The 264,179-nt window shown below is 42.4% G+C and overlaps 5 protein-coding genes across 13 annotated transcripts; 3 read left to right on the top strand and 2 right to left on the bottom strand.

Annotated features, from left to right (window-relative positions):
• Positions 1–1,163: 1,163 nt before the first annotated feature.
• On the top strand, positions 1,164–39,163 carry LOC100136832 (leucine rich repeat neuronal 1). Of its 5 annotated transcripts, none has more exons than XM_021567416.3 (3): positions 1,229–1,700; positions 7,487–7,657; positions 35,973–39,163. In XM_021567416.3, the coding sequence occupies exon 3, from the start codon at positions 36,255–36,257 to the stop codon at positions 38,391–38,393; it is 2,139 nt and encodes a 712-aa protein (XP_021423091.1). In that variant the 5' UTR covers positions 1,229–1,700; positions 7,487–7,657; positions 35,973–36,254; the 3' UTR covers positions 38,394–39,163. The 5 variants fall into 5 exon arrangements, with proteins under 5 accessions (XP_021423093.1, XP_021423091.1, XP_021423094.1 ...); XM_021567419.3 differs by having other exon boundaries at positions 7,487–7,622; XM_021567420.3 differs by lacking the exon at positions 7,487–7,657 and adding an exon at positions 14,625–14,732 and having other exon boundaries at positions 1,407–1,700.
• Positions 39,164–40,514: 1,351 nt separating this feature from the next.
• On the bottom strand, positions 40,515–51,705 carry LOC149975959 (uncharacterized). Its single transcript, XM_090205661.1, has 3 exons — positions 51,487–51,705; positions 42,377–42,478; positions 40,515–42,217 (listed from the first exon to the last, which is right to left on the bottom strand). The coding sequence occupies exon 3, from the start codon at positions 42,211–42,213 to the stop codon at positions 41,275–41,277; it is 939 nt and encodes a 312-aa protein (XP_090061787.1). The 5' UTR covers positions 42,214–42,217; positions 42,377–42,478; positions 51,487–51,705; the 3' UTR covers positions 40,515–41,274.
• Positions 51,706–56,103: 4,398 nt separating this feature from the next.
• Positions 56,104–69,829, bottom strand: sumf1 (sulfatase modifying factor 1). 2 transcript variants are annotated; one of them, XM_036950335.2, is made up of 9 exons: positions 69,443–69,829; positions 67,751–67,924; positions 67,392–67,466; positions 65,030–65,112; positions 64,668–64,790; positions 62,279–62,393; positions 60,892–61,005; positions 60,751–60,810; positions 56,104–56,464 (listed from the first exon to the last, which is right to left on the bottom strand). In XM_036950335.2, the coding sequence occupies exons 1-9, from the start codon at positions 69,731–69,733 to the stop codon at positions 56,363–56,365; spliced, it is 1,137 nt and encodes a 378-aa protein (XP_036806230.2). In that variant the 5' UTR covers positions 69,734–69,829; the 3' UTR covers positions 56,104–56,362. The 2 variants fall into 2 exon arrangements, with proteins under 2 accessions (XP_036806230.2, XP_036806229.2); XM_036950334.2 differs by having other exon boundaries at positions 64,668–64,793; positions 69,443–69,814.
• Positions 69,830–70,020: 191 nt separating this feature from the next.
• On the top strand, positions 70,021–225,770 carry LOC110494246 (inositol 1,4,5-trisphosphate-gated calcium channel ITPR1). Of its 4 annotated transcripts, XM_036950331.2 has the most exons (60): positions 70,021–70,317; positions 78,327–78,441; positions 90,167–90,237; positions 120,210–120,325; positions 121,115–121,201; positions 121,804–121,962; positions 128,001–128,099; positions 128,434–128,517; positions 128,743–128,889; positions 129,101–129,196; positions 129,345–129,389; positions 136,658–136,812; positions 140,776–140,875; positions 141,163–141,323; positions 141,720–141,861; positions 142,097–142,255; positions 147,738–147,910; positions 148,902–149,021; positions 150,056–150,250; positions 151,060–151,311; positions 151,585–151,726; positions 151,947–152,100; positions 152,331–152,521; positions 152,758–152,890; positions 152,972–153,026; positions 153,175–153,340; positions 154,320–154,490; positions 155,068–155,148; positions 155,451–155,588; positions 155,674–155,799; positions 155,999–156,199; positions 156,445–156,696; positions 157,125–157,250; positions 159,611–159,739; positions 161,849–161,969; positions 163,931–164,115; positions 164,926–165,074; positions 176,310–176,421; positions 177,632–177,667; positions 182,731–182,775; positions 184,254–184,389; positions 186,840–187,027; positions 195,138–195,321; positions 195,512–195,765; positions 196,333–196,533; positions 196,844–196,954; positions 197,452–197,547; positions 197,654–197,797; positions 198,006–198,113; positions 198,480–198,672; positions 201,936–202,058; positions 208,909–209,084; positions 209,966–210,130; positions 212,621–212,810; positions 213,239–213,334; positions 213,456–213,589; positions 219,819–219,984; positions 221,665–221,825; positions 222,915–223,076; positions 223,353–225,770. In XM_036950331.2, the coding sequence occupies exons 2-60, from the start codon at positions 78,350–78,352 to the stop codon at positions 223,437–223,439; spliced, it is 8,241 nt and encodes a 2,746-aa protein (XP_036806226.2). In that variant the 5' UTR covers positions 70,021–70,317; positions 78,327–78,349; the 3' UTR covers positions 223,440–225,770. The 4 variants fall into 4 exon arrangements, with proteins under 4 accessions (XP_036806226.2, XP_090061788.1, XP_036806227.2 ...); XM_090205662.1 differs by lacking the exon at positions 182,731–182,775; XM_036950332.2 differs by lacking the exon at positions 177,632–177,667.
• Positions 225,771–247,381: 21,611 nt separating this feature from the next.
• LOC110494249 (class E basic helix-loop-helix protein 40) lies at positions 247,382–251,602 on the top strand. Its single transcript, XM_021569175.3, has 5 exons — positions 247,382–247,967; positions 248,105–248,168; positions 248,452–248,559; positions 248,928–249,051; positions 249,501–251,602. The coding sequence occupies exons 1-5, from the start codon at positions 247,894–247,896 to the stop codon at positions 250,406–250,408; spliced, it is 1,278 nt and encodes a 425-aa protein (XP_021424850.3). The 5' UTR covers positions 247,382–247,893; the 3' UTR covers positions 250,409–251,602.
• The last annotated feature ends 12,577 nt before the right edge of the window (positions 251,603–264,179 follow it).

The following is a 264,179-nucleotide window of genomic DNA, read 5'->3' on the forward strand; positions in this document are numbered from 1 at the left end:
TGATGGGTAAGCTCTGGCAATTGTCTTTCAGCTCAAAAAATTGGATTTCTGTTGGTGTGGGCGCTTAAATAGGGATGTGAAAACCACCGCTCTTGCTCTTCCTTTCTGAAGTTGTCTCGTATGGATCCATTTGTTGATCATACATTGCAAACGCTAGAGAAAGCGAAATATTGATTCAAATAATTATTTGTTACTTTTGTTACTTTGTTTTTGTATTTTCTTAACTGCATTGTTGTTTAAGGGCTTGTAAGGAAGCACATCACTATAAGGTCGTATTTGTATTTGGTGCATGTGACAAATAACATTTTGATTTGACGATGATGTTCAATGTGAATAAAAGTTAGTATGAGGGCTCAAGACATTGAATCAATGACCGGAAAAAGTGTGACAATCGCTGACAATCGCTGAAATGGTCTATCAGATTTATGTTCTCACACATGATTTCAGGAAGTTCTGACTTCATGTGATTTCTCCACCGAAGTCTGTGACCCTTTACCACTCAACAGTGCAACCTAACATGCCAGTACAATATCAACAAACAGGAGAAAAGCTGCACTCATCCTATCATGTCTGTCTCAAGCACAAGAATGATCCCACAAGAATGATCCCACAAGGTCCTTCAGGCTCAATGCATCAGCTCAGGTGGAAGCAGGCAGCTTTAAGAGATGAAACAGAATGTGATGAAGCACTGTCACTTCAAAGCTATCCTAGGAGAAGAAGGAAGGAAGGAAGCAGAAAGAGAGGAGAGATTGTTGACAGGTGGAGAGAGAACATACATTTAATTTTACTGTGTGTGTGTGTGTGGCACACATGTGCATGTTCTCTATATTGTGTGCTGGTAAGGTTATATATCATAGCTGTGTAGTGATATTTTAGTCACAGATTACCAAGACATCACACATCCAGACAGAATGGAATTAGGCCTATAATGTGACATCAAAATATTGCCACACCCTAGTTTTACTGTACACCTCAACATAACTCAAAACCAGTTGCCCGATACTGAGCTATATGCCAAAAAACCTTTTCCAAGGTCATTATGTAGATTCAGTGTAGGCTAGGTTTTTGTATTCATGCAAGATTAGTTAATTTTAGAGGTCATTGACTCACTTCACCTTACATTGGACACTTTCTGACAAACACTGGAACTTGTAAAAAATGTAACCCTTTCATCCCTTGCCACGCCAACCTCACCCTTGCTTCCAGTTTCCCACAGCGAGTTTCTTTTGTTCCCATCACAGCAGAACTCGAGCAGATGGTGAGGTCGTCTAGTTGGGCACCAGGCTGTGATGACATACACTGCCGCACGACCAATCTCGCTTTTGAAATCAGTTGACAGGACTCGCAGCTCTGGTCAGCGCCAGGTGCTCTCTGTATGTTTACTTGGAGGAGGGTACGAGCTCAGAGAAGCGCGAGCTCAAGGCAAGCGCTGTGCTCGGGTTACCAGTGGCGATGATAAAGCTATTCAGTCAGCCGCGGGCGAAGCACAGAGGACAGAAGAACGGCGGCTGAAGAAATCAAAACTAAACCTCTATGAAGAGACGTCGCTTTTTGCTAAGTTAAATATTGTATTATTAATTTTTCATATATATAGTAATATTATCTTTCAAGACTGAGCGCTCGAATTGCCTGTTTTTTCCTGTGGCAGCTAAGTATGTGTACAGGGGGAGAGGCATTCTTGTGGTTGATAAAATGCTAAGGTGAGACCAATTGCTCATTTTCATATGTAGGACCTATGCTACAATTTACATATCTAGTTAACCATTGTGAAATAAGTCAATTAATGAGAATCGCATGCTTAGCTTTTGAATATTATTCACAGATATAAAATCATGAACTTAATTGGAAACGGTAATTTCGGAATAATTAGGCATGGTCTGAATATTTTATTTCTGAAATGATCTGCGCCTTGCCAAGGATTCAAACAAATATGCCTCCTGTATTCACTGCACTCCTCACGTATTGAAGTGAATGCGACTGTCATTGAGGAGAGGAAAGATGTTGCATTATTCTTTCTAATGTGGTGGTGACAGCACAATTGGCATATCGTCCAAATAAAATATGTAGGCTAAGCTCTTTGTTTATTTAGGTCTACGGAACCCTTGCTGTTCATATTAATATTGTAGAAGCTGGCTGAATCTCACATCAAATGGTAGGGCTAGCTACAGCATCAGTCCTCCCATTGGATTTGCAAGGGCACTGTGATCCGCATTCAGTAGCCCACATGTGGCAAATAATATGGAGGATGTAGTCTGATATGTGTGTGCATATAATTAATTAATTATTATCCATTGTGAATGCGAATTCATATCGATTTTGTCTGAGGGATGACACACTGACACAGGAAATTGCACAGTGTTACCTAGTGTTGATTTTTCAGTGTCACATTTCTAGTGTTGATTGAGGTGTTAAATGAACTCTGTAAGTGTTAAATTAACAGTCATTGATGTAAATGAATTTGTTGGTGATAATTCTCAGTGTGTTGGTGATAATAACCAGTGTTAAACCAAAACCACACCAATTGTTATCAAATTTCCCAGCATGCTCTATTGGAGGTAGATTTTTTAATTGTTTGTTTCAATATGTGTGTTTTTGATTAATTCAATTCATGTTATGCTACTCAAATATACATACCACATATTTTTTAGAAACTAATAATCTGTTATTTGTGCTTATTGCACCCGTATCTGAAATGGTTGTTCCAGTTTATAGCTTTAGGTATCTTAGTCTTCGCAATCTTAGCAGTCATTCTGAATAAAAAAATCCAAACGTTGGATAGCCCCACTCCGGCTGGATTTCCATCACTTTACAAGCCCGTGTAATGTGACTTGCTGCCCTGATTTTGTCTGTAAACCATGAGTTTCAGACCACTATATTAGAGTAAAACTAAGCCCTTAAAATAAGGCCTTATGACAGGGTTCACCAACTGGCATCCTGCAGGCTGAATTTGCCCCCCCCCCCCCCCCCCAGTAAAAAAAAAAAGATACACTGCGACAACAGACCCGATGAGGAATCAATTTACAAAGGTGATTTATGTTATTTTAATGGACAAAAAAACGTGTTTTTCTTTCAAGGACAAGGACATTTCTAAGTGACCCCCCCCCAAAAAATATATTCACTATCGTTCAAATGTTTGGGGTCACTTAGAAAAGTCCCTGTCCATTTTAAAATAACATCAAATTGATCAGAAATACAGTGTAGACATTATTAATGTTGTAAATGACTTTTGTAGCTGGAAACGGCTGATTTTATTTGTGGAATATCTACATAGGCGTACAGAGGCCCATTATCAGCAACCATCACTCCTGTGTTCCAATGGCACGTTGTGTTAGCTAATCCAAGTCGATCATTTTAAAAGACTAATTGATCATTGGAAAACCCTTATGTTAGCACAGCTGAAAACTTGTTGTGCTGATTAAAGAAGCAATAAAACTGGCCTTTAGACTAATTGAGTATCTGGAGCATCAGCATTTGTGGGTTCGATTACAGGCTCAAAATGGCCAGAAACAAAGACCTTTCTTCTGAAACTCGTCAGTCTGTTCTTGTTCTGAGAAATGAAGGCTATTCCATGCGTTCACAGAACAGCACAAGCTGGCTCTAACCAGAGTAGAAAGAGGAGTGGGAGGCCCCAGTGCACAACTGAGCAAGAGGACAAGTACATTAGAGTGTCTAGTTTGAGAAACAGACGCCTCACAAGTCCTCAACTGGCAGCTTCATTAAATAGTACCCGCAAAACACCAGTCTCAACATTAACAGTGAAGAAGCGACTTCGGGATGCTGGCCTTCTAGGCAGAGTTGCAAAGAAAAAGCCATATCTCAGACTGGCCAATAAAAATAAAAGATAAGTTTGGAATAAAGTGTTATGGACAGACAAAAAAGGGATCTTTGTGTTACAAGTAATTTAACTTTAAAGATAACATGAACATGGGTGAGTGCAACAACCATTGCAGTCACTAACAAATACAGTCATTGGTGGTAATGAATTCACAAAAAAGGCTCTGGGAAATATGTGAATAAGGCTTTACACTAAGCAGTGCGTTAATTTAACACTGAAAAGTGTGGACCTGTATAGACACTGAACCAGTGTTAACTGTAACACTCTGTGTTGATTTAACACTGTGGACAAACATGCACTCACAGTAAAATAACCGACTATAAACCGCTTTATAAACAAGAGCAGAAAAAAATGCTAAACAATAATGTTGCCTATATTATTGCCACACACAACACGATCACAGGGAAAGCAGCTGAAACAGCTGACTGGCGGCTCTCATGCCCTATCACATTAATTTGCATACGAAAGTGTGAGGATCCTGGCAGATGTCTCGACTACTCTGTGGAGAAATTCGACAAGTCTTCAGAGGAAAAGAAAAAGACAATGGGTTGCTCAAGATAAATTGCGGGGAGAGCTGGTAGGGGAGGTGCCAAAAAAATTTGGGACACCTTTGTAAATTGATTTCTCATCCTCATCGGGTCTGTTGCAGCTATTGTGTGACCGTGGCACCTGTTACTGCTCGCTGAAGCTAAAGCCACAGAGCTAAATATGCTTTGAGTGACTCAGGACCACATTCAATCAAGCCTTCACAAGTCAAGTCTTGGTAATGTGGAGGATTGGATTAAAAGCTGGATCATAAGTTGTAATAGTTGGTTTGATGAACAGTCCTACAGTTACAGAGGCAATCAACATAAAAGTTAAGCAGGGTTTCGTTTTTCAGCTTAAGACTTTTGTTTTCAAGGAATTGCAGTTTCGGTCATTTTTATTCAATTGAGCCTGATTAGGCAATGTGCGAAATCCATTGGCCGAGGCTCAGTTGATTTAAATTATCCTGTTATTCACTACTGTCCTCTTTGGCCTTGCCAACTGAACCAGGGCTTTGTCTTGGGAAAACTTTGAGAATGCTGACATATATGGATGTCCTCTAGCCAGAGTGGTGAGGGAGGAGGCGGGAAGAAGCTATTAGGTATAACCCGCTTTAGGAAGAAGGCCTGGCACAGGCAGTGAGTATGCGTGCCCTCTCACACCCACACGCACAAAGCAGTATTCTCCGCCAGCAGTTCAGGAGTCGTGAGAACCAGCCAACTCAAAGACGTGTTTAACACGATGTGTGTGTGTGTGTGTGTGTGTGTGTGTGTGCGCACTCGCATGTGTTCACAACACAAGTCGTTGAGACCCATTGAGAGAGCCTGAGACTGACTCTGCACTGTGGGCTCTAATTTTAGGGTTCAGTGGGGTGTTTGAGGGGGGATGACTTAGGTGCTCCAGTTCGACCCTCTCCCATTGTGACTGCAAGTTGAGGGGTGATGTCACGCCATTGTGAGGTTTTTGTAAAGATGTTTCTGACTGAGGCAGCTGATTATCAAACTCTACCCATCTAATGTTTGGGTAGGGAATTAATTAATGGCCATTATTCTGAGACAAGCAGCTGCTATGACTCAAATCTCAGAGAGAATGGGCATTCAGAGATGCTGACTGCTTGGTTTTGCTCTCATACCACTGTATGTGGATTGGTAATGGATCCTAGCATCTCTCTACTATATTTCTGGTTACAAAGAGCACTTACTGTTATTGGGGTACTCGGAATCAGAATATGGACTGAGAAGTTCTGATTGGACTAGTACATTAATGCGTAAAGTGTTATTGGGCCACCAATCTATTGGAAAATGCTTACTTAGTAGAATTTTATTGTGTAATCTACATGCCTGACTGCTGTGGTGATATTTTTAGGCTTTGTCCCACATGAGTATCCTTTGAGATATTTGACTTGCGTCTCTCTATTGGTGCAATGTTGAAGGACTTTGCCAAAGTCAGCATGATTGATCCATGCTCAGAGGACATATTGGCTTTTCTTTGTCGTTGCAGATAGAATGAGAAAAAAATAGGAGAAAGACAGAAGATATATATATATATATATATTGATCTCTTCTCTGTCTCTCTCTCTCTTATTTATATATTGTGATATCTCTCTCTCATATATAGAGAAAGATTGTGTGAGAGAGAGAAATTGTTACTGTCAGCACCATCTCTGTCCATAGGGAATAAGGCATTTGTGAAACGCCCATGTTGGAGCTGAATAGCTTCAGCTACTGAAACATACAAGACTGCCTCACATTAGCTTACTCTAACAAAAGTATTCATTAAACCTTGTCACATTAGATGCTGTTAGCATAATTATATGTGTTTTATCTGTATCTTGTTAAAAGTGATATCACCATTACAAATCAAATGTTATTTGTCAAATGCTTCATAAACAACAGGTGTGGACTAACATTGAAATTCTTACTTACGGGCCCTTCCCAACAATACAGAGAGAAAGAAAATAGAGAAATAATAGAAAAATAAAACACGTAATAATAAAAGTAGTAATAGATACACAATAACTTGGCTGTATACAAGGGGTGCCAGTACCGAGTCGATGTGTAGGGGTGCGAGGTATTTGAGGTAGATATGTACATATAACTAGGAATAAAGTGATAGATAGTAAACAGTAGTAGCAGCGTATGTGAGGAGTCAAAGTTCATGCAAAAAGAGTTCATGCAAAAAGGGTCAATGCAGTCCAGGTAGCTATTTGGTGAAATATTGAACTAACTATTTTGCAGTCTTATTGCTTAGGGTTAGAAGCTTTTCAGGGCCCTATTGGTTCCAGACTTGGTGCCGTGCGGTAGCAGAGAGAACAGTCCATGACTTGGGTGGCTGGAGTCTTTGACTATTTTTTTAGGAACTTCCTCTGACACCGCCTGGTATAGAGGTCCTGGGTGGCAGGGAGCTCAGCCCCAGTGATGTACTGGGCTGTACATACTACTCTCTGTAGCACCTTGCAGTCGGATGCGAAGCAGTTGCCATACCAAGTGGTGATGCAGCCAGTCAAGATGCTCTCAATGGTGCAGCTGTTGAACTTTTGGAGAATCTGGGGACCCATGGCAAATTTTTTCATCTCCTGAGGGGGAGGAGGCATTGCCGTGCCCTCTTCAGAACTGTGTTGGTGTGTTTGGACCGTGATAGATCCTTAGTGATGTGGACACCGATGAACTTGATGCTCTCAACCCGCTTTACTGCAGCCCCGTCAATGTGAATGGGGGAGTGCTCGGCCCTCCATTTCCTGTTGTTCACGATCAGCTCCTTTGTCTTGCTGACATTGAGGGATAGGTTGTTGTTCTGACTCCACACTGCCAGGTCTCTGACCTCCTCCCTATAGGCTGTCTCACCGTTGTCGGTGATCAGGACTTCCACTGTTGTGTCGTTGGCAAACTTAATGATGGTGTTGGAGCCATGCGTGGCCAGACAGTCATGGATGAACAGGGAGTACAGGAGAGGACTAGGCACACACCCCTGAGAGGCCACCAATTGCTTTATGGAAGAGCAGAGCAGAGAAGGATTCCTATTGGCTCAGAAGCAGTGGTGCTCCTCAGAAGGAGAATTGCTCCCCAGTCCCCTCCCCCTCCTTCCTCTCTCTGGCTGAACAGACACATTTCCTCCTCCTCTTCTCAGCTCCACACCTCTGCTCTGCCTCCACCAGCTGCACCAAAGCCCTGTGTGATGTGGAGCAGGACGCCTGCATACTAATGGGGCCCGAACAGGGTGCTTCTCAGGCAGACTAATGCAGGAGGAGCAGCGTGCCTCTCAGGTAGGCCAATGCAGAAGGAGCAGCGTGCCTCTCAGGTAGGCCAATGCAGGAGGAACAGGGTGCCTCTCACTCAGACTAATGAAAATGCACTTACCCAGGCTACTTGCTTGTAAATATCCCTTGCTATTTGCTGTTGTTTTTTAATTTGTGGATTTTGTTTGTATGTTTTATGACTGCTGCGAAATGAACCTATGAGCACCTTCAAGTGAAGTTCATAGGAGCATGTCATATTGGGTGTCAAATGAAGCTAAGTCTATATTTTTGAGAATTGAAGGCATATATACATTTTTCAACCATTTTCCAGGATAAGCGAAGGCTTTGATTTCTGGTCAAACAGATGGAAAAGGGGCCTTAGACAACATCTAACAGAAAAAGTCTTAAAAGGTATTAGAAATACATCAAAACACAATAATGTTGAATCAAAGACCCCTGCCAACTATTATCAACACATATTTAGTTTTGGATGAAATAAGTTTAAGACACAATGCCTTTTACCTTGTAATTCTGTTACCAAAAACCCACATATCTAAGATCTTTTCTAGTTTCTCTCCCTCATGATGAGGAAGGATAATGAGCGTTCACAGACGCAGCAAGTAAAGGAAGACACACCAATTAGTTATAGTTTTTTTAATATCAAGTATGTTTATAAATAATTAAAACTCGTAATTCTGTTACCAAATTACTGAAAAATCGGTAACGGAATTACTGCTGTTGAATTGGCTACAATGGGAAATCATAGTAGTCACAAACCACAGTTGGGTCACCTGCTACTGTACTCCCTTCCACTGGCATACTGTTACTGTATGTTCAGCTCATAATAGGCTTGGGCAGTATCCAGTTTGTCATACCTTCATACCAACCTTGTGCCATACCAGGATATCCGGTCATACCAGCACTGAACACAAGGGGTGCTATTTTCAAACCCCACATAGCCTCTGTAATGTGAAGGTTAGCAATGCTAACAAGTACATGTAAAATCCCATAGAGAATGCATTTTCAAACATTTTATACAGTCTCTGACCGAAACTATTTGCAAGACAGACATCCTAGCTCATAAAGTTATATATATCAGAAATGCTGCTCATAGTTTGCTGCATGCACAAAACAAATATTAGACAGCAAGACTCTTGATCCAGGAGGGGATCCTCTGGTGTTACCAAGCGAAGCTTGATTTTGGAAGAAGCCAACTACTTAGCTAGCTAGATATATAACTAGCTACTAAATTAGCAAACCAAATGTACAACGGCAGAGCTTTTTGCACATTTTAGACAATTAACTTAATATTTGTAAGCTATCACGCTGGCAAACACTTAGTTGTGAATTCCATACTGTAACTAGATCACCCGGCGTTTGCTGCACAACAGTGAGTGACTCACAAGACTCTGGTCTCTTGTCGTTGTGTGCTTGTAAACAAACTATGCGCCTGGGAAATACCAGTAATAATACTTTATAATACAAAATTATGTGACAGGTGAAATGAACAACGCAATCTTCTTCATCTCATAACATATTGCACAAGTTGACTGCAGGTATTTACTTAAAAACTAGCTACAAATATGAACATTTATGAAAACACTTCATATATTATCAACGGTATTGATTTTGAAAAACCACCCCATGGCTATTTCCAAATACCCTGGTGGTATACGGTATGTATACGGTTTACTGCCCAAGCCTAGCTCATAACAGTTTTTTTTTCTCATTCTGTTATCTGGTGGTCAAACCAAGACTGTAAAAACAGTATAGACGTCTCGCTCGCTCTCTCACTCTCTCCAGTTAATGTCACCTCTCCCGGCTCTTTCTGACACCTACCCTCTTTCCATTTACTGTTACAAGCATCCTCACCCACTGAGCACCGACCGACACCGGGTGAAAAGTAGTTTAAAATTGGTCAGCCTGCACTGGCAGCCTGCACCAGCATCTATGTTTCACAGATTTGGAAAGCACAGTACTATACAGGAGAGCGTAGTAGAGAACAGTAAAGTACAGTAGAATAGAGTACAGTACATTATAGGGCATTAACATAGACTACAGTATAATGTACTGTATTTAACTACTTTACTGAACTGTACTCTGCTGTGCTCTACTGGGCTGTACTGGGGTGTCCAAACTTGTGAAGCATAGACATCTATGATTGTTTCAGATTAGGTCTGGTCCGGACCAACCAAATGTGGTCTTGTTTGGGGGCCGAGCTCATTACAATACTAGCCAGTGTGTAGAACAATACTCAAATATGCAAAAGAAGGATATTGCATATTTCTACTTTTGGGTACCTATTCAGGATACATCACCATGAAGATAATGATATTCATATCCATAATTATGCATTTCTATATAGTACAGATCAGGGACCCATGATGTAATTATGTTACCGTAATTCTATTACTGGATGTAAATCCACTTCACCTACTGTAGTTCAATAACCCCAAAAAGCATTTAACTCAAGGTGTCATATCGTAGCACACCTGACACCCCATTGTTTCTGCAGACATCTTTGAATCTTAATCTTACCAAACTTTGCATCAGCATAGTTCTTCCAGTCAATGTGTTTTTGTGACATTTTCAGTGTAAATTGTTCAAAGTAGTCCTTGTGCATAGAGTTGTATAGTTTGTTAAACTTTGAAATCAATGGATTTGGTTGGCATACATTTTAAAGTGAAAAATCTGAGTCAAAGTCTGGCTGTCAGCAGCACATGGCAGAGCTGGGGACTCGTGTCTGGAGACGTAATATAGGAGTATTGTGACTGAAAACTAATAATAGTGATGGAATGGTAGGTTTGGCTGTGGTTGCTGTATTGTGATATGCTATGTTTCATCAGTAGTAGTTGTCGTTTGGGAAGGAGACATGCTGCGGTGCGTTTGTAGATGTAGTCAGTAGAATCTACTAGGTAACAGCAGACCCTTGTTTCTTTGTTGTGGTAGCGTAAGACTGAACGTAGCCACGCTATAGTGGGAGCCATTGTCTGCTGGTATAGCAATTATCAGACTTTTCGTTTGATGGTGTCTGATGTTTAATCCGGTCATTGCATATGGATGTTTATCGTTGTGATCTCGTGCTAGCGGTAGTTCTTGTTCGCTTTTCGCTCTACGACGCCTAATGGCACACACAGCTGTCTCCTCATTTGGGTATGAAGCAGACATGTGGCATAGCCGGTCACCATGGTGACGGCATGAATGTGAGGGAGCCTGTTGTGTGGCTGCTGATTGGGAAACACTGCTCACATTTTAGGCCCAATGAAAAGGGCCGAATGAATGAAGAGAAACACATTATTCTTCCCTGTGAAAAGTGCTATCATGTTCTCATTAGACTCAGTTTCCTCTTGGCAGTACCAGCCAGCATCTGAAAGCCGAGGGTTAAGTCACTGAGCAAAACGGATACTGAAGACAGGCACTCTGTGTACACTGTCTCCTCCCCAATGGATAAAAAGCAATTTGGCTCATTTTTATTCATATGCTTGCCTTTGTGTATTTTGGTGTCCAGATTCGGTGATTGAGAAGGTTTTAGCTATTGATGTCTTTGTGGAACAGTGAGTGCTTATGTTGGCAGAGTAGACTCAGCTCAAGGAAACCTAATGCTGTTACAAAAAAGCATCCATCTTTGGTCTAAGACTTCCAGACCTCTGTTCAGAGCTCTAAACAGGGTGTCTGTTGGCTTCTTACCCCCAGAACCAATGAGCTCTATGTGGGTACAGAGAGAGACCCACACAGCCTAACCCTGGATACGGGACCAGATCTGTCTTCTCCTGGTTGTGTGCTGCTGCTGTGGCTTTGATGAGCTTCATTAGTCCCTGTGCTGTTTGGAGACTCGGGTAATAAATGCATTTACGAGGCCTTGGCATCAAATAGACAGGGCTGATGATACCTAAATGACATATCGTCCTACTTGCCTGCCTTATCCTTTCTGGAAGGGAAGGCACTAAGCTGGGTGAACATATTTTCTATTTTTTTATTTCACCTGTATTTAACTAGGTAGGCTAGTTGAGAACAAGTTCTCATTTGCAACTGTGACCTGGCCAAGATAAAACAAAGCAATTCGACACATACAACAACACAGAGTTACACATGGAATAAACAAAACATACAGTCAATAATACAGTAGAACAAAAGAAAACAAAAAGTCTATATACAGCGAGTGCAAATGAGGTAAGTTAAGGACATAAAATAAATAGGCCATGGTGGAAAAGTAATTACAATATAGCAATTAAACACTGGAATGGTAGATGTGCAGAAGATGAATGTGCAAGTAGAGATACTGGGGTGCAAAGGAGCAAGATAAATAATTAAATACAGTATGGGGATGAGGTAGGTAGATAGATGGGCTGTTTACAGATGGGCTATGTACAGGTGCTGTGAGCTGCTCTGACAGCTGGTGCTTAAAGCTAGTGAGGGAGATATGAGTCTCCAGCTTCAGAGATTTTTGCAGTTCATTCCAGTCATTGTCAGCAGAGAACTGGAAAGAAAGACGACCAAAGGAGGAATTGGCTTTGGTGGTGACCAGTGAGATATACCTGCTGGAGCGCGTGCTACGAGTGGGTGCTGCTATGGTGACCAGTGAGCTGAGATAAGGCGGGGCTTTACCTAGCAGAGACTTGTAGATAACCTGTAGCCAGTGGGTTTGGCGACGAGTATGAAGCGAGGGCCAACCAACGAGAGCGTACATGTCGCAATGGTGGGTAGTGTATGGGGCTTTGGTAACAAAACGGATGGCACTGTGATAGACTGCGTCCAGTTTGTTGAGTAGAGTGTTGGAGGCTATTTTATAGATGACATCACCGAAGTCGAGGATCGGTAGGATGGTCAGTTTTACGAGGGTATGTTTGGCAGCATGAGTGAAGGATGCTTTGTTGCGATATAGGAAGCCGATTCTAGATTAAATTTTGTATTAGAGATGTTTGATGTGAGTCTGGAAGGACACTTAGGTATTTGTAGTTGTCCACGTATTCTGAGTCAGAGCCGTCCAGAGTAGTGATGCTGGACGGGTGAGCAGGTGAGGGCAGTGATCGATTGAATAGCATGCATTTAGTTTTACCTGTGTTTAAGAGCAATTGGAGGCCACGGAAGGAGAATTGTATGGCATGGAAGCTCGTCTGGAGGTTAGTTAACACAGTGTCCAAAGAGGGGCCAGAAGTATACAGAATGGTGTTGTCTGCGTAGAGGTGGATCAGAGAATCACCAGCAGCAAGAGCAACATCATTGATGTATACAGAGAAGAGAGTCGGCCCGAGAATTGAACCCATTGAATATTTACAGGGGTATGAGGTGTGTGTGTGTGTGTGTTTGGTGTATGATTTTGTGTACAGTATGGTTGTGTGTTTGTGTTTGTTTGTGTGTTTGCGTGTTTTGTGAGTTTGTAAGCTTTTGTGTATGGTGTGCGTGATCATGCATGTGTGTTTTGAGGAAGCTAAAACACATAAAGGCTGTGACAGAATGAAGAGGCAGAGTAAATCCCCTCTGCATGCCTGAGGCCTGCTCTAAACCAGCTGGATAATGTCTGGATGAGGGATTTCTGCCCTTTCAGTGTACCACTGGTTTGTGGAGGTGTGAGTAGGAGTGTGTGTGAAATGAAACTGTTTGTGCACCAGTACTAGGACCAGGACTATGTATGCAATTTATGTACAACCACAGCATGTACAGTATGAGTGGGTGGTGGTGTTCATGATTCGCACACACTGGTTTGCTGATGATATGCCTGTGTTGATGTTGTGGTATACGTCTTTATGTATGTTTGTATGTATAGCTCTTAAACTCTTTGTGTGTGTGTGTATTGTTGAATGAGTTATGTGTGTGAATGTGGGCCTTTGTGAGCTTGTGTGTGAGCATAATCGGCGTGTCTGTGCGTGCCTGTGTGTGTACCTCCGTGTAAACTGTAAATGAGTGTGCTGTTCTGTGCTTCCCCAGGCTGTGAGATTAGCGTCATGGTTCAGGCACTCAGGGGCAGTGGCGACCCATCATTCACAGAAGGTTGGGCAGAGCTTGAGCCCCACAATTTTATCAACAAAAAAAAAGCATTTTATTTTGGCATTAATACATGTCACATATCAGTTTTCAAACAATGTAAAAAAAATCTAAAATCATTGAGTTAAAAAAGCGGCATACAAACATTGTCTCTTTTTTGCTTTCTTGAGAATGGCAGCTCCAAAATGCAGGTGTTTCAGCCCAGCTCAGTGCTTTCTGTGGTGGTGGAGCAGCCAGCGGAAAATACGGAGCGTAGGGGTTGGTAATGTTCTCTAGTTACAACATGATTGGCTCAGTGTTCTGTCACTTATGGGGACACTACGTCACCACCAAATCTAAGGGTAGAGCTCGAAAATTCAAGTCCCTTGGGTGCTGCTATAGAGTTACATTAGAAGTGCCCATCCAAGAAGGCTCAAGGTCATTGGTCACAGATAAAATGATGTCAAATCACTTTATATCTACAGTAGCTTTGATTGGACTGATCATATCAACATCATACTTTCAAAATCTTAGCTAGCAGTCATCATCATGAATCAAGTCGACAATCTACTGGAAAATTATTTTTAATACTTGTCATATGAAGAGAAATAATTAAAATAAATTATAGATACACCGTATTGGACATAAACATTACACAACAAGTTGGAAATCGCAAACTCAACAATGAGTGGTTTGGAAAGAATCAGTGGCTAACTGCAAGCATTGCAAAGCAATCACTAGCCTGCTATTCAGTTAAGTGGGTTTGTGTTCCCAAGTCTGGGTTTAAGGGTCTCTTTTCCATGTTTAAAATGTTAAACATTCAACATTGGCCATGCTGTCAATCCAGCATGATTTCTACCTCGCCCAAAGCAACTGTTAACTCGGAACTGGGAAATCTGACTTCAGTGAGTTGAAGACAACTGGGAACTTGGGAAAGAATTAGCTCTGACTGGGGAAATATGTTTTGGTCATCCAACTCAGAATTGCAAGTCAGGAACTCAGGCCTCTTTCTAGAGCTACGACCTGAAGATCACTGACGTCATCATGATTCGACCTTGTATTTTTCAGAGTTGTCTTGAAAGCACCATAAATCCAGAGAATGCCAGACTTTGATGAGAAAATTAGCCAATGAAGGACTGCCGCGCCTCCTTCCTGTTCAAGTGAGCACAGCACAAGGTGAGCCCAAAAATGTCTTGTATGCTGCTGCATAAATGATCTAATATGCTAGGGAGATATGTATACTGTAAAATCCTGCAGCGCACGCAAGGTCCCCCTGCTCAAGCCAGCGCATGTCCAGGCCCGTCTGAAGTTTGCCAATGACCATCTGGATGATCCAGAGGAGGAATGGGAGAATATAATGTGGTCTGATGAGTTTAAACTCCACTCGCCGTGTTTGGAGGAAGAAGAAGGATGAATACAACCCCAGGAAACATCATTCTTTGGGGATGCTTTTCTGCAAAGGGGACAGGACGACTGCACCGTATTGAGGGGAGGATGGATGGGGCCATGTACCGTGAGATCTTGGCCAACAACCTCCTTCCCTCAGTAAGAGCATTGAAGATGGGTCGTGGCTGGGTCTTCCAGCATGACAACGACCCGAAACACACAGCCAGGGAAACTAAGGAGTGGCTCCGTAAGAAGCATCTCAAGGTCCTGGAGTGGCAGCCAGTCTCCAGACCTGAACCCAATAGAAAATCTTTGGAAGAAGCTGAAAGTCCGTATTGCCCAGTGACAGCCCCGAAACCTGAAGGATCTGGAGAAGGTCTGTATGGAGGAGTGGGCCAAAATCCCTGCTGCAGTGTGTGCAAACCTGGTCAAGAACTACAGGAAACGTATGATCTCTGTAATTGCAAACAAAGGTTTCTATACCAAATATTAAGTTCTGCTTTTCTGATGTGTCAAATACTTATTGCATGCAACAAAATGCAAATTAATTACTTAAAAATCATACAATGTGATTTTCTACATTTTTGTTTTAGATTCAGTCTCTCACAGTTGAAGTGTACCTATGATAAAAAATTACAGACCTCTACATGCTTTGTAAGTAGGAAAACCTGCAAAATCAGCAGCATATCAAATACTTGTTCTCCCCACTGTATGCCCCCTTTATTTATCCTATGGTTCTGACTTGGTGTACAGGGATAACACTGTAAGAACAGCCCATGTTCTGAATTCTGTCGCTGTCCATTTTCAAAAGTGCTGAACAAATAGTTATATTGACTATGTCCGTCCTAGCTCGATCATGAATGTCTTCATCGAAATTACGGATTGCCTCTTATCTGCTTGTCATCCCCTTATGCCATAGTTTGTACATCTCAATTGTCACTAGAAACCACATTTGTTTAAGCAAGTCAGCCTTATCAGCTATATTTATTTTAAAGGCAGTAAATGAGGCTGAATGAACTGTTTCGCTGCCAGACAAGGCTCCGCTGATAGCCAGGTGTAGCAGTGGGAGGTGTTGGAACTGCTGTTGGGACTCTGCTGTTGGGACAGCTTTATGTAGGCCCTAAGAGTTTGTGGGCACCGTTTGTCACCGTTATAGTGCAATTAATATATTGTTTAGTGTTGTGTAGTGGCTTTGCTGGCATGCATCCCCAATTGTTTTTGTTCTTGTTCGCCCCACCAGATGATGATCGATGCTTGGCTGCCGTTTGACAAATAAAAATAATCTTGCTCTTATCCATAATAACCTCATCATGTAGGTAGCCTTCCCACACTGTCTGCGAGCTGTTGGCTAGAGCACATGTTCCAAGACCAGAGTGGGCACGTTTGCCATGTAACACAACATTTGTTCTGACAAAACCATCAGTAGAATTGAAAATGTGATGGAAACATATTTAACTCGTATTTTTTATTTGGTACATGGGAATTTAACCGCAAAACATATTTTTATGTGCACTACGTCATCACACATCTCTGGTGGGAAAATGGGCATATTGTTTTTATGAGGATTTTTGAATATTCACATGAAAATCTGTCACCAATTGGATAGAAACCTAGCTACTGAGAGTGTTAAATCAACACTGAAAGTGTTGAGTCTGTGGACCCATATAGACACCAGAAGAGTGTTAAATTAACACACTGCTTAGTGTAAAGCCTTATTCACATATTTCCCAGTGCCTTGCCTTTCAATTACATTGTAGCGTTACCAGCCATGACTGTCTTTGTTAGTGACAGAGGCATGGTTGTTGCGTTCCTCTGTTTTCAGTCTTATGAACTTCACTAAGTTAGATCCCAAGCAGATATGTTATTATTTTTTATTATTATTTAACCCAATACCATATGTATTTCATAAGGCTATATTTTGAGGCCCAGTTTTACTCCAGTACAGGGGCCTGAAACTCATACACATCACTTTGAACCAAAACCACACCCATCATACTTCTCAGCATGCTCTCTTGCAGGTTGAGTTTTAGAATTGTCTGTTTCAATATCTATTTTTGTGCATGTGCATTCATTGATTGATTAATCTTATGCGACACAAAGGTAAATAGAATGCATTTTTATAAACTAATCCAATCAGTTACACTTTTTGCACCCATTACTGAGTTGTTTGTTCCAGTTTAAATGTCGTAGGTAGTTTCCTCTCAGTGATCCTAAACCTGGCGGTCATTCTGAGTGCAGGTTGCAGGTGAAAACAAGTTCCAACCCTGGCTGGATTCCAATAGGAATGACACTTCATTTTGCACCCCAGCAAAGTTTTTTGAACACTGGACAATTTGCTGTACCCAAATGCCTCAAGCTGTCACACAAAATGCCAGGGCCCCCGAAGACACTCACTATAGGAGTAGAGTTAAACTAGGTTTAAAGCAGGGCTTGGGTCTCCTGTGACAAAGCATTTGTTTGTGTAGTGAGATATGATATGTAAATTCAAGTCCATTTTTTTATTTTCACATACACCATATAGGCACAGAGAAATGTGTTGTTTTATAGCGTCAACCATAGTAGTAGAGCACCCCTGGAGCAAATTAGCGTTAAGTACCTTGCTCAAGGGCACATCGACAAATTTTTCACCTTGTCAGCTCGGGTATTCAAACCAGCTACGTTTTGGTTACTGGCCCAACACTCTAGCCGCCCTACATTGCTCTGCATCTTTGCACCCTCTCCTTTATCCCTCACCTCTACCTGTTTTTCTTCTTTTGGGCTGTTCTGGGTTAAGTTCAAAGAATGTGTGAACACTGAATCTCTGTGTATCTGGTTTAAGCAGTTTGGCCTCTTCAGACAAGTGTTGCATCTGACTAGGGGTTGCTGGCCAGGAAGCCGAAAACAATGCTTGTTACAGTGCCTTGCGAAAGTATTCGGCCCCCTTGAACTTTGCGACCTTTTGCCACATTTCAGGCTTCAAACATAAAGATATAAAACTGTATTTTTTTGTGAAGAATCAACAACAAGTGGGACACAATCATGAAGTGGAACGACATTTATTGGATATTTCAAACTTTTTTAACAAATCAAAAACTGAAAAATTGGGCGTGCAAAATGATTCAGCCCCCTTTACTTTCAGTGCAGCAAACTCTCTCCAGAAGTTCAGTGAGGATCTCTGAATGATCCAATGTTGACCTAAATGACTAATGATGATAAATACAATCCACCTGTGTGTAATCAAGTCTCCGTATAAATGCACCTGCACTGTGATAGTCTCAGAGGTCCGTTAAAAGCGCAGAGAGCATCATGAAGAACAAGGAACACACCAGGCAGGTCCGAGATACTGTTGTGAAGAAGTTTAAAGACGGATTTGGATACAAAAAGATTTCCCAAGCTTTAAACATCCCAAGGAGCACTGTGCAAGCGATAATATTGAAATGGAAGGAGTATCAGACCACTGCAAATCTACCAAGACCTGGCCGTCCCTCTAAACTTTCAGCTCATACAAGGAGAAGACTGATCAGAGATGCAGCCAAGAGGCCCATGATCACTCTGGATGAACTGCAGAGATCTACAGCTGAGGTGGGAGACTCTGTCCATATCACAACAATCAGTCGTATATTACACAAATCTGGCCTTTATGGAAGAGTGGCAAGAAAGCCATTTCTTAAAGATATCCATAAAAAGTGTTGTTTAAAGTTTGCCACAAGCCACCTGGGAGACACACCAAACATGTGGAAGAAGGTGCTCTGGTCAGATGAAACCAAAATTGAACTTTTTGGCAACAATGCAAAACGTTATGTTTGGTGTAAAAGCAACACAGCTCATCACCCTGAACACACCATCCCCACTGTCAAATATGGTGGTGGCAGCATCATGGTTTGGGCCTGCTTTTCTTCAGCAGGGACAGGGAAGATGGTTAAAATTGATGGGAAGATGGATGGAGCCAAATACAGGACCATTCTGGAAGAAAACCTGATGGAGTCTGCAAAAGACCTGAGACTGGGACGGAAATTTGTCTTCCAACAAGACAATGATCCAAAACATAAAGCAAAATCTACAATGGAATGGTTAAAAAATAAACATATCCAGGTGTTATAATGGCCAAGTCAAAGTCCAGACCTGAATCCAATCGAGAATCTGTGGAAAGAACTGAAAACTGCTGTTCACAAATGCTCTCCATCCAACCTCACTGAGCTCGAGCTGTTTTGCAAGGAGGAATGGGAAAACATTTCAGTCTCTCGATGTGCAAAACTGATAGAGACATACCCCAAGCGACTTACAACTGTAATCGCAGCAAAAGGTGGCGCTACAAAGTATTAACTTAAGGGGGCTGAATAATTTTGCACGCCCAATTTTTCAGTTTTTGATTTGTTAAAAAAGTTTGAAATATCCAATAAATGTCGTTCAACTTCATGATTGTGTCCCACTTGTTGTTGATTCTTCACAAAAAAATACAGTTTTATATCTTTATGTTTGAAGCCTGAAATGTGGCAAAAGGTCGCAAAGTTCAAGGGGGCCGAATACTTTCGCAAGGCACTGTATGTCTGCTCCTGAGGCATTGTTGTGTACATCCTGTAGATTAAGAGTATAAACAGGATATAAATAGTATAGCATGATATCGTAGACTAGCCTTAATCCCCCCATAATGGTTCTACTCTTTTAGCAGTATTCCTGTTCCACTTTCACAGGAACAGGAATATCAGTCTATTGGTTACTTATGTGGAAGAGTTTCACAGTTCCTTATGTTAGGCCCTGATATGGCTATGGGTTACACTAGTTCATTTAGCAGACAAGATTTGTTGAGAATTCCGTGGCATTCTTTTTTATTATTTTATAGTATAAAGAATACAATTGAACATAGCTGAATAAAATATAAATAATATATTCTCCAAATTATTTCCAAGGAAGTGCACACATGCGGTTATTCTGTGTTAAGCAGTTAACAAAGAAACGTGTCCACCTATATGCTTGATTTAGAGCTATTTATGCAACTTTAGTTGTGACACAAAAGTTGGGCTATATGTTTTGATTTTTAATCCATTCTAAGGCTGCATGATGCAACTCTAATTATGATGTGAAAAGTAGCGTGAAAGGCATGATCTCTGATTTTGTTTCTTGTGCAGGCTGCACACACTTCATCAGTCTCTCATTCACAATTTGACAAGCACTTGATAATATTCTCACCAGGCATCGAATTTACCAGCATCATCCCCCTTGTTTGGCCGTAGTGCCCCCTAAAAAAATCAATTCCCTTTGCAGCCAAAGTGGCCATTGTGCCCTTGGGTTGAATATAATAATTATAATTCCCTTCTCCCGGCTGCTGTGCTCCGAAGCACACTCACTCACATTGCAAAATTGAAGATTTTAGAAGTACTGTATGTTCCACATTTTGCCAACTTTTCGTCAGCCAACAAGATGAGTAGGCCTAACGAACAGCAAAAGCGCTAGCCTATGTCAATCTACTATCCCCCATAGTACAAAAGTTGACCTATTCTATTGGTCAACTTGTCCTTCTGTGCAATAAATAAATATTCTAAACATTCTCTGGGACACTTGTGGGATGCTACAATTGAAGTCGGAAGATTACATACACTTAGGTTGGAGTCATTAAAACTAGTTTTTAAACCACTCCACAATTTTCTTGTTAACAAACTATAATTTTGGCAAGTTGGTTAGAACATGTACTTTGTGCATGACACAAGTCATTTTTCCAACAGTTGTTTACAGACAGATTATTCCACTTATAATTCACTGTATCAAAATTCCAGTGGGTCAGAAGTTTACATACACTAAGTTGACTGTGCCTTTAAACAGCTTGGAAAATTACAGAAAATTATGTCATGGCTTTAAAAGCTTCTGATAGGCTAATTTACATCATTTGAGTAAATTGCCGGTGTACTTGTGGATGTATTTCAAGGCCTACCTTCAAACTCAGTGCCTCTTTGCTTGACATCATGGGAAAATCAAAAGAAATCAGCCTAGACCTCAGAAAAAAATGGTAGACATCCACAAGTCTGGTTTATCCTTGGGAGCAATTTCCAAATGCCTGAAGGTACCACGTTCATCTGTACAAACAAGAGTACGCAAGTATTAACACCATGGGACCACACAGCCATCATACCGTGCAGGAAAGAGATGCGATTTGTCTCCTAGAGATGAACGTACTTTGGTGCGAAAATTGCAAATCAATCCCAGAACAACTGCAAAGGACCTTGTGAAGATGCTGGAGGAAACAGGTACAGAAATATCTATATCCACAGTAAAACAAGTCCTATATCGACACAACCTAAAAGGCCACTCAGCAAGGAAAAAGCCACTGCTCCAAAACCGCCATAAAAAAGCCAGACTACAGTTTGCAACTGCACATGGGGACAAATATTGTACTTTTTGGAGGAATGTCCTCTCGTCTGATGAAAAAAAATATAACTGTTTGGCCATAATGATTATCGTTATGTTTGGAGGAAAAAGGGGGAGGCTTGCAAGCCGAAGAACACCATCCCAACCGTGAAGCACAGGGGTGGCAGCATCATGTTGTGGGGGTGCTTCGCAAACTAGATTGCATCATGAGGGAGGAAAATTTCATAAATATATTGAAGCAACAGCTCAAGACATCAGTCAGGAAGTTAAAGCTTGGTCGCTCATGGGTCTTCCAAACGGACAATGACCCCAAGCATCCAAAGTTGTGGCAAAATGACTTAAGGACAACAAAGTCAAGGTATTGGAGTGGCCATCACAAAGCCCTAACCTCAAGCCCATAGAACATTTGTGGGGAGAACTGAAAAAGCGTGCGCGATTAAAAGAGGCCTACAAACCTGACTCAGTTACACCAGCTCTGTCAGGAGGAATGGGCCACAATTCACCCAACTTATTATGGGAAACTTGTGGAAGGCTACCCAAAACATTTGACACAAGTTAAACATTTAAAGGCAATGCTACCAAATGCTATTTGAATGTATGTAAACTTCTGACCCACTGGGAATGTGATGAAAGAAATAAAAGCTGAAATAAATCATTCTCTCTACTATTATTCTGATATTTCACATTCTTAAAATAAAGTGGTGATCCTAACTGACCTAAGACAGGGAATTTTTACTAGGATTAAATGTCAGGAATTGTGAAAAACTTAGTTTGGCTAAGGTGTATGTAAACTTCCGACTTCAACTGTATATATCCCAAATGAATACAACCACTCGCATCAGAAAAACTTTTAAAAGCAATGAGGCTGATGCAACAGATCAGAATGTTTAGCTTAAAATGTTGATAAACTATTAGGCTATTTTGTTCACATTATAAGTGCAGCAATGTGCACACAACAGTAGGCTATAAGTGTGAACGTTCCCAAATGCAATCAATTAGCGGGAAAACACTGTTCTCAAAAGTGACCGCAAATGTGATTATACATGTAATGCTTTATTATAATGAAGCATTTCTATGGTGAAAATCATCTTCCCCAAACTTGAAACTCATGCGCCGCCTATGATTGCCAGTTAGGCTCTACAACGGTTGTAAAGCGGATTCATGTGCTTAATTTTAAGTAGTTATTTGGCCACTTTAGTTGTGATACAAACCTGATCAAAACATTTTGGCCTATGGGCTACGCTACATGAAGTGTGCGACTATGATTTGAAGAAAATCGGCAAAAAATGAATGCACTGTTTCTTGTCTTACTGCACATGCTTGCCGTCATTCACACGTGATAACACATCAGCTGATAATATTGGCACCGATCAGACTATTCTTAATTCAATGTTGTCTTTACATATACTAAATAATATGTGTGAAATTAGTTTTGATTTAGAATGGAATATTCAGTCACCTATCTCGGTAACAGGGGCATGGGTAAAAAAAATACATGTCATCTATGCACCTAAATTTGGAATTGAGGATACTTTTCCCGTTGTTCATTTTCATGCCAGCCAGGTAGGCTAGTCTCCTGTTGTAAGGCAAAGCAATGTGCTTAATGTTAAGAAAGTTGATGAATAAATATAGTAGGCCTAGCCTATAGAAAGCTGATGGGATCCTTCTCTTTTTAATAGAGGCCTTCAAAACTCTGTTTTTTCAAGCAATTGCATAGACTATAGAAATATTGCGCCTGTGGCGGGCCGGGTGCAGTGCACGCTGACACGGTTTGCTAAGTGCATGGTGTTTCCTCCGACGCATTGGTGCGGCTGGCTTCCGGGTTAAGTGGGCATTGTGTCAAGAAGCAGTGTGGCTTGGTTGGATTGTGTTTCGGAGGATGCACGGCTCTCGACCTTCGCCTCTCCCAAGTCCCAAATGGGAGTTTCAGCGATGAGACAAGACTGTAGCTACCAATTGGATACCACGAAATTGGGGAGAAAACGGGGTAAAAGTAACAACAAAAAAATAAGACAAAAAAATGTAAATAGAAATATGGCACAACATGAGCTCATGGGCTCTCATGGAGTGTTTGATTAGATTTTCGAATACATTTGCATTGATGTCAGTGGTTCGAGGGACAATAGAGTGCCAAGTACCAGGCAGTTATCAGGTTTGGTAGGCTACGAATGACCATCAGCAGCATCAGAGCTTGGAGAAGCCTAGTTACCAGTTACCGTGACTAAACGGTCACATGGAATTTGACTGTGGTCATGACTCATGACTGCCGGTGTGGCGGCAAAACGGTCACCGAAACAGCCCTAGAGGTGACCTGTCATTATCAATCCCCCCCCCCACACACACACACACACGCATGAACACACACACTGTGGTAGCGTTCGGTCAGACCGGATACAACCCCCCACAGAGCTGCCAGCCCTCCAGGAGTCTGGTGCCAGGTGTCTGAGTTTTATGGCTTCAGCGTGAAAACAGCGATTACCTCGCCTGTCTCCTCCAATTTAAGAGAAGAGAGAGGGAAGGAGCGAGGAAGAAAGAGAGATGAGGGGAGAGAGAGACAAAAATTAGTTTGCCTGATAGATGGCTGGATATAAAAGATGCAGTGTATAGACAGACAGACCGATAGATACAGTTGAAGTCGGAAGTTTACATACACCTTCGCCAAATACATTTAAACTCAGTTTTTCACAATCCCTGACATTTAATCCTAGTAAAATGTCCCTGTCTTAGGTCAGTTAGGATCTCCACTTTATTTTAAGAATGTGAAATGTCAGAATAATAGTAGAGAGAATGATTTATTTCAGCTTTTATTTATTTCATAACATTCCCAGTGGGTCAGAAGTTAACAAACACTCAATTAGTATTTGGTAGCATTGCCTTTAAACTGTTTAACTTGGGTCAAACATTTTGGATAGCCTTCCAAGCTTCCCACAATATGTTGGGTGACTTTTGGCCCATTCCTCTTGACAGAGCTGGTGTAACTGAGTCAGGTTTGTAGGCCTCCTTGCTTGCACACGCTTTTTCAGTTCTGCCCACAGATTTTCTATACGATTGAGTTCAGGGCTTTCTGATCGCCACTCCAATACCCTGATTTTGTTGTCCTTAAAACTTCTTTGGGATAGGGGGCAGCAATTTCACTTTTGGATAAATAGCGTTCAACTTCCTGCAACTCATTCCAAGAATATAAGATATGCATATTATTAGTAGATTTGGATAGAAAACACTGAAGTTAATAAAACTGTTTGAATCATGTCTGTGAGTATAACAACTTATGTAGCAGGCAAAACCCAGAGGACTAACCATTCAGAAAAAAATCAATTTGAGGTCACTGTCAATTCAATGAGTTTCCATTGGGGAACTGGATTTCTCAGGCACTTGTTTGCAGTTCCTACCGCTTCCACTGGATGTCACCAGTCTTTGGAAAATGGTTGAGGTTATTCCTTTGTGAAATGAAGAAGTACGGCCATCTTGAAACAGTGTACCACTGTTGAGTGTTGGACAGACTAGAAAAGTAGCATCAGTTTGTTGTTGTCCTGTATTGAAAACAGATAGACCCGTCTTCAATTTGATCGATTATTAACGTTTAAAAATACCTAAAGTGGTATTACAAAAGTATCAAGATCAAACGCGCCAAACGCGCCAAATAAATGGACATTTTGGATATACAGTGGGGAGAACAAGTATTTGATACACTGCCGATTTTGCAGGTTTTCCTACTTACAAAGCATGTAGAGGTCTGTAATTTGTATCATAGGTACACTTCAACTGTGAGAGACGGAATCAAAAACGAAAATCACATTGTATGATTTTTAAGTCATTCATTTGCATTTTATTGCATGACATAAGTATTTCATACATCAGAAAAGCAGAACTTACTATTTGGTACAGAAACATTTGTTTGCAATTACAGAGATCATATGTTTCCTGTAGTTCTTGACCAGGTTTGCACACACTGCAGCAGGGATTTTTGCCCACTCTTCCATTCAGACCTTCTCCAGATCCTTCAGGTTTCGGGGCTGTCGCTGGGCAATATGGACTTTCAGCTCCCTCCAAAGATTTTCTATTGGGTTCAGGTCTGGAGACTGGCTAGGCCACACCAGGACCTTGAGATGCTTCTTACGGAGCCACTCCTTAGTTTCCCTGGCTGTGTGTTTCGGGTTGTTGTCATGCTGGAAGACCCAGCCACGACCCATCTTCAATGCTCTTACTGAGGGAAGGAGGTTGTTGGCCAAGATCTCGCGATACATGGCCCCATCCATCCTCCCCTCAATACGGTGCAGTCGTCCTGTCCCCTTTGCAGAAAAGCATCCCCAAAGAATGATGTTTCCACCTCCATGCTTCACGGTTGGGATGGTGTTCTTGGGGTTGTACTCATCCTTCTTCTTCCTCTAAACACGGCGAGTGGAGTTTAGACCAAAAAGTTATATTTTTGTCTCATCAGACCATTTGTACCTGTTTCCTCCAACATCTTCACAAGGTCCTTTGCTGTTGTTCTGGGATTGATTTGCACTTTTCGCACCAAAGTACGTTCATCTCTAGGAGACAGAACGCGTCTCCTTCCTGAGCAGTATGACAGCTACGTGGTCCCATGGTGTTTATGCTTGCGTACTATTGTTTGTTCATAAGAACGTGGTACCTTCAGGCATTTGGAAATTGCTCCCAAGGTTGAACCAGACTTGTGGAGGTCTACCATTTTTTCTGAGGTCTTGGCTGATTTATTTTGAATTTCCCATGAAATCAAGCAAAGAGGCACTGAGTTTGAAGGTAGGCCTTGAAATACATCCACAGGTACACCTCCAATTGACTCAAATTATGTCAATTAGCCTATCAGAAACTTCTAAAGCCATGACATAATTTTCTGGAATTTTCAAAGCTGTTTAAAGTCACAATCAACTTAGTTTATGTAAACTTCTGACCCACCGGAATTGTGATACAGTATAATAATCTGTCTGTAAGGAATTTTTGGAAAAATGACTTGTGTCATGCACAAAGTAGATGTCCTAACCAACTTGCCAAAACTATAGTTTGTTAATAAGAAATTTGTGGAGTGGTTGAAAAACGAGTTTTAATGACTCCAACCTAAGTGTATGTAAACTTTGGACTTCAACTGTAGGTGCATAGATAGGTAGATGAATAGATGGTTAGATAGGTTGATGGATGGATAGAGGGGGAGATATGACTTTGAGATCTCTATATTGTTCTTTCCTGAGCCCTGAGAAGAGGAAGAGGATGTAAAGCCCCAATGTTCCAGTTCAGTCACAGTATATGAATCATTGAGATGGCTCTCTGTATTCCCGGGTCATTTTATTTGAATAATGATATGGATCATCATGGCTATTGGAACGGTATCTAAGAGGTGTGGGAGTTTCTCACGGTAACAGCCATAAAAATAGGATACTCACCAGATAATGGATACTCTAATGGACTTCACATCGTATATATTGTATCCAGTATACAGTACTGAACCTTGTTTCTCCCACACTGACTAGAAAAACAAATTGAGAATTTGTACTGGCAGATAGGCCTTTGATCAGGCGTTGGGTTATGGATATGTAGATTCCATGTTGTGATCATTGTTAAAATATGCAGACATGAAACACTGGGACTGTCATTCTGTTATATGTTCTGTATTACTACGTTTTGTTTGAGTCAGTATAAATACCACACCTGCAATATGCTGAATCAAAGCTGTGAGTTCCTGTCAGTCTCACATCCTTGTGCTTTGTGTTTCTGCCAGATTTGCGCTGAATGTAGATGAGAAATCACACATGAAAGAAAAGAGAGAAATCAAACAAAACCTGTTCTATGTTAATATTGAAACTCAGAGACATGGTTGTCAGGTTTTGATGTGTAAACACACACACACACACACACACACACACACACACCATTTCAGGCTGTGCGGAGTGTGTTTTTGAGGATCAATGTGTTATTTTATGAGTATCTGACTTAGACTGGAGGCTGAGGAACACTGTGGTTTATTCTCAGTGTAGGAGCTGCAGGACCCAGAGAACACAGGACCAGGAGAGTTATGGGAGGCTGATTATTCCTCCAGGTTGAAGAGATATATTGCCATCCTCAGCTGTAATAGCTTCACACACGCACACCCACTTGAATCCTGCCTGAACAGATACAAAGTGTTTCACCTTGCCTAAAAGGCTGGGATTTAATCATCCCTTTCCCCAGTATTGAAAACAAATTAGCCTGGATAGCGATGGATTTGGTTTCATTTGTGAGAAAAATGCTCAAATGCTCAAATGCTCAAATGGATAGGAGTTACTAGGGCCTGCCCTGTGCTCATCACTGTCATGTCTGTTTATGATAATGCAGTGTTATTTTCCACTGTCACTGATTTGAATATCCCCAGGCAGGGCAGGCAGAGAAGAGGCATAGTCATAGATCATGTGCAGATCATACTGTACATGGTAGTTCATCCCCATCATACCTACATTGACCTGTCACCTGCTGAGAACACTACTCTCACAGCAGCACAGAGGTTTTTACCACTACAGTGGAAATACCTTTATCACTGACATCACCAAACTGATATAGGAAAAACATATTTCCCCCTGACAGGCCTTACGATCACATGGAGAGGAAGAATAAACTGCTGTGTTTCATTTCCATAATTGGGCCTCCTAAATGTGTTGGGGAAAGAAGAGACCGCAGCAGTGCCAGTGGCTCATCTGAAATAGATGTGAGGCGCTGGCACGGTGGCGGTGAAGGGCTTCTGAATGCTCCCTGTCCTCTGGGGCTAGACCTGTCAGACCAGCCCTGCCACTACCAACACGCTGGCCTCAGCCCTGCCCGTCCACCCACATCCATCCCACCACCCTGGGCCCAGCCCGGTGCTGGCAAAGTCACAGCCCAGAGGTTCCAGGCCTCTAATTGATTTCTACCCACCTGTGTTGCCGGTGCTTTCTAGAGACATGTCTTGAAAATCGAGTCTCCCTTTAAAACTATGTCGAGCCAAGCATTTTTCCTCTCTCTACCCACCCTGGTTGTGTAAGTAATGTTCCCACAGTCAGATCAGCGAGCACTGGCTGCTGCTGCCACACCAAAAGGATCTTCCTCTGTCACTGTGCCGGCACAGTAGCATAGGCAGATATTCCCCTGGGGGAGAGTAACATGTAGGTAATCTCTGAAGAGACGGACACAGAATATTGTACATCAGGGTGGCCGAGTTCATATCCACAATACACCTCTGATACGAACAAATATACATATCAAATATGCATCATACATTTAGTCTACCACTCTCTAATCTACTAATATACATTTAGTGCCTACAGCTTGAATTCAAAATGGATTAATCCAAATTTTTTTCTCAACCACCTACACACAATACCTCATAATGACCAAATGAAAACATGTTTTTAGACATTTTAGCATTTAAAAAAAAATGACAATACAGAAATATCCCCACACCCCTGAGTCAATACTTTGTAGAATCACCTTTGGCAGCAATTACAGCTGTGAGTCTTGCTGGGTAAGTCTCTAAGAGCTTTCCACACCTGGAATGTGCAACATTTGCCATAATGTTTTCAAAATGCTTTAATCTCTGTCAAATTGGTTGTCCATCATTGCTAGACAAACATTTTCAGGTCTTGCCATAGATTTTCAATTAGATTTAAGTTAAAACTGTAACTCAGCCACTCAGGAACATTCAGTATCTTCTTGGTAAGCAACTCCAGTATAGATTTGGCCTTGTGTTTTAGGTTATTGTCCTGCTGAAAGATTAATTCATCTCCCAGTGTCTGGTGGAAAGCAGGATTTTGCCTGCACTTAGCTCCTTTCCATTTATTTTTTATCCTGAAAAACTCCCCAGTCCTTAACGATTACAAGCATACCCATAACGTGATGCAGCCACCACTATGCTTGCAAATATGGAGAGTGGTACTCAATAATATGTTGTCTTGGATTTGCCCCAAACATAACACTTTGTATTCAGGACAAAAAGTTAATTGCTTTGCCACATATTTTGCAGTGTTTCTTTAGTGACTTGTTGCAAACAGGATGCATGTTTTGGAATATTTGTATTCTGTACAGGCTTCCTTCTTTTTACTCTGTCTACTAGGTTAGTATTGTGGCATAACTACAATGTTGTTGTAGTTACTCCTATCACAGCCATTAAACTCTGTAACTGTTTTAAAGTCACCATTGGCATCATGGTGAAATCCCTGAGCGATTTCTTCCTCTCCGGCAACTGAGTTAGGAAGGACGCCTGTATCTTTGTAGTGACCTGGTGTATTGATACACCATCCAAAGTGAATTAATAACTTCACCATGCTCAAAGGAATGTTCAATGTCTGCTTTTTTTTGCCCATCTACCAATATATGCCCGTCTTTGCGAGGCATTGGAAAACCTTCCTGGTCTTTGTGGTTGAATCTGTGTTTGAAATTCACTGCTCAACCGAGGGACCTTACAGATAATTGTATGTGTGGGGTACAGAGATGTGAGAGTCCTTAAAATATCATGTTAAAAAACATTATTGCACACAGTGAGTCCATGCAACTTATTATGTTACTTGCTAAGCACATTTTTACTCCTGAACATATTTAGGCTTGCCACAACAAAATCAATACTTATTGACTCAAGACATTCCAGCCTTTCATTTTTTTATTAATTTGTCAAAATTACGAAAAACATAATTCCACTTTGACATTATGGGATATTGTGTGTAGGCGAGTGACAAAAAAATCTAAATGTAATCAATTATGCATTCAGGCTGTAACACAACAAATGTGTAAAAAGCCAAGGGGTGTGAATACTTTCTGAAGGCACTGTATACATTGATATGCATTACAATTCTGGACCATAATATTAAACATTTTCTGAACAACAAGACAGGTCTTCTGTACACAAATATAGTGAGCCATATGCACACAATGTGTATTTAATACAAATTCAATACAATGTGAACTCAGATTTTATAGTCTTATTGTTGGATGTGCAGTATGATTTATAACACCCTTCACTCACCCAGCTGTTAGAACAGCCGGACTAGTACATGTCACAGTTAATGTATGTAGTATGCTCCTTATTTGATATAAAAAGGAGGAGAATTAGGAGGACACCGATATGATGAAGTACTTTACTGAAATCTCTGACTCACTCATTTTTTCTAGCTTTTGTTCATCAGAGGTAACCTGCCCCTAACAGGCCAGAGCAGTCAGGTTGATTGACATTCGGACTGATTAACTTAAACTCAGTGTTGGATTTTTTTCACCTGTTTTTGGCTGAGTAAAAGCTTGTTTAAAAGACAGAAACTAACCTCTGCACAAAAGCACAGCAACAAGAGTAATTTCACAGATGTATTCTACACTGTTAGCCATATCAAATGAGTCCCCAAGAAGTCTGCAGGCTGGTGCTGTGTAGGCTGGGTGATATCTCTAGCCTAACCCTCCGCTGAGAAACTATACAGAATGTCAGGCATTTCAGTCCAAACATAGAACCAGACCTGGGCTCAAATACTATTTGAAATCTTTCAAATATTTTAAACATCTGCTGTTTCGGTGGGATTTTTACTTTTGGGACTTGTCTATTGTTCCCATTGAAACAGGCAAGGTCAATCAAACACAGCTAAAGTATTCAAAATGATTTCAAATAGTATTTGAAACCAGGTCTGCACAAAACCTGGTGTGCATGTATTTGACTCATAAATGTATTCTAACATACCGGTGTGACTGTTTATTTTCACTTTGTCAGCAGCAAACTAAATCTATTACTCTCAGTTTCACTGAAATGTTGCGCTGTCAGTAGCCTATTTAGCAGATATGAATTAGTTATTCATGCTGTTATTTAGGTTAAAACCCAGCTAGCACATTTGGTTCCTTGGAAGTTGTGGGAACATATAAGTTTTTTAAACCTCCTGAGAACAGACGTTAAAATTCCTCCTGGACACGCCATCATGAGGCCTCAAATAGTGACCAGAGTTACTTTCCTGACGACACAGACGGCTTCATCAACAACAACAGGTAATGTGTGTCATATGAAAAGTTGTATTAAAAAATACCCGGCTTGATAAACTACACTGAACAAAAATATGAACGCAACATGTAAAGTGTTGTTTCACAAGCTGAAATAAAAGATCCCAGAAATGTTCCAAAAAGCTTATTTCTCTCAAATTTTGTGCACAAATTTGTTTACATCCCTGACAGGCATATCAAGAAGCTGATTAAACAGCATGTTCAGAACAAAGGTACACCTTGTGCTGGGGACAATAAAAGGCCACTATAAAATGTGCAGTTTTGTCACAACACAATGCCACAGATGTCTCAAGATTTGAGGGAACATGCAATTGGCATGCTGACAGCAGGAATGTCCACCAGAGCTGTTGCCGGAGAATTGAATGTTCATTTCTCTACCATACGCCTCCAACGTTGTTTTAGAGAAATTGGCAGTGCGTCCAACCAGCCTAATAACCGCAGCTCACGTATAACCACCCCAGCCCAGGACCTCCACATCCGGCTTCTTCAGCTGCGGGATCATCTGAAACCAGCCACCCAGACAGCTGATGAAACTGTGGGTTTGACTTCAGTGGACCAATGCTCATCTTCTCTGGCCACTTGCACGCTGGAGAAGTGTGTGCTTCACGGATTAATCTCGGTTTCAACTGTACCGGGCAGATGGCAGACAGTGTGTATGGCATCGTGTGGACGAGTGGTTTGCTGATGTCAACGTTGTGAACAGAGTGCCCCATGGTGGTGGTGGGGTTATAGTATGGGCAGGCATAAACTACGGACAACAAACACAATTGCATTTTATGGATGGCAATTTGAATGCACAGAGATACCGTGACGAAATCCCAAAGCCCATTGTCGTGCCAGTCATCCACCACCATCACCTCATGTTTCAGCATGATAATGCACAGGCTCATGTCGCAAGGATCTGTACACAATTTCTGGAAGCTGAAAATGTCCCAGTTCTTCCATGGCCTGCATACTTACCAAGCATGTCACCCATTGAGTGTGTTTGGGAGGCTCTGGATCGACGTGTACAACAGCGTGTTCCAGTTCTCGCCAATATCCAGCAACTTCGTACAGCCATTAAAGAGGAGTGGGACAACATTCCACAGGCCACAATTTACAGCCTGATCAACTCTATACGAAAGAGACCTGGCACTCGGCATAAATGTTTTACTTGTCACAACTTTTACTTGCATTGTCTTTTTTAAATTATTGAATGGTATCAGTCAATATGGGGAGGGAGAAACCCTGTGTATTCTGCAGCAGGATCAGGGAACTCCTGTTGTATACGGAAAACAACATTGGAAGGTATGACCACTCTGACATGTTTGCCAAGGTAGCCCCAATACCACCAGACAAAATGTTGATTGGCACTGTATCTGTATCGGCTGGGCATGACAATGAAAGGTGAAAGGTGTGCATTGTTATATTAGCAGAACATTGCTTCTATGGTATGTTTATTCAACACGGACCTGTTGCTACATTTGAAAGTTAGCAAAACACTTAGTTTAGAATATCTACATAAATTCAGCAATTGCATTCTTTTCATATTACTCTGTAGGCTACTGACCTATTCAAAGCTTCCTCCGTCATCTCACCATACATCTATCTGCCTGTAGTTATTGAACTCAACCTGCAGGAGGTTTGTTTGTTATGATTGAGTGGAGGAAAACAGCTGCTGGAAAGATCTGACAGATAGGTGTGTCTTGGTGATGGCAAGGACACACCCCCAAGAAACACAGACATCAAACCTCACCCCCAAGCCAACTCACATTTGGCTTCTGTCATGGCTGCCAGCATTTCTTGAGAAGCAAGCCAAGAAATGAGGCCAAATCAGCAGGTACAGTTACCCTTTAAATACCCAGTACAACACCCCATGGCAAAATGGATAGAATTTCAGGAAATTACCTTCCAGACCAGAGTCCGGAATATAAATATACATTCAGTGAACAGTTTATTAGGTACACCACCCAGTTCACGAAAATGGTTCACTCCTACAAACAGTGAGTCACGTGGCCATGGTTTGCTATATAAAGCAGGCAGAGAGGCATTCCGTTACTGTTCAATTGAATGTTAGATTTGGCAAAACAAGTGACCTAAGCGACTTTGAGCGTGGCATGATCGTTGGTGCCTGCCAGGCACGCTAGTTCCAGTACCTCAGAATTGGCCGGTTCTCCGGGGCTTTTCACGCACAGTAGGGTGTAGGGCTTACCGAAAATGGTTTGACAAACAAAAAACATCCAGTCAGCGGCAGTCCTGTGGGTGAAAACATTTAGTTGATGAGAGGTCGAAGGAGAATGGCAAAAATCATGCAAGCTAACAGACGGGCCGCAAACAGGCAAATAACGGCTTTGTATAACAGTGGTGTGCAGAACGGCATCTCGGAACGCACAGCTCGTCGGTCCTTGTAAAGGATGGGTTATTATAGCAGACGACCACAATGGGTTCCTCTTCTATCAGCTAAAAACAAGAAGTGGATCCGGTGGGCACATGCTCACCAATTCGGGACAATTGAGGAGTGGAAAAACAGCCTAGTCGGACGAATTCCGGTTCCTGTTTCATAATGCTGCAGGCAGAGTCAGGATTTGGCTTAAGAGTCCATGGCCCCATCCTGCCTGGTGTCAACGATACAGGCTGGTGGCGGTGGTGTAATGTTGTGGGGAAGGTTTTCCTGGCACACATTGGGTTCCTTGATACCAATTGAGCAACATTTCCAAGCCCCGAATAATTCAGGCTTTTCTGGAAGCAAAGGGGTGTCCGACCCAGTACTTGATTGATGTATCTAATTAACTGGCCACTGAGTGTATATGTGTACTGTATGTGAATGGTATGTATAGACAGTATGTGAATAGAAAAGGTGTGTACAGCAGTAGTTATATAACATGAATACAGTATACACATAGTGTTCAATGACTATGTACGTAGGGCAGCAGTCTAATAGGCTGACCACACCACTCGCGTCGCGTGCGCGAGTGTTGCAAAATAAGTGTAGAAATCAATGTTATTCAATTATTGCACCCACTCTGCTCGCGCGTGTCAACGAGCGTCTGCGTTGCCAAGTGCTAAAATAGAACTCCTTTCTATTTCTGACGCAGATCGCGCTGCAAGTCCTGCCTCTCCCATCTCCTCATTGGTTTATAGAAGCAGGTACCCACGTGTCGTCTCCTCATTGGTTATACCCACGTGGGTGATTGAAAGACGAACTGTGTTGCCGGTTGGTGTAGTAATACTATGAATGTTTAGATGCCAATCACCATATAAGTTCAAAGATGAAAATGCCTGGGAGGAGGAGAGATGAGTAGAAACGATTCAGTTGACCATTTTATGTGTGGATTAATTGTCTGAGTAGAGGACCTTGTGCATTTCAGGTAAAATATACAACTCAATGTTTATATACCAGGACAAATTAGCTAGCAACAGCAAGCTAGCTAAATAGGACAAATTAGCTAGCAAGTGCAAGCTAACTAGCGAAATTGCCATAAATGTTTAATGCTTTTCGACCTGTTCCCAAATTAATGTAATTGGTTAATTAATGTAGTTTGTTTTGATATTTTAACCTGCGTGTAGTGATCACGTTTGGTGTAGGGGGACAAAATCAATTTATGCAAGAGACGCACTCGCGCGTTTGGGTTCAGTGTAAGGTTCAGAGGACTGGGCGGAGGCCAGCTAGTGATGACTGTTTAACAGTCAAATCTGTTCTATGTGCGTTATTTATATGTTTGCCGTTCTTATGTTTAATTTTTGCATATTTTTCTTTCGATTTTGTACACCAGCTTCAAACAGCTGAAAATGCAATATTTTTGGTAATGAAAAAATATATATTTCACAGTGGTTTAGATGGTACGAGGATTCTCTACACTATACTTGCTGGTTTTGTCACATTAACTGAAATTTATGTGACAAAAATGTATATAGAATTTTAGCAACCAGGAAATGGCGGAGCAATTTTTGCATGGTGCATCTTTAACAAGATCATAGAAAGAGTTTTGTTGATGCTGAGAATGGTATATGTTTTTAAATAACATTCTCTGAACATAACTTCAGTTTTCTTGTGGTTTTTATGGAATGTTTTCTTAACGTCCAATTTGAGAACATGACTTTGAATAGACCCATGAGGAAACGTTATGCTGAAATAATACAGTTCCCACAGAAGAACATTGTTTCTTAATGGTCTCTGAACTATTTGAGGACATTCCCAATGTCAAACCAGTTGGCAAACGTTCCTGGAACATAACCTACATTTATTTTAAATGTAACCATGTGTGAACTTTTAAGAAACATTCTGTTAAAGTAATGAAAAACCAAGAAAATAAAGTTTTTTGAAAAGTCCCTAAATGGGCTAAGGATGTTCCAAAGCCAAGCAACTATCTTGTACCATTCTCAGAAAGTTGTGGGAAGATTGTATGCAAAATAACCATAGGACAACCAGGATCTCGCCAAGATGTAAGAGGTTCTCAGAATGTTATGTGCTAGCTGGGAAGCCTTGTCAATATCAGCTGTGTTTAATGAAATGCAACTCACTGTCTGATATGTTTTATGGCTTTTATCTCTCACCGGGAACTCTCAATCCCTCACCGCCTGCCTCTTATCTCGCAGTCTCCCTCTTCCTCTATATATATTCTTTATCTAAATCACCATCTGTTTCTGGGATGATAATGGAACAATGTAATGCATTCACCATTGTTGCAGACTTCTAATACCTCTCTTGGTTTTTGTGTGTTGCAGACTTATTCAGCAGAATTGTGAGAAGAGAGAAAAACACATGAGTGGAGGAAGAGGACAACCCTGAACATCCCCTGGCCCCCTTCTGAAACGCACACACACTTGCAATCATTGCGGACTGCTCGCACTCTCACACTAACTGTGGATGGACTGCAGCTCTAGAAAAAACCCACTATAAGCAGGGAGGACACTGATGCCCATGACCCCACACCTATCTTCCAGGCTGTCCTCGGGAACCCTGCCTCTCCTCCTAAGTTCAGTGTGACCAGACAGAGAGCAGACAACATGGCTCCAAGCCCCCTCCTCTGGCCCCCGCTGGCATGGCTGTGTGTGGGGCTGCTGTTGCCCCTGGTGCAGGGCGGGGAGTGCCCGCGGCTGTGTGTGTGTGAGGTGCGCCCCTGGTTCACCCCCCAGTCCACCTACAGGGAGGCGGCCACGGTGGACTGCAACGACTTGCGGCTGACACACATCCCCTCCAACCTGTCTTCTGACACCCAGGTGCTGCTGCTCCAGAGCAACTCCATCGCCCACACCAGCGGGGAGCTAGAGGCCCTGTTCAACCTGACGGAGCTGGACCTGTCCCAGAACAACTTCAGCACAATGGAGGCTGTGGGCCTGGCCAACATGAACCAGCTTACCACCCTTCACCTGGAGGAGAACCAGATTAGCCAGCTGCCTGACCACTGCCTGCAGGACCTCAGCAACCTACAGGAACTCTACATCAACCACAACCAGATCAGCACCATCGCCCCTGGGGCTTTCTCCGGTCTGCATAGCCTGCTGCGCCTCCACCTCAACTCCAACAGGCTCCGGGTTATCGACAACCGCTGGTTCGAGGCAACGCCCAACCTGGAGATCCTGATGATCGGAGAGAATCCTGTCATTGGCATCCTGGACATGAACTTCAAGCCACTGGGGAGCCTGAGGAGCCTGGTCCTGGCCTGCATGGACCTCACCGACATTCCTGGGAATGCTCTGGTGGGCCTGGATAACCTGGAGAGCCTATCCTTCTACGACAACAAGCTGGTCCGGGTGCCCCAGCTGGCCCTGCAGAAAGTGCCCAACCTGAAATTCCTAGACCTGAACAAGAACCCAGTGCACAAGATCCATGAGGGAGACTTCAGGAACATGCTGCGTCTGAAGGAGCTTGGTATCAACAACATGGCTGACCTGGTATCCATCGACTCTTACGCCCTGGACAACCTGCCTGAGCTGACCAAGCTGGAGGCCACTAACAACCCCAAGTTGTCCTACGTGCACCGGACGGCCTTCAGGGACGTGTCCTCCCTGGAGAGCCTGATGCTAAACAACAATGCCCTCAACTCTGTCTACCAGCACACCGTTGAGGCGCTGCCCAACCTCCGCGAGATCAGCCTGCACAGCAACCCACTACGTTGCGACTGTGTCATCCAGTGGATGAGCTCCAACAGGACCAGCGTGCGCTTCATGGAGCCCCTGGCTATGCTGTGTACCTCGCCGCCCGAGCTCCGGGGCCAGCGGGTCAGAGAGGTGAAGCTGCCGGACTCCCCAGAGCAGTGCCTGCCTTTCATCTCCCACGACACCTTCCCAAGCCACCTGAGCCTTGAGCTGGGCATGAGTGTCAGCCTGGACTGCAGGGCTATTGCTGAGCCCGAGCCAGAGATATACTGGGTGTCTCCTATGGGGAGCAAGATAACAGTGGACACGGTGTCGGAGCGGTACCACCTGAGCAGTGAGGGCACCCTGCAACTGTCCCACGTCCAGGTGGAGGACTCCGGTCGCTACACCTGCATAGCCCAGAACACAGAGGGCGCCGACACACGCGTCACCACCATCCGCGTCAATGGCACCCTGCTGGACAGTGCCGAGGTGATGAAGATCTACGTCAAGCAGACCGAGTCCCACTCCATTCTGGTCTCCTGGAAGATCAACTCCAACGTCATGACCTCCAACCTCAAGTGGGCATCGGCCACCATGAAGATTGACAACCCCCACATCACCTACACTGCACGCGTGCCCGTCGACGTGCACGAGTACAACCTGACCCACCTGCAGCCGGCCACCGAGTACGAGGTGTGCCTCACTGTTTCCAACATTCACCTGCAGACCCACAAGTCGTGCGTCAACGTGACCACGCGCAGCGTCACCTTCACCCTGGACGTGTTGGACCAGAGACCTAGTGCCGCCCTGTTAGCCGTCATGGCCACCATGCTGGCCTTCCTCAGCCTGACTACTGTGGGGGTGTATGTGGCCCGGCGCTGGAAGAGGAAGAACTACCACCACTCCCTGAAGAAGTACATGCAGAAGACCTCCTCCATCCCCCTCAATGAGCTCTACCCGCCCCTCATCAACCTATGGGAGGCAGACAGTGAGAAGGACAAGGAGGGCGGTACAGAGAGCAAGCCCTCCCCCGTGGACACCACACGCAGCTACTACATGTGGTGAAGTAGGCCTGGCCCAGGCCACCCCTCCACCAGCACACACAGACACACTTTTGCCATTTTGGTGCAAAAGTCATATAAAAGTCATAAAAGATTTGTTTTTGTATTTTTCTGCTTTGCTAACACATGGCAGAGTGATAAAGGACAGGATTTTTATTACTATAGCGTATCGCCTTTGTTTGACTCTCTCTTTTTCTCTTTTATCGTTTGGACTATTCCAAGATGGCAGCTGTGTCTAGCTTCCGGATTGTCTTAGTTGCTGCATTTTATTTCTGTGATGCGTTTTTGATAGCACAGCTTTTTGTCTTGTTGCTGATGCAGCAACAGGTACTATTAGTCTAGGTAAAGGTTCCCCTGGCAATGTTAGGGATTGCAGTGCTTATTCTCTCCTTTTGTAAATCAGGTCATCTGTTGTGCACTGAAATGTAAATGAGTTTGTATGGACTTCAATTAAAAGCTGACCAAGGGGATTAGACTTCGTATACTGTCTACTGAATAACTCTAGCGATTGTACGGTAATGTTGAATCAACTATCATTTTAAACTTGTTTTTGTAATTAGTTTGCTGATAAATGTGCTGTAAAACTAGAAATGTGAATGTTTGATAACATAACTAGGTACAGTAGTAGCTTTTTTCATTTACTCTTCAATTATTTATTTCTTATTTGCTCAAATCTGTTGCTGAACACTTACATTTGTTGTGATTTTAACATGCAAAATGTTGTATATGAGGAAGAAGTTTAAATAAATGACATTTTTGTTTTTTTAATATAAATGTCTCTCAATCAGTTGTTGCATATTCATTTCAACTGTTTTAGTAATTTCTCAGTAGAAATTATATTGCGCAGCCCATGACCTGTTACTATACCTCTGTTTGACCTCTGATCACTTGGCTCTGGTTATTTCTCCGTGAGGACACGGTTCCACTTCACTTCACTTCTAATGTGCTTCAGCAGAATATAAGCAGTGTCTTAGCATGGAGCTCACGGCTCAGACTCACACTGTGCAGCAGATCCCACTCCCCTGAGTCTAATCAGCCATACAGAGAGCACAGATCCTGTCAGCTTACCCCCCCCCGCCCCCATCTGTCTGCTCTGCTCTACGTTTGTGTGTGCGTGAGTGAGTGAGTGCATGTGTGCACACTATATCAGAGTGAGAGAGAATAAAAATGTGATTCCACTATATTACCACATTACACATCATCAATCAGTGTTTCACTAGTGAAGGAACTGGGGTAATATCATACAACATGCCACCTTGACTCTTAACACGTGACAACAGATGGTGTTTGTACTGTTCCCTCCAGTTTCCTCTGACTAAATCACTCCTCTCACAACGCCCACATTATGAACATGCAGAGAGAAACAGCTATTAATATGCCAGGGGAGATCTCAGAGAGAATAGTAGAATACCTGTAGAGAGGATGTGAGGGGGAATTGAGGAAAGGTCTGAAGATAGATATGACCAGATTGAGGGTAGCAGGAGGTTGTAGATGTGGTGGGTTGTTGATGTAGGCCTGTGTCCTGTGTACTATGCACTAGTTGCACACCATCAATCCCCTTCTGTCTGTTTATAGGTGTCTTATTGCTCTGTGAGTTTCATACAAGCAGTAGATGAGGAGACAATGTGTTTAGCGAGGGGTAATGACTTGACGGTGCAAGAAGAATAGCCAATACTGCTCTGATCTAAATGAAAGAGACCAGTGCAGCTCTTGATAATATTTTTCATACCAAGTATCAAATAGACTTCTGAGTCTGTGCTGCCCTCTAGTGGGTGTTAAAGGACAGCTCTAGTGGGCACTAAGAATTAACCATGAGAACTAATGTGCGACTGGGGATGTTTTAAGGCCTCAGAAATCCCTAAAATTGAATACTTGACTAGGAGTGATTTTTCAGGAAAACAATAGATGAAGATTATTCAATAAATACAAATGATATATAACAGCAGATATAAAGTTCTTACATATTATTTTTGGGAATGGTTCCATCTGGGAGGGTACGAGTAGGAGTCTGTTGATAACTCTGCTCTACTGATACATTACGTTTTCTGTTTGTTTTTGTCACAGAATGGTGTAATAAAACTTTTCCGCACAGAAGAGGGAAACATATGACAGGAAAATAGTGTGATGACGTTTACATAATTTATTCCCAAAGAAGGCAAACAGTGTGGATTTGATGTGTAACTTTGCACACAAACAACAGTTAATAGAACAGTTCAAATCTTGCCTTTCATTTGATTAGCCCTACCTTCTCATTTAAAACATCCTTTTTGTGTTCAATTAGATCCGAGAAAAGATTACATGATACTCATCGTTAGGTAGCAACACAGAGAGTCAAAGAGTGTAAACAAATAGCTGTAATGTACATACATCATGCAAAAATGTCTAGAGGAAAGTGGGAATGAGTGGTAAATACTGCCACTGCAGTCCCATCACACTAAATGTATTAGTGACCATAAATGACCCCAATATGACACAGTAACCTAAAAATACATAACACAACATCATTTTGGTCCCACAAAAATAACAAGTTAAAAAAGCTTTATAAGGCATTCATCATTTCTTCATAAGAACTGCATAGATGCCTAAATGATTTAAATCGTCACACGACATAGGGTGATATAAAGTCCTGACATCTGGTGCTTTTACAAATATGGCATAAGCGTTTTAAATTGTATTACATTTGCATGACATTTGATTATGAATGGGACAAATATTGAATGAGACAAATATTTCCCCCCTAAACAGTTCATTTGAGTGCTAAAAAATTAAAAAAGGGAAAATGGTTAATGGTATACCATAATATAATGGTTTTATGGTTTGTTAATTGATTATCCTTAAACATTTAATGTAACCTGCCTGACTGATTTTGTTAATCAGTTCCAGAGTTAGTTGTTTAAGTTCTGAACTTTTCTCTCAGCATCTAAGAGGGACATGGGATGACCCCCAAGAAACGGTTTATCAGCCTCACAAGCAGTGAGGTTTTTGATCAGTTTCTCTCTACCAACATTTAGGAGCAGGCCTTCTGGCAGGTGGAGCGCCAGGGTCACATGGTCCCACATGTACCATGTATTGTAAACATTACCATCTGTTTCTACTATTTTGTCCATGTTGTTTATGGTTAACCCAACTTTTTGTGTTGCTGACATGGCTTGTGCTCGCCAGACAATGTGTCTTTCTCCTTCCCCCTCTACATTGTTTTCCCTGTAACCACAGAGAGCATCATCAGTGCCATCACCAAGAAATGGGTACTCCTCAAACTCCTTCACACTTGGAGAGTGAACAAGCACAGCGTACATTATCTCCTGTTTGTAGACAGTGGTTTCATACACTTTCAGGACAGGCTTTTCTCCACCACATATCTGCTCTCTGTACATCTTCAGGAGATCAGACAGACTGAGAGTGAACCTGAAGTTCCCATAACGCGATGCCTGCCTAAAGGCAGGTGAGGTGGTGAACTGATTCAGGAAGGAACCTATCTCTCTCTGTGCCTCTCTCTGCCCTGGTGTTCTGTCTGGGAAGATCTTCTCCAGGTAACGGTCTTCTGCAGCTCTGACATCATCATGCTCGATGGCTAGGCTCCACCACAGGAAACTCCTATCCCCGCCCCTAAATCCATTTGAATCCAATATTTCATCAATTTTAGATCCTTTGGTGACATGGGCCACTTTGGATATGTGAAACTCAGGTTCTTCTGGGTGTGGTGGAATGGGATTATAAATGTACCCATTTGTTTTAAGGATCGCCTCATTTTTCAGTGTGGTGATATTCTTATGCTTTCCACTGAAAAAAACCTCTCTATTATCTCTTGGATTAGTACGCTCCATTTCCCTAAGAAGGAAATAACACAATTATAAACATTACATTCTGTACTCTCTTCTCGGAGGCTACAAATAAGGCCTCTCTCACACACACATGCGCACTCATGCATGCACACACACACTCACTCTTGAATTAGATTTTCATTGCTACCATGATACCATGATCTACCTTTTTTTTCAAGTTTGAAGATAGCTGCTTGGTGGAGGCGATGGAAGACTTGCTGCCTGGTAGATGTAGATAGCTCTTCTCACTCCACAATGAGTGAATTACCTGTACAGTAGTTAAATCAGACATTCAATAAAAGTATCTGAACAACAGTATGTATCCAAACAGCACAGTAATTTTTGTATTTTCTATTCAATCGCTTTGGTTCTATTTTCACAATGTGGTGAATCTCCAAAACTATAAATGCAAAACTGGCAACACATTCAAAACCTTTCCGTGTGTATTCATTTTGTTTGGCCACATCTTTCACCACACAACCATTGATCGAAAATATGACTTTGCTGTGAAATATGAAAAAATTGGTTTAATCACCAAAATACAACATAATGATATCTCTCTATTTAGTTGTTTCAACAACCCGCTAATCCAATAGCAAACAATGCAAGATACTTGTTTCTAAATTGCCCTTTGAAGTGCTGAAAGTGATATGCTACAGTACAGTAAATTACAGTACATTACACTGTTTTCACATTAGGCTATACACTTGTACTACCCATCAAAATGTCCATAATTTATTTCCCATGTGTGATCAAAGGTATGATCATTGATGACATCTTCCACAATCATTGATGCAACAAATGAATTACATTTTTCTGATATAATTACAAGTACAACATAAGTGTACAGTAATCAAATGTAAGAAATTAAACAAAACAAAATAAATGAATGAAAGAAACTAGTTAGCAGGTACTAGTTTGCATCAAGCATGCCTTCATTGTTCATGCACCTGGGGAAAAAACATTTAGCGTTGCAAGCCTGACACTGGTCTGGGTTGATGTCATTGCATGCCTCATTCATGGCCTGAAGGCGGGTGGCACGCTCATGTGTATGGGGATCATTAGTGATGGGAAACCGAGGCGTTCTGAATGCTTTGGAGCGTTCACCCAAATTGTGCTGAAAAACAGTTCATAACACAGGGCTTCATTATCTGTTCACAATGCGCTTTAGTGGAATTATCAGATATACTTTTTTTCCTCCATTGTTTTCATCAAAACTCTATTTCGTAGCGGTAAGTCGTTGGAGTCATTTGCATCTTACATCATGCTTCCCTTTTTTGCCTTCAAGTTGACTCTTTTTCAAAATGGAATCTTTGGCATTATTTAGGATGCTTAAGATAGACACATATACTATACTCAATAAAACAACTGATTTGAACAATAACGCAGAAAGTGTGGTTTCACATAAAATACATTTTCAAAATAGCATGCTTTTAAAAGGATTCAACCTCATACCCTCACATCCCTGATTGTTCCATAGTTCCATACTCTACCTGCTAAAATACCAGTCAGGTGAAACTACAATACATGTATGAAATCCAAACTATATTTGTAAGTGCGGTGCCCAGTAGAGCTTGGTGTATGAAAGCAGCTTGGAATTGAAAAAAATCCCCAGAACCGCGACGTAATCAGTGGGATCTCAGTTTCGGACGTCATTGATGATGTACACTATACATACAAAAATGTGGACACCCTTTTAAATGAGTGGATTTGGCTATTTCAGCCACACACGCTGCTGACAGGTGTATAAAACAAGCACACAGCCATGCATTCTTGATAGAAAAACATTGGCAGTAGAATGGCCGTACTGAAGCGCTCCGTGACTTTCAACGTGGCACCGTCATAGGATGCCACTTTTCCAACAAGTCAGTTCGTAAAATTTCTGCTCTTCAAGAGCAGCGCTGTCAACTGTTAAGTGCTCTTATTGTGAAGTGGAAATGTCTAGGAGCAACAACGACTCCGCCGGGAAGTGGTAGGCCGCACAAGCTCACAAAACGGGACTGGTGAGTGCTGAAGTAAAAATCGTCTGTCCCTCAGTTGCAACACTCACTACTCTCATGACTGTCTTGTAAGGATCCAATGGTTTAGATCAGCTTGGCAATGGTTGACAATAACCAGACCCTCTCTCATCCACAGAAGAGACAGCTCACGTCCGATCTTAAATTTAAGGAGAAGGAGACTCTCTCTTTACCATCCAGTATTGGCTAAAGGATTGTCCTTTGTCCCCAGAAACTTTTGCCGCCCAAAACTCTAATATCCAAAAAGTGGAATGTGGGGAATGATGAGAGATGGTCTATGGAAAACTAATGTCTATTTTGTGATGTCATTAAAAATGGTATAACAGAAATAATGTAACTTGAAAAGTATATCCCCTTTATCTGTCAAGTTGTGCATATGTGGTTCAAACTCTGATTATCCACACAAGGTGGAGAAAGGAGAAAATCCCCTCTCAGACCATCACGGATATGGCTAAGAAGAAGTTCTGAGGAAAGACCCCACTGGAGACCAGACAACTAAGAAGAAGGACATTGTGACCTCTTGTGGACAATCAGAGACGTACACCCACAGGAGACCCAACCAAACCCCTTTCAAACAAGCATGCTTGGTTTCGACAGAGATAGAGGACGAACTAAGGCATTCACACGTAAATACCTTCATGATTTCTTACTCCAAACGGGTTGTGGTTCATGTGCAAAGTAAATCATTACTGTGAGAGTAGTTCCTACATGTATTAACGTGTGTGCCTCTGTCTCTCTCTCTCTACTTCCTCTTTTGGTAAAAAAGCAGTCATGTTGTTGTTAGTCTGCTAGGGACCTTTTTCTCATGTATTAAGTGTGTATGTTTATTCTGTGTTATTTTTTAGTTAACTAGTAAATAAATAATTAAACCAATTTGTGTAGTACTGGATCAGGAGTAAGGCTGGGGTTTTTGCAGATGCAAGGAGTATACAAATCAAATCAAATCACATTTTATTAGTCACGTGCCGAATACAACAGGTAGACCTTACAGTGAAAGGCTTACTTATGAGCCCCTAACCAACAGTGCAGTTTAAATAAAATACGTATAAGAATAAGAGATAAAAGCAACAAGTAATTAAAGAGCAGCAATAAAAAATAACAATATATACACAGTGGTCCCGATACAGAGTCAATGTGCGGGGGCACCGGTGAGTTGAGGTAGTATGTACATGTAGGTAGAGTTATTAAAGTGAATATGTATAGATGACAACAGAGAGTGGCAGTGGTGTGGAGAGGGGAGGGGGGCAATGCAAATAGTGTGGGTAGCCATTTGACTAGATGTTCAGGAGTCTTAAGGCTTGGGGGTAGAAGCTGTTTAGAAGCCTCTTGGACCTAGACTTGGCGCTCCGGTACCGCTTGCCGTGCGGTAGCAGAGAGAACAGTCTGTGACTAGGGTGGCTGGAGTCTTTGACAATTTTTAGGACCTTCCTCTGACACCGCCTGGTATAGAGGGCCTGGATGGCAAGAAGCTTGGCCTCAGTGATGTACTGGGTCATTTGCACTACCCTCTGTAGTGCCTTGTGGTCGGAGGCTGAGCAGTTGCCATAGTAGGAAGTGATGCAACCAGTCAGGATGCTCTCGATGGTGCAGCTGTAGAACCTTTTGAAGATCTGAGGACCCTTGCCAAATTTTTTCAGGCTCCTGATGGGGAATAGGTTTTGACGTGCCCGCTTCACGACTGTTTTGGTGTGCTTGGACCATGTTAGTTTGTTGGTGATTTGGACACCAAGGAACTTGATCAGCGTGGCGGATGTGTTGTTAACTACCCTTACCACCTTGCCCGTCAGGAAGTCCAGGATCCAGTTGCAGAGGGAGGTGTTAAGTCCCAGGCGTTCAGAATGATGATATGATAAGAGGTAATGATTAATACGTTGTCTGTTTTATTAATGTGATAGGTAAAGACCTTTAGAGTTCGGGAGATGGTAACTCTTTAAACAACTTATTCCGTGGTGCCCCAAATCCTAATGAGTTAATTGTTACTTGATCAATTGAATGAAGCAACAATTAAACATAGTTAGTTGATTCAATAAATAACAGTCATCAGATTAATGAAAGTCAGGTCACGAAACTATCGAGTTCCAAACTGCCTCTGGAAGCAACGTCAGTACAATAACGGCTTCATGAAATGGGTTTCCATGGCCGAGCAGCCGCACACACAAGCCTAAGATCACCATGCACAATGCCAAGCGTCGGCTGGAGTGGTATAACGCTCGCTGCCATTGGACTCTGGAGCAGTGGAAACGCGTTCTCTGGAGTGATGAATCACGCTTCACAATATGTGGCTATATGTGATAAAGTGAAAATATGAGACCTGCACCTGACCCTAACCCGCTAATATAGAAATTGTACTGTATGCTACAGTCAGAGACGGCAGAGAGATGTTTTTCCAGGGGGGCAGGATTTAAAAAATATATAATTTTATGTTTCTGCTTATCATTTCCGGCATTTTGGTAGACTATTTGTTAGTCAACTTGTCTATAATTAGATATGGCCTACATGCAGCTTCTCCACTGTCATTACAGTTCCTTCAGAAAGTATTCAATCACACCCCTTGACTTTTTCCACATTTTGTTTTATTACAGCCTGAATTTAAAATGTATTACATTTGGATTTTGTGTCACTGATCTACACACAATACACCATAATGTCAAAGTGGAATTTTATTTGTAGAAAATTTACAAAATTAATAACAAATGAATAGCTGAAAAGGCTTAATTATTCAACCCTTTTGTGACGGCAAGCCTAAATAATTTAGGCCTAAATAATAACTGTCAGGCATCATTCAGGGCTAAAATGCACCACGAGGCTAAAATGCTCCAAGAGCTCTTAGCTCAAGGTAAGGGAAATTTAGCTTGCTAACATTCTAACTTATAAACTGATAATGAACTCCAAACACAAATGAAAACATTATGTTATGACTGAAATGTACCATCCCTTAGCGAAGCAATCAATAAAAACATATGCGCTGCTGCCTCAGCCATACTGTCAATCTATGATCAGTATGTCCACTCCTATTTATAGAGTTTATCTCGTGATCTCGACAAAACAACTTTTGTTACGATCATGAGATAAATATGTTGTGATCTTGAGATAAATACATCGTGATCATGAGATAAATAAGTTGTGATCTTGAGATAACGAGGGAATATTATTTTTATTCCTATGTCCTCTCTGGACTTCCGTAATATTTTAGATGAAACCAGGTCAAAGTATGACAACCAAAGTACGAAAAATGACTGTTGCTTCTACGTTAATAAAGTTTGATCATAAATGTACTGGTCTCCTCCCCCATGTCAAACACTTGGCGTGATTATTAAGGGGATAGTGACATTACGCTACGCTCGTTTTTTCGCCACTCTTACCTAATTTAAATAATTATTGCACTGTAACCAAAATCGGAGAAGGCGTGTTTGCAAAGGGCCGTGGTTTATATAGCTAAATAGCTACTCTACTGGTGCCAGAATTTGACTGTAGGGTCAGCAAATATCATTAAAAGTTGACACTATTCATCTATGGCAAAGATACTTTGTTTCCCCTTTCATCTGTGTCTGGTGTTAGCAAGTTACTGGCTAGCTAGGTCTTCATCTGTGTCTGGTGTTAGCAAGTTACTGGCTAGCTAGGTCTTCAGCTGTGTCTGGTGTTAGCAAGTTACTGGCTAGCTAGGTCTTCATCTGTGTCTGGTGTTAGCAAATGACTGGCTAGCTAGGTCTTCATCTGTGTCTAGTGTTAGCAAGTTACTGGCTAGCTAGGTCTTCAGCCAGCATGGAACAAAAGGGGGGAGGGTCATTCAAAACTCTGACGCAGTTGTCACGTCAACACATCCGTTAGTGCTGCCGTGAACTGCGTCACAAAAGACATGCCAACTGGGAGATCTATATATATAAAAAAGGACATCATTGATGCAATTTCAGTGTTTGAGTTGTTTTGTGTATAACCACATTTGCTTGAGATGATTTTACTGCAACACTGCTCACTGCATCCAAGTTTCTTGACATAGGCGTTTCAAAGAACTGTCAGTCAAGACGAGCTCATGAATATAACCTCCCCGCTCACTCACCCTGTATTTTTAAACAGAAAAAAGTACATTCCCAGCCAGCAATGAGGAATCGGCCCCGAAGCGGCCCGGAACTGATTGAATCGGCCTGGAATCAGGTGCCGGACTCAGTCCGGTATCATAAAAAATGACTGCCCAGAAGTACATCGTGCTGTTTCCGTCCACCGGAATTCAGCCGACTTCGCCAGCATCTTACCAGAATCCCCCCAGAAGCGGCCCAATGCTAATTTTAAATAAATGTATAGAAAATTACCTGTTTTAGTCATTTTAAATATGACTATTATACATTTTATACACACAAAGTATACCCATCCACAAAAAAACAACATTTTGTGTCAAAGGAAACCTCATACACCTGGTGACCGTGTCAGGGCTCATGCGCCTAGCCCGCCACAGAAGTCGCTTCAGAGTGATAGGACAAGGACAATCCTGGCCGGCCAAACCCTCCCCTAACTCGGACGACGCTGGGCAAATTGTGCTTCGCCTCACGGGTCTCCTGGTCGCGGCCGGAATGACATGGGTCTCGAACCAGCATCTGTAGAAACGCAGTTTGCACTGCGATGCAGTGTCTTAGACCACTGCTCCACTCGGGAAGTTCTAGCCACAAAGTTTTTAATGCTTATCAATTGCCTTTGTCACGCCCTGGTCTTAGTATTTTGTGTTTTCTTTATTATTTTGGTCAAGACATAGGTTTATTATGTGGTGTGTTTAGTCTTGGGGTTTTTTGTAGGTATTGGGATTGTGGTATAGTGGGGTTTTCTAGAAAAGTCTAGAGGCCTACAGTGCGCCTCGCCTGTCCAGCGCTGCCGGATCCTTCCTCCTTTACAGCGCTGCCGGAGTCTCCCGCCTGTTCTGCGCTGCCGGAGTCTCCCGCTTGTTTAGCGCTGCCAGAGCCTTCCTCCTCTACTGCGCTGCCGGAGTCTCCTGCCTGTTCAGCGCTGCCAGAGCCGCCAGTCTGCATGGAGCAGCCAGAGCGGCCAGTCTGCATGGAGCAGCCAGAGCCGCCAGTCTGCATGGAGCAGCCAGAGCCGCCAGTCTGCATGGAGCAGCCAGAGCCGCCAGTCTGCATGGAGCAGCCAGAGCCGCCAGTCTGCATGGAGCAGCCAGAGCCGCCAGTCTGCATGGAGCAGCCAGAGCCGTCAGTCTGCATGGAGCAGCCAGAGCCGCCAGTCTGCATGGAGCAGCCAGAGCCGCCAGTCTGCATGGAGCAGCCAGAGCCGCCAGTCTGCATGGAGCAGCCAGAGCCGCCAGTCTGCATGGAGCAGCCAGAGCCGCCAGTCTGCCAGGATATGCCAGAACCGCCAGTCTGCCAGGATCTGCCAGAACCGCCAGTCTGCCAGGATCTGCCAGAACCGCCAGTCAGCCAGGATCTGCCAGAACCGCCAGTCAGCCAGGATCTGCCAGTGCCATTTACCTGCCCGAGCTACCCCTCAGTCCCGAGCTACCCCTCAGTCCCGAGCTACCCCTCAGTCCAGTGGGGTCCTTGGTGAGGGTTACTAGGCCAAGGTCGGCGGCGAGGGTCGCCTATCTAAGGATGTGGTGCAAAGGGACTAAGGCTTTGTTGGAGTGGGGTCCACGTCCCGCACCGGAGCCGCCACCGTGGACAGACGCCCACCCGGATCCTCCCCTATGGGTTTAGGTGTGCGGCCGGGAGTCCGCACCTTGGGGGGGGTTCTGTCACGCCCTGGTCTTAGTATTTTGTGTTTTCTTTATTATTTTGGTCAGACCAGGGTGTGACATGGGTTTATTATGTGGTGTGTTTAGTCTTGGGTTTTTTTGTAGGTATTGAGATTGTGGTATAGTGGGGTTTTCTAGAAAAGTCTATGGTTGCCTGAAGTGGTTCTCAATCAGAGGCAGGTATTTATCGTTGTCTCTGATTGGGAACCATATTTAGGCAGCCATATTCTTTGAGTGTTTCGTGGGTGATTGTTCCTGTCTCTGTTTGTTTGCACCAGATAGGCTGTATAGGTTTTTGCGTTACGTTTCTTGTTTTGTATTGTTCGTGTTTATTTCGTTATTAAACATGTATCAAGATAACCACGCTGCGTTTTGGTCCTCTCCTTCACCGCAAGAAAACCGTAACAGCCTTCCACAAAGTATCAAAATACTACTACTACACAGTACCCTTAAAGAATTTCATTTAAACGTTAAATGTATTTTTTGATCACAGAAACAAACAAAGAGGAAAATATGGAGAGAAAAAATAAATAAATTATGGAATGTTAATTATATAAAGCAGCCCAGCCCGTGTAATCATCTGCTAGAGAGTAGCCCCAATCGGCCCGAGCCTCAAGTAATACATTTGGGCTAGATAACTGACACTGGAATCGGCCCGAGCTTAATCCCCGCATCCTAGCCATAAGTAATACTGCCAAAGGCGGCCCAGACTCGGGCCACATGACATCAGCCGAGTGCCCCGACTTTCAGCCGAAATCGGCCCAGATCCACTGTGCTTGCTGGGTTTTTTTCCCCTTTTTTTTGCATATACACTCCCCCAACATATTGTAGGTGATATTTTAGTCACTCAAAAGGCTGTTTTACATCTGAATGGCTGTTCGGGACCTTTAAGGCTATGTGAGAGGTTATAGACATACAGTCAGTGTCCAGATTTCAGTTTCCATTTAACCCATCTGAACAGTAGGCTGCAGTTCCATTGATGTGCCATAGGCCTATTTAAAGTCCCCATCGTGTGACTGTCGAATTTGTGTGGCTCCTCACAATCATAACATAGCTGGCACTTCTATCAGCTGATTTTACTGCTGATTTTACTGATTTTCGCAGCTTTTCTCTTATTGATTTGACCTACACCATTGTCTTTTTTGCCTCTGTGGATCGACGTTAACTTTTTGTGCCCATTCCCAAAAGCATTTGGTGTGTAGGCTCAAATGAATTGGCACACGTACAGTTAAAGCTTAGGTTTATGCACTAATGCCAGCACATAAAATAATGAAAGAAAAACTCAATGTAGCCTACATTCCACAAGAACGATGCATTTATGGATTTTTTTAAGATATTGTTTTTTCTTTATTCAACCATCCCACCCTTCATCCATACAATATTTTGTGATCCTAAACCCGCCCGCCCCACTGATATAACCGTGGGTACCGGGTTATGAGTCAAGCCGCTCATCATTACAGTGTGCAGTTTTTAAATGACGAAATTGCAAATTTACGTGCCAGCTGAAGATAGGGCCCAGTAACTTACTTTGTTTATAGAGTTTCAGATTGGTTGCCTTCAGTGGATGGCTCCCCACTACTTTATGGCAGCTCCTTGATGAAATGTCCAAATTGTATGTGTGTAGCTGTATTTATTGAGCCTAATTCCCATAACCACATCCCACTTACAGGAAATCTAGTTTCATTTCTTGAGAACTGAAGATCAGGTTATTAATATGTAGCCTGAACAGCCACTAGTGGTAGCTGTTTACCGGTTTCATGGCGGTCCTGACTTGTTTACCATGGTGAGCTGTCTCAGTAGACAGCACTTTACAGTATGTAGTTATCAGGTTCTTACTGAGATATTTCAAAGTAAAAATTGACCTTGTTTTCATTGGATCTATTGAAATAAGCAGCAGATGTTTATCAATTGTGATTCATTCTTAGTAGTACCAGAAAGTATCCACAGGTAAAAACAGTGGAAACAGTACTGTAAAATAAGGTGCTATCTTTGTGTTTTTAGGGTCGCAATATTTTGGGTGAGTCAACATGCTCATGTGGACCTGCACAAGAAATTCAGTGAAACTAGATCATGAAAATGTGAAAAGATGCTGCCAGGCGATGGATCAGTAACATACCGGCACTCTTTTAGCTGATTGGATGACAACTTTTTCACAGTTGACCTATCTTAATAAAAGCAAGGATACAAAATATGTGTTAACCAATCAACATTTATGTGGGATATAAATAATGAGAGTGGGGAAAAAGAGCTCCACCACATCAACAGGCAAACCACATAAGCAGGCAATGTTTGCTTTGACATAATATAGGCATAAATATTTTTATATAATTGAAATAGCTAATATATTAATGGGTTATAACCTCATAATGTTTATACATAACTACATCAAATATGAAAGAAGAATAAAGATAATTGAAAAACCCAGGATAGTGGTAATAACTACTTAATAACATCCATTATAAACACCTCACATGATATATGATGTTCTGAATGACCTCAGCTCTCTGTCACAAAATGACAATAGAAAACATCACTAAAAGCAACACAAACATGTGGTCTAATTGGTTTGGTTATTCTGAGTTATAAATATTCAGAAATATTTCCTGCACAGCAAATTGGCCAGTGTTGATCTTTTTCAGTGTAAAACGTCTAGTGTCGATTCAAGAGTTACATTCACTCTGTAAGAGTGAAACTAACCCTCAGTGGTGTAAAAGTGTTGGTGTTAACCAGAGTTATACTTATTTTCCACCATAATTTGCAAATAAATTCATAAAATATCCTACAATGTGATTTTCTGAAAAAAAAAATCTCATTTTGTCTGTCATAGTTGAAGTGTACCTATGATGAAAATTACAGGCCTCTCATCTTTTTAAGTGGGAGAACTTGCAAAATTGGTGGCGGACTAAATACTTTTTGCCCCACTGTATATATTGTACTCGATACCATCTACTATATCTTGCCTATGTCGTTCTGTACTGTTCTGTACTCATTCATTATTCTTTATGTACATATTCTATATCCCTTTACACTTGTGTGTATAAGGTAGTAGTTTTGGAATTGTTAGGTTCGATTACTCATTGGCTATTACTGCCTTGTCGGAACTAGAAGCACAAGCATTTCGCTACACTCGCATTAACATCTGCTAACCATGTGTATGTGACAAATAACATTTTATTTTATTTTACTGGTATGAGACTCTCACCACCTCTTTCCCTGTCAAAACAGACACCATCAAGCTGCTTGGGGTCACCTTCCAGAGGGATGGAGATGGCTCCGTCAGCTGTGAGGAGACCATCCGCCATGTCCAAGACTGTGAATGAAGCGCATGATCCCTCACAATGACGGGTAAGATCCTGCTCTTGGAGAGACAGATGAGACAGATGAAGTGACTCAAGCGCAGCACCCTTTACAATGCAGTTGAGAACGGTGGGGAGGGGGTCCCAGACATCCTCAACATCATTAGGGCACAGGGACTATCCAACTTGGTCACCAACATCCACAAGACAGACAGAAAAGCCAGCTACTTCAAACAGTACTTTGCTACCCGCATCCTCAGAACCATCGACCACACTGTACCCTATTGCTGAGACCCCCCACAGGTTTACAAGACGTGGAGATATCTTGCCTGCAGGTCAGGTCTGCCCTCGGCTGGTCTGGCGTCCTGGAAGTACAAGGACATCATGACCCACATCCGCTCCAAGGACACCATCGCACACCTTTGAGCCAGCTCAGCCGTGGACCCACAACAGGTATGGTTAAACATCAATCACCATGGCATTACAAACTTACAGAAAGAACTCTCATGGAAAGCTGTTCATAGTTGCCTCCCCACTAGGAAATGAATGTATAGACAGCACATAGCACATACAGAGAGCTGCCCCCATGGATGTACTGATACTGAAAACATCTACCACCTGTTTGCTGAGTGTACCATGGCCAGTCGGGTTTGGGCCCCGTTTGTTCCCTCTATCTCCCTCAACAGGTTGCTGACCATACCTCACTTGACAGCGAAGAACATCCTGAACGGTCCACCTGGTGGATGCACCACCACTCAGCTCCGCCAGCAGTGAAGGATCATCGGTACCATCAAGCAGGTCCTGTGGGAGAAAAAGTACATCAGGTTCTACCAGCAACAAACTGTGGAGCGAACGACCCTGAGGTGGAGGATCACCATCCTTCCAGCCGACCAAGACAAACCCCAGACCCGTCCTCCTGTCTTCATTTCCAGCCTTGCGGGACCAAAGGGGAATGCCACAAATGACCTCCGGGTCTAGGGCTCCTCTCCGCTCCCCTCTGCAGACTCAGCACTAGCCCAAGCACCAGTCCAGATCCCGGTTTCCAGCATCAACCCACCAAACGAGGTGTGGAGACACAACACCAAACCTTCACCCGGAGCGAGCGGACCACAGGGAAGTACCACCATTGACATCTCAGTCTAGGGCCCCTTTGTGTGTCTGCTTGCTCCTCCTGTTGTCCTTCCTCCCCTCTACAGACCCAGATCCCAACCCAGCACTTGCAGCAGCCCCAGTTCCCGGTACCTGGTTCCTTTTCCCCCCGGTCCCAGCACAATTCCCGGTCCAAGCCACAACACCAGCAGGAAGGGACAGTCTCCTCACCCACAGAGGGAAAGAGCCATTAGGCTTGTGGTAGATTAGGAAACATGTTGAAGAATATGATAAGCAATGACCAGTTAGAGAAGACTTGTACAAAAGCATTCATTTATTGAGTGAACGCCAAATAATAGAAAGGGACATTTAACATGTGTGTGTGTGTATTCAAAGTAGATTAGAGAAATATTAACAATTCTAGGATGGAACATGTCTGTAAGGATTTGATCTTATAGACTAGACTGTGTCCCGAGAAGAGAAGTAAGTCAGGCACTGAGTAACCGCAGAGGTTTCCTGTTTAGAGCTCGACCTGTCAGTTGCAGACATGTAGATAGAGGAACCCAGTTAAACCGAAGGAGCTATCGAAGTTGAACATTGTGACAGAGTTAGATGAGAGGAGGGGCATTTATAAAGCGTATGTTATGACCAAATGTGAGGTAAAAAAAGGCCATCTGCATTGTATGATTTTTAGAGCTCTCGTGAATAAACATTTTGACTATTTTAAGCTGGGACTCTGTCTGTTTCATTCAACCAGAATCTTACAAACTCTGGGTTGCTGAGTAGTTTAATTGAAGTTCAGTTTAAGAACATTGAGAACTAAATTCTCGTAACATCTTCGCGCGGGTGCCTGTCGGGCACTGCTTTCCCACACTTGTGTTAATGCAGAGGGCAGGTGTTCGGCAGGCGGAAGTGAAGGACACTGTGTGCTAGCTAGCTAGCATGAAGGTCTCCGGTACACAGCAGGCGGGAGCGACATCGCTAGCTAGCTAGCTAGCACACAGGTAGATAGTGTCCTTCACCCCTAAAAAACTTGGATAATACTATTTCCCTTTTGACCCACATTTTAATTGCTTAGACAATCAAGGGAAATCCAAAATATCAAAAGTCTCACACAAGCATGAAGATGGCGCGCTCGAGTGGAGGTGTTCATGCAGGAACCAATGCAATGCTTGAGGAGGGCGTTCTTGCAGGAACCAATGGGATGCTCGAAGGGGGGCCTGAATGTGAATGCCCACATTCAGGAGCGCGCCGAATTGCGGGCCGCAATCACACACTATTGGAGAGTTTTGCATCTGCATATCACATGTGTACATGGAATTAAATATAAATTAATCCCATTTCATTCTGAAATAAAAATAAACAAATTAAAAGAGGATGTTCTATTCCATTGATCACAGATAGGCACAGACACAACAATTGAGAACTATTTAAATAGTGGCAAACTTCTACTGTCTAACAGAGTGACTACGTAATGAGAGCATAATAAACAACAGTGTATTTTCACAATAGGTAATGGCAATTTATAGGTAATATTGGGAATTTTGACAAATAATGTTAAATGCATTTGGTTCATTTTATTTATAATTGTACCAGATATTCTGTTCATTGGATATAAAGAGCATAGGAAATATGTGAGTTTTTGTCTTTATTTCATAGCAAGAACAGGGGACTTGGCTAAAGTTTACATAATAAGAGTTCTACTAAACCAATCTGTGAAATGTCTTCATACCAAAACAAAGTCACCTCACACATGTTCCCTTTGAATATTTATTCATTCACATAGACATTTTCTTAATATTTTACAAGAAAATATATTCCATAAATCTCCACATGTCACGCGGTAATCCTGCATTTCATGAACAACACTGACATCACTGGCTGTATGAAGAGGTGCACTTGATTTGTTTCGCCTGGCGGGCAAGGTAGGCAGAGTTAGTACCCTAGACGAGAGCCAATGGGGAATAGTACAAAAAAGGAAAAGTCAGGCTACCCATGTCAGGGTCAAGGGTGAAAGGTTACGGCTGCTCCTGGGAGACACAGCGGAACCCTAGGTTAGAGGCAGAGCTGTCAGGGGTGTTCTGACTCCGTGCTGCACACCTGTACCTGTAACAGTATGACTGGAGTGGTAGAGATAGAGGGAGAGAAACAGAAAATCATACGTCAATGTACATTAGATTGGTAGCAATGTGCATTAGACTGAAAGCATCCAAGACACAAAGAATTTATATTTTTAAAGTGCTCATTTTGGAAAGTAGGGTTTCCTTTAGCTTTCACCAATCCAGAGTTACGGCAAATCAGTGATTACTCCATAGAATATAGAATGTAGGATGGGAAGGATGTACAGTACCAATCAAAAGTTTGGACACACCTACCCATTCGAGAGTTTTTATTTTTTACTATTTTCTACATTGTAGAATAATAGTGAAGAAATCAAAACTATGAAATAACTCATATGTAATCATGTAGTAACCCAAAAAATGTTTTACATTTGATATTCTTCAAAGTTTGCCTTGATGACAGCTTTGCGCACACTTAGCATTCTCTCAAACAGTTTCATGAGGTAGTTACCCTGGAATGCATTTCAATTTACAGGTGTGCCTTGTTTAAAGTTAATTTGTGGATTTTCTTCCCTTCTTAACTTGTTGAGTGTAGGGGGCAGTATTTTGACGTTTGGATGAAAAACGTACCCAAATGAAACTGCCTATTTCTCAGGCCCAGAATCTAGAATATGCATATAATTGTCAGATTAAGATAGAAAACACTCTAAAGTTTCCCATTCTGTCAAAAATATTGTCTGTGAGTATAACAGAACTGATATTGCAGGCGAAAACCTGAGGAAAATGCTGTTTTTCCTGAAAGATCTCTGTTCCATTGCATGCCTTCATTACATTTAAAGGGATATCAAACAGATTCCTTTTCCTATGGCTTCCACGTGGTGTGAACAGTCTTTAGACATAGTTTCAGGCTTTTATTTTGAAAAATGAGCGAGAAAGATCACATCGCGTCAGTGCATAGCTGGGTGCCAGCAGCGTTTTGCATGCGCCAACAGAGTGGAGTAGACATTTTCCCTCTCTCTCCTATTGAAGAAGATACAGTCCGGTTGAAATATTATCGATTATATATCGTAAAAACAACCTGAGGATTGATTATATGTTTGACATGTTTCTACGAACATTACGGATACTATTTGGAATTTTCGTCTGCGATGTCGTGACCGCTCGAGCCTGTGGATTTCTGAACATAACGCGCCAACCAAATGGAGGTATTTTGGATATAAAAATAATCTTTATGGATCAAGGAACATTTATTGTGTAACTGGGAGTGCAAACATCTGATGATCTTCGAAGGTAAGCGATTCATTTTATTGCTTTTCTGACTTGTGACCAATCTACTTTGCTGCTAGCTGTTTGTAATGTTTTGTCTGCTGAGAGAGAGATGTCCTTACATAAATGCTTGGTATGCTTTCACCGAAAAGATTTTTTGAAATCTGACACACCAGGTGGATTAACAACAAGCTAAGCTGTGTTTTGCTATATTGCACTTGTGATTTCAAGAAAAAATCATATTTTTAGTAATTTAATTTGAATTTGGAGCTCTGCAATTCAGCGGATTTTGAAGAAAATGATGCGAGGGTGCGTTTGACCCAATCAGTTGTGTTGTGACAAGGTAGGGGTGGTATTTAAGAACAGCTCAAATAAGCAAAGAGAAACGACAGTCCATCATTACTTTAAGACATGAAGGTCAGTCAATCCGGAAAATGTCAAGAACTTTGAAAGTTTCTTCAAGTGCAGTCGCAAAAAACATCAAGTGCTATGATGAAACGGGCTCTCATGAGGACCGCCACAGGAAAGGAAGACCCAGAGCTACCTCTGCTGCAGAGAATAAGTCCATTAGAGTTGCCAGCCTCAGAAATTGCAACCCAAATAAATGCTTAACAGAGTTCAAGTAACAGACACATCTCAAGACTGCGTGAATCAGGCCTTCATGGTTGAATTGCTGCAAAGAAACCACTACTAAAGGACAGCAATAATAAGAAGAGACTTGCTTGGGCCAAGAAACACGAGCAATGGACATTAGACCGGTGGAAATTTGTCCTTTGGTCTGATGAGTCCATATTTGAGATTTTTGGTTCCAACCTCTGTGTCTTTGTGAGACGCAGAGTAGGTGAATGGATGATCTCTTTGAAGCATGGAGGAGGAGGTGTGATGGTGCTCTGCTGGTGGCATGGTCTGTGATTTATTTAGAATTCAAGGCACACTTAACCAGCATGGCTACCACAGCACTCTGCAGCGATACGCCATACCATATGGTTTGCGCTTGGTGGGACTATCATTTGTTTTTCAACAGGACAATGTCCCAATACACCTCCAGGCTGTGTAAGGGCTATTTGACCAAGAAGGAGAGTGATGGAGTGCTGCATCAGATGACCTGGACTCCACAATCACCCAACCTCAACCCAATTGAGATGGTTTGGGATGAGTTGGACTGGCAGAGTGAAGAAAAAGCAGCCAACAAGTGCCCAGCATATGTGGGAACTCCTTCAAGACTGGAAAAACATTCCAGGTGAAGCTGGTTGAGAGAATGCCAAGAGTGTGCAAAGCTGTCATCAAGGCAAAGGGTGGCTACTTTAAAGAATCAAAATTATAAAATATATTTAGATTTGTTTAACAATTTGTTTTATTACTACATGATTCCATATGTGCTATTTCATAGTTTTGATGTCTTCACTATTAGTATACAATGTAGAAAATAGTAAAAATGAAGAAAAATGAACTTTTGACTGGTACTGTATTTTGAAGTATTTAAACAGGACCAACATTTGTTTTACAATCACAAAGCCCGTTAGATTGAATTCCTTTCCTCCTTCACATGACCCCCTCAGATGAAACAAACCCAGGTTGGTGCTTGGGAATCGTTTTGCATGCTGTCAATCGCAACACCAAGGCAACCAGAGGAGGCGGGGCTAATAGCTCAGTTTACTCTGGAAGACAGCATATTGGACCTCCCAGAGGATCACCTAGCAACTGTACCAGGAAAAGTAGAAGTATGTTTTTCCCCTTAAATCATTCCCCCCTTTGCTGTTAAGCGGGTGGAGATTGTATACAGCTCCCTTTTGTTACTAATTACAACAGTACGTTGTGTAATTCAAGCTGAAAGACTTTCTCTCTAGTTGTGGTAGCCGAGTCAGGCTATTCTACATGGGCATAGAAGACAATCACACACCTACACACCAGAGCAGGTCTCTGAACCAACCACACACAGACAACACACCCCTCCATACAAAAGGCCCACTGAACTTTTTTTTGTGTGGGTAGATCAGCTTTAATATTGCAAATAGATGATGGTTTCCATCAATGTAATTGTCTGCATCATTTCCAATCTCCCATAAAAATTTTTGTAAATATAAACTTTTTTTTGTATATATTTTCTTTATAATTTCCCCTAACCCTACCACCCCTCCCCTAATTGGAGTAAACAAATGGACAACAACACCTAGGCTTCTACTTCCAGATTATACATACTATATACATTTTACGGACACAGTATATTTTACAACAGTAATCTTATTCCCATTCCCATCTCTGAAGACCATCTAGTTTTGATTTCAATTTGCCATATGTTTTTCAACTATGCTTCGATATTTCACAACCTTTCTATTCTCATAGTTTTTACATATTGTAAAATAAAGAAAAACATTTGATATGAGTATTATTATATTATTGATCGATTGACTATGATTTTTTAAAATCACCCAGCAGTGCTATTTGAAGAGTTAACTCTAGATAAATGTTGTAATTCTTCAGCCATTCCTTAACCTGCAACCAAAAACAAGCTACATATTGAAAGTACCAAAACAAATTATTTAAAGATTCGGTCTCTTTGCAGCAAAATCTGCATAGCTGGGATGGTTGTATCCCACTGTACTTGATTGCACTAGGCTAAAGCAGTGGTTCCCAAACTGTGGGAGGTGCGAGGGGTCGGCAAGGGGGGCACGCCCCACAGTTTGGGAACCACTGCTTTTTTCAGAGACCGGCTAGGCTCTGGTATGTAGGTGTGTGTTTGACTTCTGTAGTTGCAATTTTGAAATTGGTTAGTGCACCATTAGTTTTCCTCTTGTCATGTCAGTCATTGGATACCTTAGAGAAAAATGTATAACTTGTCAGAAATGTACAAATCAACTAGCCCATGTCAGCTAATGTTTTTTAGCCCATAGATTTTGTTATAATGTTTGAGTCACTCAAATATCACATGAATACACATTAGACATGGGAAAATGTATAGAATTGTAAGAAAATTAGCTTTAAACCTGCTAAGTGTTCTCTCCGCCATCAAAAGGGGTGTGAACAGTTTGTGTGATGAACAGTGCTTGTGGCCATAGAAATAGTAATTGCATGAAGGTTACCTTATGGCACATGTAGGAGCCTCCTTTCTTCACTCGGTCTGTGCCTGATGGTGGACCTGCCTGCAAAAGGGAGGAGAGAAAATATCAAAACATCAAGAGGAAATCCTCACAGATGTGACATAAAAAGTGTGTGTGTATTACCGGGTTGTGCCGTTCATCTGTGGTGTGGTGTACAGTCCACCAGTCAGATGTCCACTCCCATGCATTCCCTACCATGTTGTACAGGCCATAGCCATTTGCAGGAAATGACTTCACCTGCAGACATAGAAAGATATGAGAAAGATACTTTCACATTCTACACCAATAAGGAGTCCCAAATGATTGAAATAGCGTTGCAACTGTTGCATGGGAAGCATATTAAAAAGAGCTATAAACTGATAAATAAACATCACATTTTAACATTTTAGAATAAAACACTTCTCCAGACATGCAACACAGTATGTTTTTTTGCATGTGTAAAAACAGTGCATATATACAGAATATACACTACCGTTCAAAAGTTTGGGGTCACTAAGAAATGTCCTTATTTTTGAAAGAAAAGCAAAACAAATCAAATCTGAATTGATCAGAAATACAGTGTAGACATTGTTAATGTTGTAAATGACTATTCTAGCTGGAAACTGCAGATTTTTTTATGGAATATCTACATAGGCGTACAGAGAGCCCTTAATCGAACCCACAAATGCTGATGCTCCAGATACTCAACTAGTCTAAAGGCCAGTTGTATTGCCTTCTTTAATCAGAACAACAGTTTTCAGCTGTGCTAACATAATTGCAAAAGGGTTTTCTAATTACCAATTAGCCCTTTAAAATGATAAACTTGGATTAGCTAACACAACGTGGCATTGGAACACAGGAGTGATGGTTGCTGATAATGGGCCTCTGTACACCTATGTAGATATTCCATAAAAATAAATCAGACATTTCCAGCTACAATAGTCATTTACAACAGTAACAATGTCTACACTGTATTTCTGATCAATTTGATGCTATTTTAATGGATATTATTTTTTTTTTTCAAAAACAAGGACATTTCTACGTTTTTAACGGTAATGTATACGTCATAGAAAGTGTAACCCTGAAAGACCTGTAAAAGAATGGAGCTGATAAATCTCAGCAGCCATTGAAGTGACAAGTCATATCAAATAGTATAATTTCACTATTACTATGCAATTCATGAATGTTCTCAATGTTATTCATGTGATCTAGAGCAGCTGTGAGCCGCTGGTGTTGTGACATTCTTAACTTGATTATCTCTCTAATCTCCAATGACACACAGTTCCTGTTGGTAATCAGTGGCTGAATCAGAGATCAACTTCCTGTTTCATCACAATGGATTGTGGGTAAGGGCCACCCTGCCTCCCTAACATGGGAGTAAACAGACTCCCCTGAGCACTTTGTTTTCACAGTCTTTTAGTCAAGTCACAGTCTTTTACTCAATTTTACATACTGTATTTAAGTATCATTCTTTCTCATTCTCTGTCTCGGTCTCTCTTTCTCTCAGTAACTGTCTCTCCCCATCTCTTACTGGTGAGGTTTTAGTGTACCCGTCCTCTTCTGAGTTGTGTGTGGGGAACTTTCCCTGCCAGAGGTTGGCGTAGTGCTGTCCTTTAGGTTTCAGTTTGTTCCCCCACGGGTAAAGTCTAAAATACAGGAACATAGGATCAGGGCAGTGGATAAAGATAGGCACTACTATAACTGTGCAAGGATTAAAAGGTGTACTGTAGGAATAGTGGCATATAACATATTATAATCTGTGTGGTTTGAGCCCTGAATACGGATTGGCTGAAAACTGTGGTATATCAGATTGTATACCACGTATGACAAAACAAATATTTTGACTGTTTTAATTAGTGGGGCGGCAGGTAACCTAGTGGTTAGAGCGTTGGACTAGTGACCGAAAGGTTGCTAGATCGAATCCCCTAGCTGACAAGGTAAAAATACGTTGTTCTGCCCCTGAACAAGGCAGTTAATCCACTGTTCCTATGAAGTCAATGAAAATAATAATTTGTTCTTAACTGACTTGCCTACTTAAATACAGTGCCTTGCGAAAGTATTCGGCCCCCTTGAACTTTGCGACCTTTTGCCACATTTCAGGCTTCAAACATAAAGATATAAAACTGTATTTTTTTGTGAAGAATCAACAACAAGTGGGACACAATCATGAAGTGGAACAACATTTATTGGATATTTCAAACTTTTTTAACAAATCAAAAACTGAAAAATTGGGCAAAATTATTCAGCCCCTTTACTTTCAGTGCAGCAAACTCTCTCCAGAAGTTCAGTGAGGATCTCTGAATGATCCAATGTTGACCTAAATGACTAATGATGATAAATACAATCCACCTGTGTGTAATCAAGTCTCCGTATAAACTGCACTGTGATAGTCTCAGAGGTCCGTTAAAAGCGCAGAGAGCATCATGAAGAACAAAGAACACACCAGGCAGGTCCGAGATACTGTTGTGAAGAAGTTTAAAGCCGGATTTGGATACAAAATGATTTCCCAAGCTTTAAACATCCCAAGGAGCACTGTGCAAGCGATAATATTGAAATGGAAGGAGTATCAGACCACTGCAAATCTACCAAGACCTGGCCGTCCCTCTAAACTTTCAGCTCATACAAGGAGAAGACTGATCAGAGATGCAGCCAAGAGGCCCATGATCACTCTGGATGAACTGCAGAGATCTACAGCTGAGGTGGGAGACTCTGTCCATAGGACAACAATCAGTCGTATATTGCACAAATCTGGCCTTTATGGAAGAGTGGCAAGAAGAAAGCCATTTCTTAAAGATATCCATAAAAAGTGTTGTTTAAAGTTTGCCACAAGCCACCTGGGAGACACACCAAACATGTGGAAGAAGGTGCTCTGGTCAGATGAAACCAAAATTGAACTTTTTGGCAACAATGCAAAACGTTATGTTTGGCGTAAAAGCAACACAGCTGAACACACCATCCCCACTGTCAAACATGGTGGTGGCAGCATCATGGTTTGGGCCTGCTTTTCTTCAGCGGGGACAGGGAAGATGGTTAAAATTAATGGGAAGATGGATGGAGCCAAATACAGGACCATTCTGGAAGAAAACCTGATGGAGTCTGCAAAAGACCTGAGACTGGGACGGAGATTTGTCTTCCAACAAGACAATGATCCAAAACATAAAGCAAAATCTACAATAGAATGGTTCAAAAATAAACATATCCAGGTGTTAGAATGGCCAAGTCAAAGTCCAGACCTGAATCCAATCGAGAATCTGTGGAAAGAACTATAAGCTGCTGTTCACAAATGCTCTCCATCCAACCTCACTGAGCTCGAGCTGTTTTGCAAGGAGGAATGGGAAAAAATTTCAGTCTCTCGATGTGCAAAACTGATAGAGACATACCCCAAGCGACTTACAGCTGTAATCGCAGCAAAAGGTGGCGCTACAAAGTATTAACTTAAGGGGGCTGAATAATTTTGCACGCCCAATTTTTCAGTTTTTGATTTGTTAAAAAAGTTTGAAATATCCAATAAATGTCGTTCCACTTCATGATTGTGTCCCACTTGTTGTTGATTCTTCACAAAAAAATACAGTTTTATATCTTTATGTTTGAAGCCTGAAATGTGGCAAAAGGTCGCAAAGTTCAAGGGGGCCGAATACTTTCGCAAGGCACTGTAAAAGTAAACATTTTAAAAATTACATTGGGAACTATTTTATAATAGCAATAAGGCACCTCAGGGTTTTGTGGTATAAGGCCAATATACCATGACTCATGGCTGTATCCAGGCACTACGTGTCGCGCCATGAGTAAGAACAGCCTTTAGTTGTGGTATATTGGCCATACACCACACCCCCTCAGGCCTTATGCCGTACTGCTTAAATATACTTAATCTATATATATTAGTAGTGGGGTTGTTACCTCACACACACACATTACACTACCTCTCCTGTAGGCCCCCTCTGCAGGCGTACTCCCACTCAGCCTCTGTGGGTAGTCTCTTGTAGGCCCAGGAGCAGTAGGCCACAGCGTCCTGCCATGACACATGCAGCACAGGGTGGTCCAGCCTGCTAGCACAACCAGGTTATGGTTAATAATAACATCATAATACATGGTCATTTAGTAGTATAGCAACACATACTGTATACTTTGTACATTTGGCTCAAGCAGGAACCAAACACACAACTTCAACCTGAGTCATAAGAACCATCAGTTTATCAACAGACCTCTACCCATCTGTGACATACAGATACTGGTCGACACTGGATCTCATTAGAATGAGCCAGTATAGCGATGTAACTCCTACCTGTCTGTGATGCTGGAGTCGGGGCCCTCAGGGTGCCTCCAGTCTGCTCCTCTGACAGGCAACCACCAGGGGGCAGCAGCCACCTGACAACCAGGAAGTCACAACAGCTGCTATGTCACACAGGTAGACAGAACACAACTTATCAGGAACTGATGTCATGGTGGTCAGGCCAAGTGTGCACTGGCACACACACAAACAAAAATGCACAAACACACAGTCTAATAGTTGAGTGTGAAGGGGGGAGTAGTGCTACATTCCTAAGCAAGCAGTGTTTACACACTCTTTCGCCACCTCTAAAACACTCTCCTCTCCCAGTCCCCGCTTCAACTGAATCTGCACCCCATGTCTATAGTCCACCAAGTCTACACATAACATAAATCTCTCTCACTCCCTCACTCTCCCCTCTCCCTCACTCCCCCCTCTCCCTTTTCAGAGAAATAGAAAGTTTGAATCGACATTGTGTGTGTGAAATGTTAACCCACTACAACACACCAGAGAATGGATACTTAAAGGACACCAGGCAGGTGCCACTTTGGCCTGCTCTGTGGCTGTTGCTCTGCATTGTAAAGCTCTGCCATCATACAGAGGTGTTTGTTTTCTTCATTTGACTCCCAAACAAAACAGTGTTTTTTTACACAACTAAAAATAACAGTGTAAGATTTTGGTGTCTTGACTGGAAAAAGGTGTCAACAGCCTTCAAAAACATATGTGCTTTCCTAAGCTAATGCGTCAGTCACACTAAACAACTCAGCTTTGGGAGTACATCATAACAGGTTTGAATACAAAATTGAATAAATAATTGAATCCAACCTAATGCACAGGGATCTGCATAGTAATACTGAGGTAAAAGATACAGAGAAAAAAGCAGGAAGTTCAAACAGCAGTCCAAGTTCCAGAAGGAAAACAAAGCGTGTGAAGTAGTAACCTTGCTCTCTCAATCACCATGTTAACCAGTGAGGACATCCATCTGTGACTGATTACATGCTAATGTGTGTGCCCAAATATCCTCCATCCCATGAGGACAACAGTAACTAACTTCCAGTTTTCAGAGTAAGACTTGTGCGCAAAGGAAGTTGTTTGTAAAGACATATCATGTTTACAGTTGGCTATGTTGAAATCATACTGTAATCTAATTTGATGACATTGAATTCCAGTACTATGTGTCTGTACGATGTGTGTGTGTATGTGTGTGAACCTTTAACAGTTACTGGCATTTTTCAAATAAAATGTTATTTGTCACATGCGCCGAATACAACAATGAAATGCTTACTTACAAGCCCTTAACCAACAATGCAGTTTTAAGAAAATACAAATAATTAAAGCAGTAAATAATAATAGGGGGGCTATATACAGGGGGGGCTATATATAACGGTGTAAGATGTTGGTGTATTGACTGGAAAAAGGTGTCAACAGCCTTCAAAAACATGTGACTCTTGTTTAGAAGCCTCTTGGACCCAGACTTGGCACAGCTTGACGTATGGTAGCATAGAGAACAGTCTATGACTATGGTGGCTGGAGTCTGACAATTTCTGGGCCTTCCTCTGACACCACCTGGTATAGAGGTCCTGGATGGCAGGAAGCTTGGCCCCGGTGATGTACTGGGCCATACGCACTACCCTCTGTAGTGCCTCTGTAGTGTCGGAGGCTGAGCAGTTGCCATACCAGGTAGTGATGCAACCCGTTAGGATCCTCTCGATGGTGCAGCTGTAAAACCTTTTGAGGGTCTGAGGACCAATCATACTGATTCCCTCTCGTATACTCCATGTTGAGAGAGTTCCACTATACAGCCTAAATGACCTGTACTACCCCAGGGAGAATTACTTGGCTGTCTGCTGTGGAGCGGAGTGAAATCTGCTCAATAATTAAACCAGAGGGCAGTCACCTCTCTATACAGGCTTCAAAGCATAATCAAAGGAGACTGATAAAATGGGGGTCTAGTGGAATGTCATAAGATGACAGAATGAGAAACCACAACATTGCCTCTCCATGGGCCGTAGACTAACTTTAGACACATGCTCATTGATGCAAAAAAATTGGAGTAATGCAGATGGAACTCAAGTTAGGGCCCTGTGTGTGCAGGACTGAAACAGCTATGAAAACAAGAAGTAGGCTATACTAGCCTGGACGCCCGTATTTTCTTTAGCCAACTCCTGTATCGCTTTTGTCTAGGAAGAGGCATTGTTGAATGCAGAAACAGTCACGCTAGCACCTAGGTTAGATGTAAACAACACTAAAAGAAGTTTACAACATTGAATGCAGCCGTCACTTCATTTCATCAGCATGATGGATGCACAATACATATCCCTTGCCTTGGGAGAATTAAATGTATCTTCCTATCTTTTTTGCTCTGAAGGGTACTTACTGCCTGGGATATCTGGCTTTTGACCTCCTCACTCAACACCCCCTCGAACACAAACGAATCTCCAAACCTCTCTGCCTGTAGGAACACAGAATGGGGAGAGAGAAGTGACAGCATCTTAGAACAATAAATCAGAGAAGGGAGCAATCACTTCTATAGAGTGACATCTGTCAGCATTGCTGTCTCATAGTAAACCACAATTCCACATGTGTGAAGCAATATATGTTTTCATGTTTGTAATTCATTTGTAACACTGCTGACACTACTTCGGTCTTTGACCAGCAGGTCTCCAATGAGAAAAAGAGACACTTGATATCAATAAGACTAATCTCAATAAAGTCAGTTACATTTTAAAAACCTACCTCAGTGATGTAGCCCGTGGCATTGATGAAGCTCTGGAAGTGGCGATTGCTGACCTCATGAGCGTCCATGTAGAAATGGTCCAGGTGCACCCTTCTCTGGGGACCCTCCCCGTCCTGGGGGATGCCAGGACTGTCTGTACCCATCAGGAACTCCCCTCCTGGGATCAGGACCATCTACAGGACCACAACAGGGCCATCAGACAACAGACATCTACAAAGAACAGACACATTAGGACCATCAACAGGCACACACCAGGACCATCAACAGGCACACACCAGGACCATCAACAGACACACACAAGGACCATCAACAGACAACAGATACACATCAGGGCCATCAACAGACAACGTACACACATCAGGGCCATCAACAGACAACATACACACATCTGGACCATCAACATACACACATCAGGACCATCAACAGACAACAGATACACATCAGGACCATCAACAGACAACATGCACACATCAGGACCATCAACAGACCCACACCAGGACCATCAACAGACACACATTTGGACCATCAACAGACACACACCAGGACCATCAACAGACACACATCTGAACCATCAACAGACACGCACCGGGACCATCAACAGACACACATCGGGGCCATCAACAGACAACATACACACATCGGGGCCATCAACAGACAACATACACACATCGGGGCCATCAACAGACAACATACACACATCAGGGCCATCAGCCGACACCATATGCACATCTGGACCATCAACAGACACACACCAGGACCATCAACAGACACACACCAGGACCATAAACAGACACACACCAGGACCATCAACATACACACACCAGGACCATCAACAGACCAGGACCATCAACAGACAACAGACACACACCAGTACCATCAACAGACCAGGACCATCAACAGACAACAGACACACATCGGGGTAATCAACAGACAACATACACACATCAGGGCCATCAACAGACAACATACACACATCAGGGCCATCAACAGACAACATACACACATCAGGGACATCAACAGACAACATACACACATCAGGGCCATCAACAGACAACATACACACATCAGGGCCATCAACAGACAACATACGCACATCTGGACCATCAACAGACAACGGAAATTGTTCTAGAACCATATGATAGACACCAGAACCATGTACAGACACCACCTACACAGACACATACATATTTAGAACAGGGATGGGCAGCTTTGGTGGGGGTGAGGGCCACAAAAAAATCTAACTCATCATGAGCGCCGCAGTTGCTTGCGGGTCTGCGTACCCACATTCACCCCATAGTCTTGGGGGGGGGGGGGGGTAATTTCGTGCAATTCAACACATTCTGCCATGATGTTGCAGTTTTAAAGCAAATTTGCAGCAATTCTACAAATTTTGCCATTGGATGGAGAGTTCTTATAGACCTTATACTTTTTGTTCTATGAGATAATATCAATCAGTTAACATGACCTATATAAATTAGCTGTTGAAGACTCGCATGTAACGAAATGTAAATTATCTCCTAACCCTGTGTTTACTACAGACCTAATTTTCGTTAATCCAAAATCCCTACAAAAACGCCAATCATTTCCTCATAGGCTTTGTCCAAAGAACCATTGTGGAGTTAGTGCCTACATAAAGAAGTCATTACTATTTAACGTTATCTCTATAACGATGTGAACGCTTGATATAATACCTGACTACGAGTATCAGTTTCTTCTCCATTCGTCTGAGTGTCTGTATGCCTTTCATTTGACTTTTTCGAGTATTTGACAGCAGGGTTTTCTGTTATTTTGTAGCTTTCCTTCTCGATATCCACAACTGCTTCTCTCTTCAGGTTGTGGCAACCACAGCTCGAGCTCTCTGCCGCCAGCGGAACGATCGTCTCACGTTCTGTGCCGACGGAAAGTTCTGGCTTGCTTTGAACACACAGCACATCATCTTTGACATTCAGGGAAAATAAGAAAAAGGCACAATAAAACAACATTGTTGCACCATTCAGCTCAAGACCACTTGTTTGTGGACAGAGCCATGCTTCCGCATTATCAGTCACGTGATCAGTCAGCTGATAACTGTAAGGTTGCAACTCTATACCATAAACATTAAACATGTAGGCTATCATTTCAGCATACTCATTATTTGCAATGTGTGTCATAATGTTTGTGTATAGTTATTGATTTAAATTTAAATTGCACTTCCTCCAGCAGTGTCTAAAGTTTGGAGAAGTTTCTTTAAATAACGCGCAATACTCACCATAAGTTGGGACTTGTAGTCATACATTTGCTTTCTGTTTTGTTAAGTGTCCGAAGGAATAATTCATGAAACATCATTTCCCAGAAACCAGTACTGGTATATAATTTTATGAGGGGCTACAGACCTTCACGCGGAGACGAGCGCTCATGTAGCGAACGAACGGAAGACAAGGTGATTGGATTGAGCTGTCAAAAAAATCGGACTCTACTCGCGGACTGAATCTCCGTGCTATGGATTAGTTGAAAGCGGTATATCACTGCCATGCTCTCCCGTTGACCCAGCCTCGCGCGTCGCTCTCAACCTCTTACCACAGCGAAGGTAAAGTTGACCACAACTCTGTACAGTTTGCGGGAGCATCCCCGCCTCTTAAATATGTATTGCTTGTGGCGAGGGAAGAAGCGCAACAATGTATCTGCACCGACGCTGATTAAACTACCCCCCCCCCCCCCCCCCCTCCGAGCTGAGTAACACGGTTTTGCCAATCTGATATGAAATATAATATAATTGAACAATTGAAGCAACGCAAGTGTTCAAACTGTAGTCTGCTCGACTCAGATGTGCTGAGGCTCAGTAAAGTTCGAGTGATTTCATACACTATCCCTTTTTGAAAGAAGACTGAGAAATATGGATTTGTGCTGGCAGTTTGCCCAGTGGCTTGGACATCATGTTGATAAACATGACAGTAACGTTATCTATGTCGTGCACTGTTGTTGTCTACTAAATGTTAGGCAATGTGGTTTTGAGGTAATATGATGGGCTGAATTGTTCACCATGTTTTTGGTCTTCTTCGAGTATGTTTCTAAGATGACTGCTCTGAAACTAGGCCTTGAGGTCAGCCTCATTATACTCACTACTGGGGGATGTTGCAGTGTAGGCAAATAATATGTATGTGTGTAGGCTACTAGACTCGCACAGTAGGAACTCTGTAGACTGAAATGTCACCAATGTGAGCCGGGACTCAGTAGGTGCAGTATGTTCCAGGAGTTTTTCTCTACCAGCCACATGAACAGGAAAAACTTTAGGCCCCATTGACAGCTTATAGTTAGTCTGGAGTTTTTCTGGACAGGTCAAATCTAATTTTATTTGACACATACATGTGTTTAGCAGATGTTATTGCGTGTGTAGTGAAATGCTTGTGTTTTTAGCGAAATGCTTGTGTTTTTAGTGAAATGCTTGTGTTTTTAGTGAAATGCTTGTGTTTCTAGCGAAATGCTTGTGTTTATAGCTCCAACAGTGCAGTAATATCTAACAATACATACAATTGAAAGTAAAAGATTGGAATTAAGAATATATAAATATTTGAAATGAGCAATGTCAGTGGCAGACTAAGATGCAGTAGAATAGGATAGAGTACAGTATATACATATTAGAGGTCTACCGATTTATGATTTTTCAACACCGATACCGATTATTGGAGGACCAAAAAAGCCGATGCCGATTAATCGGCCGATTGATTTTATTTGTAATAATGACAATTACAACAATACTGAATGAACACTTATTTTAACTTAATATAATACATCAATAAAATCAGTATAGCCTCAAATAAATAATGAAACATGTTCAATTTGGTTTAAATAATGCAAAAACAAAGTGTTGGAGAAGAAAGTTAAAGTGCAATATGTGCTATGTAAGAAAGCTAACGTTTATAAGTTCCTTGCTCAGAACATGAGAACATATGAAAGCTGATGGTTCCTTTTAACATGAGTCTTCAATATTCCCAGGTAAGAAGTTTTAGGTTGTAGTTATTATAGGACTATTTCCCTCTATACCATTTGTATTTCATTAACCTTTAACTATTAGATGTTCTTATAGGCACTTTAGTATTGCCAGTGTAACAGTATAGCTTCTGTCCCTCTCCTCGCTCCTCCCTGGGCTTGAACCAGCAACACAACGACAACAGCCACCATCGAAGCAGCGTTACCCATGCAGAGCAAGGGGAACAACTACTAGAAGGCTCAGAGCGGTGATGTTTGAAACGCTATTAGCGCACGCTAACAAGCTAGCCATTTCACTTCGGTTACACCAGCCTCATCTCGGGAGTTGATAGGCTTGAAGTCATAAACAGCGCAATGCTTGACGCACAACGAAGAGCTGCTGGGAAAACGCAAAGAAAGTGCTGTTTGAATAAATGTTTACTCGCCTGCTTCTGCCTACCACCGCTTAGTCAGATACTTAGATACTTGTATGCTTGTATGCTCAGTCAGATTATATGCAACGCAGGACACGCTAGATAATATCTAGTAATATCATCAACCATGTGTAGTTAACTAGTGATTATGATTGATTGTTTTTTACAAGATAAGTTTAATGCTAGCTAGCAACTTACCTTGGCTTACTGCATTCGCGTAACAGGCAGTCTCCTTGTGGAGTGCAACGAGAGAGGCAAGTCATTATTGCGTTGGGCTAGTTAACTGTAAGGTTGCAAGATTGGAACCCCCGAGCTGACAAGGTGAAAATCTGTCGTTCTGCCCCTGAACGAGGCAGTTAACCCACCGTTCCTAGGCCGTCATTGAAAATAAGAATGTGTTCTGAACTGACTTGCCTAGTTAAATAAAGGTATAATTATTATTTTTTTTAATCAGCAAATCGGCACCCAAAAATACAGATTTCCGATTGTTATGAAAACTTGAAATCGGCCCTAATTAATCGGTCATTCCGATTAATTGGTCGACCTCTAATACATATGAGATGAGTAATGCAAGTTATTAAAGTGATTTGTGTTCCAATTATTAAAGTTATCAGTGATTTCAAGTCCATGTATATAGGCAGCAGCCTCTAATGTGATGGCTATTTAACAGTCTGATGGCCTTGAGATTGATGTTTTTCAGTCTCTCTGTCCCAGCTTTGATGCACCTGTACTGACTTCGCCTTCTGGATCATAGCGGGGTGAACAGGTAGTGGCTTGGGTGGTTGTTGTCCTTGATGATCTTTTTGGCCTTCCTGTGACATCATGTCCTGGAGGGCAGGTAGTTTGCACCCGGTGATGCGTTGGGCAGACCGCACCACCCTGCAAATCCTCCTGCTACCTCTCTCTGGGATTTCTCCTCAGCTAACAACAAACGTTCCCACAGATTTAGAGAACATTCCCTTAAGTCCCATTAGGTAATTAATTAATGTAGTCATATGAATGTTCTTGTGATGTGCAAGGAACGTTTCCAACAGACCATTCCCTAAGTGTCAAATATAAGTTACCCAGAACATGGTTACCATTTTCTCAGAATTTAAGATAAGAGTATTGTAGATGTGTTTCATGGGAGTATTACAAGGACATTAATGTGTCCAGTTTTCTGTGGTCAGTAGCCTCAGTTTCCAGGCTTTCTCACTGTTTGTGATGTTCGAGACATGGGGCCATGGTAAGGACTGGGTCTTAACACAGCATAGGACACAGCTTTACTCACTGGGCACTGTAACACCTGCATAACAATAACCATGCACTACTAGAGTCTAGACCATGTGTCATCCCAAGATGTCATACATTGTATTCTAACCACTGACCAGATTTGGGGTAACTTCCTTTACAATTCAATCCAAGTCCAATAGAAAGTAGTGGGCTGTTTTCACTTACTTCCCTGAATTTAAATGGGATTGAATCCAGCCCTGATTGTAATCCAGCTTGGGTCAGTGTTACAATAACACACAGTGACACCTTCGAACTTGTTGAACTGACAGGTCTGTCACTCCCTCCACCATATAGCCCAGGACAGGTCTAATAACCACAGGTGCATGGCCTTCCTGTTTCTCTCTGCCTCTCCTAATCATTAACTGTTTACCCCTCACCCACACACACCAGGCTGGAGCATCAGATAGTGCCTGGCCCCATGCAAATCCTCCTGCTACTTCTCTCTCTGGGATTTCTCCTCTGCTAACAACAAACTTTCCCAAAACTTTAGAGAATGTTGCCTTAAAGGTTTCATTAGGCAATTAACTAATGTTGTCATAGGAATGTTCCTGTGATGTGCAATGAATGTTTCCAAGAGATTATTTCCTGAGAGTCAAATAGAATATACCCAGAACATGGTTACAATGTTCTCAGAATAAAATATATTCATGTTCTAGACACACTTCATGGTAGCGTTGAAGAATGTGCATGTGTCCAGTTGTCTCTGGATTAGAAGAATATTCCATCAACGTCAAGCAAAACATACACAGAACATGGTTGCCATGTTCTCAGAATAAGATATTAATGTTCTAGACACTTTTCATGGGAAGGTTGCTGTTGCCTAAAGAACCCCCCCCCCCAAATAAAAAGTTTAATTACACATCAGGCTTTGTTACGGCTGCTGAGCCAATCAAGGTCCTGATTGGTGGACCTTGGACCATTCATATCTTTTTGTCTTTTGGCAAAGTTAGGGACACAGTGCTTTTAACGTACATATTTGACATTGTGATTTTACTTATTTTTACCCCCTTTTTCAATCTTGTCTCATCACTGCAACTCCCCACCAGGCAAAGGTTGAGTCATGCCTCCTCTGAAACATGACCCACCAAACTTAACATACACCCGCCAGCCACACCAATGTGTCAGAGGCAACAACATTCAACTGACAACCGGAGTCAGCTTACAGGTGCCCGGTCTGCCACAAGGAGTCACTAGATCACAATGAGCCAAGTTAAGCCCCCCCAGGCAGACCCTCCCCTAACCTGGACAATTGTGCACCGCCCCATAGGATTCCGGCTGGTTATGATACAGGGACACCTCTAGGGACGCCTCTAGCACTGTGATGCAGTACCTTAGACCGCTGCGCCATTCGGGAGGCCCACATTGTGCATTTTCATAGTAATTATTATTCAACATGACCTCACCTGGGATTTGAACTCACAACCTCTTGATTTACTGTACTCCAATCATGCCGCTATGCCACCATGTCAGGTACGGTTAATCTGACTATTCTCATTATTTATTTGATATACTTATTTCAGCGATTTAAGAGCTTTCAGTATAGTTGTATAATGTTGGTGGGGCATGTTAACCTGTTTTTAATGATACTCTTGAATCACTATGATCAATGAAAATATTTATTTTTCTTCAGTATACTTTTAACAGAGCTGAGATTTACTTTAAAGTGCATTCACCCTATCGCATACTCATATCAAATGGTTTCATCTACATGAGGGGTTAAGATATCTTTTATATATATATATATACATACACACACACACTCACAGCAAATTATCTGGTAATTTACCTAGTGTTGATTTGTCAGTGTAACATTTCAGTTGATTCAGCAGTTAAATTTAACTCTAAGACATTATCACTCAGTGGTGTAAAAGAACCCCAGTGTTGGTGTTAATAACCCATGTTGAGTGTAAAACATTCCCATCAAAACCACAGCCATCATTATGAGATTTGCCAGCACGCTGTACTGCAAAACAGACATTTTTATTGTTTTTAATATCTGTGTTTTTGCATTTACATCGATTGATTCATCTTATGTTACGCAAAGATAAATAACAAAAAAAAAAATCAAATCTGGTCTAATCAGTTAGTTAGATTTATTGCACCCATTACTGAAATGTTTCCAACTGTTGGATGTCCTAACTCTGTCTGGTTTCCAATAGGAATTATACATCACTTTGCAAGCCTGCATAATGTGTAAATCAGGAGGTTCCTAACACCGCAGTGTTAGGGTAAACCTTGGTCATCAAAGTAAGGCCTTATGATATATTTCATGTGTTGTCCTAAAGAGTTTTAATAATACATTTAGTCTCCAGTAAGAACTCACTTGGTGAAGTCCACAGGACTGAAACTACTACTTCTTCGGGTTTTATGGCGGACTACAACCCCAAAATGTGTAATGCAGCCACCAACTGGACAGGGTTGAGAAAAAAAAAGTACAAAGAAAAATCCATACTTGATGAGGAAAACTAACCCAAATGAAAAATAGTACATTGACAAAAACAAAACTCCCACTTATTCCTTCCTTCAAATCTCCATATTTTTCTTCTCAGGCTCTAAGACAATACTCTATACTCTATGCATGTCCTCTGCCGAGAAGTTTTTCAGTCCCAGGAACCGCTCCGCCGCATCCACAATGATATCTATTTTTCTGTACTTTGTTTCCACCTTGGCAGTGCCATTAATCTCCATAGCTATAAAGGCCACAAAGTCCACCTTCTTAACCTCCTATAATATCCGTGTCCTACTGGTTAAAGGCATCATGTTCAGCCTACAGTGAAGGCCTATCCACCACCATGGACTCTTTGGGAGCACCATTCGAACCCTCAACCCTTTTAACAGCTGATGCATAAGAAATGCTCTGGATAGCCCTTGCTTTGGCAGAACTGAAAATGAACAAGTTCAACAAGCATGTCTCTGTCACGAACAAGTACATGTCATGGGTGGTAACTCTGCAATTCACTCAAAGTCGCACTTTGAAATTATATTGGGGGCATGGCTTTCATGTTGTTATGGCCACCCGTGAGTGAAAGTGTTGTACCAGTTTAAGTGGTCTATAGTTCTGTTAACTGACGTTTGAGCGTGTCTACTGTCAGTCCTGAAGTCTTTGTAAATGATTACATAAAAGCATTTGGCAGTAAAGACTTGTACCTATTGTTACAATATCCTTAATTCAACATTAGCGATATTGTGAAGTTATACGGACCTCTTTACATAATTGCAAAAAAATACTATTTCAGGTGTTATTGCTTAACACCATTGGTGTAAACTAAATACACTTCCTAGTGTTCAAAATTCTATATAAGGTGTTTTTGCATAACAGTGTTAATTCCCAAACACTGGCAAAGTATAACAGCATCAGCACTAAGCACAGTGTTAATTTAACACTGAAAAGTGTTGACCCGTATAGACACTGATCACGTGTTAAATTTAACATGGTCATGAACCAGGTTTCCATCCAATCTTTTTATGCGGGTAAAGTACATGTCGGATAAAAAATGTCATGACCGGCCTGATGGAAACAGAACACTTTTCGCTAAACTTTCCAAATGTCGACAAAACAATTCTAGGCAAGGTGGGATATTTTTGTTGGTAAAATTAATTATGTGAGAAATGTTGGCAGAAATACTTATATGCAAATATTGATATAGTAACCATCATATCGAAATAATAAACTTGGAGTCACGCGATGACATGTGGTCCTTCAACTATGACTGGTCGGGAAATCATACTGTTTATTAGGCTACAGAGGAAATTAGTTCTGATGAACTTCACAGGGTGGTGAAAGTGCAAGGTTAGGAGTTTGTTGCGCCTTTCCAATACAGGGTTTTATTTTGGCGACATGATAATCTGTGCTTGGCTGCTGTTTGACAAATAAAAATATTCTTAATCGTTTGTCCATAATAATAATCTCATCATGTAGGCTATATGTGAGCTCTAGGCTGGAGTGCACGTGCCAATACCAGAATGTGCACACTTGCTATATAACACACTTTTTTTGCGAGACAACCATCAGTAGAGTGAAAATGCAATAGAAACCCATTTAACTTGTATATTTTTATACGGTACATGGGAATTTAACCGCAAAAGTTATTCTTATGTGCACTACGTCATTACGCACAGCCTTTATCTGCAACAAGTCAGTTTGATGGGAAAATGTGCATATTATTTTTATGCGGATTTTAGAATATTTACATAAATCTGTTGTCAATTGGATGAAAACCTAGCTAGTGTTGATTTAACACTGGAGAATTTGCTGTGCAGAAATGTTCTTGAAATGTGTCTAGACTTTTTTTTATATTTTATGTTCTGAGAACATGGTAACCATGAAACCAATATTCTTCTAAACCCACAGAAAATTGGACACGAATGTTCTTGCATTGTTCTCATGAAACGTGTCATGAACAATATCTTATATTCTGAGAACATGGCAACCATGTTCTGTGTATGTTGATGGACTTCTCTCCTAACCCACAGAACTGGACACGTGAAAGTTATTCAAAGTACCATGAAATGTGTCTAGAACATTCAAATTGTACATTCTGAGAACATGGCAACCACTTTCTGGGTCTGTTGTGTTTGACATTAAGGGAATGTTTTCCTTACTCTAATGCCAAAACATGCTAAAAAGGTTCCCTGAAGGTTTTTACTAACATATATAGAATGTTCCGCTAACTAATGGAAAACTGGACACTCAAACATTAGAGGAACATTACGGGTTAACATTACAAAAACGTTCTCTGCCTAAAATTGTTAGCTGGGGAAATTAAGACTCACAAATATCAGTCTTTGGGTCCTGGGTTATTCCTGACCGTGTGACCTGCCCAGTTCAGAAATGTTTGTTTTTTTCTCTCCATTTAAAAAAAAAAAAAGTGTGTTGTGATTTCTATTTGTAGCAGTACTTCTCCTTGCCTCTTCTCTCCTCCAGGTGTGGCCCTGTGTGTGTGAGACATGTCGGATAAGATGTCCAGTTTCCTACACATCGGGGACATCTGCTCCCTGTATGCAGAGGGCTCCACCAACGGCTTTATCAGCACTCTGGGGTGAGTTAATTTCACCTATTCCTTTTATCCTTTAGCTATTATCACTGATTGGCAAACATGAATACCATCTATTGTAGTCATTTTAGATGGTGCCTATTTCTTTCCCATTCATTTGGGATGGAGGAATCACTGAAATGTGGCTACAGGAACATTAGATAATTTACTTACATTCATATCTAAGTCAACACAATTTTTCACTGAGCACCTGTCCCTCTAAAGGTCTGTGCACGGCCCTGAGTGATCAAATAACATTGTATTGTCACATGAGCCGAATACAACAGGTGTAGGTAGACCTTACAGTGAAATGCTTACTTACAAGCCCCTAACCAACAATGCAGATAAAAAAAAAATAATACGGATAAGAATAAGAGATTAAAGTAGTAATTAAAGAGCAGCAGCAGTAAAATAACAATAGCGAGACTATATACAGGGAGGTACCGATACAGAGTGAATGTGCAGGGGCACCGGTTAGTTGAGGTAGTATGTACATGTAGGTAGTTACCTTAATAATTATGCATAGATGACAACTTAGAGCAGCAGTGGTGTAAATGTCTAGTAAATGTCTAGACATTCAGGAGTCTTATGGCTTGGGGGTAGAAGCTGTTTAGAAGCCTCTTGGACCTAGACTTGGTGCTCCGGTACCGCTTGCCGTGCGATAGCAGTGAGAACAGTCTATGACTCGGGTGGCTGGAGTCTTTGACAATTTTTAGGGCCTTCCTCTGACACCGCCTGGTATAGAGGTCCTGGATGGCAGGAAGCTTGGCCCCAATGATGTACTGGGCTGTACGCACTACCCTCTGTAGTGCCTTGTGGTCGTAGACTCACCAGTTGCCATACCAGGCCGTGATGCAACCAGTCAGGATGCTCTCGATGGTGCAGCTGTAGAACCTTTTGAGGATCTGAGGACCCATGCCTAATCTTTTTAGTCGCCTGAGGGGGAATAGGTTGTGTTGTGCCCTCTTCACGACTGTCTTGGTGTGCTTGGACCATGTTAGTTTGTTGGTGATATGGACACCAAGGAACTTGAAGCTCTCAATCTGCTCCACTGATGAGAATGGGGACATGCTCAGTCCTCTTTTTTTCTGTAGTCCACAATCATCTCCTTTGTCTTGTTGAGGGAGAGGTTGCTGTCCTGGCACCACACTGCCAGGTCTCTGACCTTCTCCCTATAGGCTGTCTCGTCGTTGTCTGTGATCAGGCCTATCACTGTTGTGTCATCTGCAAATGTTATGATGGTGTTGGAGTTGTGCCTGGCCGTGCAGTCATGCGTGAACAGGGAGTACAGGAGGGGACTGAGCACGCACCCCTGAGGGGCCCCTGTGTTGAGGATCAGCGTGGCAGATGTGTTGTTACCTGCACTTACCACCTGTGGGTGGCCCGTCAGGAAGTCCAGGATCCAGTTGCAGAGAGAGGTGTTAAGTCCCAAGGTCCTTAGCTTATTGATGAGCTTTGAGGGCACTATGGTGTTGAACGCTGAACTGTAGTCAATGAATAGCATTCTCACATAGGTGTTCCTTTAGTCCAGGTGGGAAAGGGCAGTGTGGTGTGCAATAGAGATTGCATCATCTGTGGATCTGTTGGGGCGGTATGCAAATTGGAGTGGGTTTCTGGGATGATGGTGTTGATGTGAGCCATGACATGCCTTTCAAAGCCCTTCATGGCTACAGACGTGAGTGCTACGGGTCGGTAGTCATTTAGGCAGGTTACCTTAGTGTTCTTGGGCACGGGCTATGGTGGTCTGCTTAAAACATGTTTGTATTAGACTCAGAAAGGTCTAAAATGTCAGTGAAGACACTTGCCAGTTGGTCAGCGCATGCTGGTAAAACGTCTGGCCCTGCGGCCTTGTGAATGTTTACCTGTTTAAATGTCTTACTCACATCGGCTGTGGAGAGCGTGAACACACAGTCATCCGGAACAGCCGGTGCTGTCATGCATGTTTCAGTGTTATTTCCCTCGAAGCGAGCACAGTTGTTTAGCTCGTGTCACTGGGCAGCTCTTCCCTTTGTAGTCTGTAATGGTTTGCAAGCCCTGCCACATCCGATGAGCGTCAGAGCCGGTGTAGTACGATTCAATGTTAGTCCTGTATTGATGCTTTGCCTGTTTGACGGTTCATCGGAGGGCATAGTGGGATTTCTTATAAGCTTCTGGCTTAAAGTCCCGCTCCTTGAAAGCGGCAGCTCTAGCCTTTAGCTCAGTGCGGATGCTGCCTGTAATCCATGGCTTCTTGTTGGGGTATGTACGTACGGTCGCTGTGGGGACGACGTCATCAATGCACTTATTGATGAAGCCAATGACTGAGGTGGTGTACTCCTCAATGCCATCAGAGGAATCCCAGAACATATTCCAGTCTGTGCTAGCAAAACAGTCCTGTAGCTTAGCATCTGCTTTGTCTGACCACTTTTCTTCCTGACCACGGATGCCGTTCAAAAGCAGTCAGCTGGATCTATTCAGCAGATCCCATGGGACTTGAACTTATCTGGGCATTAGGCCAGTTTTGAGGTCTGAAAATGTCTGACAGACTTTAATTTGGGAGGGTTACTATCCCTTTAAGGGTGAATTCATAGCTTCATCTACACTTGAAAAGGTCATAAAGGTAATGCCATCAAAGCTCTGCAGTGCATATATAAATTACTTTTGTCTGTGGTGGATGTGGTGTGTGTGAGTCCCCATATTAAGATGAGTGTGTTTGATAGAGGAATGCTGTGGAGATTAATCACAGAAGATATGGTGTGGCCTGTGTGTCAGTTAACCTCTTGGGGAAGTTTATTGTGGCTGGGAGGTACTGGCACGAAGGGCTGTGTGTGTCAGGTGGAGGGGTCTCTACTTTGCTGCACAGGGGCCCCTCTGCCTTCGGCCGTCTGTGGGCCACTGATAGAGCGTGGTTTGGAAGAGTTGATAAATGACGTTCCCACATTTTCCCAAAGAACAGGGCTGGGAGAACTAAGCCCTTTGAAGTGGAAGTGGATGTCTGGTCCTGGATGGCTCCATGACCATGATAGTATGTATAATTTACTGGGAGACTGGGAGGAATTGGAAGTAAGTGGGAAGCAATGAACACAATGGTAAGATGTTTGTGTGTGTACGGGCACCAGCATGCTTGTGCATGTGGACGAGAGAGAGAAAAAGTACATTGGACCATAATACCAGTGATTATCGACCGCGAGAATGAATGGTTCTAGTCAAGGAGCAATTGAAACTTGGAAAAATATGCTTGACTCTGTAAATTATAATCTCAGCTAAAGCCCAACAAGGGCAGTATAAATTGTTATTTGTACAACACATACAAACAATTGGATTGGATGGAGACCTCTTGGCTGGGGGGATGGGATGGGGTTGGAGGTAGAGACACTACTTTTTTTCCCCTCTTGTATATATTAAATGTATTATCACTTAAACGTTATGATTATGATCAACACACACACACACAACTTCTCCATAAAATCAATCCCACCTGACTTCTAGAGGCTCAGTATCCCTGGAACCCCCCCGCTGCTCATGAAAAATGGATCAGACTGAGTCACAGCAGAAAAAGACCTCACTGCCTCCACTGAGTTGTTTTACTATCCTTGTGGGGACCAAACAATTGATTCCCATTCAAAATTCCTAAAATTAACCTTAAACCTAACCCTAATGTGAATTGTAACCCTAACCTTAAACCTAAGCCTAAAATATAATTTTCCCTTGTGCAGTGTGGCACAGCTCCTTCGCATAGAGTTGATCAGGCTATTGATTTTGGCCTGTGGAATATTGTCCCACTCCTCTTCAATGGCTGCGCGAAGTTGCTGGATATTGGAGGGAACTGGAACATACTGTCGAACATGTAGATCCAGAGCATCCCAAACATGCTCAATGGGTGACATGTCTGGTGAGTATGCAGACCATGGAAGAACTAGGAAATGTTGAGCTTCTAGAAATTGTTACAGATCGTTGAGACATGGCCACGCATTATCAAGCCGAAACATGAGGTGATGGCCGCGGATGAATGGTACGACAATGGGCCTCCAGGATCTCTTCACAGTATCTCTGTGCATTCAAATTGCCATTTATAAATGAAATTGTGTTCATTGTCCGTAGCTTATGCCTGCCCATACCATAACCCCATCGCCACCATAGGGCACTCTGTTCAGAACGTTGACATCAGCAAATCGTTTGTCCACATGATGCCATACACATGGTCTGCTGTTGTGAGGCCGGTTGGACGTACTGCCAAATTCTCTAAACGACATTGGAGGCAGCTTATGATGGATAAATTAATATTATATTCTCTGCAAAAGCTCTGGTGGACATTGCTGCAGTCAGCATGCCAATTGCATGCACCCTCAGCTTCAGACATCTGTGGCATTGTGTTGTGACAAAACTGCACATTTTATTGGCCTTTTATTGTCCCCAGCACAAGGTGCACCTGTGTAATGACAATGATGATTAATCAGCTTCTTGATATGCCACACCTGTCAGGTTGATGGATTATCTTGGCAAATGAGAAATGGTTTTTGTGGTATTGTATTTCAGTTCATTAAACATGGGACCAACACCGTACATGTTGCTTTTATATTTTTGTTGAATGTACTTTTTACTCCATACATTTTTCCTGTCACGCAAAAGTACTCACTGCATTTTGAATGCTTAATAACAAGACAGTAAAATGGTCCTCATCGAGAGAACATCCCTGGTCATCCCTACTGCCGCTGATCCGACGGACTCACTAAACACATGCTTAATTTGTAAATGATATCTGAGTGCTGGCGTGTGCCCCTGACTATCCGTAATTTAAAAAACAAGAAAATTGTGCCATCTGGTTTGCCTAATATAAGGAATTTTTAATTATTTTCACTTTTTATACTTAAGTATATTTTTGCAATTACATTTCCTTTTGATACTTTAGTATATTTCAAAACAAATACTTTTAGACCTTTACTCAAGTAGTATTTTACTGGGTGACTTTTACTTGAGTCATTTTCTAATAAGGTATCTTTTATTCAAGTATGACAATTGGGTACTTTTTCCACCAATGTCACAAGGATAGTAAAAACAAACACAATCTCACACATACACACAACATATAATACAACTTCAAACGTCAAAGAATAGGAGCTTCAGGGTTTAACATGACCTACACATCTACAGAGCTGGAACCTAATGCTACAGCTTATGGAGAAATTCCTTTTCAAATTCACCATCAGTGTGCTCTTTAACCTCTTACCCCCCAATCCTTCTGGGATAGGATTGTAGGGAGAGAGGTGAGGGTATTGTCATAGACCCTCTTTTCTTACAGGTTACTATTATACAATAACTCCTGAAATGAACCCTAAACACACAGGTCATGCTCTGATACCATGTCATTATGACAAATGCACACGGTTGACATCACTTGCCCTCTCCAAGAACCATCTGGTGCACTCACGCACACACACACTGCAGTAATCACACTAAAAAAACAAGATGCATACATACAACACACCATTAGAAGTGTGGACCCAACAGATGGCCTTCTCCAACTCTCACAAACCAGAGTAGAAAGCCTGAGGGGACAAATCAAAGGTTAGATTTTGAACAACGCAGTATGATTCCAGGGCTTTAGTCTGAGAATCTTCTTGTCTTTTAGGATGCCTGTTCTCTTGTCCTGACGAGCAGCTGTTAACGTAGGATTAATGTACAGTAACTGGAATTAGACAGTAACGAGGGTCAGACAATCACATTTTTATCAGTTCTCCACAAGATAAACATGTCAGTGTCTGTATGTGATAAATCTTGCTCACATTGATCTAACAAACCCAGGCTGCACATTAAGCAAACGTCATTCAGATGCTCAGTATAGCTATGCTGTATAATGCTCTGCGGAGGTTGACACGGTAGACAGGAGCCTCAGTGTGTTGTCATGTTCAGAGAGGTGTATCCCTGGTGCAGACAGACAGGTCCATGTGTAGTACGACTGATCATGTGTGTGGACACTCCACGAGTCCACAGGAACACGACTAGGATGGATGTGGGATCTGGCTGGAGTCCAGGCAATCTTTATTCCGAGCCAGTAAAAAGCTAAATTTGTCACCGACAGGAATGCTAGCTTGTCCACCCACTGGCAGCAGCCAACTAATCCTAACTCTCATTTCTTCATCATTGTGTGGACTGTGGAAGAGCACCGGCGAATCAAGAAACATCACAGTGAAATCACAAGTATGTGATTGGTTTAACAATAGTGACTAAGGGAGTCAGGATAAACAGTGCTCTGTAGTTGAACGTTTTGAAAACAGTGTACTTTTTATGGGTCCATTGGTGCTTTATTGCAGGATCTCGTGCTGACAATGTGCTTAGATCAAATCAAAATGTATTTGTCACATGCGCCGAATACAAGTGTAGACCTTACCGTGAAATGCTTACTTGCCAGCCCTTAACCTGGAATTTCTTGTTGTGTTGAAATACAAGACCTCGATGTGCAAAGTTGCAGGTTTCCTACAAATACTGTATATGAATAACCCATGTGGAAAAATGTATACACCGGCTCGATTCGATCTTATGTAGCAAAATTTGAAATGGTATTTTGTACATTGGATAAAAGTAAAAACTCACCGCTAGAAAATGGTATACCATACACTTCAGTTTAGGAACAATGGGAAAGTAATTCTGCTTTGAAGTTGATAAACTTGTAACCCCACTTTTGAGAAAATGGCCCTTGAATGACACCTACTCGAGAGCTAGCTCTTCTTTGTCTACACCCATTCAGCATCGTTCACACCCTCTTAAGCCTTAGCCCCACCCATCCTTTAAGCATTCACATGTGAGGCCATGTGCTGAACAGAGTGAATAAGGGCCTCCAGAGTGGTGCAGCGGTCATCGCAGTGCTAGAGGCATCCCTACAGATCTGGGTTTGATCCTGGGCTGTGTCGCAGCGCCTGAATGGCGCAACAGTCTAAGACATTGCATAGCGGTGCAAGCTGTGATGCTACAGATGCTGGTTCAATACCCGTGCTGGCCTTGACTGAGAGACCAATGAGATAACTGTAGGTTTTTGGTTTCTCTCCCTCTGAAAACAGAAATAAGTAATTCTAAATGACAAACTGGCTTTATTTACAAATTAGTAACAATGTATTACCCATGTTCAAGAATGACCTTCTTGCTCATTTTACGTTATTTGAAAACAAAATAATCTCCAAAATATTGCTATTTTTTAAACAACGCAATTTTCTAAATGTGTATTATTAATTTAGAGTTATATAAGTCTCTTGGATATTCTCACAGATATATTTTTAACCCTGTTATTAGCAGGACTATATATATATATATATATATATATATATATATATATATATATATATATATATATATATATATATACTGTTGAAGTCGGAAGTTTACATATACATTTAAACTCAGTTTTTCACAATTCCTGACATTTAATCCTTGTAAACATTCCCTGTCTTAGGTCAGTTCGAATCACCACTTTATTTTAAGAATGTAAAATGTCAGAATAATAGTAGAGAATGATTGATTTATTTCAGCTTTTATTTATTTCATTACATTCCCAGTGGGTCAGAAGTTTACATACACTCAATTAGTATTTGGTAGCATTAACTTTTAAATTGTTTAAGTTGAGTCAAATGTTTCGGGTAGCCCTCCACAAGTTCCCACAATAAGTTGGGTGAATTTTGGCCCATTCCTCCTGACAGAGCTGGTGTAACTGAGTCAGGTGTTTTGGCCTCCTTGCTCACACGCTTTTTCAGTTCTGCCCACAAATTTTCTATTGGGTTGAGGTCAGGGCTTTGTGATGGACACTCTAATACCTTGACTTTGTTGTCCTTAAGCCATTTTTCCACAACTTTGGAAGTATGCTTGGGGTCATTGTCCATTTGGAAGACCCATTTGCGACCAAGCTTTAACTCCCTGACTGATGTCTTGAGATGTAGCTTCTATATATCCACATAATTTTCCTTCCTCATGAAGCCATCTATTTTGTGAAGTGCACCAGTCCCTCCTGCAGCAAAGCACCCCCACAACATGATGCTGCCACCCCCGTGCTCATCAGACCAGAGGACATTTCTCCAAAATGTACGATCTTTGTCCCCATGTGCAGTTGCAAACTGTAGTCTGGCTTTTTTATGGTGGTTTTAGAGCAGTGACTTCTGCCTTGCTGAGCAGCCTTTCAGGTTATGTCAATATAGGACTCGTTTTACTGTGGATATAGATACTTTTGTACCTGTTTCCTCCAGCATGTTCACAAGGTCCTTTGCTTTTGCTCTGGGATTGATTTGAATTTTTCTCACCAAAGTATGTTCATCTCTAGGAGACAGAACGCATCTCCTTCCTGAGTGGTATGACTGCTGCGTGGTCCCATGGTGTTTATACTTGCGTACTATTGTTTGTACAGATGAAAGTGTTAACTTCAGGCGTTTGGAAATTGCTCACAAGGATGAACCAGATTTGTGGACGTCTGCAATCTTCTTTTTTTTCTTGGCTGATTTGTTTTGATTTTCCCATGATGTCAATCAAAGAGGTACTGAGTTTGAAGGTAGGCCTTGAAATACATCCACAGGTACATCTCCAATTGACTCAAGTGATGTTCTTCTAAAGCCATGACATAATTTTCTGGAATTTTCCAAGCTGTTTAAAGGTACAGTCAACTTAGTGTATGTAAACTTCTGACTCACTGGAATTGTGATACCCTGAAATAATCTGTCTGTAAACAATTGTTGGAAAAATTACTTGTCATGCACAAAGTAGATGTCCTAACCGACTTGCCAAAACTCTAGTTTTTTAACATGAAATGTGTGAAGTGGTTGAAAAATTTTAATGTTTTAATGTTTAATGTTTTAAAGTTTTAATGACTCCAACCTAACTGTTTGTAAACGCCTGCCTGCCTGCCTGCCTGCCTGCCTGCCTGCCTGCCTGCCTGCCTGCCTGCCTGCCTCCCTCCCTCCCTCCCTCCCTCCCTCCCTCCCTCCCTCTGAAAGCGCACAAGGGCAGGGGGAACGGAATGGGCCGCAGAGACACGCACAGAAGACAGACCTAGCTCATAGGGAAGGGGGGTGGACCCCCGCCACACTGGGTAGCACAGGGCAACACTTTAAGGGGCATTGTGCTAATAATGGCGCTGACTAGAGAAATGTTCTTAGTGCCAGTCTACAACAATGTAGCTAATAATGGCATCTTTATGCTTTCATTAATAAAATAATGATACAAATATTATTTCAAAATGCCAACGTTTATTTAGTTATGGATCCATAATGAATTACTCTGGGAATAAATATCACTGAATTACAGAAATTTCCTCCAAATGTAATTATTGGCTGAGAGTCACGTCATATTTTTCAATTTTGTTTTGGCCTACCGTAGGCAACATGAGTCTGTCTCACTGGTGTTGAGTAATGTGCTGTTAAAAGTGGTGTAGGTCTTATTTATTTAAAGAGCATATTAAAGTTAGAAGCAATAGGTTTTGAAGCAATAGCCTACAACTATTTTAGCACTGTTTCATGCTGCTCTGAGACAAGCATGGGGACTGGTCTTGATAATTCAATGAGATTTTTATTTTGACTGAATCTCCGTTTGGCTATTGGTTACACTACAATTCGGGTGTAGAAATGTTATGCTCTTAGTGCAACCTTTATTTAACTAGAAAAGTCCGTTAAGAACAAATATTTTTTTACAAGGACCGCCTACTCCTTCCTCCCCATTGGAGAATTGGTCCCCGGTCTCCCGCGTGCCCGCATGACATGGGGATTCTTTAGCAAAATAGCCCAGTACTGTAGCCTACTCCCGACCATCACATTGTGCAGCGCCACATTTTCCGTTCCATCCTAACGGAAACCCAGAGGGTTTTTTGTTGGAATAGAAACACCATAATATTAAGCAAAATGTTTTAATCAGTCCCATATACTATGTTCTTACAAAACGTTTTTAAATGCTCTAGTACAGCCACTATTGAAGGCTATCAAATGCTTCTCAAAGATGCCTTCTGGTGGTCAAACTAGCACTAACTAGCATTGATGGTAAGTGGTTGGCGCTTAAATAACCTGTCATAGAATTATGCGGCACCATGCATGCTGTGCCGCATTACTCTGCAACTTTTATAGGATGGACCACTATAACTGGTGTATTTTAACACCACTAAACCCATCCATTTTAAAAATGAATTTAGTATATATCAGTCTAGCAAACCAGGCAACTAAAAGCAACTTTCTAAACAATGTTTTGGTTCGTTTCTTGCTTGTTACCTGCATTCCAGTTCAATTAATGACCATATTATAGCTGACAACGTCTTGACTTGTATTCGTATTATAGGAAAATAAACTCACAACAGGATCATTATTTGTAAGTTAATGGTGAGCTAATTATAGAAAATAGCTTGTGAGTGGGACGAAATAAAAGCAGGGCATTCTACCAGAGAATTTTAGAACATGGACACTGTCTTGTTGTCCTAACGTTATGTCCTAACTTGACGAGTGCAGGTCATGTTTTTCTTCACATTACCGTCTCTGGTAAACACACACTATGTCAAATAAATAAAATATATACGTTTATTTGTCACATGCACAGGATACAGAAGGTGTAAACGGACAGTAAAATGGTTACTTGCATAGTGTAGTCTTTTGTTTAGACATGTAGATAGCTAAACAATGAACCATAATCCCAACTCATGTTACTACCCTACATGAATCTGCAGGTAGCCAAAACTAACCAACAAGGTTCAATGTTAGCTAGCTAGCTACCATTAGGCTATAACTAGCAATGCAAATGCCTCTGAGATACGAATAATATTACTACACTGATCGTACACGTAACGTTAGCTAGCAAGCCAGCTAGCTAACGTTAGCTAGCTAACAGTACTCTTTAACTTGCAATGAAAACAACTTTCTGACCAAATTAGAAACGTATAATATCTGAAAATTTAGCTAGCTAGACTCTTACCTGTGTGCATGGATGAACGCTGCTCTGTCACGGATAACATGGTTGCCCTTAGTTTAAAGATGTAATCTGGAGACACGTGTTTCATACAACCGGTTTTTGTGTGTTCTCTTTGACTCCCTCTGCATATTTGCAATCAAAAACCAGAATTTTCTCCTTAGCTATCATACTCTGTTTCCACTGGACATTCCACTGATTTCAAAACTCAGTCCTCCATAAAGTGGAGTGCATTAGCGACACTTTTGCAGTTCTTCGTGATATCTTTCAAAAAAGCTGTGTTAGAAAGGATTACCTACACATACTGAGAAGTTATAGACAAGTGTGCTACATGGCAGACCAATCCAAACTCAACTTTCGGCATGTCCAGCCCATACATTATCTCAGTCAATCATGGCTAGCGGGAAAGTTCCTGTCTTTTTCCGTGGCTGAACCAACTAGGCTCGTAATTTTACTATTTTATTCGTATTTACAAGTTTGTAATTAAGGCATGAAAATTCACATTTTCCAGAAGACATTTCTGCCAAAAAACACATTTTGATAAAAAAAATATATGTTTACGTTCAAATGCCTCTCCTGTGAAGTAGTGAGGTGCGACATACACCTAGTTTCCTGAAACGAGACACATTTGTTTAGAGCCAGGGGGTTATATATTAAAAATAAAGAGAGCTGTGTGAGTGCAAATTTGAATGTGTGCATGAACGTTTCTAGTATATTGAAACGGTTTGTGTTCATTGGCATGTTAAGGGTGTATGTGGACTATCTGTGTTTCTGACTTGTTCATGATTGACATCCGTCCATGATTGACATCCGTCATTGTGTCTTCTCTCCACAGGCTGGTAGATGACCGCTGTGTGGTACAGCCCGACACAGGGGACCTTAACAACCCCCCAAAAAAGTTCCGAGGTAAGAGAATGGTATACTCCCCTCTCATTCTACTATAGCAGCTTACGCAGCACCACATCACCCCAGTAAATCCAGCCTGTTTACACAGTGTTTTCCACTGGAGATGTTTCTTCTTGTATTACACTACGTTTCTCTGGTGATAGCGCCAGTATCCCTCCCTGTCCACATAGACTTCAAAAAGTGCTGCTCTCTTTGACACTGGTGTGTGTGTGTGTGTGTGTGTGTGTGTCATCTTGTCTATGTTTCCTGCTCAGATGTGATTCTGTGAGAATAGGAACATATTGAGGCTCATGAAGGGAGATATATCTCTGGCTGTTGGGTTATTTCTATCCCCATAACAGGAAGTACAACTGAACTCACAACCTTTAAGTCTCAGGTCAGGGGTCGTTATCACCCATGGAACATTTTTGGCCTACAAAGCTGATGTGCAATGTGAGTGTGTCAGGCTGTGACTGTAGCCTGTGTGTCTTTTTATACAACGGGTGGGTTTAATCCTGAATGCTGATTGGTTAAAACAGCATTCCAGCCAGTGTCTATTCCACATGTTACCACCGGTTAAATCTATGATGTTAAAACGCCTAAAAGTATCTAGACATTATTTCACATTTCTGTCAGGGCGAGACTGGCAGGTAGGCAGCATTTCTCAGTCAATCAAAATCATGAATCAGCTGGCATCGTTTTCTTAGATATATGTGGAATGATTCAGGAAACTAGGCGTATGTCGCAAGTCACGAATTCACAGGAGAGCTGTTTTGAACATCATTTTTTTTAAATCAAAATGCGTTTTTGGCAGAAATGCCTTCTCGAACATTTGAACTTTCATATGCCTTAATAACAAACTTTTATGCTATCTGTAAATACGAATAAAGTTGTTAAATTAAGAGCTTAGTTGGTTTAGCCAAAGAAATAGCGGGAACGTTCCCGCTAGCCATAATTGGCCGAGATAATGAGTGGCTGGACATGCTGAGAGATGAGTTTCAGATTGTTCTGCGGGTAGCATCTTGTGTCTATAAAATGAGCTGCTCGTTATGCGTAGATAATCCTTTCTACTGCATTTTTTTCTAAAGATATAACGTAAGAACTGCAAATATGTTCCTACTGCTGCCCTGAATTTATCAAGTGCTATCGACAAAGGTCAGTGGGAAAAAGTTGTGATGGGCTACTTTCTGGAGGACGATCGTGCTTGACTCTCTCTGACTGAAAATGAATCAGATGATGAGGAAATCCCTGATTTTAGATAAAACATTTTCATTGAAGAATACATTGTAGAGTCTTCTGATGACGGTGATGGGGAAGAAACGGCGATCAACAGTGTTGTCACGGAAGAAGTTGACCAAGTTTTGAAATCAGTGGAACACAACAGGCCAAACAAACTGCAAACCAAATGGAAATGACACAGGACGTCTTATTTAATGAAAGGGGTTTCAGTCTGCCGTGAAGCTTTCATCCATGTATACGGGTAAGAATCTAGCTACAGTTTCAGATATTATACGTTTCTAATTTTGTCAGAAAGTTGTTTTCATTGCAAGTTAAGACTTGCTGTTAGCTAGACAGCTGGAGTTCGATGGCTGGCTTGCTAGCTAACGTTAACATTGCACCTAAGTTATTTGGTTAACTTTAGCTATGGCAATTGGTTTGTATTGCTAGTAACGTTACTTTATGGATTGGGATTATAGTTCATTTTTTAGCTAGCTAACATTAACTTGACATGTCTAAACATAACACCAAGTTAAAACTTGCTTTTAGCTGAGATTAGATTGCTGGCTTGCTAGCTAACATTAATTTATGTGTATGAATTGTGTGTATCGTTAGTAATGTTTTCTCAGAATGCCATTTCACATTGCTAGTTATAGCCTAATGTTAGCGAGCTAACATTGAACCTATTTGGTTACCTTTAGGTATCTATGACAATCGGTTTGTATTGCTATCTAATGCTTGCAGTTAGCTAGCCAGCTGATGTTAGATGGCTAGCTAGCTATCTAACGTTACGTGTATGATTTGTGTGTAGCGATGTTATCTCAGATTGCCATTTCTCATCTATTGTATAATAATGCTAAAATATTTGTCTTTCAACATCAGTAGAACACGGCTGACTCTCCTCCACCAGTCATACAAGGAGAATGGTCGAATGCCTCCCATCAAAAAGAGAGCTGGCCCAAGCAAGCAAAGGCAGCAGCGCAGGTATCAACTACATGCACCATTTGTTCACCAACTACAGAGTTGGGGAACCGTGTGGGGACCTGAATTGTGATAACTGCAGTGGCCAAAACCAGAACAAGTTTGTGCTCTGGTATTGTGCCTGGTATGCACAAGCTCCACCAGTCTGGACCTTCACCTCCTGGTCACAAGCCACACCATGTTTGCCCCCGACTGGTGCTTCGGGCTCATCAAGCAGTGCTTCAGAAAGACCAAAGTGGACACAGCTAGACAAACTTATCTTTTTGAGAAGATCAGGGAGTTTTGCAACAGAGGCTATGGACATCATATACCCTACAGCAAAGTCAAGGGCAGAACCAAAACAGGCTCTCCGAATATAGATTCCCTTGTTCATGCATGGTTTGGACGAACCAGTCATCAGTAGTATCTGAAGTGCCTCTATTCAAATGACTCTCTCCTAACACACGCCATACGTTGCTGCTACTATTATTATTATTTTTATCCTGCTGCTCAGCCACTTTACTGCTGATTGTATGCATATAACCAACTCATCTATCACTGATATCATTATTGATCTTGTTCTTGTACATACTGTTTTTTATTTTGACACTATTTTTGATATTGCTACTATGCAAGTAACCATTTGTCTGTACCGTTTGCACCTTCTGTAGAGACCCATCCACTTAGCAAGACTTAGCAAAATATTGATATATATAAAATTAATATTGATATCTGTGGTTGTAACATGACTTTGTTACATACCACAACAATATCATGTGACTGTATCAAGTGTCCACCACATAAATATATGGTGCATGCATCTGTTTATGTACTGTACATGTGCACCTCACTCAAGTTTCAACTCAGGTTAGAATCCTTAAAGAGAAGGGTAGGGCTGGCTTAAGAGGGTGTAAACAATGCTGAATGGGTGTAGACAAAGGAGAGCTCTCCAGTAGTCACCAAAACATTCAAAGGCCCTTTTTAATCAAAGGTGAGTTTACAAGTGTATCACCCAAAGCAATTACTTTCCCATTGTTCCTCAAAAATGCTGTGTATGATATACAATTTTGTAGCTCCGAGTCTCTACTTTTATCCAATGTTAAAAATAAAAAAATAAACATTTAAAATGTTGCTACATAGGACCGGATCCAGGTGGTGAGTCAAATATACAAAGGTTTGTGTTACCTTTGTTGTTGGCTAGCTTCTCTGAACAAAAGTGTCCTGACGAGAGAGCACATTTTTCTATGCTAGGTGAAATCGCACCTCTGTATCTCATTGTAATGGGGGCATCCAAATAAATTTCACTAGAAAACAGTTTATGCAAATGCAGCTACTACTGTTATTCTGGCTGCACTGTTTGAAGTGACTAATTTGGTTAGCTAGCAAGCATGGGATAAGAACGTTGCCAGCTAGTATGGCTATGGAACATTTAGAACAAACAAGCCGGCTTGTGTAGAAACCATAGATTAGTGTCAGGACTATATTTTGTGGAAGGATGAACTAGTATGAATACATTTATCAAAATAACGTTTTTTATTGGAAATATGTCAATCATTATTTTAATATCTTGGTAACCCGTTGTATTGGCACGGTTTGCCGGTCCTCGACTTGGTCTTGGTTCTAACAACACCGATGCCAATATTCTCCCAACACCGGCTTCCTATAGGGCATTATCACTTACATGTACACCACAAAATCTGTCTAATAAAATACAGTATGTTCATCTTTTTAGTCTGGATTTAGTTGGATGTTCCATCTATTTATTTTAGGTTTTAGCATTCGGCTGTGTTAGTGTCTAATTATCACAGAGGAGGTGAGAAAAGTATGATGTAACTCTGCAGTAATCAAAGGATTGTATAAGTAAGTGTCGCCCCGTGAGGAGTTAATGAGGATGTTTAAGCATGGCTGTAAGGCATTGAGACTAACAAGCATTCCACTCATACTGGGAGTTAGTTGCTACATTACATGATGTGGTTTAATGCGAGTGGGGCTCTGTCTATCATACGTTGTGACCATTAGCTGCAGTCTAGAGATTTGTACTGTATTTATAACCCATAAAGCTTGGGTCTCCTCAGAGTACACTAAATGACAATTGTGTCTTTGATGTCCCAGAGACGTTCTCTGAATTTATCTCCTCCTAGGAGACTGTTACCAACAGCTTCTCTCTCTGTGTGTGTGTGTGTGTGTGTGTGTGTGTGTGTGGAGTCAAGTTATCTTTGTTCATGCTTGTGTCCGTGTGTGCACTCCCACTAAGTGGTCAAAGTGGCCATGGTAACCCCTCCTACATGGACTCATTTACTGGTGGTGATGACATGTGTTGGTGACACTTGTTATCATGAGAGGGAGGGAGGGAGAGAGCGACCAAACAACACAAAGAGTTATCTATCCAAACCTGAATGTATAGGTAAACCACTTCAATCTTTCTGGCCCTATAAGAAAGAACAAACAGCAACAACATATACATGATCAAATACAAATCTTAGAATCAACTATTAAAGACTACCAGAACCCACTGGACTCTCCAATTACATTGAATGAAATACAGGACAAAATACAAACTCTCCAACCCAAAAAGGCCTGTGGTGTTGATGATATCCTCAATGAAATTATAAAATATACAGACCACAAATTCCAATTGGCAATACTTAAACTCTTAAACATCATCCTTAGCTCTGGCATCTTCCACAATATTTGGAACCAAGGACTAGTAACCCCAATCCACAAAAGTGGAGACATATTTGACCCCAATAACTACCGTGGGTTATGCTTCAACAACAACCGTGGGAAAATCCTCTGCATTATTATTATTATTATTATTAACAGTAGACTCGTACATTTCCTTTGGGAAAACGATGTACTGAGCAAATGTCAAATTGGCTTTTTACCAAATTACCCTACGACAGATCATGTATTCACCCTGCACACCCTGAACAAAGGCAACGTCTTCTCATGCTTTGTTGATTTGAAAAAAGCTTTTGACTCCTTTTGGCATGAGGGTCTGCTATACAAATTGATGGAAAGTGGTGTTGGGGGGAAAACATACAACATTATAAAATCCATGTACACAAACAAGTGTGCAGTTAAAATTGGCAACAAACACACACATTCCTTTCCACAGGGCCGTGGGGTGAGACATTGATTCAGCTTAAGCCCCACCTCTTCAACATACAGTTGAAGTCGGAAGTTTACATACACTTAGGTTGGAGTCATTACAACTCGTTTTTCAACCACTCCACAAATTTCTTGTGAACAAACTATAGTTTTGGCAAGTCGGTTAGGACGTCTACTTTGTGCATGACACAAGTAATTTTTTCAACAATTGTTTACAGACAGATTATTTCACTTATAATTCACTGTATCACAATTAGAGGTCCACCGATTTTAAATGGGGCCGATATGAAGTTTTCATAACAATCTGCATTTTTGGACACGTTTATGTCCGATTACATTGCACTCCACGAGGAGACTGCGTGGCAGGCTGACTACCTGTTACGCGAGTGCAGCAAGGAGCCAAGGTAAGTTGCTAGCTAGCATTAAACTTATCTTATAAAAAACAATCAATCTTAACATAATCACCAGTTAACTACACATGGTTGATGATATTACTAGTTTATCTAGCTTGTCCTGCGTTGCATATAATCAATGTGGTGCCTGTTAATTTATCATCGCCTACTTCGCCAAACGGGTGATGATTTAACAAGCGCATTCGCAAAAAAAGCACTGTCGTTGCACCAATGTGTACTTAATCATAAACATCAATGCCTTTCTTAAAATAAATACAGTATATATTTTTAAACCTGCATATTTAGTTTAATATTGCCTGCTAACATGAATTTATTTTAACTAGGGAAATTGTGTCACTTCTCTTGCGTTCTGTGCAAGCAGTGTCAAGGTATATGCAGCAGTTTGGGCTGCCTGTCTCGTTGTGAACTGTGTGAACCATTTCTTCCTAACAAAGACCGTCATTTATTTGCCAGAATTGTACATAATTATGACATAACATTGAAAGTTGTGCAATGTAACAGCAATATTTAGACTTAGGGATGCCACCAGTTAGATAAAATACGGAACGGATCCGTATTTCACTGAAAGAATAAACGTCTTGTTTTCAAAATGATAGTTTCCAGATTTGACAATATTAATGACCTAAGGCTCGTATTTCTTTGTGTTTATTATATTATAATTAAGTCTATGATTTGATAGAGCAGTCTGACTGAGCTGTGGTAGGAAGCAGCAGACTCGTAAGCATTCATTCAAACAGCACATTCCTGCATTTGCCAGCAGCTCTTCGCTGTGCTTCAAACATTGCACTGTTTATGACTATCAACTCCTGAGATTAGGTTGGCATTCTATAGTGCCTGTAAGAACATCCAATAATCAAAGGTATATGAAATACAAATGGTATAGAGAGAAATAGTCCTATAATTCCTATAATAACAACAATCTAAAACTTCTTACCTTGGAATATTGAAGACTCATGTTAAAAGGAACCACCAGCTTTCATATGTTCTGAGCAAGGAACTTAAACGTTAGCTTTTTCACATGGCAAATATTGCACTTCTCCGACAGTTTCTTTTTGCATTATTTAAACCAAATTGAACATGTTTCATTATTTATTTGAGACTAAATGGATTATATTAAGTGAAAATAAGTGTTCATTCAGTATTTTTTTAATTGTCATTATTACAAATATATATATATAAAAATGGGCCGATTTTAATCGGTATCGTCTTTTTTTTTGGTCCTCAAATAATCGATATCGTCGTTGAAAAATCATAATCGGTCGACCTTTAATCACAATTCCACTGGGTCAGAAGTTTACATACACTAAGTTGACTGTGCCTTTTAAACAGCTTGGAAAATTCCAGAAAATGATGTCATGGCTTTAGACGTTTCTGATAGGCTAATTGCATAATTTGAGCCATTTGGAGGTATACCTGTGGATGCATTTCAAGGCATACCTTCAAACTCAGTGCCTCTTTGCTTGACATCATGGGAAAATTGAAAGAAATTTGCCAAGACCTCAGAAAACAAATTATAGACCTCCATAAGTCTGGTTCATCCTTGGGAGCAATTTCCAAATGCCTGAAGGTACCACGTTCATCTGTACAAACAATAGCACACAAGTATAAACAGCATGGGACCATGCAGCCATCATACCGCTCAGGAAGGAGACGTGTTCTGTCTCCTAGAGATGAACGTACTTTGGTGCAAAAAGTGCAAATCAATCCCAGAATAACAGCAAAGGACCTTGTGAACACGCTGGAGGAAACAGGTACAAAGGTATCTATATCCACAGTAAAACGAGTCCTATATCGACCTAATCTGAAAGGCTGCTCAGCAAGGAAGAAGCCACTGCTCCAAAACCGACATAAAAAGCCAGACCACGGTTTGCAACTGCACATAAGGACAAAGATCATACTTTTTGGAGAAATTACCTCTGGTCTGATGGAACAAAAATATAACTGTTTGGCCATAATCACCATTGTTATATTTGGAGGAAAAAGAGGGAGGCTTGCAAGCTGAAGGATACCATCCCAACCGTGAAGCACGGGGGTGGCAGCATCATGTTGTGGGGGTGCTTTGCTGCAGGAGGGACTGGTGCACTTCACAAAATAGATGGCATCGTGAGGGAGGAAAATTGTGGATATTTTGAAGCAATATCTCAATACATCAGTCAGGAAGTTAACGGTTGGTCGCAAATGGGTCTTCCAAATGGACAATGACCCCAAGCATACTTCCAAAATGGCTTAAGGACAACAATGTCAAGGTGCTGGAGTGGCCATCACAAAGCCCAGACCTCAATCAAATAGAACATTTGTGGGCAGAACTGGAAAAGCATGTAAGAGCAAGGAGGCCTACAAACGTGACTCAGTTACACAAGCTCTGTCAAGAGGAATGGGCCAAAAGTCACCCAACTTATTGTGGGAAGCTTGTGGAAGGCTACCCAAAATGTTTGACCCAAGTTAAACAATTTAAAGGCAATGCTACCAAATACTAATTGAGTGTACGTAAACTTCTGACCCACTGGGAATGTGATGAAAGAAATAAAAGCTGAACTCATTCTCTCTACAATTTTCTGACATTTCACATTCTTATACTAAAGTGGTGATCCTAACTGACCTAAAACAGGGAATTACAAGGAATGAATGTCAGGAATTGTGAAAAAAATGAGTATGTAAACTTCCGACTTCAACTGTATTTCAACGAATTGGCGATGGCACCAGAACAGTCTGCAGCACCCGGCCTCACCCTAGAATCTGAAGTCAAATGTGTCTACTGTTTGCTGATTATCTGGTTCTTCTGTCCCCAACCAAGGAGGGCCAACAGCAACACCTATATCTTCTGCACAGACCTGTCAGACCTGGGCCCTGACAGGAAATCTCAGTAAGACAAAAATACTGGTGTTCCAAAAAAGGGACAGTTGCCAGGACCACAAATACAAATTCCATATAGACACCGTTGCCCTAGATCACACAAGCGATACATACCTGCGCCACATGTAACTTGCACAAAGGGCCTTCTATGCCATCAAAAGGAACACAAAATTCGACATAACGATTAGGATCTGGCTAAAAATCCTTGAATCAGTTATAGAACCCATTGCCCTTTATGGTTGTGAGGTCTGGGGTCCGCTCACCAACCAAGAATTCACAAAATGGGACAAACACCAAATTGAGAATCTGCATACAGAATTCTGCAAAAAAATATCCTCTGTGTACAATGTAAAACACCAAATAATGCATGCAGAACAGAATTAGGCCGATGCCCGCTAATTATCAAGATTTGTGACCTGTTGCCACAAGAAAAGGGCAACCAGTGAAGAACAAACACCATTGAAAATACAACCCATATTTATGTTTATTCATTGTCCCTTTCCCTATTTGCACATAATATGACATTTGAAATGTCTTTATTCTTTTGGAACTTTTGTTAGTGTAATGTTTACTGTTAATTTGTATTTTTTTCACTTTTGTTCATTATATACTTCACTTGCTTTGGAAATGTTAACATATGTTTCCCATGCCAATAAAGCCCTTAAATTGAATTTCGAGGCAGAGAGAGGGGCGATGTCATGCTCCTGTCATGGCTGTGGGCTATCGTGGCTCCCTCAAAGTTTTTGAATAGGATTTGTTTAAAGACTGTAGCCCAATTCCATTTCTCCTCTCTTCTTTATGAAACACATTTGCTCACTTACCCTTACAGATTGGAAAGCATTGTATTACCGTGTTTTTTAAATATATTTTTTACACCAATCCAATGTTTGCAATTCCTTGAGGATGAGGGAATGTGTGCACTCACTTCAGGAAGATTTGGGCTTGTGTGTCATGTAAGTCTTCAACCAGTGCTGTGACCTGATGTAGCCTGTATTCCAACAGTCAGTGCATTGTTGTTGAACAATAATATATGCTAGTCAGGAGGGATGTAGCCTTTTTGGGGTCACAGATGTAGCCTACTGTGACCCCAAAAACGGATTCATTTATTATACTGTCATTTCCATTCTGTTTTATGGGCTTTTTATTTGTTTTTTTCAGATGTTAAAATTAATAAGAAATGGTCTCTTCCTATTGTTTTTAACATTAGCCAAATACCTAAATCCGCTGTAAACCCTCTGTGGGAGATACTGTACTTCCTTTTTTCTCCCCAAACTTCGGGTATGGAAGTGCTTATTTAAGACTTCCTTGGGGAGGTATTGTGTGTCTGCCGGATGGCCTCCGGTGTAGGATGGTGTTACCATGAGACAGACACTGATCTTAGGTCAGTTTCACATTTCCCCTCCTTAATGTTTATGGTTAGGATTTGAAGAGGGTGAGCTGATCCTAGATTTCTGCAGAAGGGGAACTTCTGCACTGCCCACTTCTGTGTCATTTTTTGGAGAGTTCTTCCTCAGAGAAAATAATAGTAAAAGGTAAATACTGTGTTGTGAGGGATGCAGTGTTGTTGCTCTGAGAGACGGTGGATATAATCCTCCTTACTTTCGCCTGCTGCTGGCTGAGGGCCAGACTAGCCCTGGCCACCAGGCCTAACTGCCGAGGTATGCATACCATTTCCTCCCAATGTAAGCAGAAGCACTTTACACACACTCCCTCACCTAAGCACACATGCACATGCACACACACATTCACGCACGCACACACATATGTAGGCAAACACACGCACATATCTGCACGCATGGAGCACGCACACAGAGACACACAGACTCTAATGTGTGCAAGGGCATTCATTTGACACACACTTATGCACTTACACAAACATACACCCATGTCATACATTATGCCCATGTCGCTGCAGCTCAGCAAACCATACACGCTCTGGTGCTGAAACGGCTGGGCTACTACATCTCAAAGGGACCATGTTAGAACTCCTATTCCTCCTCTTCCATAACTGCTAAGAAGCTGCGCGTGATTGCAGGGTTGTGTGTTTTGGAACAAATAAGGTGGGGGGTTGTTGTGTTGACAGACGTATCTTTATTCCGTTTAAGTTGCAGACTAAACTACATTCCATCATGTGACAAACCCATCTCATACTGTTCAGTTTTCCTTTATTCAGTGAATGGTCTGTGCTGTGTAGACCTAGGTCTGTAGCAGTTCAAAATGTTGTTGTTGCCTGAGATGACCCATCCATTCCTCTCGTGGGATTGGAATGCTGAGGACTGTGGTAAACTATTTTCTCTGATGAATCCCCTTTCCGATTGTTTGGGACATCCGGAAATAAAGCATGTCCGGAGAAGACCAAGGTGAGCACTACCATCAGTCATGTGTCATGCCAACAGTAAAGCATCCTGAGACCATTCATGTGTGGGGTTGCTTCTCAGCCAAGGGAGTTGGCCCACTCAGAATTTTGCCTAAGAACACAGCCATGAATAAAGAATGGTACCAACACATCCTCCGAGAGCAACTTCTCCCAACCATCTAGGAACAGTTTGGTGACGAACAATGCATTTTCCAGCATGATGGAGCACCTTGCCATAAGGCAAAAGTAATAACTAAGTGGCTCGGGGAACAAAACATCGATATTTTGGGTCCATGGTCAGGAAACTCCCTAGACCTTAATCCCATTGAGAACTTGTGGTCAATCCTCAAGAGGCGGGTAGACAAACAAAAACCCACAAATTCTGACAAACTCCAAGCATTGATTATGCAAGAATGGGCTGCCATCGGTCAGGATGTGGCCCAGAAGTTAATTGACAGCATGCCAGGGTGGATTGCAGAGGTCTTGAAATAGAAGGGTCAACACTGCAAATATTGACTCTTTGCATCAACTTCATGTAATTGTCAATAAAAGCCTTTGACACTTAGGAAATGCTTGTAATTATACTTCAGTATTCCATAGTAACATCTGACAATAATATCTAAAGACACTGAAGCAGCAGACTTTGTGGAAATTAATATTTGTGTCATTCTCAAAACTTTTGGCCACGACTGTACTATGTGCCCATTACAATCTATGCAAGAATCGGAATTCATGATTTATCACCGGAAATTGAAAAACGTGAATAGAACAGTAAGTATATCAATTACCACAAAACATTTTCTGATAGTGATTTATTGATACAAATGGTGCTCGCAGGCAGTCAATCACGTAACCTCTCACTCCCACTCTGCGCCATTCAGTGTTGTTGTTTATGTATGTAGCTAGTGAGCTAAGCTGTAGCATTAGCAATATCTTTCAAAAGGAGACAACTCACAAATGCGGAAATTCTGGAGATTTAAAAATGTCTGACAATGAGTCAGTCAGGAATCAGATTCTGACAGTGAGGGAGCTGCCCCCCAGCCATTGAGAACCCTGAATCGGAGGACCCCTTGTCCACTGACAAAGTCCTAGCCCCCTTTGAAGGTGGCGATGGAGGCAGACTGACAGTGGATGAAGTACAGGAGTTCTGTGGTAGCTGGAAGGCTGCCAGCCATTTCACCCCTCCTGGCCCTACTGTTTGCTTTGATGAGTCCCAGTCTGGAGTGAAACTGCCATTGCCATTTCCATCTGAGGCAGAGCTCTTCAAGTTGTTTCTGACAGAGGAGCTGGTGGGAGACATAGCAGAGACCAATCGCTATGCCTTGGAGCTACAGGAGAAGAGAGAGCCAGGAGTGAGGGGGACAACCACAATTAGTGAAATACAGTGCCTTGCGAAAGTATTCGGCCCCCTTGAACTTTGCGACCTTTTGAGCATTTCAGGCTTCAAACATGAAGATATAAAACTGTATTTTTTTGTGAAGAATCAACAACAAGTGGGACACAATCATGAAGTGGAACGAATTTTGGATATTTCAAACTTTTTTAACAAATCAAAAACTGAAAAATTGGGCGTGCAAAATTATTCAGCCCCCTTAAGTTAATACTTTGTAGCGCCACCTTTTGCTGCAATTACAGCTGTAAGTCGCTTGGGGTATGTCTCTATCAGTTTTGCACATCGAGAGACTGACATTTTTTCCCATTCCTCCTTGCAAAACAGCTCGAGCTGAGTGAGGTTGGATAGAGAGCATTTGTGAACAGCAGTTTTCAGTTCTTTCCACAGATTCTCGATTGGATTCAGGTCTGGACTTTGACTTGGCCATTCTAACACCTGGATATGTTTATTTTTGAACCATTCCATTGTAGATTTAGCTTTATGTTTTGGATCATTGTCTTGTTGGAAGACAAATCTCCGTCCCAGTCTCAGGTCTTTTGCAGACCATCAGGTTTTCTTCCAGAATGGTCCTGTATTTGGCTCCATCCATCTTCCCATCAATTTTATCCATCTTCCCTGTCCCTGCTGAAGAAAAGCAGGCCCAAACCATGATGCTGCCACCACCATGTTTGACAGTGGGGATGGTGTGTTCAGCTGTGTTGCTTTTACGCCAAACATAACGTTTTGCATTGTTGCCAAAAAGTTCAATTTTGGTTTCATCTGACCAGAGCACCTTCTTCCACATGTTTGGTGTGTCTCCCAGGTGGCTTGTGGCAAACTTTAAACGACACTTTTTATGGATATCTTTAAGAAATGGCTTTCTTCTTGCCACTCTTCCATAAAGGCCAGATTTGTGCAATATACGACTGATTGTTGTCCTATGGACAGATTCTCCCACCTCAGCTGTAGATCTCTGCAGTTCATCCAGAGTGATCATGGGCCTCTTGGCTGCATCTCTGATCAGTCTTCTCCTTATATGAGCTGAAAGTTTAGAGGGACGGCCAGGTCTTGGGAGATTTGCAGTGGTCTGATACTCCTTCCATTTCAATATCGCTTGCACAGTGCTCCTTGGGATGTTTAAAGCTTGGGAAATCTTTTTGTATCCAAATCCAGCTTTAAGCTTCTTCACAACAGTATCTCGGACCTGCCTGGTGTGTTCCTTGTTCTTCATGATGCTCTCTGCGCTTTTAACGGACCTCTGAGACTATCACAGTGCAGGTGCATTTATACGGAGACTTGATTACACACAGGTGGATTGTATTTATCATCATTAGTCATTTAGGTCAACATTGGATCATTCAGAGATCCTCACTTAACTTCTGGAGAGAGTTTGCTGCACTGAAAGTAAAGGGGCTGAATAATTTTGCACGCCAAATTTTTCTGTTTTTGATTTGTTAAAAAAGTTTGAAATATCCAATAAATGTCGTTCCACTTCATGATTGTGTCCCACTTGTTGTTGATTCTTCACAAAAAAATACAGTTTTATATCTTTATGTTTGAATCCTGAAATGTGGCAAAAGGTCTCAAAGTTCAAGGGGGCCCAATACTTTCGCAAGGCACTGTATATACCTTCCTGGTGAAAGTCCTTCTCATGGGGATAGTAAAGAAGAACTCCCTAAGGATCTGTGCTACAGTGTTCTCTGTTTGCAACTCCCTCCTTTGCAACTCCCTTATTTGCCACCCTCTTTTCCCAAGACGGCTTCCTAGTTCTGCTCCGATGACTGCATTTCATCAACAATGCTACTGCCATCCTAAATGACCCGTTATACAAAATAAGAAATGTCAACAGCTGGCAGTTAAGTGGCATGACAAACGAGACGTACATGTCCTCTCCACTGTCCATACAGCAACCATGTCAGCCACAGGGAAGGTGGACCACCTGAGGGGAGAGAGAGAAATCAAACCAGACTATGTGCTTGACTATAACCTCAAAATGGGGGCAGTGGATAAGGCGGACATCATAAACAGCTTTGTGGAATGCACTCAGAAAACGACCAAGTGGTATAAGAAATCTTTCAAGGGTATCTTCAAAATACAACAAGCCAATACTTCAGACGCAATTAGCATTGTTTTACAGAGCCAATAGAATAATGTACCTAGCTACATAAGCACGATTAAATATAACACCACCATAAAGGTTGTGAAATGAGTAACGTTACCTTTTGTGTCCGCGGTTATAAGGAATATACACATATATTATGCTCCATACACACAGTGAGCTACAGTAGAAACAATATAACACAACATACATAAACTATTTATAACATAATAAGGCACTTACTTTGAAAGAAAGGCAGTCTGGATTTGAACATGGGTGTCTGTAATGACGCTTCTAGCACTGAGATGCTGTGCCTTAGGAGTCATAAGGCCAGGGTAGCTTCAAAATACAATACATGCTGATACTTCTCTGATGCAATTAACATTGTTTTCCAGAGCTAATAGAAGAATGTAGCTAGCAACCTAAGCATTGAGAATAACACCATAAAGGTTATGAAATGAGTAACGTTACCTCGTGTGTCCACGGTTATAAGGAATATACGCAAAAATATTATGCTACAGTAGAAACGACAGAACACGACATGCAGAAACTAATATAAAGTAATAAGGCACTTACTTTGATAGAAACACACACATTTCCAAAGTTATTAATGGTAACGAAAACAACTGACTGCGATGCAGATGAACAAATGTCTGCAGACTTGAACCGCACAAACAATTGGGAAGTGTTTGGGGAATTTTGTCTAGGGCAGAAATGTCAAAATTAATTGGTCCACAAAAGTAAAAATGACTACTTTTATGTGAATGAATGAGGCGGAACACACCTCAATTCAAACTGTTCTTAGAAAATAAAAATGCCCAGTCAGTGGTGGCAGAAACATTATGTACAAAATAAGTTACAAATAACAAAAAAAACGCACAATTGGTAAAATGCCAGCCATCCTCTCCGGCGCCATTCTTGTTGATGACGGTTACTGTAAGGAATTATTTCCAAATAATTCCAAATATTGAAAATTAACAAATCAGGAATATGATTGTGGTCAGATTTGCCAAATGGAGGGCAAGGGAGAGCTTTGTATGAGTCTCTGTGTGTGGAGCAAAGGTGGTCTAGAGTCATTTTTTTTTTTTTCCCGTCCAGCTCCCTCCAAAGATTTTCTATTGGGTTCAGGTCTGGAGACTGGCTAGGCCACTCCAGGACCTTGAGATGCTTCTTACGGAGCCACTCCTTAGTTGCCCTGGCTGTGTGTTTTGGGTCGTTGTCATGCTGGAAGACCCAGCCACGACCCATCTTCAATGCTCTTACTGAGGGAAGTAGGTTGTTGGCCAAGATCTCGCGATACATGGTCCCATCCATCCTCCCCTCAATACGGTGCAGTCGTCCTGTCCCCTTTGCAGAAAAGCATCTCCAAAGAATGATGTTTCCAACTCCGTGCTTCACGGTTGGGATGGTGTTCTTGGGGTTGTACTCATCCTTCTTCTTCCTCCAAACACGGCGAGTGGAGTTTAGACCAAAAAGCTCTCATTTTGTCTCATCAGACCACATGACCTTCTCCCATTCCTGCTCTGGATCATCCAGATGGTCATTGGCAAACTTCAGACGGGCCTGGACATGCGCTGGCTTGAGCAGGGGGACCTTGCGTGCGCTGCAGGATTTTAATCCATGGCGGCGTAGTGTTTTTTTCGTTGAGACTGTGGTCCCAGCTCTCTTCAGGTCATTGACCAGGTCCTGCCATGTAGTTCTGGGCTGATCCCTCACCTTCCTCACTGATGCCCCACGAGGTGAGATCTTGCAGGGAGCCCCAGACCAAGGGTGATTGACCGTCATCTTGAACTTCTTCCATTTTCTAATAAATGCGCCAACAATTGTTGCCTTCTCACCAAGCTGCTTGCCTATTGTCCTGTAGCCCATCCCAGCCTTGTGCAGGTCTACAATTTTATCCCTGATGTCATTACACAGCTCCCTGGTCTTGGCCATTGTGGAGAGGTTGGCGTCTGTTTGATTGAGTGTGTGGACCGGTGTCTTTTATACAGGTAACGAGTTCAAACAGGTGCAGTTAATACAGGTAATGAATGGAGAACAGGAGGGCTACTTAAAGAAATAGGAACAGGTCTGTGAGAGCCGGAATTCTTACTGGTTGGTAGGTGATCAAATACTTATGCAATAAAATGCAAATGAATTACTTAAAAATCAAACAATGTGATTTTCTAGATTTGTTTTAGATTCCGTCTCTCACAGTTGAAGTGTACCTATGATAAGAATTACAGACTTCTACAAGCTTTGTAAGTAGGAAAACCTGCAAAATCGGCAGTGTATCAAATACTTGTTCTTCCCACTGTACATACACACACACACACACACACACACACACACACACACACACACACACACACACACACACACACACACACACACACACACTGTTTGATGCCCAAGCCCAGCTCTCTCTTTGTGTCATCAGGTGGTGAAACCAAGACTGTGAAAACAGTATAGACCTGTCTGTGTCTCGCTCTCTCTCGTGCTCTCTCCCTCTGTGTGTGTGTCTAAGGCCATGTTTATTTAGGAGTGCTGTTTGATGTGGAGATCTGAGGTGTGTATGTGTTGCTGGTTTGGTTCTTTCAGTTTTCATGACAGAGGAACAGCTTGAAGCCGACACAGTTTAACACATATATTGGGTGGTAATGAGAGGGGAGGAGCAGCGTGTCTGTCTGTGGTTGTCATGGTTTTAGTGGGATGCCTCACAGCCTGTCTTTCCGAGCAACACATTTGAGCTCTGTTGCAGTGCTACAGAGGCCTTTTGAGCCCTGCTAAGAGGGGAAAAAATTGAGGGGAAAAACTACTTAGTGGGGTCGTCTAGCTTGCTCCACTTTGGTCTACATTACGATTCCTTGACTGTGAGCTCATGAAGTGAGTCGGTGGGTCATAGTCCTGTTTTGTGATGCGTAGATAGTATTTCCTTCTAATAAAGCACAGAGCTCCAGCTAAGATCAGGAATGCCAAACAATGTTGCAAATCATTAAATGCTCTAGTTTACCAGGTCACTCTGAGCAATCTCTCCTCCCCTTTTCCCGGAGTCCGAGTGGGAATTCTGAGAAGGAGCGTCCACAGAATTCCCTGATGTCTCCCACAGCTGACTGACTGACTGAGGAGGAAACTGGAGAGAACCTTCACCACAGGCTGTTTACCTGTCAGACACAGAGAGCGAGAGATTGTATGTTTTTACCTGGGTTTCCGTTAGCCGTTAATTGCCAGCTTTTGCAAAATATTGCTTTTTATTAAGTGATGGAAATACCAGTCGAGCTAAATACATTTGACCGTCATGCTTATCGGTCTAATAAGTTCATTTGCATAAGTTTGTGGAATTAAATTGTCCTGTGTGTATTTTCGTTAGTCGTTATGTATCTTATTTATCCAACACAGCTATCAAAACAGGAAGTGGGAAATCTGAGTTTTCTTTTTTAACTCACCCCTATCGAATACACAGTGGGATATGGGTCAAGATCACTTCCTAAGGCTTCCACTAGATGTCAACCGTCTTTAGAAACTTGAATGAGGCTTCTACTGTGAAGTGGGACCGGATGAGAGCTCTTTGAGTCAGTGGGGAGAACAAGTATTTGATACACTGCCGATATTGCAGGTTTTCCTACTTACAAAGCATGTAGAGGTCTGTAAATTTTATCATAGGTACACTTCAACTGTGAAAGACAGAATCTAAAACAAAAATCCAGAATCACATTGTATGATTTTTGAGTAATTAATTTGCATTTTATTGCATGACATAAGTATTTGAAAAGCAGAAGCATTTGGTACAGAAACCTTTGTTTGCAATTACAGAGATCATACATTTCCTGTAGTTCTTGACCAGGTTTGCACACACTGCAGCAGGGATTTTGGCCCACTCCTCCATACAGACCTTCTCCAGATCCTTCAGGTTTCGGGGCTGTCGCTGGGCAATACGGACTTCATTACAATCGGAAATCTGTATTTTTGGATGCCGATTTTGCTGATTTTTTTAAATATTTAAAATGTGAAGAAAAATGTTTTAAACTTTATTTAACGAGGCAAGTCAGTTAAGAACATTCTTATTTTCAATGACGGCCTATGAACGGTGGGTTAACCTGTCTAGGACTGGGGTTAACCTGTCTAACCCCGTTCCGCTTGCGGAACCCCTCGCCAACAGCCAATGAAATTGCAGGACGCCAAATTCAAATCAACAGAAATCTCATAAATCAAATTTCTCAAACATACAAGTATTAGGCACAATTTTAAAGATAAAATTCCCTGTTAATCCAGCCACAGTGTCTGATTTCAGAAATGCTTTTCAGCAAAAACTCCACAAACGATTGTTAGGGCACCACAAGCCACAGAAAAACCCCAACATTTTTCCAGCCAAAGAGAGGAGTCACAAAAAGCACAAATAGAGAGAAAATGAATCACTGACCTTTTGATCTTCATCAGATGACACTCATAGGACTTCATGTTACACATGTTACACAAAAAACATTATTCATAAATGGCATTATAAATATTCACTTACCTTTGATGCTCTTCATCAGAATGCACTCCCGGGAATCGCAGTTCCACAATAAATGCTTGTTTTGTTCGATAATGTCCATCGTTTATGTCCATTTATGTCCAATAGCTTCTTTTGTTAGGGCGTTTGGTAAAAAATCCAAAAGAGTGATCTGGTCCAGTCGGACGAAACGTTAAAAAAGTTATATTACAGGTCGAAGAAACTTGGCAAACTAAGTATAGAATCAATCTTTAGGATGTTTTTATCATAAAAGTTTTTAAAAAATCCAACCGGAGAATTCCATTGTCTGTAGAAAAGCCATGGAACGAGAGCTAACTCTCGTGACCGCTCGTCATGAGGCTGTGACACTCTGCCAGACCAATGACTCAAAGAGCTCTCATCCGGACCCACTTCACAGTAGAAGCCTCATTCAAGTTTCTAAAGACGGTTGACATCTAGTGGAAGCCTTAGGAAGTGATCTTGACCCATATCCTACTGTGTATTCGATAGGGGTGAGTTAAAAAAGAAAACTCAGATTTCCCACTTCCTGTTTGGATTCTTTCTCAGGTTTTTGCCTGCCAAATGAGTTCTGTTATACTCACAGACGACATTCAAACAGTTTTAGAAACTTCAGAGTGTTCTCAATCCAATACTAATACTAATACGCATATATTAGCATCTGGTACTCAGTAGGAGGCAGTTCACTCTGGGCATGCTATTCATCCAAAAGTGAAAATGCTGCCCCCTATCCCAAAGAAGTTAACTGCCTTGTTCAGGGGCAGAACGACATATTTTTACCTTATCAGCTTGGGGATTCAATCTTGCAACCTTACGGTTAACTAGTCCAACGCTCTATCCACCTGCCTCACAAGGAGCCTGCCTGTTACGCGAATGCAGTAAGAAGCCAAGGTAAATTGCTAGATAGCGTTAAACTTATCTTTATAAAAAACAATCAATCAATGATAATCACTAGTTCTAACTACACATGGTTGATGATATTACTAGTTTATCTAGCGTGTCCTGCGTTGCATATAATCGATGCGGTGCACATTCGCGAAAAAGGACTGTCATTGCTCCAACGTGTACCTAACCATAAACATCAATGCCTTTCTTAAAATCAATACACAGAAGTATATATTTTTAAACCTGCATATTTAGCTAAAAGAAAGGTTAGCAGGCAATATTAACCAGGTGAAATTGTCACTTCTCTTGCGTTCATTGCACGCAGAGTCAGGGTATATGCAACAGTTTGGGCCGCCTGGCTCATTGCGAACTAATTTACTAATTTGCAATTATGACATAACGTTGAAGGTTGTGCAATGTAACAGCAATATTTCGACTGATGGATGCCACCCGTTAGATAAAATACAGAACGGTTCCGTATTTCACTGAAATAATAAACGTTTTGTTTTCGAAATTATAGTTTCCGGATTCGACCATATTAATGACCTAAGGCTCGTATTTCTGTGTTATAATGTTATAATTAAGTCTATGATTTGATAGAGCAGTCTGACTGAGCGATGGTAGGCACCAGCAGGCTCGTAAGCATTCATTCAAACAGCACTTTCGTGCGTTTTGCCAGCAGCTCTTCTCAATGCTTCAAGCATTGCGCTGTTTATGACTTCAAGCCTATCAACTCCCGAGATTAGGCTGGTGTAACCGATGTGAAATGACTAGCTAGTTAGCAGGGTACGCGCTAATAGCGTTTCAAACGTCACTCGCTCTGAGACTTGGAGCAGTTGTTCCCCTTGCTCTGCATGGGTAATGTTGCTTCAAGGGTGGCTGTTGTTGATGTGTTCCTGGTTTGAGCCCAGGTAGCGGTGAGGAGAGGGATGGAAGCTATACTGTTACACTGGCAATAATAAAGTGCCTATAAGAACATCCAATAGTCAAAGATATATGAAATACAAATGGTATAGAGAGGAATAGTCCTATAATTCCTATAATAACTACAACCTAAAACTTCTTACCTGGGAATATTAAAGACTCGTGTTAAAAGGAACCACCAGCTTTCATATGTTCTGAGCAAGGAACTTAAACATTAACTTTCTTACATAGCACATATTGCACTTTTACTTTCTTCTCCAACACTTTGTTTTTGCATTATTTAAACAAAATTGAACATGTTTCATTATTTATTTGAGACTAAATTGATTTTATTGATGTATTATATTAAGTTAAAATAAGTGTTCATTCAGTATTGTTGTAATTGTCATTATTACAAATAAATCAATAAATAAAAAATTGGCCGATTTTAATCGGTATCGGCGTTTTTTTGGTCCTCCAATAATCGGTATCGGCGTTGAAAAATTATAATCGGTCGACCTCTAGTGTTTTCCTAGGTGCACTGTTAAGAATGGTGTTTCCCAGGTGCGCTGTTTTAGAATGGTGTTTTCCCGCAAATGTTTTGAATGTGGGTGGACGTCCTAATGGGTTATGCACCCAATGCATATGGGTCTGGTAAATTTCTCAGTTGGACAGTAAATTAAAATCTTCCTAGTCAAGTTGTCCGGCATAACATTTTCCTAACGGAATCCCTGGTGTGTATGTACAATATGACTATGTGTGTGTGTCCAGTTTCCACTTTTGGAATATTATTTTGGTATTTTGTATGTCAGGTAAACAAACAAGACTGTCTGTGTTACTATAAGCTACTTGTTTTGTGTTAAAGGAGCTGTATTTCTCAGTCGGCCCGTCTGCTCCCCTGTGGTATCCTACATTCATCTGCCGTTTGACTCCATTTTGACTCCTAGTTTGATCTGATCCTGGTGGACGTTTTTTTTCTTCTGCCCCATAGCCAGAGATGGAACATCATCTTTTTTCGACGGACACACACACACGCGCGCACACACACGCTACACATTACAAAGGGCCGCTCTGTCCAGAGAATTGTGCTCTAAGGGAATAGATCAAAGCACCTATGTTCACTCTCTACTTTCTTTTCTTTCTCTCTCACACTCCCTCCCTATGTTTTCCTTCCGCGCTCTTTCTGTCTTTCTCCACAACCACTTCCTCTTATTTGTTTGTCTGACCCTGTTTTTGGACTGCATGGTGTAAACCATATCAGAGAGAAAAGGGGGAAGAAACAGCTATTAGCATGAGGAGAGCTTAGAGGAAGAGAGAGAGGGTTGGAGAGAGTTGGAGTCCCCACCTCTCTCTTCTCACTCCCCTGCTCTAGCTAGCCTTATTTGGTCATTTTACTGCTGCTACGACTAGAGAGAGAGAAAGTGGGAGGATGACACATTGTTCTTTTTTCAAATTTTCGCTTTGAGGAGAGAGAGATAGCTCTCATCTAATCTGAGGTCAAAGAAGAAACCAGGCCTGAGAGACAGGGGGCGTGGGTGGCCCGTATGGTGGCATAGCACGCAACCCCGCATCCCCCACAAGGCGGGGGTGTCCCCAACCGTTTTTAGTTTTTTTTAACGGTATTGAAAATCAAGACTGTCAGTATATCATAATGTCAGTATACGGCATAAAAGCCTAGTTTAGGATTTTCACTCTATTTAGACTTCTGAATACAAGTTCCGTATGAAGTTGGCCCCGAGATATGGGATTTGGTACTGACCATAGGTACTTTGTACTGTTATGAGCTGAGTTGCAGTACAAAAGAAGTCTAAGTTATATCATATCTACAGTATGTAATATCTCTAGTATGCAAATACATTTTTATGGCCTCCACTGGTTATAATACCCCTATCTAGCGGAAAGGATTGATGTACTTGTGTATTTTGGGTTCATCAGTGGAGCTCTTTGTCACTGCAACAGTACAGTACGTTTGAACAGCTTGTTGATTAGGTATTCCAGAAGAGGAACTCTGCTTGGTTGGGTTAGCTGAGACCACATGCAAATCTGAGGAGCTGTTTCTCTCAGCCTGCTTCCTATCGTGGCTATGGAAATGACAGGTAGAATCACAGTACTATCAGGACTGGCCTATTGTATGGCGTTATGTACAGTGACTGATCACTGCCTGTCATATCTCAGCATGCACTACAGTACACAAATCAAATTGTACTAGTCACATGCTTCGTAAACATCAGATGTAGACTAACAGTGAAATGCTTACTTAAGGGCCCTTCCCAACAATGCAGAAAAAGAGAACATTTTATAATTGAAAAACAGAAAAATAACACATTGAATAAATAAATACACGATAAGTAACGATAACTTGGCTATATACACAAGGTAGCAGTACCTTCAAGTAGCAGTACCTTCAAACTCAGTGCCTCTTTGCTTGACATCATGGGAAAATCAAAAGAAATCAGCCAAGACCTCAGAAAAAAAATTGTAGACCTCCACAAGTCTGGTTCATCCTTGGGAGCAATTTCCAAATGCCAGAAGGTACCACGCTCATCTGTACAAACAATAGTACGCAAGTATAAACACCATGGGACCACGCAGAGACAACAAAGTCAAGGTATTGGAGTGGCCATCACAAAGCCCTTACCTCAATCCTATAGAAAATGTGGGCAGAACTGAAAAAGCGTGCACGAGCAAGGAGGCCCACAAACCTGACTCGGTTACACCAGCTCTGTCAAGAGGAATGGGCCAAAATTCACCCAACTTATTGTGGGAAGCTTGTGGAAGGCTAACCAACATTTTTGACCCAAGTTAAATCAAATCAAATGTATTTATATAGCCCTTCGTACATCAGCTGATATCTCAAAGTGCTTTACAGAAACCCAGCCTAAAACCCCAAACAGCAAGCAATGCAGGTGTAGAAGCACGGTGGCTAGGAAAAACTCCCTAGAAAGGCCAAAACCTAGGAAGAAACCTAGAGAGGAACCAGGCTATGTGGGGTGGCCAGTCCTCTTCTGGCTGTGCCGGGTGGAGATTATAACAGAACATGGCCAAGATGTTCAAATGATCATAAATGACCAGCATGGTCAAATAATAATAATCACAGGCAGAACAGTTGAAACTGGAGCAGCAGCACGGCCAGGTGGACTGGGGACAGCAAGGAGTGATCATGCCCGGTAGTCCTGAGGCATGGTCCTAGGGCTCAGGTCCTCCGAGAGAGAAAGAGAGAATTAGAGAGAGCATACTTAAATTCACACAGGACACCGGATAGGACAGGAGAAGTACTCCAGATATAACAAACTGACCCTAGCCCCCCGACACAAACTACTGCAGCATAAATACTGGAGGCTGAGACAGGAGGGGTCAGGAGACACTGTGGCCCCATCCGATGACACCCCCGGACAGGGCCAAACAGGAAGGATATAACCCCACCCACTTTGCCAAAGCACAGCTCCCACACCACTAGAGGGATATCTTCAACCACCAACTTACCATCCTGAGACAAGGCTGAGTATAGCCCACAAAGATCTCCGCCACAGCACAACCCAAGGGGGGGGCACCAACCCAGACAGGAAGATCACATCAGTGACTCAACCCACTCAAGTGACACACCCATCCTGGGGACGGTATGAAAGAGCCCAAGTAAGCCAGTGACTCAGCCCCTGTAATAGGGTTAGAGGCAGAGAATCCCAGTGGAAAGAGGGGAACCGGCCAGGCAGAGACAGCAAGGGCGGTTCGTTGCTCCAGAGCCTTTCCATTCACCTTCACACTCCTGGGCCAGACTACACTCAATCATATGACCCACTGAAGAGATGAGTCTTCAGTAAAGACTTAAAGGTTGAGACTGAGTTTGCGTCTCTCACATGGGTAGGCAGACCATTCCATAAAAATTGAGCTCTATAGGAGAAAGCCCAGCCTCCAGCTGTTTGCTTAGAAATTCTCGGGACAATTAGGAGGCCTGCGTCTTGTGACCGTAGCGACCAAATCAGAGAGAGAGGTAGGAGCAAGCCCATGTAATGCTTTGTAGGTTAGCAGTAAAACCTTGAAATCAGCCCTTGCCTTGACAGGAAGCCAGTGTAGGGGGACTAGCACTGGAGTAATATGATCCAATTTTTTGGTTCTAGTCAGGATTCTAGCAGTCGTATTTAGCACTAACTGAAGTTTATTTAGTGCTTTATCCGGGTAGCAGGAAAGTAGAGCATTGCAGTAGTCTAACCTAGAAGTGACAAAAGCATGGATTAATTTTTCTGCATCATTTTTGGACAAAGTTTCTGATTTTTGCAATGTTACGTAGATGGAAAATAGCATTCACAGAGACATACTGATATCTTTCCGACAGATAAGATCTAAACCAGGCCAGAACTTGTCCGTGTAGACCAATTTGGGTTACCAATCTCTCCAAAAGAAGGTGGTGATCGATGGTATTAAAAGCAGCACTAAGGTCTAGGAGCACGAGGACAGATGCAGAGCCTCGGTCTGATGCCATTAAAAGGTAATTTACCACCTTCACAAGTGCAGTCTCAGTGCTATGATGGGTCTAAAACCAGACTGAAGCATTTCGTATACATTGTTTGTCTTCAGGAAGGCAGTGAGTTGCTGCGCAACAGCCTTTTCTAAAATTTTTGAGAGGAATGGAAGATTCGATATAGGCCGATAGTTTTTTTATATTTTCTGGGTCAAGGTTTGGCTTTTTCAAGAGAGGCTTTATTACTGCCACTTTTAGTGAGTTTGGTACACATCCGGTGGATAAAGAGCCGTTTAATATGTTCAACATAGGAGGGCCAAGCACAGGAAGCAGCTCTTTCATTAGTTTAGTTGGAATAGGGTCCAGTATGCAGCTTGAAGATTTAGAGGCCATGATTCTTTTCATCATTGTGTCAAGAGATATAGTACTAAAACACTTGAGCGTCTCTCTTGATCCTAGGTCCTGGCAGAGTTGTGCAGACTCAGGACAACTGAGCTTTGAAGGAATACGCAGATTTAAAGAGGAGTCCGTAATTTGCTTTCTAATAATCATGATCTTTTCCTCAAAGAAGTTCATGAATTTATTACTGCTGAAGTGAAAGCCATCCTCTCTTGGGGAATGCTGCTTTTTAGTTAGCTTTGCTACAGTATCAAAAAGGAATTTCGGATTGTTGTTATTTTCCTCAATTAAGTTGGAAAAATAGGATGATCGAGCAGCAGTAAGGGCTCTTCGATACTGCACGGTACTGTCTTTCCAAGCTAGTCGGAAGACTTCCAGTTTCGTGTGGCGCCATTTCCGTTCCAATTTTCTGGAAGCTTGCTTCAGAGCTCGGGTATTTTCTGTATACCAGGGAGCTAGTTTCTTATGAGAAATGTTTTTAGTTTTTAGGGGTGCAGCTGCATCTAGGTTATTGCGCAAGGTTAAATTGAGTTCCTCAGTTAGGTGGTTAACTGATTTTTGTCCTCTGGTGTCCTTAGGTAGACAGAGGGTCTAAGATTCCTTGATGGAAGGACATCAAGGAATCTTTGTGTTGTCTGTGAATTTATAGCACGACTTTTGATGTTCCTTGGTTGGGGTCTGAGCAGATTATTTGTTGCAATTGCAAACATAATAAAATGGTTGTCCGATAGTCCAGGATTATGAGGAAAAACATTAAGATCCGCAACATTTATTCCATGGGACAAAACTAGGTCCAGAGTATGAGTGTGACAGTGAGTAGGTCCAGAGACATGTTGGACAAAACCCACTGAGTCGATGATGGCTCCGAAAGCCTTTTGGAGTGGGTCTGTGGACTTTTCCATGTGAATATTAAAGTCACCAAAAATTAGAATATTATCTGCAATGACTACAAGGTCCGATAGGAATTCAGGGAACTCAATGAGGAACGCTGTATATGGCCCAGGAGGCCTGTAAACAGTAGCTATAAAAAGTGATTGAGTAGGCTGCATAGATTTCATGACTAGAAGCTCAAAAGACGAAAACATATTTTTTTTTTTGTAAATTGAAATTTGCTATCGCAAATGATAGCAACACCTCTGCCTTTGCGGGATGCACGGGGGATATGGTTACTAGTGTAGCCAGGAGGTGAGGCCTCATTTAACACAGTAAATTCATCAGGCTTAAGCCATGTTTCAGTCAGGCCAATCACATCAAGATTATGATCAGTGATTAGTTCAATTTAAAGGCAATGCTACCAAATACTAATTGAGTATATTTATCTTCTGACCCACTGGGAATGTGATGAAAGAAATAAAAGCTGAAATAAATCATTCTCTCTACTATTTTTCTGACATTTCACATTCTTAAAATAAAATGGGGATCCTAACTGACCTAAGACAGGGAATTGTTACTACGATTAAATGTCAGGAATTGTGAAAAACTGAGTTGAAATGTACTTGGCTAAGGTGTATGTAAACTTCCGACTTCAACTCTATGTACATATAGGTGGGGATAAAGTGACTAGGCAAGAATCTAGACAATAAACAGTAATAGCAACGCATGTGTTGAGTCAACAGAGTTGGGTGGTCCGGGTCTTATGGCTTGGGGATAGAAGCTGTTTAGTGTCCTGTTGGTTCCAGACTTGGTGCATCGGTACTGCCTGCCATATAGTAGCATAGAGAACGGTTTGGGTGGCTGGATTTCCATATTATTATTTTTTTAATCCATTTTAGAATAAGGCTGCAACGTAACAAAATGTAGAAGAAGTCAATGGGTCTGAATACTTTCCGAAGGCACTGTATATACACACACACACACATTGTGTTTACATGCTGATCACTGATGAGACAGCCTATAGGGAGGAGGTCAGAGATCTATGGTGCCAGGACAACAACCTCTCCCTCAACGTGATCAAGACAAAGGAGCTGATCGTGGACAACAGGAAAGGAGGGCCGAGCACGTCCCCATTCACATCGATGGGGCTGCAGTGGAGTAGGTTGAGAGCTTCAAGTTCCTTGGTGTCGTTCACATCAACAATCTATCATGGTCCAAACACACTAAGACAGTCATGAAAAGGGCACGACAACACCAATTCCCCCTCAGGAGACTGAAAAGATTTGGTCCTCAGGTCCTCAAGAATTTCTACAGCTGCACCATCGATGGTTGCATCACCTCCTGGTATGGCAACTGCTCGGCATCCGACCGCAAGGCTCTACAAAGGGTAGTGTGTACGGCAAAGTATATCACTTGGATAAGCTTCCTGCCATCCAGGACCTCTATACCAGGCAGTGTCAGAGGAAGGGCCTAAAAATGGTCAGACTCCAGCCACTCTAGTCATAGACTGTTCTCTCTGCTACTGCACGGCAAGCGCTACTAGAGCGCCCAAGTCTAGGTCCAAAAGGCTCCTTAACAGCTTTTACCCCCCAAGCCATAAGACCCAGTTAATCAAATGGCTACCCAGAATATTTGCATTGACCTCCCCCCCCCCCCCCCCCCCCTTTTTACCTCAATTACCTCGACTAACCTGTACTCCAGCACATTGACTTGGTATAAGTATCCCCTGTATATAACCTCGTTATTGTTATTTTACTGTTATTTTACTGTTTATTATTTTGTTTTTGTATTTTTTTCTCCCTTTTTCTCCCCAATTTTGTGATATTAAATTGCAATCAAATTACGATCTTGTCTCATCGCTGAAATTCCCCAACGGGCTCAGGAGAGGCGAAGGTCGAGTCATGCGTCCTCCGAAACATGATCGCCAAACCGCTCTCCTTAACACCCGCCCGCTTAACCCTGAAGCCAGCTGCACCAATGTGTCGGTGGAAACACTGGTCAACTGATGACCGAAGTCAGCCTCCAGGCGCCCTGCCCACAACAAGGAGTCGCTAGAGCGCGAAGAGTCAAACCCTCCCCTAACCCAGACGACATTAAGCCAATTGTACGTCACCCTATGGGACTCCCGGTCACGGCCAGTTGTGACACAGCCTGGTATTGAACCTAGGTCTGTAGCGACACCTCAAACACTTAGACTGCTGCGCCACTCGGGATGCCTTTACTTTTTTTGTAAATATTTTCTTTTTTACATTTTTTTCATATGTATTATATATATATATATTTTTTTACTGCATTGTTGGTTAAGGAGCTTGTAAGTAAGCATTTCACAGTAAGGTCTACACCTGTTGATCTTATTACCCTATCCATATTTCCTCCACTAATGGAGGAAATACACACGTCACATCCTCTCCCTCTTTGATCTGCGCTCAAAAGACTTATCTGGATATGAACCTAATTTTGAACTGTGTGTGTGTTTTAGCATGTAGCTCTGGGAGAATGATGATGCAAGTGTTTTGTGCACGTGTGGCTTTGTCGGTGTGTGCATCATTAGGCACCTCACTAGGCACCTCACTTAGCATTGTGTATTTATTTACATGGATCAATTGAAGTTCATCCTTAGTTATTGTTTCAGCAACTTCAATATAGCTGCATTGACAACACCTCAATCCTAACCATCCTTCACCTCTGAAACTGTTATTCATTGTCTACTTACACACACACACACACACACAGCCAACACTCCTCTCCCATGCATATAAAGACATGAAACATTTATTTTATGCAGATTTTCACACTTTGTATTCCTACTGTATTCTTCACATATTGTAGCTCACTTGTATATCTACTGCTGTACATATCCTTCTGAGTGTACAAAAAAATTAAGAACACCGTGCTAATATTGAATTACACCCCCTTTTGCACACAGAACAGCCTCAATTCGACAGGGCATTGACTCTACAAGGAGTTGAAAGCGTTCCAACAGGGATGCTGGCCCATGTTGACTCCAATGATTCCCACAGTTGTGTAAAGTTGGCTGGATGTCCTTTGGGTGGTGGACCATTCTTGATACACACGGGAATCTATTGAGCATTAAAAAACCAGCAACAATGCAATTCTTGACAGGCGCCTGGCACATACTTCCATACCCCATTAAAAGGCACTTAAATATTTTGTCTGGCCCATTCTCCCTCTGAATGGTACACACACACACACACACACACACACACAATCCATGTCTCAAGGCTTAAAAATCCTTATTTAACCGGTCTCCTCCCCTTCGTCTACACTGTCACATGAAAAAGGGATCATAGCTTTTACCTGGATTCGCCTGGTCAATCTGTCATGAAAAGTTCCTAATGTTTTGTACACTCTGTAGTTTTGGTGGATAAACGCATAGATAGCAGTTAGATTACTGTTGGTGTTATTTGGTTTATTAACTGGATTCATACTGACATTCGTGATTTATTTTTTTAAATTATTATTTGTGTACTTGTTTGACATTTTTGCTGCAATTAGTAACAAAACGCATTTCGCTGGGCCTGCTATAACATCTGCTAAACTGTGTACGTGACCAATACACTTTGATTTGATTTGTCTCTCTGTTCAGACTGTCTGTTCAGGTTGTGTCCAATGAATCGGTACTCTGCTCAGAAACAGTTCTGGAAGGCAGCGAAACCTGGAGGAAACAGCACCACTGACACGGTCCTCCTTAACAAACTCCATGTGAGTGACTCCTCCACCTGACCCCTATACAACTGTCTTAACATATTACTGTATTAAATTATTGATTATATACATTAATCAGTGGTATAATGACTCGTCGTCTCATATCCAACTGAATGAAGAAGAGTAACAATAGATGAGCCCTCTTTGGATAACTAATATAATCTAAACTCTAAACTAGCAATACTTTTAAAATCCAATACAGCTACATTACATTAGTAAAGCACTTACAAGTCTGAAATACTACATCCTGCATTTCCCTTTAACAACAGACTTGTCTAGTTTGACAGGTACAGTAGCAGTCCTGGCCTCACCACCACTGTTTGAGGAGCTCTCTTAGATAGGATAGGTTTTCTGTCCCCACACTCGTTTGAGGGTGTTCTTATGGAGGATTATATATTTGATGAGGTAATGTTCAGGTCCTTTTATAGACATTTCTGAAGCATACTTTAGTTTCACTACTCCCGTCCCACCTTTCTCTCTCTCTCTCTCCTAAAACAAAACCATTTAAAGCCTTCTGGAATCTAACTACAGTCATAAAATGATAGATTCAAATCTCGCCTGTGTTACCATGGTGATGTGAGGACAGAGTTTTAGGTTCTAGCATTCCAGTTGACGTATGCAGGCAACAGCACATGCCGTTGCTACATTCTTTTTATTTGAGATCTGTCATAGAAAGTATTCCCTCCTACTCAAGTCCATATGTATAGTTATTTGTGCAAAAGCACAGCAATGTTGGTAGTAGCAATAATAATGTCTAACTCTTCACTCTTTCCCTCACTTATGTAGCATGCAGCGGATTTGGAAAAGAAGCAAAACGATTCGGAAAATAAAAAGTTGCTTGGAACGGTGATTCAGTATGGGAACGTCATTCAGGTGTGTGTGTGTGTGTGTGTGTGTGTACATATTCCTTGTCTGCAAGACCGATGTCTGGCTTGTACTCACGGCTGAACGTCACGTCATCAATGAAGCCAATTCATGTCATAATGAGTAACTGTCTCAACACATTCAGTTACAGCTCACATCTCATATTCCAAATTTGTGGCCAATAATGTCATCGTAGCCCACATATTTCTATGGGGTTTTAAAGTGAGGAAAGCATTTTGAGGCTTTCCATCCAATATATTTAGCTGGTTCCAAACTTGGTGAGGAGAGACTGGGAGCCCTGGAGGCATCCATGTGGTTTATGTGTGTTTAGAAATAGAACAGTAACGTGGGAGGATCTAGATAGTTTTTCTAGCTTCAGAATTGAGCATATTCTTTTCTCAGTCAACCTTTCAGTCATAGACTGCTCTGAGAGACTCAAATGTTTTGCATGCTCATAAGGGCAGAGAAAGCCCACACAACACAAGAATACATCATATGAAGATGATGAAGTTCACAAGCAAAACTGTTCAGTATGTTTGTATCACAAACATGACAGACATAAGTTATTGTATCTTATCGTATAATATTGTATGTTTGCTGTATTCCCCCAGCTCCTTCATTTGAAGAGTAACAAGTACTTGACTGTGAACAAGCGTCTGCCAGCGCTGCTGGAGAAGAACGCCATGAGAGTGATGCTGGACACGGCCGGGAACGAAGGCTCCTGGTTCTACATTCAACCCTTCTACAAGTTGCGCTCCATAGGAGACAGTGTGAGTTCTATATGGTTCTAAAGCTCCACTTCATAGGAGACAGTGTGAGTTCTACTGTATCTATATCATGGTTCTACAAGCTGCGCTCCATAGGAGACCGTGTGAGTTCTATCTACAGTATATGGTTCTGCTCCATAGGTGTTACTGTGAGTTCTATCTATTTAAGCAATAAGGCCAGAGGAGGTGTGGTATATGGCCAATATACCATGGCTCAGGGCTGTTCTAGGGCACGACGCAACACAGAGTGCCTGGATACAGCCCTTAGCTGTTTTATATTGGCCATATACCACAAACCCTGAGGTGTCATACCCATGGTATACGGTCCGATATACCACGGCTGTCAGCCAATCAGCATTCAGGGCTCGATCCACCCAGTTTATAAATGTTTATTTATATAAATCGATCCCTTCTACAAGCTGCGCTCTATAGGAGACAGTGACTTACACCTATGGAAATGATCACATACTGTATGTAGGAATCGCTTGAATCATACTGTGTAAGTCAACTTAAACAAGTACTCAGACTGAGTGAACCAAATGTGTAAGGAAATCTAATATGGTCACAGATAGGGCTGTTATGGTGACCGTATTACTGCCACACCGGCGGTCACGAGACATGACCACAGTCAAATTCCACGTAATCGTTTAGTCACGGTAACTGGTAACTAGGCTTCTCCAAGCTCTGATGTTGCTGATGGTCATTAGTAGCCTACCAAAATTGCTAACTGCCTGGTACTCAGCACTCTATTGTCCCGCTAATCACTCTAACTTCAATGCAAATGTTTTCGAAAATCTAATCAAACACTTCATGAGAGCTCATGTTGCGCAACATTTCTATGCAATTGCGTGAGATAAAACAGTTTTGATGGCCTCTATAAGAAAGAGGATCCCATCAGCTTTCTATAGGCTAGGGCTACTTTTTTTTATTTCTCAACTTTCCTGATAGTAAGCACATTGCTCCTCTTTACAACGGGAGTATAGCCTACCTGGCTGGCATGAAAATGAACCACCGGAAAATACGTCCTCCATTCGCTATTTAAGTGCATAGATGACATGTATTTTTTGCCCCTATTTCGAGACAAGTGTGTGATAATAGTCCATTCTAATTAAAAATACATTTCATATATATTATTTTGTATATGTAAAGACAACATTTAATTCTGAATAGTCTGACGGGTGACAATATTATATAACTCACAAGTGATAGGCTATTGTCACTTGTGAATGATTCCCAGCTTGTGTGACTTTTTCATGTAGCCTAGCCCATAGGCCTATTCATTTTGATAAGGTTTGTATCACAAATAAGGTGGCCAAATAACTTGTTAAAATTAAGTAAATTAATTTGCTTCACAGCTGGTGTAGAGCCTAACTTGCATAGGCGGTGCACAAGTTTAAAGTTTGGGGAAGATCATTTTCACCATAAAAATGCACCTTTATAATAAAGCATTACATGCATAATCACATTTGCGTTCATATTTGAGAATGGTGTTTACCCGCTAAATGATTGTATTTTGGAACATTCACACTTATTCACACTCATACTGCTGTGTGCGCATTGCTGTGCTTATAATGTGAAGAAATAGCCTAATAATTTATCTAAATTTTAAGCTAAATGTTCTGGTCGGTTGCATCAGCCTCATTGCTTTTAAAATGTTTTTTGGATGCTAGTGGTTGTATTAATTTGGGATCTATTGCATCAAACAACTGTCCCAGACTATGTTGGGAACATTTCTTTCTCGTACACAAGGACGAGAAAGTAATAATAATATATTGACATAGACTAGTACTTTTGCTGTTTGTTAGGCCTACTCATCTTGTTGGCTGACGAAAAGTAAATGTGGATAATTCATCCAACGTCTTCAATATGTGCCTCCAGAATTCAATAAAGACGTGCGCAGTTGCCTCCACGATATGGCTGTCTTCACTTGTAGCCTGTGAGAAGGACCCGATCACGTGATGGGCATTGGCTAATAAGAATTAAGATATCTGAGAGAGCCATGTGAGTGAGAGGTGCTTTTGCGCACACAGCTGATAATTATTATATTCAGCCCAAGTGCACAACTGTAACTGGCCACAAAAGGCATGTCATTTTTTTTAGGGGGCGTTACGCCCACACAAAGGGGATGCCGCCGGGAAATGTGAGGCATTATCAAGTGCTTGTCAAATTGTGAATGAGAGACTGATGAAGTGTGTAGAGCCTGTGAAAATAAACAAAGCAGAGCTCATGCCTTTCATGCAACTTTTTTCAAATCATCATTAGAGCCGATGCTCTAATGATGATTTGAAAAAAGTTGCATGAAAGGCATGAGCTCTGCTTTGTTTATGATGCATGCAGCCTTAGAATGTATTAAATTGCAAAACATATAGCCTAACATTTGTATCACCACTAAAGTTACATAAATAACTGTAAATTAAGCATTAGGAGGACCTACTTCTTTGTTAACCGCTCAACACAGAATAGACACGTGCACACTCCCTCAAATTGTTTGGAGAAAATGTCCTTTCTGTTTTATTCAGCTATGTTCAATTGTATTCTTCATATTATAAAATAATGCCATGGAATTCTAGGCAAATCTTTTCTGCTAAATAAACTAGTGTATCCCACAACCATGTGGCATAGCCAGATCAGGACCTAACATAAGGACAACTCAGAGTATGCTATTCTGTTCTTCTGAAATAAACTACATTTTCTTTATCATGTGTCTTTAGACCTGTCTAAAATAAAGATTTGATGTATTGTGATGGTGTAGGCTATATTAAATTGATTTAATTAATATTTTTAAAATGTAGATGTTCCAAAGGTCTGCATCAGTGGCTAGTAGGCTATGCCTGGAAACCAGGAGATGCTAAATGTGTTTGTTAATTAACGGTTATTTGCTTGACAATCCCCAGCTGACAAAACTTAATGACCACCACAGCTCCAGATTTTTTAGTAAATTTTGTTTTATTTTTTTGCAACATGCAGCTTGCAAAACCCTTTGACAAAACGTTTGCACAGTGGCACAGCACATTAATGTCAGTTTTGGGTTGGCGGAATCAAGTTGGCGGGAGGCAGTAGCAACAAAAAGGTTTTCTGCCCAAGATGGTGGCTGTGCATGTGTTAAAAAACACTGCATTTTACTTTGCTAATAATGAAATAAATATGCATGTTTTCTGAATGATACACACGGTTTTGGAGTGTGTGTAATTATCCACAACTAACTAGGTACTCATTTTGTAGCTTAAGTAGCTATGTTTGCAAAGTTTGTTTACCAGGTTCGCTAGCGTACCAGTTAGCGAGCAAGCTGGCTAAAAGTACTAAATGGTGCATCTAACTACACAGAACAAAAATATAAACATGCAAAAGTTTCAAAGATTTGACTGGGCTACAGTTCATATAAGGAAATCGGTCAATATTAAATAAGTTAATTCGGCCCTAATCGTTGGATTTCACATGGGAATACAGATATCTGTAATATCTGTTGGTCACAGATACGTTAAAAGAAAAGGTAGGGGCATGGATCAGAAAACCAGTCAATATCTGGTGTGACCATCATTTGCCTCATGCAGCGCGACACATCTCCTTCGTATCGAGTTGATCAGGCTGTTGATTGTGGCCTGTGGAATGTTGTCCCACTCCTCTTCAATGGCTGTGCGAAGTTACTGGATATTGGTGGGAACTGGAACACGCTGTCGTACACGTTGATCCAGAGCATCCCAAACATTCTCAATGGGTGACATGTCTGGTGTGTATGCAGGCCATGGAAACTGGGACATTTTCAGCTTCCAGGAATTGTGCACAGATCTTTGCGACATTGGGCCGTGCATTATCATGCTGAAACATGAGGAGATGAAGGCGGATGAATGGCAGGACAATTGGCCTCAGGTTCGTGTCACGGTATCTCTGTGCATTCAAATTGCCATCGATAAAATCTGATTGTGTTCGTTGTCTGTAGCATATGCCTGCCTATACCATAATCCCACTGCCACCATGGAGCACTCTGTTCACAATGTTGAGATCAACAATCTGCTTGCCCACATGACCCCATACACGCTGTCTGCCACCTGCATGGTACAGTTGAAAACAGGATTCATCTGTGTAGAGCAAACTTCTCCAGTGTGACAGTGGCCATCAAAAGTGAGCATTTGTCCATTGAAGTCGGTTACGACGCTGAACTGCGGTCAAGTCAAGACTCTGAGGACGACAAACATAGCTTCCAATACTCTACTGGATGCAATAAACTGGATGCAGTTTATCACAGTGCCATCTGCCTGTGACTGGAACGAATTGCAAAAATCGTTGAAGTTGAAGACTTTTATCTCCCTCACCAACTTTAAACATCTGCTATCTGAGCAGGTAACCGATCGCTGCAGCTGTACATAGTCCATCGGCATATAGCCGACCCAATTTACCTACCTCATCCCCATACTGTTTTTATTTATTTACTTTTCTGCTCTTTTGCACACCAGTATCTCTACCTGCACATGATCATCTGATCAGTTATCACTCCAGTGTTAATCTGCTAAATTGTAATAATTCGCCTACCTCCTCATGCCTTTTGCACACAATGTATATAGACTCCCCTTTTTTCTACTGTGTTATTGACTTGTTTATTGTTTACTCCATGTGTAACTCTGTGTTGTTGTCTGTTCACACTGCTATGCTTTATCTTGGCCAGGTCGCAGTTGTAAATGAGAACTTGTTCTCAACTAGCCTACCTGGTTAAATAAAGGTGAAATAAAAATTAAATAAATAAAAGATGAGCTTCCCTGAGACGCTTTCTGGCAGTTTTTGCAGAAGTTCTTAGGTTGTGCAAACCCACAGTTTCATCAGCTGTCCGGGTGGCTGGTCTCAGAGATCCTGAAGGTGAAGAAGCCGGGTATGGACATATGGTAGAGAAATAAAATGTAATTCTCTGGCAACAGCTCTGAAGGACATTCCTGTAGTCAGCATGACAATTGCATGCTCCCTCAAAACTTAGCGTTGTGTGACAAAATGGCATTTTAGAGTGGCCTTTTATTGTCCCCAGCACAAGGTGCACTTGCGTAATGATCATGCTGGTTAATCAGCTTCCTGATATGCCACACCTGTCAGGTTGATGGATTATCTTGGCAAAGCAAAAATGCTCACAAACAGGGATGTAAAACAAATTTTGGCACAAAATTTGAGAGTAATAAGCTTTTTGTGCATATGGAACATTTCTGGGATCTTATTTCAGCTCATGAAACATGGTACCAACACTTTACATGTTGCCTTTTATATTATGGTTTAGTGTCGTAAGTACACTTACTGATATGGAATAATTGCTGATGATCGTTGGTTTTACCTTTTTTGTTTTTGTTTTGTGAGCTAACATTAGCTTGATGTAGACAGACTTTTTAGCACTACTTTTCTGGAGAGTCACACTGTAGGTATTCCACGAGGCTCATCATCGAGTTGTTACGGATAGATCTCTTCCTCAGGTAACTCTGCCTTACCTGCCTTCACATTAGCGCTGGTACCTACAACAGGTCTTGCACTCGTCTACATTTGGCTCAGCCAATCACACTGCACGTTCTAAACTACAGCATCCTGAACATTTATATCTTGCCCCAATATCTCCTAGGTTTATTATATTCGCCTCCCGCACTGCGCCTCGCTTATTTTTGGTGATAAGTAGCTCGCCCGCCAGTTGCTCAGGTGTCCAGCCACCTGAGCTATATATCAGTTTGCAACAGTCGCTCTCAGTGGATTAAAGCAGCAGAGGCTAGGAGTCATTCTACAACACAGATGACTGAGCCCAAGTACCAGGTGACTGCAGGTGGAGCCATGACTTGGTTGTTCTAGTAGTAATACATCTAATGAATAGCCCCTGTGGATGAATGATTTAGTTTGGGATTCAGAGCTTCACATAGTATCCTGTATTTGACTGTGGACAGACGCATGCAAATAAGTCTTATTACTGTTTCTTAGCAGCTGACGTGAGTGTGTGTCTCTGCGGGCACATAGTGTGTGAATAAGTGTGTGCACACGTGGAAAAAATGCATACTAAATTGTAGTGTGTGTATGTTTCATTCCAGGTGGTGATAGGGGACAAAGTGGTCCTGAACCCAGTGAATGCTGGCCAGCCCCTACATGCCAGCACCCATCAGCTTGTGGACAACCCAGGATGTAACGAGGTTAGACCCTCACCCTGTCTGCAGCTCATCTCCTCTATGTTTTATAGATGGCTGTGTGGGAGTATACTGTATGTAGAGAATTTATAGAAGTCTGTGTAGTGTGTACTGTTATTGGGCCCCTCCTACCATATTAGACAATACACCACTGTGGCATGGTCCTCCACATTTGCATCAATTATTTCTAGGATTTGCATTAAGCTCTAGCCTACAGCTTATTCTGTGAGAATGGTGTGCTGCTCTGTAGTTATTAGAGCACCAGTGATAATGTGTTTCTGTTATTAAAGGATTAAAATGGTAATCCTGTGGAACTCTTTTTCCCTGTTTTGTGTTTCAGGTGAACTCGGTCAACTGTAACACCAGCTGGAAGATCGTGCTGTTCATGAAATGGAGTGACAATCAGGAGATCATTCTAAAAGGGGTTGGTTTTATCACAGTTCTCAACCAATCAGGCCTGATTTTCACAGTTGACTTTTCCTTGATTTGGACCATCATCCAATCAATATGAATGAGAAAATAATGGTTCAACGAACCCGGTATCCCCGTTGAAGACTGTTAATTGTTAGCCATAAAATCTAGCCCAAGGCAGAGTAACACTTCCCTAGCAGTCTCTATGGTAACAACCTTCCTGTCTGTCTGTTGCCAGGGCGACGTGGTGCGCCTGTTCCATGCGGAACAGGAGAAGTTCCTCACCTGTGACGACCACCGTAAAAAACAATATGTCTTCCTGCGTACCACCGGACGCCAGTCGGCTACCTCTGCAACCAGCAGCAAAGCCTTATGGGAGGTGGAGGTGTGGAGGAAGTGCACATGGAAATAGAATTTGTAGGCCCCTCAGATCATGGCAGTTTGACTGCTCCCTCGCAACTGCCAATTTATGGTCACTAAAAGTTACATTTGACTTTAAAGTTTATATGGTCTGACAAGTTGTTAGAATGTGCATGTACACAACTCCAGCATGAGATATGACATGTGACTGATGCCTGTGTTTCTACTCATGATAGGTGGTGCAGCATGATCCATGTCGAGGCGGAGCTGGCTACTGGAACAGTCTGTTCAGGTTCAAACACCTGGCCACTGGACACTACCTGGCTGCAGAGGTCAGTAACTCTGCCTTTACAACACGCACACACACACCCTTGCGGTACCTACAACACAGGTCAAAATCATATTGATCTTTAATTTTTACCAGGGTAGTAATCTCTAGCTTACTCCTTATATGTATGTACTGTTGTGTGTGTTTTCCAGGTGAACCCTGACTATGAGGAGGAGTGCCTGGAGTTCCGCTCCTCAGTAAGTCACATTGTCCTGTTCTGGTAGCAGTGGGCTCTGGAGGAATGATGAATACTGTGGATCATCTGAACCAGATACAGTATTCTGCTCTGACCGTGTTTTCCTGTGTCCCACTGAATGAACCGACCCAACGTCTTCAGTCACAACCCAACGTCTTCAGTCACCGTTGACACAATGTGAAATGAATCAGCCACATACCACAGACACCGGTTAGTCAGGCTTATTGAGGTAGTATGTACATGTGGGTATGGTTAAAGTGACTATGCATATATGATGAACAGAGAGTAGCAGTAGTGTAAAAAGAGGGGTTGGCGGGTGGTGGGACACAATGCAGATAGCCCGGTTAGCCAATGTGCGGGAGCACTGGTTGGTCAGGCCAATTGAGGTAGTATGTACATGAATGTATAGTTAAAGTGACTATGCATATAAGATAAACAGAGAGTAGCAGCAGCATAAAAGAGGGGTTGGGGGGGCACACAATGCAAATAGTCCAGGTAACCACTTGGTTACCTGTTCAGGAGTCTTATGGCTTGGGGGTAAAAACTGTTGAGAAGCCTTTTTGTCCTAGACTTGGCACTCCGGTACCGCTTGCCATGCAGTAGTAGAGAGAACAGTCCATGACTGGGGTGGCTGGGATCTTTGACAATTTTCAGGGCCTTCCTCTGACACCGCCTGGTGTAGAGGTCCTGGATGGCAGGCAGCTTTGCACCAGTGATGTACTGGGCTGTACACACTACTGTCTCAAGTGCCTTGCGGTTGGAGGCCAAGCAATTGCCGTACCAGGCAGTGATGCAGCCGGTCAGGATGCTCTCGATGGTGCAGCTGTAGAACCTTTTAAGGATCTCAGGACCCATGCCAAATCTTTTTAGTTTCCTGAGGGGAAATAGGCTTTGTCGTGCCCTCTTCACAACTGTCTTGGTGTGTTTGGACCATTCTAGTTTGTTGTTGATGTGGACACCAAGGAATTTGAAGCTCTCAACCTGCTCCACTACAGCCCCGTCGATGAGAATGGGGACGTGCTCGGTGCTCCTTTTCCTGTAGTCCACAATCATCTCCTTGGTCTTGGTTACGTTGAGGGATAGGTTGTTATTCTGGCACCACCCGGCCAGGTCTCTGACCTCCCTATAGGCTGTCTCGTCATTGTCGGTGATCAGGCCTACCACTGTTGTGTCGTCAGCAAACGTAATGATAGTGTTGGAGCCGTGCCTGGCCATGCAGTCGTGGGTGAACAGGGAGTACAGGAGGGGACTGAGCATGCACCTTGGGGAGCTCCAGTGTTGAGGATCAGCGTGGCAGATGTGTTGCTACCTACCCTCACCACCTGGGGGTGGCCCATCAGGAAGTCCAGGATCCAGTTGCAGAGGCAGGTGTTTAGTCCCGGGTTCCTTAGCGTAGTGATGAGCTTTGAGGGTACTATGGTGTTGAATACTGAGCTGTAGTCATTGAATAGCATTCTCACATATGTGTTCCTTTGTGTTCCTCAGGTGGGAAAGGGCAGTGGAGTGCAATAGAGATTGTGTCATCTGTGGATCTGTTTGGGCGGTATCTAGGGTTTCTGAGATAATGGGTTTCTGGGATAATGGTGTTGATGTGAGCCATGACCAGCCTTTCAAAGCACTTCATGGCTACGGACGTGAGTGCCACTGTCTGTAGTCATTTAGGCAGGTTGTCTTTGTGCTCTTGGGCACAGGGACTATGGTGGTCTGCTTGAGGCATGTTGGTATTACAAACTCAATCAGGGACATGTTGAAAATGTCAGTGAAGACACCTGCCAGTTAGTCAGCACATGCCCAGAGCACACATCCTGGTAATCCATCTGGCCCCGCAGCCTTGTGAATGTTGACCTGTTTAAAGGTCTTAGTCACGTCGGCTACGGAGAGCGTGATCACCCAGTCGTCCGGAACAGCTGATGCTCTCATGCATGCCTCAGTGTTGCTTGCCTCGAAGCGAGCATAGAAGTGATTTGGCTCGTCTGGTAGGCTTGTGTCACTGGGCAGCTCGCGGCTGTGCTTCCCTTGGTATTCTGTAATAGTTTGCAAGCCCTGCCACATCCGACGAGCGTCGGAGCCGGTATAGTAGGATTCAATCTTAGCCCTGTATTGACGCTTTGCCTGTTTGATGGTTCGTCACAGGGCATAGCGGGATTTCTTGTAAGCTTCCGGGTTAGAGTCCCGCACCTTGAAAGCGGCAGCTCTACCCTGTAGCTCAGTGCGAATGTTCCCTGTAGTCCATGGCTTCTGGTTGGGGTATGTACGTACAGCCACTGTGGGGACGACGTCCTCAATGCTCTTATTGAAAAAGCCAGTGACTGATGTGGTGTATTCCTCAATGTCATCGGAAGAGTCCCGGAACATGTTCCAGTCTGTGATAGAAAAACAGTCCTGTAGTTTAGCATCTGCTTCATCTGACCATTTCTGAATAGACCGAGTCACTGGTGCTTCCTGCTTTAATTTTTGCTTGTAAGCAGGAATCAGGAGGATAGAGTTGTGGTTGGATTTACCAAATGGAGGACGAGGGAGAGCTCTGTACGCATCTCTGTCTGTGGAGTACAGGTGATCTAGAATTTTTTTTCCGTCTGGTTGCACATTTAACATGTTGATAGAGATTTGGTAGAACTGATTTAAGTTTCCCTGCATTAAAGTCTCCGGCCACTAGGAGCGCCGCCTCTGGGTGAGTGGTTTCCTGTTTGCTTATTTCCTTATACAGCTGGCTGAGTGCGGTCTTAGTGCCGGCATCTGTCTGTGGTGGTAAATAAACAGCCACGAAAAGTATAGCTGAGAACTCTCTAGGCAAGTAGTGTGGCCTGCAATTTATCATAATATACTGTTGTTTGCAAATATGCACAGACCGCCCCCCTGCTCTTACCGGAGTGTGCTGTTCTATCCTGCCCGGTGCAGCGTGAATCCCGCTAACTGAATATCCATGTCGTTATTCAGCCACGATTCCGTGAAACATAGGATATTATAGTTTTTGATGTCCCGTTGGTAGGATATTCGTGATCGTACCTCATCTAGTTTATTGTCCAATGATTGCACGTTGGCTTGGCGAGTAATATTGACGGTAACGGCAGCTTTCCTAGTTGCCTTCTGTGGGTCTGGACGAGGCGTCCGGCTCTTCTTCCTCTGTGGTTCCATTTGCGAATAATTGGGATGTCTGCACTGTGGGGTGTTTGGAGAATATCGTGTGAGTCGTGCTTGCTGCTGTTGTTGTTGGTTTGGAAAAAATCTTTGTCTAATCCGAGGTGAGTGATCGCTGTCCTGATATCTAGAAGCTCTTTTCTGCCGTAAGATACGATTGCAGAAACATGATGTACAAAATCATTTACAAATATCGTGAAAAAAAACACATAATAGCACAATTGGTTAGGAGCTTGTGAAACGGCGGCCACCTCCTCCGGCGCCATTTTTCACAGTGTCTAGTGAGGGCTGTTAACTTTGCCTGGCTACCCAAACTCCTTGCTCTGGCCAATTGCTATGCCACGCCCATGGACGGTTTTATTTTTTTTTCTCCTTAATGAGCCTTGCTCTGAGTACATTTCAGCCTATTTCTAGAGAGCATTCATATTTTAACCGTTCTGTTTGGTCCCAGAAACCGATGGGTTGGGCTAGAGCCAAAGCACATGTGGGTAAAGCCACAGAGTTTCTAAACCCAGGGGCGCAACATCGCAAGACTTCCGGGAATGCATGCAAAACAGACCAAGTAGACCGGTTTAGGGTTTGAGAAGTCAATGTAAGTGAAATATTCTTCCTTAGTTGTTAGTTTTCCTGAAATCTAAATGCACAGCCTGACCAATGTCTTTAGTAGAACATGTTATTAGTCCAACCTCATGAAAGGAATGAGGAATACCTTTGATTTGATGGCCTGCACATGTGCAGTTCCGCGCCAGACGACCGATAAACCCGATGACGTGTTTCTATGCATGAGCTTTGGAAGCCAACGTCGCCATGACATCGCCTACAAGTGTGGTTGAGGATTTCTATTGAAGAAGCAGTTTCTGAGTGGTGTACAACACCACTCATTTTGACGTCACCAAAAACAAATTCAACGAGGAGCAGTGGAAGAATTCATTTTGAGTCGTCAGGCAACTGTTACCTGCCTTTAGCCAACAGATGGCAGTCTACCACTAGGAATGATCTCAATTGCACAATTGTCTCTACAAAACACAGGACTACATAGTAAGTACTGATGCACTAGTCGCATTAGTCTGCGTTTACACAGGCAACCCAATTCATATATTTTTTCACTAATTGGTCTGTTGACCAGTCAGATTAGATCTGAAAAAAAAGATATGTCAAAAGATCGGATGTGATTGGTCAAAAGACCAATTAGTGGAAAAAAGTTCAGAATTGGGCTGCCTGTGTAAACGCAGCCTTTATCAACACATGGTTGAACAAGCTTGTATGACTAACAGAGCAGGGAACTGAGGGCTGTCTCCATGCCTGGTGTGTGTCTGTCCCTGGCTCTATGGGGATGAACATACAGTTGAAGTCGGAAGTTTACATACACCTTAGCCAAATACATTTCAACTCAGTTTTTCACAATTCCTGACATTTAATCCTAGTCAAAATTCTCTGTCTTAGGTCAGTTAGGATCACCACTTTATTTTAAGAATGTGAAATGTCAGAATAATAGTAGAGAATGATTTATTTAATATTTTATGTCTTTCATCACATTCCCAGTGGGTCAGAAGTTTACATTCACTCAATTAGTATTTGGTAGCATTGCCTTTAAATTGTTTAACTTGGGTCAAATGCTTTGGGTAGCCTTCCACAAGCTTCCCATAATAAGCTGGGTGAATTTTGTCCCATTCCTCCTGACAGACCTGGTGTAAGTGAGTCAGGTTTGTATGCCGCCTTGCTCGCACACGCTTTTTCAGTTCTGCCCACAACTCCTCTATAGGATTGAGGTCAGGGCTTTGTTATGGCCACTCTAATACCTTGACTTTGTTGTCCTTAAGCCATTTTGTCACAACTTTGGAAGTATGCTTGGGGTCATTGTCCATTTGGAAGACCCATTTGCAACCAAGCTTTAACTTCCTGACTGATGTCTTGAGATGTTGCTTCAATATATCCACATAATTTTCCAGCCTCATGATGCCATCTATTTTGTGAAGTGCACCAGTCCCTCCTACAGCAAAGCACCCCCACAACATGATGCTGCCACCCCCGTGCTTCACAGTTGGGATGGTGTTCTTCGGCTTGCAAGGCTCCCACTTTTTCATCCAAACATAACGATGGTGATTATGGCCAAACAGTTCTATTTTTGTTTCATCAGACCAGAGGACATTTCTCCAAAAAGTATGATCTTTGTCCCCATGTGCAGTTGCAAACCATAGTCTGGCTTTTTTATAGCGGTTTTGGAGCAGTGGCTTCTTCCTTGCTGAGCGGCCTTTCAGGTTATGTCGATATAGGACTCTTTTTTTTACTGTGGGATATAGATACTTTTGTACCTGTTTCCTTCAGCATCTTCACAAGGTCCTTTGCTGTTGTTCTGGGATTAATTTGCACTTTTCCCAACAAAGTACATTCATTTCTAGGAGACAGAACGCGTCTCCTTCCTGAGCAGTATGATGGCTGCGTGGTCCCATGGTGTTTATACTTGCATACTATTGTTTGTACAGATGAATATGGTACCTTCAGGCATTTGGAAATTGCTCCCAAGGATGAACCAGACTTGTGGAGGTCTACAATTTTTTTCTGAGGTCTTGGCTGATTTCTTTTGATTTTCAAATGACGTCAAGCAAAGAGGCACTGAGTTTGAAGGTAGATCTTGAAATACATCCACAGGTACACCTCTAATTGACTCAAATTATGTCAATTAGCCTATCAGAAGCTTCTAAAGCAATGACATCATTTTCTGGAATTGTCCAAGCTGTTTAAAGGTACAGTCAACTTGGTGTATGTAAACTTCTGACCCACTGCAATTGTGATACAGTGAAATAATCTGTCTGTAAACATTTGTTGGGAAAATTACTTGTGTCATGCACAAAGTAGATGTCCTAACCAGCTTGCCAAAACTATAGTTTGTTAATAGAAATTTGCGGAGTGGTTGAAAAACCAGTTTTAATGACCCCAACCTAAGTGTATGTAAACTTCAAACTTCAACTGTATACCGAAGCCGAGCCAAGTTAAACCGCACTGGCCTGGTTATGAATCCACCATGTAGTTGCTTGACAGGATGACGTAAAAAGAAAATCACCAAGCCAGAACAGTGCGGTTCGGGTCAATATCATAAAGTCAAAAGGGTAATGCGTTACTAGACAATCATCCACTCTACAATAGTGACCATGTGAACACAGCGGAAGACCCAAACTTATAAAAGAGCTGCAGTTTAACCAGATAATTATACTAAATTACTTATTACTCTAATTACTGAAATTAATATTTATACATATTTGTTGATATTTCAGTGATTAACACTGATTTGATACTTCACAATACACCAGAATGTCTCTTTTGGCCTTTAAAACTTCCTACAATTAGTAGGTCATGAGGTTTAGTGCAGTATATTGAATTAAGCCTATAGAGTTCTATTGGTCTAAATTAGATTTTTTTTTAAACAAGAAATTGGATCAAATTGATGTTCTCACATTGTGGTGAATGAAAAGATCCCTTTGAGTTGTGATTCTCTTATCTTCTTCAGTCAGTTCCTGCCCAGGATTTGAGCTTTAGGTCATTGATCTAGGAATTTCACAGGAAGCTGACCCATGTGTGTGCGACCTGAACTTTTAACGTTTCTATTACAAAACTTAACCCATGTACAATGAGTATACCAAACATTAGTAACACCTTCCTAATATTGAGCCCCCCCCCAGTTGTGTCAAGTTGGCTGGATGTCCTTTGGGTGGTGGACGATTCTTGATACACACGTTGCAGTTCTTGACACAAACTGGTACGCCTGGCGCCTACAACCATACCCTGTTCAAAGGCACATACATTTTTGTCTTACTCATTCTCCCCCTGAATGGTACACAATCCATGTCTCAATTGTCTCAAGGCTTGAAAATGACTATTTAACCTGTGTCCTCCCCTTCATCTACGTTGATTTGAAATGGATTTAACAAGTTACATCGATAAGGGATCATAGCTTTCCCCCTGGTCAGTGTATCTCATGGAAAGAGGTGTTCTTATTGTTTTGTATACTCAGTGTATACTGATGGTCTGTCAATTATTTTACTCTTCATAATCATTGATTCTGGTCTTCAGTGCCCATGTCTATGTTGCTGTACAGTGATCTGACGAGACTGTGTTTCCATGTTGTGTCTCCAGCTGGACTCTGAGCAGGTCGACCTCCGCGCCCGCCTCAGGAACCCCCAGGAGAAGGTCATGTATACCCTGGTGTCTGTCCCTGAAGGCAATGACATCTCCTCCATTTTTGAGCTGGACCCTACCACTTTGAGAGGGGGGGACTCCCTGGTGCCCAGGTAGGACTTTGAGCTGGAGCCTACCATGCTAAGAGGAGGCAATTTCCTGGTGCCCAGATAGGACTTTAGGGCCACATAGTCTGCCGCTAAGCAGCCCCCCGCAGTTCACATTGTGCGAAAAGACCCTATTACTCATAATACTTTCAGAGGAATTTACCATTGTTCTAATAAGAAACGTCTCTTTTTACTACATCCATGAGAATTTGTTGATTTTAAAATACATCCTGTGTTGTTGTCATGTGCAAAGGTGAGTGACCAGGCTGTATTTGTCAGGGCTGGGGTCAATTTGAGTTGAAGTCAGTCAATTGAGGAATTAAACTGAAATTCCAATTCAACAATTGAAACATTGTGTGTCATGACTGTGTGTCTGGAAAGTCCTAAACAAACAGTGACTGTTGATGTAGATCAGATTCTAATGAAAATGTTGCAATATGAAAAGGAAACAGTCATGTTCCTCCCCCTGGAAGGACACACACACACATAGATATATAAATATATCTATATACAATGGGGCAAAAAAGTATTTAGTCAGCCACCAATTGTGCAAGCTCTCCCACTTAAAAAGATGAGAGGCCTGTAATTTTCAGCATAGGTACACTTCAACTATGACAGACAAAATGAGGAAAAAAAATCCAGAAAATCACATTGTAGGATTTTTAATGAATTTATTTGCAAATGATGGTGGAAAATAAGTATTTGGTCAATAACAAAAGTTTATCTCAATACTTTGTAATACACCCTTTGTTGGCAATGACAGAGGTCAAACGTTTTCTGTAAGTCTTCACAAGGTTTTCACACACTGTTGCTGGTATTTTGGCCCATTCCTCCATGCAGATCTCCTCTAGAGCAGTGATGTTTTGGGGCTGTTGCTGGGCAACACGGACTTTCAACTCCCTCCAAAGATTTTCTATAGGGTTGAGATCTGGAGACTGGCTAGGCCACTCCGGGACCTTGAAATGCTTCTTACGAAGCCACTCCTTTGTTGCCCGGGCGGTGTGTTTGGGATCATTGTCATGCTGAAAGACCCAGCCACGTTTCATCTTCAATGCCCTTGCTCTGATGGAAGGTTTTCACTCAAAATCTCACGATACATGGCCCCATTCATTCTTTCCTTTACACGGATCAGTCGTCCTGGTCCCTTTCGCAGAAAAACAGCCCCAAAGCATGATGTTTCCACCCCCATGCTTCACAGATGCAACTCATCGTGTTTGGAGGACAAAGAATGCTGAGTTGAGTTTTTACCAAAAAGTTATATTTTGGTTTCATCTGACATCTTCTGGATCATCCAAATGCTCTTTAGCAAACTTCAGATGGGCCTGGACATGTACTGGCTTAAGCAGGGGGGCACGTCTGGCACTGCAGGATTTGAGTCCCTGGCGGCGTAGTGTGTTACTGATGGTAGGCTTTGTTACTTTGGTCCCAGCTCTCTGCAGGTCATTCACTAGGTCCCCCCGTGTGGTTCTGGGATTTTTGCTCACCGTTCTTGTGATCATTTTGACACCACGGGGTGAGATCTTGCGTGGAGACCCAGATCGAGGGAGATTATCAGTGGTCTTGTATGTCTTCCATTTCCTAATAATTGCTCCCACAGTTGATTTCTTCAAACCAAGCTGTTTACCTATTGCAGATTCAGTCTTCCCAGCCTGGTGCAGGTCTACAATTTTGTTTCTGGTGTCCTTTGACAGCTCTTTGGTCTTGGCCATAGTGGAGTTTGGAGTGTGACTGTTTAAAGTTGTGAACAGGTGTCTTTTATACTGATAACAAGTTCAAATAGGTGCCATTAATACAGGTAACGAGTGGAGGACAGAGGAGCCTGTGAGAGCCAGAAATCTTGCTTGTTTGTAGGTGACCAAATACTTATTTTCCACCATAATTTGCAAATAAATTCCTTAAAAATCCTACAATGTGATTTTCTGGATTTTTTTTCTCATTTTGTCTGTCATAGTTAGTGTACCTATGATGAAAATTACAGGCCTCTCTCATCTTTTTAGGTGGGAGAACTTGCACAATTGTTGGCTGACTAAATATTATTTTGCACCACTGTATCTGTACAGTCCAGTAAAAAGTTTGGATTTTCTTTATTTTTACAATTTTCTACATTATATAATAATAGTGAAGACATCAAAACTATAACATAACACATATGGAATCATGTAGGAAACAAAACGTGTTTTATATGCTTTTCCAACAGTCTTGAAGGAGTTTTCACATGTTCGGAGCACTTGTTGGCTGCTTTTCCACTCTGTAGTCCAACTCATCCCAAACCATCTCAATTGGGTTGAGGTTAGGTGATTGTGGAGGCCAGGTCATATGATGCAGTACTCCATCACTCTCCTTCTTGGTCAAATAGCCCTTACACAGCCTGGAGGTGTTTGTTTGGTCATTGTCCTGTTGAAAAACAAATGATCGTTCCACTAAGCACAAACCAGATGGGATGGCGTATAGTTGCAGAATGCTGCAGTAGCCATACTAGTTAAGTGTGCCTTGAATTCTAAATAAATCACTGACAGTGTCACCAGCAAAGCACCATCACACCTCCTCTTCCATGCTTCACGGTAGGAACCACTCATGCGGAGATCATCCGTTCACCTACTCTGTGTCTCACAAGTACATGGCGGTTGGACTCATTAGACAAAAGGACAGATTTGCACCGGTCTAATGTCCATTACTCGTGTTTCTTGGCCCAAGCAAGTCTCTTCTTATCATGGTTTCTTTGCAGCAATTTGACCATGAAGGCTTGATTCACGCAATCTCCTCTGAACAGTTGATATTGAGATGTGTCTGTTACTTGAATTTTGTGAAGCATTTATTTGGGCTGTAATCTGAGGTGCAGTTAACTCTAATGAACTTATGTTTTGCAGCAGAGGTAACTCTGGGTCTTCCTCTCCTGTGGCGGTCCTCATGAGAGCAAGTTTCATCATTGCGCTTGAAGTAATGATGGACTGTTGTTTCCCTTTGCTTATTTGAGCTGTTCTTGCCATAATATGGACTTGGTATTTTACCAAATAGGGCTATCGTCTGTATACCACCCCTACCTTGTCACAACACAACTGATTGGCTCAAAAGCTTTAAGAAGGAAAGAAATTCCGCAAATGAACTTCTATCAAGGCACACCTGTTAATTTTAATGCATTTTAATGCATTTAATGCATTCATGAAGCTGGTTGAGAGAATTCCAAGATTGTGCAAAGCTGTCATCAAGGCTGGCTATTTTGAAGAATCTCAAATATAGAATATAATTTTGATTTCTACAATGTAGAAAATAGTACAAATAAAGAAAAACCTTGAATGAGTAGGTGTGTCCAAACTTTTCACTGGTCGGTGTTTGGTGTTTGTTCGTTATCAGACACATTTAGTTGATTTCAAGTGGAATTCCCCCATTTAAACACATTTCTGTTCTCACTTTCAGTGGAAAGGGTGAGTGGGCTGTGTTAGGGTCATGGAGTGTTCAGAATCTGTTGACATTGGACAGGTCTGAGCCTGTGTTTTGGAGAGGGTAGGGAGGATTTCCGTCTTGGGAGAGTAGGTGAGGGAGTTTCATGAGGTCATGAAGCAATAAAGTGTGTGCGTGTCTGTGTCTTGTTTTTGACTTCCAAGCTGACTGTACAGTAGGGAGGGTTTGACTTGCAGTAACCAGTGTTACTGTTTCATGTTGGTTGTGAGGGTGCAAGGACTGGTGACGTTGATGAAGGAGAAGATGTTTGGTTTTATTTTTGTTGAGATTTATACAGGTACTGTAAGATGTTTGGTTTACAGTAACCACTCTTATTATGATATCCCTCTCTGTACTGGAATACATCAGAAAATATACATTTTTCAATATTTAATCAGAGGCACATGTCTGTTCCCCTGTTTGGTATGGGACTTCTTAGTATGTGTTATAGTGGGCCTAGCCCAGTAATGACATTAATTCTTGACTCACAATGCTCATTGTGTGTGTGTGCGTGTGTGTGCATGCACCCAGGAACTCGTATGTGAGGCTCAGACACTTGTGCACCAACACATGGGTCCACAGCACTAACCACCCCATCGACAAGGAAGAGGAGAAACCGGTCATGTTACGTGTGAGTGACAGCTCAACCAGCCAATCTCCATTAAGACCAGACAGTTTGAGACCTTACCAATAGTCTGTCAAACCCAATCTTTAACTACTTTATATAATGTTTTCTGTGTGTCCCACTTAAATCTTTCCAACACAAACATTTCATAATATAATAATACCCTCACGTTAGATCTGACCACCGGATGCACAAATGATTCATTTTCTATTTGTGAGTTTTACTTACTAGAATTCACTTAATTTTACAATCCTAATTAACTCATCAGTTTCTCACAATGTTGTTATTTTTAGATCGGCACATCAGCACTGAAAGAAGACAAAGAGGCGTTTGCCATTGTACCCGTCTCGCCCGCTGAAGTCAGAGATCTTGACTTTGCGAATGATGCCAGTAAAGTGTTGGCGTCCATCGCAGGCAAACTGGAGAAGGGCACCATCACTCAGAACGAGAGGAGGTACACGGCAGCTATTTTAGTGCTCACTATGTGTTCTTTACCTCTTCAATGTAGGCACAAAACCATTCCAGGATGGAATGTCCTTGGAACTCTGGGTATCAACATGGCCCTCATTAAGAATTCTAAATCTCAAAGAATCTTCATGTGCGCTCCCGAGTGGCGCAGCACTGCATCTCAGGGCTCAAGGCGTCACTACAGACCCTTGTTTGATTCCAGGCTGTATTACAACCAGCCGTGATTGGGAGTCCCATAGGGCGGCGCACTATTGGCCCAGCGTCGTCTGGTTTAGGGTTTGGCCGGGGTAGGCTGTCATTGTAAATAAGAATTTGTTCTTAACTGACTTGCCTAATTAAATAAAGGCTAAAATAAAAAAAAATCTTCCTGTGTGTCCTCCAGGGCAGTGACCAAGCTTCTGGAGGACCTGGTGTTCTTCGTGGTGGACATCCCCAATAATGGCCAAGATGTTTTGGAAATCATGGTCAACAAGCCCAACCGAGAGAGACAGAAACTCATGAGGGAACAGAATATCCTCAAACAGGTAGAGGACAATGTCATTCATAAGGGACAACTAGAACGTCCACAGACTGAAAGGGTGAAAAAGTCTACTTCATTCCTTTTCAATGTTGATCCATTGGGATGCAAGCTCCTTTGTCTTCTATTAAACTCTGTTCAACAAAGTATAACAAACTGTCAGACTTTGCCAAACATTTTTCCAAACAAATGTATTTTTTAACCTGATGGACTACCATCCAATGGGTGGAATTTCTCTCTAGATCTTCAAGCTACTGCAGGCTCCATTCACAGACAGTGGGGATGGGCCCATGCTGCGATTAGAGGAGCTGGCTGACCAGCGCCACGCCCCCTTCAGGCACATCTGCCGCCTGTGTTACCGTGTGTTACGCCACTCCCAACAGGACTACCGCAAGAACCAGGTACGCAGCTCGGTAACTGTCAGGCCTACTGGTCTGGGCCTACGATAGCCACACAAGGACACACATGACAGTTCACATGACTGGTCTGGTCCCAAAACAACCACTACCCCAACCTTATCCCTAGCCCCTTAACCGAACCCATACTCTTTCAGTGTTTGCTGATCTGAAGATGCTAAATGAGCGTGTAAGCAGTATGATGATGTTCCCCTAATTCAATTGGAAGCCTGAGTGGAGCTATATCCATTTGACTTATATACACCTACAGTACCTGGTTCGATTAGACCTGCAGACCCTAGCGGGCTTTAGTAGAGGAATGACATAGGGGTTGTTTTCACGTGGTGTTTTGGACTGTGTGTTCCAGCAGACAGGGACTTAACCTATAGCCAAAATATCGAGCCACAGCACTTATACAATTAGCCTAAACTGTATGATGGCATTTAGCTGTAATTGAATGTGCTCTTCAGTCAGTGTGTCAAGTATTCTCAAATCGAATTTTATTAGTCACATGCGCCGAATACAACAGGTTACAGTGAAATGCTTACTTACGAGCCCCTAACCGACAGTGCTGTTTCAAAATATATTTTTATCTCTTATTCTTATCAGTAACAAGTAATTAAAGAGCAGCAGTAAAAAATAACAATATATATACAGGGGGGTGCCGGTACAGAGTCGATGTGCTGGGGCACTGGTTAGTTGAGGTAGTATGTACATGTAGGTAGAGTAGAATTAAAGTGACTATGTATAGATGACAACGGAGAGTGGCAGTGGTGAGGTGAGGAGGGGGGGGGGGGGGGGGGGGAATGCGACTAGTCTAGGTATCCATTTGACTAGATGTTCAGGAGTCTTATGGCTTGGGGGTAGAAGCTGTTTAGAAGTCTCTTGGACCTAGACTTGGTGCTCCGGTACCGCTTGCCGTGTGGCAGCAGAGAGAACAGTCTATGACTAGGGTGGCTGGATTCTAGGGCCTTCCTCTGACACCGGCTGGTATAGAGGACCTAGATGGCAGGAAGCTTTGCCCAAGTGATGTACTGGGCTGTTCGCACTACCCTCTGTAGTGCCTTGCAGTCAGAGGCCGAGCAGTTGCCATACCAGGTGGTGATGCAACCAGTCAGGATGCTCTCGATGGTGCAGCTGTAGAACCTTTTGAGGATCCTGAGGGGGAATAGGTTTTGTCATGCCCTCTTCACAACTATCATGGTGTGCTTGGACCATGTTAGTTTGTTGGTGATGTGGACACCAAGGAACTTGAAGCTCTCAACCTGTTCCACTGCAGCCCCATCGACGAGAATGGGGGCGTGCTCGGTCCTCTTTTTCCTGTAATCCACAATCATCTCCTTACTCACATTCTGCCTTCATAAAACTTTTAGCAGCACAACGCTCCCTTCCGGGACACAAGACACACACACACACACAAACACACACATGCGCGCACGCACACACGCCAACAGAAACATGCATTGTCCAAACACACAGACAGACAGTCCACTGTCACATACTATGTGTAATTGTTGGAGTGGTTTCAACTCAAGGAGGAAGCTGCCTGGTGCCTGTGAACAGCCTCTGTTCTCCCAGTCTCAGATTTGTATTTATTATGGATCCCCATTAGCTGCTGCCAAGGCAGCGTATGTTATCATGTGTGTGTATGCATATGTCTGTGCCTATGTTTGTGTTGCTTCACAGTCCCCGCTGTTCCATAAGGTGTATTTTTATGCTTTTTTAAAATCTGTTGATAGTGCTTCTAAGAAGTTAGAGCAGCGCTTTATACTGGACAAACTTCTCCCCATCTTAACTACTGTTGTATCAATATGTTTTGATCATGACAGTTTACAATCCAGGGTTACTCCAAGCAGTTTAGTCACCTCAACTTGCTCAATTTCCACATTATTTATTCAAATATTTAGTTGAAATATTTAGGACTAACTTATTCCTTGCTACCCATTCTGAAACCAACTGCAGCTCTTTGTTAACCTCTCTAGGGTAGGGGGCAGCATTCGGAATTTTGGATGAAAAGCACGCCCAAATTCAACGGCCTGCTACTCGTGCCCAGAAGATATGATATGCATATAACTAGTAGATTTGGATAGAAAAAACTCAAAAATTTCCAAAACTGTTAAAATAGTGTCTGTGAGTATAACATAACTGATTTAGCAGGTGAAAACCTGAGAAAAATTAATTCAGGAAGTAGTTTTTTTGTGGTTTTGTAGTTTTCTATTCAATGCCATTACAGTATCCATTGACTTAGGACTCCATTTACAGTTCCTATGCCTTCCACTAGATGTCAACAGTCTTTAGAAATAGTTTCAGGCTTGTATTCTTATAAATTAGGGAGTAAGACCAGTCTGAACGAGTGGACCCTAACGTGTCTCAGAGCTTTTTCAGAGGCCTCTCTCATCTTTTTAAGTGGGAGAACTTGCACAATTGGTGGCTGACTAAATACTTTTTTGCCCAACTGTACTTTACGGATTCATTAAAGTAGTTGGCAATGTCAGTCGGTTTTGTAATGAAGGAACCATCTGATATAATGACTGATGCAGCTGAGTGTGTCTTTTTCACCCCAAAATGTCATTGAAAGTGCTCCAAAGCTTTTTTACTATCATTCTTTGTCATTTATCTTTGTTTCATAGTTTAGTTTCTTCTTTTTATTCAGTTTAGTCACATGATTTCTCAATTTGCAGTATGTTTGCCAATCTGTTGTGCAGCCAGACATAATTTCCATTCCTTTTGCCTCATCCCTCTCAACCATACAATTGTTAAATTCCTCATCAATCCACAAGGATTTAATAGTTTTTATGGTCATTTTCTTAATGGGTGCATGCTTATTAGTAACTGGGATAAGCAATTTGATAAATGTGTCAAGTGCAACATCTGTTTGCTCCTCATTACACACCATGGACCAACACATGTTCTTTGCATCAACAACATAGGAACCACTACAACACTTTTATTGTATGACCTCTTATACACAATATTAGGCCCAGCCTTTGAAACTTTGGTTTTCCTAGATATGGTTACTATATTGTGATCACTAGATCTGATGGCTCTGGATACTGATTTCAAGCAAATTTCTGCAGCATTAGTAAAGATGTGATCAATATATGTTGACGATTTCATTCCTGTGCTGTTTAACTACCTTGGTAGGTTGACTAATAACCTGAACCAGGTTGCAGGCACTGGTTGCAGTTTGAAGCTTTTTTCTCAGATGAATGGCCTGGAGGCCTTTGATACGGCCAAACGAATACTGTGTCTGTAGTCTGACGTTACACTGGCTAGTTGAACAAATCCAGGACAATTTGGAAGACATTTGGGAATTACCCATGGGAATTTACAGGAGGGATCTTACATTTTATCTACCTTTTTTGAATCCACCAAAATGTAATTTAGTTTTGCCTGTGTTACAGTAAATGTGTTGTTGTTGAAGTAATGAGTGGGAATTGTAGGTAAGTAACAATAGAGAACATTTTTTGTGTGTAACTTTTTGTTAACTAGGCAACTCAGTTAAGAACACATTCTTATTTACTATGACGGCCTACACCGGACAAACCCGGATGACGGTGGGCCAATTGTGCGCCACCCTATGGGGACTCCTAATCACAGCCGGTTGTGATACAGCCTGGATTCAAACCAGGGTGTGTGTAGTGAAGCATCTAGCACAAAGCTGCAGTGCCTTAGACCGCTGCGCCACTCGGGAGCCCTGAACTAAACTCAGCAAAAAAAAAGAAACGTCCTCTCACTGTCAACTGTGTTTATTTTCAGCAAACTTAACATGTGTAAAAATTTGTATGAACATAACAAGATTCAACAACTGAGACAAACTGAACAAGTTCCACAGACCTGTGACTAACAGAAATTGAATAGTGTGTCCCTGAACAAAGGGGGAGGGTCAAAATCAAAAGTAAGAGTCAGTATCTGGTGTGGCCACCAGCTACTTTAAGTACTGCAGTGCATCTCCTCCTCATGGATTACACCAGATTTGCCAGTTCTTGCTGTGATGTTACCCCACTCTTCCACCAAGGCACCTGCAAGTTCCTAGACATTACTGGGGGGAATTGCCCTAGCCCTCACCCTACGATCCAACAGGTCCTAGATGTGGTCAATGGGATTGAGATCCGGGCCTTTCGCTGGCCATGGCAGAACACTGACATTCCTGTCTTGCAGGAAATCACGCACAGTATGGCTGGTGGCATTGTCATGCTGGAGGGTCATGTCAGGATGTTGCTGCAGGAAGGGTACCACATGAGGGAGGAGGATGTCTTCCCTGTAACGCACAGCATTGAGATTGCCTGCACTGACAACAAGCTCAGTCTGATGATGCTGTGACACACCGCCCCAGACCATGACGGACCTTCCACCTCCAAATTGATCCCGCTCTAGAGTACAGGCCTTGGTGTAAAGCTCATTCCTTCGACGATAAACGCGAATCTGACCATCACCCCTGGTGAGACAAAACCATGACTTGTCAGTGAAGAGCACTTTTTGCCAGTCCTGTCTGGTCCAGCGATGGTGGGTTTGTGCCCATAGGCGACGTTGTTGCCGGTGATGTTTGGTTGAGGACCTGCCTTACAACAGGCCTACAAGCCCTCAGTCCAGCCTCTCTCAGCCTATTGCGGACAGTCTGAGCATTGATGGAGGGATTGTGCGTTCCTGGTGTAACTCGGGCAGTTGTTGCCATCCTGTACCTGTCCCGCAGGTTTGATGTTCGGATGTACTGATCCTGTGCAGGTGTTGTTACATGTGCAGGTGTTGTTACACTGACGATCAGCTGTCCGTCCTGTCTCCCTGTAGCGCTGTCTTAGGTGTCTCACTGTAAGGACATTGCAGTCCTCATGCCTCCTTGCAGCATTCCTAAGGCACATTCACACAGATGAGCAGGGACCCTTTTGGTGTTTTTCAGTCAGTAGAAAGGCCTCTTTAGTGTCCTAAGTTTTCATAAATGTGACATAATTGCCTACCGTCTGTAAGCTGTTAGTGTCTGAGCGACCGTTCCACATGTACATGTTCATTAATTGTTTATGGTTCATTGAACAAGCATGGGAAACAGTGTTTAAACCCTTTACAATGAAGATCTGTGAAGTTTATTTGGATTTTTAGAAATTATCTTTGAAAGACAGGGTCCTGAAAAAGGGCCGTTTCTTTTTTGTTGCTGAGTTTAGTAGCAAGGTGGATCACACTATGAACACATTTAAAATCAAATTGAAATGTTTGTTATATCAAATGTGACTAACCATTTCAACAGGGTTTGCATTAATTTATTGACCTCATTCAGTAACTTTGCATCACAATGTAACATATGCTATTTAGCTTTTATCCATTGCGACTTACATTAGTCAGTGCATAGAATTTCGTATGAGTAGCCCCAGTGGATATCAAACCCACAACCCTGGTGTTGCTAGCACCATGCACGTACCAACTGAGCCATAAAGGACCACAGTCCCAATGTTGTGATAATGTTTGACTATGATCAGAGCCTGTGTTTGTCCCACAGGAGTATATAGCCAAGCAGTTCCGCTTCATGCAGAAGCAGATAGGTTATGATGTTCTGGCTGAGGACACGATCACAGCTCTGCTCCACAACAACCGCAAGCTGCTGGAGAAACACATCACCGCTGCAGAGATAGACACCTTTGTCAGCCTCGTCAGGAAGAACCGGGAGCCCAGGTCAGTGTGTGTGTTTGGTTTTACTATCCTTGTGGGGGACCAGAAGTCCTCACAAGGATACTTCCCCATAGGGAAAAAGGCTATTTTAGGCTTAGGGGTTAGGGTTCCAAATTCTCTAAAACGACGTTGGCGGCAATCATGATCACGTGATCATGATCATGATGTTTAATCAGCTTCTTAATAGTCTACACCTTTCAGGTGGATGGATTCTCCTGGCAAAGGAGAATGCTTACTAACAGGGATGTAAACAAATTTGTGGACAAAATATGAGAGAAATAAGCTTTGTGCGTATTGAAAAATGTGTTTATTTCAGCTCATGAAACATGGGACCAACACTTTACATGTTACGTTTATATTTTTGTTCAGTTAGGAGTTAGGTTATGGGGGTAGGGTTAGGGAAAATAGGATTTGAAATGGTAATAAATTGTTTGGTCCCCACAAAGATGGTAAAACAAACATGTGGGTGTGTGCAAGTGCGCTCACTTCGCATGCACACATGTTTGTGTGTATAGTGTTTTTTATGTGTTCATTTGCATGTCTTGATATGTCTGTATGCTCCTTTTAGCCAGATGATACAGTATATTGCTGTGTTCAATGTAATTGAAGACTGGTGGCTGTGTGTCGGAATGTGTTAGTCGTTTGCCACATCAAGGGAGTAAAGACGTGTGGACCACAGGAAGTTGGTGACACCTTAATTGTACAGGACGGGCTTGTGGTAATGGCTGGTGCGGAATAAGTGAAATGGTATCAAATCCATGGTTTCCATGTGTTTGATGCCATTCCATGTGCTCCGTTCCAGCATTTAGTATGAGCCATCCTCCCCTCAGCAGCCTCCTGTGGTGTGGAGTGTATTGTAAGCTGCTCGAGGGCAGATGCTATGTTTTCATGTGTCATTTAATTGTGTAGTGTTTGGGGAATTTTTCATTGGGGACATCATGATAAATGTGTTTTTGTGGAGCAGTTGACATTGAATGGTGTGTGCGTGTTCCAGGTTCCTGGACTATCTGTCAGACCTGTGTGTGTCTATGAACAAATCCATCCCGGTGACACAGGAGCTCATCTGTAACGCAGTCCTGGACCCCATCAACGGAGACATCCTTATAGAGACCAAGTAAGCCCTCTCTTTTACGCGAGATTTCAATTAATCAATACCTTTAAAATCTAATTTCCCCTAAACATTTAACAAAAATAGTCCATGGTTGTCTAGGTCTATGGTCTGTTACAGGCTGTTCTAGTACGGCAGATAAACACAGCAATACTGCTCTCTTTATTGAAGTGTATTCAGTAGGAGCCCTTTCAGTCATACAGATCAAGCTGTTCAAGGTGACTGCATGATGGAGTGTTTACTCCTGGTGGATCCTCATGCTTGTCCTAATGGACATGCCTATCTAGTACATGTAGCCATTCAGTAAACATCTGTTCTTTCAGACAGAAAATGCTTTGATTGCAATGCACTTAATATCTCCATGTGTCCGTTACAAAATGATATAGTAAGCACCTCATGATCGAGGGATACTACAATGTGTAGTTTTCTACACTATACTACAAAATTCTATAGTAAGTAGTACATATGATCGAGCGATACTACAGTGTAGCATAGTATTCTGCTGTATGCTACAGTTTTACTACAGAATACTATATAATTCTATAGTAAGTACTTTAGTATTCTATAGTCAACTGTAATATTTGTTTATGACGGAAGGCTTGCGTTCATTTATACCTATGTGTTTCGTTCTCAGTGCTACACAAACACAAATTAAGAGGCAGTTTTACTCCTTGTCTTCTCAGAAATCCATGTGATGCTGTTTGGTTCAACCACACTGTCTGTTCCATAGCTATAAATGTGTCAGTGACGTGTATAGCCACGCTAACATGTTTGTATGTACCTCTGGGATGGTCAACCGGCTGTGTGCAGGATTGTGTTCTAGCCCAGCTCCAAGACATCCGATTCAACTAATCCGCCATTTCTCTTCAATTTGGACCATTGTTAGCTGAATCAGGTGTGTTAGAGCAAGACTGGTGTTGTCCAGGTTTGAGATCAGATATTGTTTCCACTCCTGAATGGTCAAGGATATGATTGTTGATAGTCTACTCTGATCCTAAATCTGTGGTTAGAGGAGTAATATCGTTTCGTCTCCTCCCCAGACTGGTGCTATCTAGGTTTGAGATCGAGGGAGCGTCCATCGGGGAGAATTCAGTGGAGTCTGAGGAGGACGAGGAGGAGGTGTGGTTGTTCTGGAAGGACCGTAGTAAGGAGATCAGAAGTAAGAGCATCAGAGAGCTGGCCCAAGACGCCAAGGAGGGCGCCAAGGAGGACCAAGAGGTGGTCAGCTACTACAGGTCAGAAACACCACCAGGCGTTCTCTCATCTTTACTGTGTTATCTGTAGAAGATGAATAACTTCTGTCTCTGTCGATACTCATGTGTGTATATGCTTGGTTTCCTCCTTGCTTTTGGAAATGGGGGTGGGTCCTACACATTGGGAGTGGATGAGGTGCGTATCCACCCCCCTCATCCCTTACACATGACTACTTGGAAAAGGTCCGATAAATTAATTATAGTCCACTTTATTCTGCAACTAATGACATTAATTGATTTAATAAAAAGTGCCAGGAAGTAGAGAGAACCAGGCGGCGTCACTAACCTTGAGACTTTAATTTTCTGTTTGTTCCTGGTCTCTGTGTATCTGTCACGCCCTGGTCTTAGTATTTTGTGTTTTCTTTATTCATTTGGTCAGGCCAGGGTTTGACATGGGTTTTGTATGTGGTGTGTTTTGTCTTGAGGTTTTTGTTAGGTATTGGGTTTGTATTATAGTAGGGGTATCTAGCATAGTCTATGGCTGTCTGGAGTGGTTCTCAATCAGAGGCAGGTGTTTATCGTTGTCTCTGATTGGGAACCATATTTAGGCAGCCATATTCTTTGAGTGTGTTGTGGGTGATTGTTCCTGTCTCTGTGTTTGTTTGCACCAGATAGGCTGTGTAGGTTTTCACGTTACGTTTGTTGTTTTTGTATTGTTCGTTTTTTCATCATCATTAAATGTGTATCAAGAAAACCACGCTGCATTTTGGTCCGACTTTCCTTCACCGAAAGGAAGCCGTGACAGTATCGTAATGTCTAAGCAGTGATGCCTATGTCCCTCTCTCTCACAGGTACCAGCTGAACCTGTTTGCGAGGATGTGTCTGGACCGTCAGTATCTGGCCATCAATAAGATCTCTGGCCAGTTGGACGTGGATCTGATCCTGCGCTGCATGTCTGACGAGGATCTGCCTTATGACCTGCGCGCCTCCTTCTGCCGCATGATGCTGCACATGCACGTGGACCGTGACCCCCAGGAACAGGTCACGCCCGTCAAGTACGCCCGCCTCTGGTCCGAGATCCCCTCCGAGATCGCCATTGACGAGTGAGTGGTAGGGCCTATCAAGGTTGAGGAAAGGAGTTAGTGACATGTTCAACGACCAATCAGAAAATACGTTAGTGCAATGTATATGGTTTGTAGTGAAGGTTTGAAAACAATGTGCCATAGCCTTGTCTGTCTTACATGGACATTATTTTAACTTAGGTAAAACAAAAAAAATATTCTTAGTGGAGTATTTAGAGAAGCATTAACATGGTAGGAGTTAGTTGTAAGTACACACTTGTCCCCTACCTGTGATCTGTGTCCCTCTGGTCCCAGCTATGACAATGACGGGACGTCCAAGGATGAGATCAAGGAGTGTTTTGCCCTGACCATGGAGTTTGTCGAGAACTATCTTAGAGACGTGGTGTGTCAGAGCTTCCCATTCGCCGACAAGGAGAAGAACAAACTCACCTTCGAGGTCAGTCCCATTTGGAAGCTCAGTCCCTATTGGTCAAATCAATATGAGACCCAGTCCATATTGGTCAAAGGCAAAAAGCAGTATTAGGCTCAGTCACTATTGGTCTAATCTGTATTAAATGCACTTCCTATTGGTCAAAGAAGAATGAGTTTCAGTAGGACATGGATTTAATAACCACTAGCTTTGTTCTCTCTTCCCGTCTCTTTTTGTCCATTCCCAGGTAGTGAATCTATCTAGGAACCTCATCTACTTTGGCTTCTACAACTTCAGTGACTTGCTGAGGCTGACCAAGATCCTGCTGGCCATCCTGGACTGTGTCCACGTCAGCACCATTTTCCCCATCAACAAGCTGGAAAAGGGAGACGAGACTAAAGGTAGGACACGGTAACACACTGCCCTGCAGAGGGGCGAAGGTCCATACATCAGTGGGGCTTTAGTAGGGTTGAAACCTTTCTAAAGTTCCCAGGTTTTTCCCAGAAATTCTGCTTGACTTCTGGGATTTTGGAACTCTAGGCTTGAGCATTATTCACCCCATGGCTAACAAAGGACAGAACAATTGTGCTCTCACATACATGATGGTTGACGCAATCATGTGTGTTTCCAGGCAGTAACGTGATGCGCTCCATCCACGGGGTGGGGGAGCTGATGACTCAGGTGGTGCTCAGAGGAGGGGGGTTCCTGCCCACCACCCCCATCAACCCACCCGACGGGGACCAGGTCAAGACCCAGACAGAGCCAGAGAAACAGGACATCCTGGTCATGGACACCAAGCTCAAGATCATAGAGATACTACAGGTAGTAAGGCCCACACACATGCAGTACACACCATAGCACAATCAATGCCATACAGACCATAGATCTACTGTATACACTCGTACACCCATTTGCAAACGCCCTTCCCCCAAACTTGGTTACCCTCCTTAACCCCAACTACTCACCCATAACCCCCAATGCTAATCCTAATATGATCCCTCTACAGTACAACAGTCTTACTTATTCAGTATGTGTCATGTTCCTCTCTCTCTCTGCAGTTCATTCTGAATGTGCGTCTGGACTACCGGATCTCCTGTTTGCTGTGTATCTTTAAGAGGGAGTTTGATGAGAGCAACTCCCAGTCAGATCTGTCTATAGCAGGAACCCATGAGGGACCAAACAACATGCCAGGTGGGAGGAGAGCTCAGGTCATGGCACCCATCATGTTACCTCTTTGTGTGTTACTAAGGTCACTCTGAATTGTTTTCTCAGGAGCTCTGGACTTTGAGCACATAGAGGAGCAGGCAGAAGGGATATTTGGTGGAAGGTAACTGTTGTGATACACTAAACCTGCAGCAGTTTAGTTATTGTTTGATACTTGACCGTGTGGGTGTGTGCGCGTGTGTGTGTGTGTGTGTGTGTGTGTGTGTGCGCTCGCGCGTTTTATATATGTTTGCTTGTGTGTCCACATCCAGTGAGGAGAACACCCCGTTAGACCTGGATGACCACGGTGGTAGGACCTTCCTGAGGGTCCTTCTCCACCTGACCATGCACGATTACCCTCCCCTGGTGTCCCGAGCCCTCCACCTGCTCTTCAGACACTTCAGTCAGAGACAGGAGGTCCTACAGGCCTTCAAACAGGTACACTCCTACTACCCACCCACTGTATATACTAGTGATGCGTGGGTCAGCTGTTTTCTGACCTGCAGTTTAAAAGAACTAAAAATCAGACCTTCACTTGCTAATGTAATATTATAGAAACCATGCCCTACATCTCATTCAAAGTTGCCAATTCCAAATGCATGAGTAGATTGTATAAGCATTTCTCAGAGACTAGGGTTGAGTTTATCTGCATCACAAAAGCATAACCATTAGCTATAATTATATGCCCTTATTATAATGCACTTATTGTATGTCTGTCAGAATATGAATGCCTGCTAAATGACTACAATGACAGATGTACTGTTGTCTTGTCATACATGCAGAATAATCATACATATTCACTTTCCTAGAAGTCACTGTATTCACTGTCCATATTTTCCATTAGGGTATGTAGTCTACCCATGACCCATCACTCACACTTACGTAATATCCTTAGAATTATACAGTTATCCAAGTACCACTTAGGCTTTTAGTTTAGCTTGACCAGGAAAAGGCTGCCTAACTTGACCAGGAAAACCTGCAGTTATAACCTCCGAGGGCCCAGAGTTTGTCCTAGTCAAGGCACATGGTCAGGTACAGTGCCTTGCGAAAGTATTCGGCCCCCTTGAACTTTGCGACCTTTTGCCACATTTCAGGCTTCAAACATAAAGATATAAAACTGTAACTTTTTTTTGTGAAGAATCAACAACAAGTGGGACACAATCATGAAGTGGAACAACATTTATTGGATATTTCAAACTTTTTTAACAAATCAAAAACTGAAAAATTGGGCTACAAATACAGTTTTATATCTTTATGTTTGAAGCCTGAAATGTGGCAAAAGGTCGCAAAGTTCAAGGGGGCCGAATACTTTCGCAAGGCACTGTAAAACTATTGTTCGACTCTAATCATAAACAACCATCCCACACCTGGTATCCTCCATACTGGTGTCCTACTGGTCTGTTGTCCATGTCTCCAGGTCCAGTTGCTGGTGACCAGTAAGGATGTAGAGAACTACAAGCAGATCAAGTCAGACCTGGACCAGCTACGCTCCATTGTGGAGAAGTCTGAGCTGTGGGTCTACAAGAGACAGGGGCCAGATGAGGGCATGGACGCTGGGGAGGGCTCTGCAGAGTCTCAACACAAGAAGGTACGGTAGTAGGCATCCACAGACCAGGAGTTAGCCACCTAGCCCTTAACTCTCTGCAGTGGTGTAAAGTACTTAAGTAAAAATACTTTAAAGTACAACTTAAGTAGTTTTTGGGGATATCTGTACTTTATTATTTATGTTTTTGATAATTGTACTTTTACTTCACTACATTCCGAAAGAAAATAATGTACTTTTTATTCCATATATTTACCCTGACACACAAAAGTACTCGTTACATTTTGAATGCTTAGCAGGACAGGAAAATGGTCCAATTCACACAATTATCAAGAGAACATCCCTGGTTATCTCGACTTCCTCTGATCTGATGGACTCACTAAACACAAATGCTTAGTTTGTAAATTGTGTCAGTGTGCCCCTGGCTATCCGTAAATAAATGTAAAAAACACGCATCACTTTTACTTTAGTAATTTTCTATTAAGGTATCTTTACTTTTACTCAAGTATGACAATTGGGTACTTTTTTCACTGCTGGCTCTCTGTGTTAAACTTGTTAGCTAAGCTCGCTATCCTTTGTGAGAGATGCATTGGCTAATGGTCTTGTTCTGTTTGTTTGTTAGGGTGACTCCAACTCGGGTGGCTCAGACAAGCCAAGGAAACCAGAGAGCACCAGGAGCTACAACTACAGAGTGGTGAAGGAGGTGAAGTCTAAACAGTCTAACTTTTCAGTATACTGTATTATCTCTGGGATGGATAGGGCTACTGTTAAAGAGATACTGCAAGATTCTGGCAATACATTTTTACCTACCCAGAGTCAGATGAACTCGTGGATACCATTGTTATGTCTCTGTGTGCAGTATGAAGTAAGTTAGAGGTAGTTTTGCGAGCCAAGTAAGTAGATCAATGGCTCATTGCCCAGACTCTTGCCGTTTCCCTTTTAACATAGTTGAGCTAGACCCTCTCTCTCCACTTGTTTGTCTCCCCCGTGTGTGTATGTGTGTAGATTCTGCTGCGTCTCAGCAGGCTATGTGTTCAGGAGGGTCTGTCAGGCAGGAAGAGTAAGAAGCAGCAGCAGAGACTCCTCAGGAACATGGGAGCTCACACCGTGGTGCTGGAGCTACTACAGATCCCCTACGAGAAGGTGTGTGTGTGTGCGTGTGTGTGTGTGTGTGTGTGTGTGTGTGTGTGTGTACTCGCGATCCTTTCATCCTCTGTGTTATCTCCAGGGGGAGGACGTGCGTATGCAGGAGATCATGAAGCTGGCCCACCAATTCCTGCAGAACTTCTGTGCAGGGAATCAGCAGAACCAGGCTCTGCTCCACAAACACATCAACTTGTTCCTCAATCCAGGGGTGAGACAGACCGCACTGACCCACCATGACCTCACCACTGTTATTACTTTAACCATGGCATTATCACTGTCTTCCTCTAATAAAATAAAACCTGAGAGTTTATGTACATCAAGATTTCTGAAGAGCTCTCTCTCTCTTTTGTATCTCCCTCCCTCCATTTATCTCTCTCCTTCCCCCTCCTTTCTCTCTCTCCTATCAGATCCTAGAGGCTGTCACCATGCAACATATCTTCATGAATAACTTCCAGCTGTGCAGTGAGATCAACGAGCGTGTGGTACAGCACTTTGTCCACTGCATCGAGACGCACGGCCGCAACGTCCAGTACCTCAAGTTCTTGCAGACCATCGTCAAGGCCGAGAGCAAGTTCATCAAAAAGTGTCAAGACATCGTCATGGCTGAGGTAACTATCTCAACCTCACTCTGTTGTCTCATTGCCAATTTCTTATTCTGCCCAGCCAGTCGTATGGCACATTCGTCATTAAATCAAATCATAACCACCCAATGAAATCAAATTGTGTCCTACACAGTTTGTTGTATTTTTCGATCCCTATCCACACATAAAATACCCGGCATTCAACTGTTCCATAGTCAATTTTGTTCCATTGACTTAGAATATGTTTCTTCTCTGTCCCTTTCTCCCCCTAGCTGGTGAATGCTGGCGAGGACGTGCTGGTGTTCTACAACGACCGTGCATCCTTCCAGACCCTGGTCACGATGATGCGGTCGGAGCGAGACCGTATGGATCAGAACAGTCCTCTGATGTACCACATCCACCTGGTCGAGCTGCTGGCTGTCTGCACTGAGGGAAAGAATGTCTACACTGAGATCAAATGTAACTCTCTGCTGCCTCTGGATGACATAGTGAGGGTGGTCACCCACGAGGACTGTATCCCTGAGGTGAGCTGAGGAGCTTCAAGATGGAAGATGCAGAGTTTAGGGTTAGGGAGAAGGGTAGGGCTTAGGGAGTTGGGGTTCGAGTTGAAGGTGTAGAGCAGGGGGCTGTGGATCCCCAAGTCTTCACAGGCCTGCCATTCATCATCTAACCTTTCCTATAATGGCCTGTCTGCCCTTGTTCCCGTCTCACTCTTATGGACAAGTCATTGTCCACTATCTGTCATCTTTTCGGTCTTAGACAGTAGTGAGCCCTACTCTACAGGGACAAACTCAGAACAACCATGGCCCCTAGATTAGTCAACTAACAGGCCCCAATCACTGTGCCCTGCCCTGAGCTAAAATCACATCAGGATGTATTCATCATCATTGTAAAACAACTCCTTGAGCTATGGACAGGGTGTAATGAGTGTGCTTAACGCTGTCCTCTCCAGGTGAAGATAGCCTACATCAACTTCCTGAACCACTGCTACGTGGACACGGAGGTGGAGATGAAGGAGATCTACACCAGCAACCACATGTGGAAGCTCTTTGAGAACTTCCTGGTGGACATCTGCAGGGTGAGAGACTTATACAAGACAGGAGCTGTGTTCGAATACTCCCCACACTAACCATAGTATACACGCAGAGGACACTATTTCCGTACTTTAGGAACCTTGATGCAATTCTTCAGGAAATGGGTGTGGCATCACATCGTTTTCAGGTTTGAAGAAAATGGTAGAAAATATGCCACCGAAGTCCAACAATAGCAGATACTAATTATGACAAATGCTAACAATGTTGAGCAATGTAATAAAGTAATTACTTTTCAAATAAGTTACCTTACACGTTATGTTGGCTGACAATTTGTTAGCTACACTGTCCTTACGAACCACATAGCATATCATTACAGCAGTATGTACCGGTATGTTAGCTAGCTACTTAAAGTTACTTGGCTTCTTATACATCAAACTTGCCAGTATATTAACTATAGGCTATCTAACTAACTACCCAATGTTTATTGACTTGATTATTCCTGTCATTCTTAGGTTAGCTAAATGGTATAGTCGTTGTGCGTTCTCAATGGACATTTGGGTGCTTTCGTAAATATTGAATTTTTGAGTAATCAACACTGGTTGAATATGGCTGGTGTCAGTTAAGTCTGCAAAAAAGCGTAATTAAATTGTTGCCAGCAACACAGTTAGTCACCAACGCTCTGGATAACACGGAAACTGCCTAACCAGCTCTGCTAGGGCGAGTACAATGGTCAGATTGGTCACTCTCATTTGTGTCTGGAAGTAGCTAGCAAGCTGGCTTGGGTGCTTGACTGCCGGTGTAAGGTCAGATCGCTCAAATCAAACATGCTCCTCGGCCCGAGCGTCCGGTGTCCGCTCCAAAAGCGAAATGATCTGAATTTACAAATGGACAATCTGACAACGCTCTGAATTTAAGATCACACTCTGGCACTCCATATTGATTTTAAGAACACATCCGAATCCATAAAATGTCTAACTATTAATGTGTTATGCTAACTAGCTTGCAAGAGGCTGCATAGCAACAGCATCAACTTCCGGTAGACCGGCGAAGAGCTAGTAAACTGAAAGGATACTCTTCCATTTACAGTATACTAAAATGAACTAATAGTATGTAGTATATACTTATTAAGTATACAGTATATACTTATGTAATATACAGTATGTTAGTATGGGTATTCGAACACAGCTAAGGTTTTTTCTAGATCAAAATGGGGCTTAGGTGGTGGGAGGCGTGAACATGGGCGTGGCCATGGTGTGTTCAGAACATTTGAGGCCCTCCTGTTGGCCACAGTGATAAAATGTTGCCTTTTTAAAGCTAATTTCCTGCAATTCTACACATTTTGCCATGTGGCTGAGATTTTTTTTTGCTGAATTAATGCTATTTTTTGCAGTTTTACATATTTTGCCATGAGGCTGAGAGAAATATTTACAGTTTTAAAGCACATTTCTTGCAATTCTACACATCTTGCCATGGCTTATGCTATCTGAGTGACTCAAACATTTATAACGAAATCAATGAGGGCCCCATGCCATGACAAAAATACTCCTGAATGCATACCTTTTTGGAATTTTTGATTCTCCCTGACTGTCTAGCTTTTATTGAGGTGATTGTTAGTTCTCAAAGCACCAACTAGCAGACGCTCTTATCCAGAGCAACTTTCAAATGACTACATTTGATCTTGTTTTAAAAAAAAAAACATTGTCTCTTATACATACTTTTACCTTCGGTTTTATTTAAGTTTACACTGAGAACATTTTTCCAATTCCGAAAATTATTATTATTCTACATTACCGCCACCAACTGGACTGGAGTGTGGATCTCAGTTCATCTTTCAATCACCCATGTGGGTATATGCTCCTAAAAACCAATGGGGAGATGGGGGAGGCAGGACTTCAAGCGTAAAACATAGAACTAAGTTCTATTTTAGCGCCTGTCTACGCAGATGCCCGTTGACGCGCGCAAGCAGTTTTGATGAAATTATTGTGTACATTTATTTTGCAACGCTTCACACGCAAAGCGGGTGGTGTGGTCAGCATGTTAGGCGGCCCGTTCAAGACTTTTCTAAGTAGAAATAACCAGGCAAGAGTTATACGTCTGAATGACTGAGGAGAATGGATCAGGGTTTCAAACAAACTTTTATAAAAAAAATATTAAGGAAATTTAGAAGGCATCATTGGAGCACAATAGCATAGTAATTAGCATAAATACAGTTTATCCTCCCTATACTAAACTGTAATATACTTCTAAGAAATCCACCCCTTTTGAAAACTCATTGGTCCTTCACTATACTATACTATACAAAGGCCTGGATTTCCTACAGTATTCAGAATGTATAGATGTCATAAGTGCAGTACAACTGCAGGTGAAACAGGAATGGGTTGTGTTCACCTTGTGACCTCTGCAGGTGTCCAACAACACGAGTGACCGCAAACATGCCGACACGGTCTTGGAGAGCTATGTGACCGAGACAGTCATGAGCATCGTGACCACCTTCTTCAGCTCACCCTTCTCCGACCAGAGCACCAGCCTGCAGGTAACCAACGGCAACCCACATCCCTACCCAGAAAAGAGAGGGACGTTCTGTAAGAGGAACCAAGGTCTTTCGGAGAAAGCCAGTACAACCTTCCTTCCTCTCAGTTTTCACAATCTCATTTGCCGTTTATGTTATCTTTCTATCTTGGAACGTGGAGTTTGTCATAATCCCGTAGAGCTAGTCTTAGAGGGCTGTAGCCTACTCCTGTCACAGTCTATAATGATTGTTATCATGGCGTCACTGAGTGATGTTTTCCCGTTGTACACAGGAGTCATAACCTTGGTAGACAGCATTTTGTAATTGTTTATCAATCCCCCATCCCCTAGCTCTTTATGTTCAATGTCCATTCATCTAGTTCTTGGTAAACTGCTCTTCAATTCCTAGAATAAAAGGAATACCACCTTCGAGACCTTTATTATGGACATCTGCACCAATGTGGAGACTGTGTAAGAGAGGAGAGAAACCAGGTTATCAAGTGGCTTGTTCTGAAAATCATCACTGACAATTGTTTTATTCTTTGACTGCTTTTATCCTCTGCTGCAGGCCTCAATTTTGGAGAACCTGACAGAGGTATTTTATATACATTTTTTGAAATGGGGACCACACATGACTAGGTGCTAATGCAGTGATATTCAAACTTTTTCAGCTGGGACCCCATTTTTTTCACCAGAATTTCTGGGGACACTATTTTTTTTTTTGCCTAAAACTTCAGCCGACCCCACCACACCCTAATTCTAACGACACAACCTTTAAAATCGGTACATTTAGCCCCCATTCTGTCTTTGTAATTGTATTTTTAAATCATCTCTGTATTCTCTAATAAATCACTGTGTGTGTTTATTTAATGAAAATAATTTAAAAAAATGTTTGTTAATAATGTATTTCCCTGAGCCTCCTTTGGTCTGTGGAATGCTCACAGTTATCGTGTTGGCGTTAGGAACAAATTTGAAGATATTTACATACACAGCCCTGATTAGCTGATAGGATGGTCTAGAGCCCGCCCCTTACCCAGATGAACAATCCTTGGTCTATTATAATCAGATCACATTGTGACACATCACATTGTAATCACATCCCAACTGAACTGGCTGAAATTCCAGTAATTTTTTTCAATCAGCTTTTACACAAAAAGGGCATTATCATAATTTTCACAAATTCAGAGTATTATTTCAACCTCACTGCCACTTTAACATTTTTTTACATTCATTACATTTTATTTCACAATTAAAATAAACCAATAAATACATTTACTCAATAAAATCTAATTTTTAAAATTATATTTAAGAAAAAAAATCTGTATTGTTTCATACAATAATCTGTACTCTTAAGTATTCTATTCTGTGATGTGCACGCAGAAGAACTTGAAGCTTCTGACCTTCTCCATTGCAGCCCTGTCAATGTCAATAGGGGCGTGCTCCCCTTCCATTAAGGCAGGTTACCTTTGTTTGCTTGGGTACAGGGACAGTGGTGGACATCTTGAAACTTGGAGATCAGACTGGGACAGGGAAAGGTTGAATATATCTGTAAACACTCCAGCCAGCTGGTATGCACATGCTCTTAAGGACGCGGCCGGGGATACCATAGGGGTCGGCTGCCTTGTGAATATTTACATGCTTGAAGGTCTTACTCAAGTTTGCCACAGAGATCGAGCGTTCACTGTCCTCTTCAGTAGCAGGGGCTCTCGTATGAGGATCAGTGTTGATTAGCTCGAAGCGAGCATAAAACGTGTTTTGCTCGTCTTGGATAGAGACATCGTGTTCTCCACGCAGCTGGTTTTCATTTTAGAATCCCCAATGGTTTGAAGTTCTTGCAACCATGCATCTTGCGTCGAGGCCATTGAAGTGTGATTCCACTTTGTCACTGTACTAGTTTTTTGCCGTGATTGATTTCCAGATTGCGGCCACCGTGTTGTTTCACAGGGCTAGGTGGAGGTATGGTTTGTAATGGTGGAGCCTTAATAGTTAGTGTGAGTCGGAAGTATCCATGTCAAGTATACAATAACATGGTTATATAAACCTTATAGTATTATTTAGTTGATCAGTTTTTTATAACTCAATTATTCTACCTCTCACTCCCCTCCTCTCCTCTCCCTCTCCTAACCCTCCTCAGACCAGGCAGCCAGTGTTTGTACAGCAGTTACAGGCAGTGTTCAGAGTGTACCACTGTAACTGGTTGGTCCCAGTCCAGAAGGGTTCAGTGGAGAGCTGTATCAAGGTGCTGTCTGACGTGGGTAAGAAGTACAACACATTCATAACACTAACCCCCGATACTACTGTAGCTCCGATTTACATTTCCAACAAAGATCCGACAAAATAACCTGGCTTCTATGAACTACTCTACTGTATGTATAGATTTGACCAACTGTATAACACTTTATATATTGGGGTTGTCAAAGAAATCCAACTTGACGTTAGCCATTTGTTGGTCATTTGTTAGTCAAATTCCCTGATGAGGCAGTGCTATTATGATTGGGATGTACTCTGAAGATGAGTGTTGTATGATATCTTCCTTGGTTGTGTGTACAGTGCCAGTCAAAAGTTTCGACACACCTACTCATTCATTGTAGAAAAATATTGAAGACATCAAAACTATGAAATGACACCAAGAAGTTTTTAAAAATCAAAATATATTTTATATTATTTGCACACTCTTGGCATTCTCTCAACCAGTTTCACCTGGAATGCTTTTCCAACAGTCTTGAAGGAGTTCCCACGTATGCTGAGCCCTTGTTGGCTGCTTTCCTTCACTCTGCGGTCCAACTCATCCCAATTGTAAAGGGAAAGTGGGATACCTAGTCAGTTGTACAACTGAATGCCTTCAACTGAAATGTGTATTCCGCATTTAACCCAACCCCTCTGAATCAGAGAGGTGCGGGGGTCTGCCTTAAATCGAAATCCACATCTTCAGTGCCCGGGGAACAGTGGGTTAACTGCCTTGCTCAGGGGCAGAACGACAGATTTTCTTTCCTTGTCAACTCGGGGATTCAATCCAGCAACCTTTCCGTTACTGGCCCAACGCTCTAACCACTAGGCTACCTGCTGCGAATTGGGTTAAATCAGGTCACCTGATGCAGCACTCCCTCACTCTCCTTCTTGGAAAAATAGCCCTTATACATCCTGGAGGTGTGTTGGGTTATTGTCCTGTTGAAAAACAAATGATTGTCCAGCTAAGCGCAAACCAGATGGGATGGCGTATCGCTGCAGAATGTTGTGGTAGCCATGCTGGTTAAATATGCTTTGAATTCTAAATACATAATCGACAGTGTTACCAGCAAAGCACCATCACACCTTCTCCATGCTTCACAGTGGGAACCACACATGCGGAGGTCATCCGTTCACTTACTCTGCTTCTCACGAAGACACGGCGGTTGGAACCAAAAATGATCAGACAAAGGACAGAGTTCCACCGGTCTAATGTCCTTTGCTCATGTTTCTTGGCCCAAGCAAGTCTTTTCTTCTTATGGTGTCCTTGGTGTCCTTTAGTAGGGGTTTATTTACAGCAATTCAACCATGAATGCCTGATTCACGCAGTCTCCTCTGAGCATTTGATGTTGATGTCTCTACTTGAATTCTGTGAAGCATTTATTTGGGCTGCAATCTGAGGTGCAGTTATATCTAATGAACTTCTCCTCTGCAGCAGAAGTAACTCTGGGTCTTCCTTTCCTATGGCGGTCCTCATGAGAGCCCGTTTCATCATAGAGCCTGATGGGTTTTTGCGACTGCACTTGAAGAAACTTTCAAGGTTCTTGAAATGTTCTGTATTAACTGACCTTCATGTCTTAAAGTAATGATGGACTGTGGTTTCCCTTAGCTTATTTGAGCTGTTCTTGCCATAATATGGACTTGGTCTTTTACCAAATAGGGCTACCTTCTGTATGTTGTCACAACACAACTGATACCTGCCCTATGTCAACACAACACACACCTGTTAATTGAAAGGCATTCCTACCTCATGAAGCTGGTTGAGAAAATGCCAAGAGTGTGCAAAGGTTGGCTACTTTGAAGAATCTCAAATATAAAATATATTTAGATTTGTTTGACACTTTTTTGGTTACTACATGGTTCCATATGTGTTATTTCATACTTTTGAGGTCCTCACTATTATTCTACAATGTAGGAAATAGTAAAAATATAGAAAAACCCTTGAATGAGTAGGCGTGTCCAAACTTTTGACGGGTACTGAATGTGATAGCTAAAGGGCGAGCCATAGCCATCCCAGTGGATCTGGACGGCCAGGTGAACAACCTGTTTGTGAAGTCCAACAACATCGTTCAGAAGACAGCCATGTCCTGGAGAATGTCTGCCCGTAACGCTGCACGCAGAGACTCAGTACTGACCACCTCCCGAGACTACAGGAACATCATCGAGAGACTTCAGGTGGGTACACTGTTTGTGTGAGTCTGTCTGAGGGACGGGGCTAGGGAGATGTAGTCCCTCCTAAATTCATAGATATTGCTCTACACATGCAAGGACTGACAGACCATGACATCCAAGCGATAGTTTTAACAATTTTGAAGCTATACATAGTTTGTTTACATTCTTGTTGTTTGTGAACAATGGATTAATAAAACCTTATATTTTGGGTTATGATAAAGACAGACAGTTGTGTTAAGCTCATAAGCCATTATAAGTTATATTCTTCAAGAATCAGTAAGTGAATAAAGAATTGAAATGACAGTTATCAACTTCACAAATCCCAGACCAGCTTAATTTTTTTGTGCCTCAGTGTGTTAAAGGGGTAGTGCGAGAATTTGGCAATTAAGCCTTTCTCTACTTACCCAGAGTCAGATGGGCAGTCGTGAACTAGCACAATTGCTAGCTATGTCTCACAAAACGACCTTCAACTTCCGTCAAAGACACACAAAAGGTATGAGTTTCTGACTCTAGGTAAGTACAAAAAGGGCTTCATTGGCAAAATCTCGCACAATCCCTTTACCACACTGAGGCACAAAACATTTAAGCTACAGTCTGGAATTTGTGAAGTTGGTAACTGTCATTTAAATTCTTTATATTTACTCATTGATTCTTGAGTAATATAACTTATAAATGCCTCATGAGCTTAGCACAACTGTCTTTATCATTAATTGACAGTATCTCACACTATCCCTTATCCCTTTAACTCGCTCCCTCTTTCTCTGCCCCTCTTTCTCTCTCCCCCTTTCCCTCCCTGTCCCTTTGTCTCTGTAGGACATAGTGTCAGCTCTAGAAGACCGCCTGCGTCCGTTGGTCCAGGCTGAGCTGTCTGTCCTAGTGGATGTACTGCATCGGCCTGAGCTACTCTTCCCTGAGAACACTGACTCCCGCAGGAAGTGTGAGAGTGGCGGCTTCATCTGCAAGTACGTGTCTTCACAGTAACAATCCCACCCCACACTAAACAACGTAAACATAGTATGTAGCAGAGGTGGGACCAAGTCATTGTGTTACAAGTCACCGGTAAGTCTCAAGTCTTAGCACTCAAGTCTCAAGTCAAGACCGTCAAGTGTCAAGTCTTTAACTTTGAGTTTCGAGTCCTAAACAAGTCATAATGTGCTCTTTTTTGCACATTTATTTAAGCAGGTAGGCTAGTTGAGAACAAGTTCTCATTTACAACTGCGACCTGGCCAAGATAAAGCAAAGCAGTTCGACACATACAACAACACAGAGTTAGTTACGCATGGAATAAACAAACATACAGTCAATAATACAGTAGAAAAGGTCTGTATACAGTGTGTGGAAATGAGGTAAGATAAGGGAGGTAAGGCAATATATAGGCCATGGTGGCGAAGTAATTACAATATACCAATAAAACACTGGAGTGATAGATGTACAGGAGATGAATGTGCTATGCGTGCTCTTCATCAAATGTAATACCATTTCATATTTTTAAGAAGAGTAATTGTTAGTATATTTCATTTACGCAAATCATGAATGCTTTTAAAAATATCTATATATTTATTACTTTCCAAATAAATTGTATATTTTTATGGAAATATGAGTAGCCATGAGAAAGACCCCACCCACCCTCCCCAATAGTGATCGACTATTGAAGATCGCTATGGGGCACAATCGGGCGATGTAGGCTTGTACACAATCGCCCAACCTTGTTTTAGGAACGTCAGGCAGGATTTAGGCTACCAACTGCCTCGCCGTTTGTAGCTCAATCTTGGGTGCAATGATCACGTTCCCGCACTGACTGACTATGTGGAAGCTCATTGATTTAACTTTACGCTAGCCAACATGATACACTAGTAAAGTAATAAAATATATAGCTGTCGGCTATATTAGCCACAATTTATTGTTCTTTGTGCAGCTTCAAATGTCGAACAAAGTTGGAAATTGTTGCGCCTCTGTCTGTAATTTTCTTCCCGCATGTTTTGCAAGTTGCAATCCGTTTTTTTTGTTGATACAGCGTTGTCTTTATATTCAAATCATTTTGGGTATCATCTTTCCAAAGGCTCCATCTGAATTCACCCGCCAACGTTCCTCTGCACTGCCATGCACAACGTTTTCTCATCTGGCACAATTTGATTGGCTGCTGTCCGATTCAAACTGTAATCGTTAAATGAAGAGTTGATGCGCTGCACACTTTTTTTTTAATAGCATAATTTTTTAGATTTGGGCTTGGGGAGGGTATCAAGTCAGGTCGAGTCATTGGTGTTAAAGTCAAAGTCGAGTTGTCATATTTGTGACTCAAGTCCAAGTCATGTGACTCGAGTCCACACCTCTGGTATATAGACAGATCATTATATGTATTTCACTTTGAAAGCTCTTTGAAAGTAATGACAGACACATTGCCCATTCTTTATGAATGTATTGGTGGGAGGAAACATTTATTCACACCCTGAAACTACATGGTGAAGAGCAGGAAGTCACTGAAGGTGGTACGAGTAAGGATATCATCATAAACCTGGTGGGCTGATTCCAGCTGCAGGTAGACCACATCTCCCTCCTCTAACTCTAGGACTGCGGCATTAGATTCATACTCATACTGGCCATCATTCATTTCACCTGTGACTACTATACTCTGGTTGTTCTTATACAAGTGTACACGCATTGGTTCTGTATCCTGACCACCACAGACAGTGTATCTGAAGTAGTAGACTCCTCTCACTGGCGCTGTGAAGAGACCTGGATCAGGATAAAAAACACATTCAGACATTCGTGCACATTATTTTGTCCTCCAATGGTTGAAATGTATGCCATGAACAGTATGTGGTAACTGTAATTTGGTTGTAAGCCTGGAAAGGATCAGCATAGTGTCACTACGGAAGGGTCCTACAGAGTTAGTCAGAGCAGTAGAGAACACCACCTTTGGTCTGTCTGTGAATAGAACATGGTAGAGGAGGAAGTAAATTATGATTAAATAGATTTATTATTGAATCACCATGTATTCTAAGATTTAGAGTAGCTACATTAACTGCATTCTCTCTCTCCAGCTCCTCCACTTCCACCTCCTTCTCACTGCTAGTCAGTCTGGTTGACAGCTCTGCTGCTTGCGCTGGAGATTGATAAAGAAATAAAAACATCTGATAAATGCAGTGGCAATTGGTGCCATTTTCATGAGGATGGCCTTATTTCTATTACAGCATAGTGGATGACTGTCATTCATATTCCATTCACCCAGTTCAATGTAACATTGATAGCTTTAGGCTACCACATGATATTCCAAATTTCCCTAAACACATCATGAGGTTGCTACAACCTAGCCTGTGAATGAAAGTTTACAACATAGGTGCATGGGTCGAGATAATTTTTTGTAATCAAGGTAACAAACCGTGACCCATTCAATGCCGCCTTGCACACTCTTGCCTTCATCTAGCTGATCTGGGGTGTAATCGTTAGTCCAACAGTTGCAAACTAGAGTTTCTATTGGACAAATTTAGGTATGTTTATCCCCGTTTCGTTCCGTTCTGTTTTTCAACAGAATCGGCAGAATGATCACACGCACACACAGTTCACTTTCATTGCAGCCACATACAAACAATATGAGAACTTTGGTCATTGTAATTATTTTTGATTCTATGCGCTCTTCTCCTCTCTCACCTTTGCCTTTTGCTTGTGGACTTCAGTGCACAACACATCAGCTGTCTGTGACCAGGCGAAAAACATTTCCTAGACAAACCTTCATGTGATAACTGCTACACATAGCTACTTTGAAATAGTGTAAACATTGTTAATGTTGTAAATGACTATTCTGGAATCGGCTGATTTAAATATATTTAAAAAAATAAAAATAAAACATTTAATTGATTATCTGCATAGTCTTAGAAGCCCATTATCAGCAACCATCACTCCTGTGTTCCAATGGCACGCTAATCCAAGTTTATAATTTTAAAAGGCTAATTGATCATTATCAAACCCTTTTGCAATTATGTTAGCACAGCTGAAAACTGTTGTCCTGATTAAAGAAGCAATAAAACTGGCATTCTTTAGACTCGTTGAGTATCTGGAGCGTCATTATTTGTGGGTTCGATTACAGGGTCAAAATGGCCAGAAACAAAGAACTTTCTTCTGAAACTCGTCAGTCTATTCTTGTTCTGAGAAATGAAGGCTATTCCATGCAAGAAATTGCCAAGAAACTGAAGATCTTGTACAACGCTGTGTACTACTCCCTTCACAGAACAGCACAAACGGGCGCTAACCAGAATAGAAAGAGGAGTGGGAGGCCCCGGTGCACATCTGAGCAAGAGTACAAGTACATTAGTGTCTAGTTTGAGAAACAGATGGCTCACAAGTCCTCAACTGGCAACTTCATTAAATAGTACCCGCAAAACACCAGTCTCATCGTCAACAGTGAAGAGGCGACTCCGGGATGCTGGGCTTCTAGGTAGAGTTGCAAAGAAAAAGCCAAATCTCAGACATGCCAATAAAAAGAAAAGATTATGATGGACTCATTTTTCCCTGTACTGGCATTTTTCTTTTTTGATTGCCTTGCAGCGTGACTAGCTATAAACTAACTGTTTATATTCAGCCATGTACACAGCTCTGACAAGAATTATTTTGGGAGGTAATTTGACCAGCATTTGATTGTAAGGAATTCTAGATCGGGTGAGCAGAAGGACTTGAGTTCCTCTATGTTATGATTACACCATGAGTCGTTAATCATGAAGCATACAACCACGCCCTTCCTCTTCCCGGAGAGGTGTTTACCTCTTACTCTCTTAGGCTGATACAGAGAGACTCATCCATGCTTTTATTACAATCAGGCTTGACTACTGTAATGCTCTCCTGTCTGGTCTACCCAAGAAAGCCATTGCAAAACATACAGAATGCTGCAGCATGGGTACTGACCAAGACCAGACGGAGAGCACACATTACACTAGTTTTAAAGTTCTGAACTGGCTGCCTATGAGTTTTAGAATTCATTTTAAGATTATTCTATTGGTTTTCAAATTAATCCATGATTGTGCACCCCAATGCATATTAGACATTCTTTTAAGTTATGTACCCAAGAGGTCCCTCAGGTCCTCAGGCACTGGCCTTTTTGCTATCCCAAAGCCTAGGACCAAGAGGCATGGAGAGGCCTCTTTATTTTAGTTACTATGCCCCTTGCCTCTGGACTAGCCTGCCAAAAAACCTGTGGGGGCCGAAGCTGTGGACATATTTAAAGGGATCTTAAAACGTACCTTTTTAACTTCAATTTTCCTTAGGATGCTTTCAGTTTTAAATTTCAGTTTTAAATTGTTATTCTTTTGTGTTTTTATCCTCATGTTTCTTGTGTAGTAAATATGTTTTTATTTTCATTTTTTGTACTAATTTTTTTTCCTGTGAAGCGCATTGTGTTGCATTCATATCTGAAATGTGCTGTATAAATAAAGCTTGATATAATAACGGGATGACATTTGGATACCCAAGCTATAGGCATCTGTAGCTATGCGCAAATAACAGTATAGCGCCAAACCTACCAAGTTGATTTATGATTTCTAGATTGTTTTAATTATATGCCTGGATTTTTCACTGTGTTTTCTACAATTTGTATCGTGTTAAATATTTGCCACTATTGGTAGCCACCGTCAGTTATACCCACATACAGTGGGGCAAAAAAAGTATTTAGTCAGTCACCAATTGTGCAAGTTCTCCCACTTAAATAGATGAGAGAGGCCTGTAATTTTCATCATCGGTACACTTCAACTATGACAGACAAAATGAGAAAAAAATCCAGTCAATCACATTGTAGGATTTTTTAATGAATTTATTTGCAAATTATGGTGGAAAATAAGTATTTGGTCAATAACAAAAGTTTATCTCAATACTTTGTTATACACCCTTTGTTGGCAATGACAGAGGTCAAACGTTTTCTGTAAGTCTTCACAAGGTTTTCACACACTGTTGCTGGTATTTTGGCCCATTCCTCCATGCAGATCTCCTCTAAAGCAGTGATGTTTTGGGGCTGTTGCTGGGCAACACAGACTTTCAACTCCCTCCAAAGATTTTCTATGGGGTTGAGATCTGGAGACTGGCTAGGCCACTCCAGGACCTTCAAATGCTTCTTACGAAGCCACTCCTTCATTGCCCGGGCGATGTGTTTGGGATCATTGTCATGCTGAAAGACCCAGCCACATTTAATCTTCAATGCACTTGCTGATGGAAGGAGGTTTTCACTCAAAATCTCACGACACATGGCCCCATTCATTCTTTTCTTTACACGGATCAGTCAGTTGTTAGTTTCTTTACATTTTTTGTTTAAATCAAATCAAAGGTTTTTTGTCACGTGCACCAAATACAACAGGTGTAGGTAGGCCTTACAGTGAAATGCTTACTTACAGGCTCTAACCAACAGTGCAATTTATATTTAAAAAAAAGGGTTTTAGGTGAACAATAGGGAAGTACAGAAATAAAAACAACTGTAAAAAGACAGTGAAAAATAACAGTAGCCTCGCTACGTGTTTGCCTGTCACGTTTGTGTGGTTGTTCCTGAGGATCGCTAGCAATAGTAGATCATATTAGGCTAACGTATTACAAGTTTGGACATGTAGCCTATTTGAATCATTATGGAACACAGACCATATATAGTAGTTTAAACCTGGAGCCTGGGCCACGCTTCATGACGAATGGACCGTTGTCATCAAAGTTCTATGATTAGTGAGGATTATTAGGGTAGGTTTATAGGACTACTGTTCAACCCCTATTGTACATTATTCTCACCTTCCAATATTTCATGAATTGAATATTGTAACTTTCAGGATGAATCAAACCAATAACTTTCATGTGTAAAGGCTTTCCAAACTTCTAATTTGTATGGTTCATAAATACTTTATGAGCCATAAATAATATACAAGATCAGGCCATTTTTGTATCTATCAATTGGTGCTTTAAATGAGACCAATATGTATGTATTTACATGGCTTTCTTTCATTGGTCCCTAATATTCTGAACTGTTCTCTCCATATATTCTAGTAAGTCTGTCGAGAAAATGTACTGAAAACGCACTTGAATGATAACTCCAGCAGAAAATCTGTTGGCCAGCAAGTGGGAGGATTTTCAGCAGTTATATAAATTCTATTCAAAGCGTGCAAGGGAACCATGCCTGAAATGCTCGTTACGCACCTACATACAGTGCCTTCGGAAAGTGTTAAAGACCCCTTGACTTTTTCCACATTTTGTTACGTTACAGCCTTGTCGTAAAATGGATAAAGTAAAACAAAATCTACACACAATACCCCATATATGACAAAGCGAAAACAGGTTTTTAGAAATGTTTGCACATTTATTAAATGCAAAAAACAGCAATACCTTATTTCCACAAATATTCAGACCCTTTGCTATGAGACTTGAAATTGAACTCAGGTGCATCCTCTTTCCATTGATCATCCTTTAGATCAGGGGTGTCAAAGTCAAATGGACGGAGGGCCAAATAAAAAAATCAGCTACAAGACGAGGGCCGGACTGTTCGAATGTTCATTGAAAAATTTTTAAATGACGCATATAGTCTAGTGAACCTAATTGAACCTACTGAAAACCTAACAAATATATTACAATATGATCAGATAAATAAAGCAATATTTTCTTATGGCTCTGTCAGTAATCTTTAATTTTCAACAGACACAAAAGACAAATTTCCTTTATATAAATATCCCCATAACATGAACATTAAATGAAAGAAACCGGTATTCAAGGCACCATCAGTAGACTATATTTTCTATTTTAGCAAAAGTGGGCTAAATTTACTTCAAAGAAAAAACAATAATAGCAATTTTCTATCATCCACTCAACTGAAATATTTTTAAAATATAATTGGATTGAAATACAAAAAAATAAAGTGCAAAAATCTATTAATCAAAAACAACACTTTGTTTAAGGAGAAGTAACATGCAGTGAAAACAAATATTAAATTTTAACTTTTAAACTTGAACTGAGTAAAAACTCTAAATATGTGATTGCACAGTAATGTTCACTTGTTTGAGGTTGAGGGTGATACTTGGTGGTGTCCCATCTTTTCCACAAGTTCATCAATGTTCGGGGTAAGGCTCTGAGCTGAAGAAATCCTCAGAATTGAGTGGAGGTGTTCAGCAGTAAGTCGACTTCTGTGTGATGTTTTGTTCAGGTTCATCAAAGAAAACAGTTGTTCACACAGGTATGTGCTGCCAAACATAGACAACGTTTGAGCAGCCTGGATGCGCAGCTGGGGCATTGTGCCGGGGAGGAAACGGGCGAACTCCGCAGCACCCACTGCCGCATATTTTGCCCTCAGTGCATCATTGCATTGGAGGTCAATCAACTCCATTTGGAGGTTTGGTGGTGAGCTTTCCACGTCAACAGCAAATGGGTTACCGAGCAGTTCCAACCTGCTTTTTTGTGCTTCAAAGTCAGCAAATCGGCGTCGAAAGTCAGCGGCAAGCATACCTATTTTATCAGCCAACTGTGTGCTCGGGAACGCACTGGTAGAGAGCTTCTCTTTCATGGTCTGGCAGCTGGGAAAGTGGCTCAAATTTTCTTTCCGCATCTGCGTCTCCCACAGAGTCAGTTTGGTTTTAAATGCCTTCACTGTACTGTACATATCAGAGATGACACGATCCCGACCCTGCAGCTGCAAGTTTATTGCATTCAGATGACTCGTAATGTCACACAGAAAAGCCATTTCACACAGAAACATTTCGTCTCGGAGTTGTGTTGTGTCTTTCCCTTTGCTGTCCAAGAACAGACAAATCTCTTCACGAAGCTCGAAACATCTTTGAAGCACCTTTCCCTGGCTTAGCCATCGCACCTCTGTGTGATAAGGCAAATCACCATGCTCCGTTTCTAACTCCGTCAGAAATGCCTTGAACTGGCGGTGATTCAAACCTTTGGCTCTGATAAAGTTAACTGTGCGCGTGATGATGCTCATTACATGCTCCATTTTCAAGGCTTTACCGCACAACGCTTCCTGGTGTATGATACAATGATAAGCTGTCAGCTCACCTGTCGCGTTTTCCTCTTGCATCTTTTCCCGTATCTTCGCCACCAGTCCGCTCCTGTGTCCACACATCGCAGGTGCTCCGTCGGTTGTCAAACCCACGAGTTTTTCCCAAGGCAGCTCCATCTCATTTACACATCTTGACACCTCTTCATACAAATCATGCCCCGTAGTTGTGCCATGCATAGGACGTAAAGCCAAAAACTCCTCTGTCACGCTTAGGTTGGAGTCCACTCCGCGGATGAAAATTGACAACTGGGCAATGTCAGAAATGTCGGTGCTCTCATCCACAGCCAAGGAATATGCAATAAAATCTTTTCCCTTTTTCACAAGCTGCTCTTTTAGATTGATGGACAACTGGTCTACTCTCTCGGCAATGGTGTTTCTGCTCAGACTCACATTTAAAAAGAGTTGCCTTTTTTCTGGGCAAACTTCGTCACAAACTTTAATCATGCAGTTTTTGATGAAATCCCCCTCCGTAAATGGCCGGGCTGATTTAGCGATCTCTTCTGCCAAAATAAAACTGGCCTTGACAGCCTTTTGTAGCCTTTGTTCCATGTCCATATTCTTGTTTTTGTCCGCGTGTTTCGTTTCATAATGTCGTCTCAGATTATACTCTTTCAGTACCGCCACACTTTCTCCACACAGAAGACACACAGGTTTTCCAGCTACCTTCGTGAACATATACTCCGACTCCCACCTTGTTTGAAACCCCCGGTTCTCAGTATCCACCTTCCGTTTTGCCATTTTTGATGGGTATCTGAAAGTTAATTTTACTGTGATGCTGACGACTGCTGTGCCAATAAATATTGAAATGAAGCAGCCTACTGCTCGGTGCGTCACCTTTGCATTGTGGGAAATGTAGTATTGGTGCGTGTAAAAGATCTGCGGGCTGCCGGCTTGCTGCGGGCCGGTTCTAATAATAAATCAAGATCATCCCAGGGGCCGTAAAAAACCTTCTTGCGGGCCGGATGTGGCCCGCGGGCCTTGACTCTGACATATGTGCTTTAGATGTTTCTACAACTTGATTAGAGTCCACCTCTGGTAAATTCAACTGATTGGACATGATTTGGAAAGGCACGCACCTGTCTGTATATGGTCCCACGGTTGACAGTGTTTGTCAGAGCAAAAACCAAGCCATGAGGTCTAAGGAATTTTCCGTAGAGCTCCGAGACAGGATTGTGTTGAGGCACAGATCAGGGGAAGGGTACCAAAACATTTCTGCAGCATTGAAGGTCCCCAAGAACACATTGGCCTCCATCATTCTTCAATGGAAGTAGTTTAGAACCACCTAGACTCTTTCTAGAACTGTCCGCCCGGCCAAACTGAGCAATCGGGGAGAAGGGTCTTGGAGGTGACCAAGAACCCGATGGTCACTCTGACAGAGCTCTAGATAGGCCAAAGAGTTCAGAGTGCCAACATCACATCTGGAGGAAACCTGGTGGTGGCAGCTTCTTGCTGTGGGGATCTTTTTCAGTGGCAGTGACTGGGAGACTAGTCAGGATCGAGGGAAAGATGAATGTAGCAAAGTACAGAGAGATCCTTGATGAAAACCTGCTCCAGAGTGCTCAGCACCTCAGACTGGGGCGAAGGTTCACCATCCAACAGGACAATGACCCTAAGCACACAGCCAAGACAACACAGGAGTGGCTTCGGGACAGGTCTCGGAATATCCTTGAGTGGCCCAGCCAGAACCCGGACTTGAACCCGATCGCACATCTCTGGAGAGACCTGAAAAAAGCTGTGCAGCAACGCTCCCCATCCAACCTGACAGAGCTTGAGATGATCTGCAGAGAAGAATGGGAGAAACTCCCCAAATACAGGTATGCCTAGCTTGTAGCGTCATACCCAAGAAGACTAGAGGCTGTAATCGCTGCCAAAAGTACTTCAACAAAGTACTGAGTAAATGGTCTGAATACTTATGTGATTGTGATATTTAAGTTTTTCTTTGTCATTATGGGGTTTAGTGTGTAGCTTGATTGGGGGGGGAACAGTTTAATCAATTTTAGAATAAATCTGTAACAATGTGGAAAATGTCAAGGGGCCTGAATACTTTCCGAAGGCACAGTAAGTAAGGTAAGTCTGAATTCCAACTACTGAGAAGTGTGTAGGAAAGGCGCACGTAGAAAAGGCATACATTTCCTTAGTCTGAAAAGGGCCCAATATGGTTGCTGTGGTGGATAAAGTAAAAAGATTATGCAAAGTTTTCACATTACTGTACCCATTGAATTACATATGAGAACAGGTAATTATTAAATTAATAGGATCTTTGTGACTGTACCGTCACTCTCCTTCCTGACCTCACATCTGATACTTGGTGACGTCAGCTCCACTTTCAGATCAACCACCTGGCTCTTGTAGAAGGATAGTTCAGTCTGTGTTGCTCCCTGCTTCATCACGATGACCCCCAGGTTGTGCACAGTGTCTCTGAGGTCTTCCAGTTTAGTCCAGATGTCAGGGCGGCAGGGTAGCCTAGTGGTTAGAGCGTTGGACTAGTAACCGGAAGGTTGCAAGTTCAAACCCCCGAGCTGACAAGGTACAAATCTGTCGTTCTGCCCCTGAAAAGGCAGTTAACCCACTGTTCCTATTGAAAATAAGAATTTGTTCTTAACTGACTTGCCTAGTTAAATAAAGGTAAAATAAAAATAAAAAGGTTGGGTGGTGGTCTGTTGGGTGGTGGTGGTCTGTGTGTCGGTCTCTCCCTGAACCCAGACACACAGCGGCAACACCAGTGGGACTACAGACGCCTTCACACCGGCTAGTGTGTCAAATTGATTTCAGCTCATGAAATGTAGGACCAGCACTTTACATGTTGCGTTTTCTATTTTTGTTCAGTATAGTTGGGTGTGGCCAAGGCCTTCAAAAAGATAAGATTATTGGTCGTGGGAAACGTGAAGCTGTTTTTTTATCTGCGTGAATTTCTATTTCCACTTGACAGACTTCATCTGAAAAGAAACTAAATTAAGTGTTTACTTGCAATGACTAATATGTGATTGTTTTCCAATAAAAAAACGTAGTTGAATGCACCTACTAAGTCGCTCTGGTTAAATGACTTAAATGAAAATGTGTGTACAACACTCACCACACCATCTTACAGTGAGCCCCAACCCACCCATCCAGTCAATCCTTGTGAACTTAACCCCACCATGACCCCATGGTTAGTGACCCCACTGTGACCTTTGACACTGTTTCTCCCCAGGCTGATCAAACACACCAAGCAGCTTCTGGAGGAGAATGAAGAGAGGCTGTGTATCAAGGTCCTGCAGACCCTCCGAGAGATGATGACCAAAGACAGAGGATATGGAGAGAAGGTAGGACACGAGTCACAACACAACACACCTTACCTTACCTCCATCAGCAGCCCCGAACCTCGAATACCACTGCTTCTCTCCATCACAGTATAGTGGTGTCGATGACCAACCCTATCTAGTTTCTACCCTTCTCTTTTTAGGATCACTCACATTGTACGACTCATCAACCACACACACAAAAAGAACACACTCACACGAGTGTGTTCTTTTTATTCTGATGTGATACGGAATGATATGGATCTACATGATGAGTACACACACATAGACACACACACACACTGAGCTGGTCCAGGCTAGACTGACCTCATGACTACTTGGCTGGACACTAACTCACCAGCACAGTCCAATGAAAGCATTCATGTCTGAGGTCAAGCAGGGAGATATAACCCCCGATCTTCCTAGAAAGGGAATTGGCTCAGAATGGATGGATCTCGCCTTTACTATTATACCAACTCTTTCCGTTTTGTGTCAAACACCCTTTAATAATTAATGTATTTTCTAAAGTATTAAATGTGTACTAAGATACACATCACATGAGTGCTTTGAAGATGTTCTTTATATACTGTCTGACTAAAGTTTGTGTATGCTTCCTAATGTTGTGGTGTGCCCTGCTCACACGGATACAGCGGCAGCCTGTATCCTCCATATGCTAACCAATGGCTGACAGTACCTCCGTCATTACGTAAGAGCAGTCATAGCTTTTAGGAGGTATAGTTGATTTGGGGCGGCAGGTAGCCTAGTGGTTAGAGAGGTGGCCCAGTAACCGAAGGTTGCTAGGTTGAATCCCCGAGCTGACAAGGTAAAAAATAAATCTGTCATTCTGCCCCTGAACAAGGCAGTTAACCCACTGTTCCTAGGCCGTCATTGTAAATAAGAATTTGTTCTTAACTGACTTGCCTAGTTAAATAAAGAAAAATTGTAACGCCTTCAAAAGAGATCATTAGGTTCAGATTATTGGTTGTGGGAAGTGTGAACCTGCTCTTTCATCATGCGTCTGAGTGAATTTCTATTTTCAACTGACGGACTTCACCTGAATAGAAAAGCCCAATAAAAAGTTAATGAGAACAAGGGTCTACTTGTTAAGACTGTGACATTTAGTTTTTTTTGTTCCATCTAATGATGTGGTGTGCCCTGCTCACACTGACACAGCAGCCTGCATCCTCTCTATGCTAATCCATGGCTAACCCTCCACCCCTCTCTTCTTTTTCAGCTCAGGGCCTTTGATGATGAGATGGATATGCCTGAGGTTGTCTCTCTTTTTCTTCTACTTCTCTCTCCCTCTTTCAGTTGTTCTGTGAATGTGCCTTGTCCCCTTAAATGTAGGTCTGTGATTGTAGTTGTGGCTGTATGTGGTGGTGAAATGTGTCTGTAGGTAGTACGCCTGGGGTTGTAGTGGTAGATTTGGGTTGCTTTCTCTGTTACCCTCTCTCCCGCTCATCCACCCGCTCTCCTCACCCTCCCAATCAGTAAGTAACGGTGTGGGTGGGTGGGTGTGTGCACGTGCCCATATGTGCACGTGTGTGCGCTTTACCCAGTAGTGCTGTGCTGTTCCAGGGTGAGTCCCATACTGGTAGGGCAGGCTGCCAGTATGTGTGTCCCAGTCAGTCTCTCTAAGGGCTGTGGAATGTCTGCACTAGTTCCATTTAGGAACATCCCTCCCTATTTCACTAGAAGGATGAATGGAGCTTTCAGGAAGAGCTTTAGTCAATGATATTGCAGCACCATGCTGTCATGGACAGGACCAGGAGTTCTTTCTGTTCTGGTCAAGTGTGCAGAGAAAATCCCTGGCCCTAGTTATGGACCACTAAGAGGAGAGTGTGAGTTTGATAGAATATCCTGACACTTTCTGTTTCACCTAAATGCATTTGTGACCAGAAATGTTGGCTTCTCATATGTGTGCCATTTATTTATCTTCTCTTCCTCTCTCTCTTTCCCTATGCATTCTTCCTTTCTCCCCATTCTCTACTTTCTATGTGCAGTCTGAGCTCATGGCTGTTTTAGGGTGTTTCCCCTGCCTTTCCCCAGGGTGTCAGTAGGAGGCACTGCAACAGTGTATCTAGGATTAGGAAGGTGTGTGTGTGTGTGTGTGTGTGGCTGCGTCCTAGTTTTCCCTGCCTGTGAGCTGCACGATCCCTGGGCCGCTGCCAGCTCTGGGGTGGTGGTTACATAAGAACCGGGTCGGCTTTCTTTCCCTTTTTCCTGGAACCCAGCCTGCCTCTCTCTCTCCTTGCTTCTCTCCCTCTCTCTCTCCTTGCTTCTCTCCCTCTCTCTCTCCTTGCTTATCTTTGTCTCCTTGCTTCTCTCCCTCTCTCTCTCCTTGCCCCTCTCTCTCTCCTTGCTTCTCTCCCTCTCTCTCTCTCTCTCCTTGCCTCTCTCTCTCCTTGCTTCTCTCCTTCTCTCTCTCCTTGCCTCTCTCTCTCTCCTTGCTTCTCTCCCTCTCTCTCTCTCTCCTGACCTCCACTGATGTGTGACCTTCAGAGGTAATTGCCAATAACAGTGTGGAGGAGCTGTATACCCAAAGACACTGTCTGTGCCTTCGCAGGAGGGGGCCAAGAGGGGATATGGGGGGGGCTATATGGGGTACAGGGTTGAGGGGGGGGGGGTATATATCTGTCTACAGCCCTCCCTATCCACACCGGTGTGATGCCCCTCCCTCCTCACCGCTAGCTCTGATGTAATAACGGCAGTATGAGGTAAACAAGCCAGCCAACCTCGCCCACCTTCCCTTCTCTCGCTAATACCTCTCCCTGTTTCCTTCTCTCTTTTCTTTTTTTCCCTCTATCTTTCTCTGTCTCTCTCTCTCTCTCATTTTTTCTCAGTATCTCTCTCCTTCTTTCTCTCACACTCGGTACAGTCCTGCAGACACTTACACTGTGTGTGTAGTCTAAGTAGAGTTGGCAGAGGTTGTTTCCGTGGTGTGTTAGTGTTGGAAGAGACTCCCCACACAGCACAGTGCAGACACACACTCCTCTCTGTGATTAAGCAAGATAAATATATGTGGGTTAAAATGTAGCTTGTCCTTAATGCACATGAACATATATGTGTGAGCTGCTCTAGAATATATATGTTATGTATTCTTAATTCTGGTAGGACCGGCAACTCACAGGGGGACCATGTCTGTTCTAACCGAGCACCAGCTAACTCAGTTCAACACATCATGGGCTTGATGATAAGTTGATTAGGTGAAGCTGAATCATGTGTGTTGGTGTTGGGCCAGAACAAAAATGTTCTCATTCTGGTTCCCCACTGGTTCGCCACTAAATAAGCGTGTATTTTTGGTTCTGATGGGGTGCGAAAGTTGAACTAATATAGGCATCCATAAGTGATATTCTTCTAGAATCAATGGGTATCAAATGGATAAATAATACAAATGGATGTAATAAATAATAAAAATGGATGTAGTAATCTCAGATTTCCCCTTTAACACCTGGGCCCATGATTTAAAGAGGAAGGAGGCAAATCGGTGAGAGGGACCTGGGCTCTGTTCAGGAGGGTGTAACGTCACAAAACCGTCAGATATAATACTGATATGATATGATACTCTGTCATGTAGAATATGGAATTGTGTCAGCTCTATACATTACATCTCTGCAACATTCTGAACTGTTATTTTAGCTGAATAGATCCTTTATAGATGACTATGACTATGTACAAAAGTAGTTCCGGTCAATTGTTGACACTCACCAGACACTTGGTTGGTATTGGCCTTGGCTCAAGAGCTTGGGTGGACTAGATGGATTTCATTTTGCAAGTCTGGGAAAAGCAGGTTAGTTGCAGCGAAAATGACAGAAGCAACAGACATTTTATTAGGTTTCCTCAATGTCTTTATTGTGTTTGGAGAACTTTGGACAGTGGGCAGCCAAGCGGCAAACCCCAAGATCCATTTCAGTCAGCAACGGGTCTAAACATGACTGTCTTCCTCCGCCTGCTAAAACACAAACACATGGACATGCACAGCACACACACCAAAAAAAACACCTAAAAGGGGAATGTTTTTGCATGTGTTTTCTCTTAACGTGGAATCTGGAGATGTGACAGACAGCAGGGGCTTGCCACGGGGAGATTCCAGCTCGGTGGAACGATTGTTGGGGAGGATGTGGTGAGCATGAGGGGTTGTTGTGCGGTCGCTGTGGTTGGACCCATGGGTGTTGGGGAGAGAGCGCAGATCTGCTCTGATCAGCAGGCTGTGTGACGGTGGCTGTCTGGCATTGATGTGGTCATACATTTTGAAGGAAACAGTATGATTATGTAAACTTAACTTTTTAAGTTAGATTGAATTATTCTTAAGTCTTTAAGTGATGTGTAAAAGGTAACATAATCACTGAAAGTTTTAAGGTGACACAAACATGCTAGTCTCTATACAGACACCTACCAGAAATTCTCAGGCTTATCTACCCTATATTGGATATACAGTAGGAAAATGGTACACTATTCCAACCCTACACACACACACAACCTACACACACAACCTCTAACTTCTTGGCGCACCCATCCCGTTAGCGGGATCATTTTCGTCAACATCTGCTGAATTGCAGAGCTCCAAATTCAAATTAAGTTATTCAAAATATTTAATTTTCATGAAATCACAAGTGCAATAAAGCAAAATACAGCTTGGCTTGTTGTTAATCCACCGGACGTGTCAGATTTCAAAAAAGCTTTACAGCTAAAGCAAACCAAGCGTTTATGTTAGGACATCTCTCTCAGCAGACAAAACATTACAAACAGCTAGCAGCAAAGTAGATTTGTCACGAAAGTCAGAAAAGCAGTAAAATGAATCGCTTACCTTGATGATCTTCAGATGTTTGCACTCACGAGACTCCCAGTTACACAATAAATATTCCTTTTGTTCCATAAAGATTATTTTTATACCCAAAATACCTCCATTTGTTTGGCGCGTTTTGTTTAGAAATCCACAGGCTCGAGCGGTCACAACGGGGCAGACGCAAATTCCAAATAGTATCCGTAAAGTTTGTAGAAACATGTCAAACGTTTTTTATAATCAATCCTGAGGTTGTTTTTACAATAAATAATCAATAATATTTCAACCGGACCGTAGCTTTTTCAATAGGAGAGAGGGAAAATGTCTGCTCCAAGCTGTTGCGCATGCAAAACTCTGCTGGCACCCAGCCATCCACTGACGCGATGTGATCATTCTCGCACATTTTTTCAGAATAAAAGCCTGAAACTATGTCTAAAGACTGTTCACATCATGTGGAAGCCGTAGGGAAAGGAATCTGGTTGATATCCCTTTAAATGGAGGGAAGGCATGCAATGGAACAGGGAGCTTTCAAAATAAGAGGCACTTCCTAGTTGGATTTTCCTCAGGTTTTCGCCTGCAATATCAGTTCTGTTATACTCACAGACAATATTTTGACAGTTTTGGAAACTTTAGAGTGTTTTCGATCCTAATCTGACAATTATATAGATATTCTAGCTTCTGAGTCTGAGAAATAGGCAGTTTAATTTGGGTACGTTTTTCATCCAAACATCAAAATACTGCCCCCTACACTCAACAGGTTAATGTAGCCAGTTATAGGCCTGCCCTCAGCCGCCCTTTATTCCCTCCTTCCTTGTTTCAGGGGGGCATGGTTGTGCTGGCAGAGCCCTGTGTTGTGATTTGTGGTGTTATTCTCGCTCTCTTGTTATGGTGACAGATGGGTTTTCTAAGCTCCTGTGTGTCACTGAGCTCCATTATGTAACTCCCTCCCTCTCTCTCTCCCCTCCACCCTTTCCCCATCCACACCTCCCCTTCTAGTGTATCTGCATCTTATGTAATTAACATGATTGCATGGGAGCGTGATCTGACTCCAAACAGTTGTAGCTAGCTAACAGGTATCCTGTACATCCCACTATGTGGCCGCACCTCTCCAAAAGGCCAAGGATACACATGAAAGAGAAGAGAATCATGGATTACTTTTATTTGTGCTGTCATATGTACAGTAGTATTGTACTTTGCTGACTGCAACGTTGGTCTGCAGTTCGTTATATGCTGTGGTTCCAGAGAGTGAACTGTTGATTCTCTCCACCCTCCCTTTACTTCCTGATTGATAGTCATCATCACCGTTGCTGACCCCTTCCTTTGCTTTGACCCCTCCATAACCTTCACACCACCCCGCTCTAACCAGTCAATGGCATGGCACAACCCTATAGCTGCCTATTTGCAAGTCAATAATTTATAGAATTATTAATAATCTGTTATTAACCCTGTGTCTGTGTATGTTGGCCTTACCAATGCTGCATGAGGAATAACCCTGTGTTTGTTTCTGTTGGCCCGCTGTGCTGTGCTAACCCACCTCACTGCACCAGCAGCTGGATCTCAACCAGCCACAGAAAATACTGGATGACCAGAGGAGGGTAGGTACTAATCCTGACTGTAACATGAGCACAACCATAAACCCTTAACCCCAATTTAACCTTAATAAACTACTGGAGGATCCTAACATGAACATGAGCATAACATCAGAAAAGGGTAGGTACTAGTGGCCAGGGACATAACATGACCAAGATAAACCCCTAGTCCTGAACGTAACTCTAACATAACAGAAGCTCACACACATGATCAAGACCGACCGTAGAGATTGCTAGGCTTTCACCCTAGCCTGAACCCTTAACCCATCACTGAACTCAACAGATTATGAACTCCACTGCAGCTCTTACCCTACAGTTGTGGTTAGCTGACTTGGCGTCCTCCATATAATCACGGCTGGCTTAGTGTGTCTGTGTGTGTGGAAAGGATGAGCACGAGTGAAGCCTGTATTTCAGTGACATTCTCTTAGCAGTCAGTTTGTCTCTAACACAAACTGGGTACTGCAATCGAACACAGATGGACCAACTCACACAACATATGCTTCCTTCCCACCTCCACACACTTGTTGTCTCGAAGGAAATGGGGAGTGGAAGACAAAGATGTGGAGCGTGATTGGATGTTTGGCTCTCGATGTGTGATTGTGTCGTTTGTTTCACACAATGCCCAAACAATGTCCATTTATCTGCCCCCTGCCGATGACAGATAAGGCTCTGTTCTCCGTACTGCGTGGGTTAGCCCATCTCTGTTAGCTGGAGCATTACCATGGTAGCAGGCTTTATGTAATGTCGCTCTCATTCTCAAATGCACACCCACGGCTGACTGTAACACACGCGCACACACACACACTCTACCACCTCTCACTCTTTTCCCTCAGTTCCCCCCATGGGAGGTCTGTCAGGTAACGTGTGCGCTGCAGTTGCCGTGGCAATGGCAGTCGTGCAGACTCCCATTGGTGGCTGGATGAGTCATCTTTGCTACGTCTTGGGAGGGCAGGCCTGTCTGAAAAAAGCTAGGTCCCAAACTCCCAAAGCAGGACGCAGGCTCACTTTTAGCAGGGATAGAGATATAACAAGCTTGATGACTTGTTATTGAGTGTTTATTCAATATGTGAATGAGAATGTTGGGAGAGTAATAACAATATGGACATTTAGCAGATGCTTTATCTACAGCGACGTAGGGAGCCCATGCTGATATCAAACCCATAACCCTGGTGTTTTCAGAACCCTATTCCAACCAAAACAAACGTGCCATCTGAACTCTAATCTTCATCCTTGCAGGACTATGTGGATAACTTAGAGCAGTTCAGTTCATGCACACAATGTTTATTTGGATTGGCTTGGCCTGATCCTGGGAAGTTGCCATATGTCCCTTCCCTCTTCAAACCACTTTAATCAATTCAACTGGGCCTCACTGGCATGATGATGCATATATGGTGCTCATAATGTACACTGTATAATAAACTCCCTCTCAAGTCTCCTCTCTTACACCATCACACTAATACACCTCCGTTTTCTTCTCTCTGTAGGGTGAGGCGTTGAGGCAGATTCTGGTGAACCGTTACTATGGCAACTTCCATAGTAGGAGTGGTGGGCGGAGGGACAGCCTGACTGCCTTCAGCAACGGAACCCTGGTTCCAGTAGGGCCCAGCAAGAGCCAATCAGGTGAGAGCATCTCTCTGAGAAGATTCCCTATATCTAGTATATAGTATCTCTATCTGTCATCTCCCCTGTCTGTCCTCTTCTCTGTCTGTCTCTGTCTATCCTCTTCTCTGTCTTTCTGTCCTCTTCTCTGTCTGTCTGTCATCTTCTTTGTCTCTCTGTTTATCATCTTGTCTGTCTGTCTCTGTCTATCCTCTTCTCTGTCTCCCTGTCCTCTTCTTTGTCTCTCTGTCTGTCTTTATCTCCGTCTGTCCTCTTCTCCGCCTGTCCTCTTCTCTGTCTCCCTGTCCTCTTCTTTGTCTCTCTGTCTGTCTTTCTCTCTGTCTCCCAATCTTCTCTCTGTCCTATTCCTGAGTCCTATTCTGTCTCTCGGTCTGTCTGTCCATTGTTTTGGACGAAAAGGTTAACTCTCAGGTCATTTTTATCGCATGTTGCATAAATCAACCCACAATCAAATCAGCTTGTTTTGTACATTTTTTATGTAAGTTGTCACAATCTGTTGTATGAGTAATTTGCCAGATACAAATGAACAAAAAGAACCTAAAATGTAAAAAAATAAATAATAATAATTAAAAAGCAAGAGTTTCTAGTGCACACACAAACCAAGCATGGCAACGTTGCATATTCTTTTGACCTAATTCTGAACTCTGGACCTCTGACCGATTCCAAAGAAAAGTATCTTTATTTATCTTTATTAGTCATGCAGATAGCACAACTTTGAGAGTTGAAAGTCTGTGCATGGTGGACAGGGAAGTTGATATTGTTCTGTATGCATGTCAAGGTTTCTCAAACAGACCTGTTCATTATCTCTCTGTTATATAGGCCTCCTGGTTATCTCTATACACACACACACACATAATTCTTTACTGCTGAGCTGTAGAGATGTCTAGCTCTAGTCCAGCCCTGTGACTGAGCACAACACTGTTATTTCCTCATGATGAGCAGGTCACTGTGTGATTGATATGACCAAAATATTGAGGCAATTTATCTCTTCACACAGCTTTTCTCATACAGCTCAGTTGAGGAGAACTACTCTGGCTTTTTGGGGAATGAGGCCTGTTGAATAAACCATGATAAGAGTGTAGCTTATTTCTATGTAGTATTAAGAGCATCACCAGGATGCAGAAGTGTATCACACTTAACATGGTGGCAGCTGTACACGCATATGGAATGATGTCATATTACCCAGTTAAAGCATTTTTTAGTGCCCATGTTCATGTCAATCAATGTAATATGTAAGTGCTGTTACAACACTATGCCTCTTATGGGAATGAGTAATAAGCCTAGATCTTGGGTCCCCCCCCAAGCCTTATTAATGTGTGTGTGTGTGTGTGTGTGGGGGGGGGGGGGGGGGGTGAGTGCAATGTGTTTGCATGTGTGTGAGTGCAGTGTGTTTGCATGTGTGTGGGTGTGTGAGTGCAGTGTGTTTGCATGTGTGTCAGTGTGTGATTGTGTTTGCATGTGTGTGAGTGCAGTGTGTTTGCATGTGTGAGTGCAGTGTGTTTTCATGTGTGTCAGTGTGTGATTGCAGTGTGTTTGCATGTGTGTGGGTGTGTGATTGCAGTGTGTTTGCATGTGTGTGAGTGCAGTGTGTTTGCATGTGTGAGTGCAGTGTGTTTGCATGTGTGTCAGTGTGTGATTGCATTGTGTTTGCATGTGTGTGAGTGCAGTGTGTTTGCATGTGTGAGTGCAGTGTGTTTGCATGTGTGTCAGTGTGTGAGTGTAGTGTGTTTGCATGTGTGTGAGTGCAGTGTGTTTGCCTGTGTGTGAGTGCAGCGGGTGTGTTTGCATGTGTGTGAGTGCAGCGGGTGTGTGTGTGTGTGTGCAGCGAGTGTGTGTGTGTGTGTGCAGTGAGTGTGTTTGCGTGTGTGTGTGTGTGTGTGTGTGTGCCGTGTGTGTGTGCCGTGTGTGTGTGCCGTGTGTGTGTGTGAGTGCCGTGGGTGTGTGCCACTACTAATGGCTGCCATGGGTGTTGTCATTGATACTGGTGTTAATCGCTCATAAGAAGCATAGTAGCCCCTCTTGATGTTTTCTTATGAAATTAAAACATCATTATTTGAATAAAACTTGAATTTGCTTTCTAATTATATATGCAATTACATTGTAAATTAGTATGTAAAGGTTTCACAATGAAATATACATGTAGGCGACTGCCTGGATGTAGGCGACTGCCTGGATGTAGGCGACTGCCTGGATGTAGGCGACTGCCTGGATGTAGGCGACTGCCTGGATGTAGGCGACTGCCTGGATGTAGGCGACTGCACTTCCCTATTTTGCACTCATATTTCGCCAGACATTCCATTGTGAATGAGTAATTTAGAGGTATCTATAGATGACTGTGGTAGTAAGATGTTAGATAAAAGATTTGAAACCTCTCCTTATCCTTATAAATCAGTAGATCAGGGAAAACCACATTCATAATCCTGACCCTCCACCCCTGTCCCTCCCTTCAGGTCTAGGTGGTCCGGGAGCCCTGAGTCGAGGGGAGATGAGCCTGGCAGAGGTGCAGTGTCACCTGGACAAGGAGGGCGCCTCCGACCTGGTCATCGACCTCATCATGAACACCACCAGTGACCGTGTCTTTCAGGAGAGCATCCTATTGGCCATCGCCTTGCTGGAGGGTGGGAACACCACCATCCAAGTGAGTCAGAGCCAGCTGCCAATCATAAGGATGTGGGTTTGTCAGGAATGACTGAAGCCTAATAAATACCTGAATGATAAATCAAACCAAACATTATTTAAAGTGCATTTCACTACTATAAACAACATACATCATTGGTCCAAACATCCAACACACTTCATAGATGAGGGGAAAAAAAGAGAAAAAGATAAGTCCTTGGATAGGGACAGTACCAGGGTCTATCCAGGTACTGGCCTGCTCTGACCCTGTACAAGGCAACCATTTTGCATTAGTCCACACCCCTCCCTGCTGCCTTAGAAGGGGTGGCAGGTAGCCTCAAGGTTTGAGCGTTGGGCCAGTAACCAAATGGTTGCTTATTTGAAAACCTGAGCTGATAAGGTGAAAAATCTGTCGCTGTGCCCTTGAGCAACACACTTAGCCCTAATTGCTCTAGGGGCTCTGTACAATGGTGACCCTGGCTGTGACCCCACTTCCTGCAGGTCGCTCAGGGGAGTTGGAATATGCAAGAAACACATTTCCATTACACACTTGTAACAGGACAAATATAAACACCCCCAAAATTATTATTATTATAGAAGAGAGTGACTCAGCATGCCCCACAACACTGCTCTACTTCTCCTGACAGAGCTGAGCACACGATAAAGACCAAGTTTACTGTCAACTTTAAACAGTCTCTTGAGGCCAAGGGGAATGATTGAACTGAAACTGTGAGGCACATGACACCTGCTCCATAAAGCCCTCTGGATTGTTTACAATGGAGAAATATGATACTTCTCTGCAAACATAGGAGACATTTAGATACGTGTGTGTGCATATAAATGTGTGCACAAGCCCGCTGCATTTATGTTTGCTATCAATCTGTCTGTGTTGTCTGTCTGTCTCTGCCTGCCTGTGCTTGCGTAAGCAGGGGCAACTTGCGTAATCAGATTAGGAGGGAGGAAGCCACTCTAGCAGAGATAATGTCCTGACTTCCCACGGCTGCAGCCTGTCTGCCTGTATCCCTCTTTGCCTCCCTCCCTGCCTGTTAGCGTGGCTGCTGCAGAGAGAGCACGGAGTATCACGTGACCAGCATTACATAAGGCCTGTGTGAATGAACAATGAGGAATGTCTGGGGCTTAAAAACATTCCAGCCCTCCCTCTTTCTCTCTTTCCCTCCCTCTCTTTCTTTCTCGACCCAGACTGGGTCATGCTGGGCCTCTGGAAGTGGGGCAGTAGGGAGAGAGAGGGGGGGTGGGGGTAGGGGTGGGGTGGGGGGGGGGGCACTGGAAATAAACTGCCGCTCTTTATTACATAGTTATTTTGTTCTGAAACACTGAAATTTAGAGGGGGAAATACTGAAGTATTAGCATTTAATGCTAAAAAGGGGAGACATTTTCTCTTAAGTACTTCATGACTTAACATACTGTAGCATTTCATGAATGTAAACCAGCTTGCTAGGCTAGATAATTTGCTTTCTGACCCGGATACTTCTCCAGATGATCACCAACTGTCACCTCTACAAATAACCACTTGACGTCTCTGCAGTTGTCCTCTGTGGTGTTTGGACTGTTCTGTCTCCCAGTAGATTATGAAACCTGAGGACACACTAGAATAGGTCTTTCTAGAAACCTCCAGGTTCACTTGTCATACTGATGAGCTGGATATATTTATTTAATTATGATGAAAAGTGGATTTGTCTCTCAAAGAATATTAAGACTATACAAATAGTAATGTTTTTTTTTATTTTTTATTAATTTGCTGGAGTCCTGACCTCATATTATTTCTATGAAACACAAACTAATAGCAATGTGCATGTTTGTTGGTGTACTAGCACTCCTCGTTTTCAATGTATCTTTTTAAGTAGGGATCCACTCTGAGGTTTCTTATCTGTGTTGACGGGTCTATCCCAGATGAGCTTTTCACTACACCCACAATAACATCTGCTAAACACGTGTATGTGACCAATAGAATCTGATTTTGATTTGACAACTCTTCTGGATGGAAGCCTGAGATAGCACTCACACGGTTTACCATTACCCCCTGATCTACATACCATACAGAAATAAACCTGACCATGTATTCACTCACCCACTCCCTCACTCATGCTCAAACTCCTTACTTATTCACTCTCCTGCCAGCTTCTAGGCAGGCCAGGAGTGACTGAGCAACTGTCTTTATACAAAGAAAAGAAAGTTAGCCAAGAACAATCCATGTCAGGGGCTCCCGAGTGGCGCAGCATCTCAGCGCTAGAGGCCTCGGTGCTAGAGGCGTCACTACATACCCTGGTTCGATTCCAGGCTGTATCACAACCTGCCGTGATCGGGAGTCCCATAGGGTGGTGCACAATTGGCCCAGCGTCGTCCGGGTTAGGGTTTGGCCGAGGTAGGCCGTCATTGAGAATTTGTTCTTAACTGACTTGGCTAGTTAAAGGTTACATAAAATGAATAAAAACATTAGATTGTTCCTGCCTGCCACACTCTTCCTTCCTGTGACAGCTACTGTTGGGACAAAGGGAGGGAAAGGTTTTGTGTGTGTGCGTGGTTATTGTGTTGTGATGTGACATTTCAGCAGTGGTTGGGCACCTGACGTGAAACCAGAAGTCATGCTGCTCGTTTGCCTTCCAGGAGGCATCCATAGACTGACTGCACACTGAAGAACCAATGCCACACCAGTAAAGGCTTCTTTGTGCTAATATGTAAAGAAGGAAGTTAGTAAGTTAGGGATGGTGAGGTTCCTCTCTGGGTTTTAGTCCTGAGTTACTGTGTAAGATGATTGACAAGACACAAGGTCATCTGTCCTATTCTATTCTGTCTAGTCTGTGATTTTGTTCAAACTTCCATTGTCAGGGGAGGGTCAGAGTGACAGAGAGGACAGAGGATAAGGAAGAAGAGTAGAAGATGAAGGAACAGGGAAGAGATAAGACAAGAGTTCAGAGAAGAGGATAGCAGGAAGAAGGAAACAAGAGGCTCGTTTTGGGTAAGAGAGGACAAAAGGCTGTAAGTGAAGAAAATGATTCAGTGGAGAGAGAAGGCAAAAGGAAGAGAGACGCGGAGGAGAGCTGCAATTCCAGTTAGTCTATGTGTGGCGCTGCCTGACGTGAATTAGGGAGAGAGAGAGAGAGAGTGGGAACGAGAGGGAGCGCTGTTATAAATAGCTGTTATATAACATCCCTTTGTTGATGCCAAGTGGCGGAACGGAAGGAGAGAAGGGAAAGCGCTGTGACCTTGTTTTTCAGAGCCCCCGCCTCGCCCTGCCACGCCTAAATCTCATTCCGCTTGGGGCTAGTCTCCATGGTTACAGACAGTCTCTCTGTTTACCCAACACTCCAGGGGGCCCCTGAGACTCCCCATCCCTCACTTCCCCCTCTCTCTCTCTCTCTCTCTCCTCTGCCCTCCTCCTCACCATCACTCCATTTTCTACTCCTCCACCACCATGTCTGTCTTAACATCCTCAACATCAATCTGTCGAACGTCCGGTCTAAACACAGATGTCTTTTTAATACTCCTGCCAAAACAATGTACTTGTAGGAACACTATATCTCTCTATTCTACTAATGTCTTCTAATAATAGGGGGATGTTTTGACCACGCTGAAATGCAGAAGAAATAAAGACCATATTACTTCTACCATCATGTTGTTGCAAAGTGCATGGTTCGGCAAGAACAAATGTGTACAGTGTGTGATGCATACAATGCAATCACACACAATGCAAACTTTGTTTTGAATCCCAGCAGATTGTGGTGAGGGAGACCCTTTAGGACCCTCTAGGATTTAGAAGAGCTCAGATCAACTCAGCTCTTCGAAAGGGTCTAAGCCTCTGAGTGAGTGAGATCCATCACAACCAAATTGTAGCGTGAACATTACCTCAGAAAACTCCACCAAAACCAATGTAACTCGACCCAGATGCCCAAATTCCACCAGGCCTGTTATGTATGGCAACACCACCAACTTTGAGTCCCATTTGCTCATAGATGGGGATGCCCTAGTGAGAGGAAGCATGTTAACAAAAGAGTGGAGAATGAATGGGGTTATTATATAAGAGAAATGTAGTTTGAGAGCGTTTGCGTATGCGTGACACAGAACATTTCACACTGTCCTTCAAAGCTGGTCTGTTTTGATGGAGACAGCTGACCAACATTTCAATACATTTTTATTTATTTATTTAACCTTTTATTTAACTAGGCAAGTCAGTTAAGAACAAATTCTTATTTACAATGACAGCCTACCCCGGCCAAACCCGGACGACGGCGGGGCAATTGTGTACCGCCCTACGGGACTCCTGCATCTCCCAACTGAGATGCAATTCCTTAGACCGGTGTGTGTGTTATGTAAGCTATCCAGGGTTAGAGGCAGGAGGGGAGGAGTAGGGGGGCTGTGAAGAGCTCTTGTCTCCGCTAGGATCAGTGTAATCGCTGTGTGTGTTATCCTGGCCAAGGCCCCACCGGTGAAGCCTACCCCCCCTCCTCCCTCACCCCCTCCTCAGGACCCAATGTCCCACCCACGCCTGTGCGAGAAAGAGAGATGGGAAGGAGAGGTATTTTTTAACGGTCTCTGGGAGAGATGAACGTGGAGAGAGACAGGTATGAACAATCCAACCCCCCCCCCCCACCCCCCCACACACACACACACACACTTCTGTGGGTTGCCAGGTTGTGAGGTTCAGTTAATCCCCCCTCTCTGCCTCTGCACTATCCACTCTGTCATCAAGTTATTTATTGCACTGGATCTTGCTGGATAGCACGCACACTCTCCCCGCACCACCACCCCTACTCTCCTCCATCCCACACCCCTTCACCCTGACTGGTGGCAGAGGGTGTACGTGCGAGTGGTCTGGTGCACAGTGGTGGGGGCAGGGGTGGGTGGGGCCTGGGGGATTTGGAGTCTGCTGCCCAGGAGGCATAAGTACACAATGATGTCATTGTTGATTTGTAGTAGAGGAAGGTGTAGGGAGAAGTCACTGATTTTGGGTTTAAGCTGGGCAGATCTGTCATTGGAATACCTGATGACACAACATAATACTGTTTGTATTCAGACTGCATAATCCTTTGATAATGAGGAAAGACTGCTGGCTAGACACTAGTATGTTATCAGTTTCACTAAACTATAGATATACTTTTTGATAGTAAGTGAGCAAGGTACTATCCCATTAAATGTTGCCTTGGATACTTGGAAAATGCTATCTTTACAACCACACTGATTCGTTGTGACCTACATATTTGAGAAGACATTATTTCTGTGACTTATGACAATGTATGTGAGCAACATTGTAACATATTTTGCCCAAGCTTTTAAGCGGAGTTTATTAATGCTGCAGATTACTCCACGACTGTGTGTGTGCATTGTTGTAGGATTCCACATTCTCTGTGTGTGCTTGTGTACAGTATGGTGTGTCAGTGGGTTCACTTAGCTATCTCCTGTAGTATGAGATTCCCTTGTATTCAGAGAATTAAGGTAAGCAAACTCAGGGCTCTTTATCCAGGAGGAGTGGCATGTTTCATTCATTTCATGTCTAACATTGTGTTACTGAACGCCCTCATGCCAGCAAGCGTTCCATACACATCTCTCTTTTTAAATATGACATAAAATGGAGTTTGTCCATTTTGTTTAAACTACAAATTATTTGTTTTTCAACCTTGCATGTCAACACGCACGCACGCATACACACATACACACACACACACACACACACACACGCCTAAACCAGCCCTAAAGCACACAACCACTACCCCAGTTTAAGACTTCACACCTAACCTAGAAAAAAAGCAAGTTATGCAACAAGCTTTTTAGAGCTAGCCTAGATACCAACTCTGATAACATTACCCCCCCTTCCTCAACCACTCGTTCACTCCGTCCCCATTTCTCCCTACCTCTCTTACTCCATTTCCCTTTCTCATTTAATCTTTTGTTAATCTCGCCCCTTTTCTTAACTCTTTTCTGCTCCCTTATTCCCTTCCTCTCTCCTTCTTTCCTCCCATCCTCCCTCTATCTGTGTAAGTAGGGTAGGCTTCTCCCTCTCGTGTCATATTCACCCTGAGCATTGGGCATGTTCTGCCACTGGGTCAGAGTCTCTCCTCCTCTCCCTCCAAGTAGACTGTGACCAGATAACAGCTCTTACCAACCCCCCCCCCCCCCCCCCCCCCCCCGCTCCAGGGAAATAGGACAGCACAGATCTCATTGCAGTCAGGGGTTAGAATGTGCTCCCATTTAGCTTGAATATGACCCCCACAGAATAAAGAGTCCAAGTCCAAACTGTGGTCTCTCCACTGACGTTCTGTAACCACATGAGATAATAATAATAATCCATTTATTTTATATTGCAATATTCATTACAAGAAGAATCTGTCGCTTTAAAAACAGAATAAATAAACAATTTAACCAAATATCTGTATGGATCTGGCAGTGTTTTGGCAATGGTCTTCCACAGCTTTAGATGACAGGCAGTTCAGAAAGGGTAGTATCTTGATGGCACAGTCAAAGCCTTAACAGGGTTTTTTCCTTCCCTTCTTTTGTGTTTGCTGAGGCTGACTGTGGTCATGGTGTAATGGTGTTTTGCATGCATGGGGCACACAGAGATCGAGACAAGAGTGAGAAAGAAAGAAAGAAAGAAAGAAAGAAAGAAAGAAAGAAAGAAAGAAAGAAAGAAAGAAAGAAAGAAAGAAAGAAAGAAAGAAAGAAAGAAAGAAAGAAAGAAAGAAAGAAAGAAAAGTCCCATCTTGAAACACGATGTTGTCAGACCAGGGATTTATCAGCTAGTTTTAGCCGTGGGACAACTTTTTCTTGAGCGGATGGTCGGAGGGCCGGAACATCATTACAAATAATTTGTAGACTACAGAATGACCGCAAAAAGCCTGAACATATAATATTTGACTAAACTCAAAAGTTTGGACATACCTACTCATAGTGAAGACATCACAACTATGAAATAATACATATAGAATCCTGTAATAACCCTTTGTTTTAAACAAATCAAAATATATTTGAGATTCTTCAAATATAAATATTGTCTATATGACAGCTTTGTGCACACTCTTGGCATTCTCTCAACCAGCTTCACCTGGAATGCTTTTCCAAAACTTTTTCATGTTTGTTCTTTCCTTATAACTAATTTCTGTGTTCTATTCATGTACTGTTCTATAAACAAATATGTGTTTGCAAGTGGCTGACTGTACAAATCCTCACTATCAGTAGTTGCAATTTGTCAGCACACCCAGACCTTGTTTTCAGAACAAACAAAATATATCTTAGTTTCAAGGTCTCAGTTTAGAGAGAAGAAACCTGGTGAGATATTGCTCAGTCACATGTTATGAATACTGATTGGTCTGTCACATGAATGAAACATCATGCAAATATAACTTGTCTGTGTATAGCCGTATATAAGACAACTGATTAATTTAAGATTAACTTAGTGTCCCTGTGTAAGAATTTCATTGACACACTCTTGAAGGAGTTCCCACATATGCTGAGCACTTGTTGGCTGCTTATCCTTCACTCTGCGGTCCAACTCATCCCTAACCATCTCAATTGGGTTGAGGACGGGTGATTGTGGAGGCCAGGTCATCTGATGCAGCACTCCATCACTCTCCTTCTTGGTCAAATACCCCACTTCACCATTTGGCAGTGTGACAGACAAATTTGGGTTGCCCGAATCAAACAAGTTGTCTAAATAGGCGACTTTAGGTCATCTCCATGGTAATATTCAGTGTTACAGTAACTACATACATTACCAGAATTGCCCTTGTAGCAGAAAGTCTATACGTTTATGATATGTACTTGGTGGTACTGTATACACAGTAGTGCAGACCTGTCTTATTTTGATCAATTTGAATTACCTGAACCTTTGTTTAGCGAAAGGGACATTTAGCAGATGCTTTTATCCAAAGCTGTCTTAGTTATCACATGTATTGTTGTCATGCAGGAATCGAACCCAGAACTGTGGTATTGCAAACACTATATGCTGCAAGTAACCAACTGAGCCATCAACAATAACGCCTAGTGTACTCAATTTGGTGAAGAAGGCTACACACAACAATACACAAGCATTCGCATGACGGAAATGAACGTTCCTTCCTTGTTATTTACAACAAAAGGTTACGTTACTTCCCAGTACCTTTACTTGGCTTCCTTTGTACTAGCGTTCCTTCTTCTGCCGTCTGACGGAGGACAAGAAGTCTGAGAAGTTTTTCCGGGTATTCTACGACCGGATGAAGCTGGCCCAGCTGGAGATCAAAGCCACTGTGACAGTCAACACCAGCGACCTCGGCAACAGAAAGAGGGACGACGACGCCCCCGACAAGGAAGTGCCCATCCGCAAGAAAGGTCAGAGGTCAACTTCTTTTATTGTCAGTTATTGCATTTTAAGAGAGTAGGATGAAGTTACCCCTAGACACTGATCTAAGGTTTGTTTTTCTCTGAACACTTTAGCAATAAATACTAGCTGCCACAAAGAAGTCTTAATTTTATCCCCAGTACCTAGTTTGGTTCCTCTGTCCTCCCTGTGTCTCTGCAGCCAAAGACTCAGCGGTGATGGTGACAGAGGAAGCGAGAGAGCAGCTGCTGGAGGCATCGTCGGCCACTAAGAAAGCCTTCAACTCGTACCGCCGTGAGGCTGACCCAGAGGACCACTTCTCGGCGGCAGACGGCACGCCCAGCACCGGGGACAAGAGCCAGGAAGATGGAGAGATGAGCTTCATCATTGTCATCATGCAGCCTATCCTGCGCTTCCTCCAGCTGCTCTGTGAGAACCACAACCGAGACCTGCAGGTCAGTTATTCAGCCAGCCCAACATCAGGGGAGCTAGCCCTCACAGCTAGCCTCTTAGCAGGACAAGTCATGTTCTATGGCAATAGTTATGAAGTTCACCGCTATGTCTTTAGTTCGCAGTGGTCGATTGTGTAAGTCGCTCTGGATAAGAATGTCTACTAAATGACCAAAATGTAAATGTTAGGACTTTCTGCGTTGTGTTCTATGAGCCATTTAATATGGCTGTGAATGAACATGAAGTGCGTAGTCAGTACATGATATGGGAGTCATGAGATCGATGGTTCTATTCACTAATGGAGGCCTGGTGGTCACGGCTCCAATCTAACTGTTAGCTCAACACGCTGATTACCCAGTGACTCATGGATAGATATTCTCTGTGTTTTAAGGAGTCAGGGTCATCCTGTCCTCATTTTGATGTTAACTGGAATGTTATTTAGTTCAGAGTCACACTTTCAATGCACATTTGCCTTTCAATACGTAATGTAATTTTTTCTGAATGAAATAAAAAATGTTATGTATAAAATGTGCAAACCGCTGTATTCTTACCCTCCCTTGGTCCCTCTCCAGAACTTTCTGCGGTGTCAGAACAATAAGAACAACTATAATCTGGTGTGTGAGACACTGCAGTTCCTGGACTGTATCTGTGGCAGCACCACAGGAGGCCTGGGTCTACTGGGCCTCTACATCAATGAGAAGAACGTGGCTCTCATCAATCAGACAGTGGAGAGCCTGACCGAGTACTGCCAAGGACCCTGCCACGAAAACCAGGTACTGGCCTTTAGAACCACAGCTATTTATGGGCTCTTGTCATTAGAACCAACTAACTGTGGGCCTTTGTCATTTTGTCATTAGAACTACAAACAGATACAGTGGGCCCATCCAGTAAGAACTAGCTACAAGCACATATGCATACCATATGAAGCAGTTATGGACTCCTATCCTGGGTCCACTTCTATTGTCATCCATACTACTAATACTGTCTATGGATAGGTTGAGAGGGCCCTGACATGGATAATTTGTGACCTAGTGTAGTCTATGCAGCGCGTTCATAAAATGGACTTTTATTGTTTCCTTGCAGAACTGCATCGCCACCCATGAGTCCAATGGCATTGACATCATCATCGCCCTCATCCTGAATGACATCAACCCACTGGGGAAGAAGAGGATGGACCTGGTGCTGGAACTCAAGGTGAGGCCTCCCTCTCAAAGGGTTTTGGTCACAAGTAGTGCGCTATATGGGGAATAGGGTTCCATTTTGGACATAGGCTGGGTCCCCACACTGGACCTAGTAGTAAAGCTACTTTACTCCCTACTCTAGTAGATACTCTATCCCGGAGTGGAACTTCACAAACAGTGTGCTGCTGCTTTTGAAACCTAGACAACTCATGAATCTCTCCTAAGCTAGCTCCTTTGGTGCCAAACCAAATATCTGCAGATTGCATTTTCCCTCTAAGCCTTGTGGATTCTGCCTGTTTTCTTTGGAAGGAGGAACAGAAACGGCTTAGAAAGATTTGATCTTCAACTTTATACGTATCTCATGACTATGACATAACGTTTACATGATAACAAACCATTATCTCAGTTATTTCTCTATTTCTCTCTTTCTCTCTCTGTAGTGTTTTTAGTGTAATGAGGATGTCTTATTAAAGACAAAAGTTTTTTTTTAAGTGTCTCTCTCTCTCTCAGAACAATGCCTCTAAATTGTTGTTGGCTATCATGGAGAGTCGCCATGACAGTGAGAATGCTGAGAGAATCCTGTACAACATGAGACCTAAGGAGCTGGTGAGCCCGTTTCCCCCCCAAAAATCAAAATTGCACCCATAAGTCTCCTCACACAGGTATAGGGCGATGAAGGTAATGGTTGTCTCGGTGGTGGTGAGATCCTCAGGTGGATGTGATCAAGAAGGCCTACCTGCAGGGAGAGGTGGAGTTTGAGGATCCCGAAGAGGATGACGACAGCGGGGAGGAGGAGGAGCATGATGCTGCCTCCCCCAGGAACGTGGGCCACAACATCTACATCTTGGCCCACCAGGTAGAGGACAGGGCCTAGTTTACCATAATGACACATTTAGAAGCACATAGTTTTTTGAATAACCAACCATTTGATCCACAATTGATTGATATTACATTCAACTATTGGACCCAACCATTTGAGGCTATCACACAACAGTCAGATGCAGTTTTGACTGCTATACACCTCATGAGCAATTTGACCCCTTACTTGACTTCGACCACTGTAGTTGGCACGCCACAACAAGGAGCTGCAGGTGATGCTGAAACCAGGAGGGACCAACGGAGAGGGAGACGAGGCTCTGGAGTTCTACGCCAAACACACTGCTCAGATAGAGGTCAGTGACACCAGTCAAACACACTCACACAGTGTATTAATTGGATATCTTTAACTGTCATTGACAAAGAAAAAATGTTTTTGCCATAGGGAAGTGTTTCATAATACTGGTCCTGTTAGTGCTAGGGCAAAAAACAAAATATGCACCCCTTTGGGTCTCCAGGACCAGCATTGGGGAAACTGCCATAGAGGGATTTCAGTTCCTCTTAATCTGATGTGGTTTAATGGAAATACTCAAAAGCCTGGAGCTAAATTCCTCTGTCCAGCCACATGAGTGCTCTCCAACCAGGGACTAGGTGGCTGGTCCACTCCACACCCATACAGCTGACATTGACTGAGTGTGTTCCTGTGTGTGTCCTCCTCTCAGATTGTGCGTCATGACCGAACCATGGAGGAGATAGTGTTCCCTGTGCCCAACATCTGTGAGTTCCTGACCTGTGAGTCCAAACTGAGGGTGTACTACACCACTGAGAGGGACGAGCAGGGCAGCAAGATCAATGACTTCTTCCTTAGCGCAGAGGACCTCTTCAATGAGATGAACTGGCAGAAGAAACTAAGAGGTAGCTAGCTCTTCCAAATGGCTTCTCAGGACTCATTTCTATTACTCTACTTCCACTGAAATGTGACTGCATTAACTATATGCAGTCAAAAGAAAACATTTAATAAGAAGTTATGCCAAAACTTTGCAGTAATTCCTAGTGATCTAATGATGTGACCCAGAGGAGCTGTCGCAGGGCTAGTATTAAGAGAGCCAGTGTCATCCTCTCACTGTTTAGACAGAAGTTAGTGTTTCACTTTTGGGTAATTCCATTTGAATTCAGTCACGTTTTGACAGCATCCCTTTTGATTTAAACATCATTTTACGTACATGTTTGCCCATGGAAGAAGTGGTCAGAAAGTGACTCAAAGTTTACACATTTTCCCCACCATACCATGAGACGTCTTCAACACTAGAAAAGATAAACAGTTGAGTTTGATATCATTTAAAATTCAAGTTTTAAACCTTTAAAGGGATACTTTGGGATTTTTGCAATGAGGCCCATTATCGACATCCACAGAGTCAGATGAACTCGTGGATACCATTTTTATGCTATCCACTGGAAGTCTATGGGTATCAACTAGCATGATAGCAGATACCAATAGACTTCCAGCTAACGCTAGTTAGCATTGGCTCGCAAAACGACCTCCAACTTCCTTCATACTGGACACAGAGATATAAAAATGGTATCCACCAGTTCATCTGATACTGGAGAAGTAGATAAAGGGCCTCATTCTGTCTGTTCTAATATCTATATTTCTATGAGACTTCAATATGTTTCCTTTTTGAAGGATTGACAGCATATAATTTAAAACAACAAATATTCCCATTCAAGTCAAAATTATCTGATATGTGGACGGACCTCAACCATCTGTGTGGTTTGTGCCGTTCTGTGAAGGGAGTAGTACACAGCGTTGTACGATATCTTCAGTTTCTTGGCAATGTCTCACATGGAATAGCCTTCATTTCTCAGAACAAGAATAGACTGGTGAGTTTCAGAAGAAAGGTCTTTGTTTCTGGCCATTTTGAGTCTGTGATCAAACCCACAAATGCTGATGCTCCAGATACTCAACTAATTTAAAGAAGGCCAGTTTTATTGCTTCTTTAATCAGGACAACAGTTTTCAGCTGTGCTAACATAATTGCAAAAGGGTTTTCTATTGGACAATTAGCCTTTTTAAAATGATAAACTTAGATTAGCTAACACAACGTACCATTGGAACACAGGAGTGATGGTTGCTGATAATGGGCCTCTGTACACCTACGTAGATATTCCGTAAAAAATCTGCCGTTTCCAGCTACAATAGTCATTAACAATGTCTGCACTGTATTTCTGATCAACTTTTTGTTATTTTAATGGACAAAAAATGTGCTTTTCTTTCAAAAATAAGGACATTTCTAAGTGACCCAAACTTTTGAATGGTAGTGTATATCTTATCCGTTTTTCATTTCCAGTGACGAAGACATGGATGTCTCATGGTATGGCGGGGTATGCACCTTTACCTCTTGAATGTTTTAGCGTTCAGGTCCAAAAAGTCACTTTCTGAGCAGTACTGCAATGGGCAAATATGGATGGAACTTTTTGTTCGATTCAAAGGGGTTGCGGTCAAAAAGTGATTGAATTCAAATGGATTTACCCTAATAGCTCTTCTTTCCACTGTCTGTCAGTGGGCTGTTGGGGAATTTCCACTGAGGTGTGAAACATCTGTAACTGTATGACTCACTACTAACAACACACACACACAAACACACACACCGAGCATCCACACAAGCACATGCCTAAACACTTTTTCCTCACTGTCAGACAAGCGAGAAAAGTCCCTCATCTATGTCTTCTTTTCCAATAAAACCAAACTGAATCAGAATAGTGACACATCAATAGCGTCAATAAACTGTGCCAACAGGCCAGATTGACTGTCAGCTGTGGGGAGGGTACAGCCAGCCTCAGTAGAGGAAAGGTTACAGTGACATGTCTAAAGGTTGTGTCCTAAACCAACATGAACAGCAGTATCATCAACAAAGTATCATCTTTGTTCATTTAATTCTATTATAAGAATGTATTTGTGCTTTAGTACTGAGCCGTTCTATTGTTTCACACTCGTACTGTATCACACAGCACTCAGCCACACACACACACACCTCTGGCCTCCATCTATACATACTACATAATATACAGAGCCTGCTGTACAGTTTCATAACAAACAAACAAATGTCCAATAGATTCACTCTTATTGGTAAAATGTGTAACTTCATGTTCATTCCCTCCCTCCCTCTTCTCTCTATCTACCTCTACCTCTCTCTCTACATCTGTCTCTAAACTTCTACCTCTCTCTCTCTACCTCTCTCTCTCTCTCTCTCTCTCTCTCTCTCTCTCTCTCCCTCTCTCTCTCTCTCTACCTCTCTCTTTCTCTACCCCTCTCTCTCTACCTCTCTCTCTTTCTACCTCTCTCTCTTTCTCTACCTCTCTCTCTCTACCTCTCTCTACCTCTTTCTCTACCTCTCTCTCTTTCGCTACCTCTCTCTCTTTCGCTACCTCTCTCTCTTTCGCTACCTCTCTCTCGCTACCTATCTCTCGCTACCTATCTCTCGCTACCTCTCTCTCGCTACCTCTCTCTCGCTACCTCTCTCTCGCTACCTCTCTCTCTACCTCTCTACCTCTCTCTCTACCTCTCTACCTCTCTCTCTACCTCTCTCTCTCTACCTCTCTACCTCTCTCTCTATACCTCTACCTCTCTCTCTCTATACCTCTACCTCTCTACCTCTACCTCTCTCTCTCGCTCTCTCTCTCGCTCTCTCTCTCTCTCCCTCTGTCACTCTGACTGACTCTCTCTCTCTCGCTCTCTCTCTGACTCTCTACCTCTACCTCTCTACCTCTCGCTACCTCTCTCTCGCTACCTCTCTCGCTACCTCTCTACCTCTCTCTCGCTACCTCTCTACCTCTCTCTCGCGACCTCTCTCTCGCTACCTCTCTACCTCTCTCTCGCTACCTCTCTCTCGCTCTCTCTTTCTCGCTCTCTCTACCTCTCTCTCTACCTCTCTACCTCTCTCTCTACACCTCTACCTCTCTCTCTACCTCTACCTCTCTCTCTCTCTCTCTGACTCTCCCTCTCTCTGACTTTCCCTCTCTCTCTCTCTCTCTCTCTCTCTCTGTCTCTCTCTCTCTCTGTCTCTCTCTCCTCTCTCTGTCTCTCTCTCTCTCTCTCTCTCCTCTCTCTCTCTCCTCTCTCTCTCTGACTCTCTCTCCTCTCTCTCTCTACCTCTCTACCTCTCCCTCTCTCTCCTCTAGCCCAGCCCGTGTTGTACTGGTGTTCCAGAAACATGTCATTCTGGAGTAACATCTCCTTCAACCTGGCCGTCCTCATGAACCTCCTGGTGGCCTTCTTCTACCCCCTGGAGGGTTTGCGTGAAGGTCAGTCACCTGCCAGCGACCCTGACTTTCGACATTTACATTTTTTATAAACTTTACGGTAATGTACTGTTAAACCAAAGTTTCTTTGGAAATGATGGTAACATACTGTACTTTTTTAAACAGTAGCTTACAGGCAACTGGCTGCCAGTAAGATACTGTAAAAAACACAGGATATGTTTTTACAGTGTATATGCGTGTAGTGTTGGTAAGAAAACACTTTTACAAATGAACCATTGTCTACACGTACTGTAGCTGTTCACTAGGGACATCATCTGTATCTTCAGTCAGTGCTAAGACTCTTCCCTGTACATGAAGGAGTTAAGAGATTTCAGGTTTCCGCTGTTTCCATTGCCGATTCTTTCATGTGTGTTGAGCCATGGTCTGTTTATGTGGGCACTCCGGCCACGGCTCTGTTCCCCTCAGAGATCAAGCAAGTTTGTATATCCCTTTGAGGTGCTGCTGTAGAACATCGGGTCAGAGGAAGGTTGCGTGAGCCGCACACACAACACTGAGGGCCAAAAACAGGAAGAACAGACGGCTCAGGTCTGTGGTATGATCCAGCCCAGTTGCACTGCATCACTTGGACTTCTACATGTATCTCAGTGCAACTGGATTGCTAAGATTTTCTCCTTCGTGCTCTTTTGTAAGTGTTTGTAACACAGCTACTTTTGCACTATGGAACATTATGAGTGCACAACAACAGTGAATATTTCCAGTAAGTGTACCAGTAAGTGTATGTATTGGGCATTCTGATCTTTGTGGTTCAGAAAAAAAAAATATTTTTGTGACATTTTGGCCTCAGAAAAGTCACCCACAATCCTTTGCCTGGCTTTCACTTCCCAAACTTCCCCTGGCCCAGTAATCTCCTACCTTCCTTCCCCTCTGACCCGTTGCCCTGCTAAAAAAAACAGCATAGGCTGGTGACCAGCGACCAGCCTTCACTGTGTTTTGGACACTGGACGTACCAGCATATGCTTGTCACCCACAAAACCAACATCAAGTCACATTATGCTCACTTGCAAAGTGATGTCTCGTTCCTATTGGAATCTAACCTGAGTGAGGACATCCAACGATTTTGAACTTTGATTCACCCAAAATATGCATTCAGAATGACCACTATGAATACAAAGCGAATGAATGAGAGAACTTAAACTGGAACAACCATTTCAGTAACAGGTACAATATATCCAACTAACATATTGGATTAGTTTAGAAAAATGTATGTTATTTTTCTTTGTGTACCATAAGATCAATGAATTATCAGTCAATGTACATGTAACAACACAGATATTGAAACAAATAATTCTACAACTCAATCTGCAATAGAGCATGCTGGGAAATATCATAATGATGGGCATGGTTTTGCAGACCAGCTACTAGACAATGCTGGAGCAGAATATACAAACTATATTTTTTCAGGGTTCCTTGTCAGGGCTGAGGGTGACATGTATAACCATTATTATTTTCTAAAACATTTTGAGTGGAAGGGTTCATTACTGCTGTGATGGTGTGAAGAACCATCCTGTTATTTCCCTCTCCACCATGTTTTCCTTTTATGCAATGAAATGCTATACTGTTTAAGTTCCTGTCATTTTATGGTACAATACAGGCTACTGGTTGCAGTGAAAGTAAGGTGAACAACAAGTTACTGTATTTTTACAGCTGAATAAAGGTGTTGCTGCAAAATGCTGGTTACTTGAGACGATACCTAACTTGGGATTTAATCTCACAACCTCTCGGTTGCTATTGACTAGAATTTCCTGCTACGCCAGCAGTTCTGTGAGTATGACTGAGATTTGCCCACACATTTAATGGCAAGAATACATTTCTGCGCTTTGCTAAAATGTGCCCAGAATTAAGTCAATAATTGTTTGATTATCTGACAACAACAATGTAAAACTAGCAGTGCTTAGGAATACTTGATGTAAAGTGTGCATAAATGCTTTGGGGATTTGAACTTGCAAGCTTTTGGGTGGAAGTGCATTATTGTTTTAGCAGTGCCACCAGGCACATCTTTATTACCAAGAATGTATATCCACACAATCTCAATATTAGGATACAGTTAGGTACAAAAAGGTCAAAGGTACACATAAGGTACCTTCAGGGGTACACATAGGAACTCACCGGGTACTGGTTCCTTTCGGGTACATGTGTGGATAATCTAGTATAATGGTTCATTTTTTTACCCAATATTTTGAATATAAGGTACTATCACCACTGCATTTTGAAATGTAGGTGGGGGCAATGTATCAATGGGCCCCATTAGCATATTTGGGCGGCTTTTTCTAATATATTTTTGACAACTGTCAGTGGGAGTGTAGTACCAGTTTAGGTGGTTGATGGTTATGTTGTCGAAGGTTGAGTACCTCTTTAAACACTGTCAGTTCTGCAGTCTTTGTTAGATCTTGTGACATTAAAGAGCTGCACTGTTAAGAGGTTACTGTTTAAGTCAGGTGCCTGGAAGTTGCTGTGAATTTTGAGTTACCCAATTGGCAACCAGATGTCAGTAAGTTATTGTCAAATGCACAGTAACTTACTTGCAACTAGCTGCCAGAAGCTCAGTGAACCTTCACTTGAACCACCAAACTTTCCTGATTACAAGAAAGCTTCTTACATTAGTTGACAACTACTAAGCATTCTTTGATGAACACACTTGGGACCCCACCTTACCTTGCCTCAACCTCTTGGTTGGCAGAAAACTGACCTTCCTGCCATACCATCAGGTCAGTGAGGGTGACAGAGATCAGCCAAAAAAAACACAATGAAGGCTGGTCACCAGTGAAAACACAACAGAATTTTGTCACCAGGGAAAACACAACCAGGGCTGGTCACTAGTAAAATCACAATGAATGCTTGTCACCAGTGAAAAAACAATGAAGGCTGGTCTGCTAGCATAAACAGCTAGACCATGCTGTTTTCCCAGCAGAACAAAGTAGACCATGCTGGTCAGACCAGCTTGGCCGGCATGGACCAGCTTAAAATGTGTGCTGGTCTATGCATTTTTCTTTTCAGCAGAGTGACCTCTAGTCACTTGACTGGGATCAGGACTCACTCACTGTCCCCGTTCTTCACTGAGCCATTTAAACACTTCAGCACAACCTTTCATTGGCTTCTGTAAAGCACATCTTAAAGCTAACCTCTTTTGATGCACCCAGTTCTGTTCAAATACTTGAAGAAATGCATAACACTCAAAAACTTAAGCCCTTTCTAATGTGGAAAGTTCATATACATTGGCTCATTGGCATTAGTCTTATCCAGAGAGTGCTGCTATACAGGCCGTTTACCCAGTACGGTCAGAGATGAGGTAATTACTGGGGTGGCAGTTAGCCTAGTGGTTAGAGCGTTGAACTAGTAACTGGAAGGTTGCAAGATCGAATCCCCGAGCTGACAATGTATAAATCTGTCGTTCTGCCCCTAAACAAGGCAGTTAACCCACTGATCCTAGGCCGTCATTGAAAATAAGAGTTTGTAAAAGTATAAAGGAAAAATAAGAAAACTGAGTGGAGCAGAATGGCTGTGGGTGAGGCCTCTCCTGTTGACTACAACAGTATTACAGCATAGTACAGTACATCCCAGTGTGCCTCTGTATGCGTTTCCCTCCCTACAGTACAGTAGAGCTGTGTGAAGAGGGAGAGGGTATCACGTGACACCCCACATACCTTTGGCCTAGTTCTTGTGTGTTTACAAATACACACGCTATTACAAATATTTACATATTTACACACTATTTTTGGGGGTCGGACACACACACACCCCTCCAGCAGCCGCCAGTCAGTCATGAATCTTTCAGTATAATATTTTTAGAGGCAGTGGTAGTTATGTAAGTGGCACCTGTCATGTGAGAGGGAGGGAGTAACTGTCATTCTCTCGCTCTTCTTTCTCCTCTCTCTCTCTCTCTCTCTCTCTCTCTCTCTCTCTCTCTCTCACTCTTGCTGTCTCCCTTCATTCTTTTTATTTTCCATTTTTGCTCCTCTTCTTCATTCTTTACCTCTGTCTTCCCTCTCTTCCCTCTCTCTCATGTCTATCTACCTCTTCTCTCTACTTCTCCTTCTCTCTTTTTCTTCTGCCCTAATTTCCCACCCCCGTTCCCATGCACCACAGTCACACACGGGCTGGGAATTGCCAGGGACCTCATGATACAATATTATCACTATACTTAGGTGCCGATACGATATCTATTGCGATTCTCATGATTCTATATGTATTGCGGTTCAATATTGCGATTTGATGTTCCAAACATATTGCTCACTACATGTCTGCTGCAGAGAGACGGGAGAGCATAAGAAAATGAGTTTTGGTCAGTCTTGGAAATAAAACTACTGCAAACATGTTGGCTCACTATTTCAAAAGAAAATGGAGGATGAAAACGTTTTGGCGCAGCTACTTTTTAATTTATTTTACAAATCGATACAAAGTATTAATACACTGTAATATCATCCAAAATGATATTGCGATATGTAAATATCGATTTCACCCACTCCCCCCCCATCACTAACACAAACACATCTGCCAGTAGTAAGCTCCTGGTTTAGTGAATGGGGCTGGTTACAGAACCAGGTCTTTGCGTGGCCCTTTTTTACACGCCTAGTTCAGGTTGGGGTGGGGGGTGGGGGGGCTGCTGGTGCTGGTGCTGGTGGGGATGCAATTGGTTCGGTGGTAGTGACGGCAGAGCCACATGAAACCCTATGACTGTCACATTAATCCAGGATTTACCCCTGGATCAAGGGGAGCATCAGGTAGGCTTCTCTCTAAAGCCCCACTAAGGAAAACACACTCAAAAGTGTGTCCTACTTTTTTAGGGTTATGTAACATGCTCTGTTTGAGTTCAAAGTGCAGCTCCTCAAAGTCCCCAGGTGGCTGCTGGTAGTCAGAGATCAGGGAAAAGCCTCTTGGTCTTAATGTGCACCGTAATGTTCATTCTCAAGTGCCTTTCAGTATAACTATGAGCTAACGTTATTGCATTATTTATTACATCATTCTTATGTGGAGAGATTGTTGTTTGTTAGTGGGGATTGTAGGCTGACAAGATAGGTGTGTGTGTGTCTTTGTGTGTGTGTGTCTTTGTGTAAATTAATGCTTAATGGCCCAGTGTACTCAAAATTCAGTTTTCCTGTGTTTTGTATCATACATCATTGTACAACCAGTGTTGGCAAAACATTTTCAGTGTGATCCGCTATTGGCTCCTTGTTTTGTCTCTAGAAGTCAATAGGTGACATTTTGTCAAGGCTGCGACAAAATCCCAGCACCAATTGACCAAAATTGCGTTTTCGCCCATTCTCACGCATCACACCCCCTCGCCTTGTGCTTCTCTACCTGTGTGCGCGCCGTTGCTGTGACTCATGTTGCACAAACAGCTTCTCCTATTCTCGTTTGCGGAAGAATTGAGTGGGAAATGTTGCTAAATGCTATCAAAACCATAGAATCTCTCGGTGTCCAAACTCCCCAAAAGCAGCCTGAAAAGTAGCTAAATTTATCACTATAATCTTTTACCAATAAAAGTTGCTGGAAGGGGTCTGAAAACCCGCTAAATATAGCAACAGTCGCTAAGTTAATAGACCAATAACAAAGAGTTCCAAAACTCAGCTATTTTTCAGGTTATATATCCCTCCCATTAGGCCCATCCAAGTAGATCTCTAACTCTGTCCTAGCTAAAAAGCTATTTATTTATGTTTCTATTTGACAATTTGTGAAGTCCACAAAGCATATTGCATGTACCCTACTATATAGATCTAGAACCACGGAGAGTTACTGAAAGTCACAAAGAAAACAGAAGCTCCCGCATGTATTCCAGCACCATTTTAACTTCAACATTTCAACATCATATATCACCTATGTTAAGTCTTATACAGTGACATCTAAAAGATACCAAAAAAATGGGGTCTAATCAAAGTAAGCTAAATATGTGGCTGTCTATGGTTCTGATTTGTGTGCCTACGTGCAAGTAGAAAAAGCATGTTGACTCACCCAACTTGTAGAGAAACTACGCTGTCATCCTCCTCTCTTTAATGTTGATGAAACGGTCTATGACTCTGTCATACAGTATACGCTTTTTATTTTATGCTGGCTATGCTTGCTCGCTAGGCTAACTTCCTTTCATGGGAAACATTAACTAGTTAACATTAGCCTTCTACATTTAGTTACATATTGAACTTCCATCCTCTCAGTCCAGGGGCACAACAATGTATGAATTTATGGTGGGATCAGAATTGCCGTTATAATCAATGGCCAGTATGGAGAATGAAGTAAAAGTCCAAATCCCTATCTTCATCCATGGTTAATTTAGGAAAGGGCCAATTTTAGCTAGCGGAGGACAACAACAAAATGAGATGCAACAATTCAAGTTGTTTCTGTCAATGACGTAGTTCTCTCTCAACGCGATGTGATAGGAGTGAAGCCAAATGTTTCTCTTTTCACTTTTGTTTGGGCTGTGCCAGGACCATTCAGTTGTGCTCACTCAGCTTAGCTCAGTGTTGATTGGCGTTATATTTTATAATTTTTTTTGCCAAGGGAGGCCAAATGCTTGCTAGCTTCCCTTTCATTCAATGCTGCAGGCAGCAACATTGTCATACTCTTTTTGACCAGACAGCATCAGACAGATGGCCTACACATACAGAGGGGCGATGTTGTATGCTTTCTCCAGTGAGCCTCTTGTGAATTGAAGGAAAATTATGAAAACACAGAGACAAAAGATACTTTTTTATTTTAAATTTTTTTGGGATGCCTGGCCTTCGCATCCATATTTTGGGAAGCCTTCCCTTCGCATCCATATTTTGGGAAGCCTTCCCTTCGCATCCATTAATACACTCCACTGGTGTGTGTGTATGCTTATGTGTGTTTGTGTCCTCGGCAGGTACCCTGGAGCCCCACCTGTCTGCCCTGCTCTGGGTGGGCATGTTGGCATTGTTGGCCATCGTGGTGGCCATGCCCCAGCCCCTGGGGGTCCGAACCCTCATCATCGCCACCATCATCCGCCTCATCTTCTCCGTGGGCCTGCAGCCCACCCTGTTTCTGCTGGGAGCATTCAACGTATGTCTGCATGGGGAAATGTGTGTGAATGACTTTGTATCATAAGTCACACACTTCATCTTTTTTTCCGTGTGCTCCAATGTGAATGGCCTTGCTAGTCTTCAGTAGGCTCCCCCCACTCCACCATACCCCCAGCCCCAGGTACTCCCTTCACACCTCACTCAACAGCCCATACCCACCCTTTTGCCCACTACCCACATACCTTGTCCACATGCCCCCTCCATGCAGACCTCTCTCCAGTGCTCAGTCTGCCTGTGGTGTCACTCCCTGGCGTGGCTCGCTCACTGGCATGGCTTGAGTGTTTGGTCGGTCAGCTGGGAAATGCACCACTAGACACTGGAGGAGGCTGACACCCCACCTGCAGCCACCAAAAATTCCCTGGAACTGCCCCTTTCACACGGGCTGCTCCCTGTGTGTCCTCAAATGGGCTCTTCTGCCTTCCTGTCCTCCCTCTGTCTATCTCCCTTCGCTCCCTGTAGCTGGGAGACAGCTACCCCACACTCATCTACTGAACCCCAGTATTACTAAAAACCTACTATACTAAGAACAATCCAATGCTAATCCATGAAATGCCTGTCCTATATTATCATGTTGTGTCTTATGGTCATCATGGATCATCATGTAGTGCATGTCCAAGGAGAATATTGACGATTTATGTAGAGAGAGACCTAAAATATTCTATGCCTTGTTTTATAAGACATAATGAAGGCCTATACATGCTTACAACAAGTTATAAAGCATTATGGCTGGATACTTTACTTAAAGTGTTACTTCCCATTCCATTAATGGTGAGGTCTCACTTGTGAAGGAGGTCTTCTGACCTCAATGTGGGATTTAAATAAAATAATGATAATAAATATAAACCTATCGTGTCCCTGCAGGTGTGTAATAAGACCATCTTCCTGATGAGTTTTGTGGGGAACAGAGGGACGTTCACACGGGGCTACAAGGCCATGATCCTGGACGTTGAGTTCCTCTACCACCTCATGTACCTCATCATCTGTAGCCTGGGGGTCTTCGTCCATGTCTTCTTCTACAGCCTACTGGTGAGCACATCTATACATTTACATATATATTCTGTATATTAATATACAGTGCCTTGCGAAAGTATTCGGCCCCCTTGAACTTTGCGACCTTTTGCCACATTTCAGGCTTCAAACATAAAGATATAAAACTGTATTTTTTTGTGAAGAATCAACAACAAGTGGGACACAATCATGAAGTGGAACGAAATTTATTGGATATTTCAAACTTTTTTAACTAATCAAAAACTGAAAAATTGGGCGTGCAAAAATATTCAGCCCCTTTACTTTCAGTGCAGCAAACTCTCCAGAAGTTCAGTGAGGATCTCTGAATGATCCAATGTTGACCTAAATGACTAATGATGATAAATACAATCCACCTGTGTGTAATCAAGTCTCCATATAAATGCACCTGCACTGTGATAGTCTCAGAGGTCCGTTAAAAGCGCAGAGAGCATCATGAAGAACAAGGAACACACCAGGCAGGTCCGAGATACTGTTGTGAAGAAGTTTAAAGACGGATTTGGATACAAAAAGATTTCCCAAGCTTTAAACATCCCAAGGAGCACTGTGCAAGCGATAATATTGAAATGGAAGGAGTATCAGACCACTGCAAATCTACCAAGATCTGGCCGTCCCTCTAAACTTTCAGCTCATACAAGAAGAAGACTGATCAGAGATGCAGCCAAGAGGGCTGCAGCCATGATCACTCTGGATGAACTGTAGAGATCTACAGCTGAGGTGGGAGACTCTGTCCATGGGACAACAATCAGTCGTATATTGCACAAATCTGGCCTTTATGGAAGAGTGGCAAGAAGAAAGCCATTTCTTAAAGATATCCATAAAAAGTGTCGTTTAAAGTTTGCCACAAGCCACCTGGGAGACACACCAAACATGTGGAAGAAGGTGCTCTGGTCAGATGAAACCAAAATGTAACTTTTTGGCAACAATGCAAAACGTTATGTTTGGCGTAAAAGCAACACAGCTCATCACCCTGAACACACCATCCCCACTGTCAAACATGGTGGTGGCAGCATCATGGTTTGGGCCTGCTTTTCTTCAGCAGGGACAGGGAAGATGATTAAAATTGATGGGAAGATGGATGGAGCCAAATACAGGACCGTTCTGGAAGAAAACCTGATGGAGTCTGCAAAAGACCTGAGACTGGGACGGAGATTTGTCTTCCAACAAGACAATGATCCAAAACATAAAGCAACATCTACAATGGAATGGTTCAAAAATAAACATATCCAGGTGTTAGAATGGCCAAGTCAAAGTCCAGACCTGAATCCAATCGAGAATCTGTGGAAAGAACTGAAAACTGCTGTTCACAAATGCTCTCCATCCAACCTCACTGAGCTCGAGCTGATGTGCAAAACTGATAGAGACATACCCCAAGCGACTTACAGCTGTAATCGCAGCAAAAGGTGGCGCTACAAAGTATTAACTTAAGGGGGCTGAATAATTTTGCACGCCCAATTTTTCAGTTTATGATTTGTTAAAAAAGTTAGAAATATCCAATAAATGTCGTTCCACTTCATCATTGTGTCCCACTTGTTGATTCTTCACAAAAAAATACAGTTTTATATCTTTATGTTTGAAGCCTGAAATGTGGCAAAAGGTCGCAAAGTTCAAGGGGGCTGAATACTTTCGCAAGGCACTGTATATGGCTGATTGTGAGCACACAGTTACACTTAATAGGAAGCTGTCCAGGGACATTAGCGTATGTTCTGGTGTGTGCATGCAGGCGCAAACACACACACACACACACACACACACACACACACACACACACACACAGGGTATTTAAGGACAGTGGCTTTTAATGAACAGGAACTGGCTTAGGATATGTTGTTGGGGAGTTGAGTGGTGCTTGCTGGTGTTTTATGTGTCAGGCGTACTGCATGTGCCAGTCTGGATGTTTTCCATTCAGTAACTAACTCTGAGGCCCAGGGGCTTTTTATTTTTTTATTTAACTTTTATTTAACTAGGCAAGACAGTTAAGAACAAATTCTTATTTACTATGACGGCCTACCCCGGCCAAACCCGGATGACGCTGGGCCAATTGTGCGCCCCCCTATGGGACTCCAGATCACAGCCGGTTGTGATAAAGCCCGGGAACGAACTCGGGTCTGTAGCGATGCCTCAGACCGCTGCGCCACTCAGGATGCAGAAAATGTCCATGTGAATGATAAGATATACTGCTGAAAAGTTATGTAAGTCCTGTCATAGAGAAAATGGCTCAGGAAAAAAGAACGGCTATGAAAGAAGACGCGTAAAAAGAGGAAATTATTTCTCCACATGATTCTGTTTTTGGACAAATGTATCAATCCCTCTTACACTTTATCTTTCTAAACCAGAATATATTTATCTCAATACATTTATCGACGTCACAAAAAAGTATAATTCCAAACAGATATCGAACAAATAATAATTCCTAAATGCTTCCATGCTGTTTCCATATTAGGTCTAACTATAACTCTGTGTTAACTCGGTATTGTGTCTCTCGTGCAGCTCTTTGACCTGGTGTACAGGGAGGAGACTCTACTGAACGTGATAAAGAGTGTGACCCGTAACGGTCGCTCCATCGTATTGACAGCAGTGCTGGCCCTCATCCTGGTCTACCTGTTCTCCATCGTGGGGTACATCTTCTTCAAGGATGACTTCATCCTGGAGGTGGATCGCATCCCCAACACCACCCTGGGTGAGGACAAGGAGGAGACCATAGAAATATAATTACTATTTGTTTTACTGCTATGGGGACACACAATATGGCAGCCAGTCCACCCATTGTGGCATGGGGATGGGGATGCCCGTTCCATTCCTTCCAATTCTATAGAGTAGACCAGGAATGTGTATTAGCCTGGTCCTAGATCTGTTTGGGCCGTCTTGCCAACTCCTCAACTCCAAAGGAGTTGGCAAAACAGCGATAACAGATCTGGGACCGGGCTAGACGTTTATGGTCTGTTGATAGGAGTTGCACATAGTTACACAACAACCAAATTTCCCTCACACCCTGGAAAGCCATAACAGTACAGGGACAAGGAAAACAATATAATAGTGTTATCTGGAGGTGTTGTTCATCTAGTTGCCATTAACACATGTTGATACCTAACCTGATGTCTTTTATAGAGAACGGAGCCAGTTTGGCCAATGAGATGGTGTCTGCTGGGATGTGTCGGTCTGAGAATGGAGAGAACAACTGCACCACAGAGCTCCAAGTGGAAGGTACAACACAGTAAAACTATATACAATAATAATAACCTATGACTTATAGTGTAAGGTGAAAGGTCAATTAGATGTTGTGTGTGTGTGTGTATTAACCCTCTTCCCTGCCACTCTCCCTCAGACTTTGTGGAGGACAGGGAGGATGGCAAGGAGCGTACGTGTGACTCTCTGCTCATGTGTATCGTCACTGTGCTGAGCCATGGCCTGAGGAGTGGAGGGGGGGTTGGAGATGTCCTGAGAAAGCCCTCCAAAGAGGTAAACAACCGGGGGTATTCAGAACCGAGATATACAGTACCAGTCAAAAGTTTGGACACACCTACTCCTTCAAAGGTTTTTCTTTATTTTTATTAAGAAGGAAATAAAATATTTTAAGAAGGAACACCTGTTAATTGTGACTAACGCATGAAGCTGGTTGAGAGAATACCAAGAGTGTGCAAAACTGTCATCAAGGCAAAGGCTGGCTACTTTGAAGAATGTAAAATCTCAAATATATTTTGATTTGTTTCACACTTGTTTTGGTTACTACATGATTCCATGTGCTATTTCATAGTGTTGATGTATTCACTATTATTCTACAATGTAGAAAATAGTCAAAATAAAGAAAAACCCTTGAATGAGAAGGTGTGTCCAAACTTTTGACTGGTGCTGTACGTGCACGTACATGGAACTTAATGACCTTTTCACACACTTTCCTCTGTGCGCATTCAGACCTTGAATTTAAGCATGGGGAAATGCATATGTCAGCAACCTATGCGTTTGGGGTGGAGATCACAGAAATATAGGTGTGTCTACAGAAATGCGTATTCTGACCTTGATTTAATTTCTTCATAAATACATCATGTTTTTGCACGAGGAAACCATGAATAAGGTCTAGCAAACCTGTCGGTTCCAAGTGGAAAAACATCTACTTAATTTTTCCCGATACAAATAACACCATTCTTCATGCATTGTTAAGTTATTGATTGATAAGAGCTAGGTAAATGGATCATTTGTTTGCAGAAGGGGATTGTAAATGAACATAGAAATTGTTTCAGATGATTTTTCCTTATGTACACTCGAGATGAACGGGAAACCAGTCACATGGCAGCAAACTGAAAAACATAGCAACATGACACATATTTCCGCCGTAAACAGTTTGAACATGACACATGCTGCAATACTTGGCCATTGTCATCACACAGTTCCATTGTCGGTGCAAGCAATAGGGCTATGCTGTTGTACTGTCCTCCCTATTATAATTCTATGTACACCAGTCTTTCAACATTAGAATAGGTTGAAGAACTCAATGTTACAATTTTCGTGCGTAAAGGCTCTCAACCTGATTTTTTTCATAAAGTAGCTTAGGGTTCTTAAACTTCCCCAAACATACATATTATGAAATATCAGAATGCTATTTAATCTAAGCATGGCTTCTGAAACAGAGAGGAATATGCTTATGTTTTGATGGCTCTCACTGATCTCCATTCTGAACGCATTCTCCATAGGCTACATTCTAATATTGCGCCAATCAAATGAAAGGTACACAGTAAACCTGATGAAATTGGTAGGCCACCCAGTGGGTGTGTTTTCTGGGATTGAAGAGTAGGATAGCTAAATAAGAGGGAGGACCTGATCCTAGACCAGCACTCCTACTTTGAGATGCTTTGTGAATACTTTGAGATGCTTTGTGAATGTCCAGACCCAGTCAGACTATAGAGCTCAGCATCTTCTGTAGGGTTAAACCTATGTCTATAGCAAAATTCGGTATGTTCTGTATTGAAGCTGGTGAGTCATGTCATTATCGTCATTACCAACACAATGTATTTTCTGAAGCAAGTTAGATAAGAACCATTAAAGTGCTGCTGGTATATAGACTGGAGTGGCTGCATAACCAGATTCTCTGGATGCCTCTTCTTGTAGCTAAACAACTGTACTTTCTGCGCATGTGTTACTACAGTAAATGCATGTTGTACAAACTTCTTGTGTGCTGCAACTATAAACGACATGATCGACATGTTGTACTAACTTCTTGTGTGCTGCAACTATAAACGACATGATCCACATGTTGTACTAACTTCTTGTGTGCTGCAACTATAAACGACATGATCCACATGTTGTACTAACTTCTTGTGTGCTGCAACTATAAACGACATGATCCACATGTTGTACTAACTTCTTGTGTGCTGCAACTATAAACGACATGATCCACATGTTGTACTAACTTCTTTGTCAGTATCTAACTACAACATAGGTTACATCAATTGATGGGAAGTTACAGACCATATAAAACCAAGATCATGTCTTAAAATACATTCAACATAGGCTACCGGTAGACTGATTTATGCATTATGTAACACGTGCAGAATTTGATACGGTTGTTTAGCTCTGGGGAAGAGGCGTTCTGAGTGGTGAAAGGGGGCAGTTTGATACGGTGGGATGGAGGTAGGCTCTGGGGGAGTGCCATCAGCAGTCATTTGCGGTGGTCATGGGCCTAACCTCACACCCACATTGAGGTTTTGCAATAATTTCCTCAGAACCCCCTGCTTGGCTTTCTTCCCTGTGTGGGAATCAGTAGGGTCTGGAAATAGCTTTTCTCTGAACTCTTGTCAGACCAGGGCTGATGACATAGAGCATCGTGGAGAAATGTCTGCTCCTGTCATAAACCGGTACACAATCACTGGGTGCCTCCCAAGAAGGTCATTTGACCTGTAGCCTACATTTGAAATGAATGTCAGTTTGTTTTTGTTTCTTTAAAAAAAAGCTTAATCCAGAAACTCTGAAATCTAAAGCTTTTCTAAAGTTTTCCAGAGGTTTTATGGTGCAGAACATTTTAATCTTTGCCTCTGGAGCTATAACATGCTCGTTACGGTCCAAAAGAGGTGCTGGAAGAGAGAAGAGCCTGTGTTAGGTTACCGACATTATAGCCTGTTTGCGTAACTGTTTCTTGTTGTCGTAACAGTGTGGCATCTGGCCGCTTGCACTTGTGTTCTAATGTTTCACATCAACACACATGGCAGATTAGGCTATACCCCTGTTCATAACCAATGCTCCCGTTCTGCCTTTATGTAAAAGCCTGGGCCATGTTCATTATAGGCACCAAATGGAAGAAACAGACTGAAACAAAGTGGGACTACCTGGACCTGTCTAATAACAGATTTTCACTTTCCTTTGCAAAATGTCTTTAAACATTTTCAGTTGTTTACTCAAATGAACACAACCCGGGCCATCACTACCCGGGCCACCTTCATAGGTGGTTTGACATTAGATACAAATCTGATTCCTGGCGATGTGACTTGTGTCTGAACAGTCACATCTGATTTATTTGCCCTCAAGTGGTTTTAGACTGTTGTTTGGCATTATGTTGTTGCTAGCTAGTTACTATGTTGCCAGTTTGACAAGAACATGTGGTAGCTAATTAACTTGTTAATTGTTTACAAAGAAATTAGTGAATGTGCTAGAAAGCTGAACAGCTACCTAGTTAGCTAACTTAGTTGACTGCCTTGGCTAGCCAAAAAGGATTTGATTTGAAAGTTGGATCACCTTATCCTTTGAGGCTTACACTAGGATTTTGAACATTCAAAGCAACTGAGAAACATCCATGGCAGGCATTGTTGTCACCTTAGCTTGCAACATAATTTCTGAGTGATTGGTGGTGGTGCTCAGGCTTCCTATCAGCCTACACCACTGTGCACACACCTGTCGTTACTATGACAACTGGTGTAGCCATGTCAGCAAATGAATGCTGTCTGAACACGCACACATCTGGTTTGGTCACTTGTCTCTTGCTGTTTGGAAAGTCAGTATTCCAAAATGGATTTGAAAAACAAAACTGATTTGACCATTAAGTCCTGCACTGTGAACAAGGCTTATGGGTCACTCTTTCTGAACTAGGTCACTTCATCATATGTCAGCCCAGTATGATACATGCCAGGGTCAGGCCCCACTTTCACTGTCTAACATTTTGGCTTTACTCTGACCTTATTGTGCCATGTGTTATATGTGTCATTTCTTTGTGTTATATTGTGTTAAGTCTTATATGTGGTTAATCCACAGGTGGGCAATGCCATCCTGAAGGGTCACAGTATGTCCAGTCCACACCTAAATCATCTAATACTGGTTTACATTGATTTAAATTGACCTTTATTATTTTATTGTATTCGAGCAGTTAAATCGTTTTTTATAGGTTGAGCAGTTAGTGGGCTGGACCAAAAACCTGTTGCTCATCCCTGGTTTAGTCTGTACACAACCACACTGTGTCACTTTCTACAGTTAGGGCTGTTGCGGTGACCAGTCATGAAGGCAGTCAAATTCCACGTGACCGTTTAGTCACGGTAATTAGTCTTCTCCAAGCTTTGATGTTGCTGATGGTCATTAGTAGCCTACCAAACTTGTTAACTGCCTGGTACTCAGTACTCTATTGTCCCTCTAATCAAACACTTCATGAGTGCCCACGAGCTCATGTTGCGCAGCATTTCTATAGGCTATGCAATTGCACGAGAAAACAGAGTGATGGCCTCTACTAAAAAGAGGATCCCATCAGCTTTCTATAGACTAGGCCTATTATATTTATTTCTCAGCTGTCTTAATATTAAGCACATTGCTTTTCTTTACAACAGGTGTGTAGCCTACCTGGCTGGCATGAAAATAAACCAGGGGGAAAAGCGTCCTCCATTCTCTATTTAAGTGCATAGATGACATGTATTTTTCCGCTGCCCTCGTTTCAATACAGGTGCATGATAATGGTCCATTCTAAATCAAAACAAATGTAGTATATGTAAAGACAAGATTACATCAATAATAGTCTGATAGGTGACAATATTAGCCTATTAATTGTTGATGATATATTATCACTTGCCAGCATAAGAAACTATTCCTTTTTTTGTGACTTTTTCTAATCATAGTCGCACAAATCATGTAGCCTAGCCCAAACGCCTATATGTTTTGATAAGGTTTGGCCAAATAACTTAAAATTGAGCACATTAATCCGCTTTACAAGGGGTCTAGAGCCTAACTAGGATACGTAAGTAGCGAGTGAGTTTCAAGTTTGGGGAAGATAATTTTCACCATAAAAATGCACCTTGTATAATTAAAGCATTACATGCATAATTGCATTTGCGGTCCCTTTTGATCATGGCATTTTCCGCCAATGGAACATTTGCGCTTATAGCCTACTACCATGTGCGCATTATTACGCTTATAATGTGAAGAAATAGACTAATAGTTTATGAACATTTTAAGCTAAATTTTCTGATCTGTTGCGTCAGCCACATTGCGTAAAGTTTTTGTTGATGCTAGTGGTTGTATTCATTTGGGATCTCTCTCATCCCACAACTGTCTCAGACTATGTTTGGAATATTTATTTCTCACACAGAATAGAATAGGTCAACCTTTGTTCTATGGGGGATAGTAGATTGACATAGGCTAGTGCTTTTGCTGTTCGTTAGGCCTACTCATCAAAGTAAATGTGGACAGTTCTTCCAATGTCGTCAATATGCACCTCGGAATTTGCGTCCCCGATGTCTGTCTTCACTTGTAGCCTTTGAGAAAGACCCGATTGAGAGCCATGTGAGTGAGAGGTGATTCGGAGCGCACAGCACTCAGCGAGAAGGGCACATCGACCACAGGCCGCAAACGGCATGGATTTTTTAAGGTGCATTACGGCCACACAAAGGGGATGCTGCTGGTTTTTGAGGCATTATCAAGTACTTCTCAAATTGTAAATGAGAGACTGATGAAGTGTCTACAGCCTGCGCTTAAAAACAAAGCAGCGCTCATGACTTTCAAGCAACTTTTTTCAAATCGTCATTAGTCGCATCATGCAGCCTTACAATGTATTAAAAAATCTAAACATATAGCCCAACATATGTAGAACAACTAAAGTTACATTAATAACTCTAAATTAGGCATATCAACACAGAAAAGCCATATGTGCGCACTCCCTCAAATCGTTTGGAGAAAATATCCTTTCTATTTTATTCAATTGTGTTCTTCATACTATAAAATGATGCCATGGAATTATAACAAAATGTTGTGTGCTAAATGAACTAGTGTAGTCCACAGTCATTTGGCAAAGCCAGATCAGGACCTAACATAAGGACAACTCAGAGTATGCTATTCTGTTCTTCTGAAATAAACTACATTTTCTTTATCATGTGTCTTTAGACCTGTCTAAAATAAATAATAGATTTATTGTGCAGGTGTGGGCTATATTACATGGATTTATTAGACTTTAATTAAATGTAGATGTTCCAAGGGTCTGCATCAGTGTCTTTGTAGGTTAGGTGTGGAAGTCAGGAGATGCTAAATGTGTTTGTTAATTAACGGTCAATAACCGTGAGACCGACCAGTTATTTGCTTGACAATCACCGGCTGATGACATTTCATTACCTCCACAGCCCTTGTACAGTACAAGTCGTGACCTGGAGTTTATAATGCTTCCTAACATGTATTATAAGTTATAACCTCTCCTCTCCCTCCAATCCCCCCCCCCCCCCTCTCTTTCTAGGAGCCTCTCTTTGCGGCCAGGGTGATTTACGACCTGCTCTTCTTCTTCATGGTCATCATCATTGTCCTCAACCTAATCTTTGGAGTCATCATCGATACCTTTGCAGACCTGAGGAGTGAGAAACAGAAGAAGGAAGAGGTCTTGAAGACCACCTGCTTCATCTGTGGTGAGGAGACATAGCTGCACTGTCTAGCCTGAGAAGAACAGAACTACTAGTCATTTGCCTGGGGTAGACATTTAGTCTGAATAGTTTTGTTCTGAGTTTGTTAGTAGAAAATTGGCAGATTCGTGCAGAATTTAGTTATACTTTACAAGATAATCTTAATGGTTACTTTTTTCTATTTCTAAATAAACTACATGGTGTCACGGTGGTTGAGCATAACCAGAGTATGTAGGTAGTACAGACACACACACACACCCTCATGAGTAAGCACAAGTTCTGCAGACACGTCCTTAGCTTGACCTTCCTGTATGAATGTTAGTTTACTGCTTGCATCACCTCTTTCCTCCCTCTTTCTCTAGAAGACTGAGTCATGGAGGATTCCTGCCTGCCCATCACACATTTATTCTCTCTTAGGCAGTCAAGTAGTGGGGTCCAGTGGGCAGCAGATATAATTAGTCCAGGGACAGTTCTCACACAGTATGACCTTGGATCAGTTTTCGTCTGTTTCTGAGCTGTATGTATGTGGAGCTGGTCTATGACTCACACGCGTTAGATGAGGCCTGACCAGAGGGGTTCACCATCGCCATGGTTTCCTGGGGGGAACGGAGACAAAGAAGAGACTGGAGAGAGATTAGAAAGATGGTATCCCATCACAGTGTGCGAGGAGGTTGCTCAAGCCATTGACCTGGTCCTCCTCTCAGCCGCTGAAGTAACAGTCAGACATGCCCTTTGTTCCTCTTCCAGTATACAGTATGTCCATGAATAGAATCCCTATTCATGACTTCAATGACAATACACCTACTGTAGTAGCAGGAACTAAACAGGTGTCGGAGGATTTTGGCCTAGTTAGATCAAATCTAAAATGACAACACTTTCCCACGCATTCCCTAAATTCACATGATCATTTTCATATTTTGGAGATTCTGGGAATATGGCCAGTCTGTCCAGGAAGACTAATGTTGTTTAGTCATCAGACTGAGAGAGGGTTCTTTGTTCACAGGAAAGGTCAAAATGCTTCTGCCAGATGCTTGTTAAACACAACACTATATCACAGGATTGAAAGTGCTCCTCTGCTTTCAGGAAGTCACATTTTCCTTTTCTTGGAAGGACGACAATGGCTTACCCTCTCTGAATTGATTTACGATCTTTATCGTAACCCGAACCCTATAGAATAACTATCTTCAAAGTAATAACTCGGGACGTCGGGTTTGAAATGAAAGATTATTTTAGTAATACTACTTGTTAACGTTAACATTTAACAACTTTTAGATTCTACAAAACAAAAGAAAGTTGCTAGCGAAATTCAGGATAATCACTTGTACATAACTGGCTCATTCTCTTTCTACTTCCTGTCACAAGGCATTCTGGAGCTTGCAGTCAAAGCGTAATCCAATACTAACCCATACAACAAAATATGTATATAGTTCTCTCAATCGCCAACACACGAATTCTAATACAATTACATATGTAAATAACTAAAGAAAATATCTGTAGATACAGCTCAATGAATTTACTGATTAACATTAACTCTGTAACCCATTAAAGTTACAACAAACCCCTAGTTTATCCTAGAAGCCTTATTAATAATACCCCTAGCATTCACCAGGTCCTCTGTCATAACGACCTAATTGACAGCATTCCTAAGTGTGTGTGTATGTGCGCGCATGTTTTGTTTCCTCACAGGTCTGGAGAGAGACAAGTTTGACAACAAGACGGTGACATTTGAGGAGCACATCAAGGAGGAGCACAACATGTGGCACTACCTGTTCTTCATAGTGCTGGTCAAGGTGAAGGACTCCACAGAGTACACCGGCCCCGAGAGCTACGTCGCAGAGATGATCAAGGTGACAGACACACAAACACACACCAGGCCTTTGCTGGCTCTGGACTCAAACCACAATGTCTAACAGGTCATTTGATACAGCATATAACCAGGCTGCCCCACTTACATGAGTGCATAGGGTACACTACAACATGCATCCTGTCCTGGGGGTAGACTGAAGTTTGCATGGTTAGGGTATACTGTATTATAGTTGTGATATATAGAGTTGTTGTTTGTTCAGGTAAATCCCTTGACTAGCTGCTGACCTTGGCCGCCTGCATATTTATTATCTTGACTCTCCTTTCAGCACCTAAATGCCTCCTCTGTTGACCTTGTGTGTACGTAGTTGTGTGTGTACTGAGTCCGAGAGAAGAACGTGACACATACACACACGCCTCAACGTAGCTATTTGCCCTTCCGCCCTCAACTGACAGAGATGGCACGTACACACTGAATGACACAAACACACTAGATGATAGACACACATTTACATTTTAGTCACTTAGCAGACGCTCTTATCCAGAGCGACTTACAGGAGTTATTTAGTGTTAAGTGCCTTGCTCACTGGCACATTGGCAGATTTTTCACCTAGTCGACTCAGGGATTCAAACCAGCAACCTTTCGGTTACTAGCCCAACACTCTTAACCGCTAGGCTACCTGCCACCCTCTCACACACATTGTGATCTCACAGGATGAGACGAACAGAAATGAAGAGGGACAAGACTTAACATGAACTGTTGTCAAACCCCCAAAAAGATTAAGCTGTGACAACATAAACACTTGAAAGGGAATGGGGTAAATGATTGTATTCCTTTATGATAGACCTGAGATGCCAGTAGTCCGCTCTTAGAGAGTCACAGGTTTTACTGTTCGGTGTGCATTATTTTTGGTCGTCATACCGTACGGTTCAGTTTGGTGTCCTATTCAAATCAAAGTGTAGAACACAAATACAGTTCCATGGAGGATTCTGTTGCTAACCCTCAGCCTTTCTCTTATGTTTCAATGCCTTCAACGCATTTTTATGATTCAGAGGCGTTGGGTTAAACATGGAAGACCCATGTCATTTGAATGCATTCAGTTGTGCAACTAAGAGCAAATTCTTATTTACAGGAGCACAACCTGGACTGGTTCCCGCGGATGCGTGCAATGTCGCTGGTGAGCAGTGATGCGGAGGGCGAGCAGAACGAGATCAGGAACCTGCAGGAGAAGCTGGAGTCGGCCATGAGGCTGGTGTGTAACCTGTCTGGACAGCTCACGGAACTCAAGGAGCAGGTGAGTCTCATCTGCACAGCTAATTGGCTTGGCATTCATGTAGATCTGAGATGACTGGATAGGTTACTATTGCTTATTAAACCTTATTAAAACGTATTAAGCCTGTGGATAGGGGCCATTTGAATTGACTAGAAGACATGTTTGAATCTCACTGCTCCAGGCTGTTGAGTGGTTGTGGAGAAAGGTTTGTGGAGTTGGGGTTGGCTGTGATGGGTGGGGTGGGTTCCCAGAGTTCATAACCCTTGTCACACCACCTACCCCCAACCCCATTGGCAGATGACAGAGCAGAGGAAACAGAAGCAGAGGATTGGGCTCCTGGGCCACCCCCCTCACATGAACGTTAACCCCCAGCAGCCAGCCTGAGGAGGACCGTTGTGGAAACAACCACCACCCACCACCTCCCAGGAACCTAACCCTAACCCAGGACCACTCACACAAAGGAGAGGCCGACCTTAGTGTCTTTTTTCTTCTTTTTCTGACAATCTACGAAGGGTACAGGAGTATGCCAAAGTTTATATGTACAGTAGTAGTGTCCCTGACACTACTATGGGCTTTATGTGTATGAAGGGATTTATGTGTGAATGTGTGCAGAATGCCTTAAAGCGCCAATCTGCAGTTTAAACAATATCAAAGCTGCTACCCCGACTCTGTTTTGGTAAAAAGCTGAGGGATACATGTGGTAAAGAGGTCAATCAAGCTTGACCAAAACAATAGAAATGCCACTGAAACGCGTGGAGGAAAGATCCCAAATCCCCTCATTGCCTCAATCAAAATTAGTCTACATTTAAGCTATTGTTTATATGTGTATTTCACACTATATTTAGGTACAAATCGGAGTATAATGCTTGTATGGCTGTCAACTAATATATCCAAGTGGCACTTTAGTAAGCACATTGTGGGCCTGTTACAATACATAAATCATGACGGATTTGACAAATATCCACTTTGCTAGATCAGATTGATTGATTGGATTTGCGCCAATCCAGCATCCTCCTTCTATCCCCCACCATCTGCATTCCATTGACCTCTTTACTGCAGCTATGGGCCTGGAGAAATGTAACCTCTCTTAAATTCATAGACAGAAATATGGATTCAAGGACTGACCATCCATGATATCAAATGTATAGTTTTAACCATGTTTTGAGGCTATACAGTGTTTGTTTACATTTACATTGTTTACAAACATTGGAGTAAAAACAAACTGATATTTTGGGTTCTGATGGGGTACGAACTAAGCTCATGAGGTATATTTATAAGTCATATTCTTCAAAAATCAATGGGTTTATATCATTAATATAGGAGTCCAAAAATGGATGTAGCAACTGCAGATTTCCCCTTTAATCAACACTAAGTTATGAAGTTAGTACACATTAGGAGATGGGGTGTATGCATGTAATGTACTGAGTATGTACTGTGCATAGTGCACATGAGTTTGAGTGGGTGGATGGGGAATATATGGGGTGTGCCAGAGTGCCCTTGAACTTAAGAAGAAGGAACCAGTTATGTAAGTTTAGGTCGTAAAAAGTACTAAAGTGAATATGCCTTAGGTTGTCATACTAACCTTTAATGCCTTGTCCATCTTCCTCACCACTTGGAATGGGTGACAACGGTTCTGCTCTCCCATGGCCTTGATGTATTTGGTGAATTTGAAGTCTCAGACAATTGCACAATAGGACTCATGAGAGCACTGGGACACTTGTGTTGAAGGATGCTTTCCTGTTGTTTTGTGTTTGAAACCTGGTGGGCAAACAATAATTATTATCTTATTTTTGTACGAGGTGCAATATGAATACTTTACAATATGCAACCACACATTTGTTTTATGTGTACATAATGTCTGAGGGAGATGGAATTATTATAATTTTTATATATATAATAATGGTGGAATAGAGTTGTGATCACCTTTATGATTTTTTTTTTCTCAATATATTTAGACCAATGTTGTCCCACAAATGAGACAATTATATATGTTTGTCAAAAGACAACTCAACCCAAAATCCATTTGCACAGCATGGGTATTTTGCTAAAGCCAGGAGTGTTGGCTTTCAAACACTTTTATATGAGTGTGTGCATATATACTATATATGTTTAAATGTTCTTATATTCGGACTTGAAGGTATCTGAACATTCCAGGAAGCTTTAAGAATGAGGCGTCTGTTTGAGGTTATGTATTTGTGATGTCTTGTCCTCAGGCTCCTGAAGTGTATTTGCCTGTTTGTACTGTGTGTATGTCCCCTGTAGATGGTTCTTGTGAGCACTGGTATGTACTTGAGCACTATGAGGGGGGTGTACACCCATGTAGCAGTTGATGAGGAAAGCCAAGAAAGAGTCATACTGAAGACGTCACCACATGTAAAAGTGTTGGTATTGCTTACGTCATACATTGGGAGCACACTAAACAACCTAGTGAGAATGTTTTTTTCTCCTTGTTGGCACTGAATGACATTCTGACAGTCTTATATTTTCATCAATTTCTACTATCAATTCAGTGCTGATTTTTGTTATTATCGCTAGTTTCTTAAGTCTACTTGTCACTTTGTTTTGTGAAGGGCCTTCCGTGAAGAGAGGTGTCCTGGTTTGATTGCAGTGTTCATGTAAAGAAAACAGAGTACTAATATAAAAGATTTTGAGTGCTGTTTGACCAAAGTCTCATTTAAGCCTTTAATACTACTATATAAAACAAGCTGTCTAAAATGTACATTACATTCTTTAAAAGTCTATTTAATAAAGATGTGTGAAAAAAATCACCCTCTGTCTATCTGTATGGAATATAACAACACAGAGAGAAGAATTGTGACATGTATTACACAGAATCTGTATCAGAATCTAATGATTGATGTCCCCCAAGGATCAATAGTTGGCCCATTACTCTTTTTACTTTATAGGTTAGGAGTTTTTCCTGAACACTTCACCTGACCAGGGAAAACTCTGAGCCCTATAGCCTATAACTAGGTCCCAGAGTTTGTCTTCGTCAGGTCACATGGATGGAAAAAGCCCTCTAACGTAAGCATTTAAGAGAACATACTATATACTCTGAGATTTGTTATTCTAAGTTCTTTAGCTTTTCATAGATAGAGGCATCATGATGAAGCTTGTATAGGAGGTGATTTCTCCCCACTAATTAGAAGTGAATGAGGCATTAACGACGGACACGGGCTAGGTTGCTGTGTGCTGTTAAATGTGTATCATGCGATGCACATAACTGGTTATCCACTTATGACTAGAGTAGTGCCATTCATGCAGTGTGCTGCCCACTGCAGCCAGAGCTGAATGAGTCCTCTGACACACAGGAAGCAGGGGAATGCCACCAGATAGTGTGAAATCTCCTCTGGAGGCTCTCTCACTTTAACACTAATTAGGAAATGCCCTGCAGCTTAGCTCCTGCTGTTTTTTAGGTTGCTTTATTGAACGAGTTCCAAAAGTTTCAGGATAATACAGATTGAAAATGGCAGATATCCCAATACAGTAAGCAGACTGAAGAAAATAAAACTAAGCAGTATGAGATCAAATTAATATACAGCTACAATGCAGATGCCCTTTAGCGGGAATATAAAAAATACCTCAAATAAGCGATAAATTAATAAAGATGAGGGGAAAAAAGGGTCAAGACCTCAGTCTCCTTTTCTTAGTATGGAACAACCTGGAGAGCTCAAAGGGGTATTAATAGTTGTCCCCATTATAACGTTACATGGTTCTTCAGGTCAGTCAGGTACGTGCCATTGCCATGGCACCTGGACCAGTCGTTAGGTAAGTGTTCTCTTACCACAGCACCTGTTGTCAAATGAGTGTCCTCTTACCCCATTCAGACTGCCATCGGCAAACAATTACCAGTCACTGTTCTGTAACAGTGCTAGTAGATGATGCCAAGAGGTCCATTAAAGACCCACTCCATCCATTCGATCACCTCGTTTGAAAAGGGCTTTTTACAGTATGTGCATATTTTTTGCATTTGTCTGCAGAACAGTCAACCACAAGCAATCGACTACATCATATAGCGTGCAGTTATGCTAGTGTTAGCAGAAGGTGAATCCAAAGCATGTGATACGTTGTAAATCTCTCATAATTTAATCCACCCATCGGCTGCAGGACTAGTTCCTGTTATTTACGAGCAGTAACCAGGTGAGAATGAGTTTGTGGTTTGACTCACTCATCACAGAGGCAAACACGACAAAGGCCGACCTGAAGCCAGTGCCATAGAATGAAGAATCATGAATCATTCTTATTCTATGGGCAACACAGACTGCAGAGAATAATGGTGAAACAAAGTTGATCAAGAAATGGAGTGCTGTTTGAACAGATTCTCAATAAATGTGTATAAAATATCCATTATTTACAGTGTATTTGAAAGATATGTGGAAACTTTCACCCTCGGCAGGGCATCACATCTATATCTGTATGGGGTATTTTATTTCATTTATTTATACAATCTAGTTGACAGGAACAATATGTCACACATCAATATTTCAAATATAACATTTCATGTAGACTTATTTCTGGTCATTCATTTTACACAGAGGCGCCATGCCCCTAATGTTGAGTAAGGGACTGATGGCCAAATTTCTTTAAAAATAATTGTGGAAATAAACTTCTAAAATATTGAACAAATTGATGAGCATGACAATTATGATTGTATACCCCCCAAAACACACACACACTGGCTTAACCTTTTTCTTGTCCCATCGCTACAACTCCTGTTCGGACTCGAGAGAGGCGAAGGTCGAGAGCCATGCGTCCTCCGTAACACGACCCTGCCAAGCCGCACTGCTTCTTGACACACTGCTTCTTGATACACTGCTCGCTTAACTCGGGAGCCAGACGCACCAATCTGCCTGAGGAAACACTACAACTGGTGACACGAGACAGCGTGCATGCACCCGGCCCACCACAAAGAGATGCAAGAGCACGATGGGACAAGGACATCCCGGCTGTCCAAACCCTCCCCAAACCCAGACGCCGCTAGGCCAATTGTGCACCGCCTCATGGGTGTCCCGTTCGCGGCCGGCTGCGACACAGCCTGGGATCGAACCCTGGTCTGTAGTGACACCTCTAGACCGCTGTGCCACTCGGGAGGCCCTGGTTTAAAAATCTTAAACTTGTTTGTGTCCCTAAAGTTAATCTCTTTGGTAACAAAATGTATTGTGAGTTGATGAGGTGTGTACTCAATCTTTATCTACACTGAAAAAACTGAAGGTTCTTAAATGGTTCTTTCTCAACTCTTAAGGATCCTTGAAGAACTCTTGCCCTATTTAAGTGAGTTAAGTGCTTGGTTCTTGACGTGGTATCTGCGGTTCTTCAGAATTCTTAAAGGTTCTTGAAATGCAGATGTGTGCGTCCCTTTCATAGCAGGCACCAATTTGGCCAGTGTTAACTAGTGTTGATTTCTAGTGTTGATTCAGGAGTTAAATTAACACTCAGTGGTGTAAAAGAACCCCATCCACTGGGCACACTGGTTGAATCAACTTTTGTTTCAATGTATTTTCAATGAATTTACATTAAACCAACATTAAACATAAAATTGACATCTGTGCCCAGTGGGCAGTGTTTGTGTTCATAACCAGAGTTGAACCAAAACCAAGTCCATATCATATTTTCCAGCATGTTCTATTGCAGGTTGATTTGTAGAATATCTAGGTTTTTGCATGTACATTGATTAATGAATTAATCTTATGCTACTCAAATATAAATAACATACATTTTTCTAAACTAAACCAATCTGTTACTTGGTCTTATTGCACCCGCAACTGAAATGGTTGATCCAGTTTAGATTATTTTGTCTAATGTCCTAAACTTCCCAACCCTGGCAGTCATTCTGAATCCAGGTTGCGGGTGAATGAAAATGCTAAATGTTGGATATCCCTACTCTGGCTGGGTTCCAAGAGGAATTACACATCACATTGCAATCCAGCATGATATGACTTGCAGGCCTAATGTGGCCTGTGAACTACAGTTTATTAAATATGTATTTTCTAAAATGTGTTTTTAATGACAACATTCATTTTGAATCTCACTTGAAAGTCATAATTAATATGGTGACTGCAACAAGGATGTCTCTGTCACAAGCAAACACAATCATGGGTGGTACCATAGAGATGGATAGAGGACTCTAGTGCTCAAAAGCCCATTTTAGCATGGGCAGTGCCATCGAGCACTTTCACCATTTTGAAATAGTCAACTGGGTGGGACTTCCTTTGGGTTAAGGAAGGATTGCATAATTCATCCAGGTCACCAGGAGGATCAGCCAATGAATTAATACTTGTGAGCAAACATTGCGTAGCTGCAGGTGGCAGTAAATCGCCAACCGTGGCTTCATACCTGTTCAAACAACACACTCTAAGTGGTCGTATACACCCTTTCAGTTTGTTTGGCAAGTCATTGAAGTAGTAGAAGAAGAAAATGTACTTAAAAATGGAGATGGCTTCAATGGAGCTGCCCGTGCTCTTAGAGACGGCATAATGGGACAGATACAATGTCGATCTAAGTATATGGGTGGTACTGGTCACTCTAAACTTCCCTTGAAAGGCAACCAGGGAAATATGCAAATAAGGCTCAACACCCTATATCAGGGCTATTCAATTCCAGTCCTGGAGGGCCACAACAGTGGTTCTCAAACCTGTCCTCGGGGACCCCCAGATGTTTCATAATTTTGTTGCAGCCCTGAACTAACTCACCTGATTCCCTTAGTCAAGGGCTTGATGATACGTTGACAATTTGAATCAGTTGCGCTAGCTGTGGAATAGTTCAAATACATGGAATGGCTGGGACTCCCCAAGGAGAGGTTTGAGAACACCTGGCCTATGGCATCCCTCTGAAAAAATGTATTTGGTTCCAACTCAAATGTTTATTTTTAAGAAGTTAATTGTAGGTTATTATGTGTGGCAAAAACATTAGCCAATAAAGGGGTTCTGATATGGTTAACTAGCCTATATGTTGTCCTTCTGACCTGTTTCATTTCTCTATGAATGTCACAATATGTTGTTTTTTTCCCTCAAATCCGGATAGTGGGGAAATAGGATTAAATTAGCTTTATTTGGTTATGCCGGTATGTAATTGGTCCATTCAGTCTAAATTATTCAGGTCTGTGGGGGCTTCCATATTAATTGTCCGCATTCCAAATGTTAAATATTTTAGTAATGGTCGGAATGCATAGTTTGACGTGCGTGTTGTTGGTAAAATTGAATTACTTAAACCCTTAGATTTCAACTAATGATACTAAGTGGTATGTCGCATGCTTGGGACTTTCTTCAAGATTTTTCAGATAAATCAATGAATTAGGTGCGCAATGTAGACCAACAGCCTCTTCAAGCCAAGGCTGTATTGACTTCTATGATAGAAGCCTATTTAATAGACAGTCGTCGGAGTAATTGACAGAAGTCACCAGAGTATGGAGCAGGCAGGTGCATGTTAACCTGTTCAACTCTGACGCCCTCTGGTGGCATTTTATAAAATACGCATAATATTGTATACTACCCTCGTAAAGTACATTTCGGTTTTAAAACTATAAGTTCTACAAACCAGGGGTTGGAACCAGTTCAGGGACCCGAAATGAAAATGGGTAAATGTATTTTTTTAAAGCACAGAATCAGAGCTGGGAACTAACGTGATCTACACTGTTCCAGAACAGAACTGTTATTTTAAAAGCATATGCACCGGTTAATAACCTTTTACATTACATGCCCGGAAAAAGTGAAATTTCAGCACCAATTAAGGTCACTGCTCGGCCTTCGAATGACCTATCGAGTCAACTCGGGATTTGGGGTCGCAGCATCGAGGTTTGCAGCTAGAACGTAACTACGTGTTTTAAAATTGTTAAGGTTTTAACAGAAGGCTCTGTGAAGTTTGGGCCAGCTCTGAAATATGTGTTAGTTGGCTTCTAAACGAGTTGGACAAAGTGGGTTTGCTGTCAGTATGTATCAGTTTGGTATCAGAATGATATCTTATTGACTGATGGATGCTGACTTGATGGCTAACTTTTGTCCATTTCCAATAAGTTTAAACAGTGATGAACCATCACCAAATGGACAGGCTGAAATCAACACTGAAAGTGTTGGAAAATGGCATCACTGTAGTCTCTAGGCCGTGCCGTGTCCATTGAGGTGCCACACTTGACCATAGCTCGCTCGGTCTGACCGCAACGACCGTGCAAAAAGTAGGCCCGGAATGAAGCCTGACTAGTAGTTGTTAACTCCAATGAGGATATGCGTTTACTTTCAGCTTCCTGTGACAACCGGAAGTGGCTTAAATAGGGGCTGTTTCAAAGGGTTAAAAAGGTCACATCTTTCTGAAATATAATTTGTGTGTTTAGGCAACCCTCATGAACAGGTATTTATTTTTTGCTGAGTTTATATATTTTGCCTAATGGTGTCGCTCTAAACATGCCCAAATTTCCAAAGGAGCACAGCCATTTTATAAGCGCAGGGCTTGTGCAACGTAATTTTTTATTTTACAGGCATAATTTTTAATCTTACAGAAATTATGTTGATATGAGGAGAAAGCAAAAGTGTCTACCTATCCCTTTATGTAAACATATCCCCTGTCTGATTCACATGATGTCTCTTGGCCACTTGAAACCAGTTGTGTCATGTTTGGGTAGTGATTCACTGTGCCAAAATGTCTGAATCACTTCAACTTCAAGATTGTTGTCTTTGTAACCAGTAATGGTTACAAAACCCTTTTTCTTGCTATGACTGTGATTGTTGTTTATCTACCTGAGTTGACCAAGTCACTCTGGATAAGAGTGTATTCTAAATAACCAACATGTAAATGTATACAGTGTGTGTGAAACTGAACATCCCAAAATGAACTACAAAGCACACTGGGTATTATTATTGCCCTTGTTTCGAGGGCGGCGCTCATCGTGATAATGCTCAGCATGCTTTGTTTTGTGATTGTTCATTTTTACATTTACATTGACATTTTAGTCATTTAGCAGACACTTTTATCCAGAGCGACTTACAATTGCATTCATCTTAAGATGGCTACATGAGACAACAACATTTCACAATTGTATTAAGTACATTTTCTTTCAAAGAATTAATCAAAAATGTTACAATTACAATGAGTTCATTTAACAGATGTTCTTATCACACCATCGTGCTATCTGACTTCTGATACCAATGCAGGGTAGCAGAAAATGTGAACTGCTCTAAAAAATTGGTATGGGAAAGTATTTTGTGTCTAGAAAATACAAATTGTAGAATTTTGAAAATACTAAATACACTGCTCAAAAAAATAAAGGGAACACTTAAACAACACAATGTAACTCCAAGTCAATCACACTTCTGTGAAATCAAACTGTCCACTTAGGAAGCAACACTGATTGACAATAAATTTCACATGCTGTTATGCAAATGGAATAGACAACAGGTGGAAATTATAGGCAATTAGCAAGACACCCCCAATAAAGGAGTGGTTCTGCAGGTCGTGACCACAGACCACTTCTCAGTTCCTATGCTTCCTGGCTGATGTTTTGGTCACTTTTGAATGCTGGCGGTGCTTTCACTCTAGTGGTAGCATGAGACGGAGTCTACAACCCACACAAGTGGCTCAGGTAGTGCAGCTCATCCAGGATGGCACATCAATGCGAGCTGTGGCAAGAAGGTTTGCTGTGTCTGTCAGCGTAGTGTCCAGAGCATGGATGCGCTACCAGGAGACAGGCCAGTACATCAGGAGACGTGGAGGAGGCCGTAGGAGGGCAACAACCCAGCAGCAGGACTGCTACCTCCGCCTTTGTGCAAGGAGGAGCAGGAGGAGCACTGCCAGAGCCCTGCAAAATGACCTCCAGCAGGCCACAAATGTGCATGTGTCTGCTCAAACGGTCAGAAACAGACTCCATGAGGGTGGTATGAGGGCCCGACGTCCACAGGTGGGGGTTGTGCTTACAGCCCAACACCGTGCAGGACGTTTGGCATTTGCCAGAAAACACCAAGATTGGCAAATTCACCACTGGCGCCCTGTGCTCTTCACAGATGAAAGCAGGTTCACACTGAGCACATGTGACAGACGTGACAGAGTTTGGAGACGCCGTGGAGAACGTTCTGCTGCCTGCAACATCCTCCAGCATGACCGGTTTGACGGTGGGTCAGTCATGGTGTGGGGTGGCATTTCTTTGGGGGGCCGCACAGCCCTCCATTTCCTCGCCAGAGGTAGCCTGACTGCCATTAGGTACCGAGATGAGATCCTCAGACCCCTTGTGAGACCATATGCTGGTGCGGTTGGCCCTGGGTTCCTCTTAATGCAAGACAATGCTAGACCTCATGTGGCTGGAGTGTGTCAGCAGTTCCTGCAAGAGGAAGGCATTGATGCTATGGATTGGCCCGCCCGTTCCCCAGACCTGAATCCAATTGAGCACATATGGGACATCATGTCTCGCTCCATCCACCAACGCCACGTTGCACCACAGACTGTCCAGGAGTTGGCGGATGCTTTAGTCCAGGTCTGGGAGGAGATCCCTCAGGAGACCATCCGCCACCTCATCAGGAGCATGCCCAGGCGTTGTAGGGATGTCATACAGGCACGTGGATGCCACACACACTACTGAGCCTCATTTGGACTTGTTTTAAGGACATTACATCAAAGTTGAGTGTGACATCAAATTTTGAGTGTTTTGAGACCTCCATGGTTTGATGAATTTGATTTCCATTGATAATTTGTGTGTGATTTTGTTGTCAGCACATTCAACTATGTAAAGAAAAAAGTATTTAATAAGAATATTTCATTCATTCAGATCTAGGATGTGTTATTTTAGTGTTCCCTTTATTTTTTTGAGCAGTGTACATTGAAGTTTAGTTCAGCCCAGTGTAATTCAAATGACAAAATACTCAGAAGTAATTCATTAAAATACGTATAAATACAGTGCCTTGCGAAAGTATTCGGCCCCCTTGAACTTTGCGACCTTTTGCCACATTTCAGGCTTCAAACATAAAGATATAAAACTGTATTTTTTTGTGAAGAATCAACAACAAGTGGGACACAATCATGAAGTGGAATGACATTTATTGGATATTTCAAACTTTTTTAACAAATCAAAAACTGAAAAATTGGGCGTGCAAAATTATTCAGCCCCTTTACTTTCAGTGCAGCAAACTCTCTCCAGAAGTTCAGTGAGGATCTTTGAATGATCCAATGTTGACCTAAATGACTAATGATGATAAATACAATCCACCTGTGTGTAATCAAGTCTCCGTATAAATGCACCTGCACTGTGATAGTCTCAGAGGTCCGTTAAAAGCGCAGAGAGCATCATGAAGAACAAGGAACACACCAGGCAGGTCCGAGATACTGTTGTGAAAAGTTTAAAGCCGGATTTGGATACAAAAAGATTTCCCAAGCTTTAAACATCCCAAGGAGCACTGTGCAAGCGATAATATTGAAATAGAAGGAGTATCAGACCACTGCAAATCTACCAAGACCTGGCCGTCCCTCTAACCTTTCAGCTCATACAAGGAGAAGACTAATCAGGGATGCAGCCAAGAGGCCCATGATCACTCTGGATGAACTGCAGAGATCTACAGCTGAGGTGGGAGACTCTGTCCATAGGACAACAATCAGTCGTATATTGCATAAATCTGGCCTTTATGGAAGAGTGGCAAGAAGAAAGCCATTTCTTAAAGATATCCATAAAAAGTGTTGTTTAAAGTTTGCCACAAGACACCTGGGAGACACACCAAACATGTGGAAGAAGGTGCTCTGGTCAGATGAAACCAAAATTGAACTTTTTGGCAACAATGCAAAACGTTATGTTTGGCGTAAAAGCAACACAGCTGAACACACCATCCCCACTGTCCAACATGGTGGTGGCAGCATCATGGTTTAGGCCTGCTTTTCTTCAGCAGGGACAGGGAAGATGGTTAAAATTGATGGGAAGATGGATGGAGCCAAATACAGGACCATTCTGGAAGAAAACCTTATGGAGTCTGCAAAAGACCTGAGACTGGGACGGAGATTTGTCTTCCAACAAGACAATGATCCAAAACATAAAGCAAAATTTACAATGGAATGGTTCAAAAATAAACATATCCAGGTGTTAGAATGGCCAAGTCAAAGTCCAGACCTGAATCCAATCGAGAATCTGTGGAAAGAACTGAAAACTGCTGTTCACAAATGCTCTCCATCCAACCTCACTGAGCTCGAGCTGTTTTGCAAGGAGGAATGGGAAAAAATGTCAGTCTCTCGATGTGCAAAACTGATAGAGACATACCCCAAGCGACTTACAGCTGTAATCGCAGCAAAAGGTGGCGCTACAAAGTATTAACTTAAGGGGGCTGAATAATTTTGCACGCCCAATTTTTCAGTTTTTGATTTGTTAAAAAAGTTTGAAATATCCAATAAATGTCGTTCCACTTCATGATTGTGTCCCACTTGTTGTTGATTCTTCACAAAAAAAATACAGTTTTATATCTTTATGTTTGAAGCCTGAAATGTGGCAAAAGGTCGCAAAGTTCAAGGGGGCCGAATACTTTCGCAAGGCACTGTATGTTCCCTTTTGAAGGTCGTAAGCGAGATTTGGTTGGCAGGCAAAACATTTTCGTGGCCCCTCTCTTAACTGTGGAGAGAGAAGTACATTTCCTGCAATTCTACACATTTTGCCACGGGGAGAGAAAATGCTGCAGTTTTAAAGCAAGTTTTCTGCAAGTCTACACATTTTGCCATGGGGTGAAGAGAAATGCTAGCTTTTTTAAAAATGTCATGCAATTTATTACTTTTTCCATAGGGCAGAGATGAGAAAATTGCAGTTTTAAAGCTAATTTCCTGCAATGCTACACATTTTGCCATGATGTATGCCATGATAATAGGATATCTGAATGAGAGTGACTAACAAAATCAATGTGGGCCCCCTTTAGGTCATGGCCCCTGGGCACGTGCCCTGCTTTCCCGGTTGATATTCGTCCATGATAACTACAAGTTTTGATAGTTGGCTAGACTAATTTACCAATCTAAAAATTGTAGCTGACATGGCTTATTGAGTGACTGACATAACAGGAGAAAAACTGCTGATGCACAACCAAATCTCAAAATTTTACCTTGTGTATTCTACATGAAATGTGTGATCTTTTGTAGCTCAGTTGTTGGAGCCTGGTGCTTGTAACACCAGGGTAGTGGGTTTGATTCCCGTGAACCACTCATACATAAAATGTATGCACATAAGTCGCTTTGGATGGAAGCATCTGCTAAATGGCATATGTTATATATTCTAACTTTAGCAGTCATTTAAGACCCCAACTGAGTTCCTAATATAATTGTTTTAATATGTCTGCGACCCATACTTAAAAAAAGCTGCTTTAGCCTGTCAGAATGGTGAAAACAATGAATGCTGAGGGCAAATAGAAAGCCACAATTATCACAAATCCAAACAATTTTCACTATCCCCCCTAATTTATAGTGAGCATGCAACTTCAGGTTATTTCCCCCACTCTTCCCTACCAGCCAATTAAGAACGTTCTGAGGAGTGCGACCAGAGCCGGATAAAAAAAATCATAGGCTCAGAGGCTTTGTTTTTTTTATAGCTCTTTCATTTCATGCAATTCTATTTCACTTACATGACAGCATACATTAGCTGAATCTTTTGTAATACCACACAAATGACCAAAATGACACTCTGACACTGACAAACGGAGATCTGGTCTTGAATTCAAACAAAAATAGGCCAGGCCACTGAATCAACACACAGATTGTACAATATTGGGAGGCTATATACACTGAACAAAAATATAAACGCAACAGGTTAAGTGTTGGTCCCATGTTTCGTGAGCTGAAATAAAAGATCCCAAAAATGTTCCATACACACAAAATTCTCTCAAATTTTGTGCACAAATGTGTTTTACGTCCCTGTTATTGAGCATTTTTCCCAAGATAATCCATCCGCCTGAAAGGTGTGGCATATCAAAAAGCTGATTAAACAACATGATCATTACACAGGTGCACCTTGTGCTGGGGACAATAAAAGGCCACTGTAAAATGTGCAGTTCTGTCACACAACACAATACTAGACGTCTCAAGTTTTGAGGGAGCATGCAATTGGCATGCCAGAGCTGTTGTCAGAGATTGCAATGTTAATTTCTCTAACCGGAAACCGGAAATACCTTATTTACATAAGTATTCAGTCCCTTTGCTGTGACATTTGAAATTGAGCTCAAGTGCATCCTGTTTCCATTGATCATCCTTGAGATGATTCTACAACTTGATTGGAGTCCACCTGTTGTAAATTCAATTGATTGGACATGATTTTGAAAGGCACACACCTGTCTATATAAGGTTCCACAGTTGACAGTGCATGTCAGAACAAAAACCAAGCCATGAGATCAAAGGAATTAGAGCCGTAGAGCTCCGAGACAGGATTGTGTCGAGGCACAGATCTGGGGAAGGGTACCAAAACATTTCTGCAGCATTGAATGTCCCCAAGAACACAGCGGCCTCCATCATTCATAAATGGAAGAAGTTTGGAAGCACCAAGACTCTTCCTAGAGCTGGCTGCCAGGCCAAACTGAGCAATCGGTGGAGAAGGGCCTTGGTCAGGGAGGTGACCAAGAACCCGATGGTCACTCTGACAGAGCTCCAGAATTCCTCTGTGGAGATGGAAGAATCTTCCAGAAGGACAACCATCTCTGCAGCACTACACCAATCATGCTTTTTTTTGGTAGAGAAGGCCAGATGGAATCCACCTAAAGACAAAATTCTCTGGTCTGATGAAACCAAGATTGAACTCTTTGGCCTGAATGCCAAGCATCACATCTGGAGGAAACCTCCCTGCGGATGTTGGTGGCAGTATCATGCGGTGGGGATGTTTTTCAGCAGCATGGACTGGGAGACTAGTCAGGATCGAGGCAAAGATGAACGGAGCAAAGTACAGAGAGCTCCTTGATGAAAATCTGCTCCATAGGGCTCAGGACCTCAGACTGGGGCTAAGGTTCACCTTCCAACAGGACAATGAGCCTAAGCACACAGCCAAGACAACGCAAGAGTGGCTTCCGGACAATCAGAGCCTTACAAGCGTGCCGCGGAAAGGCACCAACAGCCTTCCTAAGAAGGCCTGGTTCCGAAAGAGATACATGACAAATGAAGGCATTTACACGTAAATACAGTCATGATTTCTTGCTCCAAACAGGCAGCGGTTCTTGTGCAAAGTACATGATTACTGTGAGAGTAGTTCCTAAAATGTACCAATGATAAGTGTCTCTTTCTCTCTCTCCCTCCATCTCCTTTGTAACAAGCCACCATAAATTGTCAGTCCGTTAGGGACCTTTTTCTAACATTTTAAGTGTGTTTTTAGTGAGCTAAATAATTAAACCTATTTGTGTTGTACTGAATCATAAGTAAGGCTAGGGTTTTTGCAGATGCAGGAAATTACGACTGTTCGGAATGATATTATACGAGGTTATGATTAATACGTTGACTGTTTTATGGATGTGATAGGTAAGAGTTTAATTCGGGAGATGGTAACCCTTTAAACAACCGCTCTCATGGTGTTCCAAATCCTAATGAGTTAATTGTTACATGATTAATTTAATCATAGTTAGTTGATTAGATAAATAATAGACATTAGATTAATGAAAGTAAAGTCACGACAGGATTATGTCTATGGCCACAATGCAACAATCTGTACACTATTTTTGGCACACATGCGGTCCAAACTAACTACAGGCATACTGGTAAATGTCAAAATAAAGGAAACACTTGAGAAAACATGGTATACAAATTATATGTTGTGGTGGGGAGTGGGGTGCATTTTCCTGGCATGGTTTAGGTCCACTTGTTGAATCTATTCCCAAGGTGCATTGAAGCTGTTCTGAAACAACCTTTTAAGGCACTTTATGTTGGTGTTTCTTTAATTGTGGTAGATACCTGTATGTGCTTGTGATAAAATCTAATCTACAGTTATTTTTATAAACTATTGATCCTCTGTGGTTAAATTATGCTCTCCAGTGTATTTTGAACATTGAGAGTGGGCTCCTGTGATTATTTTAATTAATTAAACAAATTACGTAACTATTATTTCAATTGTTTTTCCTCTACGGACTTGGACCCAGCCCCTGACTAACACAAATGAACAGTCACATTTATTTATTAGGCATTTTATTTGTATTAATCAGTTGCCCAATCAAGGTGTTCAATTGCAGTCAAGCACCCAAGCTAAATGGCTAATGTTGGCTAGCTACTTATAGACACCAATGAGAGAACACCTCACTCTGACCATTTTACTCGCCATAGCAGAGCTGGTTAGGCTGTTTTCATGTTATCCAGAGCGTTGGGGACTGTAACTGTGCTGCTGGCAACAATTTATTACGCCCTTTTTTTTACCAACCTTTACTGACACCGGCGATATTCAACAGTGGATAGCCAGAATTAACAATGTCCATTGAAACGCAAAACAACTATACCACTTAGCTAAGAGTGATGTGAATAATCAAGTCAATAAACGTTGGTTTGTTAGATAGCAAACAGTTCATAGACTGCTTGGCAAGTTCGATGTATTTGTATCCAACTAACCTTAAGTAACGAGCTAACATACCGGTACATACTGCTGTAATGCTATGTGGTTCGTAAGGATAGCGTAACTAACAAATTGTCAGCCAACATGTAACATATCTTATTTGAAAAGTCATTACTTTAATACATTGCTCAATATTTTCTTTACATTTGTCATTAGTTGGTTCAATGAATTTGTATTTGCTCTCGACGGACTTCGGCTGCATATTTTCTGTTATTTTCTTCAAATCTGAAATCTGAATTTAGTACGACATCTGGGACCTTTTGGCATGCTAACTATAACCATACTATGACAAATAAGTATACTATATGCTCAATTCACGTCACAAATAGAAAGGTTAGCACGGTTAGTATGAGATTTCGAGCACAGCTCGAGTCTTTAAGACCGAGTAAAAATGTACAAGACATTGTGACAAGAGGCCAGGCTTGCCAGGTCAAGCTAAGATTTCTAGTCCATTGACCACTCAAAACCACCCAAAAGACCTGAAAACAAACCATTTTTTTGTTTACAGCAAGAGAGAAGTTGCTATATCTGTACAATAAACGCTTTTTCCATAACGTTATCGATTCTATTAAGAAGGAATATCATAGTAACTTGTAATGACATTAGAAGCAAAATGTGCGTTTCCTCAAAATAATAATTATTGCAAGCTATGACATTGCTTAATCATAGCAGTCAAACAAGTTAAATCGACATCCACTGATGGAAAATCATATGGCGAATTTAATAAGGGCAAATTATACTTTCTCTTGCCCCAAATTCAAATTATTTTACTATGTCAAAAGAAGTGGAAACTGCTGAGGGGAGGACTGCTCATAATAATGTCTGGAATGAAGTCAATGGAATGGTTTCAAACACATCAAAGACGTGGTTACATGTGTTTGAAACCATTCCATTGACTCCATTCCAGCCATTATTATGAGCCATCCTGCCCTCTGCAGCCTCCACCGGTCATAAGGCACAAGGGGTATGGTACAGTGGGGAGAACAAGTATTTGATACACTGCCGATTTTGCAGGTTTTCCTACTTAGAAAGCATGTAGAGGTCTGTAATTTTTTAATCATAGGTACACTTCAACTGTGAGAGACGGAATCTAAAACAAAACTCCAGAAAATCACATTGTATGATTTTTAAGTCATTCATTAGAATTTTATTGCATGACATAAGTATTTGATCACCTACCAACCAGTAAGAATTCCAACTCTCACAGACCTGTTAGTTTTTCTTTAAGAATCCCTCCTGTTCTCCACTCATTACCTGTATTAACTGCAGCTGTTTGAACTCGTTACCTGTATAAAAGACACCTGTCAACACACTTAATAAAACAGACTCCAACCTCTCCACAATGGCCAAGACCAGAGAGCTGTATAAGGACATCAGGGATAAAATTGTAGACCTGCACAAGGCTGGGATGGGCTACAGGACAATAGGCAAGCAGCTTGGTGAGAAGGCAACAACTGTTGGCGCAATTATTAGAAAATGGAAGAAGTTCCAGATGACGGTCAATCACCCTCGGTCTGGGGCTCCATGCAATATCTCACCTCGTGGGGCATCAATGATCATAAGGGAGGTGAGGGATAAGCCCAGAACTACACGGCAGGACCTGGTCAATGACCTGAAGAGAGCTGGGACCACAGTCTCAAGGAAAACCATTAGTAACACACTACGCTGTCATAGATTAAAATCCTGCAGCGCACGCAAGGTCCCCCTGCTCAAGCCAGCGCATGTCCAGGCCCATCTGAAGTTTGCCAATGACCATCTGGATGATCCAGAGGAGGAATGGTAGAAGGTCATGTGGTCTGATGAGACAAAAATAGAGCTTTTTGGTCTAAACTCCACTCGCCGTGTTTGGAGGAAGAAGAAGGATGAGTACAACCCCAAGAGCACCATCCCAACCGGGAAGCATGGAGGTGGAAACATCATGCTTTGGGGATGCTTTTCTGAAAAGGGGACAGGACAACTGTACCGTATTGAGGGGAGGATGGATGGGGCCATGTATTGTGAGATCTTGGCCAACAACCTCCTTCCCTCAGTAAGAGCATTGTAGATGGGTCGTGGCTGGGTCTTCCAGCATGACAACAACCCAAAACACACAGCTAGGGCAACTAAGGAGTGGCTCCGTAAGAAATATCTCAAGGTCCTGGAGTGGCCTAGCCAGTCTCCAGACCTGAACCCAATAGAAAATCTTTGGAGGGAGCTGAAAGTCCGTATTGCCCAGCGACAGCCCCGAAATCTGAAGGTCTGAATGGAGGAGTGGGCCAAAATCCCTGCTGCATTGTGTGCAAAACTGGTCAAGAACTACAGGAAACATATGATCTCTGTAATTGCAAACAAAGATTTCTGTACCAAATATTAAGTTCTGCTTTTCTGATGTATCAAATACTTATTTCATGCAATAAAATGCCAATTAATTACTTTAAAATCATACAATGTGATTTTCTGGATTTTTGTTTTAGATTCCATCTCTCACAGTTGAAGTGTACCTATGATATAAATTACAGACTTGCTTTGTAAGTAGGAAAATCTGCAAAATCGGCAGTGTATCAACTACTTGTTCTCCCCACTGTATATGACCAATATACCACGGCTAAGGGCTGTTTTTAAGCACGACAGAACGTGGAGTGCCTGGATACAGCCGTTAGCCGTGGTACAGTGCCTTGCGGAAGTATTCGGCCCCCTTGAACTTTGCGACCTTTTGCCACATTTCAGGCTTCAAACATAAAGATATAAAATTGTGTTTTTTTGAGAAGAATCAACAACAAGTGGGACACAATCATGAAGTGGAACGACATTTATTGGATATTTCAAACTTTTTTAACAAATCAAAAACTGAAAAATTGGGCGTGCAAAATTATTCAGCCCCCTTAAGTTAATACTTTGTAGCGCCACCTTTTGCTGTGATTACAGCTGTAAGTCGCTTGGGGTATGTCTCTATCAGTTTTGCACATCGAGAGACTGACATTTTTCCCATTCCTCCTTGCAAAACAGCTCAGGCTCAGTGAGGTTGGATGGAGAGCATTTGTGAACAGCAGTTTTCAGTTCTTTCCACAGATTCTCGATTGGATTCAGGTCTGGACTTTGACTTGGCCATTCTAACACCTGGATATGTTTATTATTGAACCATTCCATTGTAGATTTTGCTTTATGTTTTGGATCATTGTCTTGTTGGAAGACAAATCTCCGTCCCAGTCTCAGGTCTTTTGCAGACTCCATCAGGTTTTCTTCCAGAATGGTCCTGTATTTGGCTCCATCCATCTTCCCATCAATTTTAACCATCTTCCCTGTCCCTGCTGAAGAAAAGCAGGCCCAAACCATGATGCTGCCACCACCATGTTTGACAGTGGGGATGGTGTGTTCAGCTGTGTTGCTTTTACGCCAAACATAACGTTTTGCAATGTTGCCAAAAAGTTCCATTTTGGTTTCATCTGATTAGAGCACCTTCTTCCACATGTTTGGTGTGTCTCCCAGGTGGCTTGTGGCAAACTTTAAACGACACTTTTTATGGATATCTTTAAGAAATGGCTTTCTTCTTGCCACTCTTCCATAAAGGCCAGATTTGTGCAATATACGACTGATTGTTGTCCTATGGACAGAGTCTCCCACCTCAGCTGTAGATCTCTGCAGTTCATCCAGAGTGATCATGGGCCTCTTGGCTGCATCTCTGATCAGTATTCTCCTTGTATGAGCTGAAAGTTTAGAGGGACGGCCAGGTCTTGGTAGATTTGCAGTGGTCTGATACTCCTTCCATTTCAATATTATCGCTTGCACAGTGCTCCTTGGGATGTTTAAAGCTTGGGAAATCTTTTTGTATCCAAATCCGGCTTTAAACTTCTTCACAAAAGTATCTCGGACCTGCCTGGTGTGTTCCTTGTTCTTCATGATGCTCTCTGCGCTTTTAACGGACCTCTGAGACTATCACAGTGCAGGTGCATTTATACGGAGACTTGATTACACACAGGTGGATTGTATTTATCATCATTAGTCATTTAGGTCAACATTGGATCATTCAGAGATCCTCACTGAACTTCTGGAGAGAGTTTGCTGCACTGAAAGTAAAGGGGCTGAATAATTTTGCACGCCCAAAGTTTTTGATTTGTAAAAAAAGTTTGAAATATCCAATAAATGTCGTTCCACTTGTTGTTGATTCTTCACAAAAAAATACAGTTTTATATCTTTATGTTTGAAGCCTGAAATGTGGCAAAAGGTCGCAAAGTTCAAGGGGGCCGAATACTTTCGCAAGGCACTGTATATTGACCATATACCACAAACCCCTGTGATGCCTTATTGCTAAACTGGTTAGCACTGTAATTAGAACAGTAAAAAGTCATATTTTTTCATACCCGTGGTATATGGTCTGATATACAACGGCTTTCAGACAATCAGCATTCAGGGCTCGAACAAGGTTTATAAATCTAAATTAATTCCCTTTGCGCATGTGCATAACTATACATAAATCCCAAAGGAGAGTTTGAGTGATGAAAGTTGGACAGAGGATCTCGAAATCTCTGAGGAAGAAACACTTGGATGAAGATAAAAAAAACTAATGTTAGGCTATTTTCTGGCAATTGTGCCGTTATTATGTGCCATATGTTAAGACTACAAACTGTATAAATGGCCCATTTGCGAGATTGACTTGTCATTTCAATAGCCATAGGCTAGAGACTAAAATATTTTGCCATAATTTGCTTAGCTAAAGGCAGGTAGCCTATAGCCTCTGACAGACCTACATCTAATTTCAGATAGTCTTCAGTAGCCTGTAGTTCAAATTAGCAGACTAATTTATGAATGAATAGCGAGGCTATTTTGTAATAAGAAGTGCTTGTGTTTCCCAATAGCCTGCTGGAATAGGCTACTGAGGATGGTGTCATAATTTAAATCACTGAATTAAATATTAATAATAGAACTGAATATGCTTGTCAACAACAAGCAGTTGTATTTTTTGACCTGTAGCCTAATCTGACTATTGTTACCGTCAATCTAATGTGTTCATAATAACGCAAGGCTACAACAACAAACTGAAGTAATAGGCTATTTATTAAATTGGTTTGCCAGGTCTCGGTAGGCTACACAAGTGGCACAAATTGATTTGCAATGACTCCAGGGATATTGTTCCACATAAAAACAACCACGTGTGTCACACCCTGATCTGTTTCACTTGTCTTTGTGCTTGTCTCCATCCCACTCCAGGTGTCACCCATCTTCCCCATTGTCCCCTGTGTTCTGTTTGTCTTTTGCCAGTTCTTCTTGTCTTGTCAAGCCTACCAGCGTGTTTTTCGTACTTCTGTTTCCTTGAGCCTGTTTTCTCGTTTTCCCGGTTTTGATCATTCTGCCTGCCCTGATCCTGAGCCTGCCCTGGATTACGGACCTCTGCCTGACCCTGAGCCTGCCTGCCACTCTGTACCTTACGGACTCTGCCCTGGACTACCAACCCCTGTCCTTTGCCGGCCCCCTGTTTATATAATAAAGTCCATTATTCGAACTGTCTGCATCTGGGTCTTTTCCTGAGCCGAGAGAACGCGAGGGAGTTCCATAACTTCCATTTCAAATTTCCTCTCGGGCTGACCCCAAGACCCAAGAACTGACCATGCATAAAGCCCTTTGCTTGATACCATTTTCTTTAAGCAGTCAACATTAGAATGCAGTATAAACCACCTCTGAGTGAATTTATGTAATGCACACTAGTGCACCAAAAGTAATTTTCCAGTGCTTTGTCTCCATTATTTATTTAGTTCTAGCATATTATTATTATGTTTTATGGAAAAAGGGTTGGAAATAGGTGTCTCCATAATGACAATCTTTATAGCCCACCTACAACTAGTAAAAAAGTTGTCACAACCGTGCACGCTTGCTGCTCTCTCTCTCAATTCAATTTAAGGGGCTTCATTGGCATGGGAAACATATGTTTACATTGCCAAAGCAAGTGAAATAGATAATAAACACTTAGCTCCCAAGTGGCGAAGCGGTCTAAGGCACTGCATCTCAGCGCAATAGGTGTCACTACAGTCCCTGGTTTGAATCCAGGCTGTATCACAACCCGGCTGTGATTGGGTATCCTATAGGATGGCGCACAATTGGTCCAGCGTCATCCGGGGTAGGCCGTCATTGTAAATAAGAATTTGTTCTTTAACTGACTTGCCTAGTTAAGTAATAAAGGTCACATTTTTTTATTGTCAAATAAACAATAAAAAATGTAACATTACACTTCCAAAAGTTCCAAAAGAATAAAGACATTTCAAATATACAGTGTTGTAATGATGTGCAAATAGGTGTATTTGTAAATAAACATAAAGGTTGTATTTACAATTGTGTTCTTCACTGGTTGCCCTTTTCTTGTGGCAACAGGTCACACATCTTACCGAGATTGCACACTGTGGTATTTCACCCAATAGATATCTCTCTGGCTCCTCTCCCTCATGTCTCAGTCAATAACTGTAGTGCTCTCTCTACACACACACAAACACCTCTGGCCCTCCCCACCAGTCACTCACTCAGCAACAGCATGCGGCACTGCCTGACAGTCAGTAGCAGGTCACAGTGAAATACATGTGTTTAAAAGAAAATGCCAAGTCGGCCGTGGTGCAACTTAGAAATAGCCCAAAAACCTGCAACATTGTTTTCAAAGTAGCCCAATTGCGGGAAAAATGCGAACATGGCAACACTGACCATATGTGGTCTCGAGCATGGGCTCTTCTCGAGTACTAGGCCTTAAAAACTGCTGGCAAGTAAATCATATTTGCTCAGGCACATTATTTAATTATAAATCTGATTCTTTCACATGGGGGAGATGTGGGAAGCTAAAAGGCTAGCTTGCTTGCTGTTTTTTGCCCGCTAGGTGATACGCTGCTAGTGGAGTAGCCTCCAGCAATTAGTTGTAAATGGTAGCCATGGGCGGGCGCACAGGGGCGGGTGAGGCCATGAGATCAACTTGACAATGGTTGTGGCACACTTGATAACAAAGCAGACAGTCTTCAGACACATTTCCAGTCTGAACTAGCAGATGGTTCTGATGGCGCAAAATAACATTATGGCCCTTCACACTTGTTGAAACCAAAGCAAATGGTCTGGTTGTCTCTAAGCAATGAGATCTCTTATAAAAATAAATGTCTCAAGCAGGTGCACCTTTTTTTTCAACAGGGTCCTAATGCAAAACAAAATGTAAAAAAATAGAGGTTTTCAATTATACTGCATGCTTGAAGGATAATTTATAATTTACAAAAAATATGTAGACTATTACATTGAATTATAATGTTAAATTGTGGGCCTATGAATCTATGGATTCATTCCAAGTTGACCAATAATAATAGGGCTAGCCTACATTTCCAACATTTGACATTGTGGCATCACATGCACTTTTACTCAGTTTTTACGCACATTCTCTTTCAATGATAGGGCCTATCTTGCATTTTCAATTAAGATTTTCAGCCAATGCGCTTATATGGTGAAATAACTTAATATAGCCTTACATTCCTATTTTTAAGACATTGTGCTACACAAGGTAAATGGCAAGCCCCCTATTATAAAACCTTATGCCATAGGTATATTAACTTATCAAAGTGAAGAGGTACAAGTTAGAGTATAATAATTCACAATTACAATGTATTATTAAATTGTTTATTTTTATAAAGTTATGGCTAAATTGTGTTGTGTATGACACAACAGGTGGATGATATAGCCAAAATAAACGGATTGGGATAAGATATTATCACGTTTAAACTCCCCAATATTTGCAAAGTTATTCCCATATCAATATTATTATTATTGCCATGATGTCTTGTCAGTAGTGGAACCTGCTGAGCATTATTGGAGAGATGCGTAGCTCTGTGTTGTGTGAAGCTACTAGCCTGGCAATATAAGCCAGGTACACTGGACGCGGAATTCAGCCCTCCGGTGTGACGTGGCGCCGACGTCCGCCCCCAGATCCTCATTATCAGTAGAAAATGGGCAGTCGGAGAAGACAAGCGCCGTCCAAAACGTGAGACTCATGTGACAGAGATAGGTCATTGCGAGCGAGAGTCAGGGGTTTATTTAACACGTAGCTCTGTCCTCCCCCACTTTCCCAACGCGCAACCAAGACTAGTGCATCTGCGGGACTCCCTCTTGACTGACTACGTGGAGATCTCCGGGACACTGCTCCCATTATGCGATAAATAATCATAACAATGCAAATGTAAAATAGATTACTTATCTCTACAAATTGGAGGAAATACTTAAATATTTTTGTGAAAAATTTCAAGGACTATTTACTTTCATTCAATTTCATTTGCGTTCTTGAGTGAAAACATTGGGGGGAAAAAGCTTGCCCTTTCCTGCGTCATTTGGAGTAGCTTAAAGAGAATGGAAATGGAAAGGATTCCAAGTGCGCAACCCACCCCCAAGCACCAGCAGGCTGAGCTGCCTGACATGCAAGGGTAAGTTGCTGATGATTCTTCTTATGCCCTATGCCATGCTTGCCCTCTTTATAGTGGCATACATTCGCGTCTCCTGACATTGAGTGCGCAACCTCACCAAACCCACATCTCATTGACTGTCTTCTGTTTTTCATTAGGATGGATTTCCCTATGTATGTATACAAATCCCGTCGGGGAATGAAACGAGGAGATGATAGCAAGGTTGGTTGATATTTTATATATTTTTTTTATAGAAACAATATTGGTGTATATTCACTTAATTAACTGTTTGTAAATATGATTACAATAGAATAATATTATGATTATATACAATGCTATTGAAACATTGATCTATTTAGATCAATTAGTTGGCCTGATCATTCCGATCATGTGGTGACCTATTTTCCCACATGATGTAATCCTTGGAGTCCATGTTACTGTTCACAGTGCTGCTCGTCAAACTGCTGAGGTTGTTATTTAACCTCAGTATCACTCCTGCCTTTAGGAAACCTACAAACTGCCTCACCGACTTATCGAGAAGAAAAGGCGTGACAGGATAAACGAGTGCATCGCTCAGTTGAAAGATTTATTGCCCGAGCACCTGAAACTTACAGTAAGTTCCTATTTATCTTGAAGTAGCACATTACTAAAGCGCGATCAAGTGGTTGCTTGGTGGTACTTCAGGTTAAGGTGACAGCCTGACTAACAGGTGAGATCTGTAAAGGAATTTTAAATTAAATAATGAATGTGAATACCTAAACAAATGGCATCTTTGAGATGTTAACTAAAATTGAACACATTTCCTCTGATTTGTATTTTTATAGATTAAAGAATGTAATATTACACATTCAAATTTTGCATTTGAGTAGATCTACTTAGTTATTGCTTTTGATTGTTGTTGAGAACGTTTGTGTGCATGTGTGTGTTAGTAATCCATAAGAGATGAGCCTGTGCTGAAAGTAGTGTGTGTTCTTCCCATAGACTCTTGGCCATCTGGAGAAGGCTGTGGTTTTGGAGCTCACACTTAAGCATGTGAAAGCTCTAACCACTCTACTGGAAAACCAGCAGCAGAAAATCCTCAGTCTGCAGAATGGCATGCAAATCGGTGAGCAAACACACACACACACACACACACACACACACACACACACACACACACACACACACACACACACACACACACATACACAATAAGATGATTATGCAGAAGCGCATACAAATCAGTGAATTTAAATATAGCTTGTGGTCTCTTGCTTTGGCTAGCTTCAATTTGGATGCAGACCACATCCTCACTAATTTTCAAATACAGCACAGTGCATTGCTCATCTACTGCATTATAATAACATAATAATAGAATAAGGAACTGAGTCAGAATAACTGCTAAATTTAGTTTGGATGTGGTTGCGTAGAAGGGGATTTTATACCCATATTAAGATATATTACTTACAAGAATCATGTAAATACGATGAAAGTAGTTTAGTAGTTTCCATAATAATGCATTGTGGTAGATCTGTGTTTGACAGCGTTTGTGGTGTTGTCCATTCCTGCCTACAGAGCAGTCCTCTCCCAGCCAGGAGAACAGTGAGGAGATCTTCCGCTCAGGCTTCCATGTCTGTGCCAAGGAGGTGCTGCAGTACCTGGTCAACCAGGAGGGTCACGGTGACCTTACACCCTCCCACATGGTCAACCACCTGCACAAGGTGGCCACTGAGGTCCTCCAGGGTCCTCCCTGTAGCCCCTGCAAACCCCGGTCTGAAGAGACCACCATCCACTACCAACATCATCAGGCCCACAGGGAGAAGCCTGCAGGCCAGCCCCCCAAGCCCAGTGAAGGCCATGGGAAGAACTGCGTTCCCGTCATCCAGCGGAGGTATGCCCATGCGGGCGGTGAGCAGAGCGGCAGCGATACAGACACAGACAGCGGCTACGGTGGCGAGCAGGTTGAGCATCTGGCGTCGCATGCAGGGTATTACGGCCAGGAGAGACAGCTGAAGAGGGCGCTGGGAGAAAAGAGGGCGTCATTTTGCATTAAGCAGGAAGATGAGGCGTGCCACAAACGCAGCCGGGTCGAGTCATCCGAGGACGAGTCTCTCTCAGGCGGAGAGTCATCCTCATCCTCCTCCAGCGGCCACGGCAGCTACATGAGCGCCTACTCCCCTCACCAGGCCCAACCTCATCCCCTTTGCATGCCCTTCTACCTCATCCCCCCCTCTGCCGCCGCCTATCTGCCCATGCTGGAGAAGTGCTGGTACTCAGGGGCCATGCCCATGATTTACCCTGGCCTGGGAGGCTCCGCGCAGGGCATGCCTAGTGACAGGCATGCCCCCTCTCCCTCGATCATGATGTCCCCCAGGGGGCGCTCTCCCTCTCCCCCTACCGTAGCCCAAAGCCCCATGGACTCCCCGGCCTTCCTCCAAGTGTTAAAGCAGGTACTTCCCATGAACCTGGAAACCAAAGACTGAGAGACCACTGAGCACTTACACAGAAAAGTGTTATTGAACATAGACTGCTATGCTGAGAGGATACATGGAGGAGAACATGACCAGACAGTCAGATCACCCACCACCACCCCTCTCCCCTCATCCCAGAAGTCAGAAGACAGAAGGGAGACAGATAGAGCGCATGCAGAAGGTCTGGTCCCAGATCGGTGAGGCATAATCCACAGCTGCAAACAGAAAAAGAGAATAAAAGAAAGAGGGAATGTGTGGATGGAAGACAGCTCAACCTGTTTCCTAATCCTCTCTGAATGTTTGACTTTATACCCCCACCAGAGTGCTGAGTGCAACATTGACCCCACTGATCTGGATACACACACACACACACACACACACACACACACACACACACACACACACACACACACACACACACACACACACACACACACACACACACACACACACACACACACACACGGTTGAATGTATAAATGTAAAAAAGTGGCAGTCCCGTAGATGTTGCTGCTGTTGAGGTTTCTACATGCTGTGGACACTGACAGGGCTCAGCTGTACACACACCGTCCTTGTAAACCATGTCACACCAAATGTCAATAGTCACCATTCACCCAAAGGTTGCTGTCTATTTACCTTAGGTCACCATTGCCATCACTGACACTGCGCTTTGCCCCATTCCCTATGACAACAACAAACATCCTGAGTGAAATAATTTCCTTACTGTATGGAGTTAGTGAGGTCATCATGTGACCATGTCAAGTTGGGAATTCACTGACAGTTTAGAGGGACTTTTTGTAATTATTGTTTATACTTCTTGTACATCTCTATTTTTGATACGTGTCCTAGCGCTCGAACCAGAGAGAAAGGTTGGACAGTCGTTTTACCACATAATAACTAATGTACATACTGTAGCCCTGCGCTGACCCTGATCTGCAATCTGACTCTGCTCAAGTCAAACCTGGAGTTTATCATCCTGTTGCCTTTTACTTGTGAAACACTGATAAAAGAAAACATCAGATGTTTATGAAATGTATTTGGGAGTTGGCGAGAAGTGAATGTATATGTTTTAACAGAAGATTAGTTTTCTATAGAAAGAGGTACTTTGATATTTTGGGACCTACCAGAAAGATGTTTGATGTACATATTTTGTCTATAAATGTTGACATACATTATATAAGCGTATTAATAAAGTATTTTATCTGCTATGTTCGTCATGAGTGAGTAGAGTGCATGTTGTGGTGAAATGTATATTCTGGGATCAAGTTCTGCCACAAACACAACAACTGGGGAGAGTTGCTGCAGTCTCCCTGCTTGTCTGGCTTGGCTGGTCATAAGGAGAGACACACTGCTATGGGTGTTCTCTCTGCTTCTGACATACATAAATAAACACACACACAGATACCGTGGTGGTCCCGCAACAATCAGTAAGCTCCAAAGGCCATTTTTTATATTTATCTGGAAGTCATTTGGATGCAGAAGCACAATAATAATACAATAATGTAAATGATACAAATACTGAGCTAAATTATATTGCAAAAAGAAATTGGGAAATTATATTATTTTATAGTAATACAATTGCTTAGAGAAAGAGATTTTGTTTAACAAGCAATATTGTTATTCTCTCAAAAAGATGGGGGTTTAAAGAGATTGGAGAACACATTGGGAAGGATCTTAGACCATTCCTCCCATACAGTATCTTTCCAGATCCTAGATATCCTTCCACTGCACTTATGGACTGCCCTCTTCAATTCAAACTACAGGTTTTCAATGGGGTTAATGTCTAGAGACTGAGATGGCCACGGCAAAATGTTGATGTTGTGGTCAATCATTTCTTTGTGGATTTTGATGTGTGCTTGGGGTTATTGTCTTGCTGGAGGATCCACTTGTGGGGAAGTTTCTGCCTCCTGGCAGATGTAACCAGGTTTTTGGCTCAAATATCCTGGTAGATAGTTATAATCATAATGTTATCACTTCATAGTAGAGTCTATATAGTTTATGGACAACAAAGAATTGGGCATTGGGTCAAAAATCCTGGTGCAATGATGATTAATAATAAACTGGGATCAAGGTTTAAATAACTGGTGTACATTTAAGTCAAAGCTGTTGAGTTTAACAACCATCTCAGGCCGATCAATATTGTCCAGGAGGAGAAGATCAATGTGGAAGCACATAATAGACCGACACAAAGTAAATGCCAGCAGACATGTCATTTTTTCACACACGGCTGTCACATGTGCAGCCACACTGCTGTCCCTGGGTAGCGCTGAGCTGTGATTGGTGAGTTGATGGGACCAGGAAGGGAGAGATGCTCTGCAGTCAGGTGTACATGAGCATGGTCACTGCTCTTCATGACACACACACCAACCATCTCTCATATATGTTTACAAATACAGCTAATTTAAAATGACTAATAGAAAGCCTCTGATAGAAGGCCACTGATAAGCTAGGTTTCCATCCAATTGGTGACAGATTTTCATGCAAATATTTTAAAATCCTTATTAAAACAATATGCTCATTTTCCCAAGAGAGCTGTGTTTCCATCAAACTGACTTGTTGCAGATAAAAGGCTGTGCGTGATGACATAGTGCACATAAAAATAACTTTTTCAGTTAAATTCCCATGTACCAAATAAAACCTACAAGTTAAATATGTTTCCATCACATTTTCAATTCTACTGATGGTTTTGTCACAACAAATGTTGCATTAATAGCGAATGTGCCCACTCTGGTATTGCCATGTGCACTCTAGCCAACAGCTTGCAGTAGATAGCCTACCGTGCAGGTAGGCCTATAGCCTAAACTATGAGATTATTATGGACAAAAGAGTGAGAATGTTTTTGATTTGTCAAACGGCAGCCAAGCATCGATCATTATGTCACAAGAATAAGACCCTCAATATTTATTAGAAAGGAGCATCAAGCTCATCACCTTGCACTTTCACTACCCTGTGACGATCATAATGTATTTAATCTGTAGCCTCATAAATGGCATGTTTTCCCAGAGTCGTAGTGGGAGGGTCACATGTCATTGCATGACTCCAAGTTTACTTCGATATGATTGTTATTATATCAATATGTGCATATAAAAGCGTTTTCACCGACGTCTCACATGATTCATTTTACCAACACAAAAATAATCCACCTCCTATTTTGTTTTGTTGACATTTGGAAAGTTTATCGACAAATGTGCTGTTTCCATCAGGCCTGACGTGACATTTTTTATCCAACATACTTTACTGGCCTACAATGTTTGGATGGATAACTGGTTATAGACACTATTAACTCCACTGTTATCCAGTGGAGAACCTCAGCCCTGTGGGGGCCCCTGCTGGTAAAATAAGGAACCCAAACCTCATTGATATGATAAAATTATGACCTCAGCAAAACAGAAATGGTTGAGGCAGTAGTTAAGGCAAATATTTATTAAAACAAAGCAATCATTTCATACTTCCATAACAATGTTTTTTTTATGGGTCAATACACATACTTAGATTTTCCCTCATTGTCCTGATAGTGGGGGTTGGTAAAAGATTCTGGCTGGGTTTGGGGCTTATCTTTAACTCCAGCCCCTGGATGTATTTCGTAGATCTGTTGTATTGGCCGATGTCGTTGTTACAGTTAAGCAGATTCACAGCGTCTGGTTTCCCGTAGAAGTTCCCCTAGTTTGGCTTTGAACTTGGGGACTGTCATCATGTGACTCTGCCATTGGCCACATTCTGTCCCACGTAGCCGAGAGCAAAGGATTTATTGTATTTTTTGTTGTCGTATAAATCAGATCAAAGCTAATTTTATTAGTCACATACACGTGTTTAGCAGATGTTATTGCGGGTGTAGCGTAATGCTTGTGTTTCTAGTGCCGACAATGCAGTAATATCTAACGAGTATTATAAACTGGGTGGTTCGAGCCCTGAATGCTGATGGGTTGAAAGCCGTGGTATAACAGAATGTATACCACGCGTATGACAAAACATATATATTTACTGCTCTAATTATGTTGCTAACCAGTTTATAATAGCAATAATGCACCTCAGAGGTTTGTGGTATATGGCCAATATACCACGGCTAACGGCTGTATCCAGGCACTCCGCTTTGCGTCGTTCATATACCACACCCCCTCGTGTGTTATTGCTTAAATATCTAACAACTGTACAACATATACCCAATACACACAAATCTAAGTAATGGAATTGAATTAAGAATATATAAATATATGGACGAGCAATGTCAGAGCGGCATAGACTAATATACAGTAGAATAGAATAGAATACAGTATTTACAGTGCCTTGCGAAAGTATTCGGCCCCCTTGAACTTTGCGAACTTTTGCCACATTTCAGGCTTCAAACATAAAGATATAAAACTGTATTTTTTTGTGAAGAATCAACAACAAGTGGGACACAATCATGAAGTGGAACGACATTTATTGGATATTTCAAACTTTTTTAACAAATCAAAAATGGAATAATTGGGCATGCAAAATTATTCAGCCCCTTTACTTTCAGTGCAGCAAACTCTCTCCAGAAGTTCCGTGAGGATCTCTGAATGATCCAATGTTGACCTAAATGACTAATGATGATAAATACAATCCACCTGTGTGTAATCAAGTCTCCGTATAAATGCACCTGCACTGTGATAGTCTCAGAGGTCCGTTAAAAGCGCAGAGAGCATCATGAAGAACAAGGAACACACCAGGCAGGTCCGAGATACTGTTGTGAAGAAGTTTAAAGCCGGATTTGGATACAAAAATATTTCCCAAGCTTTAAACATCCCAAGGAGCACTGTGCAAGCGATAATATTGAAATGGAAGGAGTATCAGACCACTGCAAATCTACCAAGACCTGGCCGTCCCTCTAAACTTTCAGCTCATACAAGGAGAAGACTGATCAGAGATGCAGCCAAGAGGCCCATGATCACTCTGGATGTACTGCAGAGATCTACAGCTGAGGTGGGAGACTCTGTCCATAGGACAACAATCAGTTGTATATTGCACAAATCTGGCCTTTATGGAAGAGTGGCAAGAAGAAAGCCATTTCTTAAAGATATCCATAAAAAGTGTCGGTTAAAGTTTGCCACAAGCCACCTGGGAGACACACCAAACATGTGGAAGAAGGTGCTCTGGTCAGATGAAACCAAAATGGAACTTTTTGGCAACAATGCAAAACGTTATGTTTGGCGTAAAAGCAACACAGCTGAACACACCATCCCCACTGTCAAACATGGTGGTGGCAGCATCATGGTTTGGGCCTGCTTTTCTTCAGCAGGGACAGGGAAGATGGTTCAAATTGATGGGAAGATGGATGGAGCCAAATACAGGACCATTCTGGAAGAAAACCTGATGGAGTCTGCAAAACACCTGAGACTGAGACGGAGATTTGTCTTCCAACAAGACAATGATCCAAAACATAAAGCAAAATCTACAATAGAATGGTTCAAAAATAAACATATCCAGGTGTTAGAATGGCCAAGTCAAAGTCCAGACCTGAATCCAATCGAATCTGTGGAAAGAACTGAAAACTGCTGTTCACAAATGCTCTCCATCCAACTTCACTGAGCTCGAGCTGTTTTGCAAGGAGGAATGGGAAAAAAATTCTGTCTCTCGATGTGCAAAACTGATAGAGACATACCCCAAGCGACTTACAGCTGTAATCGCAGCAAAAGGTGGCGCTACAAAGTATTAACTTAAGGGGGCTGAATAATTTTGCACGCCCAATTTTTCAGTTTTTGATTTGTTAAAAAAGTTTGAAATATCCAATAAATGTTGTTCCACTTCATGATTGTGTCCCACTTGTTGTTGATTCTTCACAAAAAAATACAGTTTTATATCTTTATGTTTGAAGCCTGAAATGTGGCAAAAGGTCGCAAAGTTCAAGGGGGCCGAATAATTTCGCAAGGCACTGTACATATGAGAAGAGTAATGTAAAATATGTAAACATTATTAAAGTGTCTAGTGTTCCATTTACTAAAGTGGCCAGTGATTTCATGTCAATGTATATAGGTAGCAGCCTGTAACGTGCTACTGATGGCTATTTAACAGTCTGATGGCCTTGAGATAGAAGCTGTTTTCAGTTTCTCGATCCCAACTTTGATAGACCTGTTCTGACCTCACCTTCTGGATGATAGCAGGGTGAACAGACAGTGGCTTGGGTGGTTGTTGTCCTTGATGATCTTTTTGGCCTTCCTGTGACATCAGGTGCTGTAGGTGTCCTGGAGGGCAGGTAGTTTGCCCCCGATGATGCGTTGCGCAGACCGCACAACCCTCTGGAGAGCCCTGTGGTTGCGGGTGGTGCAGTTGCCATACCAGGCTGTGATACAGACTGACAGGATGCTCCCAAATGTGCATCTGTAAAAATTTGTGAGGGTTTTAGGTGCCAAGCCAAATTTCATCAGCCTCCTGAGGTTGAAGAGGCATCGTTGCGCCTTCTTCACAACACTGCGTGGTTGGACCATTTCAGTTTGTCAGTGATGTGTACGCCGGGGAACTTGAATCTTTCCACCTTCTCCACTGTGGTCCCGTCGATGTGGATAGGAGGGTGCTCTCTCTGCTGTTTCCTGAAGTCCACGATCATCTCCTTTATTTTGTTGATGTCTTACTCACGTCTGACCAAACACCTGTTGTAGGAAACAGAGGCAACAAACAGGGCCCAGACCCGCCTGGCCACGGAGCACTCAACAAACAGGTGGTATATGTTTTCAGTGTCAGTGCATCCGTGGGGGTAGCTCTCTGTACATGCTATGTGCTGTCTATACATGAATTCCCTAGTGGGGAGGAAACCATGAACAGCCATCCATGCAATGTCTTTCTGTTTGTTTGTGATGACGTGCTGAATGACGTTTCACCATACCTGCTGCGGTCTACGGCTGAAATGGCGCTTAGGTGGGCGATGATGTCCTTGAAATTCCAGCATGCCAGCCCAGCCGTGGGCAGACATGTCCTGAACCCCAAATCTCTCCACGTATTGTGCACTGGTGGAGGGTCCCAGCACAGTGTTCTCGATGGTGCTGAGTCTGAGGGTTCTGAGGATGGGGGTGGCAAAGTACCATTCAACGTGGCTGGCTTTCCTGACTGTTTTGCAGATGTTGGTGACCAAGTTGGATAGTCTCTGTGCCCTAATGATGTTAAGGATGTCTGTGACCCCCTTCCCCATGTTCTCAAATGCTTTGTACAGGGTGCTGCACTTGAGTCATTCTATCTGGCTCCCCCAAAGGTGAACATCATGCGTTCTATCTTCTTCCTGGTTGTGCTGTCTGGGGGAACACCCTGCCTAGGTACAGGAGAATGGGGAGAATGTTTGCATTCATGACCAGGATCATTCTGAGGGACCATGCGTTCCATTCGCTTCTGTTGGATGTGGCAGATGGTCTCCTCTTAGCTGACGGAGCCACCTCCATCCCTCTGGAAGGTGACCACAAGAAGCTTGATGGTCTATGTTTTGATAGGGAACGAGGTAGGGAGAGTCTCATGCCAGTCCTGTGACAGGTACAGTTCTGTCTCAGCCTCCAGTATTTATGCTGCAGTAGTTTATGTGTCGGGGGGCTAGGGTCAGTTTGTTATATCTGGAGTACTTCTCCTGTCCTGTTCGGTGTCCTGTGTGAATTTAAGTATGATCTCTCTAATTCTCTCTTTCTCTCTTTCTTTCTCTCTCTCGGAGGACCTGAGCCCTAGGACCATGCCTCAGGACTACCTGGCACCAGTGGTTGCACAGTAGTCGTCCACCACTTTTGTTGCTGAGGCAATGGAGCAACTATCTGGGCCGATGTTGGTGATGTCGTCCATGTATGCCGCCACTTTAAGCCTTTCCCCCCGTATTTGGTAGCCAGGGATTCCTGGTGTTGACCTGATCTTCTGGAGAAGAGGCTCTAGGTAGAATATATACCCCAGAGAGGCTAAGGGGCAGCCTTGGTGTATGCCGGATCAGATGAGGAATGGGTCTGTGATGGTGTTGTTTACCAGAACCTGCTTGTGATGTTCTGGTAGCAGTGGATGAGATGTTGAGGGAAGTTCATCTTGGTTAGCACCATCCGCAGGATGCCATGTCTAACCCTGTCAAAAGCTTTCTCATGGTCTAGAATGAGAAGGACGGAACACACTAAACGTATCTGGTAAAGTGTTGTGAAATGTAATACTTTATAAATTGTATATACAGTGCATTCGGAAAGTACTCAGACCCCTTGACTTTTTCCACCCATTTACTCTTTTGTTACGTTAGTCTTATTCTAAAATGGATACCACAAAAAAATCCCCATCAATCTACACACAATACCACATAACGAAAGACTGAAATATCACATTTACACAAGTATTCAGACCCTTTACTCAGTACTTTGTTGAAGAACCTTTGGCAGTGATTACAGCCTCAACTCTTCTTGGTGTGCCAAGCTACAAGCTTGGCACACCTGTATTTGGGGAGTTTCTCCCATTCTTTTCTGCAGATCCTCTCCCAGGTTGGATGAGAGAGGTCTCTCCAGAGATGTTCAATCAGGTTCAAGTCTGGCTGGGCCACTCAAGAACTTTCAGAGACTTGCCCCGAAGCCACTCTTGCGTTGTCTTGGCTGTGCGCTTAGGGTCGTTGTCCTGTTGGAAGGTGAACCTGCGCCCCAGTCTGAGGTCCTGAGCGCTCTGGAGCAGGTTTTCATTAAGGATCTCTCTGTAGTTTGCTCTGTTCATCTTTCCCTCGATCCTGACTAGTCTCCCAGTCCCTACTGCTGAAAAACATCCCCACAGCAAGATGCTACCACCACTAGGCTTCACCGTAGAGATTGTGCCAGGTTTCCTCCAGATGTGACGCTTGGCATTCAGGCCAGAGTTCAATCTTGGTTTCTTCAGACCATAGTCAGAGTCTTTAGGTGCCATTTGGCAAACTTCAAGCAGGCTGTCATGCGCCTTTTCCTGAGGAATGGCTTCCGTCTGGCTGCTGTACCGTAAAGGCCTGATTGGTGGAGTGTTGCAGAGATGGTTGTTTTTTCTGGAAGGTTCTCCCATCTCTCCTGAGGAACTCGGGAGCTCTCTCAGAATGACCATCGGGTTCTTGGTCACCCCCCTGACCAATACCCCTCTCCCCTGATTGCTCAGTTTGGCCGGGCGGCCAGCTCTAGGAAGAGTCTTGGTGGTTCCAAACTTCTTTCATTTAAGAATGATGGAGGACACAGTGTTCTTGGGGACCGTCAATGCTACAGAAATGTTTTGGTACCCTTCCCCAGATCTGTGCCTCGATACAAACTGTTTCGGCGCTCTTTGGACAATTCCAAAGAAATAGAGAGAGAGCGAGATTGTCATTTTTTCCCCACTTTCAGTTTCACTTACTTAGCCAACAAGTGCAGCTAGCTAGTTTAACCTACTGAAACACCCTGCTCAAACATAGCTAGCTGGCTATGACTATCCAACACAACACTGGAACTCTTCCAAGTCAAGGTAAGCTTTTGGTTTTACTAATTTATTGCCACCAGGGCCCGCCGGTGTAAATGCTAACTGTCCAACGCTGGTCCGACCAAGCTGACTCCACACTCCAAGACTGCTTCCATCACGTGGACTGGGACATGTTTCGTATTGCGTCAGACAACAACATTGACGAATACGCTGATTCGGTGTGCGAGTTCATTAGAACGTGCGTTGAAGATGTCGTTCCCATAGCAACGATTAAAACATTCCCTAACCAGAAACCGTGGATTGATGGCAGCATTCGCATGAAACTGAAAGCGCAAACCACTGCTTTTAATCAGGGCAAGGTGTCTGGTAACATGACCGAATACAAACAGTGCAGCTATTCCCTCCGCAAGGCTATCAAACAAGCTAAGCGTCAGTACAGAGACAAAGTAGAATCTCAATTCAACGGCTCAGACACAAGAGGCATGTGGCAGGGTCTACAGTCAATCACGGACTACAGGAAGAAATCCAGCCCAGTCATGGACCAGGATGTCCTGCTCCCAGGCAGACTAAATAACTTTTTTGCCCGCTTTGAGGACAATACAGTGCCACTGACACGGCCTGCAACGAAAACTTGCGGTCTCTCCTTCACTGCAGCCGAGGTGAGTAAGACATTTAAACGTGTTAACCCTCGCAAGGCTGCAGGCCCAGGCGGCATCCCCAGCCGCGCCCTCAGAGCATGCGCAGACCAGCTGGCCGGTGTGTTTATGGACATATTCAATCAATCCCTATACCAGTCTGCTGTTCCCACATGCTTCAAGAGGGCCACCATTGTTCCTGTTCCCAAGAAAGCTAAGGTAACTGAGCTAAACGACTACCGCCCCGTAGCACTCACTTCCGTCATCATGAAGTGCTTTGAGAGACTAGTCAAGGACCATATCACCTCCACCCTACCTGACACCCTAGACCCACTCCAATTTGCTTACCGCCCAAATAGGTCCACAGACGATGCAATCTCAACCACACTGCACACTGCCCTAACCCATCTGGACAAGAGGAATACCTATGTGAGAATGCTGTTCATTGACTACAGCTCGGCATTCAACACCATAGTACCCTCCAAGCTCGTCATCAAGCTCGAGACCCTGGGTCTCGACCCCGCCCTGTGCAACTGGGTACTGGACTTCCTGACGGGCCGCCCCCAGGTGGTGAGGGTAGGCAACAACATCTCCTCCCCGCTGATCCTCAACACTGGGGCCCCACAAGGGTGCGTTCTGAGCCCTCTCCTGTACTCCCTGTTCACCCACGACTGCGTGGCCACGCACGCCTCCAACTCAATCATCAAGTTTGCGGACGACACAACAGTGGTAGGCTTGATTACCAACAACGACGAGACGGCCTACAGGGAGGAGGTGAGGGCCCTCGGAGTGTGGTGTCAGGAAAATAACCTCACACTCAACGTCAACAAAACTAAGGAGATGATTGTGGACTTCAGGAAACAGCAGAGGGAACACCCCCCTATCCACATCGATGGAACAGTAGTGGAGAGGGTAGCAAGTTTTAAGTTCCTCGGCATACACATCACAGACAAACTGAATTGGTCCACTCACACAGACAGCATTGTGAAGTAGGCGCAGCAGCGCCTCTTCAACCTCAGGAGGCTGAAGAAATTCGGCTTGTCACCAAAAGCACTCACAAACTTCTACAGATGCACAATCGAGAGCATCCTGGCGGGCTGTATCACCACCTGGTACGGCAACTGCTCCGCCCTCAACCGTAAGGCTCTCCAGAGGGTGGTGAGGTCTGCACAACGCATCACCGGGGGCAAACTACCTGCCCTCCAGGACACCTACACCACCCGATGTCACAGGAAGGCCATAAAGATCATCAAGGACATCAACCACCCGAGCCACTGCCTGTTCACCCCACTATCATCCAGAAGGCGAGGTCAGTACAGGTGCATCAAAGCTGGGACCGAGAGACTGAAAAACAGCTTCTATCTCAAGGCCATCAGACTGTTAAACAGCCACCACTAACATTGAGTGGCTGCTGCCAACACACTGACACTGACTCAACTCCAGCCACTTTAATAATGGGAATTGATGGGAAATGATGTAAATATATCACTAGCCACTTTAAACAATGCTACCTTATATAATGTTACTTACCCTACATGATTCATCTCATATGCATACGTGTATACTGTACTCTATATCATCGACTGTATCCTTATGTAATACATGTATCACTAGCCACTTTAACTATGCCACTTTGTTTACATACTCATCTCATATGTATATACTGTACTCGATACCATCTACTGTATCTTGCCTATGCTGCTCTGTACCATCACTCATTCATATATCCTTATGTACATATTCTTTATCCCCTCACACTGTGTACAAGACAGTAGTTTTGGAATTGTTAGTTAGATTACTTGTTGGTTATTACTGCATTGTCGGAACTAGAAGCACAAGCATTTCGCTACACTCGCATTAACATCTGCTAACCATGTGTATGTGACAAATAAAATTTGATTTGATTTGATTTGATTTAACTTGACTGTACACTGTAATGTTACTGCATGATTGTAGCAGGTTCACTAACGCGTTGGACTAATGATTACACCCACTATGAGCTAGATGCAGGCAAGTGTGTGTAAGGCGGTATCAGTCTGTCCCATGTGTCATTGTCTGTGACATCAAATTTGTTTCTCGACCAGTGGTCACCTAACAAACTCTGCTTAAAGTGAGCTGAATTTGAACAAGCTTGTTGAGTAAAATTACAAATTCATGTTTGTTCAAAACCAAACCCATCATTATCATATTTCCCAGCATACTCTATTGGGGATGATTTTCAAAATTGTTTGTTTCAATACCTGTGTTTTTGCATGTACATTGATCGGTTGATTAATCTTATGCTACACAAACATAAATAACATAACATTTCTAAACTAATCCAATCTGTTAGTTGTTGGACTTGGAATGGAAATACTGGCATCTTGTGTGGAAGTGTGAAAAGCATGTTTGCAATTGACTGAAAAGAAAGGTACCAAGGCTAGTGGAAAGAAATGCCAAGACCTGTGAACAATCAAGAATTACACAAATGACCTGCCGTAGGCCCTCATCCAAATCTGCAGTGAAATGATCAGACTTTGACCCTGACAACACACTAGGAACAAAAGGACTTTCCTCTGATGACTGTTCATCGTTGCCTCCCCACTAGGGAATCCATCTATAGATGGCAAATACAGAGAACTGCACCCAAGGAGGCACTCAAGCTAAACACAAGTACCAACTGTTGGTGAGTGCTCCGAGGCCAGGCGGGTCTGAACCCTGTTTGTTCTCTCAGTCCTCCAGCACCAGACCCCTTCTTTCTCTCCATCCCCCCCCCTTCACCAGGGTTTCCCAAAAACCGGTCCTGGGTGAACGTTTTTGTTATTTTTCTAGGCAAGTCAGTTAAGAACAAATTAATATTTACAATGACGGCCTACCCCAGCCAAACCCAGACGATGCTGGACCAATTGTGCGCCACTCTATGGGACTTCCAATCACAGCTGGATGTGATGCAGCATGGATTCAAACCAGATACTTCAGTGACGCCTCTTGCACTGAGATGCAGTGTCTACGACCACTGCACCACTCGGGAGCCCTACTGTAGCACTACACAGCTCATTCAAATAATCAAAGCTTGATGGTGAGTTGGTTATTTAAATCAGCTGTGTAGTGCTAGAGCAAAAACCAAAATGTGCACCCGGGGGCGGACGACTCTACCACATGTGTCAAACTCATTCCATGGAGGCCCGGGTTTTCGCTCCATCCTTGTCCTCGATTGATGAATTAAGGTCACTCATTAGTAAGGAACTCCCCTCACCTGATTGTCTAGGTCTTAATTGAAAGGAAGAACCAAAAACCTGCAGACACTTGGCCCTCGAGGGAAGGAGTTTTGACACCCCCGCTCTACACCTATCCCTCTCACAGAACCAGGAACCTCCACTGACCCCTGGGTCTAGGGCTCCCTTGTGTGCCTGCTTGCCCCTCAGGTTGTCCTTCCTCCCCTCTACAGACCCATATCCTGACCCAGCACCTGCAGCAGCCCCAGTTCTAATCCAGATCCCGGGTTCCAATCCTAGCACTAGACCACCAGTCAAGATGTGGAGGAGGGACCAGACCTTCAACAGGAGCGAGCAAGCCACAGGGGAGTCCTACCATTGACCTCTGGAGCTCCTTTGTGGGCCTGCTTGCTCCGCAGGTTGTCCTTCCTCTTGTCTACAGACACAGATCCTGACCCAGCACCTGCAGCAGCCCCACTTCTTATTTCCCGGTTACTGTTTTTCCCGTTCCCCAGTCCCAGCATCAACCCCTGGCCTCCAGTCCCGGCCACAGCACAGTTCCCAGTTCAGTCACAGCACCAACCCCTCTGG

The sequence above is a fragment of the Oncorhynchus mykiss genome, chromosome 17 (assembly GCF_057628025.1).
Source record: "Oncorhynchus mykiss isolate SJ-2025 chromosome 17, ASM5762802v1, whole genome shotgun sequence".
In the NCBI taxonomy this organism is placed as follows: Eukaryota; Metazoa; Chordata; class Actinopteri; order Salmoniformes; family Salmonidae; genus Oncorhynchus; species Oncorhynchus mykiss.

Coding starts and splice junctions, on each gene's coding strand:
- LOC149975959 (XM_090205661.1), bottom strand. CDS start 42,213: ATGGAGCGTACTAATCCAAGAGATAATAGAGAGGTTTTTTTCAGTGGA.
- LOC110494246 (XM_036950331.2), top strand. CDS start 78,350: ATGTCGGATAAGATGTCCAGTTTCCTACACATCGGGGACATCTGCTCC. Junction 156,200..156,444: donor AAGACATCGTCATGGCTGAG/GTAACTATCTCA, acceptor TTCTCCCCCTAG/CTGGTGAATGCTGGCGAGGA. Junction 156,697..157,124: donor ACGAGGACTGTATCCCTGAG/GTGAGCTGAGGA, acceptor TGTCCTCTCCAG/GTGAAGATAGCCTACATCAA.
- LOC110494249 (XM_021569175.3), top strand. CDS start 247,894: ATGGAAATGGAAAGGATTCCAAGTGCGCAACCCACCCCCAAGCACCAG. Junction 248,560..248,927: donor CCGAGCACCTGAAACTTACA/GTAAGTTCCTAT, acceptor TTCTTCCCATAG/ACTCTTGGCCATCTGGAGAA. Junction 249,052..249,500: donor GCAGAATGGCATGCAAATCG/GTGAGCAAACAC, acceptor TCCTGCCTACAG/AGCAGTCCTCTCCCAGCCAG.
- sumf1 (XM_036950334.2), bottom strand. CDS start 69,733: ATGTTGTTTTATTGTGCCTTTTTCTTATTTTCCCTGAATGTCAAAGAT. Junction 64,794..65,029: donor GACTCCAGCATCACAGACAG/GTAGGAGTTACA, acceptor TGGTTGTGCTAG/CAGGCTGGACCACCCTGTGC. Junction 60,811..60,891: donor CAGATGAACGGCACAACCCG/GTAATACACACA, acceptor TCCCTTTTGCAG/GCAGGTCCACCATCAGGCAC.
- LOC100136832 (XM_021567418.3), top strand. CDS start 36,255: ATGGCTCCAAGCCCCCTCCTCTGGCCCCCGCTGGCATGGCTGTGTGTG.